Source organism: Aspergillus ibericus (assembly GCF_003184845.1).
Source record: "Aspergillus ibericus CBS 121593 unplaced genomic scaffold BO80scaffold_41, whole genome shotgun sequence".
In the NCBI taxonomy this organism is placed as follows: Eukaryota; Fungi; Ascomycota; class Eurotiomycetes; order Eurotiales; family Aspergillaceae; genus Aspergillus; species Aspergillus ibericus.
Window position 1 is genome coordinate 85,713 of NW_020292139.1, and position 224,987 is coordinate 310,699.

General features: G+C 52.1%; 67 protein-coding genes across 67 annotated transcripts; 38 read left to right on the top strand and 29 right to left on the bottom strand.

Annotated features, from left to right (window-relative positions):
- Nucleotides 1-5,184: 5,184 nt before the first annotated feature.
- On the top strand, nt 5,185-5,447 carry BO80DRAFT_457855 (uncharacterized protein; the record flags this gene model as incomplete). The annotated part of the gene is made up of 2 exons (XM_025722248.1): nt 5,185-5,269; nt 5,335-5,447. 2 exons carry the CDS (start codon nt 5,185-5,187, stop codon nt 5,445-5,447), a joined length of 198 nt encoding a protein of 65 aa, XP_025572133.1.
- A 2,788-nt stretch (nt 5,448-8,235) lies between these two features.
- BO80DRAFT_181410 (G1/S-specific cyclin) lies at nt 8,236-10,023 on the bottom strand. Its single transcript, XM_025714022.1, has 2 exons — nt 9,622-10,023; nt 8,236-9,559 (listed from the first exon to the last, which is right to left on the bottom strand). The coding sequence occupies exons 1-2, from the start codon at nt 9,832-9,834 to the stop codon at nt 8,522-8,524; spliced, it is 1,251 nt and encodes a 416-aa protein (XP_025572134.1). The 5' UTR covers nt 9,835-10,023; the 3' UTR covers nt 8,236-8,521.
- A 597-nt stretch (nt 10,024-10,620) lies between these two features.
- BO80DRAFT_427868 (uncharacterized protein) lies at nt 10,621-11,528 on the top strand. Its single transcript, XM_025720120.1, has one exon. It carries the CDS (start codon nt 10,805-10,807, stop codon nt 11,285-11,287), a length of 483 nt encoding a protein of 160 aa, XP_025572135.1. The 5' UTR covers nt 10,621-10,804; the 3' UTR covers nt 11,288-11,528.
- Nucleotides 11,529-18,450: 6,922 nt separating this feature from the next.
- BO80DRAFT_181503 (uncharacterized protein) lies at nt 18,451-18,707 on the top strand. The gene has a single exon (XM_025714023.1). It carries the CDS (start codon nt 18,485-18,487, stop codon nt 18,656-18,658), a length of 174 nt encoding a protein of 57 aa, XP_025572136.1. The 5' UTR covers nt 18,451-18,484; the 3' UTR covers nt 18,659-18,707.
- Nucleotides 18,708-18,878: 171 nt separating this feature from the next.
- BO80DRAFT_448005 (uncharacterized protein) lies at nt 18,879-20,459 on the bottom strand (the record flags this gene model as incomplete). Its single annotated transcript, XM_025721643.1, has 3 exons — nt 18,879-19,179; nt 20,217-20,392; nt 20,442-20,459. 3 exons carry the CDS (start codon nt 20,457-20,459, stop codon nt 18,879-18,881), a joined length of 495 nt encoding a protein of 164 aa, XP_025572137.1.
- Nucleotides 20,460-21,460: 1,001 nt separating this feature from the next.
- Nucleotides 21,461-25,015, top strand: ura7 (small subunit rRNA maturation protein UTP4). Its single transcript, XM_025722859.1, has 3 exons — nt 21,461-22,742; nt 22,794-23,023; nt 23,078-25,015. The coding sequence occupies exons 1-3, from the start codon at nt 21,689-21,691 to the stop codon at nt 24,662-24,664; spliced, it is 2,871 nt and encodes a 956-aa protein (XP_025572138.1). The 5' UTR covers nt 21,461-21,688; the 3' UTR covers nt 24,665-25,015.
- A 75-nt stretch (nt 25,016-25,090) lies between these two features.
- BO80DRAFT_181548 (uncharacterized protein) lies at nt 25,091-26,158 on the bottom strand. Its single transcript, XM_025714025.1, has 2 exons — nt 26,055-26,158; nt 25,091-25,929 (listed from the first exon to the last, which is right to left on the bottom strand). The coding sequence occupies exon 2, from the start codon at nt 25,774-25,776 to the stop codon at nt 25,249-25,251; it is 528 nt and encodes a 175-aa protein (XP_025572139.1). The 5' UTR covers nt 25,777-25,929; nt 26,055-26,158; the 3' UTR covers nt 25,091-25,248.
- Nucleotides 25,827-27,889, bottom strand: phzA (putative serine/threonine protein phosphatase). Its single transcript, XM_025714024.1, has 3 exons — nt 26,265-27,889; nt 26,055-26,207; nt 25,827-25,929 (listed from the first exon to the last, which is right to left on the bottom strand). Exons 1-3 carry the CDS (start codon nt 27,621-27,623, stop codon nt 25,900-25,902), a joined length of 1,542 nt encoding a protein of 513 aa, XP_025572140.1. The 5' UTR covers nt 27,624-27,889; the 3' UTR covers nt 25,827-25,899.
- A 1,541-nt stretch (nt 27,890-29,430) lies between these two features.
- BO80DRAFT_181560 (LSM domain-containing protein) lies at nt 29,431-30,152 on the bottom strand. Its single transcript, XM_025714026.1, has 2 exons — nt 29,953-30,152; nt 29,431-29,842 (listed from the first exon to the last, which is right to left on the bottom strand). The coding sequence occupies exons 1-2, from the start codon at nt 30,061-30,063 to the stop codon at nt 29,603-29,605; spliced, it is 351 nt and encodes a 116-aa protein (XP_025572141.1). The 5' UTR covers nt 30,064-30,152; the 3' UTR covers nt 29,431-29,602.
- A 389-nt stretch (nt 30,153-30,541) lies between these two features.
- BO80DRAFT_504464 (uncharacterized protein) lies at nt 30,542-31,630 on the bottom strand. The gene is made up of 2 exons (XM_025724428.1): nt 31,274-31,630; nt 30,542-31,187 (listed from the first exon to the last, which is right to left on the bottom strand). Exons 1-2 carry the CDS (start codon nt 31,434-31,436, stop codon nt 30,823-30,825), a joined length of 528 nt encoding a protein of 175 aa, XP_025572142.1. The 5' UTR covers nt 31,437-31,630; the 3' UTR covers nt 30,542-30,822.
- A 589-nt stretch (nt 31,631-32,219) lies between these two features.
- On the top strand, nt 32,220-33,432 carry BO80DRAFT_448009 (protein MEMO1; the record flags this gene model as incomplete). Its single annotated transcript, XM_025721644.1, has 3 exons — nt 32,220-32,380; nt 32,433-32,501; nt 32,559-33,432. 3 exons carry the CDS (start codon nt 32,220-32,222, stop codon nt 33,430-33,432), a joined length of 1,104 nt encoding a protein of 367 aa, XP_025572143.1.
- A 1,067-nt stretch (nt 33,433-34,499) lies between these two features.
- Nucleotides 34,500-36,604, top strand: BO80DRAFT_181610 (glycoside hydrolase family 71 protein). Its single transcript, XM_025714027.1, has 5 exons — nt 34,500-34,815; nt 34,915-35,046; nt 35,091-35,619; nt 35,671-35,896; nt 35,961-36,604. The coding sequence occupies exons 1-5, from the start codon at nt 34,813-34,815 to the stop codon at nt 36,595-36,597; spliced, it is 1,527 nt and encodes a 508-aa protein (XP_025572144.1). The 5' UTR covers nt 34,500-34,812; the 3' UTR covers nt 36,598-36,604.
- A 549-nt stretch (nt 36,605-37,153) lies between these two features.
- Nucleotides 37,154-38,540, top strand: BO80DRAFT_427875 (uncharacterized protein). Its single transcript, XM_025720121.1, has 3 exons — nt 37,154-37,494; nt 37,547-37,856; nt 37,928-38,540. The coding sequence occupies exons 1-3, from the start codon at nt 37,434-37,436 to the stop codon at nt 38,379-38,381; spliced, it is 825 nt and encodes a 274-aa protein (XP_025572145.1). The 5' UTR covers nt 37,154-37,433; the 3' UTR covers nt 38,382-38,540.
- Nucleotides 38,541-40,054: 1,514 nt separating this feature from the next.
- Nucleotides 40,055-42,279, top strand: BO80DRAFT_495996 (uncharacterized protein). The gene is made up of 2 exons (XM_025723990.1): nt 40,055-41,770; nt 41,817-42,279. Exons 1-2 carry the CDS (start codon nt 40,211-40,213, stop codon nt 42,132-42,134), a joined length of 1,878 nt encoding a protein of 625 aa, XP_025572146.1. The 5' UTR covers nt 40,055-40,210; the 3' UTR covers nt 42,135-42,279.
- Nucleotides 42,280-45,473: 3,194 nt separating this feature from the next.
- Nucleotides 45,474-46,917, bottom strand: png1 (peptide-N4-(N-acetyl-beta-glucosaminyl)asparagine amidase; the record flags this gene model as incomplete). The annotated part of the gene is made up of 3 exons (XM_025716083.1): nt 45,474-45,886; nt 45,935-46,335; nt 46,385-46,917. 3 exons carry the CDS (start codon nt 46,915-46,917, stop codon nt 45,474-45,476), a joined length of 1,347 nt encoding a protein of 448 aa, XP_025572147.1.
- A 4,298-nt stretch (nt 46,918-51,215) lies between these two features.
- Nucleotides 51,216-53,250, bottom strand: BO80DRAFT_504470 (glycosyltransferase family 20 protein; the record flags this gene model as incomplete). Its single annotated transcript, XM_025724429.1, has 5 exons — nt 52,527-53,250; nt 52,120-52,495; nt 51,702-52,072; nt 51,316-51,655; nt 51,216-51,264 (listed from the first exon to the last, which is right to left on the bottom strand). Exons 1-5 carry the CDS (start codon nt 52,915-52,917, stop codon nt 51,216-51,218), a joined length of 1,527 nt encoding a protein of 508 aa, XP_025572148.1. The 5' UTR covers nt 52,918-53,250.
- Nucleotides 53,251-53,958: 708 nt separating this feature from the next.
- Nucleotides 53,959-57,205, top strand: BO80DRAFT_181759 (trehalose-6-phosphate synthase). Its single transcript, XM_025714029.1, has 3 exons — nt 53,959-54,173; nt 54,227-55,562; nt 55,613-57,205. Exons 1-3 carry the CDS (start codon nt 54,151-54,153, stop codon nt 57,041-57,043), a joined length of 2,790 nt encoding a protein of 929 aa, XP_025572149.1. The 5' UTR covers nt 53,959-54,150; the 3' UTR covers nt 57,044-57,205.
- A 599-nt stretch (nt 57,206-57,804) lies between these two features.
- On the bottom strand, nt 57,805-60,611 carry BO80DRAFT_181708 (putative chromatin assembly factor 1 subunit B). The gene is made up of 6 exons (XM_025714028.1): nt 60,281-60,611; nt 60,195-60,210; nt 60,022-60,124; nt 59,717-59,953; nt 58,579-59,665; nt 57,805-58,525 (listed from the first exon to the last, which is right to left on the bottom strand). The coding sequence occupies exons 1-6, from the start codon at nt 60,382-60,384 to the stop codon at nt 57,919-57,921; spliced, it is 2,154 nt and encodes a 717-aa protein (XP_025572150.1). The 5' UTR covers nt 60,385-60,611; the 3' UTR covers nt 57,805-57,918.
- Nucleotides 60,612-61,070: 459 nt separating this feature from the next.
- BO80DRAFT_496001 (uncharacterized protein) lies at nt 61,071-62,437 on the bottom strand. Its single transcript, XM_025723991.1, has 2 exons — nt 61,835-62,437; nt 61,071-61,754 (listed from the first exon to the last, which is right to left on the bottom strand). The coding sequence occupies exons 1-2, from the start codon at nt 62,324-62,326 to the stop codon at nt 61,296-61,298; spliced, it is 951 nt and encodes a 316-aa protein (XP_025572151.1). The 5' UTR covers nt 62,327-62,437; the 3' UTR covers nt 61,071-61,295.
- Nucleotides 62,438-63,033: 596 nt separating this feature from the next.
- BO80DRAFT_413815 (uncharacterized protein) lies at nt 63,034-66,211 on the top strand. The gene is made up of 5 exons (XM_025718074.1): nt 63,034-63,129; nt 63,189-63,228; nt 63,297-63,637; nt 63,686-65,766; nt 65,815-66,211. The coding sequence occupies exons 1-5, from the start codon at nt 63,120-63,122 to the stop codon at nt 66,055-66,057; spliced, it is 2,715 nt and encodes a 904-aa protein (XP_025572152.1). The 5' UTR covers nt 63,034-63,119; the 3' UTR covers nt 66,058-66,211.
- A 789-nt stretch (nt 66,212-67,000) lies between these two features.
- Nucleotides 67,001-68,447, top strand: BO80DRAFT_427885 (alkene reductase). Its single transcript, XM_025720122.1, has one exon. The coding sequence runs from the start codon at nt 67,184-67,186 to the stop codon at nt 68,291-68,293; it is 1,110 nt and encodes a 369-aa protein (XP_025572153.1). The 5' UTR covers nt 67,001-67,183; the 3' UTR covers nt 68,294-68,447.
- Nucleotides 68,448-68,459: 12 nt separating this feature from the next.
- On the bottom strand, nt 68,460-70,139 carry BO80DRAFT_467474 (putative MFS transporter; the record flags this gene model as incomplete). Its single annotated transcript, XM_025722860.1, has 5 exons — nt 68,460-69,412; nt 69,457-69,494; nt 69,539-69,647; nt 69,691-69,852; nt 69,899-70,139. The coding sequence occupies 5 exons, from the start codon at nt 70,137-70,139 to the stop codon at nt 68,460-68,462; spliced, it is 1,503 nt and encodes a 500-aa protein (XP_025572154.1).
- A 7,903-nt stretch (nt 70,140-78,042) lies between these two features.
- BO80DRAFT_363008 (acetate uptake transporter family protein) lies at nt 78,043-79,013 on the top strand (the record flags this gene model as incomplete). The annotated part of the gene is made up of 3 exons (XM_025716080.1): nt 78,043-78,419; nt 78,470-78,638; nt 78,693-79,013. 3 exons carry the CDS (start codon nt 78,043-78,045, stop codon nt 79,011-79,013), a joined length of 867 nt encoding a protein of 288 aa, XP_025572155.1.
- A 1,333-nt stretch (nt 79,014-80,346) lies between these two features.
- On the bottom strand, nt 80,347-82,975 carry BO80DRAFT_427887 (uncharacterized protein). The gene is made up of 4 exons (XM_025720123.1): nt 81,752-82,975; nt 81,383-81,699; nt 81,223-81,338; nt 80,347-81,170 (listed from the first exon to the last, which is right to left on the bottom strand). The coding sequence occupies exons 1-4, from the start codon at nt 82,668-82,670 to the stop codon at nt 80,426-80,428; spliced, it is 2,097 nt and encodes a 698-aa protein (XP_025572156.1). The 5' UTR covers nt 82,671-82,975; the 3' UTR covers nt 80,347-80,425.
- Nucleotides 82,976-85,933: 2,958 nt separating this feature from the next.
- On the bottom strand, nt 85,934-88,680 carry BO80DRAFT_427889 (ENTH domain protein). Its single transcript, XM_025720124.1, has 5 exons — nt 88,192-88,680; nt 87,887-88,124; nt 87,641-87,831; nt 87,477-87,588; nt 85,934-87,423 (listed from the first exon to the last, which is right to left on the bottom strand). Exons 1-5 carry the CDS (start codon nt 88,237-88,239, stop codon nt 86,168-86,170), a joined length of 1,845 nt encoding a protein of 614 aa, XP_025572157.1. The 5' UTR covers nt 88,240-88,680; the 3' UTR covers nt 85,934-86,167.
- Nucleotides 88,681-89,391: 711 nt separating this feature from the next.
- BO80DRAFT_496008 (uncharacterized protein) lies at nt 89,392-91,384 on the top strand (the record flags this gene model as incomplete). Its single annotated transcript, XM_025723992.1, has 5 exons — nt 89,392-89,790; nt 89,842-89,943; nt 90,032-90,403; nt 90,449-90,652; nt 90,689-91,384. The coding sequence occupies 5 exons, from the start codon at nt 89,392-89,394 to the stop codon at nt 91,382-91,384; spliced, it is 1,773 nt and encodes a 590-aa protein (XP_025572158.1).
- A 330-nt stretch (nt 91,385-91,714) lies between these two features.
- On the bottom strand, nt 91,715-92,984 carry BO80DRAFT_427891 (40S ribosomal protein uS17). Its single transcript, XM_025720126.1, has 3 exons — nt 92,767-92,984; nt 92,202-92,440; nt 91,715-92,045 (listed from the first exon to the last, which is right to left on the bottom strand). The coding sequence occupies exons 1-3, from the start codon at nt 92,939-92,941 to the stop codon at nt 91,977-91,979; spliced, it is 483 nt and encodes a 160-aa protein (XP_025572159.1). The 5' UTR covers nt 92,942-92,984; the 3' UTR covers nt 91,715-91,976.
- A 253-nt stretch (nt 92,985-93,237) lies between these two features.
- Nucleotides 93,238-98,415, top strand: BO80DRAFT_388832 (kinetochore-microtubule binding complex subunit SPC105). Its single transcript, XM_025717095.1, has 4 exons — nt 93,238-93,597; nt 93,669-94,026; nt 94,080-96,706; nt 96,763-98,415. The coding sequence occupies exons 1-4, from the start codon at nt 93,355-93,357 to the stop codon at nt 98,131-98,133; spliced, it is 4,599 nt and encodes a 1,532-aa protein (XP_025572160.1). The 5' UTR covers nt 93,238-93,354; the 3' UTR covers nt 98,134-98,415.
- A 20-nt stretch (nt 98,416-98,435) lies between these two features.
- BO80DRAFT_182229 (transcription factor domain-containing protein) lies at nt 98,436-101,991 on the bottom strand. The gene is made up of 6 exons (XM_025714030.1): nt 101,696-101,991; nt 101,507-101,640; nt 101,004-101,440; nt 100,270-100,942; nt 99,639-100,190; nt 98,436-99,582 (listed from the first exon to the last, which is right to left on the bottom strand). The coding sequence occupies exons 1-6, from the start codon at nt 101,819-101,821 to the stop codon at nt 98,547-98,549; spliced, it is 2,958 nt and encodes a 985-aa protein (XP_025572161.1). The 5' UTR covers nt 101,822-101,991; the 3' UTR covers nt 98,436-98,546.
- A 3,271-nt stretch (nt 101,992-105,262) lies between these two features.
- BO80DRAFT_182324 (uncharacterized protein) lies at nt 105,263-106,127 on the top strand. Its single transcript, XM_025714033.1, has one exon. It carries the CDS (start codon nt 105,448-105,450, stop codon nt 105,886-105,888), a length of 441 nt encoding a protein of 146 aa, XP_025572162.1. The 5' UTR covers nt 105,263-105,447; the 3' UTR covers nt 105,889-106,127.
- BO80DRAFT_182309 (bZIP transcription factor) lies at nt 106,048-107,933 on the top strand. Its single transcript, XM_025714032.1, has 3 exons — nt 106,048-106,094; nt 106,222-106,598; nt 107,269-107,933. Exons 2-3 carry the CDS (start codon nt 106,334-106,336, stop codon nt 107,802-107,804), a joined length of 801 nt encoding a protein of 266 aa, XP_025572163.1. The 5' UTR covers nt 106,048-106,094; nt 106,222-106,333; the 3' UTR covers nt 107,805-107,933.
- A 1,505-nt stretch (nt 107,934-109,438) lies between these two features.
- Nucleotides 109,439-111,061, bottom strand: BO80DRAFT_427898 (Eisosome component PIL1/LSP1 family protein). The gene is made up of 4 exons (XM_025720127.1): nt 110,922-111,061; nt 110,663-110,802; nt 110,423-110,606; nt 109,439-110,372 (listed from the first exon to the last, which is right to left on the bottom strand). Exons 1-4 carry the CDS (start codon nt 111,037-111,039, stop codon nt 109,759-109,761), a joined length of 1,056 nt encoding a protein of 351 aa, XP_025572164.1. The 5' UTR covers nt 111,040-111,061; the 3' UTR covers nt 109,439-109,758.
- A 1,893-nt stretch (nt 111,062-112,954) lies between these two features.
- Nucleotides 112,955-116,551, top strand: BO80DRAFT_467484 (tRNA (34-2'-O)-methyltransferase regulator RTT10). The gene is made up of 3 exons (XM_025722861.1): nt 112,955-112,989; nt 113,040-115,742; nt 115,785-116,551. The coding sequence occupies exons 1-3, from the start codon at nt 112,972-112,974 to the stop codon at nt 116,499-116,501; spliced, it is 3,438 nt and encodes a 1,145-aa protein (XP_025572165.1). The 5' UTR covers nt 112,955-112,971; the 3' UTR covers nt 116,502-116,551.
- A 188-nt stretch (nt 116,552-116,739) lies between these two features.
- On the top strand, nt 116,740-118,097 carry BO80DRAFT_413848 (putative cellulose-binding GDSL lipase/acylhydrolase; the record flags this gene model as incomplete). The annotated part of the gene is made up of 5 exons (XM_025718075.1): nt 116,740-116,991; nt 117,047-117,129; nt 117,207-117,453; nt 117,550-117,805; nt 117,894-118,097. The coding sequence occupies exons 1-5, from the start codon at nt 116,891-116,893 to the stop codon at nt 118,095-118,097; spliced, it is 891 nt and encodes a 296-aa protein (XP_025572166.1). The 5' UTR covers nt 116,740-116,890.
- A 639-nt stretch (nt 118,098-118,736) lies between these two features.
- BO80DRAFT_457884 (glycoside hydrolase family 5 protein) lies at nt 118,737-119,935 on the top strand (the record flags this gene model as incomplete). Its single annotated transcript, XM_025722249.1, has 6 exons — nt 118,737-118,818; nt 118,862-118,917; nt 118,964-119,116; nt 119,162-119,226; nt 119,269-119,366; nt 119,409-119,935. The coding sequence occupies 6 exons, from the start codon at nt 118,737-118,739 to the stop codon at nt 119,933-119,935; spliced, it is 981 nt and encodes a 326-aa protein (XP_025572167.1).
- Nucleotides 119,936-121,300: 1,365 nt separating this feature from the next.
- On the top strand, nt 121,301-122,757 carry BO80DRAFT_427902 (SUR7/PalI family protein). The gene is made up of 3 exons (XM_025720128.1): nt 121,301-121,539; nt 121,591-122,046; nt 122,097-122,757. The coding sequence occupies exons 1-3, from the start codon at nt 121,402-121,404 to the stop codon at nt 122,502-122,504; spliced, it is 1,002 nt and encodes a 333-aa protein (XP_025572168.1). The 5' UTR covers nt 121,301-121,401; the 3' UTR covers nt 122,505-122,757.
- A 219-nt stretch (nt 122,758-122,976) lies between these two features.
- On the bottom strand, nt 122,977-127,582 carry BO80DRAFT_467488 (uncharacterized protein). The gene is made up of 2 exons (XM_025722862.1): nt 127,242-127,582; nt 122,977-127,182 (listed from the first exon to the last, which is right to left on the bottom strand). The coding sequence occupies exons 1-2, from the start codon at nt 127,392-127,394 to the stop codon at nt 123,211-123,213; spliced, it is 4,125 nt and encodes a 1,374-aa protein (XP_025572169.1). The 5' UTR covers nt 127,395-127,582; the 3' UTR covers nt 122,977-123,210.
- Nucleotides 127,583-127,812: 230 nt separating this feature from the next.
- On the top strand, nt 127,813-135,857 carry BO80DRAFT_467489 (1-phosphatidylinositol-3-phosphate 5-kinase FAB1). The gene is made up of 2 exons (XM_025722863.1): nt 127,813-135,379; nt 135,430-135,857. The coding sequence occupies exons 1-2, from the start codon at nt 128,115-128,117 to the stop codon at nt 135,539-135,541; spliced, it is 7,377 nt and encodes a 2,458-aa protein (XP_025572170.1). The 5' UTR covers nt 127,813-128,114; the 3' UTR covers nt 135,542-135,857.
- Nucleotides 135,858-136,662: 805 nt separating this feature from the next.
- BO80DRAFT_182515 (pyruvate kinase CDC19) lies at nt 136,663-139,539 on the bottom strand. Its single transcript, XM_025714034.1, has 9 exons — nt 139,407-139,539; nt 138,933-139,077; nt 138,796-138,840; nt 138,694-138,740; nt 138,552-138,632; nt 138,382-138,503; nt 137,465-138,298; nt 137,333-137,414; nt 136,663-137,279 (listed from the first exon to the last, which is right to left on the bottom strand). The coding sequence occupies exons 2-9, from the start codon at nt 139,054-139,056 to the stop codon at nt 137,034-137,036; spliced, it is 1,581 nt and encodes a 526-aa protein (XP_025572171.1). The 5' UTR covers nt 139,057-139,077; nt 139,407-139,539; the 3' UTR covers nt 136,663-137,033.
- Nucleotides 139,540-141,197: 1,658 nt separating this feature from the next.
- BO80DRAFT_427909 (DUF1748 domain-containing protein) lies at nt 141,198-141,779 on the top strand. Its single transcript, XM_025720129.1, has 4 exons — nt 141,198-141,285; nt 141,375-141,414; nt 141,471-141,513; nt 141,637-141,779. The coding sequence occupies exons 1-4, from the start codon at nt 141,283-141,285 to the stop codon at nt 141,770-141,772; spliced, it is 222 nt and encodes a 73-aa protein (XP_025572172.1). The 5' UTR covers nt 141,198-141,282; the 3' UTR covers nt 141,773-141,779.
- Nucleotides 141,780-142,549: 770 nt separating this feature from the next.
- On the bottom strand, nt 142,550-143,920 carry BO80DRAFT_363013 (F-box protein; the record flags this gene model as incomplete). Its single annotated transcript, XM_025716081.1, has 2 exons — nt 142,550-142,671; nt 142,729-143,920. The coding sequence occupies 2 exons, from the start codon at nt 143,918-143,920 to the stop codon at nt 142,550-142,552; spliced, it is 1,314 nt and encodes a 437-aa protein (XP_025572173.1).
- Nucleotides 143,921-144,805: 885 nt separating this feature from the next.
- On the top strand, nt 144,806-147,447 carry BO80DRAFT_427910 (uncharacterized protein). Its single transcript, XM_025720130.1, has one exon. The coding sequence runs from the start codon at nt 144,969-144,971 to the stop codon at nt 147,306-147,308; it is 2,340 nt and encodes a 779-aa protein (XP_025572174.1). The 5' UTR covers nt 144,806-144,968; the 3' UTR covers nt 147,309-147,447.
- A 1,593-nt stretch (nt 147,448-149,040) lies between these two features.
- Nucleotides 149,041-151,820, top strand: BO80DRAFT_427911 (uncharacterized protein). The gene has a single exon (XM_025720131.1). The coding sequence runs from the start codon at nt 149,506-149,508 to the stop codon at nt 151,396-151,398; it is 1,893 nt and encodes a 630-aa protein (XP_025572175.1). The 5' UTR covers nt 149,041-149,505; the 3' UTR covers nt 151,399-151,820.
- Nucleotides 151,821-152,219: 399 nt separating this feature from the next.
- BO80DRAFT_496024 (DJ-1/PfpI family protein) lies at nt 152,220-153,066 on the top strand (the record flags this gene model as incomplete). Its single annotated transcript, XM_025723993.1, has 2 exons — nt 152,220-152,301; nt 152,363-153,066. Exons 1-2 carry the CDS (start codon nt 152,295-152,297, stop codon nt 153,064-153,066), a joined length of 711 nt encoding a protein of 236 aa, XP_025572176.1. The 5' UTR covers nt 152,220-152,294.
- A 155-nt stretch (nt 153,067-153,221) lies between these two features.
- On the bottom strand, nt 153,222-155,202 carry BO80DRAFT_413878 (uncharacterized protein). The gene is made up of 3 exons (XM_025718076.1): nt 155,076-155,202; nt 154,827-154,990; nt 153,222-154,778 (listed from the first exon to the last, which is right to left on the bottom strand). The coding sequence occupies exons 1-3, from the start codon at nt 155,111-155,113 to the stop codon at nt 153,475-153,477; spliced, it is 1,506 nt and encodes a 501-aa protein (XP_025572177.1). The 5' UTR covers nt 155,114-155,202; the 3' UTR covers nt 153,222-153,474.
- Nucleotides 155,203-155,436: 234 nt separating this feature from the next.
- BO80DRAFT_182704 (mitochondrial 37S ribosomal protein uS8m) lies at nt 155,437-156,368 on the top strand. The gene is made up of 2 exons (XM_025714035.1): nt 155,437-155,528; nt 155,592-156,368. The coding sequence occupies exon 2, from the start codon at nt 155,658-155,660 to the stop codon at nt 156,168-156,170; it is 513 nt and encodes a 170-aa protein (XP_025572178.1). The 5' UTR covers nt 155,437-155,528; nt 155,592-155,657; the 3' UTR covers nt 156,171-156,368.
- Nucleotides 156,369-159,464: 3,096 nt separating this feature from the next.
- Nucleotides 159,465-161,200, top strand: BO80DRAFT_182711 (uncharacterized protein). The gene is made up of 3 exons (XM_025714036.1): nt 159,465-159,703; nt 159,781-159,849; nt 159,932-161,200. The coding sequence occupies exons 1-3, from the start codon at nt 159,576-159,578 to the stop codon at nt 160,842-160,844; spliced, it is 1,110 nt and encodes a 369-aa protein (XP_025572179.1). The 5' UTR covers nt 159,465-159,575; the 3' UTR covers nt 160,845-161,200.
- A 1,155-nt stretch (nt 161,201-162,355) lies between these two features.
- On the bottom strand, nt 162,356-164,170 carry bna4 (kynurenine 3-monooxygenase). Its single transcript, XM_025720132.1, has 3 exons — nt 164,038-164,170; nt 163,667-163,881; nt 162,356-163,615 (listed from the first exon to the last, which is right to left on the bottom strand). Exons 1-3 carry the CDS (start codon nt 164,159-164,161, stop codon nt 162,446-162,448), a joined length of 1,509 nt encoding a protein of 502 aa, XP_025572180.1. The 5' UTR covers nt 164,162-164,170; the 3' UTR covers nt 162,356-162,445.
- Nucleotides 164,171-164,610: 440 nt separating this feature from the next.
- On the top strand, nt 164,611-166,541 carry BO80DRAFT_413889 (methionine aminopeptidase MAP1). The gene is made up of 4 exons (XM_025718077.1): nt 164,611-164,866; nt 164,951-164,978; nt 165,033-165,349; nt 165,424-166,541. The coding sequence occupies exons 1-4, from the start codon at nt 164,732-164,734 to the stop codon at nt 166,072-166,074; spliced, it is 1,131 nt and encodes a 376-aa protein (XP_025572181.1). The 5' UTR covers nt 164,611-164,731; the 3' UTR covers nt 166,075-166,541.
- Nucleotides 166,542-166,772: 231 nt separating this feature from the next.
- BO80DRAFT_413892 (putative MFS multidrug transporter) lies at nt 166,773-169,279 on the top strand. Its single transcript, XM_025718078.1, has 6 exons — nt 166,773-167,071; nt 167,131-167,388; nt 167,448-167,592; nt 167,645-167,678; nt 167,732-168,405; nt 168,475-169,279. The coding sequence occupies exons 1-6, from the start codon at nt 166,868-166,870 to the stop codon at nt 168,816-168,818; spliced, it is 1,659 nt and encodes a 552-aa protein (XP_025572182.1). The 5' UTR covers nt 166,773-166,867; the 3' UTR covers nt 168,819-169,279.
- Nucleotides 169,280-169,384: 105 nt separating this feature from the next.
- BO80DRAFT_388894 (uncharacterized protein) lies at nt 169,385-171,802 on the bottom strand (the record flags this gene model as incomplete). The annotated part of the gene is made up of 6 exons (XM_025717096.1): nt 169,385-169,495; nt 169,546-169,752; nt 169,802-170,011; nt 170,073-170,401; nt 170,467-171,252; nt 171,312-171,802. The coding sequence occupies 6 exons, from the start codon at nt 171,797-171,799 to the stop codon at nt 169,443-169,445; spliced, it is 2,073 nt and encodes a 690-aa protein (XP_025572183.1). The 3' UTR covers nt 169,385-169,442.
- Nucleotides 171,803-172,546: 744 nt separating this feature from the next.
- On the top strand, nt 172,547-174,894 carry BO80DRAFT_413897 (inorganic phosphate transporter). Its single transcript, XM_025718079.1, has 7 exons — nt 172,547-172,771; nt 172,835-172,945; nt 172,991-173,343; nt 173,415-174,334; nt 174,388-174,410; nt 174,467-174,636; nt 174,700-174,894. The coding sequence occupies exons 1-7, from the start codon at nt 172,700-172,702 to the stop codon at nt 174,881-174,883; spliced, it is 1,833 nt and encodes a 610-aa protein (XP_025572184.1). The 5' UTR covers nt 172,547-172,699; the 3' UTR covers nt 174,884-174,894.
- Nucleotides 174,895-175,376: 482 nt separating this feature from the next.
- On the top strand, nt 175,377-179,051 carry BO80DRAFT_427922 (EF hand domain protein). Its single transcript, XM_025720133.1, has one exon. The coding sequence runs from the start codon at nt 175,544-175,546 to the stop codon at nt 178,961-178,963; it is 3,420 nt and encodes a 1,139-aa protein (XP_025572185.1). The 5' UTR covers nt 175,377-175,543; the 3' UTR covers nt 178,964-179,051.
- A 136-nt stretch (nt 179,052-179,187) lies between these two features.
- BO80DRAFT_496032 (WD40 repeat domain-containing protein) lies at nt 179,188-181,196 on the bottom strand. Its single transcript, XM_025723994.1, has 2 exons — nt 181,001-181,196; nt 179,188-180,912 (listed from the first exon to the last, which is right to left on the bottom strand). Exons 1-2 carry the CDS (start codon nt 181,124-181,126, stop codon nt 179,278-179,280), a joined length of 1,761 nt encoding a protein of 586 aa, XP_025572186.1. The 5' UTR covers nt 181,127-181,196; the 3' UTR covers nt 179,188-179,277.
- A 161-nt stretch (nt 181,197-181,357) lies between these two features.
- BO80DRAFT_496033 (cornichon family protein) lies at nt 181,358-182,744 on the bottom strand. Its single transcript, XM_025723995.1, has 4 exons — nt 182,431-182,744; nt 182,130-182,285; nt 181,987-182,053; nt 181,358-181,924 (listed from the first exon to the last, which is right to left on the bottom strand). The coding sequence occupies exons 1-4, from the start codon at nt 182,529-182,531 to the stop codon at nt 181,832-181,834; spliced, it is 417 nt and encodes a 138-aa protein (XP_025572187.1). The 5' UTR covers nt 182,532-182,744; the 3' UTR covers nt 181,358-181,831.
- A 464-nt stretch (nt 182,745-183,208) lies between these two features.
- Nucleotides 183,209-187,210, bottom strand: BO80DRAFT_504504 (putative ATP-dependent permease ADP1). The gene is made up of 3 exons (XM_025724430.1): nt 185,291-187,210; nt 183,825-185,237; nt 183,209-183,767 (listed from the first exon to the last, which is right to left on the bottom strand). The coding sequence occupies exons 1-3, from the start codon at nt 186,917-186,919 to the stop codon at nt 183,531-183,533; spliced, it is 3,279 nt and encodes a 1,092-aa protein (XP_025572188.1). The 5' UTR covers nt 186,920-187,210; the 3' UTR covers nt 183,209-183,530.
- A 461-nt stretch (nt 187,211-187,671) lies between these two features.
- On the top strand, nt 187,672-191,665 carry BO80DRAFT_457904 (putative long-chain fatty acid transporter; the record flags this gene model as incomplete). Its single annotated transcript, XM_025722251.1, has 6 exons — nt 187,672-187,704; nt 187,792-188,135; nt 188,262-188,265; nt 188,313-189,015; nt 189,645-190,444; nt 190,505-191,665. The coding sequence occupies 6 exons, from the start codon at nt 187,672-187,674 to the stop codon at nt 191,663-191,665; spliced, it is 3,045 nt and encodes a 1,014-aa protein (XP_025572189.1).
- A 413-nt stretch (nt 191,666-192,078) lies between these two features.
- On the top strand, nt 192,079-196,362 carry BO80DRAFT_388911 (putative C6 transcription factor). Its single transcript, XM_025717097.1, has 8 exons — nt 192,079-192,777; nt 192,834-193,304; nt 193,911-194,337; nt 194,397-194,613; nt 194,661-194,692; nt 194,736-195,972; nt 196,018-196,148; nt 196,193-196,362. Exons 1-8 carry the CDS (start codon nt 192,149-192,151, stop codon nt 196,268-196,270), a joined length of 3,222 nt encoding a protein of 1,073 aa, XP_025572190.1. The 5' UTR covers nt 192,079-192,148; the 3' UTR covers nt 196,271-196,362.
- A 171-nt stretch (nt 196,363-196,533) lies between these two features.
- On the top strand, nt 196,534-197,241 carry BO80DRAFT_327012 (ubiquinone-binding COQ10-like protein; the record flags this gene model as incomplete). Its single annotated transcript, XM_025715164.1, has 1 exon — nt 196,534-197,241. A coding segment is annotated over one exon (708 nt), but the record flags the coding sequence as incomplete, so codon positions are not given.
- A 64-nt stretch (nt 197,242-197,305) lies between these two features.
- sod4 (mitochondrial 37S ribosomal protein mS42) lies at nt 197,306-198,465 on the bottom strand. The gene is made up of 4 exons (XM_025720134.1): nt 198,374-198,465; nt 198,138-198,318; nt 197,961-198,085; nt 197,306-197,909 (listed from the first exon to the last, which is right to left on the bottom strand). Exons 1-4 carry the CDS (start codon nt 198,431-198,433, stop codon nt 197,379-197,381), a joined length of 897 nt encoding a protein of 298 aa, XP_025572192.1. The 5' UTR covers nt 198,434-198,465; the 3' UTR covers nt 197,306-197,378.
- A 532-nt stretch (nt 198,466-198,997) lies between these two features.
- On the top strand, nt 198,998-200,418 carry BO80DRAFT_427931 (uncharacterized protein). The gene has a single exon (XM_025720135.1). It carries the CDS (start codon nt 199,074-199,076, stop codon nt 200,319-200,321), a length of 1,248 nt encoding a protein of 415 aa, XP_025572193.1. The 5' UTR covers nt 198,998-199,073; the 3' UTR covers nt 200,322-200,418.
- A 145-nt stretch (nt 200,419-200,563) lies between these two features.
- Nucleotides 200,564-203,257, bottom strand: BO80DRAFT_363129 (uncharacterized protein; the record flags this gene model as incomplete). Its single annotated transcript, XM_025716085.1, has 4 exons — nt 200,564-201,982; nt 202,030-202,449; nt 202,614-202,857; nt 202,908-203,257. 4 exons carry the CDS (start codon nt 203,255-203,257, stop codon nt 200,564-200,566), a joined length of 2,433 nt encoding a protein of 810 aa, XP_025572194.1.
- Nucleotides 203,258-203,765: 508 nt separating this feature from the next.
- Nucleotides 203,766-205,600, top strand: BO80DRAFT_183010 (HlyIII-domain-containing protein). Its single transcript, XM_025714040.1, has 2 exons — nt 203,766-204,096; nt 204,151-205,600. The coding sequence occupies exons 1-2, from the start codon at nt 203,917-203,919 to the stop codon at nt 205,474-205,476; spliced, it is 1,506 nt and encodes a 501-aa protein (XP_025572195.1). The 5' UTR covers nt 203,766-203,916; the 3' UTR covers nt 205,477-205,600.
- A 112-nt stretch (nt 205,601-205,712) lies between these two features.
- BO80DRAFT_496043 (phenylacetaldoxime dehydratase family protein) lies at nt 205,713-206,941 on the bottom strand. Its single transcript, XM_025723996.1, has one exon. It carries the CDS (start codon nt 206,748-206,750, stop codon nt 205,725-205,727), a length of 1,026 nt encoding a protein of 341 aa, XP_025572196.1. The 5' UTR covers nt 206,751-206,941; the 3' UTR covers nt 205,713-205,724.
- Nucleotides 206,942-208,565: 1,624 nt separating this feature from the next.
- BO80DRAFT_388936 (zinc-dependent alcohol dehydrogenase family protein) lies at nt 208,566-209,847 on the bottom strand. The gene is made up of 2 exons (XM_025717098.1): nt 209,582-209,847; nt 208,566-209,529 (listed from the first exon to the last, which is right to left on the bottom strand). The coding sequence occupies exons 1-2, from the start codon at nt 209,793-209,795 to the stop codon at nt 208,688-208,690; spliced, it is 1,056 nt and encodes a 351-aa protein (XP_025572197.1). The 5' UTR covers nt 209,796-209,847; the 3' UTR covers nt 208,566-208,687.
- A 5,881-nt stretch (nt 209,848-215,728) lies between these two features.
- On the top strand, nt 215,729-216,443 carry BO80DRAFT_457915 (uncharacterized protein; the record flags this gene model as incomplete). Its single annotated transcript, XM_025722252.1, has 6 exons — nt 215,729-215,817; nt 215,871-215,941; nt 215,991-215,992; nt 216,153-216,236; nt 216,273-216,277; nt 216,347-216,443. The coding sequence occupies 6 exons, from the start codon at nt 215,729-215,731 to the stop codon at nt 216,441-216,443; spliced, it is 348 nt and encodes a 115-aa protein (XP_025572198.1).
- An 898-nt stretch (nt 216,444-217,341) lies between these two features.
- Nucleotides 217,342-218,536, top strand: BO80DRAFT_363014 (uncharacterized protein; the record flags this gene model as incomplete). The annotated part of the gene is made up of 2 exons (XM_025716082.1): nt 217,342-217,842; nt 217,934-218,536. The coding sequence occupies 2 exons, from the start codon at nt 217,342-217,344 to the stop codon at nt 218,534-218,536; spliced, it is 1,104 nt and encodes a 367-aa protein (XP_025572199.1).
- Between the last annotated feature and the right edge of the window lie 6,451 nt (nt 218,537-224,987).

Consider the following 224,987-nt stretch of genomic DNA (forward strand, 5'->3'; position numbering starts at 1 on the left):
TCTACTGGTGCGGTGCACGGAGCTGCTCAGGCGACACCCCGAGTGCGTTTCGAACGTGCAAGCTGTCTTGGTTGATGAGTTTCAAGATACGAACCACATCCAGTATGAGTTGATGAACCTTTTTGCGTCCCAGAACCAGCGGATCACAGTCGTCGGAGATCCGGATCAGAGCATCTACGGTTTCCGATCTGCGGAGATCAAGAACCTCGGGCGGATGCAGCAACTGTACAGAGATACGTCTATTGTCTTGCTGGAGGATAATTACCGCTCGTCTGGATCTATCCTGAGCTCGGCACAGGACGTCATCGAGCAGGATTCATCCCGGCCGGCGAAGAAGCTGCAGCCGACACATAGCGTGGGGACTATGCCCGTGCTGCGCAAGTTGCCAAGCTCCGAATCAGAGGCTCTATGGATCGTCCTTGAGATCAAGAGGTGTATCGCCATGACGGGGAAGCTTGTGAACTACTCAGACTTTGCTATACTGCTCCGGTCGGCCGCTCTCTCCCGACAAATCGAAGCGCAAATGGGAAAACATGGCATCCCGTACCGGATGGTTGGAGGCTTGAGGTTCTTCGACAGAGTCGAGATCAAGCTGCTTCTGGACTACCTCCGAGTCATCAGCCAGCCAGGTAACAGCGATGCTCTCCTGCGCATCATTAATGTGCCCTCCAGGAAGATCGGGGACGAGTCAGTCAATCTTCTCACGAAGGGGGCCGAGAAAGCAAAGAAGCCACTCTGGGATTTCATCAAGGATGTGGCTCAAGGCCGCAGCTCGACGGACAAGCCACTCTCAAAGCCTACCGATAACGGACTCTGCACCTTGGTCGGCATCATTGAATCGGCGAGACAAAAGCTACAAGAATGTACTGACGGCTCATCTCCGAGGAAGCTACTCGACTTTCTTATCAAGAAGCTTTGCTTTCGAGAATATCTCAAGGCGATACACGGCTCGAACGAGGAGAATCGGTGGGCCAACGTGGAGGAGCTCTTGGCTCAAGCGGATGACACACCTGGGACTGAGGAGGGCGAGAAGGATGAGAATCTCCCTGAAATACAAGGCATTGAACAACAGCAGGCTCATCCTGGCGAAGAGGCGCTGTCTCGCTTTTTAGCGAACGTAGCGCTGTCTACGGAGGTTCTCCCGCAGGAGGGTGAAGAGACAGAGCAATCAAATGAAAAGGTCACCATTTCCACCATCCATGCAGCCAAAGGCCTCGAATGGCCAGTGGTATTTGTGCCGGCCGTGTTCAATGGGATCATTCCGCACTCCCGGGCGGAGGACTCGGACGAGGAGAGAAGACTTCTTTATGTGGCTATGACCCGAGCGCAAGCCTTACTATACCTAAGCCACCCTCTTCGACAGTCCCGCGATGGGGAGGAAACAACCTTGTCGAGCTTTCTCCCATCCAAGGTCGTCAAAGAACGCTTTCGTTCCCTCGGACCCAAATTCAACGAAAAGGTTGTCCACGACATTGCAAACATCCTCCGCCGGCCAATGCCGGAATCAGCGGCTATGTCGGAAGGACGAGCAACCTGTGATATTCCATACGATGACCAGTGGACTGAAGATGGCTTTGAGGCACCTGATGCGATCATCCGATGGGACGGCAGCCGAGCCACGGGTGAGCCCAATCCTAAAAGACAAAAGGTCAACCAGGGGCAGTCAGAAACGACAACGTACATGTCCTGCACACAGCCCATGAATGGTTTCAACTTCTCGGTGCCTACCACTCTATCCATGGGCTTTTCGACGGCCCGCGAATACATAGCGAGCGAACCAGCGCCCGAGCCAAATGCAACCCAAGAGAGCAAATCACACGCTGTAGCCGCCAGCATCGTGGGTTGCAAGTCGGCCGGACTTTCGCAGAAAACAATCTCCGGCTTCTTTGGGCAGCCTTCAGGCAAGAGTGGCTCAGGCACGGCTGGGCGACAGGCGCCGGGCCACCGAGACGCCGTAGGGCAAACGCGTCACATTGGATCGTCGAACTCTGAGTTAAGCCGTGTGATCCCCGCGAGCTATTCGACGTATCGACCGCAAGCGCCGAAGCTGCAACCGCCTCGGCCGGTTCTGGAACCTTCCGACCCAAACCAATACACCTGGCTGGCGAAGCCCATGGGCCCTATACCGGGACAGAAACCGCTCTCGCATGCTCAAGGATCCAAAGCGGTTGTCGAGGGAACCGGCGAGGCTGGGAAAGAGGCGCGGACAAGCGAGGTTAAAAGTCTTTCAGGATCTGTCGGGGGAGCCCGGCCGGTGGCCACGTATCACACGACAACCATGTCGATGGTGCAGGCCGGACAAACAACGACGATGCGACGGACGCTAGGAATCCGACGAAGCATGAACGGCTGGGCGGATCGGATGAAGAGAGAACAATAGGTAGATGCGGCATGAAGTGGCGTTAGGTGCAGGTCTCCCGTATCTACGGCACTACGGAGTATATGGGAGGATTCGGATGAAGTATACTGAGCTATATGATGTTGAAGTAACTATTCCTTCGAGCTATTGACGTACCAGAGAATGTACCTACTTAGGCTACCTCAGCATAAGCCAATTCCCTCTGGCACATAATTATGCCTCTCATAAGCCTTCACAACCCCCAATGTACACTAACCCAAATAAGCCAACCACCACACTAACCCCTTCCGCCCTAGTCTGCACCCATCCATCCATCCATCCATCCATCCATCCCTCACCACCAGCTACCATCGACCATCAGCATCACTCATCACTCACTCCAATCTCCCCTCTGAAAAGAATGACCTACCAGTGACATATGCACATACGTACCCTCCCGCACCACACCGCACCGCATCCCCTGAATAGAACAAGCACCTAGGGACCTACCCACCATTCAGAACACCCCGAAACCCCACGCCCGGGGAACTGAAGCCAGCCACTCCCGCCTCACTTTCTGCGTTCCTTGAGAGCCAAGGTATTCTCAGGCTAGCCTGGATTCGGTCTAGGCCTGACTTACCTACCCCCAAAGAAGCCTAGGTGATGGTACACTAGGTGATGACCTGGCAGGTGAGGTGAGTCAGGTGTTATGTAAGCATGCAGATAGCTAGCTAGCATGGCTGGGTAGGTACAGTTGGCATGGGTTTATAGGTACAGCTGTGACGAATGGGTAGTTACTGGTGTCTGGTGGTAGGTATTCATGGTGTGTACTCTGTATAATGATGAATAATGTGTGATGAGACTCGAATAAGTACTGAAGCAAGCTAGGTAGTGAGATCCGTCCTATCCCGAACACCAGGATGTAAGATAACAAGATAGTAGCGGTGAAGTAACCCACGACATCATCTGATGACGGGGAATGATTAATTTCCTTCCTGGTACTCGGTACTCGGTACTCCGGATATTGGTTCTGGGGGAGAGACGGAGAGGCTAGGATGGTTATAGTTAGTAAATGTGCTCCGTAGTGGTGCTGTGGTGATGATGGAGGAGGTGAAGCGAGTTCGTTACCACCCCATACTAGGTCCCATGTCCTAACCGATTCCAGAATCTCACTAACCAGGGAAGTAGCTAGGGGGGCTGCTAAGGAACGGACTAGATTGGAAATAGACGGGGTGATAATAAGCTTGGAACTATCTCTCCCTGCTCCGTAGCTAGTTAGCTAAGTACGGAGGACTAGGGTATCTGCTTGGGGAAAATTCACACCGCAATGGCAACCGTTGAGCTAGTGCTATTATTGAATATTGAGATTATGGAGAGGAATGATCGATGAGACCTAATAATCGGGCTGGCTGGAACCCATAAAGTGTGTTGGTATTGCGACTAGAGAAGCTACGGGTTGGAGATGCTCCTGAGACGGTAGAATACACGGCATGGACATGAGCAGGAGCTCACGTATCACGGTGATTGTGATGGCTAGCTAGTATCTAGCAGATGGGTCTCGTACTTTGTCCGTGTGACGGAGGAGGAATAGTACCACGACTGACTGCCAACTAAGTAAGTTCCATAGTTAGTAGTCAGTGTCTGATCCACTTGGGAAGGTCTCGACTGGAGCTGCCCGGCCTGAGGTATTTACTACTTCCAGAATCCCAGACCCGGAGTCCCCGTACGTGTACCGGGTACGGGGTAATATTGGTTTGTTATTAATAGCCTAGCGATCAGGTGATCAGGTGGGTATCAGGCGGTAAGATACCCCCAGAATTACCGCTCTGACCCAATGATACACCCCATCCCTGGTATCCTAGTGTAACCATACTGACAGGCAAGACGGCACGGAACGGGCAGCAACCGCCAGCCAGTTGGTGGAATGACGGTCAGCCTCGTACCGCCACATCACGCAGGCCCCAGTGCCAGCAGAAGCAATGCGAAAGGGGGCAAAGACACCGCCGTCATCAGGCAATGGTAATGCTCAGGAGACCGAGACTGTGGCTGGAGAGATTGGACCGCCCGACAGAAGCCTAAGCCTAAGCCTAAGCCTGAGCCTGGAGCCTGGGCGCAGGCTCGCTCCTGGCCCTGGCCCCAGGCCCCCGGCGTATCAATTGAAACACTTACTCATCCATCATCCAGGCCAGCACTGACAATGACGAATCATCCGGTTTGCTGCCTCGTCTTCACTTCGGGGGTCGCCCCCCTGGCAGCGGGCAGTGGACCCCGGTGAGTTTGAGGCTTCGACGAGGGTTCCAGACATTCGATTTTCCTTTGGTTTGGGCCATGACGTCTGTTGGGATGTCTAGATCGACGATGATGGTCGGTAGGCTGTAGGCTGTAGTGTAGGCTGTAACATAGCATGGAGCAGGCAGGCGATGGGGACGGGCAGAAGGCACTAGTCAGTCTGCAAGATGATCGATCTGCTTCATTCTCTGGGGGAAGCTAAATTGGTGGATGCCGTTATACTTCTTCCTTTTCTGGGGGAAACATACAAAAGCCTCCGGCCGTCCGTCTTTTTTCACTTCACTTGCCATCACCACTCGACCACTTTCACAACTATTACTGCACTCTCAATCTTCATATCCTTGAGTCTTTTCTTCTCTTCCCTCGTACGCCTCGTCTTTGGCCTCGTACTGAGCCTTGCTCCGCCACGACTGCCATCTATATATACCTCTACTCCGACTCGACTCCATCTTCAAGTCTACAATCGACTCACTATCCACTTAGTATCCTCTATCATCTATCTATTCTTCACTCAATCGATCCATCACCTATCCTCTATCATCTATCTACCTCTCATCATGCCTCACAAAGGAAACGACTCCAACTCTACCCTGTCCAGCAGTGGCAGTAGCGGTGACCGTGTTGTCATCACCGACATGCGAGGTATGTTTTCATCTCTATACTCTGTATTTCATAGTATATAGCGACCAAGCTAACCCATTTCATAGGCCCCAATGCTGTCCCACGCCGTACACAACCCCCCGTCATTGTTCACAACCGGGGAGGTCAGATCTACGATGAAACGCGCCCCTCTGATTGGGACAAACAACGCTGGAAGTAAATGGCCGAAACCATGGCCGAAGCGCTGGCCGCTGCTGGCAGCTGCTGGGACTATTGTCGCCGGCTCGGCCGATTATCCGCGCGGCTTCGTCCAAAAGTGAGGCGACGATCGACAGCTGGTCTACTCGACGATCTGTTCGGCGGATGCCTCCCCTGACCTGGATGCATCTTCCCATCTCTGCCGACCTTGTACACTATTTTGTCTGGGAGGGTTTTGTTTTCGGACCCCGACGTGATGCTTTTGTATGATTGTACTTCCCTTTTCGGAGTTTCGTGTTCCTGTTACTGCACCGAGGCACACGTGTTACCTCCGGATCCCCATCACTCGAACTCTAAACCGGGCCTGACTGATTCTCGAGACTCGACGGCATAGTCGGACTAACCCTTGCTTCTGCCGTCTCCTCAGCACCCGCGTCGACATCCCTTTCGTCTGTTCATCTGTCTGTACAGTATTGTGATTATACTTTGCTGCTTTGGTCGTTCCGCATAGCGTGGGTTTGATTTTGTCTTGTTGGACTGTTTTCGGCTCTGTCCCGTCCCGTCCTGTCTATCTAATTATGCGCTTCATGTCATTCACGCTCATGTCATGTCATTCCTTTATTCGCTCGTTCGGGTCCCCGTCCGACTCCAACGCGGAGTCTGCATCGCCTATACATGGCTATGACCGTTCCCGACCGGCCCAGTCTGAGCGGAGGTTGCGCTGGTCGCGACCGCTGCCACCGCTGCCACTAACACATCTACTGTTACTGTTACTGTTCACTGTTCAATTAACGGGAGGTCTGCCGATTTGGATTGTTGTTAATACTATACACAGGACTTACTTAGAAAGTGAGGTTGTACCAGAGCTTAATGTTATACTACCATTGACTTTACTCAATATTCTTTGATTCTTCTCCGTATTATCCACAGCACTCAACGCCTAGTAAACACCTCATTTCCAACCCTCTACACCAACCCAACTCCCTAACCCAACCCAATCCAACCCACATCCCCCGCATCCAGCAAGCTACATAGCTACATAGCTACATACACAGCTAGCTAAAATAACTAGACAGACAGATCGAGAGATCAAAACCCACCCCATCCCAAGGAAATTAGGAACAAAACCCTCCCCAACCACTCCCGCATTCTCCCCCATGACAGGACAGAACAGAACAGAACCTGACACATACCTAATACTACCTACCTACATCCCCCTGCAAAGCGCGTCCCTACATTGCATCCTGTCCTGTATTGTGAGTTGGCACGTCCCTACCCTAACCCAACCCAGGCTCACACATAACCTAGGCATACCGAAAAGAAAAAAAAAAAAAAAATGAATGGAAGAGTCTAGAGCTAGCTAGAGTTACTGCAACTAGCACAAGGCCAGAAGTAGAGGTAGAAGTATGGCACATGACTGTACATGTTGTCCGTGCTGCGGTATGAAGGTGTCTAGGCAGGTAGGCAGGTAGGCAGGCAGATAGATAGAGAAACTGGCTAGGTAGGTAGGTAGGTCAGTAGGCTAGGCAGCACGAGTAATGTCTAGGTAAGTTGACAGAGAATAGTAGGGAGTTAGTTGGGTAGGCAGGTAAGTAGGTAATGTAAGCAGGCAGCCAGAAAAGCCAGGCAGGGAGTTAGGTAGGTAGGTAGTGTCAGTGACAGGCAGACAGCCAGGCAGAAAGGTAGCTAGCTACCTAGGTATGTATGTATGTATGTATGTATGTATGTCGGTAGGAGCACAACCACCAAGCATCCGCACCAAGCACAAGCACAAGCATCAACGGCCAGGCAGACTGACAGACTGACAGGCTGGGCACTCGGATAGCTACATACAGCCACAGCCACAGCAACGACCTACCTAGCATTGTATAACAGCTACTATCACCTAGTCGTCGGTTATAATACCGGGTGTTGGACTGTGTATATGCCGGAATGGGTGAATTGCATGCACACACACATCATACGTACATACATGCGTATGTATGGCAGGGAGGGAGTGGCGTGGCAGAGATTATATGGGGAGAAGTGATGGATAGGGTAATGTAGGTGGATTGATTGAACATTTGATAGGATAGCTTCAAAGAGGCTAGGTAAGTAGGATGCAGCCCACGATTGCGGATTGACTGCATGACGATTTGGTCATCATCGGGTATACTTGCACCTTTGGAATATACTGGTACTAGTGGCTATCTTATATTGAAGTTACTGTACTATTCGGGGTATGTATGTCCAAAGGTCACAAACACCTGTCTTTCACAAGAAAGCAAATGCTGGACAGAACGAAAGAAAGAAATCAGGAAGATAGGTATCATCCGCGAGGAATAAAAGAAGGAAAGCCAGATAGGTACTGGAGTATGGAATGGTCAATTGTCACCGGTCCATGTCGATACTCTTCGTCTCCGTCTCCAATGATTAAATAACAAATCTGATCTGTTTGGTTTTTCCTTATTTTCCTCCCCGGACCACACAGATTTTTTTGGTCGGTTTTGACAAGGTTCTTTTCTGCTTTTTTTGGGGACCTCATTCCACCAGGAGAAAACAGATGCCATGAGAGGCACGGGCAGGCAATACCTGCAGGTATAAAGGAAACATGGGGTCAGAGGTAAGGCCACATTAATGTTCTTTACGAAGGGGTGAGGGGAAGGGATAGCGAGGGGTGAAGGGTAGGTCAAGGGGTAGATAGGGGATGAAACAGCGAAAACGAAACCCAGCTCGGCACCGCAAGCGACCCAAGGGAGCGCAGATTGAGACGCTACCCACGGCTTGGGTGGGAAAACAGAAATGCAAATGGACTCGAACGGCTCGCGCTTGCAATGCTAGTTATAATGAAAAGACAAGCTGAATGCAACTGGGTTCACCCAAGAGAAATGCGAAAACACAAGGAGATGGGGTATGCAATTTTTAGACAACGAAACAACGAAATGGCGCGAAATTCAAGTCGAATATCCAGTTGTATGGGAACTGGCGAACCACCGGAGTGGTTCAGAGGAAACCAGATCGGCTATGGCACAAAGATGCGAAATACATCGGATGTAGGTATCGAGCAATATGTTGGTATATTATTGACGAGAAATATCCTGAACCCCCGAGTCCGGCTCAGTAACCGGTGCTGAAGGACATTTGGGGCTGGAGAAATTGTTGGGGGTACGTGGTCTCCTGCGTGTATGTGTGGGAGCTCACATACTGCATGTTGGGCGGTGTCGGCGATGGCGAGCAAGCACTAGCGGCGGCCCCCTTGGCAAAGGTGGGATTACCACCGTTGGCAAAAACCTCGTTCTCGGGTGTGATTGGCGGTGTGATATAACCGTGCGCCATGGCCGACGATTGGGTTGCCTTCTGCGGTGTAGCAAGCCCAATCTCACCCTCGTATGGCTTGGGCTCGGGCTGAACCACTTCCGTTTGCGGGCTGGGGGGCGTGTAGCTGGCAATAGAAGCTTGACGGGCAAGGAATTGTTCCAGCACCTTGGACACACGGGAGTAGTGAGCCGAGGAGTACTTTCTGGAGAGCACCTGGGAAGGCTGGTGAAGCTGCTGTGACAATCCGACGAGGGTCATCGAGTCGTACTGGGACGCCCATTCGGTGTGACGAGGCTGGGTCCGGTTGAGAATACACCGCGCCAGAGCCAGCGAGGCCCGGGCCAGATCCGATGAGGGCTTGGACACAAATTCCCGATGGAACAAGGAGATTTCCGAGATGTACAAGGCCAAGTGCTCAACTTCGGCATCATATGCGCAGTCCATCACAGCCATTTGGAGGAAGTTGTCCACCGTGGGGTGTCCAATGGTCCAACCCAGAGTCTGCAAGACATGCCATTCCATCTGAATGAACATGTCGTCATCATACAGGGAGCAGCACATCGACTTGAGTTCCTTGATGGTCGGCACGCGGTCCTTCTTGTCGCCATACTTGGATGCGATGAGCAAGGCGGCACATCCAACCAACTGGTAGTGTCTCTTGTAAACGACCCGTTTCGAGCAATATCTGTCGAGCAGGTTGATGGTCAGGAAAAGAGTTGACGGCAACAGCTGGAAGGCAGTGTGGGCTTCGATCAGGAAGTCGAGGAGGTATGGACGCATGAACCACTGGATCTCGGTCTGGATATCAATCGACTCAACATCAGGAAGTGTAGCAGCCTGTAGTAAAAGACAAAAATTAGCGAGGGATCGTCTCTGGGCCAGGCTCAAAGGCAACCAACATCCATGTCCAGCATGTGCGCCAGGACGTCATCACGAAACTCGTCGCTCGTCACCTTGGACAGCTGTTCCGCCATGGCGTACTGACGCTCGCGAGCCATCAGCTTTGCGTGTTCTTTGGGATCCATGCGCGGGGCGGGAAACTCGTCGTAGGACTCCACGAAGAAAGTATCGCAGGGCTGATAGCTAGACGTAGGACGCTTCTGGTAAGCCATGATGCCGAATTGGTATTAAGTCGACCCAAAAAAGGATTCAAAGAGTGGACCTGATAACGGTGTCGATCAGGAAACGACGGTGAGAGAGTGACAGTGGTCGGATTAGGCGATTAATGAGTGGAATTAGTTGGGAATATTAATGAACGGCCAGTAGAGACGATAGCCTGGGTACTGAAAAGGGGAGGGATGGCGAGACAGCTGGAGCGGAGCCTGGGGGAGCCGGAGCTAAAGGAGTGTATATTAGTATCACGTAATATTAATAAAATTAGAAATTAAGGAAATGTGCAAAAGAGTGTCAAGTGCAAAAGGACGGCAAAGTAGATATAGTAGTTAAGGAAAGGTCAAGGAAGGTTAAAGAAGGTTTGAAAGTGGGAGAGGAAGAGCCCAGAAATCGAGGGCGAAGAAGGGATCCCCTGGGGATAAAGTATACTAACCCAGATTAAAGGCCTTCGGGCAGAGGGCACGGTGCAACCCTTACCGTGACGGCGTGTCTGGCATCTAGGCTGGCTCAGAAGCAGGCAGGAATGATCCGTTGAGATGGACTCTGTGGGATACCAGTCCAAAGAGCAAAGAACGAGTGAACGCCTTCGCCCTAGGAACCGATGCTTGAACTGGCAAGCCTGGGTGTGCTCCGGAATGTGGAACAGGAGCACAGGCACGAACCCTATGAAGGGGTGGGGATATCGTCAGGGAGGGGGGATTAAAGTGCAAAAAGAATGACCACCACATACAGTTTGCAATCCAGCGTCTTTTCGAGCGTCCCTGTACAGGGCTGGAATGGTGTTGCGAGAGGGAGAAGCGCTTAGAGAGCCAAAATCCACATTAAAAGGAGTGAGGCTAAATCGAGGCCAAGGAGAATTAATCAAGAAAACCTGTCTTAAAGAGAAAAAACTGTCAGCCATCATCTCACCACCACTTTGCTTTTGTCTTTGAAACTGAAAGGCAAGCGAGCAAGCTTCTGGCCTCCCAAATGCATGATGAGGGCTCGGGTCGTCCCCGTCAAATATGCACGAGCTGGGCTACGCATTCTTCCTCAGGGCACATGAGCGCCTCCCCCTTCGATCGATCCACCTCGTTGCTGAAGAAGAAAAGGACGATCACCTCCCCTAGGCGACACAATATGTTGAATAAAGAACCTCCAGACGGGCGGAAAATTCATCCGGATTGCAGTACGTGTATTCCCTTCCACCCATTCAATGAGCCATTGCCCATGATGCCCAGATGCAATTCGTCATTTGATCCTCGTTCTTCACCCAGCACTTCCATTGTGACAATTCCAAAATATGGTTGCGATCATTTCCAAACTCTTTGGATCTTGCAGGCCTCGAAGATAGGGAGTCTCGGATTTCGGAACATGCAATTGTTGACGGCACTCGAATTGGTCTCATCGGATATTCGCTGTGGACCTCCAGGGAGCTTCTCCGAGATCAATTCCACTTGGGGCCCATGGTAGGTTGAGCTACCACTCGAGATGCTCTTCCCCTCCCGCATAGACGCCCGCCGCTCCGACCACTCCAGTAGAGGCAAAAAGGGGGTGAAAAGATCAAGGAAAAGACTATGCTCACCTCCCAAAGGATCACAACCAAAATATAATCATGTACAGAAAGCGTCGAAGAAAAGAACAAAGAACCCTTGGTGTTGCTCTTCTAACCGGCAGGAGCTGAATCAGGGGAATCTAACCGTCGATGGCACGGACAGGGCACCGGCAGTCGGATCAGGGGAGGAATTCGCCGTTTGAGTTAACAAACGTCGAAAGGGCGAACGTCGAAGCGAAAGCTGACGGACACGGCTCGACTGGAGAGCTGGTGCAACGGGCCGAAGAGGAGGTCGACTGTTATAGTTCAGTCAACGGGATCTCTGCCTTGTAGACCAGTCTCAGATCTCTCCAAAGGAATTGGCGGGTGGTAAAGAAAAAGGGGGAGGAGGGGAAGGAAGGGAGAGGAGGTGAAGATAAGAAGAATGAGGAGGAGAGGAAAGTGAGGAGGAGCTGCTCTCTCTCCAGACGGGTGTAGTAGAAGAAAAGAAAAAGAGAACAAGAGATGGGACGAGGGCCGGAGATAGAAGTCTCGAGAGGATCGCTGCAGGTTAGCTCGCCCACGCTGTATCGTAAACCATGACGCTTTTCCCGTATGAGGCGTGGTATTGGTATCGCGTACCGGGGCTGGAGGGGGGTAAGCGTATCGTCCGGTTTCGGTTTCATCTCGTTTCAACGATACCTCACTTGCTGGCACTCGACTCCTCCGCCATCGATCGAGACCAGAACTTGGATTCCTCCAGTTCGCGTTCAAAGGTACGGGATAGTACACTCCCTGTGAAACATTCTAGATGGGACTACACGCCCAGTCGATACGTCGCCTGTTGCTTTCTTTGCTATCTACCGGGTTGTGGAACATGTTGGATGTGTAGGAGCCGGGCGCAGGTTGTATCTTACTGGATCATACCAAGACGGGGGTCGAAACTGAGCCCTCATAAACCAGAAGGGCAGAATCAGTCACATCGTGAGGTCTCCTTTTGCAGAACCTCGCATCGGGTAGGCCTTGGATCTAACGCGGCCTGAGCCCGGAGGAACGGCCCTTACTGTAAAAAAGGGAAAGTCTAATACCCTAGAGGCATACATACAGGCAAGTACGTAAGGGTATGGCTGCGGTACGGCGGTCGAGAAGAGCGAACTGGGAGAGACTGGCAGTTACTGGCAGGTACTCCGTACTGGGGCGGGTATGCCACTGTCTACTACTGTCTAGTATCGTTTCGTCCCGGACCAGGCGTCGGCCAGGAGGGGCACCGGCATCATCACTTCTTCTATGATACCTTTCAACCCATTCTCATCCACTGTTTCTCTCAAGGTGGTAGTTCTTTCTTGCCCGGGGGGTTGACGTTGCAGCTTGCCATCCGAGGCGGAGATTGAGTTTCTTTGCTTCCGGCCTGTACCAGACGACTGGTCTCGGTTCACCCGTAGGGAGACGCCTGTTTTTCGATGGCGGCCTCTCGATCCTCTAAACCTGCACAAGTCCCAGCACCAGCGCTCCTTCGGTGGGCTTCGAGGTGGGGTGATCTCCGTCGTCACCAGCCAGTCTTCACCAGCCATTGCCTCCCTGATTCAGGCCAGGAACACCTCCGGTCCTTGGCTCCGTCACCTTTCTTTTTTCCCATTTTTCCTTCTGGGCTCTCGGATGCGACCAGAGGCGTACCGGGTCGGTATCATTATTCCAGCTGGATGCTTTAGTGTGAGCTGTGTCAGTTACGCTTCGTAGGCTGTCGACAAGTCGGCGACCATTGTGGGCTGCGGTCTGCAACATGACGATTCACTAGTCTCAAGGCCACCTTTTAATCTATTTTGTTGTCGATGAAATGTGATGCTGAAGCGACAGCACCAGACAGGTCTATCGTGCAATTGTCCCTTCCGGTCCCTGCAACCATCTATCCATTCATCCATCCATCTATCGCTGCTGCACCATCCTTCAGCATATCATAAGGACGTAATGCGATTTGACGACCGTTCGGCTTACCCACAATGCGGAGTAGCCGACTGGGACCGCTGTTCAGCTGGCGACTGCCCGTATGGCTGTATGTATGTAAGTCGGTACCTCCATACATACAGTATTAAGTACTATGACTGCCACATCCGTCCATAGTGGACATGTTTAGAGTAGGAGCGGTCGCGTCCCAGAGGCTTCCATCGCCGTCATCGACTGCTGACTGGCTCAACCCGCAATGGGCTACGGTACATCGCGTATTCTGCTGCGACCATTCATATCCAGTCGCCGCCATGATGGCTGCTCGCCCCTCCTCTGAGGCTTGTTGTACAGCTCGTGATCCGTCAACTTGGACCTCTTCGGACCCTTCGTAGTTTGTCGCTCTCTTTGTCTCAACACAACAAGGGTTTTTGCCTTGATAAGTGGTGCAGTTGGATCATATGCAGATGATCCGCGGGAGAGGGGTAGGCAAAATCCCGGTCCATGGTACGCTGTGTAATTGACTCTTGTTTCAATCTACCCGTTGACACCGCCAACTCTGCTTCGGACTGCACTTGCCAGTGTTGGGGCAAACAGCTCTTGACTATTTGAGCACAGACGGTCAGATGGCGACAATCAGACGAAGCATGTCGTGGTGTATCTCCGGGCACTACACGGTCCGCGGAGCAAGGCAGCCTCCACTAATTACGGTAGGAGAGATCATATACGGATGTTATTACCCGTCAATATTGGCCATGCCGATGCCCCGACATATCGCAGGCATTCATTAAGGTTCGGTGCCCGCCAGAACCGAATGCCATCGATGCAGCGCAGCTGCATCTGCGCAGGATGGACCGACTCGCCCGTCCCAACTCACCATTTGGGTTCCTGAATCCACTTCAATCTGTGACGCAGGTTCCTTGCGGGGAAGCCCTTCCGCCACTCGCCAGCCAATGGCCTAGGATGGCCACATCGCATCTGCGGGACCGGTGGTATCATGAATGTTACTGAAGGTACTATAGGATCACGACGATTGATAAAGGATACGACTTGGCTGGAATTCTACGTAGAGCAGACGACCCGTGGACATGGCACATGTGGGCGAACCGGCCATCCGTGACACGCGGACAACCTGTCAAAATCCAACAGATGGTAACGATAGCATACGGAGTACCATTCAATCATCAACAGATAAAGAAACAGAGATAGCTGAGGCTATTGTGCTACCTACTTTCTTGCTTGCGTATTCTAGTTTTGAGAGCCAAGTCCGACCCAGAGGCCCGATTGCACCCATGGTAGGGAGCAAGGGAGTTTACTTGAAGGCTGGCTGAAAGCTCCAACTATCAAAGTTAATCTTTTGAAAGAAGCCTCCCACGGAATTGGATAGATTTACTGCGAGCTTTGTTGAAACTGGAGGTATGACCTGGCTAGAACGCCCTTGACACAGGTTTCGAGCCTCGCATGCCCGTATTCGACATCCCTGGTCCTCCTAAACCGCCATGCCTATTCAGAAGGCGGGAGTGGCTGAGACGGGCTGACATCGTTTCTTGTCATTTGTCCGGCACCGCCAGCTTTATGTGTCTTGCATCGATTACTGTCTTACTGACATGATTTGAGGTGGCTAAATCGTGCTATCCCCAGCAGTCACAATTGCAGGCTTTCCTTGCTTGGGGTTGATCTTCCCCTGTCTTCACTCTGCTCAGTGGGTCGTGCTGGTGATTCCGGAATGCAAGCGGCTTGTCCTGTGATACGGGCAAATAGTATCGTATCGACTTGGCTCATCAAAGGGAATGCTAGACATGGAACATTCTCATCAGCTACGCAGCCGAGAGCGCCCGGCGGGATCGGGACAACATTCATTCACCTATGATTAAGGACCAGCTTATTCAATCCGGAGCCTTTCATCAGAACCAACAATAAGGGGTAAAAGGGGTAGTGCGGACAAGGATGTTTGCTGCAACATCAATTGCCAGCCGATCGCGGATCAATGACTTGCTCCTATACCGTAGTAATTGCACTCCCTGTGGCGAGGGAGTGAGGCTTAGCATCGGGAATGCTCTTGCAGATCTGTCAGCATAGGAACTGTAAGGATCGGGCATACCTCGGTAATTAAGATGGCCAGGTAACCAGAATCAGGAGGTCTAGCTTACTCAAGACGCAGCACGCCAACATGAATGAGGCTGGCATTATTGGTGCCGTTTGCTCCAGAACCCTTCTGAGGCTTCTGGAGCCATGCACGGTAGCCGCTGGAGCCTATCCGCCGTCTCCCGTCCACTCATTCGACCTTCCCGACCCTCGCTGAACGAACAATATATTCTTCTCTCATGTATGGGAGGCCGGATGAAGTGCATGTACGGATTGATATGGAGACACCATGCGGCCGGAAATGATGCCTCGTCACTCGCAACCGACATGCGATAGCCGGTCCGTCCGCGGGTTGCCAAAGTACTCCGGCGGCATATTAATAGACATCTCCTTGCTGGGTACCTGCAGACTCCATTTGATACATTCTATTCCCATCAACACATCCTTGTTTAACCTGCAGGCTTGCAGTTGTCCTTGCACTGATATTGGGCATTCCGCTGGACGGAGGCCGTCGTCTCATTGCTCTCCAGGCCAACCATGCGTACGTCGACGTACTCGTGTAACAAGCCGTACAATTGCCCCATGCAAGGGCATCTCACGGCATCTCCCCAGTGCATATCATTATTTCCTGTATCTAGCCCAGAAGGGCCGAGATGCTTCTTCTTTCCTAACGTATCACTTCCGACCGACGGACTAGTCGTGCACTATAGACTCGGAGAATTCCACAGTTGATGTATTCACGCTCCACACAAGGGATAGCGGACCCCTGATCTATCGGTGAGCTTGACATATCGTCCATGCCATGAATCCATCACTAGTAGACTAGTATACGGGTGTCATACAATCCTTACACTGACCATTCGATGTCCTTCTACGCAGATTTCTAGTTCTGTACCAGATGAACACACCGCATTCGGGACCCGCGAAATTACAACCCACTGCGGATCTAGAGAAAAATTCGTCTTGAGATCCCCGGTTCACACAAGTAGAGGATTTTCTTTCTTTCCTTTTCTTTTGTTCGCTATTCCGCGAACATTCAGCCGATCGACCTGACGACATCAATGCTGTCACCAACCAAGAATCCCACCTCCTCTGTATATCTAGGTATCACCAGAAGAGCGGTGATTTTCAATCCGAAAACCCGCCGCTTCCAGCCCCGCAGTCCCGACTTCTCGGTCCACCTTAAAAACCGGCTTACGATGTTTGGATTGGGCGTTGAGCCATACGCACAAAATGGCGGTAGCCGGAGGCAACGGATACAATCATACAATACATACGCAGTTGAGAAGCAGTGGGCCGGTGGGCGTAGTAAAGGCAAATTTTTCTTGGGAGACATGTGCGGAGGCAACGTTCACCGAATAGCAAGAACCAGATGTCAGATTTGATAATGTAGCAGTATTCTGGAACATGAACAAAATTCCATGTATACCCATAGTGAGGGTTCGTATAGGTGGAAAATGAAAGTACACCAAGGATTGATTCTACGCATACATCACATCCGCCTTCATCGCGATATGATGCATCTACATACATACTGTAGTTCAGGTCGATCATCAGATTCTGCAGTACTTTCTACTCCTAGTACTATATCGGTAGTAGATAATTCGTAAGTAGTGGCTCAACAACTCAACAACTGTGAACTGATCCGATCAGACAACTTGGGGAGGTCAGAAATCAGTAAACTCTTCACAGTCCATTCACACGACCTGACCCCTCCTCTCCGTCCGTATACCGCCACCTTCACAACTTGATCTATCTTGAATGCAAGTGTATTGATCAACTTCACCCAAATACCTTCAACATAGATACCTGTATTAGTATAATAGTTTCATACTGGTTTTTGCAACTCAAGTATCTCCTCCATACTCCATACGAAGACATATGGAATGGGAAAGGATCCACTCCAAAATCTTCACTTACCTTTCTTTACCTAACAATCCTTCCTTCAGCCAGACCTGAAATAAGGTAGTGGACGAGAGTCAAGACATGGATCGGATCATATGTCAGACTCAGAGGGATATCGGCAGACGCGAACCGTTCAAACTCTACTTACCAGTCCCAGTGCCAGTCCGTGACAATTGATCTTCGCCATTTCGTCATGGAGTCCGTCATGACTGATCTTGTCAAAGACAGCTACACATAATCAAAGACACATATCAAAGTTTATTTGTGGAGGGAAGAGGAAAAGAAAGAAGAGAAAAGTTTTTCGTCTTTGTTGTAGCTACTAGCTGGGTTGAGGGATCCTCTTACACCACAACAACTACTCCGTACCTAAGTACTACTGCTATACTATACACTATCGGTGGTGGACAACTATAGTCAGTGGAAAAGATATCCACGTCGCCCATCACCATCAACCAATCCATCTGGCATCTGCTGCAACACGACTTAACGAATAACAACCCTCGAATTATCACCCACACGACGCGAGAAATTCGGCAAGACAATATGACCTTTTCCGGTAAGGTCAGGGCACCGATAACTGGGGCAGCGGAGAGCCTCAACCATGGGTTACCATCATTTGGTGTGGTGCGGTGCGGTGCTTTTGACGGGCGGTCAGGTCGGTTTCTGTCATTCTCCTGGCTGTCTGTCTGCTTGCCCTAGGTACGGTACTTCGTACCAGGAGGTACCGGTAGGTACTAGGTAGTAACCCCAAGCTAACCTAAGGCTGCCTCCGTCCGTTCCTCGGTATGGATACATACAATACGCATGCAGTGTACCGAGTAAGGGTCCATACATACATACAGAACATACAAACCTGACTAGGCACAATCAGGCCTAGGGCAAAACAGACGAGCGGGACCCGATTGTAGTGTAAATAAATGACTCCACAGTGAAGCTAACTAACCCCAAAGCTCGAATAGTGGGAAATGGGAAAGACTATTATTCAGCGTGCTGTTCAGCCTTGTCTTGCTTTGGGTGGTGCTTTGTTCTGATGATGTGGATGTTGTGGATGAAGGCAGTGGATTGAGGTGATTTTGTTTGTTAGGATGCTCCAGCTTGAGATGTTGGAGTGTACGGTGTAGTGCCGGGTTCAATGGCTGAAAGTAACTTGAGGCACGCGTGAAAGACGGATACATCGAGTCTCGGGCGCGTTCTCCTTTCCTTAGACCATGTCGTCATTGAGTGTCTCGCGTCCCACGTTTGGGTTGGCTCTCCGGCCTGCCTGTTCTGGAATCCGGAGTTACGGGCTTCGAATTATGGAGATTACACCAGTATTGGTTATCCCGTTTAACGGCCATCGATGGAGGTTGATGACTGGCCATAATCTCGCCCGGGGTCAATAATCCCGATATAACTATGGAGCCGCTCCCTTTTCACCTCCACCTCCACCTCCTGAATAGAAATTGAGACATTTCGCTTCTATACTTATTCCGGGTTTAATCTCCTGACAGGACCGAGCGGACTGAACAAGCCACGTTTCCTCAGCTGGTATCTCCAGGCCTCAGGCCGAGGATAACTAAGGGGCTCAAGGCTCAAGGCTCAAGATGACATAACGTGAAAGGTTTACCCGCGGAGCTTGGCGTGGATGGAAAAGCCCTTTACGCGTGATGATTCGGCGATCGCGTTGTTGCCAATCTGGCGTGTCTTGTCGATGGCGTTCTCCGGATATCCGTGGTCTAGACAGCCTTGAATCTTGATGTATCTATCGCCGTCCCGCTTCCGTGCCTCGCAAATTGCCACTAGTCCGGGGGAGGAGACAGCAGGCCATAGTTCACCTGCTAAGGCCGGATATCCTTGCAATCGCAGAACCATAATAGATGAAACCTCTCGCAATTGGACTCGATGTCGCGTGAACCATGTCGGACTGTGATTAGGTTCAGCTGGACCGGCCCCATCAGCCACCTCCTGAATGGGAGAATGGATGATGCCTGATCTCACCTCGATACGGAGTACTATCGCTATTAGGACCCCTTTCCACGACGCTATGCCAGTGCCATCCTGTCGCGTCGCGCATATCGGACTGTAGCCGATACTTGCATCCGCGTTTCACATCAGAGTTGACATGGGATTTAGACAAAGATGTACCAACCAGCAGCCGTCTTGGTCGATCGGCGCGGTGAAGATCTCATGGCGTGATCATCTACTTCGGCTTTGTGCGTATGAAGCATCAGTGCCATGTCATTCTACATATGCCTGCCATCCACAAAGTATTCGTCAACGGACTGACCATGCAGGTTCATTTACCCCAAGGGGACTTGTCATGGTCAACCGGTCTAAATTTCAGTTGCGACTGTTTCATTTGCTTTTAAACTGCCGGCGACATACTTCTGCAACAGTGGTGAAACGACCTCATCGGGTTCAGGTAGCAAACATGTCACTTCTCTCCTCCTTGATGATATCCGAGCGCTTCGACGGCGTAACCCCAGAAGATCGTCCAGGACCCGTAATCAACCCCGCCATGATGCCATCAAAAGCGTATATTCACTCTGCTCTTTGGCTCAGGAAATTATGGTGCTTGTATTCCAGGTTCTTTGTATTGTACAAGGTTCGCTTGTGATTCAAAATGGTGGTTCTCGGGTTGGACCAGGCAACGCGAATTGACGATCATTCGGCTCCGAACCCACGGGCTGCGCTGCTCGTAGCGTTCAGGTGTTAATCTCCCGGGATTTGCGTCCCTCGCTGAGGTGCGGCTCCGTCCAAGTCAGCGCGGCCCAGATGGTGCCTATCAACAACCCCGCACCCCAAGCATCAAATCAAAGGGTCGAACCGGGCTTGGGACTGAGCCACTGATCCTGATTCAGCTGCGTGTGGAAGATGAATCCGCCAAAGATATTCTGAGCCATTCATCCATCCATCCACCGGCCCACCCCTGTTCCTTGCTGCCGGAGTTCACGCCCATACGCCGGGGAACTGGGTGTAAGCATCCCATCCGCATAACCCCTTTCCTCGCCCACATCGCCAGCCAAGGGACGGTATTTGTCTCTTCCACCCTGCGCATAAGCTCTGAAAGTCCGGATACCGCGAAGATTCGCCCCCTGGGTGGGGAGCGGTGCCTGCAACCCCGGCATTGTCGCATCCTATCACATCCAGAGGACCCCGAACTGGGCCTGCTAGCCTTGAACATACGAACCGCGTTCCGGACATGATGACCGGGCTGCTCTGACGTGGCAATCCCCTGATCTTGAATCGACCTATCGACACCTCGGCCATGCAAGTGTTTTGTCAGTGATACCACCCTTCATGCAACAAACCTCATTGCTTTGCGTTCAAATATCCGATGGATGCTCCGATGGCCAGTCATTGACCCGTCTCTTGTCCCGCGTGCATCTCCTCAGCACAATCCATTTGTTCGACAGTCGGCTCCCATTCTGACTGCATTGCAAGTATCTGCTAACCACTCCTGCGTCCAGCAGGTGTCGCGCAGAGTGGGCTAGGCCAATGAGACAATCCTGGTCTAGTCAGGATTTGTTTGCTATCTTGTCCAAAGCTTGATATCGCCGGCACCTGGGAGAACTGTTGGCTCACAGCGGTTCTCGCTGTGTACTCCATGTGTTGGCCTGGCTTATCAGTGAAGCTGACGACACTTCCGGCATGGACAGGATGCTGAGTGACCAGGTTGTTCCGGACAAAGTCAACAATGCAGTTGGCATTGCCTGGCTGGAGACTTGCCCCTGTTTTTGTTCTTGTCATTTGGACTCTTCGTACGAACTTGGGTAAGTGACAACAATTTGAGAAATGATGATGAATGCGTAGAGTACTGGACCACCTAGGTCTCAGTCATATAGATCCAATTGAATCAGAAATTCTCTAGGCATCGCACTGAGTAGAACGACACCTGATCATCTACCTTTAAAGAGATTTTGATCCTTCTTAAAAGTCAGTATTCATTCCAAGTTAGATCAACCTTCGAGAGTCGCATTAAAAGTTCGACAACCTCGTAGCGCACAGCCGCATACTCAACAAGATGCCATCACTACAGTATGCTCTCTGTAATCTTCCCAAAGACCATCCATGTCCTCGCATCGCCACAATGTAGCAATAGCCATAGCAATAGAGAGCCCGCTCACGTGACCCGCGGGCAGTGGGACCTCCGCGGCGCGCTAAAAATTGTATCAAAAAAGAAACGGAAAAAAAGCTGCAGAATCGCCAGCACCACCCAATCGAGCCTCCACCACCACCACATACCGTCCCCTTTGACCGGAATGATTGTTTAACGGTCGGCTCCAACAGCTGAGCCGGGTAGATCCTATCATTGCACATTCTCCCACGGGGATCTACTTTTTGCACGCCGAACATCAACCGAAACGAAGCATTGCATTGTCCCAAGATCTATCACCACCACCACCACCACCACCACCACCACTACCGCGATCATGGATATCCACCGCTGCCGTTTCGTGCCTTACAACCCACAGGCGATTAATGCGCTGTCCTTCTCCCACCCGCCCTCCGCCGAACTCGCAGGTCGAGGTGTCCCTACCCTCCGCCTCGCCATCGGTCGCGCAAATGGCGATATCGAGATCTGGAACCCCCTACGCGGCGCCTGGTTCCAGGAGACGGTACTCCGCGGAGGCAAAGATAGAAGCATCGAGGGACTTGTCTGGACGCTTGATCCCCCTGAGCCCGGTCCCGATGGCTCCAAGTTGCCCGGCCGTCTGCGCCTGTTCAGCATCGGATACTCGACTGCCGTGACGGAGTGGGATCTGGAACAGGGTCGTCCCCTACGCCACTCGAGTGGAAACTATGGCGAGATCTGGTGTCTGGCTGCTCAGCCGAGGTGGCAGGCGACGCGCGGGAAGGATGGCAAGTTGTTGCCTCCGGCGGAGGGAGAGTTCACGGGTCAGCATCTGGCTGCGGGGTGTGCGGATGGATCGATTGTGATTCTGTCGACGGCGGATAATGATCTCAAGTTCTTGCGGATCATGCGCCCGTCGACGAAGCGGTCGAGGGTGCTGAGTGTTACGTTCCAGAATAGGAATACCCTCGTTGCGGGCTATGCGGATAGTTCGATTCGGCTCTACGATATCAGGAGTGGACAGCTCCTGCGCACGATTTCCCTGGGTAAGGGTTTGGCAGGTGGATCGAAGGAACTGCTGGTGTGGTCCGTCAAGTGTCTGCCTGATGGGACCATTGTCTCGGGTGACTCGGCTGGTGAAATTCGCTTCTGGGATGCCAAGAATTATGCCCTGATTCAGCGCCTGCAGGGCCATGTGGCGGATACGTTGGATATTGCTGTGAGCGCGAATGGAGATACGGTGGTCAGTGGTGGTGCGGACCAGAGGACGGTCGTCTACCGGAAGAAGGACGGCGAGAAGGGTGATAAGAAGGCCAGATGGGCTGAGGTCATGCATCGCCGTTACCACACCCACGACGTGAAGACGTTCGCCGTGTACGAGACGAGGGATATCAGCATCGTTGTGTCTGGAGGTAAGATCGTCCGTTCTACGAGGTGTTTGACAGTGGGCTAATATCGACCAGGACCTGACGCTGCACCGGTCGTCCTGCCCCTGCGCGAATTCGGAAAGGAGCACCACAGAAAGCTGGCTAGCTTGCCTCAAATACCCCAGCTCGCCTCCTCTCCTTCGTCTCGCCTTGTGATGAGTTTCTGGGATAGGGAAGTGAGCATCTGGCGTCTGCACCGTGGTCCTACGTCGCACGAGAACACCGATGGCCAGCGTCATCGGTTGGTTGGCAAGGTTCTGATTCAGGTATGAGAGAATGGCCCGCATCTTCAGGAATCTCATTTCTAACGACTGCAACAGGGAGAAGAGAACATCACATCAGCCATGCTCTCCGCGGACGGAAAGATCCTCGTCGTTGCCACGATATCCACCATCAAGCTGTTCTCCGTGCGGCGTCGCAAGGGCGACGAGAAGGGAACTCTGCGCATACAAAAATTGGACGTGCCGAAGGCTCTCGCGGAGGATGGAGCCCGCGTGGTGGCCGTCGCTCCCAACGGTCAATGGGTTTGCGTCGTCCGTCCCAACAGTGCCATGTACCTGGCCAGAATCAAGCCGGCTTCGACCGCGCAGGAGAAGCCCCATATCCTCTCCCAGCTTGTCAAGCTTAACCGGGCTACCCGCCACACTCGTTTTGAGAAGGCATCCCATGGTACCTTGGGCGACTATGAGAGAACCGTCCGCTGTGTCGTGTTCTCCGACGACAGCAAGGTCCTGGCATCCGGCGATCTCTCCGGCTGTGTTGATACATGGTCGCTTCAGAAGGCAGAGGATGCCCCCAAGAAGCACAACGGTGCTGCTGAATCAGACGACGAATCTTCCGACGACGAAGACCAACCAGTGATCGAAGGTGAGCGCTGGCACCACGCCGCCGAGGAGTCTCCCATTCCTCGTCTCAAGTCCGGTGTCGTCCTCCTGTCATTCCGTCCTCCCAACCCAGCCAAGACCAACCTCCTCACGAACGGTGCCGCAAAGGACGAACACCGCTTGATGGCCCTCACAAGCGAGCACCAGCTCGTCGAATTCGACGCCGTCGAAGGCAAACTGTCCGACTGGTCCCGGAGAAACCCGAAGGCCTTCCTTCCCGCAGAGTTCCGTGGCGTCAAGGACCGCGCCATGGGCTGCGTCTGGGACCTGTCGGCCGCCCGCGAACGCCTCTGGCTCTACGGCTCCTCCTGGCTATGGATGTTCGACCTGAACCAAGACTTCCCCTCTCCCGAAGAACTCGACGCCTCCGCAGACAACCACGAAGACCTCAACGCCTCCACACACTCCAAGAAGGCCAACCAAAAGCGCAAGCGCGACCCCTTCGATGAGGACGACAACGGCCGCAAAAAGCCCAACAGCGGTGCCGGTGACCGCATATCCCTCGCGCAATCCGACATCTTCTTCGGCGCCAAGATGCGCAAGATCGTCGGCCCCGACGAATCCCAAGCCGAATGGATCTCCCTCGACAAGGAACGTCCTCGGCCCGCCAACGGCGGCAACGACGACGACGAAGCCTACGACTACGACGAAGCATACACCGCCACCAACGACGTCGCTCTCGCCCGCCTCCGTCGAGAAAGACAATTCATCGAAACCAGCACCCCCCTGAAACGCGTCTCCATCGGTGGCAAACAGGATAAACTCCTCTCCCTGACCCCCGGTCCTGACTTCGACACCCCCTCCCAGAAACAACTCGTCCACACCGGCGATCAGAAATCCCAATCCCATCCCCCCCACCGTCGCTGGTGGCACACCTACAAGTACCGTGATATCCTGGGTATTGTTCCTCTCGGCTCGGACCCGGACGCCGACCCCGAGAATCACTTCCTTGAGGTCGCCGTCGTCGAACGCCCCATGTGGGATGTCGATTTGCCGGGTCGGTATGTTCGGGACTACGCCTAGCCAATGGATTTCGTTTTCCGTTTACTAGGTTAATATATCCGGTTTATTTGTCCGTCTGTGTTTCTCATCAAATAGTCGACTTTCCTCTGTACAGAACGTCGTCTCCTTCTTCACCTACCCCATATCCCTTCCCCTTTTCCTAGAATTATTTCTTCTTTTGTCCCATCTTAGGATATTCTTGGCGAGCATGATAGGTTCTTGAATTAGATAAAAGTTGTTTTGGATTGCCCGCTTTTCTTTAATTGAATGAATGGGTAGATGGGTAGTTTTCTCCCTCTCTCTGCCCCTCATAACCAGCCGTGTATTCTGTATTTTGTTCTGTTATTGTAGATGTAGATACGTCGATGAGGGAAGTTCTCCCGGGAGGTATGTGGTGGGTATGATACGCAGTATTGTTACTGGTGGTTGTGTTTTTTTATGTCTAGTTTCTATTTCAGGGTGGTGGGTATAGGGTGTGGGATTAGTACCAACTGTCGATAGGATGGGCGGTCGTTCTAGTGATACAGATGGAAGGTTCCATTGGAATGTGTGTATGAGATGATTAGCTAAACAAACGCCAAGGTCCCTGTGAATATCTACCAGAACTATCGTAAATCAACCATGGTCCATGCAGCATGAGTGAAGAAAGCGAAGCAACCCAGAACCTGCTGATCTGCGTTCAGAAGACAGCATACATATCGTGACGCATCAGTCTTGTTTCGATCCCGAAGAGGACAGGTGACTCCAAAGTACAGAAATGATAGAATAAACCGAAGAAAAGGAAAACTGCAACTCCCAGACTTCCCCGTTAGCTCGTAGTCGTGACTCCTCTTAATGCGATGGAAATATGCGGCCGCTGTATAAGGCCAGAGAGCGGCAAGCCGCTGTAGGAAATGTCTAAGGCATCCGATGTGGACGCGTCTCGGAGCAGATTTATCAGGATGTCGGTGGGTTCTGGGTGACCTGGCGGATCCCGGTCTGCCAAGTCTGCAAGGTGAGATTCGGTCGGAAGAACCAGCACGCGGCGCTGCAATGGAAATTCCGGAGCTGGCACCTGAGAGATGCATGTATCGACGGGAAGCTGTAGCGCAGCATCCGTTCTGGCGGTGACGATGTGCGGTCGACCAGTTCATAGAGGCCGCACTGTCGAGTACGGAGATGGACGTTGGACGCCAACCACCTTGGCGGGCTCAGGGCCATCGCCTTGGTGGTGACATAAGACGGACGACGATTACTTGGCATGTCATCACCAAGACCTAATAGCTTTGTGCCGAGACAGGTGCAGGCTGCGGCCGTTAGTACAGAACAGAAAAAAGAATCGCAGCCAAAGGTACAGGCGTCTCGGCATCGTTACACAAGGACTTGTGCCGTGACTTGGCGAGGAAAGATGGCTAAGCAAGGGACAACTTACAGGACTGCTGAGCATGCTGTTCCGCTTGTTCCGGCCCTTCTTAATGTGGTTCTTCAAAGCGGTGGAGTCCAGTGGTTTCAACAGCTCGAAACTACACAGCAATTCACCCGAAACCGACATGATAGCACCCCAGTTATCAAATTCGCCGCAGTACTGAAGCAGAAACAGTTAGCAAGGACGGATTAGGCGACAGTTACGTCAGACACTTACGTTGGGGGCAGAAAAGACGGTGACGAGAACTCGATCCTGGTAGAACTCATAGCCATCCTCGACAACCATGTGCGCTCGACAGACCAGGTCGAAATCATGCCGCTGCAAAAAGTCCATGATCACCTTCTTGCCGAAACAGTAACTCACACCGCGCTCGTTGGGCTCCCAATCCTCCTCCATGTCCGCAGGATCACTCCACAGGAGGTCGTTCAGCAAACCGTAGTCCGGCACGTCGGTCGGGCGTGCAATTCCTCGAATGTCATCCATATGCGAGAGGCTAGGAGACAACCCTCCGTGAACACAGAAAATCTTGCCAGCCACGATCGCGGCGATCGGGAGACAGTTGAAGGTATCAATGAACGTCTTCCAGATCTTGATGTTGCAACGCCGTTTACATTCATCATAAAACCCATAAACACGGGTTACGTTGGCACACTCGTGGTTGCCACGTAGAAGGAAGAAGTTCTCGGGATATTTCAGCTTATAGCACATCAGGAGAAGAATCGTCTCCAAGCTCTGCTTGCCACGGTCCACATAGTCACCCAAGAAGAGATAGTTGGACGCAGGAGGGAACCCGCACATCTCAAAGAGCCGGATGAGATCCGTATATTGGCCGTGAACATCTCCGACGATCTTGACCGGGGCTGACAGCTCCAACAGAGCCGGCTGAGAGAGAAACAGCTCCCGGGCAGCGGTACAGATGGCAGTGATCTCCGCGTTTTTCAAGCAAACGGTCTTGGTGACTTTGGTCGAGTAGCCGGCATCGAGAAGTCGTGAGATCATGTCGTCCAAGTCGATGGATTTCAGAGCACCCATTCCCATTCCCGGTGAGCCAGACGTCTCGATCGGAGCATTCATGATAAAGTCCAGAATAGGGTTCAGCTGATTCTCCCGTTTGATGAGAATGGACTCTCCCACCGCCTGTGAGGATGGGCCTACGGGAGCAACACCAGTAGGAGGAGCATCAGACACGAGATCAACCTCGCCACTCTGCTGCATCGCGCTCACATCTTGATGTCCGCGCTTCAAGCTGCTCGACAAGGATGGGGACGGGGGAGGCTCGGGGGCATCGGATTTCGATGCAGTGTCATCAGCAATAGGAGACTGAGTACTCAGGTTGGTGGAGCTGCGTCTACTGGCTGCCGATTTGATCGATCCGGCATCCGACCTGTCCGTCTGGCTTTCCGTCTGGGACAGCGCGGACGTCGATGCGCGAGGACTGTCACTGCTACGGATCTTGGAGCGGATCGAGCCTCGAATGGAGCGCAGCGATTCTTTGGTATCGGAGCGGGAGAAAGATGGATACGACTGCAGAGAGTCGCCCGGGCTAGAGTTGCCCTTGGAATGCGACTGACCCATTACTGCAGGGTGAAATATCTGCCAAGCTCGATCGTGGACGTTGATCGGAGCGGTTGAGGTTCAAGGTGTGCACACCAAGCCCCGTGTTGTGCTGGAATGCTGAACAGTGTCTTGGCTGCTGCCTAGCCCCCGGGGGGTTGGTCAAGTTATAAAGGAGACCGATCTTCCACAGGGTGGTCCTCGAAGGCGAACGCTGGCGGCGACGACAACAACACAACGGAGCAAGAATCGGGACGGGTTACAACGAAGATCAAGACGACGCGGGATCCAGTCCCCGGGTGATGTGAAGATTAAGAAAGCGTTTGACCGATCGGTGATGTCGACGAGTTATCGGAAGGAATGGATGGACATCGAACGGAGGGATGAGAGCTTCACCACGAAAGCCGCCGATAGCTAGGTGCTCGGAAGGGGAAGCTCCGATTCGCCGAAGAGAGCTCCTACGACGTGCGGGTTAGACGAGATGGAGCAGGCAGCGAGAGACAGAGCACGGGAAGCACGAATCCAAAGCAGAGGCAACAGATGTTAGAGTAGGGATGGCATGTGGAGGGGGCAACGGTGAAGGGAGCGACTTTGGACGGAGAATTTGGGTCGAGTTCGGGGTGTGGGAGGGGAATAATAATAGAGTGTGGAATGGATGCGTCATTATGGGGGTGCGAGGAATGGAGATGAAACCAGCCCCGACAGAAAGGGATTCAAACACTCACCCTTCTAGAGACGCAGACGAGATGGACACCACCGCAGTCGATCAAGATGCGGCGATGACGAGGGGGTATGTGAATAAAAAAAACGAAAATCGATGAGGAAAAGGTGATGGATGAGGAAGAACGAACACAAGAGGCCGAATGTCGCCTCAAACCCCAGGCTGTCGTTTTTTGGTCTCGATTCCTGCAGCCACGGGCGGTGGCAGGCCCGGAGGATCGTCGGTCCGGTAGAAGCTTTGGCTGCCTAGGTGCCTAGCAAGCCTGAGGACAAAACAGAGCTGCCTAGAATCGGTCGCTTTCTTTGACTACGGAGTATCGTGCTGAAAGTTTATTCTATCCCCTTGTCCGAAACCTGTCTGGTGCGTCTCATTTATATATCGCCAGGGCGATGGAGCATAGGTCGTCACATCGACAACAACCGGATTCCCCCTCCCAGCCGATGACCTAGCCACATCTCAGCCCCTCGTGACGGGTATACATATAGTTCAAGTTGACACCGCGTAGCAACCCCGACGACACGTTCTCGTCCCCTCCATTTCCCCCCTCATTCGTCTTGGCTTCGTTCTCTTCATGGCATCATAGGTTCCTTGCGCTTCAACGCATGCATCAGGATTTCAATTTGGCCTGGAAAGCCGGACGCACCACTTATCTTCGGATGATCACCGACTGTCAGCCTCTCAGACGCTCCGACCAGTCCCGACCTCTCCAGAGGGGCTTGGTCGATCCACTTCATAATTGGCTGGACCGAGATGCATGTAGTCATTGACTTTATGGGCTGTGTCCATTCGCTCGCTTTGCTGCCAAACCCCTCCCACCTAAGGAAGATTATCAGGCGGTAGGATAATGTGCTATGCGAGATACTCTTAGTTCAGTGTTGAAACGCAACCACAGTCAGCAGCAGGTCCAAACTCTACCCACTGCAGGAACACCGCCATTTCGAGTCCCAACCCCAGCTCCGCCTGGTCACGACCATGGCTGCTGCTGCCAAGCCCATCTACTGCGCCAAGCACCAACGACTTATGTCCGATCTTTTCTCCTAACCACGTTGTGGTGGGCGGGCTTGGATGATAGGGCTTGGCCTGCACCGCAGTCTAGCTGATGCAGGCAAAGAATTCCAACGATGGGATGTGTGATGAGATTACTGCGCAGTTATATGCAGACTCGGCGCTAGGTGCATTTGTCCATACCGCCCTATCCCTCTGACCGCCCATCAACTTCTATGGGGGTGGCCGTTCAATTTGGCAACCGATTCATGCCATGGAGTACTGCCATTCTTTTCTATTTCTTGAGAGGGTCCCGCGCGCGACTCGACGAAGGCTCTTCCAACTCGATTTTGGTAATATGCTGACCGGGAACGACCACAAGACCGATAAATCGACTGGTCATATTCACTTTGACGTTCGAGGCATCCACTGCGCTACCAGCGGCTGAATCATTCGTACCCGTGGCCGCATCTCGAACGGTAGCTGGCGAAGGGAAGCGGTATTCGTAGGTGCTGGCAAGGATGATATTTCGTGCCTAATGCGGCCAAACAAGTCAGCAGGCGCTAAAAGATATGCCTCGTATTCTGGGACTTCCTATTCCTCCGATCTATCCAACAGGAAGACTGCAACGGGAACACCACCTACCGCATCCGTACACTTGAAGGTGCCCACGAAAATGCGCGTGTCTGTCGCGTGCACTCGTAGAGTCCGACCGATCAACGAGTCCAGGTATTGAACGGCTTTATTTTCGTCCATTGTCGCGTTATTTTCTTCCAATCGGTGGCCGTGAGGCAGCCACACCTTCACTGGAAGCGGGGGTGGAATGGACCACTAGAAGAAAGAAACCTGGCGGTCTAGACTCGTCTGCGTTGTCTAGGGCGAGGCGGGAAATCAATCGCGGGCGAGACTAGGGAGTATATTATACCCAGCTAAAGTTAATAGCCTAGTTGGACTGGACGCGATCCGGTTGGTTGTGTGGTTGTCTTGGGGATGATGGTCGGAGTGCGACAAAGAGATCCGCTGGAGTCCTGAGACCTCAGGCATTCGTCGCATGTGACATTCCGTGGATGGTCACAACTGCACTTAAATTGTACATTTCCTCGCTGCCTAAAATATGGCTGAATTAATTCTAAATTGTAGCGTGGTGATTTACTCATATAATAATTTGGTCTTTATATTAGACATACTGCCAGATTTTGATCTCAATCTGCATTGAAATTATATACTTCGGGGTCGTACGCAACTGAATTCGACTGTAGGAGCTTGGCATTTGTATAATCAAAGCAGTTGAGTCGGCCAAGTCGACGAATGGGTTCAAACAAAGAAATCGAATGCAAGGAGGGTCTTAATATGAGATAAAGAGAGCTATATTAACAGTACCACTAGGTTGCCAATATGGCCAGCACGTTGGCCAGGTGAAAAATATCAAAAGTCAAGGTATCATCGCTAAAAAGAAACCGCTGGTGTGGGATGCTAGTTGAAGATCCCATTCATGATCATGCCTTGATTAAGGTATCATGCCCACCCAAACCCTGTGATCGACGGCTGGAGGTCTTCCACTATATCATTGCTGACTGAGTCTATATCCATATCGCTCCTTGTGCGCTGTGAAGATGGGCTGGTCGTACTCCAGCCGACCGAAGTAGCTGGCGACGACAGATTTATTTGAGGCTGCCAGGATGTCGGCTTCCCTTGTGCCGTATTATTCATTTGTCGGTCCGGCAAGTTCGAATGTTTTTGGGCGAGCGAGGTCTGAGAGGGTCGGAAGAACTTGTGTAATGTCTGCTGGCGAGGGTCGACAATGTCGGGGGACGGTACAGCCTCTGGCTCGATTCCCTCATCATCCGTGGCAGGGACGGGGGGGTGATGTTGTTGTTGAGCTGTAAACAGCCAGCGAAGGGTGTTTTCTAATCTCTGTGAGCCAAGATCGACTGGCGGTGCAAGATCCCGTCTTATGGGCGCTTACCATATACCACTTCGGCATCCGGGCGATCGTTTCTGAAGCGCTTTCGTGTGCGACTGTGCAGGTGTTTGGGGGTCTCATCCAGCATGAATGATTGCCTTGCAAGAATTGGAGTAGGACTAGGCGATGCAAGGCCGGAAACGGAGGCTTTGCGTTTGAGGGACATGGTGCTGGTGCTAGCAGGATCTGAGTCCGGGTCGCGTGCGAGGGTGAAGTGTTTTTGTGGTGGACAAACGCAGAGGGTATACAGTGCGGAGGTACTCCGTAGTAGAAGGGCAATGCGAAGAATTGGTGTAACAGGACAATGTCTATATAATTAATCGGGAGACTGAACTGTAGGTTGATATATACGCAGTAGGCTGTTGGCTTGGGTGGTTGGTAAAGATACCGGCGCGTCAAAAGACCGCGTCGCAATACACCAAACATGCGCTATTCCGGATATGGATAGATTAGTTGTGGTCGTGAGCCCGACGGCATCTACTCCAATTCCATCGGTAGGAAATCCCAGAACCTTGGGTCTAGTTCAGTATTATCTGATTATCGGATGCGTCAGAAACACGATGATACCGTAGAGATGTATACTTCGATTTATCTCCCAACCTCTTTCCAACGTCGGCTATGCCACCGGCGATGAACCAAGGTCAGACCAGCAAGCCAGAGTTCCATCTCGTATCGCCATCTTTCAGTTGATCGAGTTCTACGGTAGGTGCTTCTCTGATTGTCGGGGGACCGTCCGGGTCTCCCGTGACAGGAAAGCAAGCCACTGCGATGACGAAGTGAGTCCCGCCTTCCCCGCTTCGGGCTTATCGAGGCGGCCACCTGTCGATCCGCAACCTTTAGCATATCCCAGTCCAACCATACCCATAATCTTATCATCATTGCCATTGCCATCATCATCTCATCACCATAATTTAATCAAGTCAAGGAAGACAGTCAACTAAGGCGCACAATGCAGCGGGCTCGCGAGGCGACCCATGCTGGGACGTGGTACTCCGACATGAGGGACCAAGTGAGATACCAGATCGATTACTGGCTCGCTGAGGTAGCGGATGAAGACAGCCTCCGCTCAGTTCCCATGCCAATACGGGGGGCCCGAACGATCATAGCCCCGTATGTACTCGTCAGAAACTGCATGGGTGAACTTGACTCTGATCTATTTCAGGCACGCCGGCTATGCGTACTCCGGGCGATGTGCCGCTTATGCCTATAAAGCCTGGGATTTGAAGGGCATGTGAGTAATGGTCCTTCAGCTCTGCGGCCGCCATCTTCTAAAGCAAGTTTTGGATAGTGAACGGATTTTTGTGCTCGGTCCAGCACATCATCAATTCTACAGGACGCTTGCCCTCCCCGGATTCTCCGCGTATCATACCCCGCTCGCCGATGAGCCTCTCCCGCTCGATACCGAGCTCATTGAGGAGTTTAAAAACAGCGAAATTGAGATCGGGGATCGACTTCGAAGATTCGACACGATGACTCCTGGTGATGACGAAGACGAACACAGTATCGAACTGCACCTGCCCTTCATCCACCGTCGCTTACAACTCGAATACCCTGGCAAGCCCCCGTCTGAATATCCGCCGCTGGTCCCAATCGTGGTGGGCGCTGTTGATGAGGAGACGGAGGAGGGGTTTGGAGCCTTTCTTGCTCCGTACCTTGCTAACCCGAGCAATGCTTTTGTCATCAGCTCCGATTTCTGCCACTGGGGGTCCCGTTTTCGTTACACGTACTACGCGAGCACCGCGCCCAGTCCTGGGCCTATAATCCCTGTTTCTGACGATCTTCCTTGGCCTGGTCTTGAGGAAGACGAGACGACTCGCTTGATCGAGAGATGTCAAGCCGGCCACGCGTTGCAGCCCTCGGATACCCTGCTCACCAACCCACCCATTTATGCTAGTATCTCAGCCCTTGACCTTGGTGCCATGGCCGCCATCTCCACGGGGAGCCATGGGCAGTTCTCGAAATTCATCAAGGATACCAATAATACCGTGTGTGGTCGCCATCCCATCGGCGTGGCAATGGCTGGGATTGACAAGTCTGGGCTGTTGGCAAAGGGGCTGGGTCGATTTCATTTTATTCGGTATGACCGCAGCTCGAATGTGCGTCAGTTCAGGGGTGGGAACGATACATCTGTGAGCTACGCATCTGCCTATGCCGTGATGTGATGGATCCCGTCCGCTGTAGAGGTATCCTGGGAAGTACCCGCCTATTACTATCTGTATTGACATGTCACTCGTGACTACATGCCCTTAAGGCTCTCTCGTTTCGTGTAGGAATGACGCAAGTGTTTCCTTCCCCGCCTTTGCCTCCGCGTGCATTCTGGAAGGTAGCATAGAGGTAGTACTGAGGCCCGATCCACGAGGTTGGACATGACGGGCATGAAGACATTGCTTCGGTTGGCCGAGGCTGGAGGAGGCTTGTCACATGGGCACTGATGGAAGCAAAGAAGGAGAAGTGTTACACCGCCACGACGGGATGGACTCTGGGTAGTCGGGCTCCCCGGGGCAATGCCCGGAAGGAGACGAGCGAACAGCCTCCGGTCTCCAGGATGAAGAAGCGTACGGCCGGCATGCTGCAGGACGCCCGTTTGCGATGCGACTGCATATGTTCCGATCGTCTGGTGATGGGATCGCGTGGCTAGCCTGGCAGCCTGACGGAAGGTTACCCCGCAGGCTGAAGAAGTTCTGCTGGGAAGGTCAGAAAAAGCAAGTCGAGATGCAGTGTTCAGTAGGTTGCATTGGGCTGGGTCTTACGCCGTTGAGACGGAGCCCGTCCCAGGCGATCCTGCCTTGGCTGTGTGCTCGTCGGATCAGACACGGCCAATGGATGGTCATGAGCTTTAAATTAAAGTCCCTCCGGCTCGTCGATATCGTGGCCAATCCGGGGCTTGTATCCCCCGGCCGTTGCTTTGTCTCCTGAGCCGTGCGGTCTGGCTCGGATACTTCCGTCGCTCCACCCAGTGGACTGGCCGGTACGGTGTCCGCTGCAGGGCCCCGATGGCTTGCCGGAGAGGGACGGTGGTTGTTTGATTGTCATCCGAAACGATGATTCTGTTGTTCGATTCGCTCGCGCCTGGTCACCGCAGACAGTCGGTTGACTGCTGTCCCGTGGTGGTGTCCAGGTCGGGCATCGCCGTGCTCTGGGGAAGGACGATAGATCGACTCCCTTGTCCGGCGTGTAAACTCTACGTAGTCAGAACCGGATGTCGACAAATTGCAGGACGAGGAGGCTTGCCAATGGTGAAGGTTTGCCAGAGGTCGTCACACCGGCCGGAGACGGGTGTGGTTTTGACCCCATGATGAGGGTTTTATTCGCCGGAAACGACGGTGAGCGAGGATAAAAGGATGTCGAGCCCGGTGAATGGCGAGATCAACAGCAGCAAAGACGGCAGCTTGCGATTGTCCGCTCGATTCTTTCCGCTGGTTGGACTGGACACTGAAGGAGGATTTGCGATTTGGGGATAGTTCCGTTCCGGCGTAGACAAACTCCTTTGTTGCTACGACAAAGGCCTGATACCAGCAGCATTATATTACGGCTCGGTTCTCATGGTCAGTCAACCTGCTCTTCATCACTGCACTTGACGTGCTTGTTCTTTTTTTCATTCCTTCCTTTCTTCCGCTTCTTCATTCCCTCATTGATCTTTGAAGATGAAGCTGTTTCAATTCCTGATAGCCCTAACTGGGCTTGCCCTGGTGAGCTGTGCTCCCAGGGGCCAGAATGATACCGTTACGAACTCCACGATCGAGTCCACTGATCGTCTGGTGTTTTGTCATTTCATGGTAAGTTATCGATCGACATCTTCTAAGAGATGCTAACCGCCTAGATCGGCATCACCAGCAACCGTCAGAGCGCGGCCGACTACGACGACGACATGAGACGGGCCAAGGCCCTCGGCATTGATGCTTTTGCCCTCAACATCGGCGTGGATCCGTATACTGATACCCAGCTCAACTTTGCCTACGAGTCCGCTGCCCGGAATGACATGAAAGTGTTCATTTCGTTCGACTTTAACTGGTACAATACCGGACAGGCCTATACTGTGGGTCAGAAGATCCGACAGTATGGAAGTCTGCCCGCCCAGCTCAAGGTCGACGGCAAGGTGTTTGCGTCGTCTTTTGCCGGTGATGGTCTGGACATCAACCAGATGCAGTCGGCGGCGGGTACGGAGGTGTACTTTGCCCCCAACTTCCACCCGGGACAAGGCAACTTTAATCAGATCCAGGGCGCGCTGAACTGGATGGCCTGGGATAATAATGGCGACAACAAGGCTCCTAGTGGGGGACGCAACGTGACGGTTGCTGAGGGTGACAAATCCTATGTCAATGCTCTGGGTGGAAAGGCTTACGTTGCTCGTATGTCCCCCTTTCTTCTTCATTTTGATGGACAATTACTGATAGTAATAGCTGCATCCGGATGGTTCTTCACCCACTTTGGTGGCGAGGTATCGTACAGTAAGAACTGGGTGTTCCCCTCGGATCTACTGTGGTACAACCGCTGGTTCGAGATTCTGAATCTGGGTCCTCGATTCGTGGAGATTGTCACCTGGAATGATTACGGCGAGTCGCATTACATTGGGCCTCTGTCATCTCCGCACACTGACGACGGTGCCTCCAAATGGGTCATGGACATGTATGCCTCCCCCCCCCCCCCCTTTCCCCCCCCCCCCCCCCTTTCACCCTGACTAACCGTATAGGCCTCACGACGGCTGGCTCCAAATGTCGAAACCATTCATCGCCGCATACAAAAACAACGACAAGTCCGTCGACAAATACATCACCGAAGAAAAACTCATCTACTGGTACCGCCCAACCCCGAAGAACATCAACTGCGACAGCACCGACTCCACGATGGACGGCAACCCCAACAACTCCAGCGGGAACTTCTTCCGCGGCCGTCCGAACGGATGGGAAACCATGGAAGACTCGGTCTTCGTGGTCTCATTGCTGAAATCCCCCGGCTCCATCCAGGTAGCATCCGGCTCGAACAGTCAAAAGTTCGACGCGCCGGCGGGGGCGAGTTCCTTCACGGTACCTATGGGCGTGGGACAGCAGAAGTTTGCGCTCGTGCGGGATGGCAAGACGGTGCTCAGCGACACTAGCTTGAAGAATATTGTCAATACGTGCATCTGCGGATTGTATAACTTTAATGCGTATGTGGGGACGGTGCCCCCACCGTCGACGGTGGATAAGCTGGGGCCGGCTGGGTTGGCGGCGTTGCAGCAGGGTTTGCGCGTGGCTTGTCCGACGAATACGTTGGGGATGAATGTCGCTGTGGAGAGTGCGACTCCGGCTCCGAGTGCTAGTGCTAGTCCTAGTTCTTTTGCTGCATGAGCTATCGCAGTGCCTATCTCGTGTATGATCGTGTCATTATTCTTGGAGGAATTGCTGGCTGGAACGGACTTTCATTCATGTGATTAGTTAGGACAGACATATGACAACGCCGGACGTATGCATTATCTATTTTTCTGTAAACACAGCATAGAACCCATCCCAAACCACTCCCTAAACGTCCTACCCTATCCCTAAGATACCAGCTCTAAGCACATTTAATGCTGTTGCTGTTGCTGCTGTTGTGATGGTAGTCGTGGATGAGGATTATGTTAGAGAAGGTGACGGTGTAGATATAGAGATCTGAGGTATACATAGTTAGGGTTATAGTGGAGTGGGTATATACCAAAGAGATATAGATAAAAGGAGTGCAGCTTAGATAGATACAGCATTATAATGACAATATTATCATATATACCACGTAAGCAAATACATAATACCCCGTACTCCGCATGTAGAAAGTACCAAGATTACCTCGGCAGATACCAGATAAGCCCAACGGATGCCTGATGACTTGGCGGCGTCCTGAATTACTCCGGCTTATCAGCCCGCCTATCCTATCTGATCTGGATTTAACCATCCCTGACCAGGATTCAGCATCCATCTCACCGACTTTTACATTTATTTATCTGGTCTCGCTGCCACAGGATGATCCGCGTCGGTAGAACGGTCCCCCGTTGATATCTGTGCCTCGAAATGGCTATGTCCGGATAATTGGTGTCGCGCTTATTGTCGGTTCTCAGCTGACTCGCGTGATCGATTCATTCCTCTATTTGAATCGGTTGATACCGACATTATGGGTTGTTGATTGTCTGCTGTATGAATCTGAATATTGGAACATGGCACGCATCAAACAGGGTGTGTTTTCCTGGGAGGATGTATTGGCGCAGCGATACCAGAGTACGTTACCACCATCCATCCATCCATACTACGATACTAACCACTGGTAAAGACAACAAACCCCCCACCCTCCCCAGACGTCGCTACAGCATCCAAACCCAACGAACCGACACCCGTACCCTATGGACCCCCCAACCCCAAAGCACCCTCCTGACGAAACTCTCGCCCGAACTCCGCCTCATGATCTGGGAACTCCTCCTCGGCGGAATGCGCATTCATATCGTGCAGCGCGCGAATCGCCAGATGGGACACGTGGTGTGTCCGCAGACCGGCGCATGCGATGTCTGTCGGGGAGGATTGCCGGGGATGAAAGAGGTGGATGGGGGGAGGTTGTTGGCGTTGGCGAGGACGTGTAAACAGATGTATCCCCCTCCCTGCCCGGTGGCTTATCGCTATACAGACTATGTTATAAATGCTAATGGTGATATGGCAGCTACACCGAATCCATCACCCTCCTCTACACCCTCAACACCTTCGAATTCAGCAATACCTGGTCCCTCACGTACCTGCGGCCCACCATCCCGTCGGACTTCTGGGACGCCATCCGCGCCGTTGAACTCCGGTGGGCTTTTCCCGGCCATTGGCTGCCCTGCAAGGACCCCGTCAAGACCGTATATTTCTCTGCAGGCCGACAGCAGTGGGTTGAAACGTGTCGGGCGGTGACCTCCATGCAGGGGTTGCAGTCATTTACGTTACAGCTCAGCGGGAGTTGGTTCTGTGAGCCGGTGGAGAAGATCCCGGTGTTTTTGGAACCGTTACGCGAGTTGCAGTTGCGGCGGGGGTGGAAGTTGCAGTTGCCCAGACAGCCGTATTATGTCAAGGAGATTAGGAATATTGATGGGGGGTTGAGGAAGAGGGGGATTGAGTGTGCGGTTAGGGTGATGTAGGACTTCATACGGAGTATGTGGGTTGGGGTTGATATAGTAGGCGTAGTATGTAATGGGCTGGGTGTTGTCAGTCTTAATGATGATGATGATATATATTGTATCTAATTGCCAAGTCAACTCCACCGATGGGTGACAGAAGCTTCTGCAAGCCACTTTCAACATATATTCACTGCCTAGATCCAACATATCCACTTCTAGATACTATCGTCTTTACCAATACCCTACCATCCCTACCATAATCACAAGTACAACCATAACCATAACAAAGCCATAACGATAACCACAACCCTCCTCACTCACTCACTAAATTAACAAAACAACCATCCCACCTAAAAAGTTCGAAACAAACATCATCATCATCATCATCACTAATCCCTGATGACACCACCCCAACCCACCCCACCACATCACAATCAAACATAATCCAACACAAACGCCACCACATTCCCCCCTCCCCTCCCTAGAGCCCAAGAACCAGTCGCCACAACCTGTCACTCGTCACTTTTTTTTCCTCCCTTTCCCAGCGCCACTAGAGACGCTTTTCCTAAAGCTTTGATCCTCTGTCGATCGTGATATAACACAGAGGAGAAAACCTCCCGTGGATCATGATGATGTGACGTTAACCGAGGAATGTCAGTACCTGAACTAGCGAAGTGTACCTGCATCCACTACAGCCTCTGGGCATTCTTCGGATGGACCGTGCTTGAATCTGCTGCATGAGATATTCCTGTCTCCCTACGGAATAGCATTCGACATGGAGGTGCTGCTTAAGGATGGGATGTTCCTGGGGTGGGTAGGTACTACATAGTATACATGAGATGGGATGGGATACTTGGGAAGTATCTCTCTATCTCTTAGTCGGTGGGTACTGTGTACGGTGGACTGTGTATGCCTCGTCTCGGTGGATGATGCAAGGAAAGGGATAGAGTAAATTCCTGACATTTGATGAGAGGGAGAGAGGAGGGGGGGTGTCGCTCCATTCGACAAGGCACTCCGTACTCGGGATTCATGGTATAGATGCTCACGACTTGACTCTCGTGGCAATTACATAGGAAGTGAAAGGATGATGAAAGGACTCGATTTTGTTCTATTTTAGTCCTCTATTGAACTTTATGAAGGGAAAAGTATCGGATAAGAATAGTATGCCTCAGGGTGAGGGTAGGTACGTAGAGAGGATCTACTCTCAGCTAGCCATGGGGTGGTGGCTGGTGGCTGCGTATGGAATGTGGTACATTCTTCATTCTCAATTGATGATGTGGGTGGGGTGTGAATCAACGATTCTACTGTATGAGTATGGATTATTGTATGAAATGAACTGAGTTGCGATCTGACTATGTGATTATCGCGGACTGGATATAATGTGGTGATGGGTAGGTTGTTGCTTGTAATGATGCTAAAGGTATAGACATACTGTTGGGAGTAGGCAGAGGTACAGAGTCCTCGACCCGTAGGAATTCCTGAAATAATGGCTAATAGTTTATAGGAATGATACCATACACCGACCCAAGAATGCTCGCTTGCGATCCCGCGGACATCCTCCACTGACCATCCACCAAGCATGCTCTCCGAGGAATTCACATTCCACCCACAACACCACCATCCCACTCATATACCATCCACCAGCTCATCCCGGGCATACCCAACACGGCAATTTGTTATGGTTCCTTCGCTATGGATCAACCCTCAGCAATGAGATCGCCCTTCATAAAGACAAATCCTGCTCTACCGGCCGCCCTGCCCCCCCAAATTCTTCTTCCTTCCCAGCCCCCTTTACGCAGTGCTACATGCTCCGGTAGTGCGTGTCTGTCCTACCTCCCCAATTCACAACCATGCGGCAGCGCAGCTCCCCTAGAGGCTTCGGGGCCATCCGACGCGATCCTCAAATAGCGCAAGCGTCCGCGGCTCCGTACGCTTCTTATGGCGCGTCCTCCGGCTATAGCAGTGGCCAGTGGAACGGTGGTTATTCGGCTGGTTCTTACGGTCAGCAAGCATCGGGATCAGGTATGTCGGCGGGAGCAGGTGCCGCCGGGACAGCTGGCACAGCTGGCACCGGACAGAGTGCCTGGAGCGCTGGCACGGCCAGTGGTGCGTATGGCGCGCAAGGCAGTGCAGCTCAAGCGGGCACCGCTGCAGCCGGAAGTGCGGCCCCAGTAGCAGCCGATGGAACGGCCGCGCAGCCCAGCGCCGAAGCCGCACCAGCAGCACCAGCGGCAGCAGCAAACTCAGGGTCGACATGGTCTGAAGCAGCAGCTGGGACACCGCAACAGAGTCAAGCAGTGTGGAATCAATGGGCCGCGCCGTCACCGCAGCCGTGGGCAGCCACCGACACCTGGGAGACATCAGCCCTTCCCACCCCGACCACCTGGGCGACCATGGCATCATCATCATCATCATCATCATCATCATCATCATCCACCAGCAGTATATCCTCGAGTACGACCACCGCTGCCAGTACCACCACCGCTGCCTCGTCTGCGGCAACAGACGCCCCAGAGGGTACGCCGACCTCCACCAAGCTCGGCATTGGTCTCGGGGTGTCCCTGGCAGTCCTGGCCATTTTGGGCCTGTTCCTCTGGTCCCTGCACAGTAAGAAGCGTGCGGTGCAGAGAGCCATTGCGGAACACAACCGAAAATCCGAAAAGCACCGGCCGGAACCAACCTCACGGCGACCCTCAGTGAAGAGATACGCGTCGAGTCTCTACAACGGCAGTGTCTCCGCCATGGGTGCCGTCCCCAGTGCGGCCCGGTCCGTCACATCTCGTCTTCCCCATCCCAGCATCCCGACCATCTCCAAGCCCGACTACACCCCGATTAAGGACTTTACCAACAAGGTCTATGCCAACAGCCGCAATTCGCTACGAACCGCAACGAACATCGTCAAAGCCACCTGGCGGCGATCGCGCGTGCACGTGCCCCGTCCCGCGTCGCAGAACATGCAAGACCCCAACGGGGCCCTGCGTGATGGCTTCCGGCAGATCCACCAGTCGTACTTGGAGCTGCCCCGGCCCAACGACAAGATCCACCCGGCCTTACGCGGACTCCATTCCTCCACCGAGACGTTAGTCGGTCCGGACATGGGCCGACTCAAGGAAGTATCCGTCTCCAACACGCCCCCCAAGGTCGACACGGGCAGGATCCCCGAGGCCAAGGTTGCGACGTTGGATACGGTTTCCCGAGGGACATCAACCAGCGACAGCACGCCGACGGTCTCTCGCAGCCCGACCATTGAGATTCCGACCATCGAACTACCTACCTCACCGGGTTCACCCCCGATCTCCCTCGCTCGTGTCTACCGCGTCGATATAGCATTCCGGCCGGTGAGCCCGGAACACATCGAGCTCAAGGAAGGCCAAACGGCCATTCTGCACCTAGTCTACGAAGACGGATGGGTATGTCTCCACCATCGCATGATATGATCGTTGCTAACTCAGTCAGGCACTCGTCACTCTGCTTGAAACCAACAAAGAAGGCCTCGTCCCACGAGCGTGCTTCTCCGCACAGCCCGTGCGCAACCAAGCCCAATACCTGGGCAACAACATCAACATCTCCACCGAGTGCATTCCGCGGTGCGCCACGCCCGCGACACCATCCGAATCCGGCACGGACGGCGACCTGGGCCGGTTCTACTCGCAATGCGCGACTCCCGACCTCGGGCCCATCGACCCCGAGATCCCGCAAAGTGTGCGGTTGAAATCGCTGCCCTCCCTGGCCAGCCTCTTCAAATCGGCGCCCAGCTTCAAGAGTGTGGTCTGATTGCATTAGTTCTCTTCTTGTGAATATTGCCTTGTGCAGGTCGGGTGTATATAGTCTTATGTAATGTTTATGGGCCAGATACCTGCTAGGATACTACTACTTTTACTATTCTGATGGCTTTCTTTTGTCTACAATATACTGGATTATCCAACCTCCCTAGCCTTATAGTCTTGCCTCTATCAATCGTGTTGTAGGCGAGGCTCCCCGTCCAACAGCCTATATGGCCACGTTCGTATCCTCACCTGGTATAACCCGCTTCATGATCATATCGGATACAGTTAAACATCATCTTTGGAGCAAGCGTCAGATTATTATACATGGCTTTATTTAAGATCATATTGTGTTCAGTTACCGCTTGTTCGTGGTCTACCTCTCTTCGACCTTGTCTTCGTTAATAATTAGTATTCTACTGAAGACTTATGTACGTGGCTATATGTCATATACCCCTCACATCGATATGTATCCTCACACCAACCACTCAAAATATATTCTCGACTTCCGTGGTATGACTGAATACCATAGATCTCTGATGCCTACAGTAGTCTTTGCTTGAACACAGGGAAGTTATCTCGAGTATCTCCCTTTGTTCTTTTTCCGTTCTGGCTTGCCTCACCTGGATCTTCGAGAACAGGATGCCTGGTCTGGAATCGGGTGGATGTCCTACATGCACAGATTGAGGGGCAGTCTCCTTCCTTCGTGGCATTTCGTCCTCTTCTGTGTCTAAACATATCACCTTGATTCATACGACCTCCTTGACAACGTATAATATAACAATGAGCGTTCTTGATATGCTGGCATTGAGCTCATCACGGAGGTTCAGAAATAAGCATCTAGCTCACTCACATCTACAATGGTATCCCGTAAGATAAATATCTGTTGATAGCAATAATGCCTATTCAAAGATGACAAAAACAAGAGATGAATCGCTTGCACTTCTCCTCGGCATCGTTCTGAGGACTCTGTCGGACTCAACCATCATCACAGCACAGCACAACACAACACAACACAACACAACACAGTAACACCACTCTTCCACACTCATCCAAAATGTCCGACACAAAGGTACCCAATCCACCCCCTACTTTGAGTCCGTTGATTGTGGTGCAGGAGGCTCTGGAGCAGTAATGGGGTTACCTCCTCCCGATTTCATCGAGTATGTCATTGTACAGAGGTAGCGATTATCTACAGTACAGGACTCGGATACTGGAATAGAATCGCTGTAAATCATCAGCAGAAATAAGATGTTAATAAATCATACTAAGAAAGATATCTACCCCAACATCTCCATCAACTCCATCTCCAACTCCAAGCCCAGCCCCACATCATCCACCCAAGCCACGTCACATGACACCACCACCCCACGAACCACAACTGCCCGCCCGCTGCCCACCGCCCGTGTTCCGGGCTTTTTCCTTGCAGATCTCGATTTCGATTTTATTGAGATCGGTCTATATTTAGATGCGGACCACTCCATACTTACCCTCACTCTATACTACTACTACGGAGTACTACTTACGACCAACTTTGTTCTTATATATGGATAGATTTCTATCCCAATGAATGAACGATTGAATGGATGAATATGCTATCATCTGAAGAGGATAATTCCTAGTCAGGGGTAAGTATGATAGGTATGTATGTATGGTATGAACTAAACTAGACTAGGAGGGGGTGGTAATTACCGAAACCGAGATACGGGATAGATACTAGATTCCATCCCTGTCTCACTTTTATCTGACACCACACCACACCACACCACACCGCACCCGGACGCGCCGCCATTCCAGCCCACAATTATCGACGGAGGGTACCTAGTCAGGGACCAGAATCAGGTACGGTACGGTACCTCAACGAGGATTAGATAGGTAGTCGGGTAAATAGCCCCCATCCATCCGTACTGCGTACCTAATCTATCGGATGATACTAGATAGATATCTAGTAGGGATCTTGTCGGTTTTCCATTCAATTGTTTATCATCCACTTTACATCCACTTATACATTCATTCTCTTCCCTCTCCTCCGTATTTCATAGTCAAATACGGAGTACATCCCCTATACATAGTAACTATTCCTATCCAATCCTAGGATTAGCCCAATAAAATTCCCCCGATCCTTCCAACATCTCACTCTACACTCCATTCGATTCCTAAACCCGTTCATTTGACCTCCGCATCAAGTGTGTGTCAACTTGAACTTAACCAACCCTTTCATAAATCATAAATCATAAGAATTTAAAATAAAATAAAATAAAATTCGAAGGACCGTCTTACATGGTCTATCTACTTCTCACCCATGGTTCTATTGACTATGGTGGGGTAAGCCGTAAATACTCAAGTGGGTAAGGGTAAGGGGCTGGACTGGACCCTGAATTTTGACTTTCTCACTCCGTACGTACCCTCAGGTTTTGGGTTTCGTCGGTCTGGATTGCGAAAAATTGTACGGAGTCGATACCCTGGGCCTGGATCGCATCGCATCTCATCTCGTCTCCAGCTTAATATGGATTTGGCATTAGGTTTGGGTTGGGTTGAATTAGGGGTAGATGGGTACATATTATTTATCTTGGTAGTGAGATTGAGAGGTTAGGTAGGTATCTACTAATATGTATTAGGGTATGCTTGTGTTGCTTCCGGAAGTCCGGAGGTTTCTACGATCTACGAGTATCCGTATTTTCACTTATATGTCCCATGTCCATGGGTATACTGGTATCAAATTGATAAGATGCATGATACGGAGAAATACTAGTATCTTACTGTATGTTCGACTGATCGCCAGGACTCAGACAATAAAATAGGCCGTCAATGGCTTGGCCAACCTCTTGGCATGAACTAACACGGATTATAGGAAATTAATATGGTGTGAGAAGTGAAATGAAAACAATGCTCAAGGCTAACCCAAATGCCTTCACGCCCCAACCTGGCCTGTCCCAAGGTATCCAACCTGAAAATGCATCATAAGAAATGGAATAATGAAAGAATATGTCGGAGACAAAGAAATTGAGTGAATGTGTGGTCAATGACCAATAGTGGTGACACTGCATACTGCAGCATCAGCACAGAGCTGCTAGCGCCGAGCAACAGCAGCAGCAGCAGCAGCTCTGAACGACTCGATTCCGTCCGAATCGGACCGGCAGATCATTAATCCGTTTGGAACGCTCCCTAAGATAATATAGCGAGTCATGCGTGCCGTGGAATCTGATAACAGGCGGCCATTCGTATCTCGTGTCATGAGTCGTACATCGAGATGGTCCAGCCAGTTATCGTCGTGAAGGTCGTTGGGATCGATGCGGACCGACCGGGGGTTCCGCAAGGAGAAAGAGGGGAGGCGGCAATACACGTTTCATTACCGGCCGTCCTGCGATCCGTCGGGGCCAGAATGTCCGCTCCGCTGCCGGGTGTCGAGCCACTCCATGGCGGCATCCTGTCGGGAGACGGGCACCTTTTGGTCCTCAGGGCGTCCTTGTGGAGTCTCCCGGGGGAAGAGGTTGTTCAGTTCCGCAGCAAGAGCCGATGCCGTGTACGCGCGTAGTTCCCGTTCTTCCCGTTCGTCCTCCTTCATCAAGCGTCGTTGATCCGTCTTCGATAGGTTCTCTCGACGCTTCTTCCGGATCTCGTGAATCACCCACACGAGCACCTCCTCAGGAGCACGGTTACGGGCCTTGCCGTGCCGCGTCGGGCTGCGAACATAGCGTCGGGTGACATCCGTGGCACCGTCGATCGAAAAAGCAACGCAGTATGAGATCTGTCGGCCCCAACCTTCATCTCTGTCAGTACATGTCATATCATTTGGAGGGATGAACATACCCTCAGTGTAAAGGCGAGGCTGATCCCAGGCTTCCTCACACGCATCCACGTGCACCCAGCGCCGCTGGTGCTCGGAATATACTTCCGTCCAGACGTGGTCCTCGGCATTCCAGACCCAGCGGACCCGACCACCCAGTGCGCGGCAGAACATGCTGAAGCAGTTGGCCCATTCACCGGCACGACCCCGTCGGGTCTGCAGCAACTGCCACACATCCGAGTAACGGGGGAATCTTTCATAGGCGCCGCAACCAGCCTGGGAGCATCGGTACAGTTCAACGCGAGTGGCACCGCGGGCCGTCTCGTCAGGCGATGGCGGAGTCATTCCTTGGGCGATCGTAGGCATGAAGCATCGAGAACATTGGGGGTTGTTGACGAAATTGAAAAAGGACCGTTTGAACCATCTGCAGCGACACGTTAGTACATCACACCAGACAATTGGTATCAACGCACCTGAGCAGCGCCCGGATGACACAGTCTTGATAACCCCATTCCGGCTTCCCCCCGACACTCGCTGCTTGGGCCTGCATGATCTGACTTTCGTCTTCGGCCTCCGAGTACAGCCGGTCCAGCGGGATGTGGGAAAGGGCTTCATCGAGAAGACCAGGATTTTCGTATTTGGTAGGAGTGACGGAAAGAACGTGGAGGAGGTTGCGGAATTTTAGAGAAGCCGGATCTTGTGGGGGGGCGGGGACGATGGGAAGACTGCGAAGTAGGGGGGATTGAGATGACGGTTGCGGTGGCATTTGAGGGGGGTATGCAGCGGTCGGGGGCGGCGGCGGTGGTGCTCGCGAGGGATGGGGCGGGTAGAGGCCAGGGGACATGGCTGCGGGCGCAGGTGATTGTGTGCGGGATTGGCCTCGAGCCTGTTCTTGCAGTTGGTTGAATCTTTTGTTGCGCATCAGTTGCTCGAAGGCGTTGGTGAGTTCGGAGGCATCGAAGTTCTCAGGGTTCATGGCCTGACCCTGGTGTCGACCGTCCGCCATGGTGGTAAGGGGGGTTGTGAACGACGCCAGCGAGGGAAAGTGTAATAATGTCCAAATTGATCGGATTGGCGATGAGTTGAACCCCCAGATCAACTAATGATGTCTCGATACCAGACAGACACGGTCGAGTCGGGTGAGATGAAAGGGACCAGGTGGTAGGAGGTGGAAGGTCAGGTCGGCCGGATGTAATGATGGTCGCACAGCCCAGCCAGGCGGTCGCCACGCTTGGCGCTGGTCAACGTAACCGCCACGACTACGGAGAGAGAAGGGCGAGCAAGAAAGGAGATCCTGAAGCCAGATGGAAAAGGCTACAGGTAATATAAGTGGGAAGAAGGGAAATAATTATGGCGAGACTAAACGACCGAAAGGGTATAGGAGGGGGGAGGCAGCAGGGGAGGGTGGAAGAAAGGGAACGGAAGGGAAGGAAGAAAGAGAGAGGAGAAGAGAGGAAGAGAGAGCGCGGTTAGCAGAGGTCGATACCTACGAGAGGTAGTCGTAGTGCTGAGAGGAGAGGAGGAAGAGAAGAAGAGAGAGAGAGCAAGAGAGAGAGCGAGAGCGAGTCGCTCGGAACGGCGCTGATACGTACTAGTACCCGTCACACATGATTTTTCTGGCCATTGGCCTTTCTCTCCACGCCCGCAGCGAGGGCGAAGCGTCGTCAGCCTTGAGCTCTTCGCCCCAATCAGGGCCCCGCGCCAGCACCGCAAGCCGCGTGTGTCCCGCCCCGAAACAGTTAACTGAACCATGGCCAAGACCCTCTCGCTGCCAGTCCGCTGCTGCCAGTCCCTTTCTCTCGTGTCGCAGAAGCCGGGGGTTTTGGCAATACCAGTTACCAACTGCTCTGCACTGGGTGCAGTCTCCTCCGATCTTTTCCCCAATAATTGACCCCAACTTCCCGCGAGGATATTTCTTCTTCGTCAAAGTGCAGCACCACACTCCGGACAAAGTTCATCGCGCTGGGCGCGGCTCCACTTGATGCGATTCACAGCCATCGTGACCTCGAAGGCTCCAACGGTGGCTCTCTATCCTACTCGATACGATAGTACGGAGGAGATACTATCTAGTCCTCTCCTCCACCCTAGTCCCTACCGGGGAATCTGCTGATGAATCCCTCAAAAGCTTGGCCATGTCCGCGTGGATGACCTCGCGATCTGACTGGAACAGACTTTCCCTCAACCCATCCACTGTGTACGGCCTACGCAAGCCTGGCACAAACTTCACTGTCATCCCCCAGATTCATCATCCTCTCGCTCGTGACTCAGTGAGGTCGCCCGCTATACAGAAGATTGGCGGCCCCGATCGGGTAACTCTCGAGCGCAATCTTCCGCGCCGGGCCCGCCGCCATGGGGATCTCGTTCGACGTCAGCCTGTGTCTTACGCGGCTCTCTGACCAACCGACTAAAAATGTCACCATCGTACACTACCATGCGCAACGACGTGCTCCGTGCACGCCGTGCCCACTCGAATAGTCAACACTAGGCACACAATCAACAGATTTTTAAGGAGCTATTCCACCACAGCGACAAATCCAGAGCTCTTCAGGGTCAACCGGCCAGGAATCTACCCAAAGGGGAATTTGGCAGAGCGGCTTGGCCCGTAGCCTTACGAGTATTGACCCATTGCCAGATTTTTCCTCACGTCCATTCCCCTCAGCTGACGAATCACGGATGAAATCACAACCCGATTGGGATGCCGAGTCTGCGGATGAAAGGATCGGACAAATAAGAAGAGTTGGATAGTCATGTAAGGCTAGGGACTGGGACTATTGCCAGCTAATTACGGAGTCCTTGGAAGCTGTTGCAGTTGCCAGCACCGAACTATATGCTGGCGAAGGATCCTGAGGGTCACTTTAATAAGTGAATCCTCCTATGAGAAGGCATTCGAACCCTGGCCGGAACAGACTTCTGCCGTCAAGTGACCGTGATGATCATGATGATCTGAGGTTGAACTTGAATCATCCTGGTAAGCCAACCTCGTACGGAGTAAGTCCACCTTGATTAGGGTTCCGACTGCGTGAAGAACACTGTCCATGCTGCCATTGAGAGGTGGGTGATCAACAGCGATCAAGGCCAATCGGTCGTACCCATAAGCCACTTCTGTACATATAAGACGACCTATCCAGCGCCTATCTTCTTAGCATTGAAAGCACACGCGGCATCTGCACCCTTGATGAATGTGCATCCCCACTCTGACAGTTCTCATGTACCACAAACCACCAGTTCATTTCGATCGCCATTTCCGCTCCCCAAACGGGAACCCCTGGGCATATCATCATGATGCACATCACTCACGGTTCCAGACATGGCCGCTGGCCGGGGTGACACCTGAAAGGTAGTTCTCCGACCGGCGTACATCCCGACCAGAGTACGGAGTATCAGACAGACTTCAGGCAAAAGAGCAACCCGGGGCCCGACGGCACCACGCGCCCCGACTCAATGCGGAAAAGAACCAACGGAGTTAAAACCAGTCGGCGTTACAGGATTACGGAATCCTTCCTAAACGGGACGCTGAGTGGCGGAGACGCGCAAGCGTCCGTCTTGGCATTATACAAGATCTGGCTAGAGGAGCTTCCAGACCCATGGCGCTAAACCGGTTTCTGATCGTGTCCAAGGTGTCAACAGGCAACACTGCCCTAGACCCTGGCCAGGGGGCTTGGCATGGATACCTCATCCGGTGGCTGCCCTTCTGCCCTTTTTTGTGCCCTTTCTTGAGTGGCCCTTTGTGTCGTTTTCATTCCATCGGGGTCGAGACCCTGGACGGCTGGCGATTGCAGATCATCCTAGATTTGAGAACGAGAACTAGTTCTACCTCGTCTATACTGTTGCAGCTGCGACTTTGATTATATCCATGGAAGACTTCGCTCTAGAAGCTGGCTGACGGACAGTGCTAATATTAGCAACCACCAAGTAACAAGGGGCATAGTCTCCTCCGCCGTGAAATTGCACCCAGAAATCAGTCGGGTTCGATTACGCAGCGCGCTTCCCCTGCTGATGACTAAGCGCGGATTACGGAATGCAGTTGAACCCTGAATCAACACGTGCGCGCGTCTTCCCGATTGGTGTGAAGTAAGGTGTTGGTGGGTCATTACGAGTCATACCAATTCAGTACATCACTGCGAGCAGTGGTTCAGAGTACGGATACTGTAGACAGATGATATTCTATCTGATAGATAGATAGCTCGCAGCTGTAGCCAATCAGTTCAATCAATTGCATATCCAAGCTGATACTATAGTAGTCATATCCCATTCACTCTTCGGAACTATACTCCATCTCTATAGTACTCAGTATGTACCGTATACAGCAGAGAAATAGCGCACATGTCACAATGAAGTCATGAATCCTCCTACCTACATAACATCCACACAATACATACATACTACATACTACATACGACATACAACATACATATTTCACATCCATCCATCATCACATCATTACTCCGTATCCAGTATACACATACTGCAGGGATGGTAGGTAAATCGATGATGCAACCTGAGACAAATACGTACCTATGTACGAAGTATTCCTTGCGTGATGACAAACCAACATACCACATACCAGGGACAGGCTAGAAGCGGCCATTTTACACAACTACCTATCCTAGATAGATGATAATAGAAATGTATGTTTGCGAGATTTGTTTGTGGGTCTAGATTATTGTCCACTGTACACAGTATGTAATCGTGCATGTGATCGTTTATCTTATGGAATATGTTATGTTATGTTGATGGGGATGTGGAGTATGTATGATGGAATATACATACCTTTATGATCTTCATCGTTGAATAGGAGTAGAGTTGGATTTTGTATGATGACGTGTTAGAATAATAACACTTCCAGGTACCATGTTTCAGTTCCATGACCCGTTGGGTCCGGTACTTGGGTATCTACGAAGTAGAAAGTAGATACCTAGATTAGGCAGCGTGTTTCAGGTATTGGACTCTGGTTGAGGTATTTAGTCTACGTGACATGGAAGTGCATGTGGAGTTATGGTTTGGATTAATTTTTTCTGCTTTAGTTGGGTGGAGAGCTTAGATTTGGTTTGAATTGGGTTTAGATTTAGTTTGTGCCATGTGTAACCGGTCGATTTGGTTCACCTTCCATTGGGTTGGGTCAGATTTGGCTTCTTCTAGGGTGTTCTTCTTTTCGTTCCTTTTACTATGTACGGAGCATGCAAAGTGGTTGTGGTGGTCTGTAAGCTGTGCATTCTTATGTACGAATACGTACTATGTATCTATTAAATCGCTATGCCCAAATTTCGCCATGCTCGTTCGCCGAAGAAAGAAAAAAGGAACAAATCAGGAACACTTGGACAGTTCAGCAACAAATGATTTGCCCCAGAAAGCACTGCTCATCATTAGTATGTCAAATGTATACGTCAAATCCGCGTCAGCTTACCTCGTATACTTGGAGATGTACTTGTACAGCTTTTCGAATTTTTGCGCCCGGAGATCGTCATCCATCGACACGGCCTCGTGGTATGCGCTGGCAAGCTCTTCCGTGTTCCAAGGATTCACCACGATACTGCCGTTGAGACTCTGCGCCGCTCCCGCAAATTCGGACAGAATTAGAACCCCCTTGCGTTTCTGCTGGGTGGCAACGTATTCAAACGACACAAGGTTCATCCCGTCTCGAGTCGACGACACCACACACGCGTCCGACGCAGCATACAGCGCAATGAGCTCATCGAAGCTCACCGATTTGTGCATGAAGTGGATGGGCATGTAGTCGACCGTGCCTGTTCAAGTCAGTAACCATAAGGAAGCATCATCGAGGACACTGACCGAATTTGCCGTTGATTCTGCCGACCAGCTCGTTTACCACAGCCCTCAGGTTCTGATACTCTTCCACATCCTGACGGCTGGGAACAGCTACCTGCACCAGCACAACCTTGCCTACCCATTCGGGATGCTGGGACAGGAAGACCTCCAAAGCATGTAGCTTCTGGGGAATACCCTTGATGTAGTCAAGGCGATCCACGCTGACCATCAACTTGGTTCCCTGGAACTTGTTCTCCAGACTTGCGATGCGGTTCTGCACCTTGGGGCTCTTCAAACCTTCAGTGAACTTGTCCGGGTCGATGCCGATGGGAAAAGCTCCAACAGCGACAGAACGGTCCTTGAACTTCACACTGCTCGGGGTTGTGACCAATCCACTGCCAGCGTGTTAGCTTGTCGCTTGTATCAGCCAAGCAAGACATACAGAATATGCGAGCAACAGCTCAGGAAATGACGTGCATAGTCATAGGTATGAAATCCAATCAAGTCACATTGCAGCACGCCACGCAGCAGCTGACTCCGCACCGGCAGGATCCTATAGATCTCACTGCTCGGGAAGGGCGTATGCAAGAAGAACCCGATGCGGATGTTGTTCTTGCCCAACGCACTCAGTTCCTCACGGAGATTTTCCGGAAGAAGCATGAGGTGGTAATCGTGGACCCAGATCAAGTCCCCGTCCCGGGCCTCATGGGCGATGGTCTTAGCGAACAGCCGGTTGGCCTCCCGATAAGCATCCCAGGCGGCTTCGTCGAACACGATCTCACCGGGATGGTAGTGCAGGAGTGGCCACAAAATCGAGTCTGATAGCTCACATTAGCCACGAACCTTGACCTGTCGGGCCCTGCCAGGTGGCATCCACAGGTGATAGATGCGGATGCACATCCGCTGCAGGCCGGAGGGGTGAAGAGTGACGATACATACTTGAGAAACCATTGTAATGACGATCGGCCAACTTGTCATCCATAAACACCGGGGTCGCGTTGAACTCGTCCTGCAGGCGCTGTTTGACACCGTCGATCTCATCCTCGGGCACTTCCAGTCCGGGCCAACCATACCACTGGAAGGTGGTGGTCTTTGATAGTCCGCTCAGTCCAGTCACCAAGCCGCCCGAGGACATGGAAAACTCATATTTTCCACCCCCGGAACGTCGAATGGTGATGGGCAGACGATTCGACACGATCAACAGACGGGACTCGCCCTCGGAAGAACCGTTGGTAGCCATGAGGGGGGAAAGCAATGAAGGAATCAGTGTAAAGGGAACAGCCCCGCTTTGAGAACGGATGGATCGAATGGAAGGAGAAGCGAGGAGATGAGTCAATTGAGGGGGAGTGATCGGAGGGAGGGAGATAATATAATGGCGGTAGTCGGGAGGAAAAGGGGGAAGAGACAGGGAGAGGGGCAGGTGCAGCGGCAGGGCGTCAGTTGGGGGTTGGTGAAGGTGAATGTTCAGAGTTGATGATGGAAGTGAAGTCCAGTTCTTGTCCAGGGTGGTAATTTTGGTTTCCCCGTGGTATCTATGTTGTATGTATGTAATGCTCGTGTTGACCACATCGTCACTTTTCTTCAGTTGCCCCTCTTTTCTGCTCTGCCTCAATTCTTCCGATCTCCCTCATTCACCCGTGCCTGGGCTGCGCTTTCGGGATCAACCTTGACCAACCCCCGATTCCATGTGCTTCGGTCCCCCATCTCATTGTCTGGTTGCCAGGCCTGAGGACCGTAAACAAGGCGGGCGCGACCCAACAGCAGACGGGCGGTCGAATTGTCGAGAACCATCGCCAAACGCTATCTTAGTGCCGGTGGAGGGGCTGCGGATCCCACGGGAACCACCGCGTCATTGCTCTCATTGGCTTCCCGGGTATAGACTGCAAGGCTATAGCATCTGCCAGGCAAGTTTTTTTTTCTTTCTTTGGCTTCATCTCTGCCATGCACCGGGCTTGTGATCTGAGCTCGCAATGCCGGCGCATCTTGTGCCCAAGCCGCCCGCCCCCCCAAGGGAACCTGCCCGAACCCCTCCTTCGGCGCGTTGCCCCTCACCCCGAAAAGCCCAGAATGTTCCTCTGCTTTTCGCATGTGCTCATTGTCCGCCCAATCACCAACGTCATCACTCACTGCTTTTGTCTCTGGCTGGTTCGGGTGTCTAACAGCCCCCCGGGATTTTCAGGGCCGTCACTCTCCTCCTCCCGTGTGACTTAAGACATAGCTCCTGCCATCGATATCAATCCCACCCCCCAAACCATCCCTTGGTCCGAATCCCCCCCCGGGTCATTCAGTCAGGCCATTGCGAAACACGGAGCAAGCCATTCCATACTTCAGCCCTACTTTTTCCTCAAGCACCCCCCTCCGTTCCTTGTGCCCCAAGTCCACAAGCCATCAAGCCATCAAGTCAACTAGTCAACTAGTCAATTACTAGCCCCGGACATATCAAAGACAAGGTCTTGTCGGACCCTTCACATCAATGACGGTCTTCATTGCCTCCCTGTACGTTGGTTTGCCCCTCTGACACACAATCGGTTGTCACTCACACGGGTTAGCTTTCTTCCCTATACGATCGACTTCCAAGCCACCGAGTTGCGACATGCTCGGCGCAAGTCATCCACCTCTTCGTCTCGTGGAGAGGGTCGCATCGTAGGACGGCTGGCAGACACCAACCGGAAGTACCATGCCAAAAGCATCAGTCTGTCACTCACGCCTGGCGCGACGACAGATGATGAAAGGATCTTCAAGCCCTATGTCTCCCGTTCGGCGGGTGAGATCCCGGCTGCAGATGATCCTAATGGCCCGGGCCCCAGTGAACCTCGTACCATCTCCTGGGGCCAGAGCCGAAAGTTCAACCAGCCGCGCGCCAAGACCTCTCTGCATCCTGAGCCATCTATCCTGAGCCGTCCTGAGCCGGGGGATCAGGTCGACAACCCGCCGTTTCTGGATGGCCCACTAGACGTCTTGAGTTCCGAAGAGGAACACGGAAGTCCACGCGCCTTGCTCTCTGAATTTGACTGGGTTGTCAAGGCAGCAGAGCAGGGCAACGGTGGCCTGCGGAACGCCATCAATGCGGCCGAAGAAGAGGGCATCTTGGCGGATAAGATGTGGGTAGGCACACTGGGTATGCCTACAGACCCTCTGAAAGAGGCCACTCGCACCAGTATCTTCGAGACGCTCGAGGAAGATTTCGAGTCGCTTACCGTGTTCGTTCGCGACAGCGAGTTCGAAGGCCATTATTCTCACTTCTGCCGTGCGGTCCTCTGGCCGGCTTTCCACTACCAGATGCAGGAAAGCCCGCGACACACAGAGTACGATGACTACTCCTGGAAGCAGTACGTGAAGGTCAACGAGGCATTCGCCGATACCATTGCTGCCAACTGGCGCCCTGGTGACAGCATCTGGGTGCACGACTATCACCTTCTGCTGCTCCCGGGTTTGCTCCGGGAGAGACTGCCAAAGGCAGAAATTGGCTTCTTCATGCACACTGCGTTCCCTTCTTCCGAAGTGTTCCGGTGTCTCAATGCTCGAGATGCACTGCTCAATGGGCTTCTCGGAGCGGATCTGATCGGCTTCCAGACTGAAGAATATTGCTACCATTTCCTTCAATCATGCATTCGTCTGCTAAGCCTGGAGGTATCTGTTGATGGTGTGCAACTCGATCGACGATTTGTCCATGTGAAAAATATGCCCATTGGTGTCGACGTCACCTCCCTGGATAGGCTGCGCAGAACCACCGAAGTGAAGGATTGGATCACAAATATCACCTCCCGATACAATGGGAAGCACCTGATTGTCGCTCGCGACAGGCTGGATGCCCCTGGTGGTATTAAGCAGAAGCTTTTGGCTTACGAATTGTTCCTGAAGAGGTACCCTAAGTGGAGGGAGAAGGTATGTTTGTCAGTACGCATACATAACCCAACGCGTACTAACGGGTCCAGGTTGTCCTTGTACAAGTCGCTTCGGCTTCTGAGCTGCCTGAACTGGAGGCCCAAGTTTCCAAGATCGCCATGCGGATAAACTCTGTATACTCGACCTTGACTCACCAGCCACTGGTTCTTCTCCGACAAGACATCAGTTACTCTCAGTTCTTGGCCCTGATGAGCGTCGCGGAAATCTTCATGGTCACCAGTCTCAGGGAAGGCATGAACCTTAGTAGCCACGACTACATCCACTGCCAAGATGGGATACTGGCACCACAGCGTCACGGCTCTCTCATCTTGAGCGAGTTTACAGGCAGCGCTTCCCTGTTCAGTGGGCACGAACTTCTGATTAACCCTTGGGACTATAAAGAGGTTGCCGATGCGATTAACAAGGCGCTGGAGATGACGCCGGAGCAAAAGGAGCGCAATTGGGAGTTCTTGCTCGAACAGCAAACCCCTTACACGGCAATCGCCTGGTTCAACTCATTCCAGACTGCACTGACCAATGCTCACAGCACGCAACTATCCCGCGAACTCGACCAGGTGTCGCCTCTTTCGGTCAACGTTGTGAAAGAGGCATATGACACTTCGAGCTCACGACTCTTTTTCTTGGAAGATGAAGGGATCATTGCGTCCACGAGTGGAACGTCCACGGACCTCGTCGCTCTGCTCGAGCGTCTGCTGGCGGACCCCGAAAACATGATTTACGTGACAAGCAGCAAAAGCCCGGAGCAGCTCGACTCAATCTTGGAAGAACTCTCGACCAGGGTGGGAGTCATCGCCGAAAACGGGTGCTTCAAACGCGAGATTGGCTCGTCCACCTGGAAGACCCTAGTAGACATGGACCAAGCCAAGGACTGGCGGAACGGGATTCGCAAGGTGATTCAATATTACCATGAACGGACGGAAGGGAGTCAGATGGAGGAGTGCCGCTGTCTCATGAACTTCTGGTACAACGAGGCGCACGACCCGGAGATCGCCGCGCGCATGGCCTCGGGCCTAGCCGACCAAATCAACGGCACACGGGGAAGCGAAGCCATCCGCGTGGTCCTCAGCGAGGGCGCGGTGAGTGTCGAGCCTCTGGACGTGTCCAAAGCCAAAGCCGCCGAGTCCGTCCTGCAGCAGTTACCCCGCACGCCGGACTTCGTGTTTGTTGCGGGTGGTGCGCGCGGCGACGAAGCCCTTTTCCGCTGGGCTAACCGCCTGCATGCTGACCAGATGATCCCCAGCGTGACCACCCTCACCGTGGGCACTCACGCCACGGAGGCCAAAGCTGTTCCCCCGGGTGACATGAGCATGGCCGATATCGTAGACGCTTTCACATCTCGGCCGATGCCCGATGAGATCTCCAATGGCCACCCCAACGGATACACCAATGGCTACACCAATGGACACACTAACGGGGACGTTGCCGTGGAAAATGGCGTTAATGGAGAAAGCCATGCTTGAATACCCCCTCCTCCCTTATTCCTCCCTTATTTTTCGGAACCTCACTGACCCTCTACCCATTCTTACTTCATTCCTTCTCGGGTGAACATGTAGCATCCTCTTGACCTTCGTTTCTTCTCCTGTCACCCTATAGCTTCTCTTCTATTCTTCTCTTCACCACTTTTCTCTTCTCTCATGTCTATTTACCTCTTTCCTATGATATGACGTGTCACGGCGAATGATGAGGGTAATGCGTCCATCGAGAGGATCCAACTCGAGACGCGACAAATATACATCCTTAATTTGTCATCATTAATTACTACCTACAGTAGTTTCCTGCGTGCAATGAATGATACCGTAGCACTAGCAACCACTACACCGGACCCACACATCAACACGAAGCCACCAGATCTGATTGATCTATTCCAAAACCAAACCCCTATTGCATGCTACTACAGCCGTAGCAAAGTAATTATACCCCACCGTGACAAATCAAAAGTCAGAGAAAAAAAAGTAATGAGAAAGGGCCCTTGCGTGCATGCAACGCAGCAAGAGAAAAATAAATACATACAGATGAACATCCGAGCCGGTGTGGAATCAGGAGAACGGGAAATGATAGATCGGGATGAAAGGTTACAATGCGCCAGAAGAAGGGAGATGCATGCATGACCGGAATGTTGAAACTCTACCGGGATTCCCGCACGAAAGGACCCGAGACCCATAAGCAGCAAAGGAAAGGAAAAAAGAGACGTAAATCATAGCAAGGGAATAATATTCGTAGCAGCCAGATCATCCGAGCCCGCGTTTGGCATTACACGGTTAAAAGAGAAGGGAAGGGGATGAGGAGAACAAGATATAAGTTACACGGAGGCGACGAGATAAGGAACGTGGTGGATTTAACCGCCCACGTCCGCATTCGGTGGTTCATCTCGCAAGGTAGCAGACGCACTGGTACCGGCTGATATCAGTGTCGGTGCAACCCGTCTCTTTTTCGGTTGTTGTGTTTGGGGAGCGGCGCTCTGGTCCTTGTCGTTGTCCTTCTCGGACTCACCGGGGCGTTTGCCTAGAACACTATTGCTGACATAGCTTGTCCCACTTTGGGAGGCGGCAGACATGGGGGTCTGCGGCGGGGTAGTGAGCGGAAGAGTCGGAGGCTGGGCTGAATGCGTCGCCGTGACCAGCGGCACAGATCCGAGCGTGGGCGTCGGGTTATTGATGAGTTTTGCTCCAGAGCCGGACTGTGTCGTAACCGAAGAGACAGAGTTCGATCGTGCAGGGCTTGCGGGAGGTGCCTGAGTCAGATTGGCTTGGGCTGCCGGGCTTTGCTTCGTTGTGACCGGCGTAGGGAGCGAAGTGCTATTGGTGGAAGGGACGGCAGCGCCGGTCTGTTGAGCCGCTGATGCCGGAGCAACATATGGTTGGCCCAATTCCCCCGGAGCAAACGCAAGGGTGGAACAGAACCCGTCCGACGAACTCATCATCAGGGTCAGTCCGTCGTCGGACCTAGTCATCCTTAGTACACCGGAAATCAATTCCAATCCTGGGGCGAGGCTTACCATGTCAGGTCGGTAAATGTGGCAAAGTGCAGGTTGCTCACGACGCAGATCGGAGTCTGTTGTTGGGTATCGTACACCATGACCCCATCCTGAGTAGCCACCGCATACACAATCCGGTAGGGCAACGTGAATACGGGTGCAGGACTCTGACTCACAGCTCGCTCGGTGGCCTTGGGAGCTGAGTGGTTCTTTCCAGAATCACTGGGGGCAGGCGTCGACGTCGGGGGCTCCATGGAAGCATTGTCCCCCGGGGCGCTCACTACCGGCTCGGGAAGAGAAGAGAAAGACTCATCGGTAGAGGAAGTATCTAAGGTGATGTGCTTGGCAGGCTGGGGAGCCTGTCGGAGAGTGTAAAACACGGGCGAGCATTTGACTGCCACCGAGGGCTTCTTGTGCCCGGGGAGATGTGAAATGGGAGGTTTGTTGAACCCCGCACGAGTGTATATGTAGACGGTGTTCGTGATCTCATCCGTGGTCTTGGTCGGATCCGTGGCAGAGACATGCGAGGTTTTGTATTGACCTGCGGGCGTGAATAGCAAGCTACCATCGGGGGCAAAGGTCAACCTCCGGAAGAATGATGTGAACGTCTCATTGGCATATAGATTGGCATTCTTTACGCCGAGTCCGCCCAGGAGACCCGGGGAGGGTACTTCCAGTGGCTTGACTGCGGGCAAGGGCAGAGACGGGGCGGGAGAAGCAGATCGACGGATCGACGGTGAGGAGCCAAAGGACGAGCGACGGCTGTGCGACACCGGCGGAGGGTCCATGGGCAGATTCGAGGTCATCGGTGTACCCGGAGTGGAAGGGGCAGGAGACACGATCGCAGCAGCAGAGCTCGGCGCCGTGGGTTGGGAGCGAATAGAAGGATCAGGTGGAGCTGGGCTACTGGAGGCGATGCGTTTGGCAGGAAGATCCATCTTGAGGAATTTCCCGTGGGAGGTAAGGGTGAATTGTCCGTCCTTCGTTTTTAAGCTGTAGATGTGGACCGAGCGATCTGACGACTGCGTCGCCACAAACTCGTTGAGAGGGTCCCAGGCGACACCCTGGACATAATGGGAGTGCTCTGCGATCTGGCGCACCATTTGCCCTAGATTTCGACCGTCAGTCTAGTCCTCCAGGCATCCCGAATGCCGCTCACCTGTTTGAGCATTATAGATCCGAGCAATATTGTCCATGCTCCCGGTAATGATAAACACGCCATCCGGTGACCAAGCAAGGTCATAGATCTCTGCACCAGACGACCGACACATGTGCTTCACGCGCCATGTTTCTTTGTCGTCCGAACGATCTTCTCCCAGCCCCGACTGTGTTTGCAATTCCGATGGGACCCAAAGTAGGACGTTGCCGTCATCTCCGGCAGATGCCAGCATCTCGCCTAGAGCGGTCGGAAACACGCGTCGTCAGAAAAGACCTTGTTGGGAAAACGGGTCGGTTGGAATCTACCTTTTGGACTGAAACGGACCACATTGACGGCTTGGGTGTGTTTTACCAGGGTGCTGAGGTAGGTCACCTTTCGTTCTTCGCCAGTTGTCTCCACTTTCCATAGCTATGGTTGTCTGTCAGAAAGGCCGCGGGGAGGGTAAAGTGCAGAGGTCAGGGTGGTGAGGGGGTCGTACTCGGACGTTGTTATCACTAGGGAGGAGAACCATTAGCACCAGACCCAGGAAGACAGCAACACAAGACCACGGAGAGGAAATCGTACTTTCCGGCCGTGGCCAGACGACCTTTGCCATTGGGGTCAAAATGGACCGAGTAAATGGGGGCATTGTCGTTGTGCCATGAGATAAGCAACGGGGTGGCCTTCATGATGAGCACGGCAGCTCAATGAGGGCCCCTGGAAATTGACGGTGAGGGCCACAATCCTGCGTGCGCGCAAAGAAGATCTCGAGGGACTCTAGCTCAGGGTTGAAGAGGTGGGTTATATCGCCACCGCTGGGAGGGAAGAAAGCGTGGAATGATCGGAGGAGAGAGCCGTTCGTAGGCAAGGTTAAAATGGAAACCAGCTGCGATTGCTGGGAGCAACGAGAATCAATCGATCAGTCAATGAATCAATCAGGTGCCGGGGAGGACAAGCACCAGTCGAGAGAGGGATGGCTTCCGGCAGGAGGCAGAGGAAAGGGATAGTCCGGTGGGAGGAAGTATGGCCAGGCGGGGGGAGTCCGTGGTTGTCAGTGAGGGAATGGGGGAAAGAGGCAGAGAGGTCGTAGTGGTGATGTCGATGCTTCCCGTGTTGGTTTCGCTTCCTCGTGTCGCTCTGGCGTTCAACGCGCCCGGCGAATGACAGCCGCCCTGACCGTCAGCATGTTCCTCGAGATGCGCTCGATCAGCATTTCAACGGCCCCGATCGTTACAGTCGCGATCCTTTTTCTTCCCCAGACCCTGGGCATGCCATCCGGTCGGTCCTCGACGCGACTATACCATTCTACGCCGCTAAAAGGGCTAATCGATAGGGCACGCATGCCAGCGCTGGTACCTGAAGCTTCTGTCGCTTTCTTGCATTTACTTTTAGGGTTCTTCACCTGCTTTCCCTTGCATTCCTATTGGAAGAAAAAGCACATTGGAATCCGTGGTCCTGCATGTCCATGCGTAACAACGTCGATTGTCGCAGACTCGCTTTCAAATCAAAACTCCTACGGAAAGGAAAGGGTGACAAATGGGGTAATCATACACAAGAGAAGGGAAGATCCAGTCCATGACGGAAGCACCGCGCATATGCTCTATGTAACCCAGCGGCCAATCGTCTCGCCGAACCAGCTGACGGCTTTGTCGCGTCGCTTGTTCCGTGCGTCCTCCTGGGATTTCATGAAAGGCGATGCCTCTTGCACGTACAACTTCTGTTGCTCCAACTGCGCATTGTGTGCTCGGATCTCCAGTTCTCGTTCGTGTGGAGTAAGCTGTGCCAGCGGTTTTGATGGCTTGAACCCTGCCGGGATTTTCTCTCCTCCAGGAATCTCCAGGGTCCCTGGTTTACTAACGGGCTTTTGCTGTGGCTCGGCCTGAGGGTTGAAAAGAGAGGTGAGCGGCGGGGGTTCCAGCCCGGCTTTCTGGGCCTCGTCGACTCGTTGTTCGTAGTCCAGCATCTCATGGTAGAGTTTATCGGCGTGCATCTGAATCCGTTCTTCCTTTTCGCCGTCCCACTCGAAGGATGAAGCGTATCCTAAGGCCTGGAGGAATTTCTGAACGACCGTCAGCATATACCGACCGGCAAAAACTCGGCTGTCGCAAAAAGAGCCGATTCAGCTGCGTCTGCACTTACAGCCTGGGTGGTAAAACAGCGAGAGAACTTAGCGTTTTCCTCAGAGCACAGCGTCACACGGGCCTGCAGTCGTTTCTGCCAGGTGCCGGTCTGGAAGCAGTATGTCAAATCTTCATGCTCCAGAGCGCAATTCTCCATCGCAGCCCGGTGCACGGTATCACCGCGCTGTTTGTACTTCTCAATCACTCGCTCTGCCGTCTTTTGCTCCGATGCTTCCTTTTCCTGGGGGGGCTTGTAGGTCTTCCAGAGGTGCGCGTAACGGCCATCGGGGAATAGAGAAGCGGAGGGAACGGCGGGTTCGGAAGGTTCAGCGTTGGATGCCTTGGGTTGTGAGGATTGTGCTTGTGGAGCGTCTGTCTTCGAGGGACCCTGCGATGGGACTGAAGTCGTTGGGACGTATTTCTTGGGAGCTTCATGCTCGAGGTATTCTCGCAAGTCGGGATCAAGCTTTTTGACGGGGTCGTCGTTGGAGTTGCCCCAGAACCAACCCATGATGCTAGTGCAATGGGTAACTCTGGATAAATCTGGAGGGCAATTGAGACAATTGAAATGTAGGAAGAAAGAGCGCCCGATTGGCAAGAAATCGAGCGATCTATGGAGGAGGGCTGGACAATGCGGAGAACGAGAAGCGTTTGCCCGAGCGCCAAACCGCATTGGTCCACGTGAGGGACAGTAAAAGGACGGTCGAGGCTGGATTCGAACCAGTGACCTCAACCTTCGTCTGATGTGAGGACGAAGTATAAGTCAGGAAGCGAACCATAGACACAGATGTATACGGAGTACCGAGCAAGAGAAAGACTATGGTACTAGTTAAACGTTGGTAGATATTTGTAGGCTGTTGACTTCTACAGCAATATCTTGTCTTTGACAGCTGTGGCCTCATCGTACGGAGTACCAGAGCATCTAATGGGATCTATATCTCTGAGCTGAATCACACTAGGAGAGACACTAAGGTGCATTTTCTGTTCTAGATGAAGGATATACTTGCTCTCTACCAAATAGTGATATTGATCTGAATCGCAAGATCTTCCTACTATGTACACAGTAGATAGTACTATGAAATAGAAGTAGGTAAACACTAAACAGACCGCGGCGAAACCAGCAGGCGGTGGTCACGGGCACCCACCCGGCGGGAGCATCGCCATTGGCCATCGGCGCGGGCGGCATCCATCCATCATCACAGCGCCTCCTCCATCATCCGCATTACTGGCCAACTCTTTCTCAATCATCTTCTCTCGCGCGTGTTTTGGCGCGTTGAGCTCGGCAGGGGCGCCGCTTCTCAGCCATGGCTTCCAGTACGTTGTCGTTTTGCTCCCGTAATGCCTCCAATGCTAATGGTTATACAATCTTTCAGATCGAGAGGAGCGGCAGCAGATGCGGCAGCGCGGAGCAGCGTACGCGCATCCCCGTGCCCCGCGACAACAACCAGAGTCAAATTGCTAATGCTGTGATTGCTTGTTAGGTTACGCAAGACTAAGGCGATAGACTTCGGGTTCTCATTTGGCTTGTCCGGTGCGCCTGACGATTCGTCTCAATCCGCGTCGCGACCCGCCGATGTTGGTATTTCTCTCGGACCTCCTGCACCACCCACAGCTACAAGTGCTGCGACGGCGACAAGGGAGCCTGAGATCACGCAGCCATCCATCGCCTCACCAGATAGAAAGCCGTCGTCCTCACAAGAGGGGCCCGTTCGTCGAACACCAGGAAGCGCGCGCAACAAGCTTCCCCCACGCCCGTCACCTTTTGACATACCTACGGAAGAGCCGCCAGAAGTCGGACCGAGTCGCAAGATAAGGAAACTTGGTGCGTGGATATGAAAACAGGAGTGGACCGGACTGCTAACTGAGCCAGATCATCCTAGGAGGACATCGACGATATTACTTGGCGCGCGGGATGAAGTGAGCTCACAACCACTCCGGAATGGCGTCGTGCCAAGCGCAACGGCTCAATTGCCTGAGGAGTCAACGGTCACACCTGTCCTGAATGGTAGCGCTACATACGAGGCACAACCGCAAGAGTTACCTTCAACAACTACACTTCTGCCCGAGAATACTGCACCAGTACAGGCGAACGAGCCAGCAGAGCCTCTAGCGACTGAAAATACAACAACGCCGCCGAGGGTTCAACCAGAACGTCAAGCGAAATCAAGTCCTCCATCAAGTCAGAAATCAAGGGGCAAACGCAAGAGAAGGACATCGCGGGATAGCGAAACTTCTTCACATGGTTCTCCGCAGAATGCCGTGAGTCCCAAGGCGACGGAGGTGGAGGACGACCAATTATCAGAGCCAATGGACATATCACCGGATGGAAAATCAGATGCCACAAGGTCACCGACTGCTGCGTCTGATGCTCCTGAGCGTCGAGATGGCACTGCACAGGACGTTGCTGAGCCTCAAGAGACCCCTGAACTTCAGGTGACTACTGAGGTGCAAATAGCCAGTGAAGAGCAGACTACAGCACAGGAAATCAACACCCAACCGCAGGTTGTTAGTGAGCCTGAAGTTCCCACAGAACCTCAAATCTCCCCTGAACCCCAGGCTGCTCTTGATCTCCAAGAGACGACTGCACCGCAAACTACTGAAGAACCTACTGAGCCGCAAGAGGCGACCGAATCTCATGATGTTGCTGAGCCCCAAAGGCCCACCGAGGTCACGCAAGCAGCCGATCTCGTCACGACAGCGCAAAGGAAATCTTTAACACCCCCGCGGGTCAAGCGAACGAGGGGCCAACGTGCGACATCCGCCCAACCGCCCTCAACGATTGCCAAGCAATCTAGAGTGGCGAGAGCTGGTTCAGCAGAAAGTGCCCCAGCTCAGGTCCGAGAAAGCAAGAGGCTCCGCAGAGGGGGGAAGAGTCAGGAGCCTACGGCAGGCATCCCTACGATAGAAGAAGAGCCAGGTGATGAACCTGGCGAGGTGGAGGTTCCCTCTGAGCCGAGGGATGATATCGCGAGTCGCAAAGGGACTCGCCAGTCACGGTTGCCGAGACCTACGGTGGCAGAGAAGAAATCGACACGCGCTGGACGCCCCGGAAGAAAGGCAACACGGTCCAAAGATGTCCAGATGGAAACATCTCCGCCCGAAGAAGAGGTGCAGCCTGAGCCTGAGCCTGAGCCAGTAGTGGAACCTGAACCGGAACCGGAACCGGAACCAGTACCGGAGTCAGAAGCAGAACCGGAGCCCGAACCTATACCGGAGCCCGAACCTGAGTCGCAGGCGGAATTTCCAGCCGAGCCTGAACCATCTAGGCCTGCCAAGCGTGGTCGTGGCAGGAAACCGCTAGCAAAGAAGAAAGACGATACGCAGGTTGCGAATGAGGAACCTACAACACAAGCCGAGCCCATTGACGAGGCACCGCCTACGGGAGAAGCACAGGCTGCTGAGGAAGCACAGCCTATCGAGGAAGCACCCAAGAAACGCAAGCCCAGACAACCTCGCGGGGAAACAGTTCCAGTAACTGTCCATCGGTTTGTGAACGTCGCAGCACTTGGGGACGCCCCAGAGCTGGAGGGATCATCCGACGAGGAAGAACCAGCCGACGAAGCCGCGACGAAACAAAAGAGCAAGCTTATGAGCCGTGGTGGCGTCAACGCCGCAGACGTGCTCAGCCAAATCTGCCGCGAGACCCTAGAAAAGACCCTCACGACACTCAAAAACGGGATCGCGAACGAAGGCAACGCCGCCCGGCGTGCGGAATGGAATCGCAAGAAGAAGGCCGTGGAGGCCTACGGCACAGAACTCGAGGGCCGTCTCTTCGAATTGAGCGAGATGCTCGACAGTAATTTTGCGCTTGGACGCCAAGTCAAGAAATCGAAACGGGAGATGATGGATCTACGGAGTCGACTCTACCAAGTGCGGAAGGAGAGAGAAGCTGTAGCATTGCAAATGGATGCCGTACGGAGGAAACACACCGAGGAGGAGAACGCCAAAATGGTATGCCCCAGGACCATCCAAGCACTCAGCATGCTAACCACCCATTAGGCCCGGTCCACCATCAACAATTCCCTCCACAGTCTGGACCTCGCCCTCGAGCGCACCAACCGTCCTGTCGACGAATCCACGTCCGAGAACCCCGACACCTCCACCGTCGGGCTGGAGTTCCTCCTCCGCAATGTTGCTGAGAACGTGAGCTCTGTCGCCCCGGGAGCTCAAGGCGGTCTGCTCCATCAGATCCGGTCGTTCAACGCGCAGCTCGAAGCTACAGCACGGCGACTCGAGAGTTGACCTAACCTTGATTCCTTCACTTGTTCGTTCTGTCATTCTACTTGCTTTCGAATGATACCCAGCGGCATTGTCGTCTAAGGAGTGAGGTTTGCTGGAGGTTGGATAATGGATATGCATTTATTGCTCTGACTACTCCCTATTGGATATATTTGAGCAGCTACTGAGTAGCATTAAGCAACACCCAAGCCTACCCAACTACGTAGGAGCACAATATACCCATAAACAGTACGAAGCAGTACGCAGTGGTAGACTGCATAGTACTCCGTACATATGCCCATCACCAAAAACGAACCCCCCCAAAACAACCGAAGATCCCTCCAACCCCATCCCAAACCCTCCAAATCCCCCTCCAACACCACCTTACTAATTCCCCCCTCAGCTCTAATTCGCCAAGCAGAAAAATAGAAAACTCAATCCCCCCTCCCCCTCCCCCTCCCCCTCCCCCTCCAACTAGATACCTTCCTCCAACACTCCAACCCCATCCCTCCACAGCCCATTCATTAGTAACCAGTGAACCACCACTGAACCTCGTAGAAAATTCTCTATCTTGCCGATTTGTCAGCGTCGCACGCGCCACCAGCACATCCCGTGCTTAGTCAGTCACCCCCAATCTCACCGCAGAATCTAATCGATGATGTAATGGCACCTAGCTTATTGTTTATGGCGTGCTTTGCTTATTGCTTACGCTCAGTGAATGTGGCATTCAATGCTACTAAAGAATTAACCTAGATCTGACAGATGTATCATTCATAGTGCGGAATGTAGTACCATGTACGGAGTAGAAGTATGAGGCAATTGCCGCGGACCCATAAAAAGCATGATTGATTGGAAATCAACCATGTGGATCGGATCCAGTTTTTCAAGGGGTATTGATTATTGATCTGGTTGCGAATTGCTATTTGCTAAATACTATGTTGGAGATGGGGGTGTGGCGTGAGGTGGATGGGAATGGGGATATAAATATGGGTTTGGGACTGCATTTGGTATCATTCAACAACTAACTAGGCATCGTTCATTGTCTAGACTACTACTATTTCTTTGCCTAGTACTATCCTCCATTCTGGATTTTTGATTCTATACTATACCCTTCTCGTTCCCGATTCAAGCAGATTTTACAACCACCACAATGACCAAATTGTTCGCTCCTCTTCAAGTCGGACGCATGTCCCTAGCCCATCGTCTCGCCATGGCGCCCATGACTCGATTCCGCGCCGACGACGACCACGTCCCTCTCCCCATGATGACCGAACACTACGAACAACGCGCCGCTGTCCCAGGTACCCTTCTCATCACGGAAGCGACTCTCATTTCGCCCCGTGCGGGTTCCTACCGCAACGTGCCGGGCATCTGGAGCGAGGCGCAGATCGCTCAATGGCGGAAGCTGACGGACGCGGTGCACAAGAAGGGCTCGTACATCTATATGCAGCTGTGGGCTCTGGGTCGGGTGACAGATCCGGTTGCTCTGAAGGAGGAAGGAGATTATGATGTTGTCTCGAGCAGTGCGGTTCCGTTCGGGCAGGGTCCTGTGCCGAGGGAATTGAGCGAGAAGGAGATCCGCGAGTACATTGCCGATTATGCGCAGGCGGCGAAGAATGCTATTGCGGCTGGGTTTGATGGGGTTGAGATTCACGGTGCTAATGGGTATCTGATTGATCAGTTCAATCAGGATACGGTGAATAAGCGCACGGATGCCTGGGGTGGAAGTGTTGAGAACCGGTCCCGGTTTGCGGTGGAGGTGGTTCGTGCCGTGGTCGAGGCTATTGGTGCGGATCGCACCGGTATCCGGTTCAGTCCGTATAGCACGTTCCAGGGTATGAAGATGGCGGATCCCAAGCCGCAGTTTACGGATCTGGCGAAGAAGATGGCCCCGTTTAAGCTGGCGTTTGTGCATCTTGTGGAGGCGCGCATTGCTGGTAATACGGAGGGTGCGGAGTCGGATGAGGAGACCCTGGAGTTCTTCACCAAGGCGTATGGCAATGCTGGACCTCTGGTGGTTGCTGGTGGTTTCAAGCCTGATTCGGCCAAGGAGGCGGTCGATGTGCAGTACAAGGATCTTGATGTTGTTGTTGGCATCGGTCGTCCTTGGACTTCGAACCCCGAGCTGCCTTTCAAGATTCAGCACAACATCCCTCTTCGTCCGTACCAGAGAGAGGTCTTTTACGTGCCTAAGGATCCCAAGGGTTACGTCGACTATGAGTTCAGCGAGGAGTTCAAGGCTGTGAAGGTTGCTGCTTGATCATGAGATTGGTTTGTTTCTTCTAGAGGGGGCATTTGATGGCGTTCATTGCATTGCATAGCATAGAATTGGTGTTAATTTGATACATTGATAGATGACCCCGTTCTCTAATGCTTGTACTGAGATTTGTTAGAATTGGCAAAGCAACTGCTGGTTTCCACTTACTCTAAACTCTGGATTTGCCTTGTCTGTAAGATCCAGAAACTCGGGAGTCTTCATGCTGCATCCCCTGGCACTGCTCGTCTCGTCGCCGATTCTCCCAGATGTAGTAGCATTTCAGAGCTACGGTGAAGACAATCGCAACAGACACAGTCGCGACGATGGCGATCTTCGCTGGCATATACTCCGGTTCGTCCTTGGTGCGGAATGACAGCGGGCCTAGAATATTGCCGAGACAGAACGACATCAGAACGATCGCATTCATGGTCACCTTCTTAGTATGACCGGCAATGTTGGCCCCTGCAATAGAGTACAGCAAGGGCAGGGCGGACCCGACACAGTTGGTCAGGTAGCTCCCGGCCAACTTGGCGCCTTTATTGTTACTCGGAGCGAAGGCCATGAGGCAGCCTCCAAGCAGACCGCAACACAGGATGCCGATGGTGCAGAAACACCGCTGGTCGAACCGACCCGCCAAGTATGTGCCGAGCAAGATGCTTATCACGCTGACCACGCCTCCTGGGATTGTAAGCAGCTCGGTCTCTTTGGTGGTAAACCCGAAGTTTTTGATGATCAAGGCGGAGAAGCTGCTGATGGCGGCATTGCTGATGCTGCTCGAGGCCACAATTACAGCAATCAGGTAGGCTTGCGGGTCTTTGAAAACCTCGGAGAATTGTCCCCATTTGAAGTGCTTGTTTTCGATGCCTGTTCGGTTCTCGCGAAGACGCTCAATTGCCATTATTTTCTCTTCATGGCTTAGCCGCGAAGTCATGGGATTATCTGGAAAGACCAGAAAGACTGTGATTCCGACTGCGATTGTGATGAGCCCAAAGATCAAGAACATGATTTGCCAAGAATAGAACTCGTCCGCTGTATAGAAGAGCAGACCGTATGCGACGAGGGCACCGACTATGGTCGCGGTGCCTGTGCCCAAGTACCAGAAGCCCATGCGCTTAGGTTGTTCTTCACGGATTAGTTGACGTAATTAATCTGGATATGCTGCATACCGTCTCTCTTGTACCACATGGAGGTTATCAAAATCAGCCTGTTCTCGTTAGAAGGGCTCTAATGAGGTTGACGGTGTCTTACGCAGGTGCTACGGCACTTTCAAAGCATCCTAGGAGAACCCGAAGCACGACGAGCCCGGGGAAATTCTTTGCAACGCAGTTTAGGGTGGTCAGAAGACCCCAGAGGGTCACTTTTCTGTCAGCATGTCCCTACAGGATGACTGGGTCATTTACCATTTAATCCAAGATACTTTGCAGTTGGCAACCGCTGCATCAGGTATCCTGTTGGAAGTTCAAAGAAGAGGTAGGACACATAAAAGGCTAGAGCCAGGTTTGAGAATTGATCTGTTCGCATGCCAGTATCCTCCAGGAGGCCCATGACCGATGCATAGTTGACTGCACTGCTGTTAGCTTCTGGTTATGGCAAGCTGTACCTACTGACTTAGGATCTTATCTTGGTACTGTAGGAAGTAAATCGCCCACATTAATGGTACGATCATTCGATCGATCTTTCGAACCAGCCTTTTCTCGTCTACATCGGAGAACGTGGCTACACCTTCGGTGCGAAGGTATTCCAGCGCCGCATCTGCTTGGAGAGGAGATACATGTCCATTGTCTTTGGATTCAATGTCAACTGTATGTGTGGTGAATTGTTTGTCACTATGATCTAACGTAGAACTCATGGTTTTGAACGTAACAACTAGAATGGCTGTAAGCGATTCAGACTGTGTCTAACAGAAGGAGTGCACCGAGAGGTCCTCCCGGCTTTTTATAACATCCACGAGCTTCAAGCGACTGAGATGGCTATCATGTTGATAGCAATGACATGGCTGTCCTGCAGCACCTTCGTCTGTATATCGCATGCATGATACAATGGCAAGTGCCAGAGATACTGGGCTCAGCCGATCGATATCAATGCATGCCCCCCATGTTTGACAGCTGGCGCTCGAAGCACCTTCTTGTTCGAGTTAGACAAGATTCAAGGAGATTGATAAAGCTGATAAAGACCTGGATGACAGCTCTATCAGGATGATCACTCCCAAAGCAGAAGGTCGGAAGCTGCTTATCAACCCCGCACGACACGGAGCTGACAAGATAATGACAGGCACGTTATCAGTCTTTTGCTTGGTATGTCTGGCTGTCCTTGCCGTGAATCTGGACTGGCCAGCAGCCATTCACTATTCAACGACGGTGTGGTGTTATCCATCTGGGAGCAGAGGTCAACCAACAGCATTTGCGGAGCGAGATCGTGGCCATGTTATCTTCAGTCTATCTTTCGCAGTCAGTATGCAGACATACTTGCTCGAACACTGTTTGAATAGAAGTACTTTTCAGGTATCCCAATGGTTTAATCTCCTTGGATGAGGGTCAGTTGTCAGTTCTCGCTTGAGCAATGTGATCGCGTCCAGTATTGCCATGACAGTGGTAGTGACAGTAGCCCTGCAGAAACGCTGAACCACCATTTGTTTCCTCCTTGAAAGGTGGTTTCCGTTGAAGCTGCAAGGCAGAGAGATGAAAATTGCTGGGAGCATCCTGGATGGTTTTGTTTGGTTTGGCTTGTTTTCTCTGTTTGCCTGCACGTGCTCCAGCAGGAAAAGCAACAAGACGTCGATGATGATGAGTCTCCTTACTACACAATTTCCAGTCCTCCAGTCTATCATTCTGTCCAGATCTACATTATCTCAAGCCTATCAAAACATTTGTCAAACACAGTCCACATGCTACCAAGTCGGTGAACTCAGCACAGTTCGTATCTCAAATTCTCAACGATCCGCCATCTTACTATCGAAAAGTATAGCCGCAGAATCCACTCAATTCCCCCTCGACCTTCGATAGTTATCGACGCCATTCCTTCGGTAGCGCCGTCTTCGCCGCGAAGAGCCGGGATGATGCAGACCGCTTCTTCTGTATGTAGATCTCCCCACATCAACAAATCATCACCGATCCAACCATCCTCCCACCAAAGATCGTCACAAACACCGGGTCGGGATTGAGTTGGACGAACTATCACTACTGTTAGTTTGCCATCTGGTTGGCATGTGGTGATGGAGCTAGCATAACCGAAGGCGCGTGGTGAGAGACGGAGATCGAAGACAGTGGGTAACTCTAACGCATCTAGCTATCTATTGACTAGTCCGTGAAGGTTACTTGCTGCATTCGAGTTGCTGCATGAACTATGGGCCGTGAATACTGGTGCTAAATCCAGTTTTCTTCATGTGGACTGCGAAGATTTCTCACAAGTGGACCGACTCAACTTGAACCCAGTCCCGTCCAGCCATACCCAGTTACCAACCACTTCGCTTCCACCTCAACATCAATGCCATTGTCTGTGAGGTGTACTCCACTTATGCAACCCAAAATTGGGTGTGAGGAAATAGAGAAGGCGGAAGCGAGAAACCACACCCAAGCATTGCATCATAACTGAAGTCGAGCGGGACCTAAACCTACCATAGTAGGATCAAAAATACGGCAAGTGTACCAGAAGCACTGCCGGGACTTCTGGAATCCCCCTCCAACCATTCACATCGCCTCCCCGACATCGCATCTCCGCACGCGGGGGCCAAGCCAGAGAAAGCACCTGGAAAGGCAAGAAGGAGATCAAAGAACTGGAAGATCCCTCAGCGCGCCAGTGGACCCTGAAAATTAATCCTCTCCAACTGTGGCGCATGGCTTCTTGGAACTGGAAGCCCCAGATCCCACCTCGTAAGATTTTGGTCTGTTCTCCGCTCCGCCGAGCCGAGGATACCAACATCAACGCGTCTCGTCATTTGTCGCCCTCCAACCAGATGATATCCCCTTGGCCACGTCTTTACCAAGGCCGCGGGGAACGGGAAATCCCCAGACCCAAGCCAGACACCGAAACAGCCCCATCCCTGACCCAAATTCCCGGGTTTCGGTACCAGATGCGTGGAAGTGGAACCGACCAGACAATGAACCCAAGCGGTCCGGACGCATGGAACAGGTATGCCTCTTATCGAATTCATAGCAGCATCTCCGCGACAATCCGGAACTAGTAAAATTAGGATGCCAGCAACGTTAGAGCATCGTGTCAGCTATCAGATCCCAATTCCCCTCTTCCGATCAGCCGTCGATCCCCCTCACCTCATCATCCCGTGACCTGTTGCATTCTGCGTACCCCAACTTCGATCAACGGCCGCTCATGCCATGCCAATAGTTCAGATCCTTTGCAAGACGGCTTGATCGCCGACAGGGTTATACCTACTATGTAGTAAGAGTGACCGTACCAGTGACACTGACACTCTACAATGTCCCAATAAGGCTACCCCGATCCCCCACCCCAGCCCATACACACCACCCAATAAATCAACCACAGTGTAGAAACTGTAGATATCACATGTCCAAGCAAAACAAACGAAGACTTTCCCAAATTTCAAATTTGGAACCGTGACGTGGTCCTACTTACATACCTACATACCTATGCATACCTCCTCAATCTGTACCCGTACTCCGTACTCATACCCAACCACCACAGTCACAATGACCACAAGCTAAGCTAGCTATGCACCTCCCCACGTGGAGTACATACACACTACACACTACACACTATGCACGTGTACATGTACATGTACATGTACAGGTACATATTCCCTCCCCCTAAGATATGTGTATGTCATGTACCGTGCGGAGAAAAGGTACATACAGGATGGAACACAGCTCCGGATAAATGCGTAGCTTACCTACCTACCTAGCTTACCTAGCTTACCCCTCACTCTGACACCAAATCCTTCATGAGGGGAAGGAACGTGCATGAGGATTCCGTACGGAGTCGGAGTGTGGTACGGAGTAGGAGTAGGAGTAGGAGGCGGAGTAGGAGTACTTCATGTAGTAAATTAATCACACTTTGACATTCATCCCTATAGGGAAAATAATCATGGGTTACGGAGTACTCTAGTATGGTATATTGAACAACAAACAACAAACAACAAACAACAAACAAACAAAGGAAAAGAAAAAAAGAAAAAACAACATTCAATAGATCGAAAATCCTCCAGAATTTACTTCCCCTACACACACAAACAATAATGTTGATAAATCGTGGAATTACATCATGTGTCTATCGCACAATCCCAAAAGAAAAGAAAAGTTACTTTCGCTTAACTTCAGGTGGGAATTATCTAAGCGATGAGACAGGACAAGAATTCCGTTGAGATGGGTGGATGGATGGATCGACGTGATCTGCCGATTTTATCACTATTTCCTACTTGATTGTATGGGGACCGTGGATTAGTTATAACGATGTTCTTTGTATAGAGGGTAGAATAATGTGTGATGGACAGGGTAGGATTTGGAGAGATCGCAGAGCAGGTAACGATCGGATGTTATTATCTAGATAAAATATGGTAGATGAAGGAGGAGGGAAATGCAAGCTAAGCTATGCTGCACACGTGTTGGTCTCTGGATGTGAAGAATGCTGTGGCCTACTGTGCGAGTGCGAGTGACTTGTTGGCTGACCTCCGAGCTAGACATTCACGGCAAGGTGGGTATTACCTAATATTAAGGGTTTGGTAGCCACGGACAAATTAGATTGGCTGCCAGAGGGTCTGGAATGGAGGCACCTTAATTAATAGGGCTTGACGTGGTAGCCCTCTGGCCTGAGACAATTAGATTGCTTCTCTGGCCATTTTCTGCCCAAGGTACGTGTGCCGCTGAGAATGTGTTTAATAATAAGGGAGAATGATAACTAATGGCTAGAGTCGGGACGGAGTACGGAGTCGGGTATGGCCTTATGGCGAGAAGCACGGGCAGAGGCAACCAAGCTAAGACTCACCTATCCACTTGCTAATAGCCTATCAAAAATCCATCGTGCTAGAGAGGATGGAGGGCTCCATCCAGACTAGAGAGAATGTGTGCCGGCCCGGGCTCCGTGTTCTGTGAGGTAGTGGCAATACACCCACACCAATCACACCTCACCATCACTCAGCATGATAGACATCTCACGAGTCGCTACACCTCGTGTTAGTCTCAATAACTAGTCTGACCCGCTGCCCAAGCTGTGGTGGACGAACTGCGACCGAGCTTTTGCTTCTTCGCTTGCCCACTCATCACCATCCGGATACTATAGGTGGATAATTGATTGTTGGGACTGGGAGACTGGAGGGCCGACTTAGTCTGGGCTAAGTCACTTCTTGGCTGCAGTAGTAGTGACGGCCGGCCACGATCTAGAGCGGAGCCCAAGCACGCGCTCCAGAGAGTGGTGCTGGAGCCTACTGTAGCCGGACGGAGCTGGCCTCGTAACCTGCAGCGACCTGCATGGCCCGGTTTAGCCCAAGGCACACCCTGCATAGCGTGGCCGGCAGTAAGAAAGCGGCCCCTGACCAGGAACAAGCTCCCGTGAGACATTCAGAGGGATGGCAATGGAACCTGAGCAGAGTCAGCTCGTCAGTTGCCGGAGAAACCACTTCAAAGCCCTATGAAGTTAGGAAGGCTGCAGGTCGAGTCGTGGGGTGCATCGTACCTGGCATTTTGCTAGCTGTGCCCTCGTTGGAAGAGAAATTTTACGGCCTTGGTGCCGAACCGAACTCCGCGCCAACCAGCTGCCGAGGTACAGCAAACCAAGCGATAGTGCAACTAGTGGCTGGAGAGCAGGACTTTGGATGTACGGAGTCTGCTGGGATGGTAGAACATCCGGCCGGATGATCAGAGCGGATTTGCCCTGACAGCTGACACTGCTTCCAAGGGACCGACTATTGAATGTTTAAATTGCAATCTGAGCGAAATCTCGACTAGTTCAACGGACATTCGCTCAGGGATTACCCTCCTGTCAGTGTCAAGCTGTCAAGGGAGGATTTTTTTAATGAGGATAAGCAGTGGGAGATGGGTCCCGGGCCAGCCTGAGCTTGTTCGTACGCCATCAACGAGGCTGTGGACGGGAAAAGGGGGATGCCCGTGGCCGATGGACTCGATGGAGGCCGACACGAACAGGTTAGAAAATCGGCGACGCGGCAGAACGGTCGCCAAGAGACCCCAAGTGGGGACGTCCCTTTGGCCGCGCCAAAAGTCTCGAAACAGACCGAGAACGGAGACTATGTATCCCCCAAACTCTACAATCGCCTCAGCATCATGGGCCCGCGGATCCAACTCTTCCTGTCGGGTGTCATCCGCCACCGCACACGGGGAATCTGCCCATCTGGAGCCGATGGAGAGACCCATGTCTCCGTCGGTGGTCTAGGACTCTAGCAGTCCGGTCGTTCGATGACTATGTAGATAGCTGCTCTTGGTCGATGTTGATCCTATGGATGGCGGCAAGATGCTTTTTCTCTGCTCGGGCGGCTGACTGCTGCCGCATGCGCCGCTGCCTCCAGTCATGGCGATCCGTCGTTAAGTATGTTGTCGTATTCTCCGGCTGCACCATCAGGAACATTGGGAATGAAGGGAGCCAACGGGGCCAGCGGCATATCAACTGCCCCTGCAGAGTCCCCTGGAAGGAAGCGCAAAGGAAGATTAAGCATATTGAGAACCCACCAGCCGCGTCTGCTGTATCAGACTGCGCACATTAAGGCTCTCTGATGGGCAGAACCCTTCGGTTTCGAGACTCGGAGAGCTTCAGATTTCGGCGCCGGTTCATCCTGGCATCCACCGGGTAGAGCGAGAGCTGGATCATGCAGTGATTGCTCAGCGCAGGTACGGTCGCAGTCGGCCAGCTAGTCCTGGGTAGGCTCAGCCCGGAGCCGTAGCACTTATCAGAGTGATGCTAAGGGCCCGCAGTCACCGCACCTGCCAGCGCTCCACCAGCAGCTACAGTGCTCCAATGAGCCACGTACACTAATAATTAGCCTGTATGGGACGGGGTCCTGGTGCTAGACTGCTAGAGATGGCACCTCCTTGCAGCATCATGTGTGCGTTGGGTTACCTGGCCATGTTAAATCGGACGGAAAAGGGAAGGGAACAGTTCGGATCAATTTCTCAACAAACTGGAGACACCGTCACCGTCGTAACTGTAGGCGATGGATGAAAAATGAGCACCTCTGGGGGTGACATCCATGGAGTATACGCAGTCGTAGTGACAGCACCGCGGAAGGTCCGGCTGAATAAGAGCGCTTGTAATTACCGACCCAGTGGGAACATCCGCTGCATTCGAGATCGATTAGCAGATATACTACAGAGTAGATGGATACCGCTTCAGACACTGTCCATCGGACAGGCAGACAGGGATGCAACGTTGATTCTTGCATTGCATCTGACAGAGCCCCATCTGCGATCGAGATACAAGTGATGCGTGCCAGCCAGGGATCATGGAGCACTTCCATCGGCAGCGGCGATGGTATGGCAAGACCTGGGATGGACGAGTCCAACTGAGACGGAGAGGTCGAGATACTACCCAGTCGGAGCTAGTGCTGGTATGATTACCGTATCATACGCCCGGCCAACGAACCAATGGTCTCACAGCAACCGGAGGAGGCGTCCCCGATTGGCTGTTTCCCCAGACCTCGGGCGCCTTCGAACCCCACTTGCCCTTGCTTTCCCCGGGCTTGGAAAGTCAATCGGGTTTAGGCGGTACTTGGGAGAGACACGAAGAGACACGAAGGATTTGCCATCTGAGCAGTTTGTGTGCACTGGCGCAGCCCTTGCTGGACGAATGGAAGCCAACTCCTTTCATCCTGGATCTTGGTCCCTATGGGGCGTGTCTTTCCTTCGGTTAACCTAGGTAATTAGGTACGCCCTGCTGCGAAGCCCTTCTCCTCCCCCGCTTTCCCATGGTTGCGGAAAGTCTAAAAGCCTGATGCCTCCAATGGGATGTGGATGGCTCGATGGAGAGTGAATACCGCAAGATGATGGAGGATCGTCGCCTCTGGTGGTGAACAGCGTCCAAGTTCTCGCCAGCCGACCCATTTTGCTAGTCTGCTTCTAGAGTCAATTAGGGACATTCAGACGGGAGTGGCCCGTCAGGTGGATTCCTGCACATCGTTTTAAAACCCAGCACTAAATTCGCCCGCTCCACCGCTGCTCGTCGCCGACAAAAAGTATGATAAAGTAATAATAATCATGGCACCGTAATAATAATAATAACAGCCCAAATTAATCCCAGAATTAAAAAAAAAAAAAAAATCATTTTTTTCAGATCATCTCCAACCAACGGATCAAATCGAAAAATAATAAAATAAAATCAAATAAAAAAAAAATGCCACTTACCAATCACTAACAGCCAGGCTAAACTCAACTAACGGTCCTTCCTCCCAAATCCGGTAGATTGCTGGCTCCCCTGCAACCTTCACTCGTCCGGGTTGGGTCTCATCCCAATGTCCGTTAATCCCAGAGACACAGACACGTCCCGGCCCTCTCCTCTTCTTATTTGACCTCTCCTTCCCCTCTTCCTCCTCATCTCTCACCTTCTCCTCATTGCTTCTATTTATTCCTCTTACATCTTGCACGGTCCCCGTCGTCGAGATTCTCCTTGCTGATCCGCCCAGCAGTGCTGTGTGCATCGTCGTTTCTTTTCCTTTTGCCCTCCGTGGTTTCATATATATTCCATCTCCTCCATCCTCCAGCTAGCTGGACTGCCTTGGAATCTTAAGAAGCATCATAATCGATTATTTTTGATCGGATAATCTGTCTCCGGTAGTCATTATGTCGGCCGAACATCCTATTGAGAAGGACATGGCTCCTGAGGTCGAGTCCAACGGCACGGCTCCCATCACCCATGAGATGTCCGCAGAGGACACTGCCAGAGCCGCTGCGCGCTTTGGTTACGGTCCCATGGCTCAAGTCAACACCGCTGAGGCCAACCTCCGTCCCTTCGGAGGTGAGTTCCAGCCCGGTCTGTACAAGTCGGTCGAGCAGCGCAAGTTCGCCAACCCGGCGCCTCTGGGTCTCTGCGCTTTCGCCCTCACCACCTTCCTCCTGAGTTTGATCAACATGGGTACTCGTGGTATCACTGCGAACAACATCGTCGTGAGTTTGGCTTTCGGATACGGTGGTCTCGTTCAGTTGCTTGCTGGCATGTGGTATGTATCCCATTGTCTTCATTATTATGGTGTATTCTAACCCGTCGCAGGGAAATGGCTGTCGGAAACACCTTCGGTGCCACTGCTCTGTCCTCCTACGGCGGTTTCTGGATCTCTTTCGCCATCGTCTTGACCCCCGGTGGGTTCGAGATTGTCGATTCGATCGAGGCGGCTGGTGGTGAGAGCATGTTCAACAACTCGATGGGACTGTACCTCATGGTAAGCTTTCATGGATACTGCAAGTAGTCGCACCGCGCTAACTGTCTTCCGCAGGGCTGGTTCATCTTCACCACCATCTTGTTGCTGTGCACCCTGAGATCCACGGTCGCCTTCTTCCTGCTCTTCTTCTTCCTGGACCTGACCTTCTTGCTGCTTGGCATTGGCTACCTGCGTCCTGACGCTGCCGGCGCCCCCAACCCTTCCATCATCAAGGCGGGTGGATTCTTCGGTCTCCTGGCTGCCTTTGCCGCCTGGTACAATGCCTTGGCTGGTATTGCCGACAGCAGCAACAGCTTCTTCATCATGCCTGTTGCTCACTTCCCCTGGTCTCCCACTGCCCGCAGCCGTGCCAAGACCCCGCGCGAGACTGTCTAAGCGACATGATCGTCGCTTGTATGGGAGGATCCTCTCGAAAAGAGTAATACACCTGCGCTTGTTATGTTTCAGATACCCATTCTTGTAAGGCCATTGCTGCGCGGGGAATGGTCCAGGTTATAGACCATGTGGGGGCTTGTCAAGTTTGGCAGGCCCATAGCAGGTCAACGGTCCAGCAGTGTTTGTTTTTTTGTATTTCTCGTTGGAAGAATAATATCAAGACCTGGTAATGATGGGGCTGTCCGTTGTCGAGCACAATGGATGGGGGCGTTTCGTCACTTTGGATGTTAAGTTTTGTTAATGAAAGGATTGACCTGGAATGAAGAAATGATTTGACGTCAGCTTCTGCAGACACATGACCTACCTGATAATCATCGTAGCACTCCCTGCAGCATCCGACCAGCCTTGATCCAAGACCACGTTCCGTCAGCCATTCTTAAATGCTGCAGTGCAGCAACTGAACAAAGAGAAAGGCGATGAACTATACCCGCAAACAGTCAAGTGTCAAGTGTCACCAGGCCAGTAGCAAGCACGTTGGCAGTCACCCACTGAACAGAACAAAGAAAGACTCCCGTCTTCAGCCCGAGCCTCAACTCAGCCCGAAGTGAGTTTGCACGAGTTGACTCCAAACCACTCTATACTTCAGTTAAGTCAGTCAAACCAGTCAAGTCAACTGAAAGTTAGTTAGTAGTATAGCACAAGTCCTTAGACGCTTATGAAAGATGAGCAATCCCACATCCAGACGGATATGAGCAGACAAAATATCCAACAAGTCAGCCAGCCAGATAGCTAGCCAGTCAGTAACTCAACCCACAAACCCCAGCGCGGAAAGAAAGGGAAGTGAGAAAGAAGAGTATTTATTTATCAGTAGGCTCGATCCTTAGTTTCACCGGGAAAAAAACCGCGCGGCGGAGATTCGGTCTTCGGGCGGGATTCGGACGGACTTTATTCGGGAATTAACGTGACAGGATTGATTGCTCGGTCTCGGTCTCGATCTCGGGGCTTGGTATCGGGCTTGGGTGGACTTGGAGAGCAATTAGGGACCGATTCTCGCCGAAGGATTCTGGTGTGGGCTTTCCGGTTGGTTGGATTTTGTTTCGTTGTTTTCTTTTTCAAGGGGTTGCTTGTTTGGGATGGTGTCTTTCATTGGAGCGGACTTGGTTGGGTTCGACGGAGGTTCTGGGCTGGGCTCGGGGTGAGGGATTTTTTCGCTTGTTTGGGGAGAGGGGAGTTCCGGGTGGTGTGATTGTAGGTGTCTGGTTTGTTGGTTGCTGTGGTATTTGTTTGATCAAGACAGTTGTCTCATCATCTAAAGGATGCCAAGTGCTAGCCATCGTCATATACCGTGTCTCATTAATATATCATACATGCCACATGTAACATGCGAGTCCTATATATGAGTTATATCGGGTCTATATACATTCCTGTGGTGCTCGCAACCGAGGCTCGACCTCATTCCATAAGTCTTGCAACGCGGTCAGGTACTTCCGGTCCACGTAGAAAAAGCCCATCAGCAGGGCCCGAAGTCCCTGCCAGGAGTGGATGCTCCCGTCTTCTCGGAGTACCGAGACGAGCTCGTTCACGAAGAATGTATGCTCCGGGAGCTGCGGCGAACTGCACGCCCCGATGACCAGAATCCAGATCAGCACGTCCTGGCACAGCTGGAAGTATCCGGCACCCATGGTGTTCTCCAGCGCCAAGCGAAGCGCCGTAACGGGTCGGGGAAACACCGGCGCGATTTGAGGGTAGAAGCCCCAGATGACGGTGTTGTGGAACACCAGGCATGCCAGCCGGACGCAGCCTTCGATGGTGGCTTCGACCTTGCTTTCGCCTGTCGCCGTGTACCGGTCGTCGTGGAGAGTGTATTCGACGTAGAGGACCTCCGTGTTGAAGTAATCCTCCGTGTCGTCGTCAAATTCTTGATATTGTGTAGTGCTCTTGATCCATTCGCTGTACCAGGTGAGTTCAGCCAGGTCATATATCGTCTTGGACATGGCATCCCCAAAGATGCCGGGTATCTCTATTAGTTGTATCAAACGGGAAGCTAAAAGTGTAAGGTCTTCATTAGGTGGGATAAGCGTGAATTGCGGACGGGTGTAGCGAATGAATGGGAAGATGGGCTTGGTGCCGGCCATGCACGCCACACGGATGTCAGTCCTAGTCGAGTCAGTACGGGCCCACTGACTCCACAGCATTGGGGTGAGCTGACCATGAAATTTGGAATCGAACGTCGGGTGGTACATCGGCGAATGTCTTTCTCATGCCGACCATCTGGCGCAGGCCGGCCAGATGGATCTTGAGATAGTCGGCGTTTCCGGACGCAATCTAACCAATTAGCCAAGCCCATGCACAGGTTCCGGGATGCTCACCTCAATGGTCAAGAGAATAGACACAGCGGCAATCAGCTGGTCACTGGAAGCCTTGATCGGATCCGACAAACCCTCATTGACCAGTTTGATTGTTTCACCGCGGTGGTGGAACGTGTCCAGGAGTAGCACACTCGAACGCCGCTTGTTGGGGTCCGTTAGTGGAAGCTCGCCGGCTGCCAAGGCGGCATTCGACGCTGCAACGCATATACAAGCGTGCAATGATACCGGGTCCTGTTGAACCAAGGCCGTCCAATGATCCCGCAACTTCGGCCCGTATCGGCGCTGCAACGGATACGCCTGCTGCGTCAGGTCAAAGACTGCAATGGATGTTAGACCCGTGCCTTCTAGAACAGTTGCAAGCCAACCTACAATGCTGAAGATGTCGACACATCCGATCTGACATCACCGTATGCGTTGAAATGAACGGATCAACGGCCCCTCCCAAATAATTCCATGGTGCTGCAGACTGCACAGGCGCGAGCGCATTATTCGCTGATGCTTCAACGCTGTAGTCGTCCACAGTCCCCGAGACAGCCGGATAATTGATCTCATCCTTGACCACCAGCGCACGCTGCGGCGCTTCTTTCTGTTGCTGTTCGGGCGAGGAGGAAGCGGAAGAGGAAGAGGAATCAGAGACAATCCGCGTGCCGAAGGAGGATGATTCGGTGACGCTTGGCTTTTGAATTGATCCAGCGGAAGCGGCCGAAGAAGCTGCATCTGTCGTGGACGAACTGGAGGCCGTTGTTTCCACCGGCTGAAAAGCAAGGTGCTTCCAGGTTTTGCTTTTGTAGCGCTTGGTATTCTCTAGCCTCTTCTTGCGGTTATGCTCGGACATGACATGAGAACGGATGCGCTTCAGAGTCTCCTCCCTTGTACCTTCGGACACGGACTGCGGATCGGTATGGACCCAAAACAGGGTGGACTTCCCCGCAGATGCATTGTTGGTCTTCCGCGGTTTGCGGGGTTTTGTGACACCATTCCTGTTTACATCCTGCCGGGTAGTCTCGGTGGCCAAGGGTTGCGCGTTGGTATGGACGGGGGGCGGTATCGATGGGGGCGGCGGCGGCGGGACAGGCCCGTACGCAAAGGATTGACTGGAGGTCGAAATCGGATAATTGTAAGGACGATGGGGATGATATGTAGTATTATTAATAGTAACCGGATGGACGGTAGTAGTGGTGGGAGCAGGCCAAGCAGCTGGTTTGGTCAGCACCGGCAAGACATGCTCATGGTCGGTGGCCAGAGAGCGCGCCGTTGGCTGATAGTGGTGGGAATTTTTAGCGTCCATCGCACGCGCGAGTCTAATTGTATTATTCACAGATCCAGCTGGTGATCTTCATCGATGTTCATCGTTCTAGAAGGGGCGAATATGGAACAATGACCGTCAGGGCTGAGGTGGGAATTGACTGAGAGGGAGAGAGGATTCCGGGGGAAGACCGGGGAACGAGGGAAAAGCTGAATGGTCAGCGCACTGCCCTTATCAGGAAAAGCCCATCTCTCGGAGGGGCCTGAGAGGGGAAAATAAAGGACCGGAAGGAAGGGAAGCAATCCAGATAATAAGAAACTAGAAACGAGAGGGATTGGGGGGGGGGGATGCAACTGTGACGGGGGGAGGAGGCGGCGGCCGTTGATTGATTGATTGAATGAGTGGGAGGGAACGCCGCCGGAGAGAGAGAGGGGCTGTAAAGTCGGGGAGGGGACGGGCAAGGCAGTCCCTTTGGGTAAGACCAATGGAGTCCTAGGAAAAAGGAAAAGAAAAAAAGGTCGAGGAGGTTTAATTTCTGTGCCTTGTTTTCCCTTTTTTCCCCGTTTCTTTCCCCTTATTTTTTTCTCCGTTCTAAATTTCTGTTGTCTGGACGCGTAGCCAATGATCGGTTTGTTTGGTGACCAACGATACCGGACCAGCTGCAGGCACAGATACGCAAACCAACCACCGCCAACGATTCAACCTCCAATCCCATGAGTCAAGATCTTGCCTGTCCACCGCTAGTGTTGTGAAAGACGGCGACCACAATCCTCCTCTTTCATCATAACGACCAACAGAACAATGGAACCAGGAGACACGAGGTCCAGATCTCGGATGTTGCAGCAGCCGGTGTCCGGGTGGAGCAACAACTTAAAAATCTCGATACGAATGTGATATCCGGAGTATGAGTAATACCTCGCATTACGAGGGCCAGCCGCAATTCTTTCACATGCTTGTATAGTGATTTGGAACCGCTTGAGATTCAGCAACACGGAGAAGCGCGATGCAATCCTCTGACCGATACTACCGTGCCTCTCCAGACCCTTCAAATGCCTCCCGGCACAACCTCCCAGTCCGCCCCGTACTTCAGTTCTCTGGCACATACAGAAAACCGCGTTAGTCGGAAGTTAAAATCCAGCCCCAAGACCGCCAGGAGACATCCGAAAACCATAACAGGCTCCACACTTCCGATCGGACCTGATCGGACAAATATTCCCTCCTGGGCCGTCTGGAGGTCTCCTTGCGCGGCCGAATATGATGTGTCCCTCAACATACACGACCAGGCATCGTCTCTTTGTGGATTCAGACCACGAGAGGTATATTAGTATGCCTTTATAAGCGATCCCACGAATAACATTGCCAACTATTCCTGATAAGTAGTACGTCATATTAAGACATCCAGGCTAACACTTTTTCCGGTCATCCCAACAAGCAGACGCACCGTCCGTCGGGGAGGAACTAAAATCGAGCCAAGACGGTTTGATCCACCGCCATTACTGCGATTGACCGCAACGGTTGGGCACGTCAATCTATGATGTCCGTCCCCTGTGCGACATAAGAGAGTTTGTTAATTGATTGTCTGGGATTTGTTATTCATTGTCTCCGGCTGAGTTTATTTGGTTCCCTACATCTTTCTTGGTGTTTCACCGTGACTTGGCTCACAGCTCTCCAGCCAGTGTCTCTACTAAGTACAAAGGTATCCTGGTATACAGGCTCTCGGGCTAAAACCACGCACACACCTGCACCTTGCCTGCTACCTTTCTTGCAGAGATCGCCATCTGCAGGGATAGTTGCTCTGCTCCCGTGACGGGAGTTATGCACACGAGTCAGTCGATATGCACATACCAGGTTGCACAGAGTTACATCGGGGGGAGCCTAAACTTGACCGCAACATGGACGGTGGTTACGTACAAATCGGTCATCCTGCATGCCTCGACGGAGTAGGCTCACGGCTGTTACCCTCACTATTTGCTAGTATACTCCATCGCCACGACCAGACCGTCTAGGAGTCCAGATCCGGTCTCAAGTCCGCACACTAGGACACGACCAGGATTGAATTCTCATTTCTTAGACGGATGTACCGGTCAGCCTATCCAAAACTCTAGTACTCGGCTACAAAGTGCCTCGATATTCCGAGGTCACTACATTCGATAAGTAATCCGCGACTGAAATTTACGAGAACTCGGAATTATGCACGCGACCAAACTGGAGGGCCCTGAGTCTGACGGCTGTCATATCCGTTGTGGGCTACCAGGACCAATCGCTTGATAGGTTAGGTTGAATGGCACGGATATACAGAGTACCTAGCCCGTAGGTGCGTACCGAGGAAACAAGCGCAGTAGATAATAAGTAACCGCTATTGCTAACACTAACCAGCGCCCGGTGCCCGGTGGCTAGATACCATCCACTCAACGGAGTATCCTACGCCGCTACGGCAAACATGCATCTCGATACTCCGTACATAGATAAATAGTCCACCGGCAAGCAGATACACATCCAGAAGTGGATACGAAAGCCCAGTGGACCCAGATACCTCACTAGCCCAACCACCATCACCACCTCTCCAGTTCAACCACAGGACAGAGACCAAACCCTCGTATCCATATACGACATACGTATACGCAACCAAACCCCCCAGAAGAAACAATAAACTCTCTAAATATAACCACCTAATACCCATAAACTCTATCTATCCACAACCAACACTGAAACAAATCCAAACCCATCATCGCCAAACCTCCCCATCACTTAATCTATCTCAAACCATTTAATAATCCCCATCGGCACGAACCGATCAGTCTCCATCCACCATCCACGCCCTAACGCCTAGCTCAACCAAACAGATCGCAAATCCGGTGTTGGGAACGATGGATAGTGGCTTTGAACGGAGCCCCGAGGTTCGATACTTGGCCCGGCATACCGGGATGAAAAGTTCCGTGCGTATGGATGGGTCGGAGATGGGGGTCGAATAGATTACTATTTTTTGACTACTCAATATTGAGGGGGCTAGATACCACTTGCTTTTACTGTCTAGTGGGGAGGTACGGAGTAGGTATGCACCGAGTATCTCGGACGTGATTCCCAGTTTTGATTTGTGATTGTGAGTTGAGAAGCCGAAAGTTGGTTGGTCGTGGGTTCAGGGTTGTTTGTTGGATTTGGGCGCGAGTCGCGAGGGATGGGGATGTGGGTTTTCCGATCCCTTGCCGATGACGGCGGTCATGCGGTCTGGCCGGTCCATCTTTATGGCTACACAGTATCTACTATCTACTGGAGACGTTTTACCGGCTCGGAGTGCTGTCAATCTGCTACAATTCTTGCTAGATGCTTGCCCGTCCCCCGGTCACTAAACATTGCCTGCTATCGCTACATGGTCAACGGTCGGACCCGCGCTGCGAGCCCGCCGTTATGCATTCAATAACACAATAAACCAAATGCAAGTCGATGATAAAAATGAATATTAAGGAGAAAATAGGTAGGTCTAACAGAATACCCCGTGCGGCTGCAGCTTGCAGCGTTGGGAAGTCAAAGCCTCCGCAACGTTATGATAGTCCCGGTCGCGGGAATATCGGCACCGTGTCCAGTTGCTCCAAGCCTCCCATCGTACCTTGCTGGCCACTGGCATGCCACCCTTGGCCTGTCTGCTGGTTCACAAAGGCACTCTGGCGGAACGGATTTGTGCTCCCTGTAGGATTCGGTCGGAGCGGTGCTGCTGCAGGAGGTTGCAACCCCTGCGACGGCTGCGGGGGAACAGAGGAGGCTCGAGCAAAAGGATTGGTTCCTGTTCGCTGTGCTTGGAGCGGCGCCGGCTGTTGCGGCGCTGGCGGCTGCACCTGCGTCTGCGGGAAGGCTGGGGGAACACCGGCATCGAACTGTGGGTTGGCCGTTGATAGGCGTCGTGCGAATGGATTCGTGTTTTGGCGGTTGATGGGGGCGGCAGGCGGGGCCGAACCGGTCGGCGTGCTCATTAGCATCGACTGTCTGAAGGGGTTGGTGGACTGAGGTTGCAACTGCTGCTGGGCCATTGGCATCGGTTGCTGTTGTTGTGGGAATGCGCTAACATCATGTTGTGGGATGGGAGCCAGGTTGGTTTGGAACCCATACGTCTGGGGCTGCGCCGAATAACCGCCAAATCCGGCCCCCGTGTGGTTAGGCTGAAGGGGTTGGGGGGCTTGTTGTTGCTGTCCAAACTGTTGGTTGTTGGGCGGCGCAAGCTGCGTCCCAAAAGCCGCTTGCTGATCGAACCCGATCGCTTGGGGCTGCTGGAAACCCGTTTGTTGCGCGTAAAAAGCTGGCTGCTGCGGGGGAAAGCCTGTTTGCTGGAACTGCATCGCCTGTGGTTGTTGCTGCAGTTGTGCCTGTTGGAACGGGTTGGACTGGGCCATTGGCTGCTGGTTCTGTTCAATCGAATCAAAGAAGTCGATAAGATCTGGTGCGGCGGACTTTTGTGGATTTGGCTGCGTCTGAGGTCGAGCGAGCGTAGGATTCGAGTTGCCGACAACCCGTTCCCCTGTCGCATTCTTGGGCACAGGTGTAGGAGCTCCGCCACTCTTTCCTTGCTTTCGTGCCAGATACTCTCGCCGGCGGAGGTTGAAGTCCGGATCGTTGAGGTCGTCCTCCAGGAGCCGCGTCAGATCTGTAGAAGCATGCTTGAGCTTGGGGATTTCCAAGCGCGTTGCAGACTGGAAATGCCTAGCAACTCCCAGAAACTTAACAACTTCTTCCGTTTGAGCGGTGAATGTCTTGTATATTTCCAAGGCGCGTTCGCTGTCGGGTCGTGACATTTCGAAGTAATGCTCTGTCCGCAATTTGATAAGTACATGCCGCAGCTTGTATAGGCAGGACCCCTACCTAAAACGTTTATTGTTCCTTCGTTCATGACTGAATAGAGGGTCAAAAGATCCAAGGTCAGTAGGCGAAACGCGGTTAAGGATATTTCGTTCTCGACGTCGTCAGTGAGAAGCTAGTGTAGGTCAGCCACGGCTGCCGTGAAGTAAAAGAAGAGAATGACGCACGTCACACTTGAGTAGCGCGTGAATCTGGTGTTGGACAATTTCTGTCTCCCTCAACAGACCCTTCTCCACCGTCAATCTTCTCATCCGACCTTGCCCGCTCCGTACATAGTCGGTCTTTGTGTCCTCAAACGCTCTTGCGCGAGCGATGAGATAGTCAGAATATCTCCGAATATTGTGGCCCTGTGACTGCACTATACATCCAGCCGTCAGCGGTCACTCTCAATGCGTCTAGGGAGCGTCTCCCACCTTCTGAAAATCCGCTGATCGCAAGTCTCCTTGGGTTCTCCGCCATGTACTGTAAGGTGGCATCCAACTGCCCCTCCCTTATCATCAGGTGGACAACAATTAGCGCTTTGAAAACAATCGTCCATGTTGAGTCGCGAAGTCGAAGCTGCAGGGTTCGAAAGATCTCTGCCACACCTGCCTCGCCTGTATGGGTCGCAACAAGAATGTGTTCGATATATTTGGATTTGGGGGCGGCGAGCTAGTATGAGATCCGCACCGTCAGCATCTGCGCAAGCCCCTGAAAAGCCGAGTAGCTTTGTACCAACCTTGATCTTGGTGGCTCCCTTCACCGACTTCTCAAAGTTGTGAGACATGATCAAGAATGGTCGTCGTCCGCCACAACAATTGGTCGGGAACAGAATCAGGGGAGTGGCCGCGGACGGGATTCAAAATGGAGGGGTTGAAACGATACCCGGATCGATTGAGGATGAGAGAGGAGAATAACTATAGTCGTGTTCTGATTGCTCTGACCATGCCAATGCCAAGAATAATCATGATGCGTCAAGTTGCCATGTCGCGAACTTGATTGATTCTTACGCAGGCTGTCAATAGTGGAGTGGGACGGGTCGAAGTGCCGACTTCTAGGGAGGGGAGCCGGAACGTTCGGTATTGACAGGGACGATCTGCCAGCGATTTCCCTGGAGAGAGGGGGCAAAGGTCAAGGATTGAATCGGGCACCCGAACAGGAGGGGAGACCGATGAATAATGAGTTGAGGAGAGAGCTTCAGGCCGTCGGGATGTTGGACTTCCAAGCGGCGTTCGCAGTGGAGCGCCTTGTGTTGCACCCTAGGCTAGGAACCGCCTAGTGCGGTTTGGGTCGGCACGATGATGTTATCCGATGAACTACATTGTTTAGTCCTCCCCAGGAGAACCATACCTGCAATGTGCATCCCACGGTTGACAGTGGATGAAGGAAAGTCTGGTTTATTTTTCATCTGGATATTGCAAATCCTGGTCCAGCATCCTGATTATTCTCAAGGTAGCTCAATCACACATCATGATAATCTTAGTCGTTATATATTTGAGTTGTGTTTACTCCCCTTCCTCATAGTAACCAACTTACACATTGGACAAGATACTACAGAGCAACACACCATGCTGGAAGTATCACTTAACTCATGGGTTCATACATCTCCAGCAATATTACCGTGGCCCACATATGGGTATTAAACAAGGTATAGATTTCTTTCATCCATTTCCCTCTATCTCATGCTCACTGAAGGTATCAATGCTGTGGATCCTCATCTAGCTACCTCTGAAAAGCCCCATATTTCTTTCAATGAAGTTGAGAACACATGTCTTGCTCAAATGGGGCACTTGCTACTACCTACTGACCCCACTATCTCGACTTCCTGACTTTACTTCCTGATTCCACTGAAGCCTCACCTGGTCCAAAGATTCCTTGTCGAACTTCTCATTTGATACCATCTTCCTACTTATTCATCATATGATATCTAAATAGCCCCATGGAGTCCACCGTTGGCCTAAACTACAGAATCCCAGTCCCGAAGAACAGGTGGAACCGGGAACAGAGGATTTTCCTCTGTTGCCTCCACGAATTTTTCAAGAAAGACCAAGTGGCATTCAAAGATATATTTAACCATGCTTTTAGGTCCGATGTAAGGGAGTGTGGTCTAGTCAAGGGAATCTCCTGGAGCGCGCTGAGTTCTCAATGGGCGGAAATGGTGAGATATTCATACACGGAGTGGAAGGAGGTTCATCAAGCTTCATTCGACGGATCTAGGCGTTGGCGCCCTGTACTCTCACAAATAAGGAACACTGCAAGGTATCTTGGGATACACATAGTTCCAAAGTATACCGATGAGAATGATACGCCTAGCTCTCGGCAGACTCCATCGGCTATTGTTCAGGATGTGCAGGCAAGGTTTGAAGGAGTCATGGACCAACAACACCAGGAGCCATCAGAGCGTTCTAGCTCTACCCAAGACCAAGACATCAGCCTATGCAATGGTGGTGGTAAAGTATGCTTCTGGTGCGCGCAGGAAGAGACTGCCAATGTACGACTCACTCGAGACCTGGAATCAAATCATAAACTAACGAGTGCCCTAGGAAGGAAATGCACTGCATACTTCCTTAAGAACGAAGTCGAATGATGAGATGCCCCGATTTCTATACCGGTGGTCAAATATCGATAGCCAAGGTGTCAATTCAAAGAAATTGTTTCTTGCTGGTCTGTTTGCAGATGGCCGCGAACAATTCTCCCCCAAGGATATTTCAAAGGAGCAATTTTCAGAATACTTTCTAAGACATGCTCACATCGAGAAAACGCCATCTCCCTTTATATCAACCTTTATCTCGATGTTATCTCCGGTACATAGAGCACTTCGGAACAAGGAGGGCGCTATCATCTCGATCATTGATACTACAAAGCTTGATACCGCGTTGTACTCCGCGAAAGATATCTTCCGAAAGCATAACCTGCGCATCCGAGGCTATGATGGCAGGGGTGAGTACTTGGTATGGGGAAGGATTCCATCCGCTGCTATATTATGCGCCGTGAAGATCAGTACGGTACAAGAACTCGCACATGAGTTTACTGAGATTGGAAAATTTCTTCAGCTTAAAAAGATAGCAGCACACAAGTTTAACAGGAGAAAGCTGCATGGTGATTTAGCTAGAGGAGCTGGAAATCTTGACCGCGCCTCGGGTTTTGCGATAGGAAAGTTTCTCTTATCAATTGGGCTTCCCTTTGAGTATAGGAAAGATGTCAGTGAAGGCTTGTTTCGCTCCTGGAGATTAAAGAGAACAGGGACATGGGAGTCTTTTCATGAGGGGGTGGATGCTGGCTATGGCCGATCTCCTAGACCATCCCCTGCCAGTGTTCATGATGCCGAAGGTCCAGAGCCAGTCGATTATGACATTTCTGACGATGATTCAGTCACTGAATGTGGCTCAATATCTGATGACACATCTGATAGTGAATCCGAGGATATTGCTGCCAACACCCCTGGTGATCACGTTTCAGAACGAACCCCCTATTCGACTCCTCCCTGGTCCCTCCAACCAAGCATTAAACCGGATCGTGAGCGGATATCCGGAGAGCCGGAATACGATATGTTATCCGAGTCTGATTATGAACAACCAGCCGAGCCAATGGTCGACTGGCCTGAAGAGGACGCACAAGAGCTATTTCCCCGCAATACACTCGCCGCCGGCCCGGTCATCGAGATATTCGAACCGAACACTGGTAGATGGGTGCACGGGCAATCGGAGTCGGCAAAGAAATTGGACACAGCATACGAGGAGCAACCTATGCAACCGTCCTCCTCTCATATTACCAGGGAACTTCGTGCCATGTCTGTGATTGACAGCGACATGATGTTCGACATTGAGACTCGGCACTCCACTATGAGCATGTCTCGTGAGCTGTCGGAAGAACTCATGCCGCAGCATCAATTTGCGAGAGACCGAGAACGCCGAAGACTCTGGCTGCTCTAGGAGTAGACTTGCCTTTGTGCTCCCGAGGTGTCACAATTTAATTTGCTCCTGCAGCGACATGTTGTTATGACTTGAGCGATAAGACTATTCCGTGAGATAAGAAGCGGAGATTTGCAGGTGTGGGGAGAAGCTTATCCATGGGAGGTAGATAATGTAATAACGGCACATGTGTACACTGACTGTTTGACGGGCAAGTGGCATATGTACATAATATGGTTCAGTCTAGCCGAATCGAAGTTCACCTACTGACAATCCCAAAGGTTGTCGCTTAGTCGAGCATTCTGTCGACAGTAACTGATAGGAAAGAATACGACCAGACTAAGATCCAAGGCGCGGACAGTGACTTGATTTGCAAGGCCAACTTCGAAAACTAGCATGTTCCCCATGTTTTTCCCCCCCCGAGACCTTGTACAGTGAAGTCTATGTGGGAGAATCAAAATAATTTTTTCATTGGATATTCCTTCCACAAGGGTACCTGGGACATGAAATCGTGAAACAATCCCAACCCGTAAACTATTCCGTTTATATCCAGTCACGCCGCTGCCCTAGGTTTATCTTCCTCGCGAAAACACACCCTTCTTCATCGACACGCTTAGAACTTGGAGAAAGCCTTGACGGCCTTGCCGGTACGGGGAAGGACGCGGAGGACGTTGAAGCGGACCTGAAGCGGCTTGTTAGCATATCCGAGATATACCTATGCAATGCGTGCGGGGAAGTTATTCGGTAGCGCCTGGTGCTATCCATATCCTCCGCAAGTTGGAAGGTAGAGATTTGCCACCCAGCGGTACCGAGAACATCCCCAGGACGGTTCACATACAGTCTTGCTCAGAGGGCGGCACTGGCCGACGGTGACCCAGTCACCTTCCTCAACACGGAAAGCGGGAGAGACGTGGGCGGCAAGGTTCTTGTGTCTCTTCTCGTAACGGTTGTACTTGGGGACGTAGTGGAGGTATTCACGGCGGATGACGATGGTACGGTGCATCTTGGTGGAGACGACACGGCCGGTCAGGATACGGCCACGGATGGAAACCAGACCGGTGAAGGGGCACTTCTTGTCTGTTCGATATCAGTGATCTGTATTCCACCTCACTATGGACATCTCGACTGATCCTCCGGAGCCTGAAGAGATGAGAATATCCGAAATCCGCAATATGTCGAAATGAGTCTTCCAATCCGGACCCCCCCAAAAATCCCTTCTCTTGTCGCACTCCATCCCGATCATTTGCACCAAGTAGTTGCATCATATCGTAGACTCATGCTGGCGCCCCTAGTGCAACCACGCGGCGGATTCTCATCTCCAAAAGCCCTGAAAGATTCCCAGCCGGTCCCGCATGATCGGAAGTCGATAACCCCGCAAAAATTTCAACATAGGTCGTGCATACCGATGAAGCTGCCCTCAATGGCGGCCTTGGGGGTACGGAAACCCAGACCGACATCCTTGTACCATCTGCGGCCGGTGCCAACCTTCTTGCTCTTCGCCTGAGACTTGGGGTTGACGAAGATGTGAGGCTGCTTCTGGAACGCACGTTCCGACTGGACGGTCAACTCGGTCGCCATTGTTGCGAGAATTCAGTCCGACGAGGAAGCGAAGTCGAGCTGGGTGATAAATTCGTCGCGAAGGGTGGGTGTCGGGGGCCTGCGGTGGTCGACGTCGATGTTGGAGAAGATTTATTCGACGATGGCGGATATTCGTCCTGTGAGTGTGCGATGGGGGCGCTAGCCCGCTTTGGGACTCGGCTAGGGCTATCCGTTTTGGTTTGTTTACATCGCCCCGATCACATGAGCGGCGGCCGGGTGACGCGCCGAGCGGCGGGTCGAGGCCATCAACGAACTTGCCTTCTTGACCCATCATATTTTGATTGTTGTTGGTGCTGTTGTTGTTGTTGCTTGAACTTTGGGATCCTGGAGGACTTCTGCTCTTCACACACTCCACATCCTTCACGTCTATGTCCCCCCTATCTTAATAACCCATGGCGTCCCGCAGTGACTCCGCGGGGTCTTCCCGCCCGCGATCTCGTCGCTCCATCGCCCATGTCCCCCGATCGCAGTTAACCTCTGCCCTTGAAAAGGAGAATGCGACCACAAGCATCAGCTCATCGCAGCCCATAGGGGATCGCCCGAAGCTTGCGGGGAAAGACAAGAAGTCTCGCAGCAAGAGTCTGGGACCTGGTGGTCTAGATGCGCTCCAGGATTCAAATGGCAATCGACGCAAGGTAGCTCCCCACTCTGCCTTACGATATCCTTATCCGTCCTGCATACTAAGAAGTAACCCGTCGCGTTGAAGTCTACTGCTGCGTTCCCCCTCAAGTCGATCCTGAAACCCACAGTCCCCGTCTCTCCTGTGCGCAACATCCCCACGTTTGAGGAAACACGCAGACGGACGCCCGCTCGCGGACCACCCCACAATGACGGCACCGGTGAAGGTCGGGACCAGGGCAAAGAGGGCCTGCTAATCGACTTCGACACCCCGGCGCAACCTTCCGGCTCTAGTGGCGACGACCGCGCCAATCCTTTCGACAGCTTCAATGCCGAGTCAATTCGTGATGAGATGGCCGCCGTAAGAGAGCGTGAAGAGAAGGAACAACGGGAGCGAGAGCGAAAAATGATTCTCCAACAAAGAGAGGCGCGCCGGAAATCGATGGGTTTGTGGCTCCGGCCTTTTCGATTCTAGCATTATGCTGACCTACCGCGACAGCAAATCGCCGTGTATCATTTGCCCCCGAAGCAACATTGCATACATGGAATGTGGTGGAGATCCCCGACGACTCGACCTCTTCATCTACCTCCAACTCAACAAGACGTGCATCTTCCCTGGCGAACCAGGTGCCCCAGCATCAAGCTAGGCCGGCCGATCCTCCTTCCTCCCCCGACTTGGACGCAGAGTCGGACATCGGCTTCTCACCCGTTCAGTATCCGGATTTGGAGCAGCTTCAGAATCGCTCGATGTCTTCTCAGGAAATGTCTTCAAGTCCTTTCAGTGGGAGCTCGGCGGATGGCAGCGAAGATATTGGATTACAAGGCTCGCAGGAAGATCTTGACGATGACGATGACGACAACTCATCAACTTCTGGTTTCGACGGAGAGAGTACTGCAATGAGTATGGATGACATGTCCGTCCATTCTGCAGTAACCGCCCGATCAGATGGGTCTGAGACTAGCTCGAGTGCTCGGCTGAATGAAGCGCTACGGCAAGCAGCTCGGGAAGCAGGCACACGCGGCATTGAAGACGATGACGATGGTGATATGTCGATGGAGATTGCCGACCAGGAGATCACTGGTGCTTTTCAACCGTGGATCAAGAAGGGAGAACGCCAGAGTTTCGACTGGGAAGACATCAGTGCCCGACATGATCAAGAGAACGTTCAGCCCGGCCAACCAATTGCAGACGCGGCAAGCGACAACGAGGATGAGGACCTCAGCATGGAAGTTACCAATGCGATCGGACGCATTCTGCCCGGTCAACGAAGTCGTCGTCAGAGCGCAATCCGTCGCAAGTCTACTAGCGAGGAGACCATCTACGACGAACAAACAATGGAACTGACCAATGTTGTCGGAGGTATTGCGCAACCTATTTCTCCCGCAAAATCTATGGGAGCCGACAGCAACGCCGATGAAGACGAAGAGATGACAATGGAGTTCACGTCAGTCGTCGGTGGCGTTTTGAACAAGCCATTTACGGCCAACGATGCCGACGAGAAGGACCATGAGCAAGCAGAATCCTTTACCCCGATCACTAAGCCACGGGGGTTCTCTGAGTGGGAGAACGAGGAAGATAACATGGACGGTGGCATGGACATGGAGATTACTGGAGCTATTGGTGGTATACTTCCTCCGGCCGAAGAGCACACCGAACCTATGGATGAGGACCAAACAGTGGGTATGGAAGTCACGACTGCCGTGGGTAAGATCTTGTCGCCTCAGACAAAGCCCCAAACAGAGCTCCAGCCAGAATTCCAAGATATGGAGGAAGCCGAAGAAGCCATGGAAGCTGAACCCGATGCCGCTCGCTTGAATAGCTCGCCCTTGCAGGAGCCCGCTCGGCACTCACCTGCCAAATCACCGGCTTCTTTTCATGTCGCAGCTGTGGCTTCAGAAAGTGGGAGCCCCAGCCTGGCAAGTGTGAGATCCAGAAGGACAAGGCACAGCTTAAGCCATGCCGCCTCCAGCACACCAACCTCGCATACACCGGAACCTTCTCCGAACAAGGACCCCGTATCTCCTCCAAAGCAGTCAGCGCCGCAGGCCAGCGGTCTTTCACCTTCTGCAGCGACCCCGTCAAAAAGCACGGATCTCAAAAGTGCATCGCCCGAGAACCTCTCGCAGCCGGAGCCTCAAGAGTCCACGAGCAAAAGGAGATCCCCAAGGCGTAAAAGCCTTTTCGGAAACTCTGCAACTGGAGAATCTGCTCCGCTTTTTGTCCTGCAACCCCACGGGAAGAGGCGGTCCTCTGGTCTCGGGATCGATAGGGAAGGGCTTGGTTCACCCAAGGTGGCTGCTATGCTTGATAAACGTCGGTCAATCGGTGAAGAGGCGCCGCAATTCGTCCCGCAGGAGCAACCGAAACAGGGTGTGCGCTTCGAAGATCCTGTGAAGCTCCAGGAGGAGGTCGAGAGAGAACGAGAAGAGGAGGAGAACCGGGAGGATGGGCATATTCCGCCTCCCAATCTTGATCCCACGGCTAATCTGAAAGACATGATTTCAAGCCTTACGCCGAAAAAGAATAAGTTGCGCGGGAGAAAGAGCTTGCATGTTGGTGCCGCTCGCGGCGTCCTCGGTAAACGGCCCGTTGAGCTGGATATAGACGATGAAGACGTGGATAACACGCCTAAGCGCCTGAGGGGACGTGGGGATGTGAGTCCAGTGAAGAACATCAGGCTTCCTGCGCCACCGTCCAAGGATGAAACCGTTGGCCGTACAGCTCGCTCCCCTCTCAAACTCTTCAGTGGATCTCCATTGAAAATGAGCACTACTCCTATCCAGGAACCAAAAGTCAGCTCATTGGCAATTAGTCCGGCGAAAGCAAGGTTGGAGTCCTCAAAGTCACCCTCAGGCGTCGAATCAACGGAAGAACGGGAGGCTGTTGTTGAGGATTCTGGCCCAGAATTCGAACCCATACAGTTGCAGGACTTTCTAAACATGACCAACATTCACTTCATGGAGCTCACGACAACAAAGAGGCGACATACTACTGCGCCTGACAGTGCTACCAAACGAGCAATGAGGCTTTCGACCGAAAGTGAGGCTAAATCAAGCGCTTCTGACTTTGAAGCCTGTGTGACAGCTGGTTTCTGCACTGTGCCCATGCTCGAGCTATATCAGCATGTAAGCTTTTCCCTTTATGCCTATCTCTTATCGTTATTTTGCTGACGAAGTTTCAGTCTTGCCGGGAACTCAAATCTTATATCTCTGAAGGGAGACAGATCATTCGGTCCATTGAAACTGAAACCTTTGCCGACAACCCGCCGCTGTTCCGTGAATACATGACAGCCCCTCCTGATATCCGTTTGCTCATGGACAACCAATTCCGCAATGTTAAGACTCACGCCAGGCTTCTCAGCAAAGCCACGTGGTATGAGTGGCGCATGAAGCTTCTCGAGGGCCTGAAAGATGGACTTGACCGGCATGTGCAGGAAATGAAGGCGGACGGCGAGCTTCTGTCGAAGCATGAGACTCTTCTGGGCGGTGTCGTGCCCGCCCTCGTTGAGAAGCATTCTACCCTCGAGGGAGAAGCCACGACACTACAACAACTGGCAGACGATATGGAAAACTGTGACCAGGATGAGCTACGCAGTGCAAGGGAGAAGCTCGCCGGCGTAGAAGCAGAGATTGAAGAGAAGAAGAGGCGGCTCCTGGAGATGCAAGAAGAACTCAAAGGCAAAACAGACACGATCGAATCTGGTACAGAGCTTAAAGCAGAATACACAGCCCAGATCCAGGAAGCGGAAAGAGTCAAGGAAGAATGCCGTGGCTGGAGCGCCAAGGAGATCAGCGAGTTGAAAGACTCCGTCCGCAACATTGAGCGCCAGACTGGCTGGAGTATCATCTCAGCGAAGTCAGAGGAATCTCCCGCAGGCCCAACAGTGACCATGTCCTATCGCAACCAGCTCCAACTCACCTTCCATCCGGCCTCGTTCCAGAGCGATATTCAGACAACTTCTCCGGAGCTGAAATATGCCCCGACGAGCGGCACCAAGCGCGCTGCCCCGACCCCTCCACTCTCGCCAATCTCCCTCCTCGTCCTGAAATCCCTCCAAAACCACATCACAACCACCCAATCCTCCACCATCACCCCCAAACAGCTCCTCCGCTTCATCTCCCAAGCCTGGGACCTCACCCTCAAACTGGAAGAAGAGGCCCGCATGCTCGAATTCTGCGGCGTGACCAAGCTCAAACTCCTCGAAGTCGAAGACACCCCCTCCCTCCGGGCCCGATGCACCCTTCTCAGTCCCATCACCAAGCCCTCCACCGCAAGCCAAACCAAGCGCCGCATCGACGTCGACTTCGCCGTCAAGACCCGCATCCTGAACAATCCAGACGAACAGACCGGGAAAATCGGCATCCTGGACATCCAGACCGATGTACTCGCGAGCAAAGTCTATGGCTTCGGATCGGGTAACAAGGCCGGTATCTCTGAGACCGAGATGCGAAGCATCCTATCTACTGGCCTTGGAGAGAAGACGTCCGATCTTCAGCTGGGTGGTGGTGTTTGGAGTACGGCGGTTCGGAAACTTACCGGGGCGGTCTTTTAGTTGGTGGGTGGTCTTACCATACGGTTCACCACGTGATGCGACATGGGACTATTTCCCCAAATTCGTTCTGTAGTTATTTTAATTATCTATATGGGTGTGGTTGTGACTTGGCCGGGGCTGGACGGTGTTTCGGTTGGTTGGTTGGCTGGTCAGTGATGGGTTTCCGGAATGGGACGGGGTTTTATTTCGCAGGTCTATTTTACCTTCTGCGTTCGGTGTTTACAAACGGTATTTGTACAAATGGAATATCCTACGGTTCTCTCTTATTACAATAATCCAACCATCCCAAGTAATACACAGCACGAAATAGGTAGATTAGATATGTGTGAGGTCGTCAGTCATGCGGTATGTACAATTTCTTGCCCATAATTGCACATCAATCTGGCCGAATAACTCTTAATAAGGGTATTGTTTCAAGGCGCAAAGTTATACGGATTCGAATACGCCCCCCCGTTCATCCACATCCCATGATTTCCCTGCATGGTTTGTCCGGCGCCAGGCGCTTGAGTTATCCGGCTTCGAGGTTGATTTGGGTTCGGATTTGGATTCTGGGTCTGCGTTTGGGGCATAGGCCCGCCATATGTGAACTCCATCGGCGCGGAAGCCATCGGTGCTGGTTGGGTTGGAGGTGGGAAATGGGGCTGAGGTGGGAATTCGGTACCGGTTGCGCCGCCCAGCTGCTCTGGGAAGATGTAGCTTAGGTCTGGTCCAAAGAGGCTGCCTAGGGCCTGGGGCGTGATTTCCCAGTCTGCTGTTAGGGGGATTTGCCAGAGTTCGGGCTGGGAGAAATTGAAGCCATCGCTGTTGACTGTGATCGGGAAGAAGGTGCCTTGGGGGTTGTAGGGGGTTGTGGAGGTGATTGTGGGGTTGTAGGGTTGGGAGGTACCGGGGGCTGCTGGTGTGGGTTGAGACAGTGGCTGTGTGGGGATGGTGGTGGTGGTGGTGGTAGGGATGGGGAGTGTGGGTTCGGGTGTTGGGCTGGGACTGAGGTTGTCGGGGACGACGTAGCCGGAGGAGTTGACGGGGGGAAGACCTTCGAGGTTGGGGATGTCGATGTTCATGGAGTGGACTGAGGATGATGGCGGAGGGTTTGAATGAGACTTGGGAGGGGTGGTTGCGTGCGAGGGGTCGGGGGATGTGGAACGCGGGGGTTTGCCATCCGCCGTGGAGGTGCTGTTTGTGCGGGATGCGCTGTGGTGTTTTGCTTCCGGCTTCACGGCCCTTTGGGTTCGCTCGAGGACAGCCCGGGCTACGCGCTCGAAATTGGCGCACATTTTCGTCATGAATCGTGCGTAGTGACAAGGCCCGTCGCCTGGAATGAGTGTTGCGAAGAATGTCGCCGCCATATTAAGGGATTGTAGGTCGTCTTTGGCTTTTTCGTTGTGCGGTTCTCGTAAAATGCTCACGAAGATGTTCATCACTGCCAGGAAGATGTAGTAAAGTAGGGACCTGGGTGGTGTTAATGATGCCAACTGGGTCGAGACAAGGATCTTTTGGGTACACACCATATCCAGGCAATATCCCCCCATGGAAGGTTGTTCACCAGTCTCACTGTGTCTCGTGCGGCCTGGACACAAACCGCAGAAGAAGCTGACGCTTCTCGCAAGATTAGATCGTGATCCATCGGAGGAGCATCTCCTCTTGCGACGTAGTGCGCCGAAGCAAACTGAAGCATCAGAGGCAGACGATGGATCATGATCATGGTATTATAATAGACGAACTGGAGACCTGCGGACGCGAATCCGATTAGGAAGTCCTGACCGTTACCTCTCTGCTTGATTTGGAATTCGAGCGCATTGGCATGTTTCCATTCCTCAAGCTCCGCGTGTAATTCCCGGATGTTGTCGTATATCTCCTCCGGGGACTTATTTTCTAGAGCTTTGGCTGAATACAGCTTACTAAACACTCGACTCTTGATCACGGTGAGCTGGCAGAGCTGGCGGAAAAACGAGCCGTCGCGAGCTTTCACAAAGGCATCCCCATCGTTCTCTGCAGGAAAGTCGACGTCAAAGTCTTCGTAGTGTTGGGCCGGGGCGCTTCCTGATCGAACACATGAACTGTAAGGATCCCCAGGTTAGACTTTGCCTAGATAATGTCCAAAGGACGGGGGGCGGCTCCTGAAGTTTCGTTGCTTACCTTTGATCGAGAATATATGCGATCCAAAATACCCTCCTTCGCTGCTCTTGCTCCACTGGAGTGAGGTAAGGTCTTGGGATGTCGCGGTGTAGGCCCATCCGCTGGCAAATCCGCATGGCTGCCGTGATTATCGGCAACGCCGATTGAGTGCCCGAATTCCCACGAAGGAAGAAAGCCATGCCAAGAAGGGCTTGCACGCTAAGGAGGTCAGTCCGTCGCAGGGAGAGCTCTGCGAAGACAGACATTGCGTTCTTATAATAGAGCCACGCCCGTTCCCTATCCTTTTCGGACTTCTGGCAGTTGGAAAACCGGTACTCGTAAGCTAAAGAGAGGATGATATTGATGCTGGCCCACCGGGCAGCGTCATCGCAAGTTTGCTGGGTATACTGCCACTCCACGAGTTGCATGAACGTGGGCTCGTGGTAAAGCGGAAAAAGACGGTTTACCGTACGAAAATAATCCCGCAGTAGAGTAAAGACTTCAGCTCGCGGGGGCAGCGGCTTGAACACCTGTGAGGCAAACAGATCATGGAATACCTCCGGTCGCCAGGCATCCCAGGCATTGTCTCGACTGGAATCGGAAAACACGATGCTCAGAGGCTTCGCCTCGCCCGACTTGGTCTGGATCCACTCCAGCGCCTCCCGTGATAATATTGATAGAAAGGAGGACCGACCTGATCCAAGGTTAGCACGCGGGAGAAGTAATAGGCATGGGACTTGGAACGACCAGCGTACCATAGTACCTCGAGTCCTCTCGGCTATCCAGCTTGAACACGGGAGCATGGGTGTGAGAGCAGACTTGCGATGTAGAGCACCCGCCTTGAGGAACGCTAGACGAATTGCTCGGACCAACGGACTGACGGGCGTTTGCTGCATCAGATCTACTGCCCGCATCTCTCCCCGTTGACGCACGGTACTGTAGGTGATCAGAGTCCTTCGAGCCATCCGAGGCCAGTACCGCCGAGCTACGCCTACTGGAGACCTCGCGGGGACTATAATAGGGAGAGATCGATTCATCCTCGGAGTCACTTCCATCGCCGACCCCTCTATCTTCATCTTCATCGCTGGGCTCATCATCCAGACTCATCAGGTCATCGCTTAGAAGACCGGCAGCTTTGAGGATAGACTCTGTCCTTCGGATCCGATTTTCCAGAGTTCTTACATAGTGCGTCCTGGGTGTGATTTTAGCAACGTCCTCATGTTGGAAACAGTTGACACGTCTCATGGTAGATGGTTACCTTTTCAGATCTTCTCTTTTCTCTTTCCTCGTGGTGAATTTGCAGGTTGTGTTACGACGCAGACATTGTATGCATGTTGTATTGGAGCCTTCGACCTCGCATCTTATCTTTTTCTTATAACATGCTTCACATGCCTGCCACAGTAAGCTTTACTGATGTGCCTCCAAATACTGGGGAGGATGCCTTTACCAGTGGGTTGCGCCTGCGGATCCCTAGATCATGACCGTTGGAGGCTGCGCTCTTTTGTGGGATGGAAGGATTGTCTTGCACGCTCCAAGAGGGTATGAACCCGGCAGCTAGTTTTGAATTCTGCATGGCTTTGTATAAACCAAGCAGTTGGGTACTGTGACCATGAGTAAGGTAGGCCCATAGGGGGGGCTTAGTGGACCGGATGGAGACGGTGAGCAACCAGTCGTGTTATCGGTGATAAAAGGCACTAGAAGGCCCTGCCCAAGATGGATCGGGAAAACAAGGCTGGGGAGGCAAAAATGGACAGAAAACTAGGAGTCCAAGGCGCTCCAACAGCACCAGCAATATACAGCAAGTCTGAGGTTGGGAGCTGATGGCACGCGAATGACAGCGCTACACGCGATGGATCGAGTATGGGAGAGCCGGTCCCGCTTAGCGCTGGAGGGTCGAGCTGAGTGGCGTGCAGCTTATTTCCTCCGGAAGACAAAGGAAAGGGGGAACTCCCATGAAAAGCCCGACAAGACTCGCAAGATCGTTAGTAAATGTGAGCGACGAAGTGTCTGATGCCGTGCTCGAAATTCGCTCCCTTCTGCTGATATCCAGCACACACACGCAGATGACCAACGTTGGGCAAGAGTTTTCTTTTTTCCTTTGAGGGCCAACCGAGGGTCATCGCCAAGCTTATTAATGAGTCTCGAGCCTTTTGAGGCGCTCGGCGGTCGGCACTCGGTCGCTTCCGTATCCGTCGGGCACATAGGCGCCGGTGGCTCCATGGCTCGCTCAATCGTGTCTCCAGTTGGTTCCAGAAGCACTGAGGATTCTACCGACTCTTTGCGTTGTAGATATGCCCTTCTCCATCGCCCAACTCGATCGGTCGATTCCATTCCAGTAGTACCGTGGGATCCGGTCGTTGTAGATTTAAGCTTTTTGACCTGGGTCCATTCTCTAATCGCCAAATGCCATGATGGCTCTAAGATCGCCGTAGACATCCTCATCAGCTAGACTGATCGTACTTGTTTACTTGCAGACCTCACAGTTGCATGCCTCCCATCGGTTCTGGTACTCACATATATTGAGTATTGTCAGTTCCTTTCTTCCTTCTCTCTGATCGGCCGAGTATCATCTCGTTGGCCTGCTTGATGCCACTGAACACTTCAAGCTTGCCTCTACCAATACGCACTGCTCTGCAGGTCTGACAGGACTCAGCAAATCGTTGACCAACGGCTGCACTATAGGCAACGCAAGGTTCCTTCGTTACGGCATATAGCCTCAAAGGGCCCCATAGGTACTCGTTATTTGTGCCATCACATCGCTGAAGGTGCGAACGTCTCTATTGAATGCTTCGGAGGAACCCTTCACTTGGCCGCGTTCGCCATGTCGGCTCGATAGGTGCTGCTAGGTACAGACTTGATCTAGTGTTTTAAGGTCACAATTAGTCGATGCACACAAAGGGGAATCGAAGCAAGTGAGATTGGACTGGTAGCCTTACAATCTCAGGTGCAGAGTTCAGGTTGGACCGCGGCCAGTGTCGGATCAGATAAAGCCCGCCTCACGCTTTCATTGGGACTTTTTGTGAAGGAAAGCTTGATCTCCCCGCATTTTGTGGAAACCGCAGAGCGTTTTCCGACGAGCTGGAGTCGTCTAGTGTACCAGTAGGACGCCCGGGTCCTTTCGACGCGTCATCCTAGACGTGGAATGGCCGATGGCTGCATGCTTATCGGTTCAAGAAGTGACCCGGAACTTAGTGCAAGAGCCAATGCCGTGGTAGCAGATGATCAGCGTCCTCTTGTTTATTTAACCTCAAAGATGGTGTCTCTGCTGTCAATGCAATGCTCACCACATGAACTGTATCCTTGGCTACCAGGATATGCGATTCATGGCGTTAGCCGGAGCACCCCTGTCCCGGCAGGGAGCTCAGATATCAAAAGCAGATATACGAGAAAAACAAAGATGGAGAGGGGCGGCCGAAGGGGAGAAGGATTGTAACCCTCGTGCCGCTAAAGGGTCCACGTGTTGAGCAGCCGGGAATTCATTTCTTACCTGCCATCTGAGTATTCGGCAACATTCATCACTAAAGCCGGCCAGTATCCATGGACCTTGTCTCTTTCAAATTACTATTGCAGTACACTTACGGGCGATTACAGTTCCGTCAGTCTCGTCCATCCATGGCCTAGCTAAGTGAAAGTGGCTCTCTCCTGCATAGGGCCTATTGGGGTTAGCACATTACGCCTTCGCCAGGACTAGCTTTGCGTGGCATCAGACGCCAACGATGGCCCTAAGAGGCCTAGAAAGACCCAACGAACTCAGGATTCTGGATCATGCGGCCTAGAGCAGGATCTCATGTTGCTACGCCTCCTCTCTATAGACATTAGAGGGCGATAGGTGGGTAAGACTTGTTCCGAAAGGGAAAGAAGATCCGACTTTGATGCGCTTCATCAGCCTTGCCACTGGTCGAGTACAACCTTAGCTGGTACATGCTACGGAGTGCATAGGAGAAGCACTCTGTATGCACTACGAGCACTGATTACCAAGCAGAATGGGCACTCCGAGGCACGAAATCATGGTGGAGAACGAATGACAACGGCGCAAAAGATGTGGGTAGCTAGTCGGGTCAGACGCGGAAAAACCTACTTAGTTGTCGATGCGCTTGGAATCCTTTACGTACATCGCCCATGGTTGAGCTGTTGAGGTTCACTGTGGCGTCGGAAGAGGGTCCCCGGGAGAGGGCCATTCTCCATAGCGTAGAGACTGCTCCGTAGACCGTGTCCTATGGTTTTGAGAGGCTTATTGCGGCGCTGACACCAGGACGCAGTGGGTACTGAGGGAGGTATCGGAGGACTCCGTAGTTCAGGGACCATCGTTCTAGCCAGTTAACTCTCTGGCCTTGCGGCGCTCTGAGGAGAAACCATCGCAATTGGCGGCAGTAGTATGATCAAGATAATGCACATCGCGGGTATTGTGCAACATCTGCCGGTGCAAAGAAGGCACTTTGATGCGCTTAGTCAAATCGGGTCAGAACCCACGAGTACTTGTACGGGCCCAGGGGGAGACAGATCTCCTACGGCGTACGTCTGGGACTCGGGAGGAAGTACAGTCGATCGCTCAGATCATGACCGAGCGAATACGACCACCAGCACATGAGGTCATTTCCCGCCGTGGAGCGCGGGGAAGAAGTAGGTACTCTCCGGCCGAAGGAGAGAGTAGGAAAGGGGACCGAAACGCCAAGCATCCATACTATCCAGATTCCATCAAGGTTCCTTTCCGGAGTTAACGGCCAGGCTGTCCGCGTCATTTGACAACGCGTTTGGATGATTATGATTTGCTCCGGGGGGGAGTGGTGAAACGGGAACATTCCAGGGCTCGAACAAGGTGCTTTTTGCTAACAGTGGAGTTCCGAGTTCTGGCTCAGGAATCGTGGACTGGGCGTGAATATTAATATCTGGGAGGAGACGGGGCTCGAGAATTGGGATTGGCTCATCGCCAACCCCTGGTGGAAGCTAGACGGAAGACCATCGCACTAATCTGCGGCGGATGATGTAGTTGGACACCGTTGGAGATGGGAACGCGCTGTAATGTCCGTGTAACGGAGATGCTCCCCAGTCAATCCACTGGAGGGGGTGCCATAGTAAAGATCTGATACGAGACGGTATCCAGATTACTGACTCCCCTGTGCCGTGGCTCTTCCCCTTTTCAGCCGTTGATGGGCGGGAGGGACTCGGACGGCGTTCGCCTTTCGCTACCTTGTCTGGGCGATGATCGAGCAGGTTGACGTCCGCAGGTGTACCTGGTCTTCTCCGTGGCTCTCTGGAAGACTCATTTTTGAACCCCTTCTTTCCCCGATCTTTGTTTTGCTCCTCCCCCTCTCTCGTTCCCTTGATACTTTACCTCGCTGGAATCCCTCCCGCTCTCTTGTGCCTCTCCGCAGCTGCCCGCCTGGAAGCGGTGAAATTGTTTGGCCTCTTCCGAGGGTGAAACTAGCCAACCACAGCGCGCGATCACGACATTTCTCCATTCTATCAGATCATCCGCTAGCCTTGCCCGGGCATGAGACGATCACCACAACTGCGCAGTCCTTGGTGCTTATTCCCCGGCTTGACGCTCTGTTTTCTCATCTTTTCGTCCTGGTGATACATGGTCCGGTTGCTGGTCCTTTCCTTTCTGCAATCAACCTGAACTATCCCCCCCTCTCTTAATCTGGCCACACTTGGTCTCGATCCACACCTCGAGTCACTAGACAGTGGCCCTGCCCTTCCCCCCCGGTCGTCCATTGTCCATTGCTCGTGCTTCTGCGTACGTGGCTAGCCCGTCCCGGGCCATGCCATAGTGATGAAGTGAATGCAGAACAGATATCTTTGCTACAAGTCACCCAATCTGCACCCTGCGAAATTCCTCCCAATCTGTATTATTCCCGAACTTGCCTCCCCCCCTCCTTCCCTTGGCTGATCTGGGGGTTGACATTGGCTTGAGCCTGCTGTACCGGCGGTGGTCACCTAACTACTTCTGGATCTTGCTTTTCCGGGACGCAGCCACCAAGCAGTCTGGGGGCAACACCGGTTACGAAAAATAAAAATACCAAAAACGAACCTAATTTAGAGGGTGAGGACCGGATTCCCTCTAAATACCTCCTCCACAGCCAATATGTCAGATGAGCACCTCGCTCGTCAGACAGCCTCAAGCTTCGATAGGCTCGAAAACTTCAACTTTCTTCTCTCTCGACACGATCCTAACCTGGCGAAGAGTCGGCATTATTCCTTTGACGCAGATTCCACCGGCCTGGCGGCCTTTTCGAATCTGAACATGGAATACGACCAGACGGAAGGGATGGGCGGCCTCTCGGTCAGTTCCTATGATAGCATCGAGGACGAACGCAGCCCGATCGATGTGCGAGGATACCCGTATCATGGTAAGTCTAAGATTTATGACTCTCATCGCTGCATTGTTTGCGCAATTTTCGTGGTTTGTGGTTCGCTTTAATTTCACTAGCCCTACGGCATTGGATGGGTTGTCTTGCTTGAACTGCTGTGGAAGCGCATGTAACCGCAGCAGCTCGTTTCCTGTCGCTCGTGACAGGATTCTCTTGACCATGATCCTCCCTGCGTCTTTTAATTCTGGCTGCCTGGTGATGGCCTATACCGTGATTCTGTAACCCCTATACTTGGACCTCCCTGGGTCCCTGAATTGTCGGTTTCGCGGCCACGTCAAATTCCTTCGGCCTCTGGCCATATTAGCCCTCTTGATTCTGTTCGCGTGCTTTTCGCCCGTTTTTTCTGGCCTTTCCTCGATGTGTTGGTGGGTGTTCTTGTGCATGTTGGGTTGAGCGCTCTATTCGAGCACGCAATCCATCACACCAATGACAACGTCGGGAGCCCTGTCGTTAACGGACCCTTGTTCCGAGCTTACTCCCCTTGATCATCCAAGATCCCCTTCAAGAGTTCCATGATTCCCTTGCTTTTGTTTCTTGTCTTGAGGATTAACCCTTCCACTTGCCTTGTCTATACTACCTCCTGGCTTGGGACCTCACCACCCACGCTACCTATCTGTTGGGGACCAGTCTATTGACCACTTGATACCAGATCAAATGCTGTCCTACTCAGCTCATTCCATCTATCCACCTATCTCATATGGCCCCCCTGATGATCTGGGGCCCGGGGGTGCTATGACACCCTCGGATGTCTCCTCATCCATATCACCCCCCAACGGCCACATCAACCACAGCAAGTACAGCACGCAAATTCCTGGCGACCACCTTGCCTCCGCCCTGGGCCAGGAAGAGTCCGTCCGCCGTGCTGCCGAAGAAGACCGGCGCCGCCGGAACACGGCAGCCAGCGCCCGGTTTCGCATGAAGAAGAAACAACGCGAACAGACTCTCGAACGTACCGTGCGCGAGACGACTGAAAAGAACGCCACCCTCGAGGCGCGCGTGGCACAACTCGAAATGGAGAACCGATGGCTGAAGAACCTCTTGACCGAGAAACATGAAGCCAGCAGTACCCGGCTGGTTCCTCCCCCGAGTGACAGCACAGCCTTGGTGTCCCCAGGCACCAACGCTACCGGGCCCGGGCAAAAACATATCCAGCCAAAAAAGAAGGGCGTGGGCACCGACAACTGAAGACCAAAGAAAGAAGTACATTTTCTTTTGAAGTTTTCTTCTCGCGTTCTTGTTCGTCGTTATCCGTTCGACATTTACCTGGGCGATGTCATGGGTTTGTTTGCGGGCTCATTATTTGGATGGCCCTTCTTCGCATCTGTTGTTGTCCCTCATTTAGGCTGGTTGTCCGTCCTAGGATGGAGTCAGATGACGATGTAATGACCTGTTTCCGTTGTTGTTTTCTCTCCTGTCTGCGAAGTTGAGGTTTGCGGGTCGTCTTCAGCTGGTTCGGTATATTTCAGGGGCCATGGACGTGGTTTCGATTTGGTTGTGAGCTTTCGCGGGATGGGTCCGGGATAGAGTCTCTGGGCCCTTTATAGATATATCTCCCGCAACCGGAGTACTGGGACGGTTATATTCGATTGTACTTTTTATTTGGTGATGCATTGACCGCCCATATGCGATTGTCTGACTCGACATACCGTTATACAAGAATTGGCGCGGCCGAGCGATTATACAGTGCTACTGTAGTTCTATTCAGTAGACATCTCAGCATCTAACTTTCACAGTAAACCAGATACACTGTACATCCTACACGATCCCCATACCTACTACCTACCTACCAACAAAACAATCAACAACACCATTACATACACAGTCCCAAAATAAACCCATTCTACTCCACTCCATACTCCATACTCACATCTACATAATAAACACAAAAGCCAAGCCCCAAACCCAAGCATAAACCACCTCCTCCGTACCCTCGTGGACCTTGGAGACAACCTACAAGCCAGGGCAAACAAGCAGATCCGGGGAATCCGCTCCCCCCGACCTGGCGGGCAGTGCCACACCCACACCGCACGCATGGACCCGACCGGACGACCGACCGACTCTCTGCCCGCGCCCGTGACATCACCCGCGCATCCCTCCCGGATTCGGTAATTTGCCTTGGGTGGGCACCTCAGGCAACTGCCTGGATTGGGTGGGGGGTGGGGTGGGTGAAATATACTCCGGTGTGTTTTAATCCCGACATACTATGTAGTAATTGGGCCTTGGGGGTATTTGGGAGGGAGGATAATGTACTTGTTTTATGTTTAAAGTGAAAGGATTGAAATATATGTACGAAAGAGGTATGTGTGCGTGTGTGCGCTCAGGAGTAAAGATGAATGGATGTATCGTATCGTATTGTAACTCCTTCGTATTTATTAGTGCCCCTACTGTGTAGTTAGTATGTACTTACCTAACTCATCAATTACGATATGGTAATTAAGTAGGGAGGAGACTGTATCTGGTTGGTTCGATCGGTAGGATCTTGGTTTTGTGGGATGGCGTGCTTTGCTACTTTCTTTCGTATTGGGTTGGAATGCGGATCGATGATTGGTTTGGTAGGATAATTAATTAGTGGGGTGTGATTGGTTTTGTTTGGGCGGGTTTGATTAGCTAGGTTTATTCAGGTACTTCGTATATTGGGAGGGTGTAGGATTTATTGTGCTGCATTACACGGAGTAAATAGGTATTGCCTAGAGCATAATTGTTGATGGATGAAAGTGGGTATGGTGGTACGCATGGCAGCAAGCTTATTAGAATATTGAGTAACCTACTCCAGACTTTCAACCAAGCATAAATCCAGAAGCATCAACTATAATACCCTCTCCGTCTCCGTCACCTCGCCGTGGTATAGTATTACATTACTCGATCGACAGTAGAGGAAACCTGACCCGTCATGTCTGGTGCCGCAGATGTCACCACGTGTTGTGTCTAGACCAACATGTCAACACCATAGTTGCTGAAGCGATGCCACGTATCCAGACATGCGTTATCAGGTGAATTAATCGTAAGTAAACTCATTGGGGTAAGAACAAACATCAGGAAAACGAGAACATCACGTTAAGCGGGAATCTCAATCCGCATATAGAGACAAAGATGAGATTGAGTACTCGGCGTTCAAGAAGCGGGTTGCGTCACACCATGTTCAAACTGAAACTGTGACCGGCTCCCGTTCCTCTTCTCGACCCCGAGACTCTCCATCCACGGTGCTGGCCACATCTTCACCGTCTTCGACCTCATGCTGGTAGGTCGCATGCTGGTCCGCGGGTACCCACGAGTCACGGCCCAATGGCTGGTCCTGTCCGGAAAGGTCGACACCTTCGCGGCCCTTGAGGGTATCACGGTGACGCTGGGATAGGGTGCGGGAGCGTTGCGAGAGTGCGGGCTTGACCGAAGCCTTGGACGAAACCCAGTTGGCGAGCGCTTCCTCGCAGTCCTGAATGATCGCTTTGCTGGCATCGTATCCATCATACGCGTGACGAGTCTCGCCAGGAGTCACCGGCGTATCATCGACCAGATCCAGGAGGTGCTTGCCGTAACCAGCGATGAGGGCCACCTTTTCGCAATGCTCACGGAGCGCATCGAACTGGTACTGGAAGGCCGCCTTGAGCTTCTCGCGGGTGATGTTGGAGAGCTGAGCCTCAGCCACGAGGGACTCGGCTTCCGCACGGACCAGCTCTTGCTCCAGAACGACGATGCGGGGGGAATTGGGGTCCTTGTACTTGAGCTTGGCGATTTCATCGGTGATCTTCTGCTTGCCTAGAGCCAGTGTTAGTACCGACCGAGACAATCATTAAGAGAATACATACGGTCGCGGCTGGGCTGGACAGAAGCCTCAATGTTGCGAATGCTCTTGATGGTGACACGGTACTGGTCGTAGCGGTCGACGAACAGATCCTCCAGTTCTCCAATTTCATAGAGCAAGACGCCGAGCTTGTCAGTGACATCGGACACATCTTCGTCGCAGTTTTCGCCCCAGATCGAGAGTTGTTGCTACAACACAAGCGAGTTAGTCATTAATCTCCAAATCATGAATCACTCATACGCACAGCAGTCTCCATACGCTCCCTCGACACCATTTCCATGCTGCGCATAACGTTCTTCTCCATCTTCACTAGCTGAGACAGTTTCCTGGCCAGGTCGGGCCCGAAGGCACCGGCCGTGTTTTTGCGCAAGGCATGGCCTGAAGCTAGCAGTATTAGTAAAGTAGTCATACACAGTCAGCCTGTCCTGAGTAGATGGCGACCGACCAAGGCACTCTGGCACAAGGCCAAGCACCATGGCTCGGCCCCCTGGGAGAACACTCACCGAAACCGCCCTTTCCAAAGAGTCTGTTTGTCTTGGTGGAGGACAACGGCGGGGGAGGGTTTTCGATTTGCGAAGCCGTTGGCAGGCGCGACTGGCGCATAGAGTACGTGCGATGCATGGTGAATTGTCCGTGTGCGAAAGATTAGGCACAGGTGATGAAACGAAGGAATAGCAAAGGAATCCGCTCAGGTCTGCTGCGAATCGGACGAGGCGGTATCTTTCAAGTGATCTTTGCGCAGGAGTGACGTGTGGCCGAGGGCGCAGCGGGATGCGACGGAAGAACGATCAGGGAGAGGGTGGGAGATGCAACCGGTTCGCGATCGAGACAAGCGATCGTTCAGAAGCTTAGTGTGAGGAACCACGCTTGAGGAAGCCGATGAGAAATGGGTCGATGACACCTTGGCTGTGTTTTGCTGCCCGGGGAGGGGGGTTTTGGGTGCTTTTTCCCCTTGACGTTGGGTGCAACTCTGGACGGCGCACTGTTGGTGACGTCGAGACTGGACCCAGTGCCGGCTAACCCGATTCGGGGGTCACGCCAGGCAGTGATGATTCAGGCAGGAATCGAAATGACGACCGGCGGGTTCGACGCAAGGCAATTGGCAAATCAAGGGCGGCGAACGGCTGCAGATTAACTTCAGTCCAGAGGAACCTAAGGAACACCAAGAAGGGGGTTCGCAGGGGAAAGGAAAACCTCTGCAGCTTCATATACCACCCTCTGGCTCTCGGAGACCCGCGACGTCATGACGACCCAAAGATCCCGCCGGGATCTGATGTCATCGATTTCTCGTTTCGATCCGTTGATGCTTTGCCAACTCGTTAATGTCATACAGAGTTTGGGCTATGCTGAGAAGGTGCTGGCGTCTGTGGCTTGTGCTGGTTCTTCTTCAATTTGCTTCACGTTCTACGCTAATTGATTTTCTCACTCAGATGCTACAGAACGATTGAGGTACCTGGTTCCCAGTGAGAACACCCATCGGGGACGAACTATCCAGTTACTCAGGGGCAGAATGTGAGACTATAATTTAGGCTCATATAACGCACAGATGGAGGTCTAGATAGTGCATCGCCCAGGTGATCGACCATCTCCGCATTCGGATCGCCCAACCCAGAACTCCTGGACTCGGCTCCAGCGGCACTTGCTTAGTGATGCTGCAACATCATGACGAACGGTGGGGGCTTCTTATCTCCATCAACTGCAGACTTTTCGTTGGCTTATATTGGACCTGAGCCCGTGACCTGCCTGTCCTTGGAGAAGCGATTCGATGGCAGTCCAGGACAGGTTTTGTACCTTATCGGACTTTCCGACCACCCAGTCATATCGTCACCACGAGTGTATCCTCAACATGCCCCACTTTCTTCACTGCTTGCCAAGGCAGGTGAGCATTGCCCGTAGCTCGTGGAGCTGTCCTATCCCTCCAGTATGGTATCTCCTTTGGTTCAGTATGCCGCACCGCATGGACCAACTGTCTCGGAACCACAATATGTGTTCGGCACTTGCAACTTAGTGGTGAAGCTTTTGTCCGAAGATGACAAGCACCTACCAAGGTCCTCAATTCTTGCACTCACCTTGGCCTTCAGTTAAGGTTCTTCATCAATCCATAATTAGGTTGTTCTCGTAAGATATATTGACTGACAGAAGGTTGCAATCATACCAAGTTTTTTGTTGAAGGCCCACAGTAATCTGCATTTACTATCTAGTCAGGAAGTAGCCGTATGAAGAGTGAAAGACAGTGCGTCGAACTCTCGATTGCATTGTTTAGAGAGTTTGAGTTATTGTCCATCTCTATCCCTCTTGAAGATCTCTATAGTACTTACAATTGACCAGAATATCTAGTTAATGCTAGATAAGACACCATTAGCTGTAAGAGACGATATCCTGCTCCGATTCGTTGTCCACCGACTATAATTCAAGGCATGTATCACGTGCCTTCCATAGTGGACATCCCGCCATCCTTACGTAAGCCATTCACAGTGGAGGAAATTCTGGATTGAGACGATCTCATGCGGGGGAGCCATCATTTATAGATAATGTGCCTCGGGCTTAGTGTCAATGCATCCCTCCCTTGAGGTGAGTCGCCGTCCCAGCTCTTAAGCACGTGGATATTGCTGACCACCCAGCACATTGATACTTGCGTCCCCGTAACGGCGCTGAAAGCGCTTGTGTTGAGGGATGTCAAGCTTCTCCTTCAAGCCCAAGGCACTTATATCAGATTGATCGATGAAGTGAGCGGGCGACAGCTGGCAGAGCTGAAGGCTTTTAAGCGGAACAATGTCCATGGGTTCATTGCGCTCAGTCAAACGGAAACGGGAAGCTCACATGCCCGGTTCGTTGCTTGGGGAGGGCAGTCCGTGAGAGCCTTTAACTTGGTGGTTTCAAGTGATGATGATGCTCAAAAGGAGTACGAGCCACGACTGGTGGCTACAAGTGCAGAGTACCAGGGACCGGATTGGATCCTTGCTGGTTGTGCCCCTGACGATGAGGAGTCCAAGAGTGTATATGTATTGACGGCCCACAATGCTGTCCTTGGTCTGCAAATAGTCGATGCAGACCAGTCCAACTATGAAAACGCCATTCAAATCCGGCCACTTGTCACCGGAGTCAACACCATCCTTTATTCGGCGGATATCATCGCCCTTTCCGAATCCCACATCTTGATTGCTGCTGGCACGGTCTTTGGCGAAATCATAGTCTGGTCCTGCTTCACTGAGGCTGGCCAAGCAACCGGCTCGATCCATCACTTCTTCACCGGCCATGAAGGGTCCATCTTCGGGGTTCGCATATCTCCTGTCATTGCTTCCTTGCGCGGCGATCAGAGCGGACGGCTGCTGGCTAGCTGTAGCGACGACAGGACCGTCCGGATCTGGGACATATCTGACTGCGAGCGTACATCGCGTGAGGATGCGCCGGCTTATTCCACAGATGGCTTTGAACTCCGAAGCACCGGCTTTGGCGCAGGCCATGACAACGAGCTCGGCTCCGAGTCTACGATTGCGAGCGCTTTCGGACACTTGGCTCGTATATGGGGCGTGCATTTCCTCCCTGTAGGTGAAGGTCCGGGCAAGATGAATATCCTGTCTCGTGGCGAGGACGCGACGTGTATACTGTGGGATCTCACTTGGGACCCGTCCTTGCAGACGCCTCAGTTCCAACTGAGTGAAGGAATGTCTATCCGCAAGCACACCGGCAAACATATCTGGTCTCTGGATGTGCGCAGCGCAGATAATGCAGCAGTCATCTACACTGGGGGTGCTGATGGAGCGGTCAAGAACTTCACCATCGAGGCGGATGAGCAGGGTGGCCTCATCCTACCCAATCTACACAACCGCATCGGGATGTCAGTTGACTCACAGAACCCAGAACCTCATGTTGAGACATCTATCAAGGGATTTGATTTTGTCTCCCAGGATGAGTTTGTTGCGGTGACTGCTCGTGGTGAGATTCAAATCGGCCAGATCAAGTCCCATAATCGGGCTACCCAGCACATCTTCAAGGAAACGAAATTTATTGAAGACGACCTGCGGTCCTACTCTGTCGTTGGCAGTCTGTCACAGAAAGGCGTGGCACTTTTAGGTAATGCAAGAGGTCTGGTTTGGCTCTACAATCATAACACCCAGTCACTTACAAAGCTTGTCAACGCTGGACAAAGGCCTTTGGTTTTGCTCGCCCTTGATTACAACCAGGCTTCAGAATCGACAGCGTACTTGACATTTGTTGCGGCCTATGCCAAGTCCGAGATAGCAGATCTGTTCATGGTTTCGATATCAGGAGACGCAGAACCTTCAGTGGATAGAATAGCACTGAAGCTTCCGTACGGCTTTGGCGTGGCATCTGCATCCTTGGTATATTACAACCAGTACCTGGCGCTGGGCTCCATGACTGGGAATTTTGCTCTGTACCAAGTGTCAAAGACGGATAGTCTTGAACCTGTCATGCCCCCTAGCAAGCTACACGGCCGCGAAGGACTGAGCTACATTGCATCCTTCTCAACGCTTTACGGAGGGGAAGAACAGCTGCAGCCGTATTTCTTGACCTGTGGACGGAGTGGTGCCTACGGAGTCCACAAGCTGGTGATCTCAGAAGGCGCCGAGCCTTCGGTTTCCATGCGCACCCTGCATTTGGCTTCTCTAGCCTTCAACTGTGAAGTGCAGGGAGCATATATCGACAAGGTCACCCAAGACCTTATGATCTACGGGTTCCAACCCATGGACTTTGTGCTCTGGAATGAATCGGCGCAGACCGAGGTTGCTAGACACAAGAGCAACGGGGGGCGGCGGTCGTGGGCTTTCCAGCCCAGTCACACGAACGCCTGGGCTGGGTCATTCCTCTGGGTCCAATCCGGCTTTAATGCGATGGATATACAGCCCGACGCCAGTCGTACCTTGCGCTCCGGGAATCACGGGAGAGAGGTGAAGGCCATGTGCGCAACCCAACAGTCAGACGGGCTCGGCCCCTTGTTTGCCACGGGGTCGGAAGATACGAATGTGCGTATCTTTGCTCCCTGTGAACCGCAGGTGGAGAGCCGTTGGGGTGCGTTCAAATGTTTGCGACTGTTGAGGGAGCATCATACGGGCCTGCAGAGTGTAGGATGGTCCAAGGATGGAAAGTTTCTCTTCACCAGTGGTGGGTACGAGCAGTTCTTGGTTTGGCGGACACATTCGATCCCTCGGTTCGGGCTTGGGACGATCTTGGATGCAACGTGCCCTAAGAGCGATCCCAATTCCGATCTTCGGGTGACCAGCTTTGATGTGCTGGATGTAGAGGACGAGCAAGTCGAGGCTGCATTCCTACTCTGTTTGACCTACTCGAATTCCACCATCAAGGTAAGCCAGTCCCGCTGTTCTTGATGCACGCTAATTAGGCAGATCTTCCATTATTCCTCATCAGCCCAAGGAGGCAGGTTCACGCTGCTGGCGAATGGCACTTACATGAGCAACTGCCTGACGCAAGCACGCTTTATGGTCAAGGGCTCTTCACTGAGTCTGATCACCTCTTCCACCGATGGCTACTTTACACTCTGGGACTTGACAACCGTCCTGGAGCCATTCTATACGATGTCACCCCTGCGTCTGAAGCAACCCGTTGAGGGAGTCTCCATCACCCCAGCGAACATTTCCTGCGAGAACCGCTACCAGATCCACTGGAACAGCATCAAATGCCTGGAGCTGGCCGATCTCTCAGACACCCTCTCCTTGATTGTTGCCGGTGGTGATGACAATGCGATGACAGTCACTCTGCTAGACACGAGCGTTGAAAATGCAGCCGGCGCATGCACGATCGCGGTCCCCGATGCCCACGCCGCCTGCATCGCCGCCACCAAGATCCTCACCCAGAGCCAGAACCCGAGCGAAGGGACGGCGCGGTTCGCCGTTGCTTCATCCGGGAACGATCACCAGGTCAAGATTTGGTGGATCGACATCGACGCGAGGCAGAACGGGCCGGACCGGATCCAGATCAGCAAGGCCGCCGAGCGGTACAGCTCAGTGGCGGACATTTCCTCGTTGGACACTCTCCACGATGAGTCAGGAAGCAAGCTGATTGTCTGCGGCGCTGGCATGGAGATGTTGAGTGTTCGACTATAGTCCGCCGAGTAACGAAGCGACGTATTGATCCATAGAACATAGAATAGCTGTCACATTCCGGCCTTTCCGGATCCCAGCCCGGACACTGCATCTCATCCGTAGCCAAAACGGTCTAGTTTCGTATGCAGTGTAGTGATTCAGTGCAGCGATTGACAATCGGGCTCTACCCCGCAAGCCAGCACTCGGGAAATCTGATCCCATCAACCGCAGTGCAGGATGCTGCTGCTGCTGCCAGCAAACATGCATGCAGCTATCCCAACCCTGATTCGGAGTTCCCCTCCCGGAAACGGGCATATATATGAATGTCATGAAGATCTACAACTCAGTCAGCCAAGACTACACTCCCATTCTTCCATTCTAGTCTCCCGCTCTACTATCTAGTATTCAGCATGAAGATCCAACCCTGGCTCCTCGCCAGTCTCTCCACCGTGGCAGCCCGACCCTGGACCCGCGCAGCCAACACCACCGATGCCACCTACTTCTTCACCTTGTACCTACCCTACCTATACCCACCCCACACCCACTCAGTACTGACCAAAACCCAGCGGAGACTCCTACTCCCAAACCGGCTTCAGCACGAGCGGCACCCAACCCTCTGCTTCCAACCCCATGGGCAACCCCGACCTAGGTTCCCCCCCCATCCTCACCCCCCCATCCTCACCCCCCCAACCCCCAAACAATACCTAATAAGAAAATAAAAAACAGGAACCGGAACCACAACCAACGGCCCCAACTGGATCGGCTACCTCACCACAACCGAAAACACCTCCCTGGTCCTCTCCTACAACCTCGCCGTCGGCGGCGCCACCATCGACAATTCCCTCGTCTCCGCCTACGCCGGCGACGTCCGCTCCCAAGTGAAACTCTTCGAAGACGTCTACAGTACCAAACCTGCCTCCGCGCCGTGGACACCCCAGAATGCCGTCTTTGGGGTCTGGATTGGGATTAATGAGTACCCCTTCCTCTCCCACCTTCTAACCTATCCTTTTCCTTCACACCTCCCCCCCCAAACCAAATTACAATACTAAGAAAAGGGGATGGAAAATAGCATCGGCAACGCATTCTACAACACCGACGCCGAAACATTCACCCCCAAACTCATCAACCGACTCCTCTCCCTCGTGGAGGAGATCTACGAGAACGGGGGTCGGAAGTTTCTCTTTTTGAATGTTCCCCCGACCGATCGGACCCCGTTTTTCATCGATCAGGGGAATGAGACGACCGCGGCGGTGAAGAGCTATCTAGCGGTATATAATCGGAATTTGAAGGAGAAGGTGGAGGAGTGGGGGGTAGAAAAGGGGGATGTAAGTTCCTTCTTTTTTTTTTTCTCTATATCCTTTTTCGTTTTGGGGTTGGGGTGGAGGCGCTAATGATGGGATGATGGTATGGCAGGTAACGACCGTCCTCTACGACAGCTGGTCGTTCATGAGTAAAATCCTGGATGATCCGACGGCGTATGGGTTCCCGGATGCGACGTGCATTAATGATGATGGGACGTCGTGTGTGTGGTGGAATAATTATCACCCCGGGTTGAAGTATCATGCTTTGCAGGCGGAGGATATGAAGGGGTTTTTGGGCGGGTTGGGGGGGTGGTAATCTTCTCTTTCTTTCTCTTTCTTGTTAGGGGGAGGGTGGGGGTTAGATTGAGGGGGAGGAGGGGGAGAGTTGGGGAGTTTAGAGATGAGTGGTTAGCTGTGTAGGTTGGGCCTTGATATGGCGGTTATATAGGGTAGGACGGATCGGAGAGTTGGATTATGCTATAGGATGAAATCAATGATATCAGTCAAATCTACTTCGCAGAACTTACCATATAGAATAATCATCACTTAGTACACATCCTCCACAGAAAATTGTGACGATGCAAATCCTTCCCCCCTCGTCACGGACACCATTCCCGCGTTTCATGCACCGGACCTGCCAAGGCGGATCCATGACCGAACCATGCATGCAGAATAGATCCCCTCCCCCGATATCAATCCCATTTATCCATCCTGTCAGCGTGGATGATTCTGCAGATGCTGAAGATCTGCACATCCACGGCCCGAAATGCCTGATTCTCTACTCCGTACGTTGGATGTTTCAGTCATAGAGGGGTGGAGGTATGATGTCGACGGAGGGATTTGGCTCGTGGGTTTGTCCGTTTTGAATGGGGAAGGTGTGCGGGTTGGGTGGGTATAAATGAGGTGGTTTGCAACGTGATGGTGGTGGATGTTGAGATACCAGGCAAAGTCTGCAATGAAGTTATATACTCTGCTTTTTGCGGCGGCCGCGTTGGCGGCTCCCCAGCGGGGACATAAGAGGGCGTCGGTTTTTGAATGTGTGTTTCTTGTTAGTGTGTGCTGCATATGCTGATGTGATAGGGTTCGGATCGAATGAGTCGGGAGCTGAGTTTGGGACTAATATCCCGGGCGTCTATGTATGTTTCCGTTGACTGAGAAGAAGAAGGTATGCTGACGTCGTAGGGCACCGACTATATCTTTCCTGACCCCTCGACTATCGCTACTTTAATTGACAAAGGGATGAGCATCTTCCGTGTCCAGTTCATGATGGAGCGATTGGTGCCCGACTCCATGACCGGGTCTTATGATGAGGAATATCTGACCAATTTGACGACGGTGAGATTGTGTTGGCTATTGTCTGGTGCAATGCTGACGGCTTAGGTGGTGAATGCGGTCACGGATGCAGGCGTCCATGCTATCATCGACCCTCACAATTATGGCCGATAGTGAGTACGCCACCTAGCGTTAGGCTGAGCTAACAACCCCAGCAACGGCGAGATCATTTCCAGCACGTCGGATTTCCAAACCTTCTGGGAGAACCTTGCCGGACAGTTCAAAGATAACGACTTGGCCATCTTCGATACCAGTAGGTGCCCCACATTTGTTCAGCGCAAGGCTAACAATGTAGACAACGAGTACAACAGCATGGATCAAGACCTGGTGCTGGAGCTCAACCAAGCAGCCATCAACGGCATCCGCGCCGCCGGTGCCACCACCCAGTACATCTTCGTCGAAGGCAATTCCTGGACCGGTGCCTGGACCTGGGTTGACGTCAACGATAACATGAAGAACCTGACCGATCCGGAAGACAAAATCGTCTATGAGATGCACCAGTATCTCGACTCCGACGGTTCCGGGACCTCGGAGACCTGCGTGTCCGGGACGATCGGGGTGGAGCGGGTCACCGATGCCACGCAGTGGCTCAAGGACAATAACAAGGTCGGCATTCTGGGCGAGTATGCCGGGGGAGACAATGATGTGTGTCGGACGGCCGTGTCCGGGATGCTGGAGTACATGGCCAACAACACGGACGTGTGGAAGGGTGCAGTGTGGTGGGCGGCCGGACCCTGGTGGGGAGATTACATCTTCAGCATGGAGCCCCCGGATGGAACGGCGTACACGGGCATGTTGGATATTTTGGAACCGTATCTGTAGACGGGTCGGAGAGCCGTGCGTCGGAGAACTATACGGAGTTTCTTATCAGGATGGTAGTACAGTAGGGTAGTGCAGATTGCCTGACGTCACGAAATTGCTTTTTAGACCCATCAACGTGCAATTTGTTGAGTGTTGCCTGTGATGCAGATGCCTCGATGGATCACTAGGCAGCCTCTTTATTCCAATGTGGCTGAGCTAGACCCACTGCTTCGTCGCATACATAAGCTTCACCAGATAAATCGATTCAGTCGACCAGTGTCCTATTGAACCCCAGATGAGAGCTGCAGCTGATGAATATGGTGCGGGATGCATGGATATTGGATGGCCGGAATTGAATGGAGAGCGGCATCGCCAAGCCTTCGACGTAAGCCGTTAAATCAATAGTCGTCGATCGGAGTTGCTCAATCCCGGCACTATCATTGCTTCTTTAGATGAAAATTGATGTTACCGGTAAATGTTGACTCGGTGAGATGCTGACTTCGGATCGTTCCTGAGGGATCCATGGACGGCGACGGAAACCACGCAAGAAGACTTCAGAGTTCTGCTGAATGTCGTGCATGCAGCAGTTGCAAAGTCAGACTGGCCCGTCAGCCAAGACGACCGCGTAGTGCCAAGCTCGGAATGATGAAGCCTAGCCAGCGAGAGCCGTGGTTGTGGGCTGACGGTGAGACGCCCTCGTCGCTGGATCCGAGATCAGCAGCAAATATATCGACGATCCTCCTTTGCGTCCCGTCCGCATGTATCAGATAGACGCTGTCAGGATGCAGCTGAGCACTACTGTGACTACTGTGTACAGAGGACAGAATACTGAGTCTGTCCTATCGATAAGTCCGTGTTCTTCAAAACACTCCCTTACTGTCCAGTAGCGTTGATGAGACCGTTAATACGATGGTATCGAGTATTAGTATGAGGCCGCGTATTCCCCAGCCACGCCTGACGTGGCGGTAGGGCTGGTGAGTCTCCGCCACGAGGGGCACTTGCCCTGATTCAGCTAGCCCCGTACCGTCCCATACCGATGACCAGAATTTCTCGTCCAGAACCCTTATCTAAGTTAGGCTGAAGGAGGCCCTGCCCTGGCCCACCATCAACCGTGCTGGGACTTGCGCAGTCCATCCTTGGGTTGCGGTGGAAACCCGGCCGATTTATTATAGAAACAAGCGTGGCGTAGTCCCATCCCGGCCGTGTGATTGGTCCGCTGATCGACCCCAGCCGGGAAAACAGCAAACCTTGAAGTGGACTTGCTGACTGCGCCCCCAAAGCCTCCCACTGACGGGATTCCCCATTGTTGATCATCAGCTCGTTTTTATAAAACCATCCTCCCAGCCTTCTTCCATCGCTTTTCTCATCATTCTCAAACCTCGCCATCAATCGCATTCTCATCTCCACGAGCGGATTCTCGATATTCAATACCCGATACTGATACTCACGATAAGCAAGGAACCACCGACGTCATCTCCACCGTCACCATGGGTAAAGGCGGTCGCATTGTCTGCATCTTCACTCCATATGTCCTCACCATCGCATCCTTAATATGCATCATCATGGTGGGCCTGGGCTGCACCAAATCCAGCTCAGACACGCTAAATGATCTCTACTTCTTCAGAGTATGTCTTATCTGCGAACCCCACTCATCTGAGTCTGACTAACTCCGCCAGGCCAACCTCGATAACATCACCTCCAAAGCCTCGTCCACAGTTTCAACGGTACAATCGGTCGTCGACGACATCACCGGTGTGTCGGATGGCGATCTCTCCGCCGCGCTGGAGGAAATCGAGAAGGAATACAACATCGCCGACTTCTACACCATCGGTCTCTGGGGCTACTGCGAAGGCAACATCACCAACAGCAGCACCTACCACACCACCAACTGCTCCAAGCCCGAGGCCGAATTCTGGTTCAACCCTCTCGATGTGTGGAACCTGGAAGACACGGGTCTGGAAAATGCCCTTTCCAGCAAAGTGAGAAAGGCCCTCAACACCTACCACTCCGTCTCCCGATGGATGTTCATCGCCTACATCATCGCCTTCGCTGCCACCATCGCCGAGCTAGTGGTCGGAGTTTTCGCCATCTGCAGCCGCTGGGGTAGCTGCGTGACGAGCTTGGTGTCTGCTGTACGTTCTACTTCCCCCACCCACTCATTCAACCCAACTAACAACTCCAGGTCGCCTTCTTCTTCACCACCGCCGCCTCCATCACTTCCACCGCCATGTTCGTCGTCCTCAAGGGCGTCTTCAAAGCCGATCTCGAGCAATACGGCATCAAAGGCTCCATGGGCAAGAACATCTACGTCGCCACCTGGCTCGCCGTCGCCTTCTCCCTGGGAGCCAGTCTCTTCTGGGTCCTCAGCTCCTGCTGCTGCTCCGGTCGCTCTCCCTACAACCACCGCAACCGTAACAACACCCGTGGCGTCATGGCCGAGAAGACTCCCTACACCTACGAGGCCCTGGGTCCCTACGGCCAGCCTCAACAGACTCCCTACACCAACACCTCGTACCCTCCTCCGCCCCCTACCCACCAGAACCAGGCCAACACGAGGACGAACGCCTATGAGCCGTTCCGTCACGTCTAAACCACCACAACCACAACCACAAACATTAAAAAATACCCCCAAAACAAACGGGAACCAATATCCACGACTCACACTGGCGTTCTAGGTGGAGTTGCTTGGAACTAATGACACCCTTATGACGATATTTTCTTTTACATTTTTTTCTTCTTTCATTGTTCTTAGCTAGCCAGGAAAAGGCAGGAAGCTTAGTACTTACTAGTACATACCCGTGATACCCCGAGTATGGAGGGTTGGAATAGATTATGGGACTCAGAACTGGGACTGGAACTCTTGGCATGATGACTTAATGCTAGTTGCATTGTATGCGACTGAAATCAAATTTATCTATTTATTCCAATATTTCTGTCCTTCGTAATTGCATAGTATTATCTTGTTGCATAGTCAAACTTACATAAGTAGGCTTGAGGTCCTAGAGAAACGGTAATTATCGAATACGGGTTACGATGAAAATCTACCTAAAATCTCATCCATTACATTCTCATGTCCTTTTGATTTTGAGATAATACAGTCCCGTCATGATAGCCACACCTAGGAATAAAAGCAAAGAAAACCGACTGGGATATCATCATGCGCATAACCGTATATCCGTTGAGTATGTTCCGATTCAATAGATAGGAAAATGATGGTAACAATAATAAAACAGACGAAGAAGGTAGAAATCACTCCAGATATGAATGTAGGCAGTAAATGAGACAGACGTCTGCAATCATTGCCGATACCCAGGACGCTGGATCACGCCCTTCTCATCGACAGGCAGATATGCGCCGCCTCGTCGGTTGCGTTCCGAGAGTACGTTCTGGTCTGCTCGGGCCCATTGTTTAAAGGGCGTGTTAGGGTCATCGGACCAGACAGGGCTCGTGGGACGGATGTGTCGCAAGGACAGGAACCAGTTCTCGTTGCCGCTTTCGGCATCGGAGTCGGTGTCCGACGCCAATTGAGCGTCCGCGGGTTGCGTGTCTTCGCCGAGCTCGATGCTGGCTGTTTCGTGCGTTTCGTCATTCATGTCTTCGTCTTCGTCTTCGTCCTCGGGGTCAAACCCGGCCTCGCTATCGGGGGGAAAGGAGACTGGGTGGTGTGGTTCTGGCGCCGTGGACTTGTTTTCGGGGCTGAATGCTGTCTCGAGGTCGGATTCGGTCGAATCCCGTATGATCATAGATTCCGAGGGTTGTCCAGGTTCTAGAGCTTCGACTTGTTCGATCATTGCTGGGTTTGTTCCTCCGGCTTCACTCTCGGGTATACTGGAGCCCAAGTCTATATCCCTAGATTGATCATGCAGACCCAGGAATCGGTTTTCGGTGAGGCTCTCCGGGATACTAGAGTCCAGGTCGACCATGGGTTGCTCGCGCATGGTATAATCCTCCTCCACCTGACTTTGGACATAAGAGTCTAGATCTTCCGCTTGAGAGTGGTCGTGCGCAGCTGGAGAACTCTCTATGTGATCAACTTCGCTTTGCACAGGATCGGGGCTGAGTGGTTGTTCCACTATCATTGCAAAAGATTGATCCATACTTGATCCTTTCTTACGAAGGTCAAACTCGCTTTCTTCCACGGTAGACTTAAGGTGCTGCTCTAATTGTACCGATGGGGAGTCTTCATCCGCAGCTGGGTCTGCAAGTTCGTAATAAAGCTCGCTCTGGGAGGCGGAAAATTGCGATGGTTGCTCGGAATCAACCGTTGTGTGTTGTACAGCTGTTTGGCCATCCGACGCAGGCTCAGTCTCATGCCCTGCGGATTGTTCCGGTGTCGAGTCCACATCCATAGGTTTCCCTGCCATTACCGTGAGACTTCCAGGTTCATTGATGGCACGCCTGGCCTTTGTCTGGACTGTGGGGGACGACATAAAGCATGACATGTATTCCATATCTGCATCGGACTGAGTGTCCTGGGTCCCGGTGAACGAATGTGCGTGGAAGTTAGTGAATCGCTCGATCAAACTCCCCGTGAAGGAGGTACTTGGCTTGTTAGGCAAAGCATCCATACTAGGCGCATTGGCCTGATTGTCGGGGACGTACTGCGCCGCGCTGATATCGATTCCATGTGCGGTGAGGCTCCGTTTCTTGTAAGAAGGTTTAATGCAAGTTGCCGAGAAGAATTCTTCATATACCAGAGACTTAGTATCAGCCGAAAGACACTGCTCAAGATAGAGTGAGTATTCCTCAAGGTGCTTGATTATAAAGTCATCCCACAGGAAAGATCGCTGTAGGCGGCCCCTGGAGCGAACGGCGTAGAGCTTCGAGCAAACCATGACAAAGTGGTCAAAGTCCCCCAAGTAGTTGGGATAGTCTCGTCGAAACTTCTCATAGACCCTTTGCGCTTCCCATTTTTGGGCGGAGTGACTGATGTAGCTCTCTCGACGAACCACTACATTCAACACTGGTTCCTCGGTTGATTCTCGATTTCGCTGGATTTTAGGTCGTTTTGCGGGGGACAGCTGCTCATGCTCCATCTCGGAAGCCCGGCGTTTGGTGGGCGGAATTGCAGCATGTTTGGCTGACATCTTCCGCGTCTCCATATCCGTCGGTGCCTCCTCTCCGGTCTCTGATGGTATCGACGAAGGTATTTCTCGGTATGAAGAAGACTGATTCGACGCTTGTGATTGATGTTCCGGCACATTGTTGGAAACGCCGGGCTGAACTCGTGGAGCAGAAGAATCCATTGACACATCGGATGTCGTACGTTCCGTGGAACCATTCGTGGGCAAGCTGCCGCTGATGACTTGAGTACCATTCATATTGATGTCATGAGGAACTGCCCTCCCATCTGCTCGATGCGTATCGGGCTTATCCTGCGATGAGTTGCCTTTAGAACCACTACTGACATATGTGTTTTGGATTCGTGACTGAGATGACCACTTAGCTGCCTCAGATGACAGCTCAGAATGACGGGCTTGCAATTCAGGAACTTCAGCAGCAAGATCTGTTGAACGATGACGATTGGTGTCTGGCGTGTCCACTACCTGTACATGTCCGTGGACAGAAGCCCCAGAAAGCGACAGGCCAGAGCTCGTGATTGCCTGTTCCGAATGGCTGGTGACCTGGCTTTGCTGTATGTCACCTCCAAGTGGACACGGGACAGACGTGTCCATCACCGAGTCGTCGCTTTCAGCATCGGATTCGTCCTGAAGGCCGTAAATATTGGGTTTGTCTTCCAATTGAGAGACATCATCTTTGTTTAGCAACCGATTCTTCCTGCTGGAGGCTGCACCCCTGGAAGCCTCTCGGTCCATGGAAATCGAATGCGGTCCAACTTGGTTGCCATAGGTAGGGTTCACGCTAGCTCTCCCCGGCGGCTGTTTTTGCTTTCCGTCAAGTGGCTCTTCCTTTCGAAGGGCCCTACCACGTACTGGACTACTATCTTCTGGCAAGACTTGACGTGAACGAGGCGCTTTTTCTGGTGAACTTGACCATTGTGACGTCAAGGGCTCGCCGTCTGAATCCGAATCCATTTGAGGTGTAGGGCTAGGGCGACTAGGCAGAGGCTCGTGAGTCTCAAGTGGTTCAGATCCCACGTCCATAGATTGCTGGTCTCTGGCCATGTGGCTCCTTCGCAGCGCGATTTTATTCCATTGATCAAGGAGCCGGGGCGGCACATGTCCTTGCGGAGTGCTCTCTCCCGGAGAGGGTGGTATCCAGCGGCGCCTATGCTGTTCTAGCAATTCAGCTTGCTCCTTTGGGATCTGGACATCCCTGCGTCGAATTCTTGTCATGCCATGCCAAGGGTCAGTATTGCTGGCACACGGATTCCCCCGGGATTTGGTCACCCCAAATGATGGCTTATCAGAGTTTATTTCCTGAGAGGGGGAAGATGTTGTCCCAGATTCTGTGGTTACGTGATGTGACATTTCTGCCGCACAAGACGCTTTATGAACGGCTCCGTCAGCTAGCACTTCGCGCTCAGTGCTCGGCCGTTGAACAAGTGCCTCTGGTTTGCCCGTCTCCCTAGAATTTCCATGCGTCCCGGGACTAGTGGCTGACGAATTTCGCCGACCAGTAATGGGATCGGGTGCTTTGGTCATCTCATCACTGTCTTGCCTACTTCGAAGCTGCTCTGCAGCCTTCGTCCCTAGTAGTGTGTGCACCTTGTCATTACTGAATTCGGGAACAGTCCATTTCATCTGCTGCGGGGACCGACCATCCGATGTCGCAGATTGCAGTCCGGGGTTACCCAGCAACTTATTTGTAATTATAGAACTGCTGATTGATGAACGATGGGCGACTGGGCTTCTAGCAGGGATAATGGAAGGTATTTGAGACATAAGAATGTCCTGCGAGGCAGGGCCCTGGTAGGCCTGTGACCCGAAAGTGTCATCGAATCGCTCACTATGTACCTCCCGCGGTTCAGGGCCTTTGGCTTGCCTGAAGGCATGCTGCATCAACTTCTTGACAGAAGCGTTTTTATTAACAAACTTGCCCTGTGGGGCCGACTTGATCTTGCCCCGGTGCCAGTCAATGTCAAAGCTTTGGACGTAGAGGTGGACTTTCGGCTCAACCGTGAAATACTCCAGAACTATCTGAAACTCCAGCAGTTGAATGTAGTACCCCCGAGCCACATCCCTGCTCAAGGGATGTTCCGGGGAGGTTTTCCCGTATTCCTTTAACGCCTCTGGTGCCAGAACCGCCTCGATTTGTGTTGTCGAATCGGTCAGGGTCAGGGTGGGCGTTTTTGCCTGTTCCGTCCACTACTCGGAAGACATGATTAGTATAACGGCCTTGGGGTACCAGGAAGACGAGAGCTTACGTTGTATATCAGAGCCGAGTACTGAGCAGGGGCGGAGAAACGAAGGCTGTTACCGTCATCTTCACACTCGTATGTGTCAGCCGGGCCTCGACCGTAGGCAGTGAGACACCTCTCAAGTACGGATGTGATCCAGATCTCTGTGGAGCTCATCATGAGGATCTAGAAACAGGCCAAGAAAGGTGAGTGCTTTGGTAGAGCGCCCCATAGTCTGAGGATGGATTTAACGGATATGAGGGTTTGGTCAGTGTACGTAAATACGGAGCCCTCCGCTTTTACTCCATTAGCAGTGCTCTGAGATAGGTAGGAATATTCATGATTGTCGCATGTTCATTGAATGCTGCACCCAGCCCACGGTGAAGCCGGAGCTACGAGCCGGTGATAATTATTGTTCCTGGCAGACGCGACGCGCCTGACCGCCTTTGATGTGGCGCAGGCACTGACCCAGCCACAAGGCGGGCATCGCCGCGGCCACGTCATTGGGCAGCGGCACATGTCATGGGCAGCGGCCGAGTCGCTGCTGGTGGTAATCGACGAGGTCTAGACAAGGCACGTTGTCTCATCCAGCATCATTCCCCCGCTTTGCTCCTCTCACCCCTCGGAGACAAAGGTTGTCTTTTCCTGTCCCTTCGCTGCCCCCGACTGACTAATAATCTCCCATCTGAACGCCTCCAGAGAATGTGGAGTCGATCTCCTGATGCATGGATACTCACCGCACAGACTCCGATCACCGAGCAACGGAAGCTTCTCCGCAGCAAGATACCGCAAATGCTTGCTACCCCTTGCTCGTGCTAAGCCCCTCTGATTAACGCTCGATAAGACTCCGCGGGGATACCTTCGTTTCATTTATCCGTCTCTGGGTACGACGGAGCCTGTATGGCTTCCCAACGATCCCAAGGGACATCAAGCCCCTCCGCGTCGTCGGTCTTCCTCCCACTCGGTCGCCGCGGTTCTCGAGCGTCTGTATCGACCCAAGCCGAACGTGAAAGTCTACATGCAGCCCTTGACCAAATCCATACCGCAGCCTATCAGTCGGACTCCTTGACCGTTTTCAACGATTTCACGAGCCCGCCTGCCCCGACGTCCGCAACAGACGAAAAGACCTTCTCTGGCGAGCTGCAAGGTGGACTGAGCGGGCTATATAGTCGTTTTAGGACCTCAGTGGGTGGGATCGTGAGCGGGGTTGGGAAGTCTTCTGATAAGACTCCTGCTGAAGACAGCGGCGTGAAAAGTCCCCCGTCAGAGCGCTCGTCGACCAAGCCTGCGCCTGATTCGATATCAGAGTCTCAGCTGTATCATGTGAGCTCATCCCAGGGATCCAGGCTGCACTCACCAGCGCCTGGGAGCCAACAGTCCATCCATGAGGGGCCTCATGTTGCTGGACCGGGGAAGAACTCCAAACATGCCTCCAAACCGGCGAGTACATCCTCTAAGACGATGATTCTACCGTCACCTGCGCTGAAATCACCTGTGCCACCCTTGCCGAAAGCCACGGGGAGCTCAACAGCCGTGGACCCCACGGTAACCGAACTCCACGTGAATGCTACTCATGCTTCGGGAAATAATTCTTTCAATCTGTCCTCCAACAGCCTACACACTGTGGATTCCACTGGTACGGACAGAGAAGAGGGTCCTCATCCGGCATCACTGTCCTCCTCGGGTTGGAGCCAACGGCTTTCAAACTCTCCAATCTTGCAGGTCAAAACACTTAACAGTGCCTACGAAAACCCAGGAATTCAGGATCTTAGCAGATCATCCACAGTGGGCAGTCAGGTACCTGATAGTTTCAGAAGGTCAGATTCGCAAGGGATCCATGAGATAGAGGCTAATTTGCCTGGTCCGCTGCGGAAGGCCAAACGATCTATTGATGCAGGCCAAGATGGCGCGTCATTTCTTCCGGAAAGACTACGGTCGAATTCAGGAGCCTCTTTCAACCTGGACAGGGCTGCCTCCGGGTCCAGGGCGAATAGCGTTACTCAGTATCCCAGCGAGGGAGCTCCATTTATTGAAGCACAGGTGCCGTCTGCAGTGGGTACGCCTATACCGCTACCCGATGGCGAGGCTCAGTTGAAGGAATTATCAAAGGCTTCCGCGAAACATAAGTCCGACAGACCATCTATCTCGAGCTCCAGCCGTCTGCCGGGCTATGTGACGTCCCAAGCCTCCACAGCGGACTCAGTATCAGGCCCGCCGGCTTTGACACCATTGAACACAGCTGTGGACCGCGTTTCCGGCACAGACGGACGAGGTTGGCGCCCGCATGCTAGTGGTGAAGGTGTCATGTCGCAACTCAGGAGCAAGCTACTCAGCAAGGAGTTTTGGATGCGAGACGAAAATGCCAAGGACTGTTTCCACTGCGGAGAACCGTTCTCCACGTTTCGACGAAAACACCATTGCCGGACTTGCGGACAGATTTTCGATTCCAAATGCACGCTCTTGATCCCGGGAGACCGCTTTGGTCAACCGGGTACCATACGTGTGTGCAAACCTTGTGAGGCTATGATCAATGGTCATGATGACGACTCTTCCGAATTTTCGGATAGCGAACAGAGCCCCATACCGGTGAATCCTCGCATGTCCGAGTTCGGCGCAGGCTTCTATCCACGTATCCCCTCCGAAGAAGATGATACATCATCGGTGGTATCGCAATCCATAGAGCATGTGATGAAGACACCTACGATGGCCATTCCTGCAACGAGACGCGCAGGGGAAGGCCACAACCGCCGCTCGGCTGTGTTGGAAATCAGTCCGGATAGGCCACTGGCACGGCCGACTTCCTCAAGGTCCTTGAAGTCGACATTGAGTGGGAGGCCTTACTCCATGGGCCACAAGCGCCATCATTCTCGGCAGCAGTACATCCGCAACTTCAAACCTTACCACGATGACCGAGCACCTTTCCAGCGGCGCCAGGCAGATGACGCTAGCCACGAGTCCAGGCTGCCTGCATTTCATAAAGATAATATCATTGACCCAGATCTGGCACAGTACCTGTCGGATGACGCTTCCAGTGGCGAGGAACAGCCAAATCTCATGTCTGCTGTGTCGGAAGGGTCGTTGTCTAAAAGCGGTGGAGAAAGCGAGCGAACCACATTCAGTGGACTTCTAGCGGCCATGAAGAAGGGCCGGTCCGCATTTGGGGACCGAAGTGTTGCAGGCCTGAACCCCGATGATGGTAGCGTTAGCAGCTCGAGAGCGGTAAATTTACCTCGTCCTTCCCGCCGACGCAACCTTAGTGTTGCAAGTAGTGTCCATCAACGCCACTCTCCGAGAGCATCGAAAGATAGCGTGTTTAACCCCCACGAGCCATCGACCGCCGTCCATGTCTTCCCCACTGGGGTCTCTACAAGCGGATTCAAGATGACGAGGAGCTCATCGATGAGAGGCGCAGGCGCACCTCCGGTTGAGCTAAATAAAGCGAGCCTACAGCACGTTCGCAAACTCCTACGGCAGCTCCTAAGGGATGCGTCCGTGCCAAATGCCCTGAAATGGGAGACAGCACTGCTTCCAATTCTCTTGAAGGCGGCGGATGAGGTTGTACCAGACGTGCAGAGGGGCGATGATATGGATATCCGGCATTACATTAAGCTAAAAAAGATCCTAGGCGGCCGTCCAGGAGATACCTCCTACGTTTCAGGATTAGTATTCACGAAGAACCTTGCTCTCAAAAGTATGCCAAGGAGCATTCCGCAACCCAAGATCTTGATAATCGCATTCCCCCTTGAATATGCGCGACATCAGCAACACTTTATGAGCCTGGCACCCGTCATTCGTCAGGAGCGCGAGTTCCTTGAAAACCTAGTGAGCAGAATAGCTGCTCTACGGCCCAACTTGCTGCTCGTGGAAAAGAATGTGTCCGGCTTGGCCCTGGAACTGTTAGAAAAGGCCAACATTGCGACTGCCTACAATGTCAAGTCGTCGGTTCTTGAAGCCGTTTCCCGATGCACTCAGACAAGAATCATCACGTCCATGGATAAACTGGTGACCACCCCAGTGCATAGTGACTGCGGCAGCTTCGATGTCAAGACATATGTTTACAACGGTCGAAAGAAAACATACATGTACTTATCTGGCTGTCGCAAAGAACTGGGTTGTACGATTGTTTTGCGCGGCGGTGATAGCAACGTACTTGCAAAGGTCAAGAGAATCACTGAATTCATGGCCTACGTGGTTTACAATCTCAAACTGGAGACCTGTCTGATGCGAGACGAATTCGCGCAGATGCCAACCTTCTCCGAAGTCGAGACGGAACAGAAGTCCGATGCAGAGCCTAGTTCCAACGAGAAGATGAGCAGCGCCCCCATAAAAGACTCGGTCGCAGGAACAGACCCTGCTGGCGAGGTGCCTGATGATGTCCCCATGCCAACATATTACGAAGATATCGTTCGGGACCATGAAACCAAGGTTCTGTCTGCGTCTCCATTTGTCAAGTTCGAGCCGCCCTACCTGCTTATGCGTGCTAGAGAAATGGAACGCAGATTGGCTTACCTCAAGCGTCTCCGTGACAAAGACCTCGACCTTGACCAGACCTCGGATGAGAAGGCCAAGTCTCAGAAGTTCATACTGGTCACTCCAGAAATGGTCCATGAGGCCCCTCAAGGTGCTCCGCCTAAGGTTAAAGAAGTCTTGCGCGCAGCCCATGATGCCGAATATGATAGAGCTCTCCATCATTATCAAACACAGAAGCGGCAGTGGGAAGCTTATGTTGCCGGAAGCGTCGGTCTCTTCGATCCGTACGCCCACCAGAACATTGTCGTTCTCTTCAGTCTAGTCTGCACGACATCATCGATTCCCTGCTCTGGCCCAGATCTTCTGGCCCTCGAGTACTACAACGAGCATGGCGGAGACTCGATATTTGAGCCAGATTGTACCCTCGGCCAGTATGTCGAGGATGTCTGTTTACACGCAAATGCAGTGTGCACAGCGAATGGCTGCGAGAAGCGGATGTTTGAGCATCACCGTCAATATGTGCATGGTGAAGCCCAGATAAGCGTTTTCACCCAGCCCTATCCCTCTAAACTTCGAGGTCTCCAAGATACAATCTTGATGTGGAGCTGTTGCAAGGTCTGCGGCAATGAGACACAGGTCTTCCCGATGTCCGAGAGCACTTGGAAATATTCATTCGGCAAATACTTGGAACTCTCGTTCTGGAGCAAAAACCTGCACGCTCGGGCGGGAGTCTGCCCTCATGACTTACAGCGTGACCACCTTCGCTTTTTCGGCTTCAAGGATGTTGCCATACGAATCCATTACGACAGCATCAATCTACTCGAAATCATTGTTCCCAGGACTCGGGTTACATGGAAAGTGGACAATGACTTGAAGTTGAGGAACGAAGTCTACCAGCGAGTGGAACATCGCATCAACAGGTTCATGGTCTCTGTTAAGGCACGGCTCAAGGGAATCAGCGTGGAGACCGTCATCCCGAAGCTGGCAGAAGAGTGCAAAACTCAAATAGAGCACCTGAGCAAAAAGGCCAATGAGGACCATGTCGTCTTGGTGAAGCAGTTGCAAGATAAATACACGAATTCTCGATACTGGGAAGTCATTCCTCTGAATGAAGTGCTTCGCTCCGTCCAGGAGAAAGTTGTCGAGTGGGATACTGCCTTTGCTGAATTTGAGAAGAATTTCTTCCCCTCAGAAAAGGATATCAGACGACTGGCCACGTTGCAGCTGAAAAAAATCTTCCTGGACAAGGAGGTGATTCCCGAAGAACCCCCTACCACGCCAGTGGATCGTGATAATGAAGATGCCCAAGAGTCACAACCATTGCGGCCGACGCGTCGTATGACTCTGTCCCCGGAGAAGGCCCAGGACGTCCTCGTATCAGTTGTTGAAGAGCACTCGGGGAAGAAGAACGCTGCTGCGAATCAGGGTCACGAGGCCACCAAACCCGATGATATGGAATCTGCAACCCTCTCTTCTAGCTCGGGGAGCTCGCAGTTCTCGCCCCCGCAAGCTGAGATGGTGACGGAGAAAGACGTGCAGCATCTTGATCTTGCAGCACCTCTGAATCACTCCGAACAACCTGTACTAACCCCGCCTGCTACAAGCACAATAGACACTCCAGAGTCCCCGCTACCTATGGTCACTTCTCCTGAGCCTGATGTGGTGGAGGCTTCTCCTTCGGAGGAATCGTCTATTTCTCCCAGGAAGAAAAGTGATGAGGTCGAAAGAACCACCCCAAGTCGCTTGCCATCCGCTATCCCCCGACTTGCCGAAGGTAGTATGCGGCGCGGTGGGAAATCGACTTCTCCACCATTATTCCGTTCTCAAACCCAGCCTGTTCTCGGCAATGACGGTACTCCTGTGAGGGGCATGAAGATCGCATTTGGTAGATTGCCGCCGTCCGAGGGTGCTCCGAGTCCTCCCCTGGAAGCTAAATTCCGGTCATCGGACAAGAAGATCTCCGACCGCTTCGGCCTTCACGCCTTTAGAAATGGAAGAATGACTCCAACTCCATCTCTCATACCCCGTTCGATCCCCACCAGGAAGAACTCCTCCCGCGTATCTAATCTGGCCAAGCACTTTGAGCAGTTGAGCCGAGAGTTTGAGAAAGAACGCCAGCGTGAGAGGGCACGACGGGCTGCTAAGGGCACCCATTCTCGCGCGATCCCAATAGCCTCCTCGAAACCCATCGTGGAGGTATACAAGAACGTCAGGGAGGCGGTCGAAGAACGAGAGCCTTCGGGCGAGGGAGAAGATCTCATACCTCCAGCGACGCACGAAATCCATCTGGATCAGTCGAGCAGAAACAGCGAAGACCTACTGAGGCGGGACTCGGAGGAAGAGGATAGAAAAGAGGTTATTTCTCCTGAGCCGTCGGCACCGAAGGAGGACAAGGAAAACACTAACCTGGAGGATGAACATATCTTGTCCGAAGTTGAAGGTGACGATGGCCACAGTGACGAAGATCGTGAGGGGCTCCAAAGGACCGATTCGAATGATGAGATAAAGGGGTCGCCCGAGGATGAGTCGATGGACCTGAAGGAGTTCCCTAAACATGAAAGGAGCACGCTCTTGAAGCTCCTAACCAATTTCTGGTCAGAGCGTTCTGCCAGCGGCTGGGCACCTCTGGACTACCCACTCACCATGTCCGACCATGTCTTCGCAGATTGCGATATCATTGTGCGTGAGGATGAACCAAGCTCCTTGGTCGCGTTCGCGTTGGACTCCAGCGATTACAAGGAGAAGCTCGAGGCGATTCAAAGGCGATACGAGGAGCCTGACGAGAAAAGCACAATCCTGGAAGATGGCACGGATGGTTTGGATGAAACCCGCGTTGAACACGCGCTTCTAAGGTCTACTGGCACGCACCTCAAGTATCAATTCCAGGAAGGCCAGGCCAAGATGCTCTGCAAGATCTTCTATGCCGAGCAGTTCGACGCCCTGCGGAAGAAATGTGGAGTTGCGGAGCGGATTGTAGAGTCACTGTCTCGCTGCGCCAAATGGGACTCAAAGGGTGGCAAAACCAAGTCCTTGTTCTTGAAAACCCTCGATGATCGCTTCATTCTCAAATCTCTCTCACCCATTGAAACGCAGGCATTCTTGAAGTTCGCTCCGGCGTATTTCCAGATCATGTCCGAGGCGCTCTTCCACGAGCTACCGTCTGCGATCGCGAAGATGTTCGGCTTCTACCAGGTGATCATCAAAAATCCAGCTACGGGGACGGAGTTCAACTGGTTCCTTCTGTTGATGGAGAACTTGTTCTATGACCGTGTGCCCACGCGGATCTTCGACCTGAAGGGCTCCATGAGAAACCGTAAAGTCCAGAGCACCGGAGAACGCAACGAGGTCCTCCTGGATGAAAATATGGTGGACTTTATCTACGAGACACCGCTATTCGCCCGGGAGCACTCGAAGAAGCTTCTGAGCCAAAGCGTTTGGAACGATACTCTGTTCCTAGGGCGTCAGAACGTGATGGATTACTCGCTTATGATCGCCATCGACGAGAGTCGATCGGAGCTGGTGGTCGGCGTGATTGACTGCATCCGCACATACACCTGGGACAAGAAATTGGAATCATGGATCAAAGATCGCGGATTCGCTGGCGGTGGGAAGAACCGACCTACCGTCACCAGTCCGAAGGAGTACAAGAGTCGATTCAGGGAGGCGATGGCCCGATACGTGCTCCAGGCCCCAAGGTAAGTTATTCCATCCCCCCCATTCTCTACACCGCTAATATCGTCATCAGCTGCTGGCAACAATTCCAACAACCCCAGGTATACCGATATGCCCCAGTCGAACACTACCCCAGCCATACCTACTCTACCACGGACGGTGATGTTGAGGAGATGGCGAGTTGAGCAGGTCCGCCGCGGATTATTCTGTACCGATAGACCTCATGACGAATATGACTTTACGACACGACCTGATGTATTAAACGTTCACTCATTGCTACACTTACACCAGCGACATGCAGCAACCATCCAGCTTTACGCACCACCATCTTTGCCATTTTCTCTTTACAAGCAAGCATTCCTTCCACCTCATGACTGTACGAGAACACCCCTAGACTAGCCTGTCTACCTACCTAACCATAATACCAACCCTCAATCTTTAATAAATTTAATCAAATCAAACAACAATATATACTCCAATCCCACTCCAACGTAGTCAACCCACAGACAGCGACAGGAGAAGCTAAGACAGAGAAAGAGAGAGAGAGAGCTTACCCGGCCCGGTAAAACGTAACCCTTCCCTTCCGGTCCCCCGACCTCCCGACCACAACCCACCGGCACCACCACCACCACCAGTCCACCAACATCCATCCCATCGGCTGAACCCGGGACGCTTCGGGTTCACCACTCGGGAATGATTTAATCTGATTTGCCCTTTGGCGGTCTTAGTTCTCGACCTGATGGAGTTTCGCGATTTTCGTCTCTTTCTCTTTTCCCCTTTCTTAATCTCTTTTTTTTCTTCTTTGTGACGTGTTTTGCTTCGCTTGCTTTATTCTGTTCTCTCTCTCTTTTTGCGTTTTGGGGATGCGGGTTGGTTGAGGATTGCGATCGTGACTGATTGACTGACTGACTGGCTACCTTACCTACGTGACTCATTCATGGGCATCTTGATTAATGGATTCATTTAGCAACTGGATTCAAGCAACTAACTACAGGCTGAATGACTGAGGGGAGACTGAGTGAATTGAATTGCCTCGGTTGAGTGGTTTTCTTGTCCACCCACCACCCCTCTCGCCCTTGCTGGGCTGAGTGATTTTCCCCGCATTTCTGACGGGAAGGGGGAGGTGACAGTCTTTCGTCTTCTCTTCTCTCTTTCATGAGACGACAGTCTGTGATTGTTGACAGGAGCAACGCCTGATTCTTGAATGAACTTACGAGATGAAGCACTCACTACTTTATCTGAATTGTCTGCGACTCACATCCATCAGGGCATTACTTGCATTATGTCCAGCATTGCTCAGCAAATCTATCATTCAGCCATGAATGGATAACTTATTAATCTAGCTTTTGATCGCAGCAAAGTCCACCATATGGCTGGCTAACTAACGTCAAATCAAGATGAATACAGATTACGTCTCCAAAGGTGCGTGCCGCCCCCAGCGCGTCCGGGTCAAAGAATGATGTGGTAGACCCAAGTGCGCACTCCTGGTGCTCCTCGTCCTACCCCGACTAACGAGTCTCGCAGTGAAGACACAAGCAGCCTGCTCGCGTGCAGACTCCCTGGTCGTCGCGTCGTGACGAGACCGGTCTACGATATCCAGAGACACCCCCTTGGCGCTTCTATCCAATCGCTGTCGTTACCGCGTCATCCACCGCACGGTGGCATCCCGGATTGCATTTACTCAGCCAGGCCGAGGTTCTCCTCAGCAGGGACCACACGGACGGTGTTGGTGTGGCCCATACCGCCGCGCCATCCCTGGACACAGACGATGTTGTCGCCCTTGTTGATGATGCCGAGCTTAAGAGCGTGGGAGATACCCCACTTGAGACGGCGGTCAACATCCTCCTGCCAGATCTTGACGTTGAAGTCGGGCTTCTTCTCGGGGAAGAGGAAGGGCCAGACACCGCGGTACAGGTGAGAGTACTGAACAGTTCGTTAGCATGAGTCAAGCCAATAACACGACGCTCGCAACTTACCCGAGTGGCCTTGGGGTTACGGGAAACCATAACAATGGGGCAGACGGGGCGGTACTTGGAAAGGAGGCGAGCGGTTTTACCACTGGAACACGTCAGCAAGTTATCCGATCGGACGACACGGCATCGACATACCTGGTGGTCAAGACAACAATGGCACCGGCGTTGAGCTCCAGACTGGCGGAAACAGCAGCCATGGCAATGGACTCAACGGTGTCGGTGGGGCGGGGAGCAAGGTTGCGGAGCTCATCGAACACGTTGAAGTGGGGGATGGCAACCTCGGCGAGCAGGCAGGTCTCGGACATCATCTTGACGGCCTCCTCGGGGTAAGAGCCCTTGGCGGTCTCTCCCGACAGCATGACACAGTCGGCGCCATCCAGGACGGCGTTGGCAACATCAGACACCTCGGCACGAGTGGGACGAGGGTTGTACGTCATGGACTCGAGCATCTGAGTGGCACAGATGACGGGCTTACCCTTGATGTTACACTTGGCGATCATCATCTTCTGGGCGATGAAGACCTTGGGGGCGGGGATCTCGATACCAAGGTCACCACGGGCGACCATGACACCGTCGGTCTCCTCGAGAATCTCGTCGAAGTTGTTGACACCCTGTTGGTTCTCGATCTTGGCAATGATCTGGATCTCCTTGCCCTCCTCGCCGAGAATCTCACGGATGTGGCGGATGTCGCTGCCGCGACGGATGAAAGAAGCGAAGACCATGTCAACATCGTTCTTGACACCAAAGCGGAGATCGGCAATGTCCTTCTCGGAGAGAGCGGGAAGGTCGACGTCAGTGCCGGGCAAGTTGACACCCTTTCGGGAAGAGATGTTGCCGTTGTTCAAGCACTTGACACGCAGGGTCTTGTCGTCAACGACCTCCAGGACCTCGAAGGAAAGGATACCATCATCGACATAGATGAGCTTGCCGGGCGAGATCACCTTGGTGATGTTCTTGTAGTCCAGGTACCTACCAACGGCGGGTCAGCGGGATCCATCCAGTGGCAGAAATAGCTCCAATGGCACGGACGGAAGCAGCGGGAGTGGTCTTACATGTTCTTGTCGTCGGAGGCAGTGGCATATTGTTCGTCAGTGGTGATGTTGAGCTCGTGGCCCTGCTTGATGGGGATATCCACATCGCCGGGAGTGTTTCCGGTACGGATCTCGGGACCTTTCTGAGAAGGGTCAGATTGGTATTCCAAATGATTGGAGCTTTAGCTTACGGTGTCCAGAGCAATGGCGAGAGGACGGCCGGTCTGGGTTCTGGCGGCCTCACGGGCGTTGTCGATGACGGATTGGTGGTACTTAGCGGGGTCAGCACGCCGGTACGAAACGGCTTAATGGTTGCGACCAAAGCAAACCTACCTCATAAGAGCCGTGAGAGAAGTTCATACGAACAACGTTCAGACCGGCTACAGATCTAGTCAGCTTGATAACGACCGCAATCAAGGAATGCGATGCGCGTACATCTGCGGAGAGCGTTGATCTTCTCCACGGAGTTGGTCTTGGGACCTAGAGAAAAATGAGAGGTTAGCACAGGATGACGCTAATTGACGTGGGAGCTTCCAGATGGAATTCGCCACCGCGCGACAGAAAAGACGTACCGATGGTGCCGATGATGGAGGTGCGGCGGAAGTTCTTGGAGGGCACCATCTCGGTGTTGAGCTTGGAGTGCCACTCCAGCTTCATGCGGTTGCTCAGGTGGTCGAGGGAGTTGGTGGCAGCCATAGTGAAGGATGATGTCTTTTACTGAACAACAGTTGGAGAAGAACTGACGAGCAGAATGGCAGAGGGAAGAGAAGACGGAGAAGAGAGGAGGGGGAAGAAAAGGAGGGATGATAGGGAAGAAAAGACGGAGCCGGTGAGCGAGAGCGAGATGGACTAGAGGAGGGGTGCCCGGGAAGGAAAATGTTGGTGGCCGCCATTGGCCGCTGGTTGGCGGGATTCCCACATTGGGACTGGCCCGTCCTCTCGGTCGGTTCCCCGCGGGTGGCTCACCTCCGTCAGTACTTGCTTGGGTGGTCCCCTCTCGGTCACCGGCCAGCTTTGCGGCGTGCCTCCTCCTACCGAGTACTTACCAGCACAGTCCCCAATTCCCATTATTAATGAGATATCTTTCATTTATTCTTGCCCCGGCACTATCGCCAGATATCTATCCCCCAAAAACTCAATTCAGACCCGTGACGGGTGACGCCCTCGTCCGCTGTCTGCTGCCTCCCTCCGCGCTTTTGACTGGCCGGCCAAGGTGCCCGCCGAGAACGGTGGGCAAACCAGTCCCTCCGTAGTCATCCATACCCCAGCCGTGTGTCATCCTCAGGCATCTAATCCCCTCCGTCTCAGGCATCCACATCCATCTGTTGGGAAAATTAAAAAACAAAAATAAATCGCCCTGGACCTTCAGAGCGTCTGGACGGACCACATGATATTTTGACTGGAGGAAAACCTCTCCTGTCGTCCCCACATCCAGCGACATGAGTGGTTGTCTTTCCTCTAGTTTGTTGAGTTTTTCCCAGAACCCGTCTTTGATCCATCATAACCCATAAGGCTGAAATTTGCTCATCCGGGACCCAGTAGGTATGGAGAAGGACCGTCCGGGTTGGTTGGTATGGGGGTAATTATAGATTTGCCGCGAATTGTCCTACTGTGTACTTAGGGGTTACTGTCGGTGCCCTCGGAGTCCTCCGTCTGCCATACCATGCCACTATGCCACTATGCCACTTCCTCAACATAGACAGATTCAACCAAGTGCGGAATAGAAGATGGAGATAATACCATGTAAAGCACCTCAACCATTTACATCCGAATTCCGTCTCGGTTCTGACCACGGTATATGCCTACCTATTTAAGTAGGTATCTTTCCCATCTCCACATCGTAAGCCTGGCTAGCAATAATGAAGTCCTATATGATCACTCCACCGTTAGGATACCTAATGGTCAATCTATCTCTTACTTTTATTGGATGGGTCGTGGGGCACGATGCCCTCCATACTAGTATTTTTTATAGTCTGCACAGTACTGACCTACAGGCCGAGTCTGAGTATCCTATCCCCGTCCCTCCCACCTAGACATCTAGGCATCTGTATTCCGACTCTAAAATTCAGTCACCACATATATTATGTACCCCCTATACTATACCCAGTATATAAACCCAACACAGCCCCCGGTGAATCCCCCAAGACATAGTATATGCAAACTAGACCACACCCCTCCGGTCTAGGTAAGATAGACAGGTAAGTTAATCTGCAGAGCCAAGACCCGGTTATCAACCCCTCCTGCAGAAAGTCCACCCACTAGTTATCTATACACTATGTACTATTTATGGTAGGGACTTGGCGGTCTTGGTGTTCGGACTTCGGAGATGAGGTGCTTTCTTCAGCTTGAGGGGTATCATTCCTTTGTACGGAGTAGGTTGGGACGGACTTTGTGATTTCAATGGGAAAGGTTGGCTTAGGTGGGGAGGTGAGTGGGTATTTAGACGGAGGTTTCCGTCTTGCTTACTTTTGTGCTTCGCACTCCGTACTCCGTACGTCGGAGTAAAGTATACATTGTAGGCTGGCAGTGAGGCACCAAGACGGAGACCAGGTGGAGGATGCTGCCCGCAGCCAGATGTTTTGTTTTGTTTGTCTCCGGGTAAGCATGCCTATCCACCAGCCACATCAACCACCCACCCAGCCACCCACAAAGCATGACCCAGCCCCCTCCTCCCCGGCTCACCGCCTCAGCCAGTCAGTTGCCCACGTCATGTGCGAGCCGCGGCACGTGAACCCACCTCGATGACTGACCATCCAGCTGGTCTGTGGGGTCACTGAACACTTTCTTTCGATCGAATTTATCCTGGAACGTTTACACTCATAGCTATTGCTATTGCTATTCCTCTGCTGGTGTGATATACTCAGAGTATAATCAAGTTCGGAATATTTGAGTACCACACTCGTGGAAGCCTCCCCCCTCAAAATGGTACGTATGTCCTGCGGTGGTTGGAGAGTAACCTCGGGTACGAGGCTGGCTGAGGCTATCTTTACTGACCAGCTCGCTCTATCATCTAGCTCGGCCGTCTAACTCACTACGCATTCGATGCGGTTCTTCGTACGTGTCTCCTCCATATCCTGAACCATCTATCTGACTAACCATGTACTTTCCAGTCTCCGCCTTCCTAGCGGGCGTCAAGCGCTCAACTGGCCTAACGTAACTAACCCCATTACTTCTCCAGCCTTGATCATCACCCGCGAGGTGTCACCACGAATCCAGCTAATCCATTCACCCCACGTCCCTGATCGGGGACATGCGTGGGGTCCTTCACAGCCCCAGTCTCAACTCCGACAAAATCACCGATAACAAGGACTTCAAGAAGTGGATTGATAATTACCTTGGTGTGGGCGAGTGGGTGATGGATCAGTCTGTGGCGGTGTTGGGTTCTACGAGCTATTTTGAGCGCAGACGGTAATCAGCGTCGATTCAGGAATCGCTTCTCGGTATATGAACTCCCTGCGGCGGCATCTCAATTGCGGTGGCCGGGTCGGGAAGTTAGACGCTATCGGTCCCGTGCTTTTGGAGAAGTGCGTTTAAGGAAGAAAAAAAGCCATCCATCGCGGCGGAATGATTGTCCATGTGTGCGATGGTGGCCCATGATTGATCATGGCATTGGGTCCGCTGAGGCTCGTTTGAGTAGCGCGTCACGGCGTTAGGTATCTCGCGTTGACTGTATACCTTCATCCGCTCCATTGATATCTCCTACTTTGGATCGTCCGCATCTGCGGTATGTCTGCATGTACATAGCTTCCCGGTTGGTGGGAAACAACTGCATCTCTTCTGTTTTAGCCTAACGACGGCCGTTTCTGACAGGCTATCCATCGAGGTTCTCCCGGTTTATGTTTACCCGTAAAGCCACGCGCAGGCCACTGGCTAGGATAAACTTGTACAATTGTCTCCGATTTCATTCACTTCATTCATCGGTGGTAACTCTGTAGTATTATTCTCGACACGTCCCGATCCCAAAAGCTGCATCGAATAGCAGTTTCATCATAAAAATAGTTCGTTAAGCCTCTGCAGGCCCATATAGATCTATCAAACGCAGCATGGCGTGCTCGCTCAAACAAGGCGTGGAATGCAGAACCTCTCTGCTCGCATAACCGTCACCCAAAAGGACCAAATACATATTCTGGAAGCACCGTAGGGGTGAACAGCATGACTCGTTAATCGTGACTTTCGTAACCATCGGCACTTAGGTCCGAAGCAATGCGTCGATGTCAAGACGGCGGTAATAGGAGATGTGGCCCATGGTTTCCCAATAGTGAGCCACACATTCAGTCGATATTAGAATCAGTTGAGATGCGATGAAGGTATCTGTCAGGCCCAGTTAGACTCCAAGCAAACAATCAGACGAACACAGATCGAGCCTACCATCTCTGAAGCCAAGGCCGGCGACATGGCCTCTGCTACGTACTATCCGGGCCCCCTGGAAAAGCGCCTCCTCTGCGATCCGGATAAGCCCCCCTGAGCCAATATCATCCGCCGAGAAGGATATCTCGCCACGGGGAACGTTGGGGTCTCCGGTAAGCTTGATTGCCTCCAGGCCGCATTGTGGGATGGATTCTTCGTCGGAATCGCTTGAATTCTCAGGGCTAGCATGCTCATCCACCCGCTCGCGTTGCAGGAAAAGCAGGAATTCACATCCATGCGCCGAGTAGTCTCCAACCCAAATCCCTTGATATGGCTTCTCTTTTGTGGGCGTGTATAAATCAGGGTCGAGTGTTGCATAGGTCGACAGCGTTTCGCTCCGACCAGCAGTGAATATGGGCATCCCCGTTTGGAAATGTGCCCACCTCTTGATTCGGAATGCATGTTGCGAAACATTGTCCAGCTGTTGAGGCTGGAGGTCCCGTTCCGGTAGCTCATGTTCTACAGCACGACAAACACGGTGTTTACTCGGGATGTTTGACGGGGGCCATTCTTGGTTCGCCTTCAGATCAGCAGGCAGGCTAGTGGAGCACAGTGAAAAGGCATTAAAGATATTTTGGCTTTCAACCGGCATAGCCATGCGTGTCTCGCCGCGTAGATATTGCGGTCGAGCCCCATGACGATTCTTCAACAGGAGGACTGGATCATCTAGCCAGAGACGGACCTTAGGATTGAAGCTTTGAACTATGACATCTGGGTTCAAATCCCAAAGCTGGAACTGATGGGAACGTCGTTCCGCAATGACTCGGTAAGCCTCTATGACTCCCCGTCGGTGATCGTACCGGGCGAGAATTAGATTCCCCGTGTGCTCGATATCCGAAAACCACACTTTATTGCGAGGAACAAACCAGCAAGGGTGATGGGCAATGTAAAGAGTGCGGAACGAGTCAAACACCCCAGGGTCATGTATTGGCTCTGGAAGGTGGGAGTTGACTATGTTCATCCACAAGAGTTCGTTGGTCGCATGTTCAGCCAAGGTGCAGCAGGCGGCAGACAGGCGAGCAAGATCTGGGGCCGATAAATAGGATAGGATCAGCTGAACCAGCTCAGGAGGGAGCTCTAAAAAGGGCGGTCCAATTTCACCAGGGGAGCTGGAGGCCGAGTCCGATAGAGACGCTTGGGGATCGTCCCCCATCTCGGCCGGTCCCTGGTTCCGTTCCTCCACGGCCGGCTGCTTGGAATCCTCATCCACAAGTGCAGCAGCCATCACGAGTCCTCGGGCTGACAAAGCCGAGAAACCAAGGATGACAGGCCAGGCACGAAGCTTCTCGCCAGATAACGGCCTGAATAATAAAGTTGACAGCAAGCGATGGTATAATAAAGATGGGTGGGTTGGGAGGTAAGTGGTTGACGATCTGCATACTAAGTTAGCCTCTCAGTTAGCGAGGGGAAGGCGAGCCCAGCTGGCCTCCCGCATGACATCACCCTTGCAGGCCCCATCCCATCACCTCATCAAGAGCCGTGGAGGGAAGAGCGGGATGTCCATTGATCGCGAGGGACGGTACTCAAGTCTAGACATGCAGCCACATCTCACTGGAGGGTGTATATTGACTGTGTACCCAGAAGCATATTCCAGCGCAAAATCCCATGGTGGTGGGAGGACGGCAAAATGACAGAACGGCAACGGGTGCCCAGGATGGTTTTTGGGCGGGAGATAAGATACGGGCCATCTATCCTCATTGGTCATTCTCGAACAAAAACAATAGTACGGAGTCTGCCACCACTTCGTACCACTAGGTACTATCTGTCTACCTTTGCACATCGCATCCATATCAGCAGCCTCAGCAGGGTAGGGAAACATATGTGGGCCTGAAATACAAGGTATCGAATTCAGAGGTCACCTGACCGGTGCAAGGGCGGTTTGTTTACGCGTTCCCAATCAGGCAGTGACCTGGGCCACGCGTAGGCAGGCACGATGGGCCCTTGCCTATTTGGGAAAAATCACAATACGCCAGCTCCCGGGGTGATTTGCCGTCGCTTGTTGTGGTACCCCGATCATCATTACGACACAGTATATCTATGACCATCTACGACTCCCCGATTATATCATTCTTATTGTCTTAGCCAGGTGCCCCTCCAACATCTTAGCAACTTCTCCCCCACCCCCCACAATACTACTAATCAGGGGCTGAGGGGCTCGTGCGACACTTGACTCACACCAGTTGGACCAATACACAATCGCCATGGACACGAGACAAACTAGGCGAAAGAGACAAAACAGCTCTACATCTGGTCAAGTGCCCCCTTCGCCGGCTTCTACTAAGAAGACTCGCCATGTTGCCTCAGCATCGTCCTGCGAGACCCCTCGTCGGTCTAGCAAGAGAGTTCGGTTCTCAGGCCCGGGCCCTGAGCTGCAACATGGCCTCGACTACTCGACGGGCCTCACTCCCGCCATGTTTCGCACCTCCTTCGAGGAGCGCGCAGAGGATGATCCTCTGACGCGCACTCCCAGCCGCCGCCTACGAAGGCGCTCGACCGCTCTTGCACAGTCTCGCCGCTGCATGAGCTCTCCAAGTGCTGCCGACCCAGCTTCATCGGGGTGTGTAGTACAGTTCACACCCCTGCGACAACTCCTAGACGCGCGGACCCAACGAAGGATCCGGCGGGTAGGGTTGAGTGATGAGATCAACCAGCTGGAGCGCGAGAAACGAGAAACCGCTCAATACGAGAAGACGCTCCAGTCACTACGGCGCGAGCGAGATTCCTTGAAGCATGAGTTGGAATCGGTCAAAAGAATCCAGCCTGTATCGGAGAGTCAACCATCGAATGGTGAAACCACATGGCTGTCACCGCAATCGATAGTTGAACAGGTCGTGTCTGAAAATACCCAACTAAAGGAGCAACGTTCATTCCCTTCACCGGATAGTCATTCTGACCATGACACGATGATCAACACCGAGGGCGAGACAATGATCATCAACGATAGTGGGTGGGATTACGATACAGTGCTGATATCAGATTCGCCAGATTTCCGAGGACTAGAAGCCCGGCGGCTTTTGGTTCCCGACGACTTTTCGCTTCTCAGCCAAGGACATGCAAATGCCGATGCATCGACCCAGGCCTCTATACCGGACCATAAAAGAGAGGCGGAAATAATTGCACTGTCAGCCGACCTCGCAGCCGCCAGAAAAGAGAAAAGAGACCTGTTTGATGCATGCCGTGCCCGAGTTGCTTCATTTGGAGGCACGGCAATTGAGGGTCTTCTTCGTCGATCCTCTCCACCACCAGACTTCCTAGATCAAGTCCTGCCTACCTTGACCCAGACCCTGCATCGCGCTTCTGATGCCGCTCAAGCACTTGACCATATTAAGGAAGAGCTGTCGGGTCTAGGATTTCCAGGAGATAACGCCAACGACATCATCTCTACGATGCGCGAGCGCTTCCGCACAGCACGCCTCCAACTAGAGCGAGCAGTCCCTGGCGAAACTGCCAATGCCAGTTTAGGTGACGGCAATGCAACTCTTGGGGCATTGGTAAAGAGAGTAGAGGTGCTTGTCAAGAATCTTGGAGACGAGCAGACACGACTAGAAGGCTCTGTCGGCCGGGAGAACGCACTCCGGGGTCAATTCGATATTCTGCTGGCTCGGTATGAGGCAGCGTCAAAGAAAATCCAAGACCTGGAAGAATCAATTACAACTTCCGCCGGAGACATGCTTCATACGCGAATGCGTATGCAAGAGCTTGAAGGCGAAGGAAAGGAGCAGGCAGTCAGTATTGACAGGCTCAATGCAGCTCTCGACAAATACCGTGAAGAAGTCAAGGCGCTCGAAGCGTTAGTAACAGAGCTAGAGACGGATAAAGCCAAAAGCAATGAGGCGCACAAGAAAAAGGTGGAGGAGCTGCAGCGGCGAATGGAGGGACAGAAGAGTGCTATTCGTATTGCCGAGTCCACAATTGCAGAGCGAGAGACACGCATTCGAGAACTGGAAGAGATCGTTCAGCAAAATCGCAGCCTTGTGTGTGACCTGACAGCCAAGGTTGAGTCACTTGAGGTCGAGCGCATGCAAGTGGTCCAGACTCTGGAGCAAGGGGCAGCAGAGCAGCAACAGCGCCTCGAACAGGAAGTTGGATCGATGAATGTTCGAGTTTCCGAGCTCAACACGTCGCTCGAGGAGGCCAAGTCAGATATTGAGAGGCTTCGGCGCAGTAACAGTGGGCTGGAAAATCAGCTGCGCCTGGAAGTTGAGGCGAGAGACAATCTATTGGACAATTGGGCTGCGGAGCAAGCGCGGTCATATGCGTTCATGAAGGAATCCGTCAACAACGAGCGACGGAGAGCCAGGGTCCGAGCTGCTAACTGGGAGCTTCAATCGGACGAAATCCAATCCGATAGCTTGAATATCGGCAGCGAACCCATCACACCGGTCAGCATGACAAGATATGTTGATGTGGAGGCTGGTCGGGGCAAGCATCGTAAGCCACTGGATAGTGCAATTGGGATACTCTCCGAGGATGACCTCGAGGATGCTGGAGTTGGTCATATTATGCCGGAGTCGTTGCCTTCTGACCCGGCTGATTTATAGGTTGTTTTCGTGCATTTAAGTCTTGACATATTTGAGTATAAGGATCTGTTCCATGGTGTTTTGGGGCGGGCAGTGCTTGTATTGGAATAGGGTATTCATAGTTATCGTATAGTATGCTGGCCATTGATCAGAAATCAACCGTTCTATCATTCCTTGCAATCCATTTTAGCTTTGACTACCTGGGCCGCGGTTTACGGTGTACGGCGCGATAGGCTGCGCGGGGAACTCACCATCCCAGGCTAGACACCCCATGAACACCAATGAGCTCCAACCCTCAAGTGCGTTAAGCTTGTGGTGCATCCTGAGATGTTTCCAATTGGCCTATACACAGACCCTGCAGGATTGTCCGGTACTTCCATGTCTGGGACTGGTTGCCTGTGACATTCAAGCAGGAAGCGGTGAAATCAGTTGAATGCCATCTGGCAGAGCTGGCGGAGTGAAGCTATCTGATGCATCCAAACACGCCCACCAAGATGTGTCCAGTCTTCTTTTAAGGTTCTTGGAGGTTGGAGCATAGCACTCGTAGCCCCACAGATTTTACTCGGTTAAATTATCATATGGCGGACAATGACTTCGCCGACAGGATGTTTCTGAAAGGGTGCACCAATGTAGACATTTAGGATGGTGATTGTATCTTTCGTCTATGTGAACGTGGTAGAATGCAAGCTGAAGCGATCAGCAGGCCTGTCGGTCTCAGCCTCGGACACGTAGGTTGCTTCAAGCCTAGCCTCAGTGCCGGGCTTTGGTCCTTGCTTGGCTCAAGTCTATTGTAAATTATGCTTCGTGAATGGCAGTGTAGCCGACCGGGAGAGAGCACCGTTAACAGCGGTCTGATGGCTGCTGGGAGTTACCGTGGTAGAGTGCGACTCCCTGCATTATAAGGTTAATCCCGCAGGTGGGGGCGCTTGGATCTCAACCTGGACCAGTTTCTCGTCTCTTTGTTGTTGCCACTCTCTGTGGATTTATCTGCCTTGTAACAGTAGATACCTATTGTTTACTAAATTTGCGGATGGTCTGGAACCGTGCCATGGATACTTCGGCGAGCAGTGCCGCCATGTGTTGTGTGACAGTGTCCATGCCAGAGAGAAAGGGAGGGAGGAGGTCTGTGCAGCGTTGCCCACCGGGGCAATTAACGGAAAAGCACTAATGACATCCTTTGATTATTCCATGAATGATCTAGAAGGGCTAGAATGGCACTAGAGGGAAATTGGTCGACGTTAGCATCATGGAGTCCATCCCTGATCCACCCGGCGTTTACCTGGTCATCGGTCATCCAGGAACTGGCCTGCCTGGCCAGATGAACACCATCCAGCCATGGCAGTGGGCGGACTGGATTGCCACCGGGGGGATGCAAGATCGGTGCAGGCGTGGGAACAAAGTTTGGACAACCGAAAAGCACGATCAAGGTTCAGCTATTTGTTTCGCAGAGAGCTGCAAGCTGGCCTCTAGGGGCGTGGGGGGACGATCGGGACTGCAGGAGATTGCAGGAAGTCCGGCTAATCGGGCTCCATGGCCACCATGACAGTCGCTGGACATGTGAAGCCGTGGGAAGGAAGAGTTTCAGCCCGTAAGAGGACTGTTTCAACTCCCTCAATCGTGGGAGGAACTTTTTGCAAGGAGTGGTCGATTATTCAGTCGATCGCAAAAGAAACGAAGAATCAGCCTGGGGGGTTCAATAGTGCCGGAGACTATTCAGGCCAGGGGCATCCACCGGGCAGAGGGGATGAATATGATTATTTAATAATACCGAAAGTACGTAAGTTGGAGAGGGCGTCGGGAAGCGAAGCATCCTGATCTGAGACGGCGCGCCATCAAAGTGAAGCCGCGGATCCGACCCCTGAGCGCGCTGCCTGAGGTGTCGGGGCCTTGTCTCTCCACTTTGTTTCGCCGTTTCTCCTCCTCCTCACTACTTCTCCCTCCTTCTCCCTCTTCTTCGCTTCCTTTATCCCTTTTCCTTTTTTTCTCTCACCTACTCTTCCTCCGGGCACCCATTCGTTCAGCCCCCAATCACCCTCTCACCGTCCCCTCTTTCGCTCTTTGTTGCTGTCCACCATGGTTGTGTCCCCCGCCGCTGCGTTGTCTCACCAGCATTGACTTTCCCCCCCACCAACGAACCACCGTTTCCCCCCCGTTTGTGGTTGGGCTCTGTTTATATCACGTCACCCGTCCCCCTCCCTTTGGGACGCGTCCAACGTGAATGCCCTCCGATTCCTTCTCAGCATCCGTGCGAAGTGCTGAATCTCCACTTCGCCTGTCCACTTCAGTGTCCTCGACTACATCCACCTCCGACTCCCCTCTCCCCAGTCCTAGCCGGCAAGACCAATACCCTCTGCTGACCTCTCGTTACCGCCACTTGTCCCCCAAACGAGCTGCCATCATGAACGAGGCAGGTGGTCACCCCGGTGTGCGAAACCTCCTCGCTCGATTCGAGAACAATCAGAGCAATACCACCTCCCCGCCCTCTCGGGGTCGATCCCCTGTTGGCTCGGAACATTCCGGCTCAGGTAGACCTTTGTCTAAGGTGCGCGCAAGCTTTGTCGCTGTTGATGGTGCTACTCAGCCGAACCCTCTTGCAGGGCTACGGAGTGTGAGTGGTCGCAGCGACAGCCCTGCCGCCCCGTCCCGGGTCAGAAGCTTCAATTCGGAGGATTTTGAAGGTGGCTTGAAAAGTCCACTGTCCGTTTCTCCAACTCGAAACAGCTTCCCCTTCAAGATTACTGAACCACCAGCTGCAACCTTGGAGACAAAGCAGGAAGAGCTTCCGGAGAAGAATGACCCCGCCCCGGTAGAGCCCGAAAAGCCCGTGGAAGTCGTTGAGAGTCCTCCAGCCCCAGAGCCAACTCTAAAGGTTCCCGAGGTCTCTTCTCCTAAACCGACCAAGACCGTTACCAAGCGACCATCCACCATCCAAGTGAACAAGCCGGCGCCGAAGCCTGCTGCGAAATCCCCGGCGCAGCCCCGCACGCCCACCTCGCCTGCCAAACCCGAAGACAAGGCAACTCGGACCACACGAACTGCCCGTCCAGCGACTACCAGGGCTACAGCCACCGAGGCTCCCAAAGTTGCAACACACAAGCTGAGCCGGACGTCTTTGAACCCTGCAACGAAGCCCGCCACGAGACCCGCACGGTCTTCCATGCCTGCTCGTGACTTGACGAAGCCCACAACCTCGGCTGCTTCTCGCACCACCAAGGTCACGCCGGCCAACACTACTCGCCCTTCGGCTTCTGCAACGACTTCGACTGCCTCCTCTACTGTCAGAAAGGGAGCCACCACAACGTCTACTCTGTCTCGGAAGCCGTCCACAATCAAGAGCTCGACCACTGCGACCCAGCAACGCGCAATTACTCCGACTGCTTCCACCACTCGTAAGCCGTCGTCTCGTCCCTCTCCTCCCACTCACTCCGGAAGCGAACGGCCTCACTCTCGGGTGAGCAACACTAGCTCCAGACCACTTGACGAGGGTTTCTTGGCTCGGATGATGCGTCCCACCGCAAGCTCTGCGAGTAAGACGCACGACAAGGTCGAGGTGAAGAGCCCTCCACGGCCCGCCAAGCCGGCTCGGGCTCCCAGACGTGTCCCTTCCAAGCTTGACACCCGCACCTCGCGCGCCACCAAGCTGGAACCGGGCAAGCCCCTGGAGAAGCGGGCAACCCCTGAACCCGTGAAGTCCGAACCACCACAGGCAAAGGCGGTGGAGGAAGCCGCTAAGGAGAGTGTGGCTGAGACCGCCGTCGTCCCCGAGAAGCCTGTCGAGGTTGCCGAGGAAGTTCCTGCTGAGGAGCCTGTGCAGGCCTCCGCTGAAGCTGTGGCTGAGGAAGTTGCCGTTCCCGCGACGGAGGCTGTCCCTGAGGCCAATGGGGTGACTGAGGATTCGGCTGAAGCTGCTGTGGAACAAGCCACCGACCTTCCGCCAGTTCCTGAGACCGAGCCCGTTGCGGAGACTACGGTGCCGGTAGAAGAGGCGACCAAGGAGTCCACTGAGCCCAAGGCTTCGATCGAGGCTTCCACCGAGGCTCCTGCTGAAGTTGCTGCGGAGGCGCAGTCGAGCGAGGTTGACATTGACATGGGCGTCCTCACCCTCAACTGACTTGCAGAGCACTTGACAAGTTGAAATAGAAATCTTCTCTTCTTATTCGTTTCTCGTGATATACGTTGTTATACCCTTGACAATCGTGATGTGACCAGGTACATACTTGTCCCACGTTTCTCGATACTGATTTTATTCTTGGGCTTTGTTCCTCTTCTCTGCTTCTTTTGCCTTCTTTCCATTCTGATCTCCAGTTATCTTCGGTATCTCGGGTAGGGAGCGGAGCACCTTGTTGGCTGTCGACCAGACCGCCGACGTGCATGTCGGAGCATTGCTGGCGGAGTTGATTCGGATGTGATCTTAGCGATGTGTACGGAGTACTGCATCTTGCATATGTACTGGATTCTCCTAGCATATTACTTAGGAGGTTCTCATTGATTCAGTATTAGTAGTGTCATTCACCTTGAATAGCATTAACTTATACCCACCACTAGAGCGTAGTCAAAGATGCAGATGGCACATCGTGATAGGAGATGCAACCCCCATTGCTTCATGAGCAGATATAGTATTCCAAACATGGATAATCTCCACAAGGACTAAAACTTGCGGAAAAACGTACCCGACAGAAAGCTTTCAGGGCTGCGTTGAGGTCATAGTTCCCTGGATAGGCCATCAGCTCGTATATCATGCCGGGATAGCCGGTGCCAAACTGTTTCTAGACCATGCTGACGTTGGATGCCACTGCATCCCATGCGCCAGACACGTACAGTCTCAAACCCAATTGGATAGCTCTCTGTAGGCGGTCTGCTCTCGAAGTATAAGTACTGTCACAGCACAACATTCAACACCCTCTATCTATACATTCACTTTCAATCCACTGTCACATTAACTCCCTCGTCCTCACATCCACACCACGACAATCACGTCGACGGTCGACAACATCATCCCCACCCACCATGTCAGGTACATTTCCCATCCCACCTACCCCGCCTCCAACTCACCCCATTCAACCAACCCCTCACAGAGCCAACCCCCCCATCAACCACATCTCATCCTCCATCCAACCCCCCCTCCGAACCCCAACCCCAACCCTCAACCCTCCACATCGGCATCCTCCTCTTCCCCGGCTTCCAAGCCCTCGACGTCTTCGGCCCCCTGGACTGCCTAAACGTGATCTCCTGGAAAAACCCCACCATCACGCCCTCCCTCACCCTCTCCCTCATCTCCCGCACCCTCTCCCCCGTCTCAACCCAACCCCCACACCTCCCCTCCGCACTCTCCCAATCCATCCTCCCAACCCACACCCTCACCACCGCGCCCCCCATCAACGTCCTCATCATCCCCGGCGGATGGGGCACCCGCGCCCCCCTCCCCGAATACATCACCTACATTCAACGCGTCTATCCATCGCTCAAGTACCTGTTGACGGTATGTACTGGGGCAAGACTGGCCGCTAGGGCGGGCGTGTTGGATGGGAAACGCGCCACGACGAATAAGATTGATTGGGAGGAGGTGGTTGCGTTGGCGCCGGGCGTGGAGTGGGTGAGGGAGGCGAGGTGGGTGAGTGATTACGGTGGGAAGGTGTGGAGTTCGGCGGGGGTGAGTGCCGGGGTGGATATGTGTTTGGAGTGGGTGGAGGGGGTTTGGGGGGCGGAGGTCGCGGATCAGGTGGAGAGGATTATTGAGTTTAGGAGGTGGAGGGATGGGGGGGTGGATCCGTTTGCGTAGGGTGGTTTGGGGATGGGGATGTTGGTGGTGAGGGATGGATGGCTTGTTGCGGGGGGCAGGGGATAGGGAAGGGAATGGAACGGAACGGGGTGGTAGGTAATGGGTCATATGGGGCATTGGGCGGAAAGATGGACGGCGTTAGGATGATGGGTTATGATAATCTTCCCTCGAATGTAATATCAAGCACATATCTACCCTTATGCTACTGAACCGGAATGTTGAATGACACGTGAAAATAGCGAGAGTAAGATTGCACGCTGGATATAGATAGATGCGGGTAAATCAGACTTCAAAATATGCACAAAGCAATATGAACAAAACCCTGGTATCCCTTGGTGTCTTGCTAAAAGCATGTACAGAACGCAGACACAAACAGCTCATCAAGCACAGCCAGGTAGCTGCAACACATCATAGCTTCTTCTCCAGCTTCCTCAACAGCCGGTTCACCCCATGTTCCACCTTGTACGCATTCTTGACAAAATACTGCGGCCGATGTGGATTCCCCGGGTCCTTCATCGCTTCGCGCGAGTACTTCTGATGGCGGGACGTCGACTCCAGCTCGGTGGGTCGATAGAGCTGGTTGTGGACGTCATAATCGTTGCTCGATACGGAAGCATGGCGCTTCGGTTGCTCGTACGAGTAGTTCGCGTACCCGCCCAGTTGAAGCGGGACGGGAGGAGTAGATGACTCGGTGGAGGTTCTGAATATGCTCTGGCCGTAAAGGTGCGCGTTCGGATCTGTCGGCGGCGGGCCGAATGACATGGACATCTGGGGTTGCGTCGCAGCCGGGTTCATCGGGGGTTGTCCTACGGTGCTGAGGCCGGCGCCAGCGCCGTCACCTGACAGAAATGAAGCAGAGTAGGATGGGAGTCCAGGGCTGGGCATGGATGTCGGAAATGTCCCCGAGAGACCTGCACTGGGTGGGGGCGGGATATAGCTCCCCGGCATGGTATATGGCGGGGCGGGGCCCGAAGGAGGCGAGGAGAATCCTCTTGTTGCCGATAGACCGGGCGTCTGAGATGACGGAGGGAACGCCATCCCGTTGTCGACAGCCGCTGCCGTCGCGAGTCCAGTGCCGGTCTCTGCATCAATCGGGGGAGGAGTCTTCTCTCGGTGTTTGATGGGTTCCGGGGCGGCTGGTGCAGCCGGATTGTACGGCAGAGGAGCGGGAGTTGGGGCGGCATCCTGCTGCTCGCTGGTAACAGCCTGGATGCCCGGAATTATAGGCTGTACCGTTGCCAATCCGCCCAATGGAGGGGGAGGGGGCAGGTTGCTTGGGGGCGTGATAGCTTGGTAGCTAGGCACAGGGTTTGCGACAACCTCAGATTGAGAATTCCGTGTTTGTCCATTTTGGTAGCCGGGATCAGTAATGGCCACAGTCTCCAGCTGCTGGACGACTGAGCTGACCGTGCTTTGCGGTGGAGGCGGGAAAGGATGCCGATCTGTCTCGATCTGTGACTGAGATAGATGGCGCTCGAGCAGGTCTAGGAACTGCGTGACATCATCCGTCGTCCAGAAATAGATGTCCAGTGTGTGTAGACGTAAGAGATTCAGCGAGTCATTGCCAGATAATTGCCATTCATTTGAAATGGCACCTGGGGGCGGCGGAAATGACGGTTGGCCCGAGGGTGGGCTCGGCACTTGTCCATCCACGGTCACAGTGCACAGAGTTGGGAATTTAGTTGAATGACGGAGGTGGATGTTATCGAGAACTATGTGAGGTCAGTACACTGATGGGAGACAAGAGAAGGTCAACTAACCGCCGTTGAATGCATCCTGTTCCGGAGTCCCTGGATTGTTTGCTACTTCGACCCGTATCTTGTTCGCGGCGTTGAGATATAGATACAAATAGCAACCCTTATCAAACCGGTGATGGACAGGCCTGGGAGTCGGCGCTGCAAAGTAGTAATGGATATCGGCAAACCTACCAGGCGGTTAGCCGGAGCTCGAGTGACGAGATGTGATAAGGCTGCAGCTGCTGAGAAGATCAGCGGGGTAGCAGGACTCACACGGTCAGTATACGCTCTTCCCCCGACAACAGCGGCATGATGGGCGATCAGCGTTGATAAGGCCACCCGGGCGTGTAGAAAAGAAGAAGGACACCGCGCAAAGCGGGAATTGGGGGGAGAGAGCGCCATGCTTTATAGCTGAATGAGGGGAATCACACCGGCCTGTAAGATGCCGCGAGATGCAGCGTGCAGAAGCCCGGCGGCTACAGAGCGCTTCGACAGCTTCCTGGCCGATGATTTGCTGCCGCCGGCGAGGCCCCGAACGGCACCAACGCGGCCTGAGGCGGCGAGGCCTCGTCCCTGTCGGTACCGGCAATTCTGTTTCTCCGAAAATTTCATCTGAGCTTCCGCATCATTGGAGATTGTCTGCCCGCGGGACATTGAATCCGATCATTTGCTGCTGCAATCCTCAATTGAGCTGATAGGGAACTAATCCCTCGTGCGCTGCCACAGGTACAGTGAATCTTTTCTCTTCCGCTCCTGGTTCGCGCGCCACTGTTGACACGCCGACCCCAGTCACTTCTCCAGCCCTCGTCACGACCAGGCCCCCGTTGGGCCATCCCTTCCACCTTACGATTCAAAATGTCTCTCGTCAACCTCTCCCATGTCTGTTCGCACCTGAACAATGCCTCCAAGGCTCGTCTTGCCCTTACGTCCATCAATAATACCAAGCTACACCTGAAACTTTGCTTGGCCCTTCAAAATGACGGCCTCATCTCCTCCGTCGTCCGCGGCAGTCGGGCTCCTCCCCCCCTGCACCCCATTCTCGGCACCCCGAGCGCAGTCGACGAAAGCGAAGGCGTCGAACCCGTGACTCAGAGTAACGTCGCCTCACGACGACTCTGGCTCGGCCTGAAATACTGGCAGAGCGAGCCTGTTCTCGGCAAGCTGACGATGGTCAGCAAGCCTACGAAACGGGTGAACATCGACTTGGCGGGCCTTCGTCGTGTGATCCGTGGCGAGCGGAGTAACTCCGTCGAGGGTCTTCGGTCGCCTGGCGAGGCCTTGTACATTTCCACAGATAAGGGTATCATGGAAGCGAGGGAATGTGTTGAGAAGAAGGTTGGTGGCCTGGTCCTTTGCCGGGTTCGCTAAGGGTCTCACCAAGGAGACGGTTGTTTTATCTGAGGTTTTGCATTTATAGCGGAGTTTGGTCAGTCACTGTGTCTTATCCCATGCTTTGTGTGTTTATGTTGCGACTTTGGGATGGAGACCTTGTATAGTAACATAAGTGACTTCATGTACTATTTACCATTTTTGAAGGACCCGGTTGTTTCTCAACTATTCATTGAGTATTTCCGGTATGAATAATCTGTTCAGGATCTGGTGACTGTTAGTCATCCTGTTCATCAGGCCGTGGTCTTGTTTTGAATAGAGTTTTGTTGCCCTAAACCTGCCACCCAACTGATCAGAGGCAAGCCAGCTATTATCGGAATCTGGCTGAATGGTTGGAAAAGACGTTCTGGTGCTCTAGCCAAGGCCGCTTACGATTACAATAGATGGCTTGTCCTATTGACTCCATCTCTTAACATGCCCTCACGAGCGAGGAACTTACTTCTTTCTACTTGAACATAGCAAGAGCAGGGGATGACCGATAGCTTGCTGATCAGGTTCGGATTGCCACCGTTGGAATGACGAGACTCAACGGGTATCATACCCGCAGCACGCTCCCTCTACCACCGACCTGGTTTACTCCGTAGATCATGCTGATTGCGTCCGGCAGTGTCTGCTGACACTATTCTAGTCTCCATGCACGCGAACACTTGGTCATGGCTATCTCTTTTGCGGCGGTTGTCTCGGTTCGTACCGCTCGGCGAATGAGTACATCGGGTGTTTAGAAGCTGCCTTACGCCTAGGACAATGTCGTGGCTGCGCTGATCTAAGCAACGCCTTCATGGAGTACTCACGCGTACGAGGAGACTCGTATTGCTCGACTTTGCTAGTTCGAGGGACATCCATTTGCCTCCAGCAAATCACTCCATGCGAGATACCATCGGTAATAGTTTCCTGTTGACGGTGCATGGGCTGTATCTGCAAGTGCTGCCGTTGAACTGTGCAGATGAAAGGGCGGCAGTCCTTCTAGATGTTGGTGATAGAATTCGGACTAAGCCTAATATGAAGTCCATGTTATGCTGGAAACAAAGGTGTGTGGTAGATGCAAGCCAGCAACATTATCTCCGGGCTATCCGGATCTTTGCTCGACATCACTGAGACAAATCAGTTCATCATCTGTACATCGGACGATATTGGTAGCAAGGAGGCGCAGGTCAAGACAAAGCAGGTATGGTCTGGGTAGCACTGTGAAACCATGGTGGTTAGGGAAGGACAACCCCAGGCGTTTGCGTGAGTTTGACAGGATAGCATCGGACGAGCATTGAAGTAATATCAGACGCCACGAATCATTCACACTTCTTTCGCGGGAGGTTACCTCAGCGACTTCCCGTTGGGTCGCAATAATGTACGCCATACGCATCCCGGCAGTGTCTCACAGCTGGTGCTGGATCAACCTGATCGAATCATCGCTCCAACCTGAAAGAAGAGAGCTTTTCTCGCTTGTCCTTCCCCGATTACTTTTGTCCAATTTGTCTCCGTTTGACCATGTCGTCGGTCTGACGCATTTTATTGCCAAGGTAACAGCCAGTTAATGCATCCAGGTAGGGAACATATAGCCCAGGATTGTAGTATAGCCAAGGATCCCATCAGTATAGCCAAAGCCCGTCCCTTAGGCCGGATTGTAAGTCCTAGAATCTATTATCGGCCCTTAGCTGGATTGCCCTCTGCAGGTCGGCGACCTCGTACGAGGGAGAAGTTTCATCAAGTCAACGTCGGGAATCGAGCATTGGCTAACACGGACGCCCTGGTTTTGGGCGACAAAGCCTGCAGACATGTGTGCCCAACTCGTCGAGGAGCAATGACATTCAGGCCGGGATCCAGAAGCTCCCCACCCTGGATTCTCAACTTTAGGCCGCCATCCGTCTTGGACCATGGTGCCTGCTCACCACGATCCACTCTCCAATATATTCCCGGCATATCTGTGGTAGCGGGAACTGGGTCCTTCCCTCCGGTGTAGGTGGCCGTGAACGTCGAGTCGCCCATCCTCTCGAATGGGGGGATCAGTTGCCATAGACAAGGGGGTGCCACTTGCAGCTCCGTACAGACAGTATACCACTATCTGTGTTAGGATCGTTCTCACCGGCCGTACTCCGTACTCCGGATGTATGTAGCTCCATACTACACCATTCCTGATGATCTCGAGTGGAGCAACCATGACGGAGGAAGCGGTAGCAGAGTCCCGATGGGAATGAAGATCGTTCCATTTCGCGGGCGAAATCGAGTTTCCCATCGGCCGGTGGACTCAGGCACCCACGCCCGTCCCGCCGCCCGCCCCGTGATGGGAATCGCGCTGGTTGGCGGTTTTCCTCTTGAACTCCTCTTCCCAGTTCCCAGCTCTCATCTCCCATCCCCAACCTCTTAGTACATAGTAGTACTACTACTTACATCGTACTAGTCTGGACTCCAGAAACTGGATCCAACCCAGGCCCAGTCGGAGTCAGTGGGGAAAGCATGGGACCATCGCCTCGGTGCCCAGTAACTCTAATGGCTCCATTCTTCCATTAATTTCCCCCCACCTCTCAAGCAGCTGGCCGCAGTTTCCATCAGCAAATGGACTGCCAACGGGCCAAGCCTTGAATCGGTTTTCCGTCGCCATGCCCAGTGGATGCACCAGTGGACGCACGCATGTTCCCTGCCGAGTCCTGCGGTTGCTGCCCAAAACCCTATGCAGCGCCGGATCCTGCGACCTGCGACTCCTCACTTTCTGTCCTGACATGCGCGGTTGGGGGCAAGATCAGCATATGGGAGCTGGCGATGTCCCGCTGGTGGAGTCGCGCTGCGATTTACTGCCGGGTCCATCCATGGCTATGTACCCCAGTATGCCTGTGCAGCTCCACTGATTGCACGGAAGACTGGCAGGGCGTCTAGCTCCGGGTATTATTTTCTTGGTGCTGCGCGGTCTGGCATCCTTATTGCTCTTTATCGTCCCTTGTTCTCCCGGGCGTCGCTGGCTCAATCGATCCCCGTCAACCCTGTCGACGAGGCACAGTGGGGGCCCAGCTCGATTGGCCATGGAAGCAAGATGGATTTGTTATTCTCCGTATAGTGCGAGGGTCACTTCCGGCACGCGCTTGCTCCCTGACATGAGCGGAGCCCGGCCTTGAGCAATCCAGTCTCCTCTTGCCACTGCGGTGGAGTTCTTCATATCCTTTTGGCCTTGCCATATCTCACGCGGTCGAGAAATTAAAAGCTTATCTAGCACCGAGGACATTCCATTTCCTGTCCCCCCCCCATTATTTGCTTCCTTGCTATAATAAACATCCCCCTTCAACTCGCTGTCAGGCACTGTTCTGAACGGTCTGGACTGACACACGGAGGTTGCCTCTCGATTGTCTCCATCCTCCGGGTTCGATCCTGCTATTATATATACCATCAATCTTCAGCCTCATGTCCACCGTCCTTCCACCTCCATCGATCGCAATGTCTTCAGGACTCAGCTACTTTTCAAGAGCAACAGGCAGCAGTGGCTCCTGCACCCATTCAGTTAGCAGCGATGATTCCTGGTCCCGTCACAGGTCAGCCCCTACGGAAATCCTCCTCGTTTCCCCTTTCCTTTCTGGTGATATTATCGAGGGAAGCTCACCGTGTGCAGTGGCATTATGCCCCAACAACCGTCGGCGTACGGGACTTCGGGCGACGCTCCCGTGATCTACCATCCAAGGTACCTAGTCATCTTGTATCGACTTTTGTTCTTCCCTTTGCAGAATCTATCATACTGAGACTTTCATGTTACTCATGCTTAGCGCTAGAAGGTTCTCCCCTCCACATCTTGAGCGCGGACCCTTAGATACCCAGGCTACTGCCGTGAGGCCTCCCAAGCAAGTTTCACCGGAGTTTGCTATGCCCTACAGCGGACTTCCAGTGACTTCACATGCATTGGGAACTATCCCCGTGACTGCAGGGGGTACCCTACCACGCCCTACCGCTCTCTATCCGGAGTGGGACCACCCTGCTCGCCTCCCAGCGGAATCTCTCCGGCGTGATTATGATTTAGTTAGACCTTACGAGACTCCCGAGTATCTGGTGGAGAGGAACGGTCGACGTGCGACAGAGAAGCTAAAAGGCACTACTCGATATCACTCCCAGAGACGGCCGTCTAACCGGGATGAGTTTGATGGACCCCATCAGTTGCTTGAACCTCCTTCACCACGTGTCATTGCAGCCCAAGGACGGGATTTACCTCATCTACCTACTAATCTCGATGTCTCAGAGCAAGATCAAATCCTCACATCGGTCAACGACCGACTGTCACAATGCGCATTTGACTTCGTTGCAAAGTATCAATTTCCGATTCCGCTGGAGCCGGATAAGAGACCGGTGAGAGTTCCCTCAGACCGTGAATGGACCGAGTGGGTGTATCTTCTCAAGAGACTGGCGACCAAACGTCGCATACCCGCCCGGGTTTTGTATAATGGCCAGATCAAGCAGTTAGTCACTGTGCTGGAGAACTCCCTGGAAATGAGGCATGCGGCCAAGCATCAGTCCCGGCCCATCAAAGACGACCGGAACGTTCTCCAACTTATTTCCGCCGGTACCCAGGTGGCGAAGATCCTGAAGGATGCCAGTGCCATGGATTTTCTTGACCGCCTCTATCTTGATACAGAGAAACGCATCCAGGATCGACGCAGTCGTCGAGTGAAGTTTGCCAGTCCATGAATGCGTGTCTGTCAGCCTTTGCCTGAATGATGATTATGATGATGACCTTTGAGTTCTGGCCACGATTTTGCCTTGCCACAGACCATGTCCGCAGGATACCGCCATGCTCCTGTTTTGTGGCTTACCCCTCCGCACCTTTTGGACGGTTGTTCCCAGGAAGGAAGTCTCCCATGGAAATATGTCCCCTGCCCTTGGAATGAATATCCGGATGACCCGTCCAGTATATTGACTGGAACTGCGGACCTTACCACCCTTACGGACGGAATGAATTTATCCAAGCGTCCCACATGCGGCCCTGGAATTTGGATTACCAAGTACTCCCTGGATTGGCCGAGCCCAGACTGAGAATGATTTACTACCGAGATCCCGTACGGTTTTGGTTCAATAGATTCCCCTCGATTGGATGATGAAATTTGTGATTATGATATCAGGATCTTTTTTTTTTCTTTGTCTGTTGCTGGCAATAAGGAGCTATTTTTGCTCGCTCCTTTGGTTGCCTGTCTCGTTACATCTGTGGTTCGGACTTTCCGTGGCCGGAGCATCTTTTCGGTTTGGACTTTACTTTCGGTTTCGGTATTCCTGTTTGATTTTCTGTCCTCAGCATTTGCTCGGATTTTTTGCCTTTAGTACTGTACAACCCGAATCCGTTGGATCAAGGGTGGCTATCTGTTTCGCCTCCGTTGCGGTCAACCGTTGTTGATCTAGATTTTACATGGACGTGGGAATATTCAAGTTTATCGCGCATTGGTTGACCTTGGGCTCAGGATCTGGACTGGTTGAATTGGATGCTTTTATGCTGGCTCAAGTGCTTGGCACGTCTTTCTGGAAGTTCTCCAGTAGCCCGGTGATGCAGACGGCGTTGTTATCGAAAAGACTTCACAAGGGCTCTATGAGCCAAAGCACTCACTTGGAACCATATTCAACCCACCATGTCTTGCCATACCTTTTTTTTTTTCTCTTTTTGAATAACAAGACACCCATTTCCTGCTATCTTCATCAACCTAGAGACAGGAACCCCACCAAAGACCGGGAGAAGAGAAAAAAAAGGAGAGAAAGAAAAAGAAAAACGACACAAAATGCCACAGATACCTACCTACCTTCCTTTTCTCCATCCAGGTCAAATAACCCGACCACAAAGAGCATTTTCCTATCCACGACCCCCCACCCCAATTGATTTGAACTATGTAGGCGTATATGAGCCTGATGTATGGGGCAATGAAGACCCAAGCAATAAGATCATACGAAACAGGAGCATGACACGATCTCGATCGATCATCATCTGACACTGAGGGAAGATCTCACATAGGGTGGCGATGGAAAGTTTTAGTTACTATGTCGGTACGGAGTACTTGATAGGGAATTTCTTTAAATGAAAGATACTAGATGGGATCAAACTGTCCGTTATTTGTGAAAAACGGTCATAATGTCAACGTGCATGTGTATGTTCATTATCACCCCTCGAATTAATTGTACAGTTTACATTCAAGGTATATTGGAATTGGACCTTGCTGGGGAGATGAGAAAAGGAATTTTGCGCTAGTGATACAAACTCGCCTTTATGTACTACAGTAGGAACTATGTACGTGGATCATGTACCATGATCAGAAAGCCTTCATCCACAGACCCCTCACAGCCTGCCACGAGGTCCGCACCACGGAGGTCAACGAGAACCGATCCGGACATTTCCACATCAGGATGCCGACAGCTGCTAGTCCGGATACTAGTACGGAGCTGAAGCCAATGCCCAGTACCCTGCCCTGTCTGCTGACCGCTTGGATCACCTCCGAGTAGCGCTGATTGCTGAAGCTGACGCGGGCGTATTGGGTTTGCCAGCCTAGGCTCGGGACGTAGCGGTCTAGGGTTTCCTCGACGGACTTGCGCAGCTTGTAGAGGGGGGATTTGACGCCCCAGCGCATCTCGAGGTAGTTTTGCTTGGAGAGGTCGTTAATGGCGTGGGTGTCGGCCGTGCGTTGGTTGGTGTAGGCTTGGAGGGCGGCACGACGGGCGGCTTCGCGGGTCTCGGGACTGGCGGATTCGTCGTAGACGTTGTGTTGGTCAAAGATATTGAAGAGGATTCGGATGTCTTCGAGTCCGGCGTTGAGGCCTTGGCCGTAGAAGGGGAGGACGGCGTGGGCGGCGTCACCGACGATGACGACGCTGGAGCCGAAGTGGTGGGGTTTGCATTTCAGGCTGATGAGTGGGAGGTGTGGGTTGGTGGTGAATTGTTGGGAGAGATCCTCGGGGGAGATGAGGTCCGGGCAGACGCCGGGGAAGTTGTGGTCGAAGAGTTCGTGCAGGTCTTCGGAGGAGCGGGTTTTGAGTTGCTCGAAGTACCAGGCGGGGGCGAAGAGGGTGCAGGTGAAGGATTTGTCGGCGGAGGGGATCGCGATGAACATGAACTCTTTGCCGGGCCAGATGTGCAGGTGGTTGGGGGAGATGCGGAAGTCGCCGGTGGGGGAGGGGGGGATCCGGAACTCGCACCAGAGCGCGTCGATGTATTCCTGTTGGTAGTCGACTCGGGCGAACTTCATCATGTGGTAGCGCGAGGCGGAGTGGGCGCCGTCGGCTCCGATGAGATAGTCGAAGGAGGTTTCAATCTCCGTGACGTCGTCGGACGAGTCGCCGGGGATGCGACGCTCGAACCAGGCCTTGTTGGTCCGGAAGTCGGCTCCGGTGAGCTTGTGATTGAAGAAAAGCTGGACATTGGGCGTCTTTTCTAGCTCATCGAGGAGGGCGTTGTTGAGAGTGCCCCGGTCGGCGGCGTTGATGGCCTGGGATGAGGTTAGAGAGAGGTGGTTGTGGAGTGGTTGACGCTCACTTACCCGGCCGTGGACATCGTAGGCTTGCGCGGCTTCCCAGAGCTTGCCGTCGTCTCGACCGTGAATCATCCGTCCGTGCATGGGGATCGCATCCGCGAGGACCCGGTTGATGAGGTCCTCGCGGTGGGACTCCCGCATGGCAGTGATGCCACGTTCGGATAGGGCGAGATTGATGGACTTGGTGAAGTTCAGAGGGATGGTACTTGGATCACGCAGATCTGCGAATCAACACGTGGGGTGAGAATGGCTTCTTGTTCACAAGAGAAGGCACATGGTGGGGTTGAGGCGGGGCTAATGAGGATCCAGCTGCCACCACCGTGCCTGACGATCAAAGAAAAATGTCCCAAAGAGCCAAACAGGCCATAACGACTAACCTCCGCGTAACTCGTACACTTCAACCTGGTCGCCTCTGGCGGCGGCGTAGAGAGCCGCCAGCGACCCCACCGGCCCAGCACCCACAATCACCACTTTCTGTCGGCTCGCGGACGGTTGTGCCATGATGAGAGCAGCCACAGTGAGGGGATTAGAAGCAATCACTACTGTCTTGACTTTTGAGCTTGTTCCACGTGGGCCCGCACGCTTCAGCCAGTGGCAGATGGGGAGGGCAGTTTAATATTGATATCGGGGCTGACAGCTGCGTCACACGCATGCCAATCCCGGTGGATCCGTGGAACTTTTTTTTTTTGCCAACCGGAGCTTGCCCTAGCCGCCAGCCAACCAGCGAGGGCCTCCACTGCGGCGGCTGCTCGTCACCTGATTGTATAAGCGCGCGGGTGCGCGCGCTTAAACCAAATGATCTCGGCTAGGCTAGTCCATTTACGAACGGGAACTGAATGAAAGCGCTAGGCTTCTTCCGGTGATACACTAGCCGTATCAGGCATGGTGCCTGCCGGAGTGGACTCGAATTGCCCGAGCGGCTAACCGCCAGGTCCATCCCGCGGGGGATTGTCCCATTTTTTCCCTCTGGCGCGACTGCTCATTTCCCCAGCGAACCTTGATCTCCATTTCTGTTCTCCTAGCGATCCCTTCCCCGGACTCGATTCTATTGCCGTCTGATTCGTTTTCAACATGGCCGACGTCGCCGCGCGCAAATGCATGGGGGTGGACTGTGACAAGAATGCAGGAACGCTGCAGTGTCCGACATGCCTGAAGAACGGCACGGATAGCTTCTTCTGCTCGCAGGACTGTTTCAAACGGAGTTGGGTAGGCTGCCTTACGTGACCCATCTGGCTCACGTGGGTTGAACGCTGTCGCGGTGATGGGCAAAGGCTGACTCGTCCGATGCAGAGCGAACACAAGACCATTCACAAGAAGAGTAATTTCCTGAGCAACCTCTTCCCTCCTAAGGTAGTTTCTGAACCAGATCCAGCAACGGGATTGTACAACCCCTTCCCCGCCTTCCAGTTCGCCGGCAACCTCCGTCCCGTCTACCCGCTGTCGCCTCACCGATCCGTCCCCAAGTCCATTCCTCACCCCGATTACGCCAAGGATGGCATTCCTCGCTCGGAGCAGAAGTTCGTCGGCCGGAACAACATCAAGATCCTGAATAAGGAGGAGCAGGAGGGCATGCGCAAGGTGTGCCGTCTGGCCCGTGAGGTGCTGGATATTGCTGCGCGGGAATTGAAGCCCGGTGTCACGACCGACTACATCGACGAAGTGGTTCACAAGGCTTGTCTGGAGCGTGATGTGAGTGGTTCTTCCGGAGCGAAGGGTCTCCAGTGATATCGGTGGATCCTTTCGATACTGATGTGTGTTCCTAGTCCTACCCCTCCCCCCTCAACTACTACAACTTCCCCAAGTCTGTCTGCACGAGCATCAACGAGATCATCTGTCACGGTATCCCCGATCAGCGACCCCTTGAAGACGGCGATATCGTCAACATCGACGTCACCCTGTACCACAACGGATACCACGGCGACATCAACGAGACTTACTACGTTGGCGACAAGGCCAAGGCCAACCCGGATGCAGTGCGCGTGGTGGAGACCGCACGCGAGTGCCTGGACAAGTCCATTGACCTGGTGAAGCCCGGCATGCTGTTCCGCGATCCCGGCAACGTGATCGAGAAGCTTGCCAAGTCCCGCAACTGCAGTGTGGTCAAGAGCTACTGTGGCCATGGTATCAACCAGCTATTCCACTGCGCTCCCAACGTCCCCCACTACGCGAAGAACAAGGCCGTGGGCACCGCCAAGCCCGGCATGTGCTTCACAATCGAGCCCATGATCAACACCGGTACCCACCGCGATCGCACCTGGCCCGACGACTGGACCAGTTCCACGGCGGATGGAGGCCTCTCGGCTCAGTTTGAGCACACGCTTCTCGTTACCGAGGATGGCGTTGAGGTCCTGACTGCCCGCTTCCCCGACTCTCCCGGCGGTCCCATTCCCTTGCTGGACGCTGCGGAGGCCTGATTTAGAGTATGATTGCATGCAGGTAGAATCACGAGATAGAGCGTTTATGATCACGAGGTTTTGTTGGGATGGGTGATGATTCGGAGCAGCTTTTGGATTGGGTGATATTCTCACGCGACTGCATTGTTCGTCGTTATGATATCCTTCTGTATAGGGGTAGCGCGTTTATGTCTATGTCTGTCCTCGCTCGCGAGCAGTCTATAACAATCGCGGAGGGGTGTTCAGGCAATGCATAATTTCCTCGGCAACGTAAAAGCCGAGCATTACGTACGAGGCCGGTCCAGGATAAGGTTGAGATTGCGATATCCGGGTTGGGGGCATCGCCATCGCGCGAACGGGCCCTCACGTCTCCGGACCGGGTTAATCCGTCATCTATCTACTACGTAGTGCTTGTTAGTGGACGCGTTGACGCGGCCATTGTTTGAGAAGCATGCCTCATTTGAGTCCGCTACACCTAGAATGAGAACTCACACCCTTGAAAGTAGACCCTTAAGCAGCGATGTTCTTTATCGACATGATTTGAGCCTCGGCCGAGCGAGCGAACGATACCACTGGAACCAAATGGACGGGCGGCGCGGATGCAAGTTCCGTCACGGCTGAGTGGGGGTGCCTTATCTCCACGTGACCGTACCGGGGCCTGGCGGGCGGCCGAACTAAACGAAGCCGGAGGGAATAATCCTGAGTCAACCGACCGCTGACTGGCTTCCCTTACTTCATCCCCTCAGCTGCTCTAGCATTTCGGTTCCCTGGCCCCCTGGTAATGGAGACGGCCCTTTTCTAGAGTACCGCCACCATGTCTCCAGAAAGGAATCCCACCGAGACCTCCCCGTTGCTGGGTCCCCAAAGCAACGGCTCTACTACGGGGGCTATCCCGAACATCGGCCGCCCCGATGTGGAATCCGGCGAGCAGACGCCTTTGGCGCAGGATGAGCAGACCAAGGATGTCCCCGAGACCGGCAGGGGGCTGCGGTATATCCTGCCGGCTATCTCTCTGGGAGTATGAAATCCTACTTCATGTCGCATTGGAAGTCCCTCCCGATGCTAATGCGCGCTCAGGTTTTCCTCTCCGCAGCCGACCAGACCATCATCATGGCCAGTTACGGTCAGATCGGCAGTGATTTGGAGGCACTCAATCTGACCAGCTGGATCGCGACCTCTTACTTTCTTACCTTAACCTCGTTCCAGCCGCTGTATGGCAAATTGAGTGATATTTTCGGTCGCAAAGCGTGTCTTTTGTTCGCATATGCCATCTTTGGCATTGGTTGCTTGTTTTGCGGAATTGCGCAGAATATTGACCAACTTATCGCTGCTCGCGTAGGTGGACCTGCACTCTGCAGTCCTTTCAGTGTGTAGAGTCATTGACGAGGCGATAGGTTTTCCAAGGCATTGGAGGCGGTGGCATGACCACCGTCGTGAGCATCCTGATGAGCGATATTGTCCCTCTCCGCGATCGGGGCGTTTGGCAGGGCGTCATCAATATCATCTACGCGACTGGCGCGGGCATAGGAGCTCCTCTAGGTGCGATGCATCCTTAATGGCGACAGAACGAGTCTCTAACCAAGAACTACAGGTGGAATCTTAGCCGACTTCATCGGCTGGCGATGGTATGCCAAATTCCATTTTCTCTTTCCTTCAGATCGTCTCTAACACGTAACAGGGCATTCATCGCTCAAGTTCCCCTCTGCATCCTGGCCTTCATCGCTGTTACCATCTTGCTCGATCTCCCCGCCCAAGAAGATAGCCACTGGAAGGACAAGCTACGCCGCATCGACTTCCCCGGCGCCATTGTCCTCGTCGGCGCAGTCTTTGGTTTCCTCCTCGGTCTGGACCGTGGCAGCAACGTCTCCTGGACGATCCCGATCACCATCGTCTCTCTGAGCGTCTCCACGGCCCTCTTCGCCCTCTTCATCGTTGTCGAGGTCTACTACGCCGCCGAACCCTTCGCCCCCGGCCACATCATCTTCAACCGGGCCTTCTTTTCCGCGTACGCCTGTAACTTTTTCAGCTTTGGCGGCTGGCTCGCCGCCCTGTTCTACATTCCCCTCTACTTCCAGGCCGTGGACGGTGTCTCTGCCACCGTTGCCGGATTGCGTCTCCTCCCCAGCATTATCTCCGGCGTCAGCGGATCTCTCTTCGCCGGCTACGTCATGAAGTGGACGGGCAAGTTCTACTGGCTCACCGTCCTGGCATACGGCGGTCTCACCCTAGGACTCACCACGATCTTCCTTGCCTCCGGCGCCGTCACCGAGAGCACCACCCTCCTGGTGCTAGGTATGGTAGCCTGCGCCTTTGGAAACGGCATCGGCGTGACCTCCACCCTGATCAGTCTCAGTAAGCTCCTCCCTCTTCTGCCCCCACCATCCACCAAACCTATATCTCCCCAACTAACAAGGAATCCAGTCTCCAACGCCACCCCCGAAGACCAAGCCGTCGTAACCGCCTGCTCATACCTCTTCCGCTCCCTCGGCTCCGTAATCGGCCTCTCCCTCTCCTCGACCGTCGTCCAACAACTCCTCCGCGACCGCCTCGCCTACGCCCTCCGCGACAGCAAAGACATCGACGAGATCGTCGACGGCGTCCGCCAAAGTCTCGACTTCATCAAGACGCTCGATCCCGCGGTCGGGAAGATCGTGCGTAGCTGTTATGGCTGGGCGACGAATAAGGGCTTTTCCTTCATGATTGGCGTCGTGTTTTGTGCGTTGTTGAGTAGTTTGTTTATTAAGGAGATGAGGTTGTCGAGGTGATTGCGTTGCATTGCATTGGATTAGGTTGGCTTGGGTAGGGGGAGGAATAAAGTCCCGTTGGGTAGGGATTGACAAGTGAAAAGGGTTGGTTGGGTTGATGCTTGAATGCGGGTCCACTGCATGGATGGGATGTCTAGGTTGGAGGGAGGACGTGGTCCCGTATTGCTATATATACCTGACTATCCTGATATATAAGGTAGAACTGACCACCACCCAAATGTGGTGTTGGTCTAGATGGTACGTCGCGTGACTTAGTACCGAGATGAAATCGATAGAAGGCGGGAGGAGGTTACATGGGCATATGCCGTATAGCATGTCTATTGTCCGAGGGAGGGTGAAAGATGCTAGCCTTGAACTTGACTAGGTTGAGTGTGGCAACTTGTTAGAATAGGGGCTTGGTTTTGTACATATGCATATAGAGCTTAGGTCTGGCTTAGTATGTATACTATTTGGTTTTAGGTATCGATCGAGACGTTGTTGTGTCGACTACTCCTGAGAGGAACTTATTTGAAAGTATTTTATCTAGGTGATAACTATCATTTACCGCGAAAAGAAAGGAATCATGGCAGGACTGATATACATTATATTATAGGTTTCGTGACTCGCATTATTAATCTAGTAACTTCATTTGAGAATCTCCTCTCCGTCCCTCAACGCTTTGACAAACTTGGTGCAATCTGTATACGGGCTGTTAGTAAAGGACGAGTATCAGTTCGGATGAACTAACCGGCAGCCTCGAAGAATTCGAACTCTAGGTACTTTTCCCTTTTGCTTGATCCGGGCGAGGTGGAAAGGGAGTGTTTCGAGGATATGGAATGCCGTGACTCCTGGGATAGAACGCTAGTGGCACTTTCTATGGAACTGCGTCGCGAGATGCTGTTGTAAGGCAGCTTCACGTGCTTCGACTTTGCATGGGGTTTGCCAAACTCAGTTACTGAACGCGTAAGCAGTCTGTGGTTATTCTGAGGGAGCAATTTTCATACCCTGCATATCGACAAATTTCGCACATCGACCAGTTCCAGGGTATGAAGCAAAATACAGGAGCGACCGGCTTTTGGTGATTGGATCCTCCAAGATCCGCACGGTCTCTGCGGAGTTGCAGTGGTATTCCCCCGTATTGACGGATATGTTCCTCACGTCAATACAATGAATGACTCGCCTCTTGAGTAGGGCCTTCTGGAAATCATAGAAATCTGCAGTCCTATCCGTTAGCCAGGTGTCCTGTTGCTGTTATTTGTCTAACGAAGGACTGACCTTTACGGTCATGGCACCGGTAGACTGGTGCCATCCTCAACCTCGTTAGCCTCTGCTCCTCCTCAATCTTTGTTCTATGTGATCCTTGAAACCAAATCACATAGTCTTCGGAAAAGGATCTGGACACGCGCCGGCTGGGCATGTAAGGGAGCATTGAGCTCTGAACCTGATGCGAAGAGGGCTGGATCTTTTGTGTCACCTTGGCCCCACTATGGATATCGACTGCTTCAATCGCCTCCGGCTCATTTTGGGCGTTGAAGACAGCTGTCACGGTGCAAGTCAAACTGCGGAATGCAGTGCGGTGAGCAACATCGGGGTGAGGAAACTCTCTAGAGCACAAAGAGTCAGGAAACAAGGTCCTAGAACCTGATGGAACACAGTAAGAATGACTTACATCTGCACCGGATGCTCAGTGAGCTGAACCCTCCGATCCGGTATGAACACGCTCGGCCCATATAGAGGTGATGCTTGCGATTCTAGATCAGACTCACGAGTAGATGTTCGCGACAGGAAGATCCCCGGCAAGCCAGTTTCTGGCGACGACGAGAGCAAAGACGATGATTGTACCCTAGATATACTATTTCGGGACTCATGATCATCAGGTATCGTGTTGAAGGTGTGCTTGAATTGGAAATCTAGCCACTGGCGGAATTGTTCCCATTCTTCGGCGGCTTCGTTGATATTCTGGGAACCAGGATGGCCAGCTAGGTCGTGGCCTTTCTGAGAAGAATCATGGCTGGGCACAAAATCATCTTTATATCCTACTATCTCCAATGCAGCGCGCACATCATCGCTAGCTTGGTGCAGAAGTTCAGCCACGGGGGCGACCGTCGGCGCTCCGTCACTCATACTCTCCAGCGTGTATGCACGACCAGGAGGTTGACACTGCTCCATCTTCCGGCCCGATGCGTCATGCGGATTGAGTCGCCGCACCAAATTATCCAGTCGCTCAGAAGTCTCACGTATGCGATCTAATATCTCAAGGCTCCCCTGGCGCTCAAATACGAACAGTTCCTCATCTTCGGGGATCATGCGTAGCTCATGGCCAGGCTCAGGAAGGGCAGGTCTCGATCGATAGTGAAGATGGGTCATATTGTGCATCATGTTCCAGGAATCGGCATCTGTAGGGCCTTCGAGGACACACCACCGCAGAAGGGAGGAAATCTGGGCAGTCATCGTCCTGGAAGATGTCAGCTTCGGAGCCATAGAACAATGCGCATATCCCGCAAGTCACCCTACTTGATAGATTTGAGCATCTCCAAGTTCTCCAGTCGCCCATGCTCTGCTTCCCGGATAATCTTAATGGCCATCCCTCGGGTTTCTTCCGTTGACTTCAGGGTTGCCATTTTCAGACAGCGCTCCAGTTTCCGACGAAGCTTCTCGGCTTCATCCTGTTCCAAAGGCCAGATGCTCTTCTCGAACAATGTGGACACCTTGGTTCCCAGGCTATGTCGGTGACCACCTGCAGTCAAAGCCTCGTCTTGCGCGAGCTTTTTGTGGGTTTCCACAAACTTCGCACATTCCCGGAGCGTTTGATCATAAAAGGCCCCCAGATCCGCCCCATCATTGGAGGTGGAGCCCTTTACCTCTTCAAGCTTCTCTAGGAGATCTTTGATAGAACGAAACTCGTCGAGGAAAGAGTTAAAGTCCTTCGCAGCGCCGCCCGCGATGCTCTCGTAGACCGTCCAGATGGCTTTAGCAGCTGTAACGAGATCTCCAGGACCCATCTGAAAGAAGCTCATGGTGGAATGGATGACGACATGTATCAATTGGGTCAGTTGCCGGGTGGGTGGTCATTCAGCATGAAAGCGCAGAAGGGTCGTGCGACTTGGATGACACTGTCCCTTGGTGAGCAACGGAGGCTGATAACGGGGCCGACCCAAGAAGGCCAGCAGCTCAGGTGCAAGGATTAAGGCGTGGTACTTGGCCTCCTCCTGTTGGACAACTTCCGCCTCATCGGCTAGTTGCGCAGCCGTTATCATTCTCGCAGCCTGCGGCTCGAACGCCCGAGGGATATCGACAGGTGACTGCTTCCGTCATGAGTCAAGGCTGAGGGGTACATAGTCACCAGGCTCAGGAACCGCTAGTCCTCCGTACACGACAGACACATGGGCGGCGACGGGGCTGGATCGGACCTCGAGCGATTCTTCACGCCCAGTCCGCGTGGTGGCGGAGCACGGCCATGTTCGCCGGGTCTAGTCTGACCTCCTGGGCCAATGGTCCGAAGCCATCCAGGAACGTGCTGCAGAACCCCGTTCCAGTGGGACTCGGAGAATTACTGCCGGACAAATGCATCGCACTCGCGTAACATCGCCCTCGATCGCGGAGCTAAATCCGCTCGATGCATTTAGTACTCCCCTGTCGATGCCCGGGTTGCCCATCTCGGGAAGAAGTAACGCAGCCGTCAGCCTCACAGCCTCGTACGCCTGGGAACACCCCTGCCCCCCCCCCATGTAGATAGGATAAATCACAAAGGCGGTTACATACAAGATGTCAAGAGCATCATTGAGTGGCTTTTCCATCGTGCCCTTCGTTACCTGGAGATTGCGACCATCTATTGGCAGTGACTGGGGAACCGCACAAGTTCAAAGTATCCTCCTTGGAAATACCAGCGCCTCTTCAAGGAAATGGGCCCTCCCTTCAAGATCCGATTGTTCCTAAACCCCTGGGGGCAATATGAGAATTTCCAGCATCTCCCGGTAACCATCGACATGACCACCTGGGCGAGTAATCTTGACTAGTGGGACTGACTCGCTGTCTAGCCCGCTCAAAGACATGACTTCGTTATCAGTCGACTCGAAAATGCCCGCAGAAGGGAATGGCTCTGGGTAGTTCTGGTTGCCGGCATCGGTTTCTTCACAGACGCATACTGCGTAAGCGCACGTCCTCTTTCTCCCCTCCCATGACTGACTCGACAGATCTTCTCGGTGAATATGGTGACTCCGATGCTCAGTGTAGTCTATTGGAACGACAAGGTCAACAGTACAGCTTCGTCGCTCGTGCACAATTATGAGGTAGCCCTCGGCATCGTCACTCTAGGAGGCGCGTTGGTCGGCCAGCTCATCTTTGGAATCGCGGCTGATATCTGGGGCCGCCGCAAGATGTATGGACTGGAGCTGATCATTCTGATTTTCAGCACCCTTGGGATGGCTATGGCGTCCTCGGGCAAGAATGACTCCATGTCCATGATTGGAGTCCTTCTATTCTGGCGCTTCTTCATGGGTCTGGGCGTGGGAGCTGACTATCCACTTTCTGCCGTAATCTGTTCCGAGTGCGTATTCACCCATCTCCCGGCCTGTGTTGGTCAGAGAAGTTCGCGGCTAATGCCCCCATCTGAGATAGATTTGCACCAACCCGCATCAGGGGCCGAATGCTGGCAGCAGTCTTCTTCTGTCAGTCTATCGGGGAGGCAGCAGCAGCTTTGGTCGCTCTCATTGCCGTTGCTGGATTCCGTCACAGCTTACCAGATGACCCTAGCAATGTGGATTGCGATATCAGTTGTGCCCGTGATATTGACAAGATTTGGCGGCTTATTGTCGGCCTCGGAGCGGTGCCTGCCTTCATCGCACTCTGGTTCCGGTTAACCATCATTGAGTCACCAAGGTATACCGTCGATGTGTTGCAGAATACCCTGCAAGCTGTTGCCGATGTCTCTCAGTTCTATCAGCAAGGAAATCCTTCACAGACATCTAGCTTGAGCGTCGGTCAGGAGTCGCATGAGCAGCTCGAGTCTACGCACAGGTCCTCCCATGTCGAGGAAGGCCGTATCTTGTCACCAGTATCGTCTCATCAATCACAGACGGTAGATCGTGAGTGTAAGTCAATCATTCCAGCAAGTCGATGGTCAGATTTCAAACGTTTTCTGCGGCGCGGACATAATCTGCGCATCCTTATGGCTACTTCCTTGTGCTGGTTCTGTCTCGACTTGCCCTTCTACGGGCTAGGCCTGATGAATGCGGACGTCATCAACGTAATTTGGTCCGGTAGCGCCTCGAGTGCCAAACCAGTCGGAATATATCAGTACTTTTTGCGGATGTCATACCAAAGCATAGTGGTCGTCTCATCCGGAGCAATCGTGGGCAGCGTCATCGCCATCCTAGTCATCGACCGGATCGGCCGGCGAACCCTGCAGTTCATTGGGTTTTGTTGGCTCTTGATTCTCAATATAATCATTGGAGCGGCATTCCACTATCTGAGCACCGATGGCAATTCTTCCGCTCTGGTAGTCCTCTATCTGTTGACACAGATCTTCTTCAACTTTGGTTAGTCGCTGCTATTCCATGTGGGGAAAGGAGACAACTGATCATGATGATAGGACCAAACACCACAACCTATATCGTATGCGCCTGCATCCTGTAGCCCATGTCGTGATATTCGTGAACTGATGTTTGCAGATCCCCGCCGAGCTCTTTCCCACCCGATTCCGTTCCACATGCCATGGCATTGCCGCAGCATCGGGCAAATTGGGTTCCATAATTGCACAATGCTTTCTGGGGTACGTGAGTTTCGGGCCTCAAGCAGGTTGGGCACATGTTCCAAATTGGCTAGGTTATGCTCTCTTGTGGTAAGTCATCGTCTGCTGCCCGTGTCCATGGGTCTATGTCTGTTGTTGACTCAAACCTGGTAGTCTTGCATTTTTCATGCTTATGGGTCTCATCACAACGTACTGGATTCCCGACACGAGAGACTCCCAGGGAAACAACAAGTCCCTTGAGCAGATTGCAGCGGAGATGGAGCCTGACATTGAAGACATTCCCCTCGGGCTCCGAGCTGGCGACAGTTCCAGTGAATACGCCGACATTGATTCTTGAGTCAGTAAAGGAACGATAGAGGTATTATTTTCATCTTTCTAATTTCCGTGACATAGTTGAGTAGAGAACCAGGTTCTGTTCGATATTTGCACGATAAACATCATTAGCATTTGAGGATATTTTTAGCATGATATTGAGGCCATAATCTGAAACAATTCTTCCAAGTTGTGAAATGCTCCTTAGCGATGTTTCCAATAGTATTTAGCCTTGCTGCTTGTGCCCAGGATATATAAGCGACACCTGCGAAACCGTTGATCAACATTAGTACTGGTGCAGACAGTCAGACTCAACCATTGAGGTAATTGGTAGATGATGATATTTACAAACAGATGCCTCGACTTGAAGAGGGAAGCCAAGTTGCGTAGGGAAAGAGGGGGAGGAGAGGAGAGGAGAGGAGAGCAAATGTCGGCGGAAAGCGAGGGTCGCTGCGGAGGCGGTCATGGCTTGCTTGTTCAGTTGTTCTGCTGCACTGCAACCACCAACTTCCCCGGATCCCCAACTCTCAGCCCGCAAGACTGGCCTCGTGGAATTGCGTCAAGCTGCCACCCTTTGAAAATCAACAGCCCGTCCAGCTTCTGAAGGCTTCCACTCGCCCATTCTAAGGCGTTCCTACAAGAATGACCCCATCTGCCTAGCTGTCACATTCAGTTGTTGCCCGCCATGCCGGACACCCACCCACGGCCGGCGCTGTCACGAAATCGCCCCATCCTCTACCTGCTCTCCGGCGTGGTAGCCGCCTACGCAATAGTTTACATCCACAACCAATTCTTTTCCTCATCCAGCTCAACTTCTCAGACTCCCCTCCGCCGCCGCAGAGCCGTCCGCCGCCAGCGACGAAGAGGCGAGTCCGAATCCGCCAATGCTGCCGCCGCGGACACGCCATCGTCGCGAGCCATCGCACACCTGGAGCAACTCGAGCGTCAAAACGGTGTTTACGGGACATTTCGCATAGAAACCGAAGATGGCAGGCGCGTGGAGAGTGGACTCCTTCCGTCGTTGCTCGCCACGCGGGATCAGCTCATGGAGGAAGTGGGTGTGCCCCAAGACCATGCGGAGCGGATGCGCGAAATGATGGAAGATACGTTCCTGGAATCATTCTTGGCGCTGGACTTTCCACCCGCGCATACGTTGGAGGAGGGTACGCCGGAACGAGATTACTTGATCGAACAGCTTCAGCGGCGAGGGATTTCGCGGGCCGGAATCGAGAGGGCCCTGGTGCGGTTTAATGAGGATAATAACTATGGGGAGGAGCTGAGACGGCGCCGGCAGAACGGGGAGAGAGTCACATTGTCTACGTCTACGTTTCCGGAAGAGTCGTCGCCGGCGCAGAATATGGATGGTGGGGAGACGGTGGTGGATGATCAAAGTGTGTTTTCGTGGAGGGAAGGCCAAAATGAGAGCCCGCCGACGAGAGAGGGGCAGAATTTGCTCAATCTGCTCTATCATATTGCAGAGGATCAGGCCAGACGCGATGGCTATATTCATCGAGGCGTGACGTGCAATAGCTGTGGGGCGATTCCCATCCAAGGAATTCGATACCGATGCGCAAACTGCATCGACTATGATTTGTGTGAGACGTGCGAGGCAATGGGTGTGCATATCAAGACACACCTGTTCTACAAGGTCCGGATTCCCGCTCCATTCCTAGGCAACCCCCGGCAGTCGCAGCCGGTCTGGTATCCTGGGAAGCCCGCCATGCTGCCGCGCAACTTGTCTCGGTCGTTGGCCAAGCGCCTCATGAAAGAGACCGGGTTTGATAACACCGAGTTGGATGCGCTTTGGGACCAATTCCGGTGCCTGGCCAACCATGAGTGGGAGGACGACCCGAATAAGCTCTATATGGCCATTGACAGGAAGACGTTTGACCGGTGTTTCGTCCCGAACACGTCCATCCGCCCACCGGCGCCCAGCCTAATCTACGATCGCATGTTTGCCTTCTATGATACCAACAGTGATGGGCTGATTGGATTTGAAGAGTTCCTGAAAGGCATCGCCAGCCTCAACAATAAGAGCAACGACGAGCGGTTACGTCGCGTGTTCCGTGGTTACGACATTGACGGCGACGGCTACATCGAACGGAAGGACTTTCTACGAGTGTTCCGGGCCTACTACGCTCTGAGTCGAGAGTTGACCCGGGACATGGTTGCTGGGATGGAAGACGACTTTCTGGAGGGCGGCGCGCGGGATGTTGTGCTGGGGAGCCAGCCGATCAGCTCGGCTTTTCCTGGCAGCATTCCCTCCGGGGAGGCTTCGAGAACTGGGGAAGGCAAGCGGGTGAATCAGGACGGAGACCTGGAGATCGTGGACAATGAAGGCATTGTCCGACCGGACCGCACTGATACCGCGGACCGACACTCGGTGGTGGGCGACGCTGCGGTTCGAAGTCAGTACGACCGCATACGGCCTATGTTCCCGACCGCAGCTCGTTTGGAGACTCCGTCCGGCTCTGGCGTGGCACATGCATCAGGAAGCAATACGAGACGGGATGTTAACGGTGAGGACGCGAGTAACCCTCCTGAGGACGCCTCCGTCTCGTCCGGTGGCAGCGACAGGTGGCCGCCGCCGGAGGGGCAAGTTCGCGACCACGATATTGTGGACGCACTTGGGTCTTTCGTGCCGATAAACGACATCACCGACCCTGCCGATAGGGACCGCGTTGGCGCAGCGGTCTATAATAGAATGTGCGAGCAGGACCAACTCCGCGTGCACATGGCTCGCAGTACCGGGATCCACGAGCGCTGGCAGCGCCGCAGGTTCTACACCGACGAGGAAGACGGCGCGACTGTTCCCCAGGGCTACCATAGCGACATGGACGTGGGTGGCCTGACAGAGGATGAAGATGAGGATGAAGTCGATGAACCCCAGCCCGAGTCTCACCCGCCGTCTCCCCGCTCTCGCTCCTCCTCCAAGGTGCGGTTCCAGGACGATCTCACCGATGACTATGACGTGCGGTCCAACCCGTCCACCTCATCTCGCAGCATCCTGGTGGGTGAGCGATGGGGTGGATTCGAGATTCCCGAGGTCGAGAGAGACGTGGGCAAAGAGATTCTCTACCAGGTCACGCAGCAAGGGTTCAACGAGCTGCTCGACCTCCTCTTCAAGCCGAAGGAGGATCTGCTCATGGAGGCCTTCCGATCGCGCGCCGAGCGCAAGATGTGGGCGCACGAGATCCAACGATTGGAATCCGGCACGCAAGTTCCCCAAGAGGACCGGCCGTCACCCGACGAAGCGGATGAGCTGCCCGAAACCTCTATGGTCAACCCATTGCGCGACCGGCCGCTGGACGAACTGCTCAGTCGGGCTGGATATTCCGTCCGCAGCCCGCCTCTCGAGCCTGTCCAGGACGGCCCGGTGCTTCCACCTCCCAGCCCAGACTTGGGCCTACCCAACGACGACGTTGTCTATCTCGGCGTGCCCGAGGAGATCGAAGCTGAAGCAGAGGCGGCCATCCTCGCCCCATCTTCCGGCCATGACCATGACCTTCTCCGCCGCATGATGTCTCCCATCCTCCCCACCTCGCCCTCCTCCCACGCTTCCACCTTCGAGGACGACGACGTATCCCTCCCTCATTCTATCTCCTCCTACTACGATCCCACCCTCCCCCACCACCGACCCAATGAGGACGAATGCGACGAAAGCCGCGAGGACCCCGAACCCATCCTATCCAGTCCCCCCTCGTCCACCCACCTGGCCTTCGACGACGACGAAGGCCCTCCACAATCCCCTCAACTCCCAGCCGAACTCCGTCTCGATCCTAGCGGCACCACCTCCTTCCCCGTCCCGACTTCCCCCTCAATCTCCTCCCCCGAAGCCGAAGCCACTGCCCCAAAGCTCTCCCCCTCCCCCATCCCACCCCTCCCGTCATCACCCACCCTCCCCCGACGAGCCAGTCCCCCGCGTCCCCCTTCCAAGGCTAAGCTAGCCCACCTCGCCTACCTCGAGAAGATCGAACGCGAGGCCAAGGAACGCGGCGGCAGCGGAGCAAAGCTCAACTTCACCGAGTTTGCGCAACGCATGGCGCTGGATCGCGGCCGCACGTTGGCATTCGTGGCGAGTTGGATTGAAATGGCGAGTTTCTAGTCTAGTCTCCATTGTCTATTCTATTGCACAGTCCCAAGGGTGAATTTGTATATTAGCTGGTGGGTGTGGGTGTGGAGGTGAATAGGCGTGACGGAATAGAAATGATGACTCGGATCCAGTCAATACCAATCATACCTCAGGCAATCCGTAGTAACTTCTCACTCCGCATAACTACTAAGCACTCCTTACAATACACCCACCCACTCACCCAACCAACCAATCAAAGAATACTATCCCATAAAATGCACCGCAGTCTTATAATATACCTAATGCTAACTATCTATCCCACACATACCCATACACGAACCCCCCATTCAATCCCAATACTTAATCAACCCATCCAACCCACCCGTAACAACCTTACTCGTTTCCTGCGGATGCCAATCCAAGCACGTCGTCGCACCACCTTCCTTCCCACCCGCCAAAATCTTATGATACATCTTCCCGGTCTTCCAATCCCAGAAACAGACATAACCACCGCTATCACCGGAGGCGATGAACTGACCATCAGGGGAGATTTTAATATCGATAGCGTAGCCGGCGTTATTATGGCCCCGGAAACTTTTCTTCCGGTTTTGACGGAACTTGTCGGTGGCGCCGTAGACGACGATTTGGTTGTCGCCGGATTGGAAGGCGACGTATTTGCCGTTCGGGTGGGGAGCGGCGCGGGTGAGGGCGAACATGTAGGGTTCGGCGATGAATTTGATGGGGACGGGGATGCCGTATTCCCAGGCGCGAAGGGATTTGTCGTCCGAGGTGGAGATGAAGCGACGGTTGTCGTCGACGAAGGTGATGGTGTTGATGGCTGCCAGGTGGTGATCGTATTCTTGGACCAGGTCGCCGGAGCGGGTGTCGAATTGGACGATCTTTTTGTCGGACATACCGGCCAGGAATTCGTGGGAGTGCTCGGCGCCGGGGTTGAAGCGGATGACGTGGGGGGTTTTGCCGGTGGAGAAGCGGCCGAGACATTTGCCGTATTCGGTGTCCCAGAGCTTGATCTGGCGGTCGTAGGAGGCCGTGAGGAAGGTGGTGCCGGTTGGGTGGAAGTCGGTGTCCGTGATGGCTTTGGAGTGGCCGGAGAAGGTGCGGAGGAGCTCGCGTGAGTGGTAGGCGTCCCAGATCTTGGCCTTGCCGTCTGCGGCGGACGAGAGGAGGAGGTGTCCGGAGCGGGGGATGAAGCGGAGCGAGGTGATGGCTTTGGTGTGTGATTTCCAGGTGTGGATGAGTTTCTTGGGGATGAAGTTCTTGGTGCTGCCGGGCTCCTTGCGGAGGTCGATGTCCAGATCCTGGGGGACGTGCATGTAGGTGCGGCCCTGGTAGTCGAATTGTTCGCTGCCGTGGAATTCGGTGGTTTCGACCTTGGCCGTGTCGTCTTGGTAGTCGGTCGATTCTTTGCTCATGGCGGGCATGTTGGATGGGGCCAGATCTTCCTCTTCCTCCTCCACCTCGACGTATTCCTCGTCACTGGCGAGTTCGCGCTCCTCCAGCACATCCTCTTCATCGTAGGCACGTTCGTCCTGTTGGTATTTCGCCCATGGGCCGAGGTAGGCGCCCTCGCCTTCGACGATGCTGGGGTCACCCTTCCTTTGGCGCTTCGCGCGGAGCGCTGCCGAGGCCTCTTTAGAGGGCTTCATTTGGATGACGTCCCGGCCACCGAAATGAGCCGCGCTGTCAAGATTGCCGATGAACTGACCCGGGAGACCGGGATTGCGGGTGTAGCCCAGACTCTCGAAGGTACGATGTTGCGCGGCGAAAGTCGCCTCACTGATGGCTGCTTCTTCGGCATATCCGGTTGGGACATTCTTGCGCTTCAGGCCGTTTGCTGGTCCGGCGGGCTTGAACGGGTTGACGGGGCCTTGAGAGGGCCGCGAGAGATCATCGTAGGTTGCGTTGTAAGTCAGGGCGGTGGATGAGGTGTTGGCGAGCATCATCTGCATGTGTGCCTGGTCCTATAAGGTTGTTAGATATCCCGCGCATCATGAATTGGCGAAAACAAGACTAGGTGGCCAGCGACAATAATGAATTGGGGGACCAAACCTCTGTGTTCACTTCTGGCGCCGCAACAATCTTGGTCGCTGAGGGCACCGCAGGTTGGACCTGGGTGGCCGGCTTGGTCGTGTCATCATCACTGGACTCGTAGCCAGCACCGAGTAATGAAGCCATGATAATCACAATTCCCGAATACCAGGGCAGGAGGAGCAAACTGAACTTCCCCGATCTGGCGAGAATGAAGTCGAAGCTGAAGCTTGACGATCGGCGCGGCGAGGTTGGACGCGGGAATTTTACGGGAGGCGGAGAGGCCGCCCGCGCAGAATAATGCCGGTAGTCTATCGATGCCATGGCCGGGTCTGGCCGCTTCACCACAGCTGATGGAGACCTACTGTCTACGCAGTTCCAAGTATCGTACGCTCTTCATGTCACACCGCTGAGGTATATACAACAACATTATTGAAGACATCAACAGGAATTTGGCAACATTAGAACCCAAAGGACGTAAGTAACACGAAACAAACAAACAACTCAAGCAGCCTTCCGCTGCCCCCAGGCGATTACGATTACCTCATCTATCGCCCAACCAAAACATCAAGATCTGGAGACCCCACACGCGTTCGCTGTCATCAATGATATGCTTTCATAGTCACGTCATATACAAGGTCTCGTCTGTTGCATGCGCCCGCACGCCGGCTACAGCGCGGAGTAGCCGGGACTTGTGACGCGAGTGTGCCGGGATGCAGCAGCGAGGCAGATACTCGCAAAACCATGCTCAGTCCCATCTTCCCACTCCAAGGAGAAGTCAAGACAAACGCACCACGCGACACTTCAGCCCGAGCGGCCGTTGCGCATTGCGTGCTCCGCCTTGCCGCGAAGTCAGTGAGACTCGTCGCGGATCAAGGCGACGATCATGCTGTAGAGGTAGAAGAAGAACATCAGGAGGTGGAAGCCCAGCTTGATGAAAGATTCCTGCAATTTCGCGTCAGCGGGCGGTCCGCGATCGGAGCAGAGTGGAGACGGTGCGGTCTAACCTTCTTGTGCACGTTCAGCTTGCGGAAAATCTCGGTCGCATCCAGGAGGTGCTGGTTCTCATAGATCCTACAGAAAGGGACATCCGATTAGCTGGGATGCTCGGTACGAGCCGCCTTGCGCGGCGGAGCTGGGAGCAGCGTACTTCTTGGCATTGAACGCCAACAGAGGCAGGTTAAGGACGATGGCAACCCAGTAGCCATTGATGATGAACAGGAAGGTCAGGAATGCATGAACGGCGGCCTCGGGAACAATGTAGGCGTTAAGGCGGTTGCAGAGGTCGATGGGGTTGATGTAGTCACTGCGGGAGTGAACCGGATTAGCTCATGCTTGGTTTCATCATGCTGTGCTGTCGCAACCACACGGCGAGCTCTCGCGGCTTCGGGGAGCTCGTGCCAGCACCGGACAGCAGCAGACAATGACGCATAGGTACGACCAGGCCATACCATTCCAAATCACTGTACATGATCGTAAAGAAGACCTGCAGGAACAGGTTGACGGCGTTGATCAACACCGCCAGCAGATAGAGCCAGGCTTCGCCAGACATTGTGGGCAGGAAGAAAAAGAGAGGATCAAAAGACCCGAGAGGTGCGATCGAACAAGCGGGAGCGTAGAGGAGAGCGGAGAGACGGCCGGGCTCAGGACAGGGATAGAACTCAGGGTAGCAGAGGAGAAGGAGCACAGGTGAGCAGTGAAGGCGAAGGAAGTTGGAGCGATTGTGGACTCGAACCGATGGGGGAAAGCCGCGATTGGAGCTGGCAGGCGGTGAGGCTGAGGTTTGTTCGGGTGGTTCTGGGGAGTCCCGCGATCTGATGGCAGTGGAGATCTTCCAGTTCCGACAGTTTACAGCTTACAGTTTACTGTTTACACTTAACGCAGGTCGTCGCTACTATCTGTGTCGACGTCTCTCACACCTCCCCCGGATACGCCTCAAGTGGCAGAAAAGACCATGTGTCCAGATGAAATAGCTAGGTCAACCAGTGTTGGTGGACCAGTCGCTAGTTGACGCTCGGCCGCGGTCCGGATATCGCACGGGCAGCAGACCACCACTACCAGTCACCACCCCGGCAGCTCAATCACGCGAGCGGGCTGCGGAAGCAAGGGTAGGACGGCGGTCACATATTATACAAGACAGCGGCCGTCTCTGGCCCTGAGAAAAGGTGCAGGATGATTTAGCAACCTTGCCAGCGCTTCGCAGACGTCGATGACGTGGAGAAACACGTGCTTCCATCCGCATCGGGCGGCTTCTACTGGCCCGCCCGAAGACCGGCATGATAACCTCGCTAGCAGCGTCATCAATGAATTGACCTCTATTTACACAGGTAACCTGTCATTAGCTAGCTGACATCGTCATGAATTTGAAGCAGGAGAAAAGAAGAAACAGCAGATAACAGAATGAAAGCGTCTCATCAGCAGGCTCATCAACAAGTTACAGTCCCAATACAAAAACAACCATAGCCCATTAACCAGCAAAAGTAACCAGTGTATAATGGAACAAAATCAAGTGCCACAGCCGTAGATGGCCACCGACACGTATATCGAGTTATCACCGCTTCTCAACCAGCAGGATATGCATCGCACCATAAGCGATAACAATGAATGCACCCGAGATGATGGCCAGTCCAATGACATCCTTCCACAGAGCCAAAGTATCAAACCCGAAGGCACTTAGGATGGATGCGCCGGGCACTTCAATGTCCAGGCCGTATTTGTGATCAATCAAAGTCAGATAAGTCACTTCATTGACGATCAAGGCCTCGAAGCCATAGTGGAAGATGGAAAGCTAGGAGGGAGTCAGCAATTGATCTGGTGTCTAGGAACAGAATTCGTCGAAACTCACAGTTTGCAGCCACAAGGCAGACTTGGGGATGGCATCGTGGTTGAGCAGGAGACCAGCGAAGAGCAGACTGAACAACATCACCAGGCTCCCGATCAAGTTGGCCACGCCTCCATCCCGGAAGATAATGCCGATGAACAAGCAGATATTGGCTGCGGCCAGGTTGAAGAGAACGAGTACCAAAATAAAACGGAAGAACTCGCCCCAAGCCGGGATCAAGCCGGTCATGGGATACACAATGATACCCATGATAATCGGGGGGAGGAGCCGGAGGGGCACAATGTCAAACACCACCTTGGCCGCAAAGTAGGTAATTGGGTGGTAGTAGCCATTGGCCCGCTCGCGTACGAAAAGGAGTCGCTCCCCGGAGAATACCGTCAGACTCGTAAGCGTGCTAAATCCGAACAACGCGAGAATGAAGAAGAACAGACCCAACCGATTCTGAAAACCCTTGATGTCATCGGTCAGCCCGTAGAAGAGGTAACCACACAGGACGGCAAGAAGGATAGAGATGGCATAATGCGTGAGCATCAGCATTGGGTTCCGATACAGATTACGCCAGGTTCGCTGCGATAGGATCACGAATTGTCGTAGAAGGCCAATGCGAGCGTAACTCTTGCCAGTCGCAGTAGGAGCAGACGCCAGCTCCGGGTTAGCAAATCCATTAGCCGCACGCGCATTTTGGATCGCCGCCACGATCTCATCATGCACGGAGCGCGCGATATCCGATCCTGCGTAGTTCGCGACCAGAATGTCCAGATCCGTCTGGCCTGGGGCGACTGGGGGTAGTTGGTCCGGGTCATCAAGAATCTGAGATGGGGCACTGCCTGGTTGACGGGAAAGGCGGAGCCATTGCTGAGTGTTATCAGCAACATTGTCCAACTGCACATCTTCTTCATCTGTCTTGGGGGTGGGTGGCGCTTCCGGGTCCTTCTTGCGGGAGTAGAGCTGTCTATCCTGTTTTTGCTTGAGGGAAACACGCCGCTTACTCTTAGGGCGTCGGTTTGCCTCAAAAGTGCTGCTGCTATTGTCCTCAAAGCTGGCATTTGATGCGCTAGCAACTGACTTGACAGCTCTCAGGCTGCTCGAGGCCGTCTTGGGGGGATCCACTCGCACATCGAGCAAGGGAGACTCGTTTTGGTGGGAGCGGGTCACACTAGCGTGCATCGTGAGGTCCACGAGGTAGTCGGCGATGTTGAAACCGGGAGGACAGGAGTAACCGGAGTTATCAAAGTATTGTTGACACGTGGAGAATGGGCCTGAATAAACGGTCTTTCCTTGAGCTAGGAGAATAAGTCGGTCGAACAATGCAACGATGTTGGAGCGTGGTTGGTGGATAGTGAAAATGACGGTACGGTTATAGGTTTTGGCCAATGTCACGAGACATTCGACCACATTGAAAGCGTTATAGGCGTCCTGTTCAGCTTGTAAGCCCGATTTGTTGCCAATAGGATTAAATGAAAACTTACCAAGCCACTGGTAGGCTCATCTAGGAAGAGGATGCTCGGGCTGGTGACCAACTCGCAAGCAATTCCGACTCGGCGCTTCTCACCACCAGAGATGCCCCGGCCCTTGCCTTCCTCAGATCCAATCAGCTGGTCCTTGATATGGTATATCCCAAGTTGCCTTTCGACCTCGAACACCCGTTGCTCCTTCGCAGCTCGGCTCATGTCTCTCGGCAACCGGAGCAACGCACTCGTCAAGATAGTTTCGTGCACAGTTAGAGTGGGAAGCATAGTGTCTTCTTGGTCAACGAAACCAATCATAGCCTTGAAGTCATGGTCGTTGATCTTCTCGCCATTGACGTAGAAATCGCCACGGACCGTACCCCGCTTGTTCTTCCGAGCGAGAATGTCAAGAAACGTGGTCTTTCCCGCACCCGAGGCGCCCATAATAGCAGTGATTTGACCCGGCTGGGAAGTGCCTTGTATACCACTGAGAATTTCCTTCCCGTTCAGGTAATACGAAACGCTGTCCCAAGCCAAGGCGGCTGGCCTATGCTCCGCCAGGAGCTTGGCTCCTTCGTCGTCCTCATCATCCGAAAGCGGCAACTGAATGCGGCCGGCATATGACCTGCGCGACAGATACCAAACCGACAAGATCACAGCCACGACAAAGAGAGCACATCCCGCGATGACGCCGGCAATGAGAGGAGTGTTGATCTGTTTGACCGGGCGAGTGTATCCAGGGACATCTGTCCGATACAGACACTCGCCGGAGTCGCAATTCAACGTGATACTCTTGTCACCAAAGACAGCTTTAATCAATTCGTCCATGGCGGGCTCCTGAAACTTGCTTCCATCTTCCGGGCTGCCTCCGTCAGTGGACAACGATGTGAACGTAGCAGGTCCCACGATCGACTCTCGGAGGAAGTCACCGATGTCAATGGAGCCCTCTTCGCCACAAAGCATGCGCCCTGGAATACATTCGCAATTGATGTTCTCACACGTGTAGCGGGTTTTGTTTTGGGTATGGGTGGTCTCCAACTCCCACTGACACGTATCCAACCCACAATAGAACGATTCAACCCGACCCACCCAAAACTGGAAGTTGCAGGTCTGATCTTCCGCCTCACAGGAGAAAGTCACCTGCGGCTTGCGATCTTTAAGCTGATCAAGGATCTTGCGATTGGTCACATCGCACATCTGGAAGTTCTCTTTGACAGTCACACCCTGTTTGTAGCAAACTCCTCCTTCGCCTTCTGGCATTATCGCACTGCAAGCATCATCGGTTTGGCAGACGTTACAGTTGAGTCCTTCCCAGCCATCTCTGCAGGAGCACTGATCGCCCTGGCGAGGGGACCTCTGGTGACCGTCGGCCAGCGACCCACACAGAGGCTGCGCGCAATCATCGCCACCAAATCCTGGAGGACAGACACATTTTCCGGTGAATTTGTCACACGAAGCGAACTGGGCACACTGAAAAGCGTCTAGTTGGCAATTAAAGCACGGTGGGCAACCATCTGGACGATCGTCGAGTGCGGAGAAGAGCGGAGGTAGGAGGTCGGCCTCGGAGTAGTTACTCCGTGCTGCAACGGTAGAGACCGAAAATGAGAGACCGAGAGCTAGGGATAGCTGAAGCGAAGACCGCAGCCGCATGCTGTGCTGAAAGTGTGGGAGTTACCCTCACACTTGGGTACGTAGCTGGCGGGCTGGCAGCGTGGCAGGCTATCGGACCGAGGAGAGAACCGGTGCGGAGTAAGCAGCGACGACGACGGACGCCAAAGAATCAAGAGGAAGAATAGAACATCTGGAAGGGGGAGATAGGAGGACTGAAGACTCTCCTCGTAGATTGAGGAAGATGCGATTTCCACCCAATGATTGTACCGACGGAGATAACAACCAAAGGACAAGCAAAGGAGCGGTAAGAGTGGGTTGGGGAGCGAGAGGAGGACGAGGAGGTTGGAAGGGAAACCGGTTGAGGCGATGACGAGGGCGGAGAAGCGCCAATCGGTGGCCTGACAGCCTGGGGCACCCACCAATGATGGCCCGGCACGACGTGGTATCGTCGGGTACCTACCGGCCCACGGAGTAGCTACGGAGTACGCTAGTGCCTACAGATGGAGTGGATATCGACTGGGATGACCCCATGGCTAGTGGTATGGAATGCGTTGAGGTCAATGTATATCATTTGAGATTGCATCTGAGGCGATCATTCGCTGGAGACTCTATCCGTATCTCCGTATCAAAGTTCCAATCGAACCACCCCAGATCCAATTTCCACGTGACGGCTGTCTGGATCCCACCAGAGTCAATTAATAGACTTGAACAGTTCCTACCCACTCAGTCATCGTCTAGAAAGAACGGTTCTAGAGAGGAGCGAAATCTGGCCGTGCATCCAGCTCAACATTATGGTCCACATCAAAGAGTTTGCCGTGGAGCAAGTATGTTCGCCCAACTGGCCACCATGTTCTATGCCCCGCATACCCCGACCGAGCCTGGCTGGCAACCTACTACCGCAATGCCACCAGTTCATGGACCAGTTTGAAACTACAGCCAAGTACAACGTGGCAGAAACATGCTGTGCCTCCATCTCGGTGAACGATCTCCGGGAGCTATCGGAGGACAAATCCGATCCGCTCGACTTTTCGACTAAGCTCACCTACGGCGCAATTCGTGGGTCGGAACGACTCCGGGGAAATCTGGCCGAACTGTATTCGACCCCGACTCCCCTGCCTCTGGACACTATTTTGATCACCGCTGGCGCCATTCAGGCCAATTTTCTTCTGCTGTACTCTTTGGTTGACCCAGGCGACCATGTTATCTGCCACTACCCCACATATCAACAGCTCTACTCGGTCCCAGCGTCACTCGGGTGAGTCTGTGGAAGTCGAAAGAGACGGATGGCTGGAAGCTGGATACCAGTGAACTGAGAAACCTGATCCGTCCGAATACGAAGCTCATCATCTTCAAGTATAAAGCCCTTTTTTGATCTCCCTAGCCAGGTTGTTCTCTAAACGAAGTCGTGCGTTTCCATCCAGTAACCCCCCAGAAACCCACCGGAGCTGTGATACCTCAAGCGACATTGAACGACATTGTCGAGATCGCGCGAAACTCGTCCATCATCATTCATGCAGATGAAGTGTATCGACCGATATTTCATTCAATCAGCCCCGATGACGACCAGTTCCCATCATCACTCCTTTCCCTAGGATACGAACATACTGTAGTGACAGGCTCCATGTCCAAGGCATATAGCCTGGCGGGACTTCGTGTTGGTTGGATTGCATCTCGCGATCGCTCGATCATCGAGACCTGCGCCAACGCCAGAGACTACACAACCATCTCCGTTGGCCAGCTGGACGACGCTATTGCCGGTTACGCCTTATCTCCGGCTTGTCAGACCAACCTCGTCCAGAGAAACCTTGAACTAGCCCGACGGAACCTAGCCATTTTGGAAACGTTTATCGAGGCTCATCGGTGGGCATGTGACTGGATCAAGCCACAGGGGGGTACGACCGCTTTTGTACGCTTTAACAATATGGGGAGGCCAGTTGATGACGTAGTCTTCTGCGAGAGACTCTTGGAAAGGGTCGGCGTAATGTTTGTCCCTGGAAGTCTATGTTTTGGGGAAGGTAAGGATTTCAAGGGCTATGTCCGTATCGGATTTGTGTGCGAGACGGAAGTGCTGGAGCAGGCCATGGAGGCGTTGCGATCGTTCATGCTCGAGGAATACAGGAATGTGCCGGTGGTGGGTAATTCTTAGATGGACGCGTGGACAAAAACCGCTTAGATGCCAAGTAGTGCACATGTGAAACATTAGTTAGATCCAAGGCTTATTATTTCCATTGGCCCATTGCCTGGTTCACCAGCCAGTTAACTTGGCAGAATCCCGCCTTCTTGTTTGCCTAACAATGCCCGCCTGAGTCCAAGCCCCGATCAAGGGGTGGTTCTGCGGTGGCCATCAAATCGCCGGTGGGGATGATCTCCAGTGCATCGGGTGCATAACTTGTCATAGCTCAGCGCCTGGAAGATTCCGGCCACCCAGCCGAGGCAACTCTGCGTCTTACGTTGGGAGATGACGGTGTAAGGAGTACACGGAGCCTGTCAGCCTCCAAGGCTGTGAACACCAGGATTCAATGCCACCTCGCATGTTGCCTCGTTCCTTAAAATCCAGGCCATCCTAACCGTCTCTCACCCGACTGCCTTTGTTCTCTCTTCCTTCTCTTCCGGTTCCTGCAGGCAGGCCGTACATACCCTTGGGCATTTGGTCAACCGATCCAACGTAACCCAGTGACTTCACTTGACGATGCCTGCAATTCCCGGTATGTGAGCGTTCTGGCACAATACCCTAGCCCGGTGAATTTCCGTTGCTGACCTCAAGGCCTGTCAGATCTCCCTATCCCTCTCACCATCGCCGGCCCGGCGGTGGTAGCCACACTCGCATATCTCAATGCCAAATTCTCTATATCCTACGATCATCATATGATCAAGTCGATCATCAATACTAGGAGAAATACCAGTTCCGCCACAGTTCGTGATGAAATCAACCATTTCTACGTGCTGGAGAAGCACGCCCGCGATCCGAAAACCAAGGACCGACCCTTTATCGTGTATAATGGACGCAGCTGGACCTTCCATGAGACGTACGTGCTGGTGCTGCGGTACGGCGCCTGGTTCAAGCAAGTCCACGGAGTCAAGCCCCGAGAAGTCGTCGCCATGGACTTTATGAACTCTGCCACATTTCTTTTCGTTTGGTTCGGTCTCTGGAGTATCGGAGCCGTGCCCGCTTTTATCAATTACAATCTGACTGGAAAGCCTCTGACACACTCGATACACGCATCGACCTCACGGCTACTGCTCGTGGAGGAGGAACTTCGCCCACGTTTCTCTCCAGAACAGTTGGAGACATTCGCTGCGCCTAACTTTCGGGATGGGAAAGGCCCAGTTGAGCTGATCTTCTTCACGCCAGAGGTCGATGCACAGATCCTACAGATGGAGCCCACCCGGGAGGATAACAAATCCCGGGGTGGTGTTCAACTCCGCGACATGGCCGTGCTGATTTACACGAGTGGCACTACGGGCCTTCCCAAGCCCGCCATTCTCCCTTGGAGGAAGGTCTGGGCTAGTGGTGTACTCATGCATAACTGGCTAAATTTGACCAAAGAGGACCGGATGTTCACAGTGCGTTATACCGGGTTTCGCTGGCATTTTCCGTTCTGATTAAGCTGACATGATATGTAGTGCATGCCTCTCTATCACTCCTCCGCGGCCATCATCGGCGTTGTGTCGTGTCTTTGGACAGGGGCGGCCGTGATTATTGGTCGTAAATTCTCATCCCGGAAATTCTGGCCCGAAGTCCGGGAAACCGATGCGACGATCATTCAGTACGTGGGTGAGACCATGCGATATCTTCTAGCAGTGCCGCCCTCGATCGATCCCATCACAGGGGAAGACCTGGACAAGAAGCACCGGGTTCGGCTGGCCCTGGGCAACGGTTTGCGTCCGGACATCTGGAATCGTGTGAAGGAACGTTATAATATCCCTACGATTGCGGAGCTTTACGCTTCCACCGAAGGAACAGGCGGATTATTCAACCTCTCGTCCAACGACTTTTCCGCCGGAGCAATCGGCCGCAACGGGGCGCTCACCAGTATGATCATCGGCCGTGGCATCGCAATCGTCCAAGTCGATCAGGAATCACAGGAACCCTGGCGAGATCCCAAGACGGGTTTCTGCAAGAAAGTTCCGTGGGGCGAGCCCGGTGAGCTGCTGCACGCGCTCGACCCCCAGGACCCGGGGGAAACCTTTGGCGGTTATTACGGGAATACCAAGGCCACCGAGAGTAAGATCCTCCGTGATGTGTTGCGCAAGGGCGATGTCTACTACCGATCTGGTGACATGGTTCGGTGGGACAAGGAGGGCCGCTGGTACTTCTCGGACCGTCTGGGCGACACGTTCCGATGGAAGAGCGAGAACGTGTCGACCAGCGAGGTGGCCGAAGTCCTGGGCGTGCATCCGGCGGTGCACGAAGCCAACGTCTATGGAGTTGCTTTGCCGAACCACGACGGGCGTGCTGGCTGTGCGGCCATTGTTTTCCAGCAGCAGACGCGGGCTGAGGACCAGTCTGTGGTGCTTACTCCCTCGGATGAGACTCTCAGTAGTGTGGCAGCGCATGTGTTGAAAAACCTGCCACGCTTTGCTGCTCCCCAGTTCCTGCGCGTCATGACGGAGATGGAAGCGACGGGGAACAACAAGCAACAAAAGCATGTTCTTCGGACACAAGGCGTGGATCCTTCGCTGGTGGCTTCGAGCGATAAGATGTACTGGCTGCAGGGGAACCAGTATGTTCCATTTGAAGCGAAGGACTGGAACCGATTGCAAGCTGGGCAGGCCAAGCTGTAGTCCGGCCATTGCATTTGACCGTAACTTTGCGTACAACGCTAGAGCCATACTCTTTGTTTTTGATTGTTTTGGGTGTTGTCATTTCTGCGTTTGTTCTGGACTATTGGAGGATATACAGCAGCGGATATTGACGAGTAACGGAAATATATATACAGGGTTATGATTATCAAACTCATGGTTCCTGGTTCAGTTTTGGTTTATTATGGGACAGGCACATAATCAATTCCAAAGATCAGCACTATACTACCTAGTGAATTATCCCTGAGACCTGACTCGCAGCCCTGGTATCTAGGGTCGGCGAGCCATGCCGGGGTTCGGCGGGATGACGCGAGGCATAAAGCCTACTCGGAAACTAGCCGCTCGATTCCGGTCTCGGAAATGCCAGCCATCCGAGTACAAAACCCAGCGCCTTACTTACCACCTTGTATTCCAGTCTTCATCTTTCTCAACCCATGACTTAACCGATTTCGTCTCAATCCCACCATGTTCCTTTCCTCCGCAACCCGGTGGTCCACGCGATCCCTTCTCCGTCCGCTCCCTCAACCCAGCATCGCAACCCGGACATTCTCGATCCATTACGCTCTCCGCACTTCCACCTCCACCTCCACCTCCACCTCCGCATCAGCCATCGCAACATCCTTCCTCTCCCGATTCCAATCCCTCGGCCCCCAAACCCGCACCCAAACCCTCGACGCAAACCAACTCCAATTACTCTCTCTCACGCTCAACCGTCCCTCCCTCTTCCCCAATGCCCCCTCCCTAACCAACACACCAACCTCTCTCCCCCCCGACACTCCCCTCCCTGCCGGCTACCACCTCGTCTACTTCACCCCCGCATTCCTCGAAAATGACCTCGGCGCCGACGGCACCGACACCTCCTATAACCCGGCCTCGCCATTTACGCGCCGCATGTGGGCCGGCGGGGAGGTCCACTGGCCTCGGGGAATAGACGGGAAGCCGAACTACCTTCGAGTGGGGCAGGATGTCCAGGAGACGACGACGGTGTTGAGCGCGGAGCCCAAGATTGTACGGAAAACAGGCGAGGAGATGATTGTTGTGGGGGTGGAGAAGGAACTTCGGAATGAGTATGGGGTGGCGGTGTTGGATCGGAGGTGAGATGACATTCTTTTCTAATTAGTTGGGTGGAGTGATGCTGATGATAATACAGAAACTGGGTCTTCCGCAAAGCCCTCACCACTCCGACACCAACACCTTCCTCGACCCCGCCAGCAACACCAGCATTCAATGGCCCCGCTAGTTCATCCACCACGACAAATGGCAACACACACACGCGCACTCTGCGCCAAACCGCCGTGACGTTGTTCCGGTTCTCAGCGCTGACGTTCAATCCGCATAAGATCCATTATTCGACGCCGTGGGCACGCGATGTGGAGGGGCATAAGGATATTGTCGTGCATGGACCGTTGAATCTCATCTCCATTTTGGATCTGTGGCGTGATACGCGGAAGGGGGAGGGCGAGGACCTGGTTCTTCCGGAGAAGATCACCTACCGGGCGACGAGTCCGTTGTATGCCGAGGAGGAGTACCGGATTGTGTTGGATGAGGAGGCGGGGGATGGGGTGGGGAGGGTGCGGATTGTTGCGCCGGGGGAGGTGGTTGCTATGAGGGCGGAGATCCAGTAGGTGGCAGTGTTAGGCATGTATATAGTTTCGTTGAATAGAAGTGACTGTCTGAAGCACGTTATAACTTCACATTGAGCATAGTCTGACACTGTCCCTGGATAGAGATTACACAACACACAACTATATCAACCAACAAAATCACACTATTACCAATCTCAAAACCATTAAATTATCACACATTCATCTACCCCAACCATCACCCTAATCCCCTCTTCAACCCACCTACCTTCTTACAAAGTATAATACTCAGGGCTCGGACTTACCGGAGATAACCTCTTATCGTCCCCCAACCCCAGAACAGCCACCACCACATCCAGCCTGAAATCTGACATCCAACCACTAGCTCCAACCTCAATCCCACTTCATTCCTTCTTATCCATCCATTCATTCCTACATATAAACCCCACCCCCCACACCCCCTTTCTCTATAATCATAATGTCCTCCCACCCAACAACCACAACTAAAGACAAAAAACGAACCCGCGTCCAACTCTCCTGTACCGCATGTCGCAGCCGGAAGTATGACCCCTACCCTTACCCCATTCCATTCCCCCACATTCCCACTCCAACCCATACTAACCACCAAATTTATATGAGGATAGGCTCAAATGCGACCGCATCCACCCCTGCACGAACTGCAAAAAGCGCAACGAAGGCACCACCTGCACATTCATCGGGCGCGGGCCGCGCGGAAAAGTCTCCAATGGACGGACGAGTCCCGCGCATGTTCAGGATCGGTTGCAGCATTTGGAGAATTTGATTTTGTCGTTTACGCAGCAGCAGCAGCAACAGAAACAGAAACAGAGGCAGCAGTTGGAGCAGAATCAGGAGCGGGAACAGCAGAGGGGTGAGGGTGGGCAGATGGTTGGGGTTGGGGTTGGAGGTGTACCGCAGCAGCAGCGGACGCCGTCGTCGAACGGGGAGGAGGAGGCATCGCCGTCGGGGTCGGATCCGGCGGGACGGTTGGTGGTTGGGGAGGAGGGCACGAGGTATATTGATGGGGCGCATTGGAGTGCGATTCTTGAGGAGGTGAGTGGTCTTTTTCTTGATGGTGGGGGGAATAGGATGGGGGCTAATGGTGGGTGCAGATTAGTGGGGTGAGGGAGTATCTGCGGGATAATGAGGAGATGGGACCCTCGGATGAGGAACAAGGGGATGAGGAGATTGTGAGTGCGTCAGCGCCGACACTGTTGTTGGGCTTGCATCGGCAGGTCAGTCGAGAGGAGTTGTTGGATGGGTTGCCTCCGAGGCCGGTGGTCGATCGGGTGGTGGCTCTGTTTGTGAATAGCAAAGAGCCGACGACGGGTATGTGCTTACTGTGCTATTGGCGAAGTGCTGTGCTGATGTGATAGCTTTGGTGCATATGCCGGTGTTTCAGAAAGAGGTAGGTTGGCTCCGGAAGTGAAGAGTGATGCTGACATACGCAGTATATTCGGTTCTGGTCGAGGCCGAAGGATGTGTCTATCGCTTGGTTGGGGCTGCTCTATGCATGTCTGACGATGGCGATTTCGATTCACCAACGCACAGGGGAACCGTTGCCGTTGGGCCTTGGGGATCCAACGGAGGTCATTAATAAGTTCCGACTCTCGACGGCGCAGTGTCTAGTCAAGTCGAACTACACTGTGCCAGGCCGATACAAAGTGGAGGCCCTCTTCCTTTACACGATGGGCGAGTTCTATCGGAGCGAGGATGCTCAGGCCGGAGTGTCGTTTCTGCTGGGAAACACCATTCGGCTGGCCATGCGGACAGGATACCACCGCGACCCGCAGCAATTCCCTAATGTGTCGCCATACGAAGGCGAGATGAGACGGCGCGTCTGGGCGATCCTGCGCCAGCTGGATGTCCTCATCTCATTTCAGATTGGGCTTCCGCGGAGTATACAGGACTGGCAGCAGGACGCGGAGCCCCCGCGCAATATCTCCGACGAGGAATTCGACGAATCAACCGTGGAACTCCCGCCGTCTCGACCGGAGAGCGAACTCACCACGATGGCGTATATCCGCGGCAAGTTGCGACTCATGGAGGTGTTCGGGAAGGTTGCTGATCTGGCATACTCGCGCAATCCGGTGACGTATGATGAAACTCTTGCCTTGGATCGACAGCTCGAGGAAGCGCACGACCTAATCCCGCCGGTCCTCAAGATGCGCTCCCTCGATCAGTGCATCGTGGAACCGTCGTACCTGATCCTGAGGCGGTACACCCTGGAGCTGCTGTACCAGAAAGCCCGCTGCGTGTTGCATCGAAGACATCTGTCCGAGGTACACACTAACCCCCGCTATGGCTTCTCACGGTGGGTGTGTATGAGCGCATCCAAGGAGATTCTCCGGCACCAGGCGGATGTATACAACGAGACGCAGCCGGGCGGTCTCCTCTACCGAGACCGTCAATTCCCCAACTCCCTTCAGCATGCGGATTACCTACTAGCCGCAATGATCATCTGCTTGGAACTGTTACAGAACCCTACCGGCGCCGGCGCAGAGGGCGTCGACAAGGACGTAGCCGAGGTTCGAGGCCGAGAGGACCTGCTCGCGACCATTGAGACGTCGCATCGGATTTTCGACCAACAGCGGCAAAAGTCAACGGATGCCCAGAAGGCATACGCAGGACTAACGATTATGCTCCGGCGGGTGAGGGGGCAGAGGAGTAGCGAGCAATTGACTTCTAGTGAGTTCGAGGAAATGTTGCGGTATACAAGGCTAACGGGTCCAGCGCAACCACCATCGTCTGCAAGCTGGTCGAACCCGTACCCGCTGAGGGAGATACCGATGGACATCACACCGGAGTATCACTCACTCGACGTGATCGGGGAGATGCTCGATGCGCCGACCAACCTGGACTGGGTAAGTGGCTTGCCACAGACGTCGATCAAGACTAACAAGCGTAGGATCTCTGGGACCAGCAGATCCGAGAAGCGGACATGGGATTATGGGACGACACAAATATCCCCGACATGGCTGTATAGCCGGATCGTATTGTAGACAATGTCACATAGTAAGTAGTAGCATACGGAGTACATAGTAGTGTCATACCCGAGATAAGCTCCTCGGAGCGGAGATCCCTCGGAAGCCGACAAAAAGTTGCAACACACCATCTCTTCTACCTTCAACCACCCTCACACCCTCAATCCACCACACCACGACACACCTCAACCTCACCACAACCATGATGCGCCCGCCGATACCACGCGCCTTACGTACCCAACTACCTCTCTCGCGACCCGCGCATCGCCACCTCACCACCAAACCAACCCCATCACCAACTTTCCACCTTCGCAAACCCTCCACCAGACCAACACTCCAGAACCACACAACAACAACAACAACAACCACCCTCCTCCGCCCCCTCACCCAAACGCAAACCCGCCCCTTCCTCTCCTCCCTCCTCCCCGGCTCCTCCTCCTCCTCCTCCAACAACACCAACAAACGCCACGTCTCCGCAACCCGCACCCTCCCCTACCCCCCAGGCCCATTATTCCAAATCATCTCCTCCGTGGAATCCTACTCATCCTTCCTCCCCTTCCTAACCGCCTCGACCGTGACGCACCGCGACCCGGCCACAAACTACCCCACCCGCGCCTTCCTCACCGTCGGCTACGGCCCGCTCAGCGAAACCTTCACTTCAAAGGTCATCTGCGACGAGGAGAATCATATTGTGGAAGCGAAGAGTGGGAATGTCTTTGGGGTGGGGAAGAAGGATGGCCAGGGGGAGGCCGGGTTTCCCGGTGCGGATGAGGGGATCTTTGAGTATTTGAGTACGAGGTGGGAGTTGAAGCAGCTGGGGAAGGAGGGGGAGGGGACGGAGGTCAAGTTGGATATTCGGTTTGAGTTTAAGAGTCAGTTGCATGCGATGTTGATGGGGAAGGTGGAGGGGGAGATGGCGGGGGTGATGATTCAGGCTTTTGAGAGGAGGATTAGGGCGGTTTTGGGGGATAGAAAATAATTAGAGTGCTTTTGGGGGTTGGGGATGGATTCATAGACGGGATAGAAGTGGAGGAGGTGGAGAAGACGTATTGGCATAGAACATTGTATATAATACAGTTTATCACAAATGAACAAACAAAGAAACTACAGCTACAGCATGCTCAGGTTCCGCCCAAAGTTGGCCGCGTTCCGCCCACCCTTCACCGAGCTGACCGCATTGTAGTTGTCAAACACCACCTCCCAGTTAATCCGGTCCCACCAGCGCTCCAGGTACTCGGCCTTGCCACCAATACCGTAGTCCATCATCCACACATGCTCCCACGTGTTGACACACAGAATCGGGTGCACCTCCAGAGCTCCCGGCGCCAAGTTCTTCTGGTTAGCGGCGTGCGCGCCCATCGCGCCAGCGAACTGGTTACCCAGGGGCGCGTCGGGCGAGTGCGTCGCCATGTCGACGGGTTGGCGACGCGCGTGCGCAGCCGGGTACGGCGAGCCAGCATTATACGTGCAGAAAATGTGCATCAGACCCTCGCGCTCGAGGTTCTTGGCGAGCCAGACGAAGCCCGGGCCGAACATGGCGTTGGCGGTGGCCAGGAAATCGAGCTTGAGGGATTCGATCGAGGAGCAGGTATCGACGATGTCTTTGGCGAAGGTTTCGGGGATCTCGGTGGCGGTGGGGGACTGGTGTCTGTTAGCTGGATAGAGCTGGGTGAGTCGGTCGGGTATACTCACCAGGCAGTTGAAGAAGAAGTGGTTGTTGTGGGCCATCGAGGCGTAGTTGAACACGGAGGCCATCTCTGGTCGCCGGGAGTACTTGACCAGCAGTTCTCCGGGCTTCGCGTCGGCGTCGACGGTGTCTGGAGCTGGTTAGCACTGACACTGGCGCTGGCTGAGCAAAGGGCTACCCACCCTGCGTCATCAGGTTCAGCTTGTCAATGAGCAGACCCTGGTATTGCGTCCAGGAAAAGTCAAACGCCTCTGGTGATAGCAGCTCCGGAACGCCATTGGTCTTGAAGTATTGGTCGTTGGTTAATTGGGGCACGCGGTGCAGGCTGCGGACCTGGAAGCGTGGGAGCGCGGAGACGGGCTTCTGCGGAGGTCGTCAGTCGAGGCCACGGGGGGGCATTGGGGGAAAGCCAGCTCACCTGGGCAAGGGCGGAGGCTGCACGCAGGCCGGACTGCGGCCGGAAGAGGCGGTTCAACATGGTGATGGATGGGCAGGCGACGAGTTGCAGAGCAGCAGCGGTGATGAAGGACCACCGCAGAATTTCCCGTCGCCGGACGCTCTGTCGGCCCGTTCGGGTTTAGCGCGGATGAGGTAAGCCGGCGCCAGCGGAGCCAATCAGCACGCCGCGATTTACTTCCAGCCATCGCTCCCTCTCCTGCTTCGCTTCTTCACCTCTTCTTCAGCTCTACGCGCCGTCATCTGCACACGACAGTTGGATTCCAAACCCCTGAGCCTGTCATGCATTGGCGCCTTCCCGTGGATCTCTCCGGCGCTATCTCAACCCTCCTCATTAGCCCATTGTCCGATGCGCCATCCACTGTGGCTATTTTGGGCGGCGCCTGCAGCGTGATGTTTGGATCATGATGTTGCAGAAGTCGGGCAGCAAATAGCGCTGAGCAGCAAGGTGAGACCGCCGTGGTCTCGCTTTGTAGCAGGAGGCAAATGTCTTTGTAAGTTGCTCATTGTTCTTTCACCCATTGACTGCCTGGTGCAGAGTTCCTTGTCTAAACTTTCTTGCACACAACGTTCTTTCTTTGGTTCAAGTCCATTCAGCTTCGATTCAGCTTCTATTGCTTTTGACACCGTCCTTCTGCTCATTCTTTAGAGGCCTTACTGCAATGACGAGACCAATCCTTTCTGGTACCAGCCCGACAATGATACTGCTCCTCGCCCTCGTCGCTTCGACGGTATCGCCAACGCAGGCCTTTGGCTTACTACCGCGAAGTTCCGACTCCTGTCCCAGCAACTATAACAGATGTGCAGACATCAAGTTGCCGGACACATTTTGCTGCTCCAGCTCATCCACCTGTATCAGCTTGGATGATTCCACCTCCGCCATTTGCTGTCCGGACGGCGAGAGCTGTGACTACATCGAGCCCATCACCTGCAATGTACAGTTGCAGAACGCAACTGCACATCCAAAGAACTCCGTCAAGACCACCCGGCTGGACGACTCCCTTCCTACGTGCGGTGATGCGTGTTGTCCCTTTGGATACACCTGCACTGGGGACTCGCTGTGTGCTATGAACACGTCCAGCGCGTCCACTGGCGCTGCCAGCCAGTCCTCCACAATGTCCACGTCCACGTCCACAGCTGGGTCAACATCCACAGGCTCAGTGACCTCCTTCACAACCTCCGCCTCCACCACCGATGCCTCCGATCCGACCATCGTCCCTGTCACCACCGGTTCCAAATCTGCCATCTCCGACAGTAGCAGCAACAACAGCAGCAACGGCACATCCGCCGCTGCCCTCACATCAAAGAGTACCTGCTCTTCATACCCCACCACCGCCATCCTAGCCGGCTTCTTCCCTGGGGCCTTATTTGGCGCCGTACTGGCCCTTCTCTGCATGTTCATCTACCGCAAATGGCAAAGAAAACACCAGCCCCCTTCAGCAAAAGTAGCCCAATTCACCCGCCGCTCCTCAAAAGGCACCCTCATCGGGATCTCCTCTCCCATCCCCTCCGACGAAAGCTCCTACCGAACGGACTTCCTCCTGCGTCGAAACCGGTCTACGAAACGGTACTCCGAGGGCGCCCGCTCACGGTTCCAACGGACCGGAACAAGAGTCCGGAGCCTCTTCAACCCCAACGCCTTGCCCAAAGCCAGCTCCCCAAAGACACTAGTCCCAGAACGAGGCGGCGGCCTGCCAGCTCGGGTACCGGTTCCTGTACCCCCGTTGCCGATCTCGGTGACACCTCTACAGCCGGGTCGACCAGCATCGAAGAAAACATTGGCCCGCACGGAGAGTATCAGGGTGTATACGCCGCCGGGGGTGTTTGCCACGACGGGCGTGTTGAAGCCGGATCCGTATCCGACGCATATTCGGACCGAGGGGGCGTTTGATGCCATGGATAAGTGTTGATGTTTCTGTAGTCAAGATTTATTTGAGGAGGTATTTCGTTGTTATCTGATAAGTTATGTTTGATTTTGACTTAGGATAGAGTAATAGTGATGTGGAGGTGCATTCGTGTTAGTTTAAGATACCTGTCTAGTTAGTTGAGATAGCTCGAATGTATAAGAAGCAATATAATTCATAAAAATACGATAATACTATACACAACCGGCTCTAAAACAATAAGCAGGATTGAAATGATCTAACGAACCTCACTTCCATCGTCTCTCGCGCCGACTCGCCACCCACTTCTTCACCTCCTTCACTAATCCCACGATGAGTGGGACACCGACGGGTCCTAGCAGCGGCAAGTACACCGCCACTTTGTGCTCATCCGGGAAATACATCTGGCCGACCATGCTCTTCTCGAAGAAGCTGCGCTCGGCCTCGACTTCCGCCACGCGAGCACTTGCCAGGGCGGCCTGGAATTGGCCGTGGCGGAGATGGGTGCATGCGGAGGTGAGGTGGGAGAGGGTGGTGGAGACGGAGGTGGCCACGGTTGCTGGGATGGGGATGGACGGGAGGGATTCGGTCAGGCGGGCGAGGGAGCCCATGGTTGAGGAGGCGGAGAGGAGGAGGGTCGCGGCTCGGATGCGGGTGAGGGTTTGCAGGCGGAGGGGGAGCGGGGATGGGGTGGACGGCGCGCCGAGGAGGGTGAGGAGTTGGTGAGAGAAGGTCATGAAGGCGGGACCGAGGGTGTCCTTGGTGAGATGGTGGAGGGGTTCGGAGGCGTCAGTCGGGGTGGGGTTGAGGAGAAACACGCCACCCCATTGTGGGATAATCCAGCTGGTGGCCAGGCTGTCTTTGACGACGAGCGGGGACTGCGATGGGGCCGGGACGTAGAGGATGAAGTTGATGGTTGGGCCGGAGCCAATGCTCGGGCTGAGGGGCCATTCGGCGGCGTTGATGAAGGCGCTGAGATCGTCTTTCTTGAGCGTCCAGGCGCTGTGGGTCCCGTCATATTCGGGAGCTGGTGCAGTCGGGGAGAAGCCCGCATAGAGCTGGACTTGAGTGTCGACGGTGAAGTTGCTGATAGGAGAAAAAGCCCGGAGGACCGGAGTGATGTAGTCATGGACCGCGCCTTGTATGTCCCAGGAGGAGGGGGCGGTGCCAGGAGTGAAGAGGCTGAACGCGAGGTGATAGGTGTCGGCGTATTTCATGGAGCGACGGAGGCGGCGGGTGACGCTTTCTGCGAGATCCGGGGAAATGGGTGCGCTGGGGATGTTGTTCTCGGAGAGAACCTGAGCAATGATGGCTTTCTCTTCGGCGAAGAGCAGCTGCAACTCGGCTGCAATGAAGGTAGATAGCGGCGAATTGGACGCTGACGGGGGCGGTATCTGGCTTGGAGGATAGAAGACATCGAGCTGGGTGGTGTCGGGGTGGAGGGCTGCTTGGGGCGTGGTCAGGTCGACCTGGGGCACCAGACGGACGGTCAATGCGGTGTCGGCAGCGTCGTCGGCGGGGGACTGGTCGGGGTTCTCGTTGGAAAGCTTCAGACGCAGGTGGTGCGCGGAGAACTCATTGAGATCATCGAGGGTGTGCTGGGTGGAACGGAGGAGATGTTGAGCCTCGATCTCGGGCAGGGAGGGGGTCTCGACGCGGATCTCGAGGGGGAAGACTGGCCGACAGGTCTGAGATGTCAGCGAAGTCGTGAATTGCAGTGCTCACGAGGTATTACCTTGCCATCGGCCCAATCAATCATGTCCGGGATGGGCAGCCGGGCCCGGTAGATAGAGGTGGTCTTCCACCAGATGGGAAAGCCCAGGAAGACGATCACAGCCCAAAAGGCCGCAATGACCTTGAACCGGGTCCGAATGGCCTCGGGGGCCTCCGGGGGCGGCAGACGCGGGGTGGCGGTCATGGCGTGGTCGGGGGAGACAGTCTGGAGGGACGTCTGGTCATCATTCTTGGCAGTCATGACCAGGGCATGCTTAAGGGAAATGGGGTTTGTAAAGTGGAGGTGAAGTTGGAGAAGTGAGGGATGGAGATGGAGATGCGGCAGCCAAGGCGGAGAGCAGAAGAGCCCCCGCCAGTTGGCCGTTCCCCATGGACTACGGACGACCAGAAACATCTCCCTACTCACGATACAGTACCATTGCTAATCTATCCGAATAAATCATGCCTCAGGGTATCTAACCAATGCGCCATTACCATAAACATCCAAGAAATCCCCTAATACTCCTTTTCAAAGAGCTTCTGGATCGGTTTGGCCGCCTGCGCCGGTTAGCTGGATCCACATGTAGGGAATGAAGGGAGACCTACGTCGATAAACCGTTCCAGGTCCTTGTCCAAGCTAGCCAGATCCTCCTTTCGTTTGTTGTTCTCCGCAATCAATGCCTGCTTGCGCTTCAGAAGCTCCTGTCGTGCCTGCTCCAACTTCTCCCGCTCCGCATGCTCGTGGTTGATCCGCGCGATCATCAATTCGTGTTCATCGGACTCCTGATGCTCCGGGTGTAGAGCTAGGAATTCCTCGAGTGGAATCAAGGGGAGGGCGCGATATTTGTGACTACTCAGGTCAGTACACACTCACGCCGTCTAACAACGGATAGCACCTACTCGTAGGATTCGCAGGCGGCAATCTCGCCGGTAAGATGCCGTTGCTCATAGTACAGGTTCTGGAGTTGCAAATGGAGACGGTCGATCTCCTGGCGGGCCTCCGCAGTGGATTGTTTGGTCTCGCGGACGCGCACAATCGCATCGCGGTTCTGACCCCGCAGTCGAGCCAGCAAAGCAAACAACTGTTTTTGCTCCCTCGAGGCCGCCAGGGCGCGATCGTGGGGGTCGGTCGACAGGTCGGCGGTGGGATCCAAGGTGGCTAGCAGCTTCATGCATTGATCGCGGGTCTCGGCACTGAGCCCGAGCACGGGCAGCAGCGAGGGATTGGCGACGATGTCCCGGATGGCCATGGCGAAGGAAGAGTGGTTGTCACAGGATTGAATTGTTCCGACGGAGAGGCGGAGACAAACGAGAGACTGGTTCGGAGGTGGCTGGTGGCAAGATGCAACGCCAACGTGGAGCAGACGCGGTCGCTGATGGGCTGAACGACAAGGTTGGGTTTAGCAGATGAGCCACTGGGAAGTTTCTGGTGGAGGATGGCGTGTAGACTTGCTGCTGGCTTGCTGGAGAGGCAGCAAGTGAAAAAGGCGTTGGTGCCGTTGGAGAATCAGTCGGAAGGACCACCCGGATTTCCCCACCGCGATTCCATTCGATTGTTTGTCGCTCTGGCTTCTCCTCTCCTCTTTTACTCCTCCTCCTGCCGCTGACAGGGCTGATTCTTTCTTTCGGCTCTTCGTTTCAGAATCAAGCTGCTGCTGTTGGATTGCCTCGCCCCTCTTCGTCTCTCCTTTTCTTTTCTCTTCTCTCATTTCCTTTCTCGCCTCTCCTCTCCTCCTCCACCCCTCCTTGCATATCCTTAATCTTCTCGGGTCGAGTACGTCGTTTGTCCCTCCGATTGCCGGTCTTCCCGATCCCCACCTGTGCCCGACCACCACTAACTCTCTCCTCTTCCTCCCCAGGTGATGTGGAATTGATTTCTACGCCGTGGATTGTTCCTCCGTCCTGCACCATGGCTTGCTCCGCTCAATCCGTTACCATCGAATCCTACCCCGAGGCCGAGGCCAAAGGCTCCGCCTATGCCACCCCCGGTGAAGAGACGGCTCTCCTGAGAGACCGTCGTCGCAGACACTCCTTTCACACGGCTCGCAAACTCTCCTGCGACTACGATGCGGACGCTGTCTTCCTACGGGTACGCTTCGCTCTTCTCTCCCCCGCCAATGCTGTCCCTGACTGACAACCGTAGGTGGAGCTCTTCCTCGCCGAACTCGAGCGACGCCTTCACTGGCTCGAACAATACCGCAAGTCCCACATGGATCAGATCGACGCCAGCCTCCGCCGTGGATACGCCACTCTCGAGGCCGTGCGGGATTCCTGCTCCCACGCCTCCGGGGAGCTGATGGGCGGCGGTAAAAAACGGGCTAAAATCCTGGTCGAAACGCTCGAGGACCGCTACATGGATGCTCTGGCCACCAAGGAGACTCTCGAGCAAAAGGCCCAAGCCGGCGTGCGCCTGATGGAGTCGTTCCTCGTCGAGCTGGAATCTCGCGCTCATGCAGTCCGCGACCGCGGCATCTACGGCGCCCTGGACGACGGCTGGAAGGCCATGGACTCGAAGCTGGTGCATGCCCGCGAGGTGGTCGACGAGGGTATGGAACGGGCCCGCCGCGCCAAAGACGCTCTCCGGGAAAGCATCGACCGCGCCATCCTGCTGGCTCAGGAGCAACGGTTGATCACGTACGCGGATCTCCCGCACCCGTGGCGGGTGAACCCGCACATCCTGCAGGGGTACCGCTTCACCCATTCCAAGGTTGAATGCTTCACCTCCGTCTTCTCTTTCTCCAATGAAATGTTCAACATCTGGTCCCACTTGATCGGCCTGTTCATCGTCCTCTCCGTGGCCTTCTACTTTTACCCCCTGAACCCCAACTTCCACCTCAGCACCCAGACCGACATCCTCGTCGCCGCCGTCTTCTTCTTTGCCGCCTGCAAGTGTCTCGTCTGCAGTACCCTGTGGCACACGATGAACAGTATCGCCAGCCAGACCCTGCTCGAGCGGTTCGCCTGTGTTGACTACACGGGCATCTCGATGCTGGTGGCCGCATCGATCGTGACGACCGAGTACACCGCCTTCTACTGCGAGCCCGTGTCGCGGTGGGTGTACATCCTGTTGACCATGTCGTTGGGCATTGGTGGCGTCATTCTGCCGTGGCACCCGACCTTCAACCGGGCCGACCTGGCGTGGGCCCGCGTGGCTTTCTACGTGTCGCTGGCCCTGACGGGCTTTGCCCCGCTGGCGCAGCTCACCTACACTCGTGGCTTCGCTTGGTGTTTGTACTTCTACGCCCCGGTGGTGAAGAGCATCCTGGTGTACTTTGTGGGGGCGTGCGTGTATGCATCGCAGGTGCCAGAGCGGTGGCGCCCGGGGCTGTTCGACTACGTCGGTGGCAGCCACAACATCTGGCATCTGGCAGTGCTGGGCGGGATTCTGTTCCATTACTGCGCCATGCAGGACCTGTTTGCGGGCGCGTTCCAGCGGGCCCAGGGCGAGTGCCCAAACCTGGCCAAGTAGGTGTCTACGTATAGACCAAAAGGCGTGTTATAGACCAGTTAGAGGTAGAGGATTTCTTTCTTCTTACTTTCTTTGATTCATATCGTTCTTGTACATAGTTTGCTGTGACTGTCATTTGACTAGACGAACATAGATCCATCCGTGATATTCTCTCATCTTCCATCACCATTATGTAGTCATTCCCATCCCCCACCTCCTCCTTAACAAACCCCACAAACAACGAATCTCATCCCCATCCAAATCCTAAGCTAAAACTTCAACCCCATCAACCCCGTCCCCTCCACACACCCCACATACACGCCCTCAAAATCCCCCTCCCTCAACACCGCCGTCTCTACCCACAACTTCAACCCCCCCGGAAACATGACCCCGCCGGGCCCATACGCCTCCATGAACGACTTGCGGAGTTTCACGTGTCCGATATGCGTCCGCCCCAGTTTCTCCATGTGGTTGAGGTCCAGGAAGTAGAGGAGTTGGATGTCGCGGGTTAGGGTTAGGGGGTAGGCTTTCGTTTCTTCCAGGGTTAGGGGTGTAGAGGTGGTGGTGGTGGTGGAAGGGTTATAGCATGCACGAGAAGATAACACGCCCTTTTTAGGTCCTGCGGTGAGGACATCCGAGACCCATTCTTGGGCGAGGGCGTTGAAGTTCTCGGTCCAGTAGGATTTTTCGGTCTCCGAGGCGGCGGTGTGGTCTTGGCCTTCGATGACGAAGCAGAGGTTGGGCGGGATGGTGGTGATGGTTGTTTTGCCGGGGATGATTTTGTTGCTTCCTGGTGAGGGTGTGGAGGAGGGGGGGTCATTGGTGGCGATGTCTTCTGTTGAGAATGGGCAGGAGATATTCTTCTCGGTGATGCGGTCGGGATAACACCCCCAGTAGCCGCTGAGGTGCGGCTGTAGCTCGATCTTGCCCATGTGCATGCATCCCGAGGGCGTGTTGTGGTTGGAGGCACCTTGGATGCGGTCTGGGTGGATGGTCAGGGCTTCGCGGTAGATGCCGGCCGTGTCGGGGAGGGTGGAGAAGAAGGTGGTTACGGCGGGGGAGGTGGACCAGGTTTGGTAGGAGGGGGTGGGCCAGTAGGTGAGGTGGATGGTGGAGGTGGCATTGGAGGTCGGGGAGTGTTGGGTTAGGGTTTCGGTGTGGGTGAGGAGAGAGTCGGTTTGGGCGGTGGTGAGGAGGGCGTTGAGGGTTGTGATGAGGGCGGTGGGCGTGTGGGGTTGGGTGCCGATGATGGTAAGGGTGAAGGGAGTGTTTGGGGGGAGGGAGGCGAGGAACATCTTGTTTTAGTTGGTGGTGGATTTGATGGTGGTGATGTGAAGATAAAGTCCCCAAACAGAATAAGGTAGGATAGAATGTAGGGTGGAATATGAGCCGCTTTCATCCTGTCAACGGACAATGGGTGTTTATATAGACGGCCCGTGATGTCTGCGCCCCTCCGTGGAGGGGCCTGGTCAGAGCTAAGTCAAAAGGCCCCTTCGTGTTGCCGGGTTGCAACTCTGGTACTGGTAGATGGGGATGGAGTTCATCCACAGTGTGAAGACACTAAGCCGGCTAACCCTGGTTGGGCCATGCTAGATCCATCTGTCAGCAACGTCTCTCCAATAGCAGGCCAGTAAATGTCAGATTTGAGAAGTGGGGAGATTTAATGGTGCAGTTTCACGCCATGATTGGTGGTCTCGCTAATAAGCTCCGCACTGAGCTGCAGATGAATGTTGTCAATGTCATCGGAATAGCTGCCATCAGACCATAGAGCAATGGAGGAGATTATCCCTCGCGGAATCATCGCGCAATATAGAGCTCTGTCTTCAATATCCTATTTGCTACCCTCGTCTCGGTTAGAAATCGTTCACTATATATTCCCCTGTGAAACATACTTGATTCCCAGTCAATCAGGGCCAAAAGAACTCAAAGAATGTGCTCCTATGCATCGATCACATGGATGCATTGTCTCGCAAGTCTTGTTCTATATTGCCAGCTTAGGAGTCAAGGGACATATCATTGCCAGTATACTGTCAATATATCCTGGGTTCTGTGAAGTAATCAGCGACTGGGAAGATCTATAGAGATAAATCTGTCAGCAAACAGACCCATATGACAGTTATAGGCACACTTGGATGGCAACTACCATAAGAATACTTCAGAAAGAGTAAACCTTCACCTATTGTTACTTCCATCCCAGTGTCACGGTGCAACCTCCCAAGCTGGGAAGAGAGAATACTACCAAGCCTTACTACCCAGCGCGTGACTCGAGACATAGTTAAAAGTGTCAAGGTGCGGGCAGGCAGGGGTGGTAGGATAGCAGGTTCTGGCGGGCAAGAAAGGTTCGGGAATAATAATAACTAAGATTCTAATTGGATATTAAGCTGGCTATTAGTCAAGCTATATACAGATTAATAGATAAGATATAATTTAAAATTACAAATGGGATTTAGAGAGTAGGTGGTTTTTAACTATATCTAAGATTACATACTAGATAGTAAAGTTTAGTAGTATTGTCAGCTACTGGACTGCGAGCCCGTCGAACCTCCCTCTTGTAGTGACACACCCTGGAACTGGTCTCCCATGCTTGCGTTGGCACCAGCCATGGGATTTAAGCCAGACAAAGCTCTCCACGTGTAAGGTGTCAATTGATAACGAAGATTCCGCGCTGGCTGGTGAGATTGATAGCCTTATATATGACTATCGGGTTTGTCTTCGGCTTTCCTGGGAAACTGGTGATGTTGTTGTGAATGACAACATATCGATGCTTCATACGCGCACCGCTTATGAGAGCAACTGTGATAGGGAGCTTTGGCGGATTCATTGTGATTGATGGTGAGCAGAAGGCTTGGGTAGTTCTCCAATATTGAGTGTTATTGGGGTGGAATTCTATAATACGATAACCTCGGATTCTACGAAGTCGTCCCAAATCCCACTACTGAAGTTGAAATAAAAACAAGCTTTGTTCTGAGATTGAATGCAACTCCCGAAAATGAGGAAGACGTCATGTTGAAAGACTGACGAAGAGGTGGAGGCCCGTCATCGCTGATTAATGTGGTGTGCAGCAGGGTATCGTTATTGGATGGCCTGGTAAAACACAAGGAGATTTGCTCATTTACTAAATGCCTTGTATTTTGAAAACTGCGATGGAATTATAAAAGATAACAAAGATGAACTGAAACGCTATATGCATGTCATCAACATGTACAGCACTGCAGTAGGGCTGAATCAATGATCACGGGATCCGAATAACCACCTTCCCGGTGTGACTAGAGCTCCAGAGGTAGTCATACGCCTGCCTGGTCTCACCGAAGTCGAATACCCGATCAATCACTGGCCGGATAGAGTGCGCCTCGAAACACTCCAGCATATCCTGTAACTGCTCCCGCGAACCTACCACCACTCCCCGGACTATGCAGACTCGATCCAACGCTAGAAAAGCAGCATCAGGGCCGCGTAGCTCCTTGCCCGCACCAAGTGGATCGGGGTTCGTGATGTGGCCAATGCAGTGGATAAGGCCATGCAATGCGATCGAGTCAAAGGATTGCTGTAAGGTAAGTGTACCACCGACCTCGATGATGTGGTCAACGCCGTTACCCTTGGTGAGCCGCTTGGCCTCCGCCGCCCAGTCTGGATTCTTCCGATAATTAATAAGGTGGGTGGCACCGAGCTCCTTAGCCTTGGCTAGCTTTTCATCTGAGGACGAGGTCACGATCGTGGTTGCGCCCGCGGCATGGGCAATCTGTAGTCCGAACGTGGACACGCCTCCGGTTCCCTGCAACAGGACAGTCTGTCCAGGGCGAATGGGAACCAATCCATAAAGTGCGTTCCAGGCCGTGAGGGCAGCGCAGGGAAGGCAAGATGCCTCCTCGAAAGTCAAGTAATCGGGAATCTTGACCACTCCTAGCTTAGGGAAGATGAAGTATTCGCCCAGAAGGCCCTGTATTTCGCCACCCAGCTGTGAGAGTAGACTTTGCTTGTTCAGCCTTCCTGCAATGTGGTCCTGTGTGAAGTTGGCAAGCACCCTATCGCCAACTTTCCATTCGGTCACACCTTCCCCGACAACTTCAACAATGCCTATTTGCATACCTTCAGCATACTGTTATGAAAGACGAGAAATATAGTATACCTGCTCCATCACTTCCAGGTACAAGAGCATCTGGACCCGGAAACGGATAGGTTCCAAGGGCAATGATGCCATCTCTCCAGTTCAGTGAAACGGCTTTGATGCGCACGAGGATTTGGCCTTGCTTCGGAGACGGCTTTGAGACTTCACGGAGCACCAAGCTGTCGAAACCCTTCTTCTCGGGAAGATAGAATTGCTTGAAAGTAGGAGTAGCCATGGTGAGGAATATGTGAGTATATCTCCTTTGGGGTTGCTAAGATGATCTTCCGGTTCACGGTGCTGGAGATTCCAGATTATAAGCTACTCGAGCTATGATATTCATTAGTAATTACACCGATCACGCAATTTATTGCTATAGATCTTGGCCATGCAAAATCCTTGTGTACAACACTGCGAGAAGGCCTGCCACAGCCGATGATGCGGGTCATTGCTCGATGCGCCGGACATAACAGCCAATTACTGGCCCGGCATACTACATTCCACTGTGCCTAGACCAAGGCCTCATGATAATGGCTTGATGTCACGCTCTCTTGATTTATAATACCAAATGCCCTAACACAATAATCCTCTCTTTAGCGCCATGTTTATGAAATGAGTGGTCATAGCCTTCCATGCAATTCCCGCATTTCTCGGGCCGAGAATGCGGCTCGGATTGCTTCCCGATTGGACGTTTGCGCCGATTGCCCTTCTTTCCCTCCGCATCGCCTGGTTACAGTGCCATTCACATCATTCTTCTTCGTCTTTCTGTTTCTATCTTCGATAGTAGCACAGCTCCACAATGACGCTCTCAAGAACTACACCAACAGACTTGGACTGTGTATCCACGTTATCTGCCTAGTGAACCTCGAAAAATAGAGATTCTCGGGAAATCCGACTTTTCGCAGTACTTATTGGTAGAACTAAGAATATCATAGCCCGCAGGCTACTGTCGGCTGTACCTACCTGTAAGGGATTAGATCAAAATTTAACAGCAAGAAACTAAGGCAATAAAACCCTGCATTTATACTCCGCGATGAACTATACCACCCGCCTAGCAACCCTTACAGCACACTCTCAGGGAACAGAACTGACCTTGTCTAGTAGATCTCAGAAGAAAAGATAGAAAACGGTTCTTACATATGTATAATTCTTCAAGTCTTTTGGATTTCTATTATTGGTTCTTTCATTCCTTTCCCAATGTACTTGCTGAAAAGCTAGAGCAGAGTGTAAACATGGGTGACAACAAAGTGTACCAATCCACTTCGCCCACTGCAAGGGAAAATGTATGTTATTGGCCATGAGCGCCGCAGATGGCCAGTCGCTGCTTCATGTAGTCATCTTCAGTTAGATTCAGAAGCGTTATCAGCGTCTTGAGTAGAGCCCTCTAAAGGCTATCCATTACTAGCATATGCTAATAGAGGAACCTACTAAAGTAAGAATGCTGGGGAAATTACTTGGTGTACTGTTACTGTGGGGAAGAAGTAACCATCTTCTGCGAGTTGGTTCTTGTACATTTTCTTCCATCTTAGTAGCTGGTATCTAGCATATTAGTCTAATTTAAAATAAACTTAGCACATACGACCACAGGGTGTGGAAAACAGGGCTTCCCGTCCGCTCAGCCGTACTTAAGCCCGAGTGCAACCGCACGGTGAATTCTCAAAGAGCCCTAGGCTCCAATCTTTCTCTGAAACGAGGTGGTAGGCTGGGTGCGGGTGATAGGGGTGCGATCTCTATAGCTTCTAGCACCAGGGGTGCACAGTGAACACCACTGGTGCGATGGCCTTCCCCGTTTTGGGTACTGCGCCGCACCAGTGGTGCTTAGGATCATCGAGGCAGGCGAAGGCTGCCACGGAGGCAGGAATAATTTGAAGTAATGATAAATAGCCAGGGGGGCAGCTCCGTTGTACTGTATCCTACTCTTTTTCAACCAGACTGAGAATCGCGATTCTTTCTTTATCTCGAGCACGTGATATCACATCATGATGATCGACAAGGATCCCAAGCAACAGGCAGAGAGAAAACGGCTTCCCGTGGGTTCACCCTAGATTATCAGCACGAACAGGAATCCACGGAGAATGTCATCTGCCTGAAGGAACTGGCACCCGCGACGTACGAAAGACATGGCCAAGTGACTAAGAACTGGGTACTGTGAGTGAACCCCCCAACTTGTATATTATATATAACTGGCAGCTTCTTACCTCTTTCGCCCTAAAGTTGGAGGTTTGCCCGTGACGAGCCAGCGGAGAAGAATTTCTGGAAGGATGAGCCGGACCCGTCTCCTCAAGTCCTGAAATTATTCGTCGAGAACTATACTACGACGCGATCAGGTAGACTTCCCACTCAGCCATCAGTAATTAATCAGCTTGCTACGATCATCTCATGTTGGGAGCGAAAGACGTCCAGAACATTACAACTTGAGGTGAAGAAAGACGCTTACAACGTATGGCCACCCTCCTTTGATGATATAGGTACTTTCTGCTGATATAGACTTAGTTCGTACGAAGCGTACTTACGCAACAGTATAAACTGCCTACTAAACCAAGGGAGCGGTTTCTGGTCACAGCTAAGGATATTGACTACCTGCTCCGCTGGCTTTTCAGGAATGATAATTACAATTATAAACATAAACGAGCTAGAGTCCAGACAACTTCTGCATTAAATCCTTTTGCTGGCTCAGCATCACGAGCAAGTGCAATTATCAAGTCAAACTCCTATCACAATACGAATAAGTACCTTTATTACAAGGTAATAATATATTCCTGGTCGGCTCAATCCTCCCTATCTTTTAATACAAATTCTTGCTATGTAGCACCTTACTTTCAACCTGAAATAGAGCCGGAATGGTTCGATCAAGCGCTGGGTAGTCATAGACCCTGAATTTTTAAAAGGTTGGCGCTACCGTGACGATAAGACGATATAGGTTTTGAGTATCACAGTCTATCTTAGCGGCTACCTGGCTGACCCTGATTGACAGGTTAAGGAATTGGATTCGAGAGTATCCCGTACTGGGAAAGAATTTCGTATTCTGGGTAATCGTCCACGCAATCGCGGACGAAGCTTTTAAACGAGTCTCGTCTATTGATGAGCTCTTATCGAAGCGACCCCCGCTGAAGCGAGAATCTTTTATTCTACTGTGGACAGATAACGTAAAAAGCCTCCTTTTTTACCGCATGGTCACACCCAAAGGACCCGAGGAAAGCAAGGGGTTGACCCTCTCCTCACTTCATCACAATTTCACCAGTTTAGCTGAGCGCGAGGGTTTAAGGACCGCCTCCGCGTCCACGGAATTTGAGGGGGTGTAGCAAATAAGGTCGATCGTATATCTCCTTATACTGTTTTAATAATGCTGGGCTAATAGATTCGTCTAGCTAAGGTATCCGAGGCCACACGAGACCAAACGCTTGACCACCAGAACCATGACATATACCTAAAGTATCAGTCTGTACTGAAATCATTAGACATACAAACACTGTTCTACGATCTCGAACCAGATTATGAGTGCCGTGACATGGAACAGAGTATAGCTTATCACCAAGATCCCAACGCCCCACGCCACCTTAATACTGCCGGTATCGCCGCATTCGAGCGCGACAAAGAGATCATAACTCTCAATGAGAAGATTGCGAAGCTGACAAAACAGATCAGGGGTCAGCCTAATTCTCATTAAGATCTAATCAAGGTGCGAACCGGGCTCTATAATAAGAAAGTTAAACGACTTGAAGCTAAGCAAGCGAAATTTGTCACATAATGGTGGGATATGTCCTATGACGATTACATCGCAAGAAACGACATAATAGAAAGGGACACGACGTGCTTATTCGATATCTACAAAAAGTATATGCCTGAGCGGTCCCGAATCTAGGAGAATTTGTTTGAAGAGGTGTCTCTGGACAGCGAGGAAGGAAGGCAATACTTGCACGATATAGTCTTTCTATGCACATCGACTGAGAAGATTGCATATTATCCTGGCTTAGGTCTGGTCGGAAGGCTTTGTCCGATATGCGAGACACCAATGTTTAAATATTTCCCAAATACCCTGGACATATTGCGAGGCGTAACCTTGACATGCAGTAAGTTTGGCCCCCAGGGTCGCGCAAAGCATAGTTAACTAATGACAGAGATAGTTAATCAGCAGTGCCGACCTCACCAAACTTACCGACACCTACGGGGTTGATCTCACTACTCTCTACGACAATTCTTACACCTGTCAGAACACCACCGGTACCTATGCCGGCACCGTAGAGCTGAGCGTCCTTGAGGCCAACTCTTCACTGCCCACTGCTTTTTTAATCTCCCTGCCTTTACTGTTCAGATATTGTCTGAGCCCAAGGTCAACAACTATCTCTCCTCGCTCTGCCTGGTCTATTACTACAACACTACTGAGAATACCGCAGAACTTGGTGTCATCTGGATGCCAGCCAACCTGGCAGACATCTTTGTGAAAGACTTCTGTTTATGCAGTACTTCCGAACGCGAGTGCTTAAAGATATAAAGTGGAGTGATTAAGTAGTCAACTCACCCAATTAGGCATATGACTGTCACTTAAAGCAGCCTTGGTGGAACAAAGCGTGGGGACGAAACACGTTTACCAAGATTTAGTAATGTCTATTGCCGATATTAGGTCCTAGACGAAAAGTCAATCGAACTTTCAGATTAAGCTAAATGTAGTACGGGTGACTAGTATATTGCGTTTACTGATTTCACAATGACTACAAATTATAAACAGTACTTATAAGTACTATAGGTTGATTTCAACCAGTATAGCTAACCATTATACCTATCGTCTGAGGCTTCGAAGTGTGACTGAAAATCGGAGTATGGACAAAGCTGTGTAGGTTCTCGGTGGTGTAATTAATGGATATGCTTCTCATCTAAGTCAAGGTACCAGTGATTAACCATTTCTTTATTGCAAAGTACTAAGCTGGGGCTTCTTTTAAATGTACTACCACGTCTTCCTGCTTGACTGATGAGGTTACCTGGGCATCATGGTCATACAGGTAGTGCTAAGATAATAATAAAACTTTGTGTTTCATCTGTGTATTAGCGAACACTGAGTGGAGCCGAGTCTTACGGTTGCGGCCATTGCCGGGTCTGACTGACAGTGAGAAGATGTGTTTATGTAACCAATCAGTGGGTGTACACAAGCATCGTTGATGAGGGAAAAGCAGGGCCGTGTCCGAGGAATAGCCTACCGAGCCCAGTTTGATTCAGCGTGCTACCCCGGAGCACTGGATATCCTGTTTCATGAGGAGGCTGAGGGGGGAAGATACGATGGTAGCCCAAAGGTACATCAAAGGCAGTGTAAGCTGCTGTGGAAAACAGGCTCAATCTGTGCCCAGATTGTTGCTATAGATATGCGACTCCGTGATGATGTAGTTCGACTCTCACTCAGGCAGCCAATCGAGGCTTCCATACAAGGATATAGTCCTTAAGTGACAGCAGATGTACCCACTTTATAATCATCAGTACAACTCTAGAGACTTAAAAGACCAATCTAATAGGCTTTCAGCAGCGAATTATTTTGCAGTTTGAGGTTGACGGAAGGTCAGACTTATTCAGCACTTGAGTTGTTCCTTTACCAGTGTAGTTAAGTTTAATGTATCTAATACGGAGCGGTTAAATAGCATAGGCCAATTCAATGGACCCAACCGCCCCAATCCTTGAGCGATTCTCTAGACACAAGAAGTTGGCCTTCACAGACAGCGGTAAAGAGTGGTTCTGTATCTCTTATAATGCAGTCAACAAGCCGTGTTATTGCAGTGTCCAGTTTTGTTATAAAACTATAATCTTCTGTTTCCGACTTGGCTGACACAGGGTTCAATGAAATATAGTCACACAAGGCTATAATAACCCATCCGGCTGCACAAGACGACATTGGATATTAGTAGACGGACTGGGATTGTCTGTTATTCGATATGGTAAATTTTACCCCGGACTGATCCTCACGAAGATGTTACACTACGCTCAATTCGATACTACTTTACTGATCCTTGCCAAGACAGCGTATTGTGATATTATCACAGTCATCTTCGTATAGCAGCAACGCGATACCCTGCTCGGCTTGAAGACTGACAACATATAGATCTCACCAGCAATCGGTCTGAAATAGTGTGATTCCACTTTAGATTAAGACACTCCAAACCAAGGCATCTTACCAGTCTTATCACAATCATGTTATTTTCTTTTCCCAAAACTACCGTTACTTCCACGGAGGGAGAGGTGAAGATCCCTTTGCTTTTTTTTGTTCAACACATTCAATGGTATAATCTCCCTATTATAGACTCCTTTAGACATTAGACCATTGCTAAACTAGCCATGTCTTAAGATTGATATACGAAGTCTTCTCCGACGAAGAGGCCATGACCCTTATGGATGACAACTACAGTTCAGATATATTGTTTAAATAAGTAATTATTCTTCCATATCTCCTTAGCAGTGACATCCAAGTAGACCCACCAAAACAGACGGAATGGTTAATAACCTGACGTGATTATGCCCCTCTGCTAATAGATGAAATTCTGAATAACTGGACCTGGACGGTTTCAAGAAATTTGTGCAAGAGTGATACACTTGCTATATCTTTCTCAACTTTGAGTTTCATAAGGCGGTCGCCACGCCCAATGTAAATGATGAAGAGGATTGTGGGGGCATGATTAGGTTCGCGCTGAAGGGGCGCGTGGTGTCTAAGGATAATGGATAGATGTATGGAGGGAAGGTGCAGTAAGTTTGTTGTATCTTTGAAAACTTCTGCCTTGTCACCAAAGTTATAGGACTAATGTAGAAAGCTAGTGCCGTCTTCAAGGTTGAATGGGTAGGGGATCTTCGGGTCATAACCCGGAATGCCCAGGTCTTGCAGGGACCATACGTGGTCGAGGACGAAAGATAAGGGGCCGGTCACGAAATGCTTGCTCATAGTAGGCTTATGATGCTAGCCTGCGATGGAAGTCATGGTCGGAAAGCCTTTTCAGTTTTGTGCCTGAAGCACAATTGGATGCTAAATTCGGTTGGATTGATGTGTACCTTGCGTACGGCTCTGCATCTAACAATTGCAAGTTGTCATTCTCGATACTCCCCTCCATCCTATCTATTGCCGATAACTTGGGATAGCTCACCCGAATCTGTATCAAGGGTCCGAACTAAGCCCTGGGACATTCGTAGAACATAGGTAATTCAATAAGATTGAGGCCTTCCTCTTATGATCCCGACTGTTTCATATTGAAAAGCAATAATGGTTATTGAGGCTTGATCCCGTCGGAAATACCAGTCTGGCCTCCTATCCTGACAGATCATCGCCTCTTCGGTACCGGGGGATATGGAATCTCCACTCTTTGTATGTGCGGGTAGCCAATAACAACACGCACGTACTCGTACTTGGACCATATTACAAAGTATTTATAGATGGACCTTTGGTTAACCACTCAGCTCCGAAATAATGGGGCACTCCACTATAGTGAATCTCGACTCTGCGGCTTTTCCGATTCGACTATTTATGGGGGGAGGGTGTTATAGAGCAGAATGTGGAGCCGGAGCCCTCAGAAACGAAAGAACATCCCATTCAACAGTGAGGGCTAGGTTCTTGCCCGGAAGTATTACATGGGCAAAATGAGAAGGAGGTACTCGACTGACCACTCAACGGGTACGTAACGGGCTGGACATACTCCGAACTATCAGGATATAAAAGCCGTACATTCTCTCACCGAGTCCTTCAAAATAACTTGAACTCGTGTCCTCGTGGGCTTCAATTATAATCAAGATATTAAATTTACAACCCAGCACGTCGCACAATGCATGACCTAAAATTACTCTTGGTTTCGGGGCTTGTTCTTTCCGCAGAGGCCGTGGCCTCCTACCTGTACATTCCTCCTGTATATCATAATGGGAGCGTCAAAGTGGAAGACCTCTCTGTGGCTGGAAACCTGGATGGACCCAAGATGAGGACCGCCGCTAATCATACCTCCTTTGACTTTTGGTACTTCGACGCCTTCTCTACATCTACTCCTGCAGCGATAAATGTCGTGTTCTACAACACCGGAGACTTTGCAGCGAATCCAAATCCTCTTGCTGTTCAAATATCCGGCACCTTTGATAACGGCACCCAGTTCTCCGGTCAAGTACTCGCGTCCAAAGGTGTCATATTCGACCAAGACGATAATGGCATCTCTGCGAGCTGGGAAGGGACTGGTGCAACCTTCCGTGGATCAAGTCTCGATAAATCGAGTCCTGAATATATCATTAGGTTTGATTCTCCTGGTATTGGTGTTAAGGGTGACATCCGCCTGAAATCGGTATGGTCATTATCCCCCTATCACCACCGACAATGTCTTTTTCTCTCATTCTTCCAGGACAAGTACTAATTCATTTCATCTTGTTACGCAGCGAGCCCCTCCTCACTACCCCTGCAATCCAAACATCGCGCAAATGAATACCCTCCTCCTCCCGCACCTCCACTGGGCGAACGCCATCCCAGATGCCACCGCCACTGTAGACCTACAAATCAACGGAACTGACTTCCACATTACTAAAGGAGTCGGCTACCATGACAAGAACTGGGGTGATGCTTCTGTTATCACCAGCCCAAAATACTGGGACTGGGGCCACGCCCAACTCGGCCCTTACTCGATTGTCTGGTACGATCTTCTCGATTACAATAACAAGGAGCACTCGTACGCATACGTTGCCAAAAATGGAAGATTGGTTACAGTAGGTTGTGCGGATAATGCCGTCAAGGTGCGCCAGGTTGGCATGAATGCCACGTACCCTCCTACTGGGGGTATTCCTCAAGCACAAGGATTGACGGCCAATTTTGATCTTGGTGGGGGGCAAGTGTTTGCAGTCAATTTGACAAAGGAGGTTATTGTTCATAACGAAGTCGTGTATGCGCGGGCTTTGGGGTCCGTCACAGGGGGGATTGTTGGCCAGGAGACCTACACGGGCCGGGCTATGTATGAGGAATATATGTATGGGCTTCTGTTTGGCTGAGTTGAGGGTTTTGGGGGACAGTGGAGCTTAATTGGGTTATAACATCGGTCAGCATCTATCACATGTATCTAGGTTGTTATATAGCTGCAGCTTCGCTGGATAGAGTGATTGGGTAGGAAATACCGATTCTTGGGTCTGATGGGTTGACTCCGTCATTATATGTCGTGATAATCGTCATAGATATATGTAGAGGTAACAGTATTGACTTGTTTGGATGGAAGGAGAAGCGTTGTTTCTGCGTAGCATTAGCATCTTGGTAAACAGATGGTGGCACGACGCACTCCAACGTTGATAGACCGTTAATTACAGGTGAGGAAACTTACTAGATGATGAAGAAATAGAAACTGGGAGCTGAGTTGAGACAATTAGCGTATGTGACATCAGGAGTTGGGTATTTTAGGGTGTTTTATTAGAGATCCTTTGTCACGGTGCAACCTCCCAAGCCGGGAAGAGAGGAATACTGCCGAGACTCACCGCTCCAGCACGTGACCCCAGATATAGTTAAAAGCCACCTACCCCCTAAACCCCGTTCGTAACTTCAAACTACGTCTTATCTATTACCCTATATATAGCTTAACCAGTAGCCAGCCCAGTATCCAGTTAAAATCCTAGTTATTATTATTACCTGAATCCTGCCTGTCTATTAGAACCTACTATCTTACCATCTCTGCTTACCTACACCTTAATACTACGTAGCTTCTTCCTTAAAATAGTAAGCTTATAAAATAACTATTATTCTATAACCTCTAATTAATTCTAGCGGGTCTAATGAATTAGTCCAGTACGTTTCTGAACACCCTAGAAAATAATATAACTATTATAAATATATCTTTATTTTTACGGTAAAGATTATTGGTGAGTAAAACCATCTATAATAAAATCTTAATATATAGAATATGGTAACTGCGTACCAAATCTAATAAACTATAGAGATTAATTACTAGTTAATCAGTACCCTAGCTACCAAAGAGATTACTATTAAAAAAAAAGACTAAGTCCTAGCTAAATATACTAAAGCCGTGTAGACTATTATATTAGTAGTTAATACTTCTGCCCTAACTCCAGAACCTATTATTAAAAAACCTATAACTCTTTTAATGGAAGTAATTATATTAATTAATCTTAAATTTTTTACTTTTATTTTTTTCTTTAAATAACTATCTGATCCTGATAAGTTTGAAAATAATTACTTAGACTTAGACTGCTTCATCTCCTAAATTAAAATAAAAATAAATATTAATTATAATTATTATACTATTACTTCTACTTATAAAGTCTATGTAATTAACTAATTAGATAAGATTCCCTATACCCAGGTTTAATCCTTTATGGAAAATAGTAACTATATCTTAAATAACTTTATAGATATTTTAGATATATTTAAGCATGTTTTTAGAAATCTTAATTGTGCTTGTAATACCCGGTGGAAACTATACTATTTATAATAAAAAAACTATAAATTTATTATATACTTTACTAAATTTAAAAAATTTATTTATAAAATTTACCTATATCTTAATTCCCTGATAACTACTCTAAAAAATAGTATTAATTGAGAGTTTAATATTATATTCTTGAATAATATATCTTTAGAGAGAGATTACTATAATCTAGTCTAGTTTCTACAGAATCTAGATAATTACTAGTTAAGATATAAATTTAATTTCTAAAATTATTTATAGAGATTAACTAATACTTAACATGCTATATTTATAACTATTAAAGAGGTCCCGTGGAAGCCTTCTATAGAAACTTCTAATTAGAGACTAGTTACTCTAGATTATACTCTTATAGATCTATTATTTATTTATTATTTTTCTCCACGTCCTAAGACTACCTGGAAGAAGAGGAAAAAATACTTTTATTATAATTTTAATTAATATTTAATCTATAATTATTCTAAATCTAATACCTTGGTTTAATGAACTAGTTATACATCTTATCTATTTTTATTAAAATAGATCTAGTCTTCTCTCTACTATTAATCACTGCCTGTACGAACTGAACCTTTAATAAAAAAAATCCTAAATTTATTTAATTCAAGATCTCCTATACTAGTCCTGTAATTAAGAATAGTAATACTACTAAAATAATTATATTTTTCTAATTTTAGTAAGTAGTCAAAAAGATTATATCTAGTTTAAACTATTACTAGAAAAGCACTGTCCCGCGTATTTATATTATTTTTAATATTATTATTAGAGAGCTCTCTATTGAGGAAAAGCTCTAAAGAACTAACTTAATAGTTATATTTATTATATTAAATCCTAATGATTAGAGAATTATTATATACGCGATATTCAACACCGGCTACTTAATATCGCGTATTATAGATAAAAATTAGGTAAAGATTTATTACTTATTTTTATATTCTTTAAAATATTCTAAGTCCATTATGGGATTTGACAACTAAAAAAATAAGATTAGAATAATTATCTATTATATTTATATAATCCTAAAGATTTATAACCATATAAAAAAAGATATTTTATTCCTAATTATCTAGCTAGCCTACTTTCTAATTATACTTAGCCTACCCTGGTTAAAGACCCACGATCTTTAAATAAATTTCATTAAGTATACTATCTAATTTACTAATCTATATTACCACTAGTATTATAATATATTTATCTATCTAACCAAGATCCGCGCCTTATATAATATTCTAGTATATATCTATCTAATACACATTATATTTTCTCTATCCTTAAAAAACTAGAATATATAACTAGTCTCTATTATAGCCTGCGCGGCCTACACACGCTAAAATTATCTGATATACACTATTACTATAGATTAGATTGATACTATTTTATAATTTATTTTTAATACTAAAGACTCTACACTACTAGATAAGTTTAAAGATTTTGTAGATGTCTTCTTGCTTAAGAAAATAAAGAAACTTCTCTTTTATCATGATTATAACTATACTATTACTCTAGAAAAGGGGAGGACTTCCCTATTTAATTCTTTATATAATATATTTTAGAATAAATTATAGGCTTTCCACAAATAACTATTTAAGAATCTAAAAAAAAGTTTTATCTATCTAAGTTTATTACCTGTTACCTTACTAGTCCTATTCATTAAAAAGTCTAGAGAAGAGTTTAGATTCTACATAAACTACTATATTTTAAATATAATCTTTATTAAAGACCGCTACCCACTCCCACTTGTAAAAGAAATCTTAAATAATCTAAAAAAAATACGCTATTTTACTAAAATTAATATTATTAGTGTTTTTAATAATATCTAAATTATTAAAGAATAGGAATAGTTAATAATATTCTACACCCGCCTCGGCCTGTATAAATCATTAATAATATTATTTAAATTAATAAGGATCCTAGCCATCTTTTAATGCTATATTAATAACATACTCTGAAACTATCTGGATATCTTCTATATAATATACTTAAATAATATTCTGATTTATAGTTATACCTGAATAGAGTATGTAGAGTATATCTAGCTAATCTTTATAAAATTATATAAGACTAGACTCTTTATTAAAATATTAAAATATAAGTTTATTATTCCTAAGATTAAGTTTCTAAGTCTAATTATAGGCCGTGATAGATTCTGTATAAATCTGGAAAAAATTAAGACTATTATTAAATAGCTTATCCCAGTCTATATAATAGATATATAAACTTTTTTAGGATTTAATAACTTCTACCGCTATTTTATCTATAATTTCTTGAAATTTACTGCCTCTTTTATATAACTTATAAAAAAGAATATTTTTTTTATCTGGACTCCTGCGTGTCAGGATACTTTAAATTATTTAAAAAAAATTTTTATAGAAACCCCAGTACTCCAACCATTTAATTAAATCTGAAAAATAATATTAGAAACTGATATTTTAGATTATATTTCTACTGGAGTTTTATTCTAATATAATAAAGATAGATTATTACACTCTATAGTTTTTTTTTTTAAAAAATATTTTCCAATTGAATGTAATTACGAAATCTATAATAAAAAGTTACTTGTAATTATTCACTGCTTTAAGAAATAATATCTTAAATTTAAAGAAATTTTATTCTTAATTTAAGTTATTATTGACTATTATAATCTAGAATATTTTATATCAACTAAACTCCTGAACTATTATCAAGTTTAATAGTTAGAATTCTTATCCTACTTTAACTTTAAGATTATATATTAATCTAGATGCTATAAAACTAAGTCTAATAGCCTAACTAGAAAATTAAAGAATCTCTTAAAAAAGGGAGATGAATGACTACTATACCAGAGTTAGACTATATTAAAATAAAAGAATCTAGACTCTATTTACTTACTTATCTAGACTAAAGAGAACTCTGAACTTAGAATAGTTAAGAAAGATCCTAGATTTAGTAAATATAGAATATTTTTAGATTCTAAATAACTATCTATATAAAAAGAATCTGAGGAAGGTTTTCCCAGGAATATCCTAGCTTTAATAATCTAATTTTAAAATAATATTATTTTTAAAGATGAACAAGACTTGCTACTGCCACTAGAAATCTAAAATATTTTATAAAATATATATAAGAAAAATAAATAAATATAAGGCATACTAAAAGTACTGATAATTAGTAAAGACTATTATCTAGATATCCTTCTAGTCTCTTACGAGAGAAGGAAAGATCTACTATTTTATAAAAATTATCTCTAGATTCCCGACCATAATGATTTAAAAATTAAATTAATTTAATTAGTGTATGATAAACCATTCTTAGGATACTCTAGGAGGTTCTATATATATAAATTTTTAGCTTGAGAATATTACTAGCTTAATCTCTACTACTATATAGAATAATAGATAAAGAATTATTATACTTATTACTATGTTATCCTATCCTAAGAAATTAAATAAGATATTCTAAAATCCCTACTAATCTCTGAACGTGCTTGGTAGAATATATCTATAGATTTTATTATATATTTATCTAAGAGCTAAGGGCACGATACTGTACTAGTAGTTATTAATAGATTTATTAAAATAAAATATTTAATATTCTATAACTCTACCGCTAATACTACTAGAGTGGCTATAATATATATATAATATATATAGAAGTTATATAGTTTTTTCTATTTTATAATCTCTAACTAAGGCCTCTAGTTCGTGGTTAAATTTTAGAAGTATTTAATCTAATATCTAGATATTACTAGTTAATTATTAACTACTTACCACCCCAAGACCGATGGTCAGATAGAATGGATGAATATTATATTAAAGTAATATTTCTATATTTATGTGAACTATCTGTAAGATGACTAGAATACTTAGCTTTTTTTAATTAAGTTTATTTTAAATATTATATATTTTAATACTATTAAAATTATACTATTCTTCGCTAATTACGGCTTCTATCTATAAATAGGATTTAAATCTATATCTGTCTCTAATTGACCTGCTACTAGAGATATAAAGTAATTTATTATAAAGATATATACTATCACAAAATTTATAAAAACTAAAATAGTTGTAGTTTAAACTAGATATATAGAATAAATTAATAAAAAATACTATCCTAGCTAGAGATTCTAAAAAGACTAGAAAGTTTAGTTAGATACCTAATTTATCAAGATCCTGCAATCTAGTAAGAAACTTAACTAGAATATTCTAAATTTATATCTGATTAAAGAAATTATTAATTTTTATATATACCGCCTGAAATTCCCGTTAAGTATGAAGATCTATCTAATATTTAATATAAGTTTATTTATTCTTATTAATGATAATCTGCTATCTAGATAATACCAGTCCCCTTTTTCTTATATTAAGATTAACGGACTTAAGGAGTAGAAGATTAAAGATATATTAAATTTTTTTTAAGATTATTAGAAATGAAACCGCCCCTGATTAATATATCTTATTAAATAGATAGGATACACTGATTCTATTATTAAATCTGTAGAATACTTAGAGAATACCTGTTAAATTATTAAAAACTTCTATTACTATTATTTATATAAATCTTGATTTTCGTCTTACAGGAGCTTAGTTTAAAGAAAAAAAGAGTACTATTATAGTGTAATTTTCCAAGCTAGAAAGAGAAGAATATTACTGAGATTTACTATTCTAGCACGTGATCTTAGATATAATTAAAAGCTATCTATCTCCTGAACCCCGTTTGTAGCTTCGAGCTATGTCTTGTCTATCATCCTGTATATAGCTTGACTAGTAGCTAGCCCAGTATCCAGTTAGAATCCTAGTTATTGTTATTACCCGAGTCCTGCCTGCCCGCCAGAACCTACTATCCTACCACCCCTGCCTGCCCGCACCTTGACATCCTTGAATTTTTAGTTTCAGTACTAGTCTGCTGAAATTGGTTTTTTTTAAAGAAATAAGAATAAATAAGAAATAAATAGAAAATAAATAGAAAATAAATAGAAAATAAATAGAAAATAAATAGAAAATAAATAGAAAATAAATAGAAAATAAATAGAAAATAAA

Coding starts and splice junctions, on each gene's coding strand:
- BO80DRAFT_181410 (XM_025714022.1), bottom strand. CDS start 9,834: ATGGCTTACCAGAAGCGTCCTACGTCTAGCTATCAGCCCTGCGATACT. Junction 9,560..9,621: donor CGCACATGCTGGACATGGAT/GTTGGTTGCCTT, acceptor CTTTTACTACAG/GCTGCTACACTTCCTGATGT.
- BO80DRAFT_427868 (XM_025720120.1), top strand. CDS start 10,805: ATGCATGATGAGGGCTCGGGTCGTCCCCGTCAAATATGCACGAGCTGG.
- BO80DRAFT_181503 (XM_025714023.1), top strand. CDS start 18,485: ATGTCGTCATTGAGTGTCTCGCGTCCCACGTTTGGGTTGGCTCTCCGG.
- ura7 (XM_025722859.1), top strand. CDS start 21,689: ATGGATATCCACCGCTGCCGTTTCGTGCCTTACAACCCACAGGCGATT. Junction 22,743..22,793: donor CAGCATCGTTGTGTCTGGAG/GTAAGATCGTCC, acceptor AATATCGACCAG/GACCTGACGCTGCACCGGTC. Junction 23,024..23,077: donor TTGGCAAGGTTCTGATTCAG/GTATGAGAGAAT, acceptor CGACTGCAACAG/GGAGAAGAGAACATCACATC.
- BO80DRAFT_181548 (XM_025714025.1), bottom strand. CDS start 25,776: ATGAACTGGTCGACCGCACATCGTCACCGCCAGAACGGATGCTGCGCT.
- phzA (XM_025714024.1), bottom strand. CDS start 27,623: ATGGGTCAGTCGCATTCCAAGGGCAACTCTAGCCCGGGCGACTCTCTG. Junction 26,208..26,264: donor CCGTCTTTTCTGCCCCCAAC/GTAAGTGTCTGA, acceptor TTTCTGCTTCAG/TACTGCGGCGAATTTGATAA. Junction 25,930..26,054: donor ACAGCATGCTCAGCAGTCCT/GTAAGTTGTCCC, acceptor TAACGGCCGCAG/CCTGCACCTGTCTCGGCACA.
- BO80DRAFT_181560 (XM_025714026.1), bottom strand. CDS start 30,063: ATGGACGAAAATAAAGCCGTTCAATACCTGGACTCGTTGATCGGTCGG. Junction 29,843..29,952: donor CCTTCAAGTGTACGGATGCG/GTAGGTGGTGTT, acceptor TGGCCGCATTAG/GCACGAAATATCATCCTTGC.
- BO80DRAFT_504464 (XM_025724428.1), bottom strand. CDS start 31,436: ATGTCCCTCAAACGCAAAGCCTCCGTTTCCGGCCTTGCATCGCCTAGT. Junction 31,188..31,273: donor GGATGCCGAAGTGGTATATG/GTAAGCGCCCAT, acceptor GGCTGTTTACAG/CTCAACAACAACATCACCCC.
- BO80DRAFT_181610 (XM_025714027.1), top strand. Junction 35,620..35,670: donor TGGAAAGGCTTACGTTGCTC/GTATGTCCCCCT, acceptor TGATAGTAATAG/CTGCATCCGGATGGTTCTTC. Junction 35,897..35,960: donor TCCAAATGGGTCATGGACAT/GTATGCCTCCCC, acceptor CTAACCGTATAG/GCCTCACGACGGCTGGCTCC.
- BO80DRAFT_427875 (XM_025720121.1), top strand. CDS start 37,434: ATGGCACGCATCAAACAGGGTGTGTTTTCCTGGGAGGATGTATTGGCG. Junction 37,495..37,546: donor ATTGGCGCAGCGATACCAGA/GTACGTTACCAC, acceptor CCACTGGTAAAG/ACAACAAACCCCCCACCCTC. Junction 37,857..37,927: donor GCGAGGACGTGTAAACAGAT/GTATCCCCCTCC, acceptor GTGATATGGCAG/CTACACCGAATCCATCACCC.
- BO80DRAFT_495996 (XM_025723990.1), top strand. CDS start 40,211: ATGCGGCAGCGCAGCTCCCCTAGAGGCTTCGGGGCCATCCGACGCGAT. Junction 41,771..41,816: donor TAGTCTACGAAGACGGATGG/GTATGTCTCCAC, acceptor TAACTCAGTCAG/GCACTCGTCACTCTGCTTGA.
- BO80DRAFT_181759 (XM_025714029.1), top strand. CDS start 54,151: ATGACGGTCTTCATTGCCTCCCT. Junction 54,174..54,226: donor ACGGTCTTCATTGCCTCCCT/GTACGTTGGTTT, acceptor CACACGGGTTAG/CTTTCTTCCCTATACGATCG. Junction 55,563..55,612: donor ACCCTAAGTGGAGGGAGAAG/GTATGTTTGTCA, acceptor TAACGGGTCCAG/GTTGTCCTTGTACAAGTCGC.
- BO80DRAFT_181708 (XM_025714028.1), bottom strand. CDS start 60,384: ATGAAGGCCACCCCGTTGCTTATCTCATGGCACAACGACAATGCCCCC. Junction 59,666..59,716: donor GATCTATAATGCTCAAACAG/GTGAGCGGCATT, acceptor GTCGAAATCTAG/GGCAAATGGTGCGCCAGATC. Junction 58,526..58,578: donor ACATTTACCGACCTGACATG/GTAAGCCTCGCC, acceptor AAGGATGACTAG/GTCCGACGACGGACTGACCC.
- BO80DRAFT_496001 (XM_025723991.1), bottom strand. CDS start 62,326: ATGGGTTGGTTCTGGGGCAACTCCAACGACGACCCCGTCAAAAAGCTT. Junction 61,755..61,834: donor GCTGTTTTACCACCCAGGCT/GTAAGTGCAGAC, acceptor ACGGTCGTTCAG/AAATTCCTCCAGGCCTTAGG.
- BO80DRAFT_413815 (XM_025718074.1), top strand. Junction 63,229..63,296: donor ATGCGGCAGCGCGGAGCAGC/GTACGCGCATCC, acceptor ATTGCTTGTTAG/GTTACGCAAGACTAAGGCGA. Junction 65,767..65,814: donor AGGAGGAGAACGCCAAAATG/GTATGCCCCAGG, acceptor ACCACCCATTAG/GCCCGGTCCACCATCAACAA.
- BO80DRAFT_427885 (XM_025720122.1), top strand. CDS start 67,184: ATGACCAAATTGTTCGCTCCTCTTCAAGTCGGACGCATGTCCCTAGCC.
- BO80DRAFT_427887 (XM_025720123.1), bottom strand. CDS start 82,670: ATGGACGCTAAAAATTCCCACCACTATCAGCCAACGGCGCGCTCTCTG. Junction 81,700..81,751: donor GTGTCGACATCTTCAGCATT/GTAGGTTGGCTT, acceptor CATCCATTGCAG/TCTTTGACCTGACGCAGCAG. Junction 81,171..81,222: donor GTTCGATTCCAAATTTCATG/GTCAGCTCACCC, acceptor TGACTCGACTAG/GACTGACATCCGTGTGGCGT.
- BO80DRAFT_427889 (XM_025720124.1), bottom strand. CDS start 88,239: ATGTCTCACAACTTTGAGAAGTCGGTGAAGGGAGCCACCAAGATCAAG. Junction 87,832..87,886: donor GATCAGCGGATTTTCAGAAG/GTGGGAGACGCT, acceptor CTGGATGTATAG/TGCAGTCACAGGGCCACAAT. Junction 87,589..87,640: donor ACGCGCTACTCAAGTGTGAC/GTGCGTCATTCT, acceptor GACCTACACTAG/CTTCTCACTGACGACGTCGA.
- BO80DRAFT_427891 (XM_025720126.1), bottom strand. CDS start 92,941: ATGGCGACCGAGTTGACCGTCCAGTCGGAACGTGCGTTCCAGAAGCAG. Junction 92,441..92,766: donor CATTGAGGGCAGCTTCATCG/GTATGCACGACC, acceptor GATATCGAACAG/ACAAGAAGTGCCCCTTCACC. Junction 92,046..92,201: donor GCCGCCCTCTGAGCAAGACT/GTATGTGAACCG, acceptor AAGCCGCTTCAG/GTCCGCTTCAACGTCCTCCG.
- BO80DRAFT_388832 (XM_025717095.1), top strand. CDS start 93,355: ATGGCGTCCCGCAGTGACTCCGCGGGGTCTTCCCGCCCGCGATCTCGT. Junction 93,598..93,668: donor CAAATGGCAATCGACGCAAG/GTAGCTCCCCAC, acceptor GTCGCGTTGAAG/TCTACTGCTGCGTTCCCCCT. Junction 94,027..94,079: donor GGCGCGCCGGAAATCGATGG/GTTTGTGGCTCC, acceptor CTACCGCGACAG/CAAATCGCCGTGTATCATTT.
- BO80DRAFT_182229 (XM_025714030.1), bottom strand. CDS start 101,821: ATGCAGAATTCAAAACTAGCTGCCGGGTTCATACCCTCTTGGAGCGTG. Junction 101,441..101,506: donor AAAAGAGAAGATCTGAAAAG/GTAACCATCTAC, acceptor AATCACACCCAG/GACGCACTATGTAAGAACTC. Junction 100,943..101,003: donor AGAGGACTCGAGGTACTATG/GTACGCTGGTCG, acceptor ACCTTGGATCAG/GTCGGTCCTCCTTTCTATCA.
- BO80DRAFT_182324 (XM_025714033.1), top strand. CDS start 105,448: ATGATCGAGCAGGTTGACGTCCGCAGGTGTACCTGGTCTTCTCCGTGG.
- BO80DRAFT_182309 (XM_025714032.1), top strand. CDS start 106,334: ATGTCAGATGAGCACCTCGCTCGTCAGACAGCCTCAAGCTTCGATAGG. Junction 106,599..107,268: donor GCGAGGATACCCGTATCATG/GTAAGTCTAAGA, acceptor ACTTGATACCAG/ATCAAATGCTGTCCTACTCA.
- BO80DRAFT_427898 (XM_025720127.1), bottom strand. CDS start 111,039: ATGCATCGCACGTACTCTATGCGCCAGTCGCGCCTGCCAACGGCTTCG. Junction 110,803..110,921: donor CTTTGGAAAGGGCGGTTTCG/GTGAGTGTTCTC, acceptor TAATACTGCTAG/CTTCAGGCCATGCCTTGCGC. Junction 110,607..110,662: donor GGGAGCGTATGGAGACTGCT/GTGCGTATGAGT, acceptor CTTGTGTTGTAG/CAACAACTCTCGATCTGGGG.
- BO80DRAFT_467484 (XM_025722861.1), top strand. Junction 115,743..115,784: donor ACTCGAATTCCACCATCAAG/GTAAGCCAGTCC, acceptor CTAATTAGGCAG/ATCTTCCATTATTCCTCATC.
- BO80DRAFT_427902 (XM_025720128.1), top strand. CDS start 121,402: ATGGGTAAAGGCGGTCGCATTGTCTGCATCTTCACTCCATATGTCCTC. Junction 121,540..121,590: donor ATGATCTCTACTTCTTCAGA/GTATGTCTTATC, acceptor TAACTCCGCCAG/GCCAACCTCGATAACATCAC. Junction 122,047..122,096: donor TGACGAGCTTGGTGTCTGCT/GTACGTTCTACT, acceptor TAACAACTCCAG/GTCGCCTTCTTCTTCACCAC.
- BO80DRAFT_467488 (XM_025722862.1), bottom strand. CDS start 127,394: ATGATGAGCTCCACAGAGATCTGGATCACATCCGTACTTGAGAGGTGT. Junction 127,183..127,241: donor ACTCGGCTCTGATATACAAC/GTAAGCTCTCGT, acceptor TCTTCCGAGTAG/TGGACGGAACAGGCAAAAAC.
- BO80DRAFT_467489 (XM_025722863.1), top strand. CDS start 128,115: ATGGCTTCCCAACGATCCCAAGGGACATCAAGCCCCTCCGCGTCGTCG. Junction 135,380..135,429: donor TACGTGCTCCAGGCCCCAAG/GTAAGTTATTCC, acceptor TATCGTCATCAG/CTGCTGGCAACAATTCCAAC.
- BO80DRAFT_182515 (XM_025714034.1), bottom strand. CDS start 139,056: ATGGCTGCCACCAACTCCCTCGACCACCTGAGCAACCGCATGAAGCTG. Junction 138,841..138,932: donor CTCCATCATCGGCACCATCG/GTACGTCTTTTC, acceptor ATTTTTCTCTAG/GTCCCAAGACCAACTCCGTG. Junction 137,280..137,332: donor GTAACCCCAAGGCCACTCGG/GTAAGTTGCGAG, acceptor CGAACTGTTCAG/TACTCTCACCTGTACCGCGG.
- BO80DRAFT_427909 (XM_025720129.1), top strand. Junction 141,415..141,470: donor CGCATTCGATGCGGTTCTTC/GTACGTGTCTCC, acceptor TGTACTTTCCAG/TCTCCGCCTTCCTAGCGGGC. Junction 141,514..141,636: donor AAGCGCTCAACTGGCCTAAC/GTAACTAACCCC, acceptor TCACAGCCCCAG/TCTCAACTCCGACAAAATCA.
- BO80DRAFT_427910 (XM_025720130.1), top strand. CDS start 144,969: ATGGACACGAGACAAACTAGGCGAAAGAGACAAAACAGCTCTACATCT.
- BO80DRAFT_427911 (XM_025720131.1), top strand. CDS start 149,506: ATGCCCTCCGATTCCTTCTCAGCATCCGTGCGAAGTGCTGAATCTCCA.
- BO80DRAFT_413878 (XM_025718076.1), bottom strand. CDS start 155,113: ATGCCGCTGTTGTCGGGGGAAGAGCGTATACTGACCGT. Junction 154,991..155,075: donor GAAGAGCGTATACTGACCGT/GTGAGTCCTGCT, acceptor ACCGCCTGGTAG/GTTTGCCGATATCCATTACT. Junction 154,779..154,826: donor ACAGGATGCATTCAACGGCG/GTTAGTTGACCT, acceptor GACCTCACATAG/TTCTCGATAACATCCACCTC.
- BO80DRAFT_182704 (XM_025714035.1), top strand. CDS start 155,658: ATGTCTCTCGTCAACCTCTCCCATGTCTGTTCGCACCTGAACAATGCC.
- BO80DRAFT_182711 (XM_025714036.1), top strand. CDS start 159,576: ATGTCCACCGTCCTTCCACCTCCATCGATCGCAATGTCTTCAGGACTC. Junction 159,704..159,780: donor GATTCCTGGTCCCGTCACAG/GTCAGCCCCTAC, acceptor CACCGTGTGCAG/TGGCATTATGCCCCAACAAC. Junction 159,850..159,931: donor CCCGTGATCTACCATCCAAG/GTACCTAGTCAT, acceptor ACTCATGCTTAG/CGCTAGAAGGTTCTCCCCTC.
- bna4 (XM_025720132.1), bottom strand. CDS start 164,161: ATGGCACAACCGTCCGCGAGCCGACAGAAAGTGGTGATTGTGGGTGCT. Junction 163,882..164,037: donor AGTGTACGAGTTACGCGGAG/GTTAGTCGTTAT, acceptor GTTGATTCGCAG/ATCTGCGTGATCCAAGTACC. Junction 163,616..163,666: donor CCTACGATGTCCACGGCCGG/GTAAGTGAGCGT, acceptor ACCTCATCCCAG/GCCATCAACGCCGCCGACCG.
- BO80DRAFT_413889 (XM_025718077.1), top strand. CDS start 164,732: ATGGCCGACGTCGCCGCGCGCAAATGCATGGGGGTGGACTGTGACAAG. Junction 164,867..164,950: donor ACTGTTTCAAACGGAGTTGG/GTAGGCTGCCTT, acceptor CGTCCGATGCAG/AGCGAACACAAGACCATTCA. Junction 165,350..165,423: donor AGGCTTGTCTGGAGCGTGAT/GTGAGTGGTTCT, acceptor GTGTGTTCCTAG/TCCTACCCCTCCCCCCTCAA.
- BO80DRAFT_413892 (XM_025718078.1), top strand. CDS start 166,868: ATGTCTCCAGAAAGGAATCCCACCGAGACCTCCCCGTTGCTGGGTCCC. Junction 167,593..167,644: donor GGGCATAGGAGCTCCTCTAG/GTGCGATGCATC, acceptor CAAGAACTACAG/GTGGAATCTTAGCCGACTTC. Junction 168,406..168,474: donor CTCCACCCTGATCAGTCTCA/GTAAGCTCCTCC, acceptor CAAGGAATCCAG/TCTCCAACGCCACCCCCGAA.
- BO80DRAFT_413897 (XM_025718079.1), top strand. CDS start 172,700: ATGGGCCCTCCCTTCAAGATCCGATTGTTCCTAAACCCCTGGGGGCAA. Junction 173,344..173,414: donor TCTGCCGTAATCTGTTCCGA/GTGCGTATTCAC, acceptor CATCTGAGATAG/ATTTGCACCAACCCGCATCA. Junction 174,637..174,699: donor CTAGGTTATGCTCTCTTGTG/GTAAGTCATCGT, acceptor CAAACCTGGTAG/TCTTGCATTTTTCATGCTTA.
- BO80DRAFT_427922 (XM_025720133.1), top strand. CDS start 175,544: ATGCCGGACACCCACCCACGGCCGGCGCTGTCACGAAATCGCCCCATC.
- BO80DRAFT_496032 (XM_025723994.1), bottom strand. CDS start 181,126: ATGGCTTCATTACTCGGTGCTGGCTACGAGTCCAGTGATGATGACACG. Junction 180,913..181,000: donor CGCCAGAAGTGAACACAGAG/GTTTGGTCCCCC, acceptor ACAACCTTATAG/GACCAGGCACACATGCAGAT.
- BO80DRAFT_496033 (XM_025723995.1), bottom strand. CDS start 182,531: ATGTCTGGCGAAGCCTGGCTCTATCTGCTGGCGGTGTTGATCAACGCC. Junction 182,054..182,129: donor TTGGCGTTCAATGCCAAGAA/GTACGCTGCTCC, acceptor CCCTTTCTGTAG/GATCTATGAGAACCAGCACC. Junction 181,925..181,986: donor AGCTGAACGTGCACAAGAAG/GTTAGACCGCAC, acceptor GCGAAATTGCAG/GAATCTTTCATCAAGCTGGG.
- BO80DRAFT_504504 (XM_025724430.1), bottom strand. CDS start 186,919: ATGCGGCTGCGGTCTTCGCTTCAGCTATCCCTAGCTCTCGGTCTCTCA. Junction 185,238..185,290: donor ATGAGCCTACCAGTGGCTTG/GTAAGTTTTCAT, acceptor CAAGCTGAACAG/GACGCCTATAACGCTTTCAA. Junction 183,768..183,824: donor CTGCCTTGTGGCTGCAAACT/GTGAGTTTCGAC, acceptor ACTCCCTCCTAG/CTTTCCATCTTCCACTATGG.
- BO80DRAFT_388911 (XM_025717097.1), top strand. CDS start 192,149: ATGTTCCTTTCCTCCGCAACCCGGTGGTCCACGCGATCCCTTCTCCGT. Junction 193,305..193,910: donor GCTATGAGGGCGGAGATCCA/GTAGGTGGCAGT, acceptor ATATGAGGATAG/GCTCAAATGCGACCGCATCC. Junction 196,149..196,192: donor CGCCGACCAACCTGGACTGG/GTAAGTGGCTTG, acceptor TAACAAGCGTAG/GATCTCTGGGACCAGCAGAT.
- sod4 (XM_025720134.1), bottom strand. CDS start 198,433: ATGTTGAACCGCCTCTTCCGGCCGCAGTCCGGCCTGCGTGCAGCCTCC. Junction 198,319..198,373: donor CAGCCTCCGCCCTTGCCCAG/GTGAGCTGGCTT, acceptor CGACCTCCGCAG/AAGCCCGTCTCCGCGCTCCC. Junction 198,086..198,137: donor GCTGAACCTGATGACGCAGG/GTGGGTAGCCCT, acceptor AACCAGCTCCAG/ACACCGTCGACGCCGACGCG.
- BO80DRAFT_427931 (XM_025720135.1), top strand. CDS start 199,074: ATGACGAGACCAATCCTTTCTGGTACCAGCCCGACAATGATACTGCTC.
- BO80DRAFT_183010 (XM_025714040.1), top strand. CDS start 203,917: ATGGCTTGCTCCGCTCAATCCGTTACCATCGAATCCTACCCCGAGGCC. Junction 204,097..204,150: donor CGGACGCTGTCTTCCTACGG/GTACGCTTCGCT, acceptor TGACAACCGTAG/GTGGAGCTCTTCCTCGCCGA.
- BO80DRAFT_496043 (XM_025723996.1), bottom strand. CDS start 206,750: ATGTTCCTCGCCTCCCTCCCCCCAAACACTCCCTTCACCCTTACCATC.
- BO80DRAFT_388936 (XM_025717098.1), bottom strand. CDS start 209,795: ATGGCTACTCCTACTTTCAAGCAATTCTATCTTCCCGAGAAGAAGGGT. Junction 209,530..209,581: donor ACCTGGAAGTGATGGAGCAG/GTATACTATATT, acceptor GTATGCAAATAG/GCATTGTTGAAGTTGTCGGG.